General features: G+C 42.0%; 1 protein-coding gene across 4 annotated transcripts; it reads right to left on the bottom strand.

Annotated features, from left to right (window-relative positions):
* Nucleotides 1–10187: 10187 nt before the first annotated feature.
* On the bottom strand, nucleotides 10188–127612 carry VWC2 (von Willebrand factor C domain containing 2). Of its 4 annotated transcripts, none has more exons than XM_073809479.1 (4): nucleotides 127386–127612; nucleotides 124766–125564; nucleotides 103239–103368; nucleotides 10188–10702 (listed from the first exon to the last, which is right to left on the bottom strand). In XM_073809479.1, the coding sequence occupies exons 2-4, from the start codon at nucleotides 125441–125443 to the stop codon at nucleotides 10551–10553; spliced, it is 960 nt and encodes a 319-aa protein (XP_073665580.1). In that variant the 5' UTR covers nucleotides 125444–125564; nucleotides 127386–127612; the 3' UTR covers nucleotides 10188–10550. The 4 variants fall into 4 exon arrangements, with proteins under 4 accessions (XP_073665580.1, XP_019795169.1, XP_073665581.1 ...); XM_073809480.1 differs by lacking the exon at nucleotides 127386–127612 and adding an exon at nucleotides 80794–80878 and having other exon boundaries at nucleotides 10569–10702; nucleotides 124766–126498; XM_019939610.3 differs by lacking the exon at nucleotides 127386–127612 and having other exon boundaries at nucleotides 124766–126495.
* Between the last annotated feature and the right edge of the window lie 116181 nt (nucleotides 127613–243793).

The following is a 243793-nucleotide window of genomic DNA, read 5'->3' as shown; positions in this document are numbered from 1 at the left end:
CTTAACCTCATAATTCAATCTCTACTGTATATCAGGAGGTAGCAAGATTTTTTATTTTAAATTATAAATGATGATACTGATACAAGTTAATGACTTTATGCAAAAGTTCAAAGTGGAATTTAATGTCATCTCTGTTTTTACTGACTTAAGGACTCTGTAGGTGTCCTAGACCAAGAGTTCCATTGGCCCAAAGGCCATACATTTCTTGGTCATCCAGGCCTAAACCATACTTGACCTATAGGATACACTCAAGAAATATCTGTAACATGATATCACTCGTTGAAGGAGGTCAGCTGATACTCCTCCGGAAGAATACTTGATGCAGGTGGTACCACCCATTCCAGCCCTGACTGTGCCCCATGCAGGGAAATGGGACCAGACAGACATGGCCTTGGCTCTATCACTGAAACTCAGACACGTCATCTACCACGTCTTAATTTCCACATTGAGACAGCAAAATTGACAAAAGGAAGAAATCAGATGAGAGAATCTGAGATATCTATTATAGTACGTGTCATATAATCGGCACACAGTAAATGGCAGCTTACTTCATTTAGTTTCAGCAAAGTGGGTCCTAATATTTGGTCATATTTTATAAATTTCAATGTAAGGACCATACCTAAACAAAGACATAAAAACCACTACTGATGCTTGAATACTCTTTTAACAAGAGATCTAGATATAGTTTGGTTAGGAGTAAAAGTATACAACAAACATTTAGACTAGGGAGTCATATTTTGTGAGGAATTACCTTTCAGTCTCACAACTGTCGAGATTGCCTTAGTAGAATTAGGGGAATCTGTGGCTGTTCGTTCCCTATATTTGTGTGGATTAGAGAGGAAGAGCATTCTGGAAATTCCTGTCGAATTTCTGAAGGCTCTGCTTTAAAGTCCTAGGCTCTGATGTAAAGCACAGTCTGTTTTGTTTTGTTTTTTTTTTAACATCTCTATTGGAGTATAATTGCTTTACAATGTTGTGTTGTTAGTTTCTGCTGTATAACAAAGTGAATCAGCTATACCTATACATATATCCCCATATCTCCACCCTCTTGCGTCTCCTTCCCCCCCTCCCTATCACACCCGTCTAGGTGGTTACAAAGCACTGAGCTGATCTCCCTGTGCTATGTGGCTGCTTCCCACTAGCTGTCTATTTTACATTTGGTAATGTATATATGTCCATGCCACTCTCTCACTTCGTCCCAGATTACCCTTCCCCCTCCCCGTGTCCTCAAGTCCATTTTCTGTATCTGCGTCTTTATTCCTGTCTGCCCCTAGGTTCTTCAGAACCTTTTTTTTTTTTTTTTTGGATTCCATATGTATGTGTTAGCATACAGTATTTGTTTTACTCTTTCTGACTTACTTCACTCTGTATGACAGACTCTAGGTCCATCCACCTCACTACAAATAACTCAGTTTCCTTTCTTTCTGTGGCTGAGCAATATTCCATTGTATATATGTGCCACATCTTCTTTATCCATTCATCTGTTGATAGACACTTAGGTTGCTTCCATGTCCTGGCTATTGTAAATAGTGCTCTAATGAACATTGTGGTACATGACTCTTATTGAGTTATGGTTTTTTCAGGGTATATGTCTAGTAGTGGGATTGCTGGGTCATATGGTAGTTCTATTTTTAGTTTCATAAGGAACCTCTATACTGTTTTCCATAGTGGCTGTATCAATTTACATTCCCACCAACAGTACAAGAGGGTTCCTGTTTCTCCACACCCTCTCCAACATTTATTGTTTGTAGATTTTTTGATGAAGGCCATTCTGACCAGTGTGAGGTGATACATCATTGTAGATTTTTTAAAATTAATTAATTAATTTATTTATTGGCTGTGTTGAGACCTCATTGCTGTGCGTGGGTTTTCTCTAGTTGCGGTGAGTGGGGGCTACTCTTTGTTGCAGTGTGTGGGCTTCTCATTGCAGTAGCTTCTGTTGCGGAGCGTGGGCTCTAGGAGTGCAGGCTCAGTAGTTGCAGCATGCGGGCTCAGTAGTTGTGGCTCGCAAGCTCTAGAGCACAGCCTCAGTAGTTGTGGTGCATGGGCTTAGTTGCTCCGTGGCATGTGGGATCTTCCTGGACCAGGGCTCGAACCCGTGTCCCCTGCATTGGAAGGCGGATTCTTAACCACTGAGTCACCAGGGAAGTCCCCTCATTGTAGTTTTGATTTGCATTTCTCTAATGATTAGTGATGTTGAGCATCCTTTCATGTGTTTGTTGGCAATCTGTAGATCTTCTTTGAAGAAATGTCTATTTAGGTCTTCTGCCCATGTTTGGATTGGGTTGTTTGTTGTTTTGATACTGAGCTGCATGAGCTGCTTGTATATTTTGGAGATTAATACTTTGTCAATTGCTTCATTTGCAAATATTTTCTCCCATTCTGAGGGTTGTCTTTTCATCTTGTTTATGGTTTCTTTTGCTGTGCAAAAGCTTTTAAGTTTCATTAGGTCCCATTTGTTTATGTTTGTTTTTATTTCCATTTCTCTAGGAGGTGGGTCAAAAAGGATCTGGCTGTTATTTATGTCATACAGTGTTCTGCCTATGTTTTCCTCTAAGAGTTTTATAGTGTCTGACCTTACATTTAGGTCTTTAATCCATTTTGAGTTTATTTTTGTGTATGGTGTTAGGGAGTGTTCTAATTTCATTCTTTTACATGTAGCTGTCCAGTTTTCCCAGCACCACTTATTGAAGAAGCTATCTTTTCTCCTTTCTATATTCTTGCCTCCTTTATCAAAGATAAGGTGACCATATGTGCATGGGTTTATCTCTGGGCTTTCTATCCTGTTCCATTAATCTATATTTCTGTTTTTGTGCCAGTACCATACTGTCTTGATTTCTGTAGCTTTGTAGTATAGTCTGAAGTCAGGGAGCCTGATTCCTCCAGCTCCGTTTTTCTTTCTCAAGATTGCTTTGGCTATTCGGGGTCTTTTGTGTTTCCATACAAATTGTGAATGTTTTTGTTCTAGTTCTGTGAAAAATGCCAGTGGTAGTTTGATAGGGATTGCATTGAATCTATAGATTGCTTTGGGTAGTATAGTCATTTTCACAATGTTGATTCTTCCAATCAAAGAACATGGTATATCTCTCCATATGTTTGTATTATCTTTAATTTCTTTCATCAGTGTCTTAAAGTTTTCTGCATACAGGTCTTTTGTCTCCTTAGGTGGGTTTATTCCTAGGTATTTTATTCTTTTCTTTGCAGTGGTAAATGGGAGTGGTTCCTTAATTTCTCTTTCAGATTTTTCATCATTAGTGTATAGAAATGCAAGAAATATCTCTGCATTAATTTTGTATCCTGCTACTTTACCAAATTCATTGATTAGCTCTACTAGTTTTCTGATAGCCTCTTTAGGATTCTCTATGTATAGTATCGTGTCATCTACAAACAGTGACAGTTTTACTTCTTTTCCAGTTTGGATTCCTTTTATTTCTTTTTCTTCTCTAATTGCTGTGGCTAAAACTTCCAAAACTATGTTCAATAATAGTGTTGAGAGTGAGCAACCTTGTCTTGTTCCTGATCTTAGTGTACATGGTTTCAGTTTTTCACCACTGAGAATGATGTTGCTGTGGGTTTGTCATATATGGGCTTTATTATGTTAAGTTCCCTCTATGCCTACTTTCTGGAGAGTTTTTATCATAAATGTGTGTTGACTTTTGTCAAAAGCTTTTTCTGCATCTATTGAGATTATCATCACAGTCTGGTTCTTAACTCAAGCCCGTCATTCAATGGAATGAAACTTGAACTCGTTTCTGAACTTTCTGAGCTTACATTTACTTTTCTGCAAAAAAGGAGATAATGTTAACTACTGCCTGGGGAAACTGCATAACTCTTGGCTTAAAATATGCATTTATTGATTGCCTACTAGTGGATTATTTCAAACTACAAAATAAGTAACTCTGTTATATATAGGGTGCTAATAATTTCATAGAAAGACATTACTTATTGGATACTTTTCACTCGTTTTCATTTTAATTGTAGGAAATACATGCTTCCAAAGGAAATAATCCCTGAAATCAAGTAGAAATAAACATAGAATTGTATTCATTTGATAATGTAAGTATAATAAATAAAGAAAATGGGAAAACCAATATTCCCATAAAGTATACTGAAAGGCAATAGGCCTGAAATTAATTACAGCAATTTTTAAAAATAGGAAATTAATCATTAAATGTTATTGAATATTAAATAAAATTGGGAAATGTTTGTATTTTTTGAAATGAATTTAAAACTTGGGTGTCAATATTTACAATTGTTTTTATTCATCAGACTGTGTCAGTAATGTACTAAAATGACTGCAGGTTTGATTTTTGATTTTTTAAAAATTTATTTATTTATTTATTTATTTATTGGCTGTGTTGGGTCTTCGTTGCTGCATGTGCGCTTTCTCTAGTTGCAGCGAGCAGGGGCTACTCTTTGGTGCAGTGTGCAGCCTTCTCATTGCAGTGGCTTCTCTTGTTGTAGAGCATGAGCTCTAGGCACATGGGCTTCAGTAGTTGTGGCATCCAGCTCAGTAGTTGTTGCTCGCGGGCTCTAGAGTACCGGCTCAGTAGTTGTGGTGCACGGGCTTAGTTGCTCCCTGGCATGTGGGATACTCCTGGACCAGGGCTCAAACCTGTGTCCCCTGCATTGTCAGTCAGATTCTTAACTACTGCTCCACCAGGGAAGTCCCTCCTTTGAATTATTTTTGATAATTCTGTGTCTCAGTAATGTGGCAGCCACTGGCTTTATATACTTCTCTGAACTTAACAGGTAGGCGTTAAACAGAATATAGTTCTTAGACCATAAAACGCCCATGTGCCAAGCAGTTGGGGCACATTTTCATTTACATTTTCAGAATGTTATTGAAACTCCGGTTGAGTGCTCTTGGCCAGCATGACTGTCCAGTGTCACTTAATGTTCAATGGAATTTATTACTTTTAAAATTAGGCATTTGTACTTGATTTCCACATTTCTGTGTTAGGTTAGAGCAGCAGGTTCTTCACAGTTTGACCATGGTGAAATATAGACAACCATCACTTTGTAACACTTTTCCAACAAGCCATGGAAACTTGTATTTCTGTACTGATAACTCAGTTCATTGATTTATTAATTCATCAGATACCTATTGAGGTGTTTAATTATGTTATGTAAAAATATTAAAATATTCAGAAATACTCAAAATAGTAAAAGGAAGTCAAAGATAAGAGATTTATATTCCAAAAGTTAGAAATAATCAGTAAAGAAATACCAAAACTGTGAACTTGACTTGTTTTATCATCAGTAAGTACCAGTGTCTCCTCAGTATAAGAAATTACATTTAGCATCAGAAATTTTACACCAAAGCCATTTGTTTCCTGACTTGCATCATAAATGGCCAATGACTGTCTCATGGCTACTCACCCTAAACTCTGCAACACTGGGGACTGGGTAGGCCTCAGGTTCCTGGCCCTGGACCTTTGAGGTCTGCAAGTCAACTGAGACACCAAGAGAACACCGGGCAGGCAAATAGTAATGGGAGCTTTGAGTTGCTCTTCAAGAAACGTGTTGGCCTTAAACAAGGGCAGCAAATAACTAAATTTATATATTGACAACAACTCAATAAACCTTTAACATAAAGGTACTGGGTGATATTCTGGGGATGGAATGGTCCATAGCCTGAATTAAAGTGATTTTAGAGTAAAGAATAGAGCAAAAATAAAGTGAACTATAATGCAAAGTACGACATTTCAAAATCATGCTAAAATACACTATTCACAACAGCCAAGACATGGAAGCCATCTAAATGTCCATTGACAGAGGAATGGATGAAGAAGATGTGGTACATATATACAATGGAATACTACTCAGCCATAAAAAGGAATGAAATTGTGCCATTTGCAGCAACATGAATGGACCTGGAGATTATCATACTAAGTGAAGTAGGTCAGACAAAGAAAGACAAATATCATATGATATTGCTTATAGGTGGAGTCTAAAGTATGACACAAACGAACTTATCTATGAAACAGAATCAGACTCACGGACCTAGAGAAGAGATTTGTGCTTGCCAAGGGGGAGGAGGGGTGGGGGAGGGATGGATTGGAGTTTGGGATTAGCAGATACAAACTATTATATATAGGACGGATAAACAACAAGGTCCTACTGTATAGCAAAGGAACTGTATTCAGTATCCTGTGATAAACCATAATGGAAAGGAATATATTAGAAAAAGAACATATATATATATATATATATATATATATATATATATATAAAACTGAGTCACTTTGCTGTACAGCAGAAATTAACACAACATTGTAAATCAACTATACTTCAAAAAATAGAAAAAAATATATCATGCTAAAATAAGATACCAAATGAATAGTATGGCAGGTATAAAATGACTGTCCAATTAGGACTAAAGAAGCTTCACAAGTAATGGCCTTTGAGTTTGATACTGAAAAGTGGCTCATCTCTCCCTGCGCTGAAAAGGCAGGGATGGGAGGTAGAGGCAGGTTCAGAGCCCAGTCTGAGGCAGCCCGATCCTAAGGTGCTGAGAGCCAGCAGGGCCGGGTCAGGGTGTGGACCAGGATCCACATGTAAAGATGCAAGTCTGCCATGCTGAGGAGTCTGGCTGTTCTGTGTGCAACTGGGAGCATTCAGTCAAAATGGAAATCTATGTTTAGGAAACTAAAATCGTAGACTGGGGAGGTTGCTTTGGAGTGAGGAGCATGGACCAGTTCTACTGTGGAACCATAAAGAGTGGCAGCTGGAATGTGAAAAGTACGAACCGTAAAAATGCATTTATTCTAGAATAAGTGAATTGCTCGCTCTAAACCAGATTATTCAGGAAAAATGACTTCATCAGCCATCGGAGTGATAGTAAGTGGGCAGGTCTAGTAAGAATACTATGTTGCAAATTATATTGGCCAGAGAAGCCATATGCTGTCACCAATGGTGCCCACTAACTGGGACGCCTGGAACTGTCCCCTGTGCCAATGGGATGACATCTAGGTCACCTTTGTTAATTTTTTATTAATTCTAAAAAGTCAGATGTGTCCTCCAATGCAACACAATAACATCTGACTTTTTAAAATTAATAAAAAGAAGACTTGCTCTCTTGCCTATTAAAGCAAATAGAGTGAGTTGTTAATATTTGCTAATTTGGCTTGTGTCTATACTTTTGTTTTTTCTATGTTTCAGTAATCTATGTTTAAAATAATCGATGCAGTTTTCAATAATGCTTGTTAGAAACTGTGTATTTTTCATGTTTCAACTAATGGACACATTAAGAAGTCCATTTCAATGCTTAAAATCAAAACAAAAACAAAATCGAAAACATCTGAATTCTCTGAAATTTTTTGGGCATTTTTTAACATTGTACACATACAACACTTACATTGGGGGAGTGAAGAGAAGAGTTTATTAAAGTTATGCATGATGCCACAAATTTTAAATTGTTTAAGAATTCATCTCTTTATGTTTTACTGCACACAGGAGATGAAGACATTGAAGGTGTGAAAAGATTGAAAAGAAACTAATCAAATGTTAGTTTCAAGGCATATAAATTCCTTGAGGTCAAGCATACACTCAGGTCTCCATCTGTACTGCAGACTCTGGCATGTGGCGAAGGGTGCAGCTAACATTTGTTGTGTGCAGTAGTGAAATACGAGCTTCTGTGAAATGTACAAGTACTGACGGATCCATCCAACAAGGAAAGAGCCTGTGGCTGAAAGAATGAATCTAATTTGAAAATCTAAAACATCAGATTAGAAAATTCCAGAGTCACTATTGCTTATACAAGTAGCTTCAGGTTTTCACATATTGATATAGGTTGAAACATTTTAAATAAATGCATGTAATACATTGGTAAGCATGGTTTCCTTTTTTTCACTTGAATAAACCATTCAACAACATTTATGTACTCCTACTCATGGAGTAGGCCTATTTGAATTTTAAGAATTATGGCTCTCCAATCACTTCTGCACTAGAATTTTGAGGCTCCCTTTTCAGTACTATGTCAAAACCGTATTTTGAAATCAATAACTTGGACCCATACTTTCCTCTGTTAGAGCAGTTTTCATCATTAGGAATCTCAGCAAAATGTTCTATGGAAAGAGAGGAGGAAACCAAAATTTCTCCTGATATACTTTATGGATGTGAAAGTCTAATATCAACAGCATGAAATAAAGAACCTGAGAATCACGTTTCTCTTGGACAACAATGCAAATAGTATCATTCTACATGAAGCCTATGCAGTGTTGTTAATCCATGTTCTGCCCTGTGTTTGGTCATGTGTCATCCTTATGTGGAAAGAGGAGGGGCAGGGGTTACTTTACTGTAATAATGGCCCTGGGGCTCCAGCCTGGAGCATGCCTGGGACAAGGGTGGGTCACGCGAGTTTAGACAATTTCACAGGACGGTGTCAGGTTCACGCTCTCTGTGCAACAAAATACCAGGTTTCCTGGAATTCTCACCACGTTTGAGGAGCCATCGCCATGATTTCCAAGCTCACTGCCCACCTGGGAGGAGCGACATCACCAAGGGGAGCAGGGAGACTCTGGGCCCCCTTGATGGGGTCTGTCTAGTTGCAGCATGTCTGCTGGGGTGAGAAGAGGCTGCTTGTGTGCTGAGACATCCCTGCTGACCCACCTCCCCAGGAGGCTGGGGCCATTTGTTGACAAAATCATACCTTGATATAACCTTGGCTCATAAAAATCTTCCCTTGGATGATGGAGAGATGGCTGATTTCTAGTAGCCTTTAATACAAAAAGTAAGTTCTGGAAAGCTGATCACACCTGAGAGCGTCTACATGGTACTTCCCCTGAGGATTTGCATGGAAAGCTGTGTGCAGAGCCCATTTGGCCCAAAGTGTTCTTGATAAGATAAAAATTAAATATAAGCATATGTAAATTTCTTGAGGATTCAGTTAGTGGTGGCTTTGCAGTTATAAGGTCCACAATGGGTCAACTTTTTAGTGATGACAAAAGTATCCATTTTTCTTGGGTACTATTCAAACGTTAATGACTAAATGATTTCTTCTGTATGGAATGAAGCCTCTTTGACCACCCTTTGCCGACCTCTAGTTCAGCTCCCACCACGATGCACAGTGATTGATTTCTTATTTGTGTTGCACCAGAGGCCAAAAGTCCATGAAGGCAGGAAACCATGATTTATTCCTTTATTTGTGGTCACAATAATTTGTACTTAGATGCTTAATTCAAAATTTTGGAATCAGTAAATGTATGGGGGAAAAGCTTTAAAGGCATTAAATAGTGACCATAGTTCTGCTTTTTCTCCCTAAACCTATTAAAACTCTGGTTACCTTTTTCATCAATGTGTCAGGTGTTGATGTGATTGATAAAGGCAGAAATATTCTATAACATGCACTGATCAGATCAGCGGGATTAGCAGTGGCTTCTTTTATCCAAACGAAGAGAAGTGGAGTTGGTTTGGAGTGACATGTAACTCCAGGAACGTTGCCCATGACCTTCGGCACTGTTGTTTTAATATATTCAACAGAACTGCTTTCTCATTGGGCTCTTGCACAGTGACTAATACAGGGCTCTCATTCAGGATTGGACTATGCCTGCCATGTAGGAGACAGGATCGTCCCCAGGAGAACCACAAGTCCATGGGCTAGAGAGGTGGGATGTCCATGCCACATGTAGATTACAGGTATAGACTTTTTCAGGGGTTCAGCTTCCCTTACCTCTCCTCCAGAGAAACAGGGGTTCCCCTATTTGACTGTGTGCTTCCGCGTGAGGTACCAATGATGCAAATTATCCAGCCTATCCTGTTCCTCAGTTTGGGGCGTGATGTAAAGTCACGTTTAGAAGAGAAAGTCAAGTAAGTGAAAATGAAATATCTGCGTGCATCCGTCAGTGGCCCACGACGTGGGAGCTTTGAATGAACAGAAAAAGCGTGTATCAGTTATCTTTGTACCTGCATCTCCCAAATGACTGAGAATGGAGATACTAAAAGCAGTACGTTACAAGAAGGAAATATTATATTTGTGTGAATTCGACTGGATCTTCCAAGGATCGACACTACATATCTCTCTGCAATGAAATAGAATTTGGAGAGGATCTCAGGGAAAATCAGTTCCCTTATCTTATGATCCATGAATGGGTGCACTATTCCAAGATTCGTAGGAGAATCAGCGACCACAAATAATCTCACGTGATGGAATCAGAAATGCAGAAGAAATGCAGGTACGCAGTGAGGACAGTTGACAACACAGCAGTTTTAATCTGTATCTATAGAAAACATTTATAGAAGCTCTCTAATAGAGGGATTATAGAAATACATTTCATATATAATAGTGTACTTTAGTGTACTTACTGTGAAAATAGCACATTTATTTAGAAGTGGACTTTTTTGCCCAAAGTTCTTGTCGATGTTTGGAAATATGTCCATTTCCTTCTCCTGCAGTTGTTGTGACCAAGAAAAGAAAACGTACCAACAGTTTTCCACAATTCCTCATCAAAAGTCTGCTCCTTTTGGTCGATATTTCCCAGAGGCATCCAGAACGTTCAGGTAGATCGGGAAAGGATCCTAGAGAACATCTGTGGTCCGTGCGGCCAGCCCTACATCTGCCGGCACTCGTGCCTGGTGCACATGGCCTGCCTCTCAATCCTCCAGGTGCCCTCCTCGTAGGTGCAGTGGCAGACGGTGCACTCGTCCGTCTTCACTTCCCTCCCGGCGGGGATGACAGCGGTCTCGGCAAAGCAGTTTGGGCCTGGAAAGAAGAAAGAGGTTGCACTTAATTAGGAGAGTTAGCTTTACCCTGCATGTTTTATCCACTCCCTTTCAGGGAGGACAGTGAAAAAGTTACCATTTCAGGACTATGAAGTGTTCCCAGTTTTTTCCTGAAATGAAAGCCATGTTATTTAAAATGATACAAATGAACTTATTTACAAAACAGAAACAGACTCACAGACTTAGAGAATGAACTTAGGTTAGCAGAGGGGGAAGGGATATTCCAGGGGTTTGGAATCAGTGGACATGTACACGCTGCTATATTTAAAATGGATAACCAACAAGGACCTACTGTACAGCACAGGGAACTCTGCTCAATGTTACGTGGCAGCCTGGATGGGAGGGGAGTTTGGAGAATGGATACATGCATATGTATGGCTGAGTCACTTTGCTGTGCACCTGAAACTATCACAACATTGATTTTTATTTGTTTTATTTTTTTAATCACAACATGGTTAACTGGCTATACTCAAACATAAAGTTAAAAGTTTAAAAAAATTTTAAAAATAAAATTTTTATGAATGACAATCCTGTGTTTTTCACCAACTGTGATTTTCAATTTGGGGGCCTTCTACATGGGCTGGATCTGCAATCGTTTGATTCAATTAATTCCAAGTAATCATAGAAAAACTTGATTAACGGGGACGTTCAGAGAACCAGGCTTATCAGGAGAGAGAGCGGAAACAAGCAAATTGCTTGAAGTGACATAAATCCAGTGTTACCACCACACCTTTTAGAGCAGGTTTCAAAGGTCAGCTTACAGAACAACCACTGGACGGCTCTAGAAACACCGGTTAGTGGTCCCACCCCCTAGCACTTCTGACTCAGGTTTGGGCTGTGAGCAGGGAATCTGCTTGGATAACAAGTGCCCCGGTGATGCTGGTGCTGGCCTGGGGCCACGCTTTGAGAGGCACTGTCTCAGCATGAACCAGGGGTACATGGTCCACAGTCTGCCTTGAGAACTGAAGACCCCTCGATTCTTGATCAACATACCTACCAGCTTCTCCACCAACAAAGGTGCCATGTGTGCATCTTACTCCATGTAAAATCCAGGACACGAAGCAACGGTTATCAGGGAGATTTCGAGTGTGAGTTGTTTCGGTTGAAACAAATGGTTTCTGTGCTACAGTCCATACCACTCAGTCACGTGGGAACAACTGCTCAGCCTCCAAACCTTTCTCTGCAACGGAGACATCGGTCCTTACCTCAGCCTTGAACACAGGCTCTCAGGCTCATCCTCCCTTCCTTTGCTTCTGCAGCCTTTGATAATGTGCTCACACCAAAGCACGCCCAATGACACTGTATCAAGTCATCAAAGACATGAAAAATGTTCATCTGCAGAATTTTAAAAAATGAATGAATCCGCCAAAACTCTAGGATAAAAACTGGCTCTTTTGTAATTCTAGTCAGAATAACTCTAAGCAGAGTAACTCATGCTTCAGTGGCTTTGTCTTCTGTCAGCCAAGCGGCAAGGATCAGGGCTCCAGAAGGTGGCCCTGGAGACCTCACCCCCGGGCACCGCCCCTTCTCCCGCCAGGAGCTCCGCTTTCCTCGGGCCCCTCCACTCAGACCCGCCCTAGGTTCCTCTCCTGACCCCGCTTGTCTCCCCAAGACCTCGAAGCATTAACAGTCACCCAGCTGAGGAGGAGCCCAAACACAGATCAACCCGGTTTTCTCCGTTGAGCACTGCTCCTGGTGTTCCAGAGGGCAGCAGGCTCTGCAGGTTGCTGACACTTCACGCTCACACGCCTGGAACCACTGCCTCTTCGGTCCCAAAGTCACTCCTGCATCAGCTTTGGTGAATCAGGATACTTGAACTCCAGACCCTCCCCACCTGTAGGCCAACAGGAGGTCCCTGATCTCCAAACCCCCCACCCAGCCCACCTCCCGTTCCTCGGCCTTGGGCTGTGTCCTCGGCTCTGTGAGGTCAGAGGCCAAAGGGCCACAGCAGCAGCTCCAGGTGGGACCCACCCTGTGAGCACTGGTCCCACTCGGCTCCTGGGATGCCCTGACTTTGACATTTGACACCAGGTCTCTTTGGTGTGCTTTTTTCTTTTTGTCTCTTTTTCAGAGTTTGATTTGAGGGTCCAATCGCCTGCTAATTTGCCCTAATATCTATCAGTGTGCTTTGCACATAGAGGGTACTCCATAATTGCCCCGAAAACCTGTACCTTTAGATGCAGATATTCACGCAGAGTTACCCGTCTCCTCTTCAGAAAACTCTGGATTCAAAGTCTGGTACCACTACTTACTAGTTATGAGATCTTGGACTAAGGGATTTCATTGTTCTGAGCCTTCATGGCCTCATCTGCAGCATGGGAATGCCATACATCGCCGGGGTCCTGAGGATTAAACTAGAATAGATAGTACACTTCTGCCCTCAAGTTATTCAACAGTTCCTATCCCTCTTGCCTGAATTAATCTATGTCATTGTCGTAGTCACTTCTAATGAGTTTTTATTAGTATTAACTTATGTCTATTTTCTATATCACTGTAGGACTTTGGATCTTTCTTTTTCAATGATGTGCAACCACTGCAGTCTTTGTTCTTTTTTATATTCAAATTGTCCCAATTCGGCTTTGAGTGGCCCCAGCTTTAGGCCACTCCCGTGTCCTTCAGACGCACTCCCTCAGCTGCTGCCAGCCTCCGCCCCCTCTGTGCCAGCAACGCATCTTCAGCTCACTTTGCCCACATCTGAAAGCAGCCTTTTCTCCGAGGGGCCAGATGCCTTTGGTGGAGAGCAATACTGAGGATCCGAGGCCTGACTATTGCAAGTGCTCATCATTACTGGGGAGTCCCTGCATCCAGCCCCTCTCAGTGGGCACAGGTGGGGACACACGCACTCACACGCACAGGTTTTAAATTGTGGGTTGACATTATTAGGATTCATAACTCTTTCTTCTTAGATTTTATATGTGTACCTCTTTTCTCTTACAATGAAACACTTCAAATTGAACATATTTATGTATGTAATTGATCCTATGTTAACTCTTTGCTTAACTTTACTTAGATTTTAAATTATGTACCTCATCTTCCGCTGAGACTCTTGTTTATTAAAATCACTAGCATACTCACCTATTTTCTCTCTCTCAGTTACGTAAAAGAGTTTAAAATCCCACCGTAAGTGCTATTCCTAACTAACAGTAAGATGTTCTTAGTTCTCAGCGTCGGTGCCCTCTGTTCAGAAGTCACCCAGCCCTTCTCTCCACGTGGCCGTAGGAACAGCGGTGTACCGCGTGACCCTCGTTTGCCTCACTGCGCTCTCCCACCCAGCCACTGCGACGACCAGCTTCACTAGCTCTACTGTACCCCCTAGCATAACTTTCTTTAAAAGAAGAAGCAAATTATTATTGATGCGTCTTTCTTTCATAAAAGGTAGCATACTCCTAACTCTACGTACTTGGCTGTTTTCACTTAAAAATATGTCCCAGGGGGTCACTCCACATCCGTACACAGGGCTCGTGTGAGGCAGCGCCCCTGTGTCCCCGTCACAAGCAAGGTCAGTGGGCATTTGGAAACCGGCCTCCCAAACCCCCCCCGCACCCCGTGTATACGAAATGCTTAAATGCTGAGAGCACTTATTATCATTTGCTTCAGGCTAGGAAGAGATATGGTAAAGTGAGGCTCACAAGAAAGTGCTGGTAGTGTATTAGTAAAATGTGTATTCACGAAGAAGAGCAAAATCCAACAAAAACACCAAGTGTTCAAAAAGGTAATTTAAACACCTACTCCTAGAGGTAGAAAGCGACAATGTACACTTTGTCTCATATAAGAAAGTGTTTGTTTCATAAGCTTTCAAAATACTTATATATAAAGTCATCTCCTTATTACTGCTTAATGAATAGTGAGAAGAAACCCTGATTCTGGGTCTTCACTGAGTCTCAACTTTGGATTAAACTCAGGTCGAAGGTTCTACAAGCATCTGGACTGTCAGGTATTTGTCTCCCAGGCCTGTGATTAAAAAAGAGCAATTACTCCTGGTAAAAGATTTTACTATGACATAATTTGTAAATTCTTGACCATTGTTGCATCTGGATTATGTTATAACCCCTTTCCTAACCCCTCGTAGGTTTGGACACCACGTGGGGACACTTTTGTCTGATGTGGCAAGACTGACAGGAGGGGAGAGGGAACTGTGTTCCAAATTCGTGCGTTTTGTTCAAAAGTCACTTAACTCTTTTCTCTGTGTGGTCGTATCAGTAACACAGAGTTAGGTGGTACAAGTGTCGACCCTTGAAGAATTTATAAAATAAGCTTTCTTCATAGGTATATAACTGAATCACCGTGCTGTACACCTGAAACTAACACAACACTGTAAATCAACTATACTGCAATTTAAAAAAAGAAGAAAAATAAGCTTTCTTCATGTAAAATGATTTTAGTCTGAGTAGAGGGTTATTCACATGACTTTTAGAATTATATGCACTGTTGCTGTTTCTTCCTGCTTCAAATATTTACTTATGATATAGTTCAACAGAGTTACTGCTCCTGTACTTTGTAAATTCTTTTTGAATCAAAACTACATAAAAGTGTTTGGTAAATTATGAACATTTCACTAAAATATAATTTCTACAACCTATTGATATTTCTATAACAGATTCCAATTACTGAAAATTTCTAAATCTTCCATCTTAAAAGCAATGTTCCTATAAATTAACCAAATTATGAGACTCTTGTACCCAACTCCCTCTGAATATGTGTGTGTACACACACACATTATTTTCCTATGAACCATATTACTTTAAAAATTTTTTATTTTGAAGTTATAGATTCCAGTCAAACCAGGAAGTTGGTACTACAGGGAGAACCCATGTGCTTTTCACTCAGTTTTCCCAAGTTACATCTTACATCTTATAACTATAGCACAAAACCAGTGGGAGGAGCTGACAGGTACAGTGGGTACAGTGGGTGTGTGCACACCTGTGTCATTTTATCATATGCGTAGTTTTGTGTGACCATCAACAGACCAAGATCCAGAACCGCTCCATCACCACCAAGATCACCCTCATGCCTCCGTTTAGAGTCACTATTACCACCCTCCCCACCCGCTCAACCTTAACTCTGGAAATCACTATCCTTTTCATATCTATAGTTTTGTCATTAAAAGAATGTTATATATGTGGAATGGAACAGTAAGTGACTTCTGAGGTTGGCTTTTTAAACTCAGCATAATACCCTTGAGACCTTGCCAAGTTGTCGAAAGCACCAACGGCTCATTCCTTTTACCGAGAAGACGTTTCCATGCTATGGATGGACCCCACTTTATCCATGCACCTACTGACAAACATTTTGGATTTTCTCCCAGTTTTTTGGCTATCAAGGATAAAGCTGCTATAAAAATTCACGTATGTGTTTTGTGTGAACATAATCTTCATTCTTCTGAGATGAGAGCCCAGGAGTGCAATCGTTGGAGCCTACGGCAGTTGTAGGTTCAGTTTTATGAGAAACTACCAAACTGTTTACCAGAGTAACTATGAAATTTACATTCCAATCAGCAATCAGTTTATTTACATTCTCAATCATAATTATTTTAAAATTCTGGTTTGATAATTCCAACATGTCCTATCTGACTCTGGTTCTGGTCTCTTCAAACTGTTTGTTTGTTTGTTTTTTGCCTCCTAGTGTACCTCGTTAATTTCGTTTTGAATGGTCACCCATGATGCACTGGGGAAGAGGAACTACTCTAAAATGAACTTTAGTAACCCTGACAGCAAGGTGGAGGGAGGGTTCTCAGTCCCATAATTAGGTCTTAACCTTTTCGTATTTCTGGGATCTGTAATGACATCTCCTGTTTTATTCTTAATATTATTAATTTGCATCTTCTCTATTTTTTTTTCCTGTGTTGTATTAAGGGTTTATCAGTTTTGTTGATCTTAAAAAAAAACAGCTTTTTATTTCATTAATTTTCACAACTGACTTTCTGTTTGCAGTTTTATTGACTTGTTTTGTTTTTATCATTACTATTTTATTCTATTACTTTCAGTTTGTTTGCTTTTCTTTTTCTTTTTTTAATAAATTTATTTATTTATTTATTTTATTTTGGTTGCCTTGGTCTTTGTTGCTGCGCGCGGGCTTTCTCTAGTTGCGGCGAGCAGGGGCTACTCTTGGTTGCAGTTCACGTGCTTCTCATTGCGGTGGTTTCTCTTGTTGTGGAGCACGGGCTCCAGGTGCGTGGGCTTCAGTAGCTGCAGCATGTGGTCTCAGTAGTTGTGGCGTGCGTGCTCTAGAGCACAGGCTTGGTAGCTGCGGGACACAGGCTTAGTTGCTCCGCGGCATGTGGGATCTTCCCGGACCAGGGCTTGAACCCCTCTCCCCTGCACTGGTAGGCGGATTCTTAACCACTGTGCCACCAGGGAAGTCCCTGATGTTCTTTTTCTAGTTTCTTGAGTTGGTGATTTACATTACTGATTTGAGAATTTTCCTCTTTTCTAATGTAAGCATTTAGTTCCATAAATTTCTCTTTCAGTTCTACTTTAGCTGTGGTCTCATAAGTTTTGATGTGTGGTAGTTGTATTTTCATTTTCATGGAACACTTACTTTAAATTTATAGACTTGGGGGCTTCCCTGGTGGCGCAGTGGTTGAGAATCTGCTTGCTAATGCAGGGGACACGGGTTCGAGCCCTGGACTGGGAGGATCCCACATGCCACAGAGCAACTAGGACTGTGAAGCACAACTACTGAGCCTGCGCATCTGGAGCCTGTGCTCCTCAACAAGAGAGGCCACAATAGTGAGAGGCCCGCGCACTGCGATGAAGAGTGGCCCCCGCTTGCCACAGCTAGAGAAAGACCTCGCACAGAAACGAAGACCCAACACAGCAAAAATAAATTCATTAATTAATAAAACTCCTACCCCCAACATCTTAAAAAAAATTATAGACTTGAAGTCCAAGAACAACTAAGAAACTTGAAAAAAAAACACATGATAACTTGATGAGCTAAAATATAAATTACTGAAGAGAATCCTGATGTACAAAAGCAGTCTGGTCACTATAATTATTCAGTGGCAAATAAAGCAATATTTATATATATGACTTCATTAGTAAGTAGGGGAATAGAGAGAAGCAGTTTTTAATCTTAATTAATCTAATTATAATATCTGATATTTATACGGTACTTTAAAAACTATGATGCATGCAGAAGAATTTTATAAATGGAAATGAGATTTAGAAGGAATAAACATTAGTCCAAGTCACACGGCTCATAACTAATTATTGGTACCTTAAATTCTATTGCTGGCCTGGCTGTTACTCAAGGACGCTCAGGCTAAAAATGGCTAATTTCAAAACGAACACAGCATAGAATGCCTTTTTGCCTGAGGAACAGTTGTTCAAGCAGGCAGTGGATGGGCGTTGGCTACCCTGAACTTTTCTGTGCTGCTCTGACTTCAGAGCAAGGAGTCCCTACCTGTCGTTCACATCACCTGCACAGTGACTGACTTGCAGTGTCAGAATAGCTTGTATCAGGCCCAGCCCAGGACCCGAGGTGCTGGCGGGGGACTCAACACCAAGGAGGTCTCTCATCCCCTTAGGAGCCCCACATCCAGTCTCCCGAAATGCAGAGTCTGTGTCAAGCCCCCAGTTTTGCCCTAGTTACCAGTGCGAGTGAAGAAATGTCGCTGCCGTATCAGTACACAAAGGATGTTGCAGCCATCAAGCCATCACGTTACAGTGGCCCTGACGGTGAGCCCTGAGGGAACTCAGGATGGAAGCAGGATGCCCTCAATCCAGCCGTCAGCCACTGCAGCCCACCCCAGCGGTGCACCCTGAGGGGATCCAGGATGGAGAAAAGCAGCATGCTGGCCCCAGGTAGCTGAGGTGCAGAACAAAGGGATGATGTCAGTGAGCCCAGACTCTTGCACCTTCCCATGCATAGAAAATCTCTAAATTCCTTAACTTGAGATGCCTGGTTTTCTTTAATTAACAGTAATCTTTTGATGTTCCCACTACCTGGTCTTTGTTGCAAAAACCCCTCTATATCCTGGCTCCCCCTTACCTCTTGGGAGCAGTCCCTCAGAGCAACCCGAGAGGCTGCGTCCCGGGCTTAAGTTCTCAGTGCTGTCCTCCAAATAAAACACAACTCTCAACTTTTAGGTTGTGCTTTTCTTCAGTTGACACCAGCACAACCCAGCCCACGATGTCATGTGTCCACTGACCTGACAATAACTTGGGCTGAGGCTCACAAATTCCAGACCAAGCCTGAACCTACAGGGACATCTGTAATTAAGCATCCCTCCTGGGTGCTCCTGTGTCTCCGGCAGAGCTGCCTGTCACAGTGCCACCCTCAGGGGCCCTCAGGGTCTCCCCGCCAGGGAGGAGGGAGGGTCATCACAGCGTCTAGCGCTGCACGCAGCACAGAGCTGGAACTCAGGGCATGTACCACTGAGTTACAGTTTTAGAATTAAATAATGAATTGACACAATGAAAATAAAACTGCCACGGCTACCCAGAAGGGTAAATTGCCAACACGCTTTAGATTTTTACACGGAATGGTGAGCCACAAGAAGACAGGGCATTAATGAAGAAAGGCCAAAGTGGGTGCCTGGGGGCACCTCCTCCTCCCGCATCAGGGGCTAAGCACTGAGGAAGAGCCCAGCACAGCAGGACGGCAGGGCAGCGAGGGAGACCCAGGCAGCCAGGAGCCCAGCATTCGTCTTCTAGATCAGTGATACCCCCTTCTGCTCTGCCTCGTCTTTTTAGCAAACCGTCTACTGAATTCTTAATTTGTTATTGCATTTTTCAGTTTCAACTTTTTCAGCATAACCCAGTTCTCAGTGAAATTCTCCAACTTCTGTCTTCTTGTGCATGTTAATCTGTTACTTTAAAAACCTTCTGAAATAGTCACCATATCTTGATAACCTGTGAGCCTCTCATTTCCTAGTTTGCTTTTCTCTTGGTTTGGGGTCATTTGGTATTTCTTGGCTTGCCTGGAAATTTTGAATTAAACAACAGATACTGTGAAAGCGACATCGTACAGGCCCTGGATAGAGCCTTCTGGCTGACAGAGTACAGGAGGGCTACAGTGATCTGGCCGCGAACGGATTTGAGGCTTTGTTCGGGTTGGTCTTTTCCAGCCCCCCCTCACCCCTAGGGCACAGCCTTTCTTGAAGTCTTGGTTGAAAACTCCTGCTGTTTGCTGGGGCCCCTCCACACGCTCTCTTGAGCACTGTGGTCCTGGCAGGTCTCTGCAAGCTCCAGCCACCCAGCTGCTGCCTTCTGCTTGGGTTCTGCTTCTCTTACCTGGCACATTGCAGCTTTGCAGTCTGCAAATGCCTTGCAGGAAAATTACATGAAGAATTTTGGCCTCACTTCTTTGTGGTTCCCTCCTCTTCTCAAATGCAGCCTCCGTCTCAGTTCCCAGCCTCCCTGGCGGCCCAAACACCACCTTCCACCTCCCAGCTCAGCCAGAAGCTGCCACCTGGGCTATGGCTTTCCGCAGGACATCTGTCTCTGCTCTACATCCTGCAAATGCCCTGAGCAAACACTGGGGAGGTGAGTATGGAGCTTAGCTCAGTGAGCCTGCCTTTCCTCTGACAGCTAGACCTTCAAGTCCTTTGCACTCTGATATCTTCAAACCATTTTTTTTTTTAAAAACTGCATGTATATTTTATCCAAACCTTAGAGTTGATCTCACTGGGAGAGTTTTTCCACACACTCTATCATGGTGTGAATGAGAAATGTCACTGTGACATCAGTACACAAAGGATGTTGCAGCCATCAAGCCATCACGTTACAGCGGCCCTGACGGTGAGCCCTGAGGGAACTCAGGATGGAAGCAGGATGCCCTCAATCCAGCCGTCAGCCACTGCAGCCCACCCCAGCGGTGCACCCTGAGGGGACTCAGGATGAGAAAGCATAGGACACTGGCCCCAGATGGCTGAGGTGCAGAACAAAGGGATGATGTCAGTGAGCCCAGACTCTTGCATCTTCCCACACATAGAAAAGCGCTAAATTCCTTAACTTGAGATGTCTGGTTTTCTTTAACTAACTAACAGTAATCTTTTGATGTTCCCACTACCTGGTCTTTGTTGCAAAAACTCCTCTATATCCTGGCCCACCCTTACCTCTTCACAGCAGTCCCACAGAGCTATCTGAGAGCCTGTCTGGGCTTAAGTCCTCAGTTTTTTTGGCCAAATAAAGCAGAATTCTCAATTTTTAGGTTGTGCATTATTTTTTCAGTTGACACTAACAATTCCCAAGTGAGAAAGGAGGAGATGCTAAGTAGCCCTGTAAGATAGGACGTTAACCTGTAAAAACTGATCCGACGTTTTCACTGTTCAGGCAAGTGGGGATGGTGACTCGAAGATGCTATGGATTTATTGGTCTGTAAAAAGTCAGACAGCAGGTTATGGAATTTAGCATCTCCTGTATGCATTCCTTTCCTGGGTGATTCTGTGCCTCCCTGTATTTGAACAGGCTCTTTTGTCTTCCTGCTGGTCCTATCCTCAGCAAATTAAACACAATTTTGCCTGTGTTGTCTATCCATTTATGTAAAAATATAATTTATATCAGGATTCAGTTTCACAGTTTATAGCAAGTACATCTGACTAACAATTATTAGGATAATCATATGTACAGCGTAAATGTATGTGGTTCCTTATTGCTAGGAACTTGGAGTCTTGCTTCGCTTTGCTTACCCTCCCTTTGTTCCTACAGGAGATGCGGGGTGGGAACACTGAGGTGGAGAATGTTCGCACCACAGATTTTAGACCTTGGAGATCTTTTATTCAGACTCCCTCATCACAGAGATGGGAAAGCTGAAACCTAGAAATATCAAGAGATTAGAATTGAGATTGTACATTAGACTTCCTTTTGCAAAGCATGGATTTGTCTCTCAAGCGTTTCTGGTACAATCTAACAGGCCAGCTGGCACACCTGTTTCAAAATTGCAAGTGTGAATGACGACCATAGGGCACCCATTTGCTGTTGCCAATGGCCTACTAAGGCTTCTTGAATTCAAATGGAATATTTTTAAAACATGTAAATCAAGTTTTTCATTTATTTCCAATTTAGACCATTTCTCCCAATACAGTTTTAGTGGTCACCGTGGAAAGCCGGTGTGGGAGCCTTGGAGCTCCTGGGACACACTGTTCGTTCTCAGGGTACAAGCAGTGTCCACAGGGATGCCCGTGTGTGTCCCCATATTCCATCCAGGCTACCACCCTGCAGCTGCCTCCTGGTTTCCTCCCTTTTGATGGCTCTAGGTCTCAGCTCCTGGGACCTCCTCCTTCAAGGGTCAGTGTAATGCCCGAGCTCCCAGATCCTGCCAGCATCTTCCACCTTCTTCTGCAGTCTGTGCTTCCCTCTGATCCCCGCACACAAGGCACAAACATTCACCTATGGGGGGAAACACTGGCGCTGTTGCCAGACTGTTTAAATGATTCATCACCTTACTCTGGTAGTTAGACCTAGCTTTATTCAATACCACAGCACGTCATCAAATTTAACCTTCAAAATAGAAGCCTAGGACTTCCCTGGTGGCGCACTGGTTGAGAGTCTGCCTGCTGATGCAGGGGGCGCGGGTTCGTGCCCCGGTCTGGGAGGATCCCACGTGCCGCGGAGCGGCTGGGCCCGTAAGCCATGGCCGCTGGGCCTGCATGTCCGGAGCCTGTGCTCCGCAACGGGAGAGGCCGCAGCAGTAAGAGGCCCGCGTACCACAAAAAAAAAAAAAAAAAATAGAAGCCTAAGTAGCATCCTGAAAAAATGGAAGAAATGGCAGCTCCAGGAAATAGCCTTTTTCCAAATGCCATTAATATATCTGTGGACCAAAAAATGTCACCTGCCCTTCCAGTAAACAATGAATGTTGGGGCCACCAAGCCATCAGCCAATGTGGCCACCCCAGACTATGGGCCCTGAGGGGAATTCAGGATGGAGAAAAACAGGATACTGGCCCCAGGTAGTCAAGGTGTGTATCAAAGGAATGATTTCAGTGAGCCCAGACTCTTGCATCTTTCCATACGTAGAAAAACACTAAATCCCTTAACCTGAGATAGCTGGTTTTCTTTACGTAGTCGTCTTTTGAGGTTCCAACCGCCTGGCCTTTGTTGCAAAGATCCCTATTTTTGGCGGCCCCCTTACCTCTCCAGAGCCATCCTTCAGCGCTATCTGAGATGCTACTACCTTCCAGGCTTGAAGTCCTGGGAAAGTCTGCCAAATAAAGCATAATTTGAACTTTTAGGTTGTGCATTTTTCTCAGGTGACATATCTAAAAAGTCACCTGAAACATACACAGGGTCAGCAGCGAATGTGAAGTGAACGTTGTGAGATCAGAAGTGAGGGAACAGCCCACCACGATGCAGCAGCAGCAGCAACAAAAGGTACATGGGCCGTGGACATCTGGTCTCCCTTGCAATTCCGTGTGTGGACAGTGACATAGCTGGCCTGTCCGCACATCCCGGCCATCCAGGCACTAGGATGAGCTTCTGAGTCACCCCCGAGACGGCTCCTGGATTGGTCGGAACCCCCCTCATATCGGGCTTGTACAAGGGCCGAGAGGGTCTCATCAATTCTGAATGGTAAGCTTTGCAATCAGTAATAATGTTATGAATTAGAACAGAATCTATACTCATAATAGAATAAAATGTCTTGAAACCACAGTTTTCCTAGCCTTCTTCAACCCATAAATTGATATCTGAACAAGAGCTGGATTTGGAAAATCAGTGAGTGTCTAGACCACAGCTGCAGAGCTGACAACATGGATCAACCCTAAGTTATTGTGAACAAATAAGGAAAAGTAAACCAAGCATTGCCTGTTATGTCACATGAGCCAGGATTCAACCTAAGGAGGAAAGAGGGGAAAGGAGATCTAGTGGTGGTCCGGAAGGCATTTAACAGCTGGCTCTCGGATAGAAAAAGGAAAAGGAAAGAAGACCCAGGAAGAAGAACTGCCAGTTATACTTTCATCAAGTCCGCCCCGGAGCTGCAACACGTGACTTTGGAAGGAGCCGCAGACTTGGGAACAGAAGTGACCTCCTGGGCATGAAACCCAGGCTGCTCAAGTAAGAGAAACTTGCCCTTAGCAGGAAGGTTGTTCGATGATTTTATCTAATTCGATTCTATGGGAAGACAAAACCTACGGCACACAGGACAGAAAATTATGAGACATTTTCAGTAGACCCAGAAATAGTCTGTTTCATTGAGAGTTTCCTCTTTTATTAATAAAAGTTCCAATTGCACAAAGTGTTCTCCTATACCTTTAAATTCAGCTCCACAGCTAGTATCTTCTCTTTATTTTCCCTAGTTTTATAAAATCAGTGCTTTTCATCTTTTTCTTTATTTGACTTGTTAACAGTCATAATTTTATTGATTTGGTCGAAGATAGTTTTTGGTTTTATCAATTCTATTTTTTAAAATTTTCTAACTCATTATTTTTCTATGTTTTACTAGCTACTAACTTCTGTATTATTTTTGGACTGTTTGTTTTTCTCTCCTTTGGAAACTTTGCTTGATTTATGTTTACCCTTGTTTAGAAATGGAAATATTTAAGACAATGATTTTCTTGAAGGATAGTACACATTCACAGCTGACTAGCTCGGTGGTTTGTTGTGTAGAATCCCTTCCTTCATTCTGCTCTCTGTGTCCCTTTAGTTCGAACTGGCCATGTTCCTGCTGGTATAATCCCGTCTCCATTCCTGGCTTCTGCTGAGACAGCTGATTAAGTCCACAGCTCACCAGGATCACTTTATCAAATAGTTTTTCAGCCGCAACCCTAGTTTTCTCTTCAGAACAAGCTTTCTAATTTTCTGAAACAGTGGATAGGCTGAGAATGTTCCAAACCTCCAAGTTCTGATTCCCTTTTGCTTAACAATTCTGTCTGCAGTTCACCTCTCTCCTGAGAGCTGGCTGTCCTAACCCCTACAGCATCAAAGTGCTTTTCTCACCATCAGGCTCCGGGGGATTGCTGGCCACTGCTCTCTCCTCTGCACAGGACAGATCCAAGGCCAGGAAGACTTTCTCTTCTTTGTTGGACTCTTTCTTTCTTTACTCCAGAAATTCAAACATGAACTACTTTGTGTCTACATACTGGACTCTTTTCACTGATGCTTGGTGAGGCATTTCTATTAACAGACTCAAAAGTCTCTAAGAACATTTTTGTTGTTGTTGTTAATTTGTGTTCAATCTGTTCACTGTTCTGACGTCTCGTTTAGGAAGTGAGATTTCATGCTCTTCCCGACTTCTCTGTCAACGTTTTCCTTTCCATCTTTACACCGTTTGCCATGTCCACACCTCTGAGTTAACTCACTTCACTTCTCCACTGCAATTTTTAAACACTGGAAAATAAAATTTTAGTTTTCTCATTAGCTTTCCTAATCTCCCTGAATTACTTTAAATCTAATTTCATAGATAGATCATTCTTTCCAACGTTTATTTTGAGAACCTAAATTACCTTTTATTCCAAATTTGTTTCCCCTTTCTTCTAGTATATTTCTTTCAGTACATTTATTTTTGCACACGAGTTTCTCTTTTTGGGTCCCTAGGGCACTGGTCACGCATCCATCAGCCTGATCTGCTTCTCCACGGCAGGGCCTTGCTTTGATGTCCGGCCTCTGATCTGGGAGGAGTCTCCCTGGACCAGGTTTCTGCTTGAGGGTACGGATCACCTGACTTACCATTCTTCCCTCTCTCCTCAAGGTCAGACACCTTCCTGGCCTCCCTCTTCATTTCCTCAAAGATGTTTCTTTTTGAAAATCTCTTGCCTGTCTAATCCTGTCTCGGCATCTCTGACTCAGAGGGCCCAGACTAGCACAATGAGGGAGACAAAGTCCAGGTTGCAAGGTCAGCGGGGGCAGGGAGGGGGTGACATAAAACACTTGAAGGTGTGTTGAGAGGACTGAGCCTTGGGATGGCTTGCTGTTTCTGATCAGGTGAGGGGGAGGAAAACTCAGACAGGAAGGAGATGTAGATGAAGCTTATAAATTGCCTTAATTCCCTTTTAGGAATGAAAGTAGAGAATCAGATTCCTTTTAATAATTTTTTGCCTGTGCTTCTGGAATGAGACAATTCTGATCTCATGGCTTTAGGGTTCCACATTAATCTCTTCAACTGCAGGCTGGGGGTGCGGAAGCTACAAGCATGCCAGGAGTCGACACAACGCTGTGCTCCAACACCTGTCCCGTCTCTCCCTCCCTCCCCTGTCCCTCTCCACTCCTTTCCCTGCACAGCTTGCAGAGTTGTATCCAAACTATTATAATGACACTCTAAATTGCAGGATGTATGGGGAAAGAGACTAGAAGAGAACACAAAAATGAAGACAGTGGATGGTTTATTGATAGGAAATAGTAGCATGTTGTTCTCTTGTTTTCTAATTTATTTTTTATTGCCGTAATATACGTGTAAATGTTTTAAGGCAGGGCGGCAGGGGGTGGGGAATGAAGCCAGGCTCTACAGAACAAATGGAACATTCCAGAAATCTACCCTACTTCTATTTGCCAACTTTGGACAACTTCCCTGTAAGGGTGGGTCACTTCCCTTAGTTTTGTTTTCTGTTCAATCAATCAAAGAATAGAACAAATATTGACTGCATCACCAGTTTGTTCTCCAGTTTTATGGCATATGTAAATCCACTCTTAAATATTTATATACACTCATTCTCCATGTTAAATAATTTCTAAAACAGAAGAATAATCTGTGAGTAGCAGTTAAGCAGGCAGATGGTGCTGGGATGCTTACCTAGGGGCTGTTTTCCTTTTCTCTCAGGCACATAAAATGATGCAAAAATACAATTTAGTTTTAAGACAAGTTTCAACAAAGAACAGAAAAACTTAATCAGTTGCAGATTATACCAAATAATAAAAACTTTTTAGTATTTGTTCATCCTTTCTAAATATATCTGTAAATTCAACTCCAGATATATATCTCTTTAATAATACAAAAATAAATTACTAATTATTTCAGTTAACATTATTATTATATAAAAACAATTTCAGTCATTATTAAAAAAGGAGAAATTTCCCTTCAAAAGCTTAATTCGGCTATGCAAATAGAAATCTAACCAAAGACATTTAGGGAAACTTGATACGTCCTAGAACAATATCATGGTGGTATGTTTCAAGGACACAGGCAAAGCATGATAGATGCAGCATGTCTCAAAGAAACTGTAGAGCAGAACAATTTGCACATGCACCACCCCCAAATATGTCTCTTTGGCATGAGGATTCATTTAGGCTGATTATTTTGAAGACACAGAACGTCTTACATTTTTTCTTATTAGTTAATTAATTAATTAATTTAATTTTGGCTGCGTTGGTCTTCTTTGCTGCACGTGGGCTTTCTCTAGTTGCAGCGAACGGGGGCTACTCTTTCTTGTGGTGCGCGGGCTTCTCATTGTCATGGCTTCTCTTGTTGTGGAGCATAGGCTCTAGGCACGTGGGCTTCAGTAGTTGTGGCTCGTGGGCTCTAGAGCGCAGGCTCAGTAGTTGTGGCACACAGGCTCAGTAGTTGTGGCACACGAGCTTAGTTGTTCCGCGGCATGTGGGATCTTCCCAGACTAGGGCTCGAACCCATGTCCCCTGCATTGGCAGGCAGATTCTCAACCACTGTGCCACCAGGGAAGCCCAGAAGGTCTTTCTTTTTACCTCCCCCTTAGCTGCCTAAAGATCTGAGATAAAGGGACTGTCCTTGGAACAGAGTTATCAGCAGGGAGGGATGTCTGCAAAGAACTGGGGTGAGGGGTGGGGGTGGGGGGGAGCTGGCACAGCCCAGAGGCCAAAGCCCACTCTGTGTCCCACTGTCCCAGCAAATATTTGTTTACCAACATTTGCTTTTCTGTCTCCATGTGAATTGCCTTCACCCCCTTTGAATTTCCAAGCCACTACTCCCAACAACCTCTTTCATCTTTAGCTGAAGACGGTATTTAAGATGAAGGCTTTGACCATTTTAGCAAGTTACTCAGTTTTCCTGGGTCTCTCCCATGTATACATATTATTAAATTTTGTTTATTTTCTCCTGTTAATCTGTCTCATGTCCATTTTACTCTTAGACCAGCCAGAAGAACTTCGAGGACATTTTCTTCCTCCCCAATGGAACTATGGGACACATTTTGTGGGTCTCATCACACATATCTTGTAATTACATAACTAATTAGTTTCCTAATTATTTCCCAGGACAACCCACACAACTAAAGCCATAACAGAAGAAGACAAAGAGGTACGATAGGGGTGGGGACAAATGAGCTCTTTATTTTTTAAACATTCTAATAATTCACTGTTATTCCAGGTTTCCTGTTACCCCAAACATAATTCCTGCCCTGGTCTTGTGAATGTCTCAAGCAGGACAAGCTGTATTGTCAGATGGGAGTTGCTATGTAGGCAGGCAACACTCCAAAGATGTGAACTAGTAAAAACAAAAAAAGAAAAAGACTTGGAGAGCTGGGGCCAAACTGGACCCTCCTCTCCTCAAGCTCATGTACCTTCACCTCCTGGGCCAGTTGCTCCTAAGGCCCCAGGACAACTGCACTCATGTGAAACACAAAACTGGGTCCCGGGGCCCAAAAGAACCAGAACCAGGAATGGGTACTTCCGAGCAAGGCCTCAGCCCGCAAGGAATGGAAAAGGAGCCAAGAAAGGGTGAGACATTTGAATGGATCAATTCCCATAGGAAAGCTGGATAAAAAGTCCACTATTCACAAAAGATGCCAATGCCAGGTAAACTGACGGTTGATTTTAATGTAACCTTTAACCCTAGAGCTATTTAAACTATTCTGTCATAGGATAAAATAAAGCCAGAAAAACTTAAATTCCAAAGTCTAATAAAGATGGTAATGATGCACTGAGAAATGCAAGTATGGTTCAACATTAGAAAACATCAACATGCTTTATACTAATGCCTATAACAGCAAATCCTTTATCATATGAAGTCATTTTATAACATATAGCAGACACTCTTAGTAAAACACTGCAAAGGCAGAAAACTCTTAAGAGGAAAGCTGTTCAACAAAATCTAATGAGAGTTGTCCTCTTAAATGATGAGGCACTAGAATCATTTCAGTTAAAATCAAGGACTAGGGGGGCGGAGTCAAGATTGCGTATGAAGAGGATGTGGAATTCGCGTCTCTGCACAACTAGGGCACCTACCAGGCACCCATGGGGGACCATGGACACCTAAGGGGAAGGAAGGAACCCCAAGAGACCGGGTAGGATGTGGAGCGTGGGGAGAGTGAAGGGGAAGGAGAAGTGGAGGTGAGGGGCAGCTGGGGGAGGGGAAGGGATCCCACACCCGAAGGGGGAAACTGGGGGACCATTGGGAGGGCAGAGGATCAAAAGGGGGCGTGGCCAGGTTTCCCCTGCCCAGGTGGACCCCCAGGAACCTGCTGAGATGCCAGGCGTGATCCTCTGCCCACCGAGGGCCCCTCCAGCCACGCGGGTCCTGAAGGAGAGGGAGGGAGGGAAGGGGGAGCAAAAGTAAAAGCCGGACCTCTGGGACCGGCACCCATGAAGGGTGGCTGGGGGAGGGGATGAGTTCCTACACCCAGCGGGGCCCACCCACGGTTAGGGGTCCAGCAGTGATGGGGGAGACCCTGGGGGAGACGGTGGGGGAGGGGAGCGAAGGAACGGAAGGGAACGGGGCTAGCGCTTTCCCTGTCCACTTAGGCGCCGGGGAACCTATTGGGCTCCCTGCCCTAGGAGCTTCCCTCCTGCCAGGCAGAGCCCAAGCCCCGCCCCTAAACCCCCACCCAGGGCCCCACCTCTACACTCGGAGACCCCCTCTGAGACCCCCTCCAACACGCTGGGCCTAAACCCCACCCACACGCCCTCACTCAGGGCCCCACCTGCACACTCCACACTCCAGAGGCCCTCCTTCCATGTCCTGCCGCTCCCCTTCCACACAGGTCCTAAGTAGAGGCCCCGCCCCACACTTGAAGGATGCCCCGCTTAGGCCCCGCTCCCAGGGCCTTTTCTGGCTGCAGCTGCATGGGTTCTGAGACTAGGCCTCACCCCATGCTCAAATGTCGCACCATCACCCGCCTAGGTCCTGCCCCACCCAAAACCCCAACCCCTGCCTAAGTTCCACCCCTGCCTAAACTCTGCCCCCAAAGCCAAGGCTTTATTATGATTTTTCATCGTTTAGATTGGGCTTCTGTTTTACCTAGTGGATTCATTGTTGTTCATTCATTTACATTTTTATTTTTTCTAATCTTTTATTTTTCTAATTTTATTTTATTCTTTATACTTTGTTATTGCTCTCTCCTTTTGGCTTGTTCCCCCCCCCCCCCGCCCCGGTTTTTTTTTCCCTCTGGTGTGGTGTTATTTTACCATGTTGCAGTTGTTTCAATTGTATTTTTATTTTTCCTAATATATTTTTTATCTTTCTAATTTTATTTTGTGTATTATTCTTTGTTATTGTACCACTCCTTTTTTCTTTTTCTTTCTCTTTTTTTTCTTTTTTTTTTCCACACCACACGGCTTGTGGCATCTTGGTTCCCAGGCCAGAGGTCTGGCCCGAGCTCATGTGGTGGGAGCTCCAAGTCCAAACCGCTACATTAACAGAGAACTTCAAACCCCAGGGAATATTAATCGAGTGAGGCCTCCTGGAGGTCCTCATCTCAGCACCAAGACCTGGCTCTCTCCAACTGCCTGCAAACTCCAGTGCTGGACACCTCAGGCCAAACAACCAGTAAGAGAGGAATAGAGCCCCACCCATCAAAAAAAAAATGAAACGATAAAAAAATACATTACAGATAAAGGAGCAAGGTAAAAACAAGACCATATAAACGAAGACACAATAGGCAACCTACCTGAAAAAGAATTCAGAGTAATGATAATAAAGATGATCCAAAATCTCAGAAACAGAATGGAGAAAATACAAGAAACATTTAACAAGGAACTAGAAGAACTAAAGAGCAAACAAACAGTGATGAACAACACAATAACTGAAATTTAAAACACTCTAGAAAGAATCAATAGCAGAATAACTGAGGCAGAAGAATGGATAAGTGACCTGGAAGATAGAATGGTGGAAGTAACCGCTGGAAATGGTAGAAGTAAATGCTGGAGAACAGAATAAAGAAAAAAGAATGAAAACAATTGAGGACAGTCTCAGAGACTTCTGGGGCAACATTAAATGCAGCAACATTCGAATTATAGGGGTCCCAGAAGAAGAGCAAAAGAAAGGGACTGAGAAAGTATTTGAAGAGATTATAGTCGAAAACTTCCCTAACATGGGAAAGGAAATAGTCAATCAAGTCTACAAAGCCAGAGAGTCCCATACAGGATAAATCCAAAGAGAAACATGCCAAGACACATATAAATCAAACTATCAAACATTAAATACAAAGAAAAAATATTAAAAGCAGCAAGGGGAAAGCAACAAATAACACACAAGGGAATTCCCATAAGGTTAACAGCTGATCTTTCAGCAGAAACTCTGCAAGCCAGGAGGGACTGGCAGGACATATTTAAAGTGATGAAGGAGAAAAACCTACAAGGAAGAGTACTCTACCCAGCAAGGATCTCATTCAGATTCGATGGAAAAATCAAAAGCTTTACAGACAAGCAAAAGCTACGGGAATTCAGCACCACCAAACCAGCTCCACAACAAATGCTAAAGGAACTTCTCTAAGCAAGAAACACAAAAGGAGAAGAAAAAGACCCACAAAAACAAACCCAAATCAATTAATAAAATGGTAATAGGAACATATATATTGATAATCACCTTGAATGTAAGTAAATGGAATAAGTGCTCCAACAAAAAGACAGAGACTGGCTGAATGGATACAAAAACAAGACCCTTATATACGCTGTCTACAAGAAACCCATTTCAGACCTAAGGACACATACAGACTGAAAGTGAGGGGATGGAAAAAGATATTCCATGCAAATGGAAATCACAAGAAAGATGGAGTAGCAATACTCATATCAGATAAAATAGACTTTAAAATAAAGACTGTTACAAGAGATAGGAAAGGACAGAACATAATGATCAAGGGATCAATCCAAGAAGAAAACAATTATAAATATTTATGCACACAATATAGGAGCACCTTAATACATAAGGCAAATGCTAACAGCCATAAAAGGAGAAATTGACAGTAACACAATAATAGTGGGGGACTTTAACACACCACTTACACCAATAGACAGATCATTCAGACAGAAAGTAAATAAGGAAACACAAGCTTTTTTAAATGACCCAATAGACCAGATAGAGTTAATTGGTACTTTTAGGACATTCCACCCAAAAGCAGAAGAATATACTTTCTTCTCAAGTGCACACAGAATGTTCTCCAGAGTAGATCACATTTTGGGTCACAAATCAAACCTTGGAAGATTTAAGAAAATTGAAATCATATCAAGCACCTTTGCCACCCACAACGCTATGAGGTTAGAAATCACTTTACAGGAGAGAAACAGTACAAAATATAAATACATGGAGGCTAAACAGTGCACTGCTAGATAACAAAGAGATCACTGAAGAAATCAAAGAGGAAATCAAAAATTACCTAGAAACAAATGACAATGAAAACATGATGATCCAGGGCTTCCCTGGTGGCACAGTGGTTGAGAATCTGCCTGCTAATGCAGGGGACACGGGTTCGAACCCTGGTCTGGGAAGATCCCACATGCCGCGGAGCAACTTGGCCCATGAGCCACAACTGCTGAGCCTGCACATCTGGAGCCTGTGCTCCGCAACAAGAGAAGCCGAGATAGTGAGAGGCCCACGCACCGCCATGAAGAGTGGCCCCCGCTTGCCACAACTAGAGAAAGCCCTCGCACGGAAATGAAGACCCAACACAGCCAAAAATAAATAAATTAATTAATTAATTTTTTAAAAAAAAACAAAAAACATGATGATCCAAAACCTATGGGATACAGCAAAAGCAGTTCTAAGAGGGAAGCTCATAGCAATTCAAGCTCACCTCAAGAAACAAGAAAAATCTCAAATAAATAATCTAATCTTACATCTAAAGCAACTAGGAAAATAAGAACAAAGAAAACCCAAAATTAGTAGAAGGAAAGAAATCATAAAGATCAGAGCAGAAATGAATAAAATAGAAACAAAGAAAACAATAACAAAGATCAGTAAAACTAAAAGCTGGTTCTTTGAGAAGATAAAGAAAATTGATAAACCTTTACCCAGACCCATCAAGGAACAAAGGGATAGGACTCAAAACAATTATACTGGAAATGAAAAAGGAGAGATTATAACTGACACCGCAGAAATACAAAAGATCATAAGATATCATACAAGCAACGATATGGTAATAAAATGGACAACCTGGAAGAAAAGGACAAATTCTTGGAAAAGTACAACCTTCCAAGATTGAACCAGGAAGAATTAGAAAATATAAATAGACTAACTACAGGTAATGAAATTGAAAATGTAATTAAAAATCTTCCAATAAACAAAAGTCCAGGACCAGATGGCTTCATGGGCGAATTCTATCAAACATTTAAAGAAGAGTTAACACATACCTTTCTCAAACTCTTCCAAAAAATTGTAGGGGGAGAAACACCCCCAAACTCGTTCTACAAGGCCACAATCACCCTGATACCAAAACCAGACAAAGATATTGCAAAAAAGAAAACTATACACCAGTATCACTGAAGAACATAGATACAAAAAGCCTTAACAAAATACTAGCAAAGAGCATCCAACAACACATTAAAAGGATCAAGTGGGATTTATCCCAGGGATGCAAGGTTTCTTCAATACATGCAAGACAACCAATGTGATACACCATATTAACAAATTAAAACCAAATGATCATCTCAATAGATGCAGAAAAAGCTTTTGGCAAAATTCAACACCCATTTGTGATAAAAAGCTCTGCAGAAAGCGTGCACAGAGGGAACCTACCTCAACATAATAAAAGCCGTGTATGACAAACCCACAGCAAACATTCTCAATGGTGAAAAACTGAAAGTGTTTCCTCTAAGGTCAGGAACAAGACAAGGATGTGCACTCTTGCCACTATTATTCAACATAGTATTGTAAGTCCTAGCCCAGCAATCAGAGAAGAAAAAGAAATAAAAGCAATACAAATTGGAAAAGAAGTAAAACTGTCACTGTTTGCAGATGACATGATACTATACATAGAAAATCTTAAAGATGCCACCAGAAAACTACTAGAACTAATCAATGAATTTGGTAAGGTTGCAGGATACAAAATTAATGCACAGAAATCCCGTGCATTCCTATACACTAACAACAGAAGATCAGAAAGAGAAATTAAGGAAACAATCCCATTTACCATCACAACAAAAAGAATAAAATACCTAGGAATAAACCTACCTAAGGAGGCAAAAGACCTGTACTCAGAAAACCATAAAACACTGATGTAAGGAATCAAAGAAAACAAAAACAGATGGAGAGATATACCATGCCCCTGGATTGGAAGAATCAATACTGTGAAAATGACTATACAACCCAAAGCAATCTGTAGGTTCAATGCAATCTCTATCAAATTTCCAGTGGCATTTTTCACAGAACTAGAAAAAGAAATTTTACAATTTGTGTGGAAACACAAAGGACCCCGAATAGCCAAAGCAATCGTGAGAAAGAAAAACGGAGCTGGAGGAATCAGGCTGCCTGACTTCAGACTATACTACAAAGCTACAGTAATCAAGACAGTATGGTACTGGCACAAAAACAGAAATACAGGTCAATGGAACAGGATAGAAAGCCCAGAGATAAATCCATGCACATATGGTCACCTTATCGTTGACAAAGGAGGCAAGAATATACAATGGAGAAAAGACAGCCTCTTCAATAAGTGGTGCTGGGAAAATGGACAGCTACATGTAAAAGAATGAAATTAGAAAAAACCCTAACACTACAACTAAAATAAACTCAAAATGGATTAAAGACCTAAATGTAAGGCCAGACACTATAAAACTCTAAGAGGAAAACACAGGCAGAACACTGTATGACATAAATCACAGCCAGATCCTTTCTGACCCACCTCCTAGAGAAATGGAAATAAAAACAAAAATGGGACCTAATGAAACTTAAAAGTTTGCACAGCAAAGGAATCCATAAACAAGACGAAAAAACAGCTCTCAGAATGGGAGAAAATATTTGCAAATGAAGCAACTGACAAAGGATTAACCTCCAAAATATACAAGCAGCTCATGCAGCTCAATATCAAAAAAACAAACAACCAAATCAAAAAGTGGGCAGAAGACCTAAATAGACATTTCTCCAAAGAAGACATACAGATGGCCAACAAATGCATGAAAAGATGCTCAACATCACTAATCATTAGAGAAATGCAAATCAAAACCACAATGAGGTATCACCTCACAGTGGTCAGAATGGCCATTATGAAAAAATCTATAAAAAATAAATTCTGGAGAGGGTGTGGAGAAAAGGGAAGCCTCTTGCACTATTGGTGAGAATGTAAATTGATACAGCCATCATGTAGAACAGTATAGAGCTTCCTTAGAAAACTAAAAATAGAACTACCATATGACCCAGCAATCCCACTACTTGGCATATACCCCGAGAAGTCCATAATTCAAAAAGATACATGTACCACAATGTTCATTGCTGCACTATTTACAATAGCCAAGACATGGAAGCAACCTAAGTGTCCATCAACAGATGATTGGATAAAGAAGATGCGGCACACATATACAATGGAATATTACTCAGCCATAAAAAGGAACAAGATTGAGGTGATTTCACTACTATTTGTAGTGAGGTGGATGGATCTAGAATCTTTCATACCGAGTGAAGTAAGTCAGAAACAGAAAAACAAATACTGTATGCTAACGCATATATATGGAATTTTAAAAAGGAGTACTGATGAACCTAGTAGCAGGGCAGAAATAAAGACACAAACGTAGAGAATGGACTTGAGGGCACAGGGGGAAAGGGGAAGCTGGGTTGAAGTGAGAGAGTAGCACTGATGTATATACACTACCAAATGTAAAATGGATGTCTAGTGGGAAACTACTGCATAGCACAGGGAGATCAGCTCCGTGCTTTGTGATGACCTAGAGGGATGGGATAGGGAGTGTGGAAGGGAGGCTCAAGAGGGAGGAGAAATGGGGATATATGTACACATATAGTTGATTCATTTTGTTGTACAGCGGAAACTAACAAAACATTGTAAAGCATTTATACTCCAATAAAGATGTGATTAAAAAAAAAGTCAAGGACTAGAAGAGAAAGCCCCCTCTCATCATTGTTTTATTTACACTTGAACACTGTAGAAAATGAAAAGGGGCAAAGAATGAAATCACTCAGCAAACACTGGGAAACTACTGAGGAGTCTATCCATCCTGCTGCTGGTTAAGTGGAGACACACAGAAAACCAAATAACTGTCCTTTCTGAAAAGGAAATTAGATAAGAATTCCATTTTCAATAGTGAGCACACCTAAAAATTCTAAGAATAAAATTAACAAAGTTAGCAAAGGGCTAACTTAAAAAATTAACTATGGAAAGAAATGACACAAGAACTAAAGAGAAGGATGTACTGTATACCAGGAAGGGGACATTATACATCACAAATACTGTGTCTCAGGGCCTTCCCATTGGGATGGGGCAGAGCTGTTTGTGAAGGCCACCAGCTTTGGGTCAGGACCCTACATTGCTACCCCTGGAAGTCAGAATGAAATATGAGCAGACAGGCCCTCATGGGACAGAAGCTCTCCTTGGTCAGCTCCATTGCAGTATATACAAGCTGGAATGTGCAAAGAGAAACCCTCCATGGGTAAGATAACATCATCTTTAGTCTCAAATCATTCCTACAAAGTTTTGCCAAGAGAGTATCCAGCAAATAATAAAAATGAATAAACACATTAGGAGACCAGTCAACAGGAATAAAATCTATAGATTAGAAACATAATTGCTCCAGATATTGGAATTATCTGACATGAAATTTTTTTTGATCTTTTTTTATACTCTGTTACAAGATGATATCAAGTAAAAATAAGGTTATTACCATTAGATTTTATACAAGACTGAAGTTTGGATCTATATGGAGACAGCAAATTCCCCTCTACTTTTCTATCTCTAGTCCTAGACCATGTTAGGGTGTTTATGGAACATAATCGGCTATAGTTAGGTAACTGTACGTCCATCTCTCCATGTCTTGAGATAGAAATTCTCCAAGACCAGAAAGAAATGAATGTAAACTCAATACATTAGTATAGCCCAAGAAAAAAAATGTCAGTCATAAACGGGACTGATCAGCCATATCAGCACAGAAACAAAACAGTCACAAAGATAAATATCCAAGGGTGTCAAAAAGTGGGCAGAAGACCTAAATAGACATTTGAATTTTATAGATAATTCCCCTTGTTCTAAGCTCCTGCTCACCATGCAGACTTTTTTGCTTAATGATAAACTATTCAATTGTTTATGCATCATAAAAGTGTCACAGAATTTAAATGAAATTTGCTCACTATATTAAAGAAGGTAAAAGACAGAAATTGAGAATTTTGGCAGAGAACTAGAAACTATAAAGAAAGAATCAAGTGGAAGTCCTAAAACTGGAGATAGTAATATTCAATATTAAGGTGTCAATGGGGGGAAAAAAGAAGGCAATGGGAAGAAGTAACACAGAGTAGACACATCTGAAGATGGAGTGAATGAGCTGAAGACAGTTCAGAAGAAAATACGCAGAATGAATCACAAAGAGACAAAACATTAAAAACTATGGAGAGTATGTGACAGACGCAAAGGAGCTCACAAGAAGATTAAACCAGGGGTCTACAGACTCTGCAAAGTGCCAAAGAGTGGACGTTCTGGGCTTTCTGAACTAGACCATCTCCAGCAAACTCACCTCTGCCACTGTAGCATGAAAACAGCCATGCACAACACATGAATAAGTGTGGCTGTCTTCCAATACAACTTTATTTATAGAAACAGGCAGAGGGTCGAATCTGGCCAGTCAGCCACATAGTTGAGTCCTGATCTAACATATAAGAAATTAAAATGCCAGCAATCAAGGAGAAAATAATTCATGAGCAGTTTTTAAAAAGGTTATGGCACAGAACTTTCAAAACTTATGAAAGACATCATGCCACAGATAAAAGAAGCCCTTTAAAAACAAAAGAGGAAAGAAACTCTCCAGAAAGTAGGCATAGAGGGAACTTACCTCAACATAATAAAGGCTATATATGACAAACCCACAGCCAACATTGTTCTCAATGGTGAAAAACTGAAACCATTTCCACTAAGATCAGGAACAAGATAAAGTTGCCCACTCTCACCACTATTATTCAACATAGTTTTGGAAGTTTTAGCCACAGCAATCAGAGAAGAAAAAGAAATAAAAGGAATCCAAATCAGAAAAGAAGAAGTAAAACTGCCACTGTTTGCAGATGACATGATACGATACATAGAGCATCCTAAAGGTACTACCAGAAAACTACTAGAGCTAATCAATGAATTTGGTAAAGTAGCAGGATACAAAATTAATGCACAGAAATCTCTTGAATTCCTATACACTAATGATGAAAAATATGAAAGAGAGATTAAGGAAACACTCCCAATTACCACTGCAACAAAAATAATAAAATACCTAGGAATAAGCCTACCTAGGGAGACAAAAGACCTGTATGCAGAAAACTATAAGACACTGATGAAAGAAATTAAAGATGATACAAACAGATGGAGAGATATATCATGTTCTTGGATTGGAATAATCAACATTGCGAAAATGACTATCATACCCAAAGAAATCTACAGATTCAATGCAATCCCTATCAAAATACCAATGACATTTTTCACAGAACTAGAACAAAAAGTTTCACAATTGTATGGAAACACAGAAGATCCTGAATAGCCAAAGCAATCTTAAGAAAGAAAAATGGAGCTGAAGGAATCAGGCTCCCTGAATTCAGACTATACTACAAACCTACAGTAATCAAGACAGTATGGTACTGGCACAAAAACAGAAATATAGATTAATGGAACAGGACAGAAAGCCCAGAGGTAAACCCATGCACATATGGTCACCTTATATTTGATAAAGGAGGCAAGAATATACAATGGAGAAAAGACAGCCTCTTCAATAATTGGTGCTGGTGAAACTGGACAGTTACACATAAAAGAATGAAATTAGAATACTCCCTAACATCATACACAAAAATAAACTCAAAATGGATAAAAGACCTAAATGTATGGCCAGTCACTATAAAACTCTTAGAGGAAAACATAGGCAGAACACCCTATGACATAAATCACAGCAATATCCTTTTTGACCCACCTCCTAGAGAAATGGAAATAAAAACAAAAATAAACAAATGGGACCTAATGAAACTTAAAAGCTTTTGTGCAGCAAAGGAAACCATAAACAAGATGAAAAGACAACCCATAGAATGGGAGAAAATATTTGCAAATGAAGCAACTGACAAAGGATTAATCTCCAAAATATACAAGCAGCTCATGCAGCTCAATATCAAAACAACAAACAACCCAATCCAAACATGGGCAGAAGACCTAAATAGACATTTCTCCAAAGAAGACATACAGATTGCCAACAAACGCATGAAAGGATGCTCAACATCACTAATCATTAGAGAAATGCAAATCAAAACTACAATGAGGTATCATCTCACAGAGGTCGGAATGGCCATCATCAAAAAATCTACAAACAATAAATGCTGGAGAGGGTGTGGAAAAAAGGGAACCCTCTTGCACTGTTGGTGGGAATGTAAATTGGTACAGTGACTGTGGAGAACAGTATGGAGGTTCCTTAAAAAATGAAAAATAGAACTACCATACCACCCAGCAATCCCACTACTGGGCATATACCCTGAAAATAGCATAATTCAAAAAGAATCATGTACCACAATGTTCACTGCAGCACTATTTACAATAACCAGGACATGGAAGCAACCTAAGTGTCCATCAACAGAGGAATAAATAAAGAAGATGTGGCACATATATACAATGGAATATTACTCAGCCATAAAAAGAAATGAAATTGAGTTTTTTGTAGTGAGGTGGATGGACATAGAGTCTGTCATAAAGAGTGAAATAAGTCAGAAAGAGAAAAACAAATACCATATGCTAACACATATATATGGAATCTAAAAAAAAAAAAGTTCTGAAGAACCTAGGGGCAGGACAGGAATAAAGATGCAGACATAGAGGATGGACTTGAGGACACGGGGGGGGGAAGGGTAAGCTGGGACCAAGGGAGAGAGTGGCATGGACGTATATACACTACCAAATGTAAAATAGATAGCTAGTGGGAAGCAGCTGCATAGCACAGGGAGATCAGCTTGGTGCTCTGTGACCACCTAGAAGGATGGGATAGAGAGGGTGGAAGGGAGACACAAGAGGGAGGGGATATGGGGATATATGTATATGTATAGCTGATTCACTTTGTTATACAGCAGAAACTAACACAACAATGTAAATCAATTATACTCCAATAAAGATGTTAAAAAAATTAGTAAACAGCTTGGAATATCATTATAAAACTGCCGAGAAACAAACAAATGAAAAAAAAATGAAATACAAAATCTTTATATAAAGCAGAGAAAAATAGAGCAAAAAGCAGCCTGAGTGTAAAGTTGAACACTGGAAATCAAGAACAATGAAAAAAAATCTTCAGAGTTTTGAAAGAAAATGACAGTTAAAATAGAGGATACACTGAGGAAACATGATTTTAAAATTCTTTACGTAAATTCAAGAAGACTTTTTGAGGTTTCACATATACGTGAGATCATGCAGTATTTGTGAAAGACCATTTCAAATGAGCATGTAGTGTGGAAATTCATTACCACCAGGCCCTTACTTACAGGCAATCTTCAAGCAGAAAAATTAGTTTCCCAGAAGGAGCTCAGATTGGCAGACATTCAAAAGAATAGCAAAATCATAAATATGTGAGTTAATGTAAATGATCATTGTCTGAAGAAAATGACAATATTAATGTATTGCTGTACATGCAACAAAGTTGGAGGCATAATGTTTCCTGATTTCAAACTTTATTACAAAGTTATAGTAATCAAAACATACTGGTATTGGCATAAAGAGTGACATATGTACCAATGGAACAGATTGAAGAGCCCAGAAATAAACCCACACGTATATGCTTAACTTATCTTCCACAAAGGCATGAGAATATGCAATGAAGAAAGGATAATCTCTCCAATAAATGGTGTTGGAAAAACTGGAATTACACATGCAAATGGATAAAACTTGACCAATGCCTTAAGGTAAAACCCGACTTGAAGGTAAAACCTGAAACCATAAAACTCCTATAAGAAAACTTAGGTAAAAAGTTCCTTGACAGTGATCTTGGCAATGAGTTGTTGGATGTAACACCAAAAGCACCAGGGGAAAAAAAGCAAGAATAAATACTGAGACTAAATCAAATTGAAAAACTTCTACACAATAAAGGAAACAACAAAATGAAAACACAACCTACAGGATGGAAGAAAATGCTTGCAAACCATATTTCCAATAGGGGCTTAATATCCAAAATATGTAAGGAACTTATACAACTCTGCAGCAAAAACAGATGACCCAATTTTAAAAACTGGCAGGGGACCTGAACACTTTATTAAAGAAGGAATACAAATGGTCAAGAAGTACATGAAAAGATGCTGAACATCACTAATCATCATCAAATCCACGATGAGATATCATGTCACATCTGATAGGATAGCTATTCTTAAAAAAAAAAAAAAAGTTAAGTGTTGACAAAGGTGTGGAAAAATAAAGGGAACCCTGTGCACTGTTGGTGGGAATGTAAATTGATACAGCTGCTAGGGAGAACAGTATAGAGGTTCCTCAAAAAATTTAAAATAGTACTGTCATATAATCCAGTAATCCCACTTCTGGGTACATATCCAAAGGAAATAAAATCACTATCTCAAGAAATACCTGCACTCTCATGTTCACTGTGTCATTATTCACAATATCCAACGTAAGAATCAACCTAAGTGGTTACTGATGGATGAATGGATAAAGAAAATATGGTATATATACAATGGAATACTACTTAGCCTTAAAATAAAAGGAAATCCTGCCATCTACAACAGCATGGGTATAACTAGATGATACTATGCTAAGTCAAATAAGCCAGACACAGACAAATACAGCACGATCTCATATGTGAAATTTGAATAAGTAGAACTCGTCGAAGCAAAGAGCAGAACTTTGGTTCTGCTAGAGGGGATGGGAAATGGGGAAGTGTTGGTCAAAGGGTACAAACTCCCAGTTATAAGATATATAAGTTCTGGAGATCTAATGTGGAGCATGATGACTATAGTTAATAATAAAGCACTGCATATTTGTGATGTATCTTAAGTGTTCTCACACACACGCAAAAAACAACAAGGTGACCGTGTGAGGTGATGGAAAACTTGAGCTAATGGAGGGGGAAGACAATAAAAGACCCTCAGACAGCCAAAAGAAATCAAGAAAGGAGAAGAAAATCTACTCCAAATGATATAGGATACAGGATGCTGACCCCCGTGACATAGGAATACACATTCTCTAACCGCACTCACAAAACTCAGAGCACATTCCAGGGGAGGGGAAGCAGATGGGGCAGGCACAAGTGTCCACCAATGGTGGCGGGAAATGTTGGAGGCGCCTTTGGAGACCAGCACCTGTTTCAAAAGAATACTAATAAAGGCTTCCAAAAAGCAGCCGATACCTGAAAGTGACAGTGACTCTCCAGGGTATAAGTTAGGACCAGATATGAGGTTCTCTCTGTTCTCCCTCCCTGATGGATAAATCACAGCAACTACAGACCAGAATTGGTCCATCCATGAGTCTGGATTTTGTTCATGGTAAGGCCTAACAGAGGAAGGCAAAGGATGAGTGGATGAACACGTGACTCGGGGAATATCTCTGAGCACCAACTGTGTGCCAGGAAAACGCCACGTCCTTCTTCCCAATGTATTTTCTCATTGGATTTTCACACCACAGTGACGGATGCTGGCAGCAACATCTTTCCTCCCGCTTCCTTCTGGCATCATCTCTCATTCTGGCAGAGTCTGACATTCAAATAGAAAGTTCTTCAACTCCAGGGTGTCCTAAGGAATAAATGTGGTTAAATGCATTTGAACCCGCCAAACCTGTCAGAAGGAATTGGGCAAAACCACCGTGAAATGGGCACATCAAAAGCATCTCACTGATAAATTCAGACTTTGTGTTTTAAGTTGACTTGGCAGGTTGTGTCATATTCCTTAGACATGAAGGCTGAGCAAATAACGGAACTCTACCACTGTAATTAAGAGAATCGTTTTCAAGATGATTAAGCCATATTTACGCATACCAATGAAGCCGTGTTGACAGGTAATGATTGAATACAGAAACACGCTGTGAGAAAGGAGGAAGAAGGGGGATCTGAAAATGGGATAAAATGTCAAGGCTTCTGAAAAGGAAATTCTTATCCTGACCCCGCCCTGAAGCTGCTCTTTGTTAATGCTCATATACTTTCTCCAAATAGGTTATTTAGTTGAAGTTCTAAGTTAAATATGAATTAGGTAAAAAGCACATCCCTGAATACACCTTGAGAATTACTTTATATATAGATATGTTTGTGGTCTTAGAAGAGCTTTTACACACGTTTGATTATTTTTAGAACTCTGTGAAGCAGGCGCCATGGTCCCATTTTACAGATGTGGAAACTGAGGCTCATGGCTCTTAAGTGACTTGTCAGAGGTGTCAACCACAGGTGGCAAGGAGAAAAATCAAAATCTGCACTTTTAAGTGAAAATCATATGTATTTTCCATTGCATCAACCATAACTGCTCCCCATATGGAAAAGTGCTTCTCCCCCCATATTTTCTAATCTTCTTGGACAGTGCATCTTAGTGTCCTTCCACATAGACACGACTTAGTCAACCACTGACCCTGGAGTCCAGGTCCTCACCGATTAGTCACACTCCTGAGACAGCTTCCGTATAAATCGTGGCCTACAAAGTGGATTATTTCCTTAGAATGAACTTCTAGAAGTAGAATCCAGATCACACATTCTAAACGTTTCTAATACTTTACGTACATTGTCAAGTGGTGTATGATTTCACATTCTCGGTGCAGAGGGTGATGATGCCTGAGCTCACACAACGCTGGTGCCTCTGCTCCTTCGTGCAGCTATTTGTAGAAAATGCCAAGCTGAAAACTCCGGGCGTGGTTCCTGTCCTGGTGGGTTAGGGTTAGGGTGACACACACTATGGACACCGACGAAAGCAAGAACTACAGTCTGGGTGTTCTGACCTGGGCCGGGCAGGGGTCCAGGCACTAAATACATATAAGTGATGCCACCCTCATCCTGTCCCGTCAGATGCACACGATTCCCTCACTGTGCAGAAGAGGAGGTGGGTACAGGGGTAACGTGGCGACCCTGGGCCCCAGAGCTAAGAAGGAAGGGGGCGTGTTCCCTGCATTCGGAGTCTCCTTTGATTAATGGAATAATCGCTCAGATGGATGTCCCACCCCAGGGCACTCCCCAGGGACATGGCTTTCCTAGACTGTCTCTAGCTCAGCGCAGGGGCCCCACGTGGTGAGTGGGTTGGATCCAAACACTTGTATTGTACCTTTCCCTGTTATTTAAGTTCATCAAAAACTTTTCTTGTGCTTCCCTGGTATCGCAGTGGTTGAGAATCTGCCTGCTAATGCAGGGGACACGGGTTCGAGCCCTGGTCTGAGAGGATCCCACATGCCGCAGAGCAACTAGGCTCGTGAGCCACAACTACTGAGCCTGCGCGTCTGGAGCCTGCGCTCCGCAACGGGAAAGGCTGCGATAGTGAAAGGCCCGCGCACCGCGATGAAGAGTGTCCCCCGCTTACCACAACTAGAGAAAGCCCTTGCACAGAAACAAAGACCCAATACAGCAAAATTAATTAATTAATTAATAAACTCCTACCCCCAACATCTTCTTTAAAAAAAAAACAAAACCCTTCTCTTTTCATAGAAACAATATCATAAATAGTTTCTAGCCTTGTCTCCAAAACTTCTTTTACCCATCTGAAATGACATTAGAATAATAAAACCATTTCAACCACATCTTTGCACAATTTAAAGCTCATTTCCATAGGAAATGGGAATTCCAGGAATCTGCCTCCCTCCTACAAAGAGGGGCGGGTGCGGGGCAGGAATCCTCAGCGGAGGTCAGGCTGGAGAAGGATGGCTCACTCTCGTCATCCCATGTTGCTTAGAAGGAAGGCGGCCTGGCCCAGGGCTGCCAGTGGGGTCGCTGCATGTGTACAGTGAATTTATAAATCCCAGAAAAGAGACAGAAGACCATAAATGCCCTCAATCCTCCCACCCAGACCTAGCAACTCTATCAGCTTCTGATTGTTTTACGTGTATGTGTGGCTGTGTGCAGTTATTTGATTTTGCTCTTTCCAAACTTTGGCTACAACACCCAGGGTGAGGGTCTCTTCTGCCCATGAACTCCAATCCCATTCATTGCCCTTCCCCAGAGAAAACCTGTATCAATCTATGCTGTGTGCTCTGGCTCTATCAACAAAACTACACACACACACACACACACACACACTCTCCAATCACAATAGTGCATTGATTTTAATCTGTTGGATTTTTACATTTAAACAAGCATATTGTAATATATAATACTACCAGAACTTGCTTTTTAAATTTTTACATGGTTACATGTTTGACATTTCTCCATGTTGACATCAATTCGAATTCTGTAATGTGGTACATTATAGGAAAGAATGGACCATAATGAACGTATCCATTCTTCTACTGATGGCCACTGTGTAGACGGTTTCCATTTTCTGCGTTGTTCAAAACAATGATGTAACAAGTATGCTTGTTCACGTCTCCTTGTACAAAATCCATGAGGGCCTCTCTCCGTGTAGCCAGAATCAGAAACGCACGATCATTGCACATTGCCTTGCTATACACATTCACAATTTTAAAATATTCTGCCGAACGTCTTCCCAAAGCAGCTCTTCCGCTGCACGCTCGCCCCAGCTGTCTGCAGCATCATTCCCCCACCCCGAGCCAAGTGGGTACTCTCATTCTTCGAAATAATGGGTGAGAATTAGCTTTCATCTGTATTGTTTTGCAGTTCCCAAAAAACTACTCAGGTTGAACACCGTTCCATATAATTCCAGTCTCAATATCTCCTTTCTGCTCCTGCCCTTTTCCCAAATATTTCTTCTTACTAATTTAGGGTTTAATTCATTTTGGGTACCAAATCCTTATCTTCATGGAATTTTTGTATTTTATTACAGAAAAATATTACATATATTTTTTATCTTGATTGAGAAAAATTCCACCAGCCCTTATGCTACAGATTCTCATAGACTGAATGACTATTTTTCACATGTGGAGCCCTAAACCACCTGGGATTGGTGTTTTCATACAGGATGAGACTCTGAGCACCAGGGATCAGATCGCTGCCGGCAGCAGCCCTTATGGGCCTTTCTTTCTCTGGGTTCCAGCGGGGACCCCGGGTTGAGATGGGCTGAGCTAGGAAGTCTCTATACTGCAATATCCCCACTCCTGGCTCTTAAAAATCACCATTTTGTAAATCTTTTTCTTTTGGGATGTTCCTGCGAATCTTTCCTTCCTGCAGATGCTTTTCTGGCTGAGGTACCTCTTCTCTACATCTTTCAGCTGTAATCTGAGGGGATCACACGGTCTTGGTTCTTTTAAATGTAAAAATGCCTTCACTTCGGTCTTATTCTCAAAAGAGAGTTTTAATCACTAACGAATTTTAGTTTACAATTCTTTCCTCACCGCACTTTCAAAAATTTAAAATGTGTGTTGCCTGTTCACGTCCATTACTGTTGAGGGCAAGATGATGTCACTCGATGGTTGGTGTTTTATAGGGACCTGCACTTTCTCTCTGGGGCTTTTCAGGAATTTCTTCTGCTGCAGCATCGCTGGGATGCAGCTGGGTGTCCTAACCGGACACGTGGTGGCCCCTGTGAAGTGAAGACCTCCCATCTGTAAGCACTTCTCAAAACTCCTTCATCAGTTGCCCCTCTGCCTCAGCCCACCCCTCCCCCTTCACTAAGGGAGGCACTTGTCACTGGGCAATTGGAGTTTTACTTTCAATGACCATATATTTCACTTGTAGCCTTTTTTTTTTTTTACTTCTTTCTATATCTCAACTACCTTTTCTGTTTCATAGTCTGCTGTTCTTTAGACATGTGTTATTCTTTCATTAGTTTTAGTTTTGTTTAATTAATTTCTCCTACACATTGTCTTATTCTTTCTTGTCTCCTTCTTTCCTCCCTCCTTTTCCCCCTCTCTCTCTGTCTCTGTCTATGTATATATGTACGTATATGTGTGTTTGGGGGTGTAATTTCCCTTAAGCCTGATTATAAAATGCATTCTACTTTCTGTGGTCTGTACTTTTTTTGAAGAAACCACTGATTTGTTTCCATTTTTCCCCCTTACCTAATCTAAATCCCCTGCCTCGCATTTGCAGAAACCAAGTTATCACCCTAATGTGTTTCCTTCCATAACCGTCCATTCTCACATCATATAGGAACAAAATGAATAAAAACATATAGAGGGTTTTTTTTGTTTTGGTTTGGTTTTGTCCATGCCGCACGGCATGCAGGATCTTATTTCTCCTACCAGAGATCAAACCTGTGCCCCCTGCAGTGGAAGCACTAACCACTGGAACACCAGGGAAGTCCCTAGAGGTTTCAGTTTTGTTTTGTGCAATGCCTCTCTTAGGAAAAACAACGTTTCTCTCTCTCATTTTTCTACCTAAAATCACATCATGGAAACTCCACCAAGTAACTCATCTATCACTGTCATCTCTTTTAATCACTCTATATTAGCTCATGAAGGTATGCACCATATTTCTTTCAGTCTTTCCATTACAGGTGAGCATTCACCATAATTCCTTATTTTCTCTGATTACAAGCAATGCCATAATAATAATAATAATAATAATAATAATACCACGGCACAGACCTCCACATGCTGGAGTTTTCACTGCATGGTGGTCCCAGGGGTTGAACTGTTGGGTTGAAAGGTACGAAGTTTCAGTTCTAGGCAACCACACTCTCCTATTTACCCTGAAGGCAGTAAGAAGTCTCATTAAGGTACCAGCAATAGATACCACCACTCACTTTTATTTTTACTACTCTTTTACTTATGTATTTGGTTGTGCGAGGCCTTAGTTGCAGCAGGTGGGCTCCTTAGTTGTGGCTCACGGGCTCCTTAGTTGTGGCATGTGAACTCTTGGTTACAACATGCATGCGGGATCTAGTTCCCTGACCAGGGATCAAACCCAGGCCCCCTGCATTGGGAGTACAGAGTCTTAACCATTGCGCCACCAGAGAAGTCCTACTACTCAAATCTTGCTATAAATTGATATTGTATTTCCTGATCACTTTATTTTAAAAATACTTTTTTCATGTCCATTTTGGAATGTTCCATTCTCTCGACATCCTTAGGGGCGAATCTCCAATTTGTTGGTTCTGTAGTTTATTTTTCACGGCTTTGTATTTTTTTAGTAGGTTTTATCATTTTTGATAAAAATTCATATTAAAAAGGAGTTTTCTTCTAAAAAAGCCCAACTTATATCTTGGAGCAGTTTCATGGTCACTTTGCCCTCGTACTAGGGAGTTCACCTGTTATTAATCAGTTTTTTGATAGTTTCTTGAATTAAGTTTCCCCCATAAAGGTCATTATGAAAAGAAGTTGTTCTAACTTCCTGCCTTAAGGGTGACTCTTACCCAGTCATGACTTATTATGCATAATGCATTTTCACCAGTCTACACTGATGGGGGGAAATTTTCTGTTATTTACTCATAGTACTGTCATGGTTTCCCAGCTCTTGTTCTGAAGGGGGAAGCTACTCTGACCTTCTAGATGCACATGGGAGCTGCAGCCTCAGCTCACCTGTGCAGGTGTGAAAATCTCAACCCTTAAGACACGCCCTATCCTTACTTAAGTAACTGTCACCACTATCATTTACTCATCTTTTACAATTTTTAGTTTTCTCTATAGTAGAATATACAAATGTTACAGGTTCATGAATATTTACACATGTACATACTTGTGAAGCTACCACCCTGGTCATCATATGCAAGGTTTTCTATGTCCCCCAAAAGTTCCCTAATGCCCCTCACTGCTATGGCACTATCCTCTATTCTCTCACCATCCGTTAGTTATCTTGTTCTTGAACTTCAAATAAATAGAATCATAGATTACGTACTCTTTTGTTAAGGCTCCTTTTATTCAGCATACTACTTTTGAGACTCAACCCCTGTCTTGCGTATAAGAAGTAGTTGATTCCTTTTGATAGCTGAGTGGTTCTCTACTGTGTGAATGTGCGAGTTTTTAACCCATTCTCCTCTTGATGGGCGCTGAGGCTATTTCCAGTTTGGGGCTATTCTGACTAAAGCAGACGTGTACACTTTTATGAACATCTTTTGGTGACACGTGCACTGTTTCTCTTGGGTGTGTATCTAGGAGGAGAACTGTGTGCATGGGGAGGCATGGGGTTAAGTTTGCCCCGTCAGGTTAGGAGAGCGCCAGCTGCTTTTCTACACTAATCAAAACAGTATGGTATTGGCACAAAAATGGACACATGGATCAGTGGAACAGAACAGAGAGCCCAGATATAAACCCACACACCTACGGTCAACTAATCTTTGACAAAGGAGGCAAGAATATACAGTAGAGAAAAGACAGTCTCTACAGCAAGTGGTGCTGGGAAAAATGGACAGCTACATGTAAATCAATGAAATTAGAACATTTCCTCACACCATACACAAAAATAAACTCAAAATACATTAAAAACTTAAACAGGAGACATGACACCATAAAACTCCTAGAAAAGAACATAGGCCAAACATTCTCTGACATAAATCATACCAATGTTTTCTTAGTCAGTCTCCGAAGGCAATAGAAATAAAAGCAAAAATAAACAAATGGGACCTAGTCAAACTTACAAGCTTTTGCACAGCAAAGGAAACCATAAACAAAACGAAAACACGACCTACCGACTGGGAGAAAATATTTGCAAATGATACAACTGACAAGGTCTTAATCTCTAATAAATACAAACAGCTCATACAGCTTATCAACAGCAACAAAAAAGAACCCAATCAAAATATGTGTCTAAATAGACATTTCTCGAAAGTAGACACACAGATGGCCAACAGGCACGTGAAAAGATGCTCAAATCACTAATTACTAGCGAAATGCAATCCAAAACTACAACGAAGTACCACATCACACCAGTCAGAATGGCCATCGTCAAAGAGTCTACAAATAAATGCTGGAGAGGGTGTGCAGAAAAGGCAACCCTCCCACATTCTTTGTGGGAATGTAAACTGGTGCAGCCACTACAGAAAACAGTATGGAGGTTCCTCAAAAAGCTAAAATAAAGCTTCCATATGATCCAGCAATCCCACTCCTGGGCATATATCCAGACGAAACTCTAATCCAAAAAGATACATGCACCCCAATGTTCACTGCAGTACTATTTACAATAGCCGAGACATGGAAGCAACCTAAATGTCCATTGACAGATGAATGGATAAAGAAGTGGTATGTATATATACAATGGAATATTACTCAGCCATTAAAAAGAATAAAATGCCATTTGCAGCAACATGGATGGACCTAGAGATTATCTTGCTAAGTGAAGTAAGTCAGACAGAAAGAGAAATATCATATGATATCACTCATATGTGGAATCTAAAATATGACACAAATGAACCGGAAACAGACTCACAGACACAGAGATCAAACTCATGGTGCCAAAGGGGAGGGGACAGGAGGGAGGGAAGGATTGGGAGTTTGGGATTAGCAGATGCAAACTATTATATAGAGAATGGATAAAAACAAGGTCCTACTGGATAGCATAGGCACCTATATTCAATATCCTATGATAAACCATTATGGAAAAGAATATGAAAAAGAATAGATATACATATGTATAACTGAATCACTTTGCTATACAGTAGAAATTAACATAACAATGTAAATCAACTATATTTAAATTTAAAAAATTTTTAAAAAGTAGAGAGAGAGCACTCCAGCCGCTTTACATCCTTGCTATCACTTTCTATCAGCAGGCTTCTTAATTTTAACCATTGTGGGGAAGAACATATCCTTTTTAAAGACTATCTTTTATTTTAACTCCTTTGACCAAAAGATACCAAAATAAGGATTTAAAATTTTGCAAAAGGATCGATATAAAAATCTAAGCTATTTAAAACTTAGAAATAACCACAACACAGAGATTGTAGCACCTAATTTATAGTATCTGAGACCATTCTCTTTTCCTATCTGGAATTTTCCTACCCTAGTGTAGGCCTTAATTTTCAAAATCTTTCACCTATCTGGAATACTTTCTCCCGCCTTCTCTACCCGGACAGGTGAACATAGCCTTTCAGACCCCTCGACCATGCCTCCCTGAGGCCCTTGGTGGCATAAGTCCTCCATCCACTGTGTTATTCACAAATGCTTAATTTACAGCGATTATAACGTGGAATTATGGTCAATGTCGCCTCTTTTCCTAAACTTCTAGATTACACCCACAACTTACTGCAGCATTTCAGCACCTAGCATTCCATGAATGAAATATGAATGAAATATGAATGAAAGAGTAAAGGATCCCTCACTTGTAGGGTTTTCAAAAATTCCTTGTCATTCAGAAAGATAAACAACTGACATTTTCCTAATTTGTAGCTTATTCTTCTGGAAATTATATTCCTGAAAACCCTACATAAATTCGAGACAAGAAAACTTCCTTCCATATAACGCCTTTCTCTACCTCCCTACGTGAGATTATTTAAATGATGCATGTAAACGCTCAGAAAAATTGCTCATAGGTGTACGGTCATCCACGTGTGGCAACGTGTGTAGGCATTTTCTCTACTAGGTGATTCTGATGTTTTATAAAATATAAACATAAGCTACTTATAAACACAAGTAGACACAGTGGCCCTGAATTAGAGGCACGTCATCTCACAAACACTAAGAAAGTGTTGGCATCAGCTGATTTGTGATCAAGGAAATAAACCACCAACGGATATTTTGAAATGTATACAAAATTAATTTGGCAAAAGAGGATCAAACCTGGTGTTCGCTTTAAAGCAGAGAGTACATGTCTCCTACTAATTAAACCTAATCGTTCCCTAAGCTCTAGAGAATCCACGAACGTTACCTCAGAAGATAAGGACACAGTTATTGTAAGGGAAATGGATTATTACCTGAGTCCTTCTCCCCTTTGATGGAATTTTCCTGACATAAAATCCATGCTGGTGTAGGCAGTAGGCACGTGAATCCACTTGGGCAGGTCTTCTGATCTTCCTGCTTCTGTACACGGGGCTTGGGAGCATCCCCATGGCCTCAAGTTCATGGTTGATTGATAGGTGTACCTTAGGACCAGTCTCCTATGTCCTCAGCCCAGAGCTCAGAGGAGCCAGAGCTCAGAGAAGCGAGTGCCTCAGGCTATCTGTCGCTCGGGCGCAGCCCAGGCCTCTGTGAGCCTTTAGCTGTCCATCCATTCATTTATTTTTTTTAAATTTAGTTTATTGAAGTAGAGTGGATTTTCAATGTTGTGTTACTTTCTGCTGTACAGCAAAGTGATTCAGTTATACATATATGTATGTTCTTTTTCATATTCTTTTCCATGATGGTTTATCACAGAATATTGAATAGCGTTCCCCATGCTTTACATTCATTTATTTTTAACAAACGAGTAGTAAGTGTCAGTACGTGAGGTGTGCTTTATTTAGTGTGGTGCATCTTTTCCTGACACTTTTCTTAAACCAGGCTGTGCTCCCCCAACCCCTCCTGTCTCTGCTGAGCAGCAAATTTTGACACAGAAAAAGTTAATGAGAACTCAGCCTGTCTCATTTTCTCCTAATTCTTCCTTCCCAGCAATCTCCAGGAGTGAAAATTCTTTAAATATGTATTTCAGTGATATCTTGGTCAATATCATTTCCCTGTGGAATTGTTAAAGGATGTGGGACAAGTAAGGCTCAATCTCTTCACAGGAAGTTGCTAAAATGAAAAAGCTTTCTTCCCACACTCTTCTGTATCCATTGGACCCTAGAGAGATGCTCCAGGATATTTGCGGGACCACTGCGTACTGCCATTTAAATTTCATGAGCTATCTGTCTCCCCTGTGTTATAAGGATAATGATGTCTCCGTTCTGGATGATCCTTGCTCTGGGTTAAAGGCTCACTCGGGGTCTCTTACCAAGAGGAGGATTTCTGGATTTCTCTGTCCTCAGGGGGAAGGGGCTATGCCTCCCTGGCCCCTGTCCACTGGAACCACCCAAGGCTTGTTCCTGCCTCAGGATGTCCAAGTTGAAAGGAAGCAAATGCAGATCCAATCCAGCAACAGAGGGGCCAGCAGGTCCTAAGGCAGAGCTGCACTTGGCACAGAACCCCAGCTGCCAAGGTGGTGTTTACCGCCAGCCCGTGAAGTAGCCACTCATATTTTATCCCCTCCTGCTCACAAATGAGGAAATACTAGCACCCCTGACATTGGCAGTGACTCGGAGAAAAAATGCACCTCTTCCTCCTTGGTCCCCCTGACAGGAAAGAGGTGAGCCAAAGAAGGAACTATTTGGCTTACAAGAAGAATTTAGAGAAAAAATGGGGAAGCCAGAACCTTCTGGACTTGAAAAATAAAAGTTTCACATGTCTAATATCCCCAACTGGTAGAAAAGTCTCAAAGGAAGAAATGGCCTTGGAAAAAAAAAAAAAATCAAGGAATGACTGTAAGGTCTTTTTTTTTTTTTTTTTTTTTTTTTTTTTGCGATACGCGGGCCTCTCACTGTTGTGGCCTCTTCCGTTGCGGAGCACAGGCTCCGGACGCGCAGGCTCAGTGGCCATGGCTCACGGGCCCAGCCACTCCGCGGCATGTGGGATCTTTCTGGACCGGGGCACGAACCCGTGTCCCCTGCATCGGCAGGCAGACTCTCAACCACTGCGCCACCAGGGAAACCCTGTAAGGTCTTTTATGAAGACCTAAGAAGGACTTCAGGCAGTGCCTCGTAGGGTCTCTGCTGGACAGAAGGCACTGATGGTCACAAGGACATTGTGTCCCAGCACACAATGAGATGCTGCCCACAGTAGGGGATTCCTGGGCACTGAGACCAGTGTGGTCCTGGATGAGAATTGCGAGGAGCCGGGAGGAGCTTGTTGCTTGAGTGTTGGAGGAGGGTGAGTCACTGGTGCTGAGGCTGGACGGGGCTGGACCACTGCCGGGACTGCCTGCTCTGCCGACGTCTCAGGGTCTCCACCAATCTGGTTCTCAGCTCACCCTGTGCCTTGCTTTGGACAATGAGACAGTAGGAAGTGACGCACAGGCAGGTTGAAGGCTGTCTTCTCCTGCTGCTTTGCAGAGCCCGGAGCCCCTCATGTGAAGAAGCCTGGGCTACCTGCCTCCCCGATGGGGAGGGGCCAACATTCTTTTGTTCTGGCCACACCACGGGGCTTGCGTGATCCACTGGGATCTTAGTTTTGAGGCCAGGGATTGAACCCGGACCCTCCGCAGTGAAAGCGCAGAATCCTAACCACTGGACCACCAGGGAATTCCCGAGAGACCACCATTCTTAGAGGTCCTGTTTTTTGTTTTAAACAATTGTTAAAGGTACATGCTTTCGGTCATGTTTTCTAACTGAAACTTCTTTGTGTGTAGAAATATAATTGATGTTGTACACTGATTTTGTAAGAATATGAAGTTCAGGAAGAGGGGACTATTTTTACTGTGGACCACGAGGTAAGGAGAGACCTTTAAGAACACGCGGAGAGAAGCCCCACTGCCATCGCCACCCACAGAGTCATGAGCTACAGAAAAGAAGTCTTACCTGAGCCACTGAACTTGGTGGTGGTCGGTTACGCAGCAAAAGCTAATTGCTCAGTACTCAAGTTATTCCCATTTTTCAGCGGAGAAAACTGTGGGCTGAAAATTTTAAGTAACTTATCAAAGATTACAAAATGGATGGGAGAGAATCCGTGATTTGATCCAAGGTAATCTGATTTCAGAGTCCAGCTCCTGAATCACCACCCATGGTCCCCTCTTCCTGAACTCCACAGTCTTACAAAATCAATTACATTTCTACACACAAAAAATATTCAGGTAGAAAACACCACATAAAACATGTCCCACTTACAACAGTTTAAAACAAAAAATAAGACCTTTAAGAATAAATAGAGAGTGGTGTCAGCAAGATGGCAGACCGGGCAGCTCCACACTCCGTTCCTCCACAGAAACATTGGAAAACAAGCAGGAACCGTCAAAACCAATTTTGCTGGAACTGTGGACAACTTTCAAAGGTTTACAGCAACCAATGGATACTGAAGCCAGAAAGAGGCAATGTACAAATGGAAGAAAAGCCCTGTGGTGTTTTAACTTGCCCTCCCCACCTCAGCTGCAGTGCGGAAGACTGCAGCTCAGCTTCCCTGGGTGGGAACTCAGCCCCTGGTTCCAGGGGCAGCAGAGCTGACTGTATTTGCACGTTACTGTGTGTGTCTGTTTGAAGTTGCCTGGGCCTACCTGAAGGAGACACACAAGGTCTCTGCTTCTGCTAGCTCAGAACCCACGAGGGCAGAAAAGCAGCAGACACCGTAAAGGGCAATCAACCTGCAGCCACCGGGGTCAACAGATGACCCCTTTGCTGGATCAAAACATGACAGGCAACAGGCCACCTAGATCAAGGGAGTAGGAACCTGGGAAGAGTTTATGTGGCATGTTAAGGTAATCAAAAGTGCGCATGCTCAAGGGGGTTCTAGAAAACCACACACATGCCCAGGGCAAGATACATGCTCAGAAAATTCCTGAAAGGACTTCCTGAAGTCCTTTCAGGAATTCCCGAAAAAATTCCTTTCATTGCAGGCTGACCCCTATGCTCAGCAGAAGCCCAGCTATGGACTGAAGTAGGGCCCCAGCACAGACTGAGCCAGTCTGCAGAGACTGGGTTTTTTTTTTTTTTTTTCCTGTCTCTGTTCTCAGATAACATAGGAAATCCTGAAGAATCCACAAGAACGCTACTAGAGCTAATAATTGAACTCAGCAAAGTTGCAAGTTACGAGATCAACACAAAATTCAGTTGTATTTCTAAACACCAGCAAACAATCTGAACAAGAAAAAAATGTAAGTTAGCAATTCCATTTATCTAAAAGGATAAAATATCTAGGAATAAATTTAACCAAGGATATGAAAAACTTGTTCACTGAAAACTATAAAACATTGCTGAAAGAAATTCAAGAGAATACAAATCAATAGAGAAAAATCCCATGTTCATGGCTTAGAAGACTTAATATTGCTAAGATGGCAACATTCTCCAAAAGAACCTACAACCTACAGATTCAACACAATCTCTATGAAAATTCCAACAGCTTTAAAAAAAAAAAAAAGAAATAGAGAGACAAACCTTAAATTCCTATGGAATTGCAAGGGGCCCCAGCTTGCCTAAATAATCTTCAAAAACAAAAAAAAGTCAGAAACACACACTTCCCAATTTCAGAACTTAATACAAAGCTATAGTAGTCAAAACAGTGTGGACTACAAAAAACAATGGAACAGAATCGAGAGTCCAAAAATAAACCCATGGACTTCCCTGGTGGCACAGTGGTTAAGTATCCGCCTGCCAATGCAGGGGACATGGGTTTGAGCCCTGGTCCAAGAAGATCCCACATGCCGTGAAGCAACAAAGCCAGTGCACCACAACTACTGAGCCTGTGCTCTAGAGCCCGCAAGCCACAACTGCTGAACCCATGTGCCACAACTACTGAAGCCTGCGCAACTAGAGTCCATGCTCCACAACAAGAGAAGCCACCACAATGAGAAGCCTGCACACTGCAACAAAGAGTAGCACCCACTTGCCGCAACTAGAGAAAGCCTGTGTGCAGCAATGAAAACCCAATGCAGCCATAAAAACAAAAACAAACCCAGACATCTATGGCTAATTGATTTTTTTTTTTTTTTTTTTTTTTTTTTTTTTTGCCGTACGCGGGCCTCTCACTGTTGTGGCCTCTCCCGTTGTGGAGCACAGGCTCCGGACGCGCAGGCTCAGTGGCCATGGCTCACGGGCCTAGTCGCTCCGTGGCATGTGGGATCTTCCCAGCCCGGGGCACGGATCCGTGTCCCCTGCATCGGCAGGCGGACTCTCAACCACCGCGCCACCAGGGAAGCCCTGGCTAACTGATTTTTGACAAGGATGTCAAATCCATTCAATAGCAAAGAATAGTCTCTTCAACAAATGGCATTGGGACAAGTAGACAACCACATGCAAAACAATGAAGTTGGACCCTTACCTCACACAGTAGACATAAATTTGTCAGTGGACTCTTAGATATAACACAAAAACATAAGCAACGGAAGAAAGAACCAGAGAAGCTGGATTTCGTCAAAATTAAAAACTTTTGTGCATCAAAGGACATTTTATCAAGACAGCGAAAAGACAGCTCACAGAATGGGAGAAAATATTTGCAAATCGTCTATCAGATAATGGCTTAATATCCAGAATCTATAGTACTCCTATAATTCAACTATAAAAGACAAACAACCTGATTTTTTAAAATGGGCAAAGGACTTGAATAACTTCATTGTTACTTAGTTACTTGTTTATTAATCTCCCATCTCCTTTCTGCCTTTCCCATACTGGCAAATACCCTTCTCTGAATATAAGATCCAGGAGAGCAGCGAACTCATCTGCATCCTTTATCCATCTATCCCCTGTGTCTAGAGTGGGAGGCTTGCAATAAATATTTGTTGAATGAACTGCACGAATGAATGAATAAACTCTCCTTTTGTTCCTAAAAAGAACAACAACAACAACAAAAACTGCAAGTCAAAAAAACTGCAAGTCACAGTATGCGGGCCAGATAGCATTACTGCTGGGCTGGGGCGGGCTGGTGGGAGATGTCTGTTCATAATCAGTTTGTCTCTCACCAAAGAAATCAAGACCATGGACAGCAGCCGTGCCAGGCGGGGACCGACCTGAGATGACAGGGGTGCTCCCCCCCAACCCCAGCGGCCTCGGGAGGAAGATCTAGAAGGTTCTGAGAAGGGGCGTTTGTGGGCACAGAAGGGGCACCAGCCCCAAAAGGCAGCCTTATACATCTGCACACATCGGAGGCCAGGTTAAACCTCAGGGCTTAGTTCCTTCAGTGACTTGAGAAAACCATCAGCCTCCTCTTGCCGCAGGTCTGGCACTCTCACCAGATCCCTGGGCACCAGCCGGGAGTCGGCCTGCCCGGAGGCCAAGGACTGAGCTGGCCCCAGGGGACTAGTTTTGGCTGACTCACTGCTCACCATCTGCTACCACAAGGCCCCCAGAAATGGTTTGGGAGAACTGCCCTGTTCTCCTCCAGCTCCGAGCATGAATCCTGTCCTGATGTAAAGGAACAGGATCTCCCCAAAGCCCACAGGCCCCCTTCTCTCCCCTCACACCGTCCTGACTGGCCTTCCATCCTCACCTCCCCCCACCGGACTCCCATCCTTTTTCACTCCTGGACCAGTCAAGCCGGCATCCTCCCTCGGAACCCCTCCTGGGAAAGGTGAACTCTCGTTCAGAAACACTGGCCGGGTCCCTGTCAAGTCAATGTACCCAACCACTGGCGATGCAGCATCTCATTAATCTAAGCTGTCAGGGGTGATGAGAAGGATCCTGAAAAATCACTAAGAAAGAAACTGACTGTCAGGAAACTGTGACCCAAGGTCTTCTTCAACCACCGACTGTGAAACGTCCCAATTTCAAAGACAATAACATGCAAAAGAGAAAGCGGTGTCTTTTAGGGACCATGAGGGATGCTCATTGCTCTAGTAAGAACTTGATGCGAGCAAGCTCTTCACAACACAATCTCACAGCTTTACTGAGGTATACAGACATTTCTATTTCAAAATGCAGAAGCTGAGAATTCCTCCTCTCTCCCAAACAGACACGACACGGTACCTGGCCTCGCATCTCTTAGGAAAATAACTAATACTTCCTCCCTCGACCCTGGGCCAGGCAGTCACTAGTGCCACTCGCTGGACAAATAACTTAACCTTTCTGGGCTTCAGCTTTCTCATCTGCACTCAGACGTGTGGACGTGTGGACGACAACAGTGTGGACGACAGTGTGGACAGTGTGGACGACAACAGCTCTCTCACTCAGTGCTGTGACAAATGTGACCTACTTAGAGCAGTTAGCACAATGCTTGTCGCATGTTAGAAATATAAGTGGTAAGCAGAAAAAAATAAATGTACATAAAAGCCCTGTAGAGGGACTTCCCCGGCAGTTCAGTGGTTAAGACTCCACACTTCCACTGCAGGGGGTGCGGGTTCGATCCCTGGTCAGGGAAGTAAGATCCTGCATGCTGCACACGTGGCAACCCCTGTCCCCCAGAAAAACATCCCCCCAAACTCTGCATATAAATTCTCTCATTTAGCCTCCTCACAGGGTTCAGGTGCTACCGTGATCAGGAAATGTTAGCACCTGGTTTACCCACTGCATCCTTGCAACCGCGGACACCGGAGGGATGACTGAGTTCTGGTGCCGCAATGTTCTCCCAACAGGCAGAGCGCAGACCAGCCCCGGGCATCTACCCAGGCCAACCAAGGCCGGTTCAAGCGCATCCCAACGGGCCCTGGGGAGGACGAGGTGGGCGTCCCCACGCGGGTGCTGGCGACTAGCTGCCCACCCAGCCATCACCTCCTGGCGGGAGGTGTGCTCCGCCGCCTCGCCCCCCGGCAGAGGGGTCCCGCCTCCCTGGGCTTGCTCCCTGATTCTGCAGGGATCCAGGGCACAAGCACGGCCTTCCAGGTGACTGTCCCCACTCAGAGACGCCACGCCTGCCCCTCCGCCTTGTAACCCCGTGGAGGCTGCAGCGCCGTTTGGGCCACGCTGCGTTCCTGTGGCTTTTTCTTCTGTCCTTTGTTACTGCTGTTGTTTTCAGTGTGGGGAGGAAGTGGAAAGGGTGTTGGATCAGAAGAGATGTGTAGTAATATGGGATTTTATGGAAGCCGAATGACGCCCCAGCGCCCACCTTCTTCATCACTGTCTCGGGAGTCACCGGCGGGTCACCCTTAGCAGGCTGTTGTCTGCGCTTGTAGTTCAAGGATTCCGCCACCAGATGGCGCCGCCGTCCAGGTCGCCCCCAAACACGCGTTCCATTTGGGGGTTTGCCGGACAAAGGAGGGTCCTTTAGGGCAAGTGGGATACAAGCCCAGGTCCCCAAGGCCTGTGCCGGCCCAGGCTCTGGAGGAAGTTAATTAAGACAGAGACACCCCCGCACTCTAGACGTAGGTCTAGAGGAACGAGGCCCAAACCCGCAGTGACTTCAGGTGACCAGGCTCTTCGCCCTCAAACACCCGCATCATCTCCAAAATTAGATGAAAAGCAAAAAGCCACAGAAACAGGAACAACCACTAAATACCGTTCTCCCTGGGGATGGACTTGAGCCCTTCCGCCCCCAAGTTTAAAATAAAAACAAAGGTTTGGTTTAACATGGAATGAAATCATCTCCCTGACGTGCTGGGCAGAGCCAAGCCCTTCAAGTCCATCAGCAGCATGTGACCCACAGCCACTGGGTACCGGAGGTCCGCAGCGGGGGCGACCTGAGATGGCCAACCCGTCCCGGGACCCGTCCGGGTCCTACAGAGCACACCCAGGTGGGGGTCCCTGGACCAGGGATGCAGGGGCGGTGCCGGGATAGGGGAGCCTGCGGGGAGTGGGGAGGGCCCGAGGGGGGCGCGGCCTCCGGTGACTCTCAAGGGCGGGTCCCGGTCGTGGATGGGAGGCTAGTTGGTGCCAGCCGCATCCCCAGGACGCTTGCAGGTCTGATGAGTACGTAAGATGCACAACTGCAGGCCCGGTCCCGCTTTCCAGCCCCTCCAGCCCCCACGTGTGAGGCAGGGCATCCAGCACCAAACGGACGCCTGTGGGATTTCTCCCCAGGGGCTGGTCCAGGCTGGTACCCGGGTCCCGGAAGAGGCCCATAGGAGGGACCGGCTCCACCCGCCTGTCTTTATCTCCTGTGTTCTGAGGTTTGACCCTGGAGGGCAGCCCCTCCCAGGCTTGGCTAATTCCTAAACATAGTAAACAACTCCCCTGAGAGTGCTCTCCATATATAAACTAACCCATCCAGAGATCACCCCGCTACCCCCATCTCCTCTGTGGGGCCACTGTCCCCCTGCCCTAATCCCCCTGGCGCCAGGTTCCAGACAACTAGGGGCAGCCCTGTGCCCCCAGCCCTGAAATGATTCAAAGTGCCAGTCCCACGCCTGTTCCTCCCCGGGGAGCCGGAATCAAGCCTGTTGCCCACAGCTCCTCATTCCTCGGCCCCCTGACTGACCCTGGTGCCTCCGCCCATGGCGTGAGTGCCCCCCTCCTGGGAATGATGTTTCAAGCTCTCTTGTGAACGGCAGTCGTCTGCTGATCTGTTGGCGTCATCATTACTAATAATCATGAAACCGGCATTGTGAAGCGTGTGCTCTTCACGCAGGTCACAGGGAGAGCACAGGGCCGGCGTTCACGGACCACCGCCCAGGTCTGTGCTCAGACGTGCACTCACCGTGTGAGCCTCACGACAACACAGGTAACATCATGATGCCGAGTTCAGTAGGAAAAACCGAGGCTGACAGATAATACACAGCCTGTCAGAGCTCACGTAGCTGATAACTAATCAGAAATGGAACTTAGAGCCTCATCAGTCATTAGGTTAGAAAATGCTCTAACTTTTAGTTTCTTAATATTGTGTCCCACAGAAGATTCTTATCCCCTGGCAGTGACCCTTCTAAAATTCATCTATTCTTATAGAAAGGCCATCTCTACGGCTTGTTGTTCTTTTGAAACACTTGGCAAATAATAAGCCAACATTTTCAAAGACATCCAAGATTTGTAACACAGACCTTCTGCTCCCTGCAAGCTAGAGAGTTAAATTCTGCGTGTAGGAAATTCACAGCCTCACGCTGAATTATTCACATATGCAATCTGTCAAAATGCTAATTATTCCTTCGGAGAAAAACAATCAGATATTTGTTTCATAATATTTTTACCTCATCCAGGCAAAACTGCCAAGGTGTCAGCGTGATTAAGAAACCTACTTTTCTGCCTGTCAAATGCTGCTTGGGAAATTTACATACGCATCCATACACAAGATGGGGAAACGTGCACCTTCCTATGCTGTGAAATTATGAGTTAATTCGACAGAGATGCAGTGGGGGGGACTTCTGGTCGGCACCTCTGGGCACCCTGGATACAAGACAAAAGTCTGTCTGGAGCTCACAGCTCAGTGCAGGAAGTAAGTCAGTAATAGTAACACAGCGTGATTAGGGTCCAAGGATCGAGCCGTCTGTCCCAGACTCCCAGGCTTTCTAGGAGACAGTGCTTCATCTGCATTCGGCAGGGCCACGGCCACATGAGGAAGGCAGGGAGAGGCACTCCAAGCCCAGGGAAGGGCAGGTGCAAAGACAGAGGTGAGGGAGAACCCAGCTGTTCTGCAGGCGTCAGAATGCCCCCTGGGGAACAACAAGGTGGAGGCCAGAGCACAGAAGGGCTTGAGCGAGAAGCCCCCACGTGAGACCATCCATCCGAGATTTCCCAGCATCAGGAAGGGCAAGCACTGGGCAGGGATGCGGTCATGTCTCATCTTAGGTGATGGCTCAGCAGTCCTGTGGCTGGTGAATGGCAAAAGGAGATGGAGGACAAAGTGATAAGGGCCTGACAGGTGGAGAAGAAAGGAGAGAGCAGAGACATGGAGGAGACAGAAAAGGCGAGGCGTGGGACTAACTGGACGAAGGGGAAAGTCCATGAAGATTTCTGGGTTTGGGCCAGAGGAAGAGATGCCTCCTGGGGCTCAGAGTGGAGGGTGCAGGGCGTCCTGGCACTCGGGCTGGGAGTGCAAGGCGTCTCTACATCACTGTGGATGATGACGTCAGGGCCCTCTGAGGGCGGTCATTCTAACCTCTCCACCTTTCAAGCAATTTAGAACCCTGCAGTGTTACATCTGGGAAGTCTTGCTAAATTACTAGGGCGCCAGGTAAGAAGCCCATGGGCATGGTGGGCTTTGCTCCAGTGGAGTCAGCTGACTCCAGACGTGCTTCTAAAGCCTTCCTGTAAATTGTCCCCTGGGCCACCTCTCTTCCACGTTACTCAATCAGTTGTACGCCCATTAAGGAATAGAAATCTATACTTGTTAATAGGCCATGAAATAGCAGCAAATACAAGTCCCTGAATGGAGAGAGAGGGTGGAAGAGGGGAGAGAAGTCTGGCCTTGTCAGTTTGGGGTCAAAGAACCTGGAGTCCAGAGGCCACCTCACCTGGCAAGTCCATCCTCTCCCATGTCTGTGCCTTGGTTTCCTCCTTTACAAAAGTTGGTGATGCAGAGCGTGAATTCTAGCCCTCTACCCAGCTTTTAGAGTCTATAATTTCTAGGTAGACTTTTACATCTCCATATACCATCAATAACTTCCATAATAAGACTTGTGATTATAACCATCAATACACTAGTAAGATAACAGACCCCTGACATTTAATGGTCTACCTACAAAGGCATGAGGTGTAGAATGGTGAGTGCATACATCTGAGAGAGGTGACCGCTGCAACTGTGTGAAACTGGTCAGATGCTAACGCAACACAGGATCTTTGGGGCCAAGAGGAATTCCCACGAAACACAAGTCAGTCTTCAAAAACAGAAATTCCAAACCTCAAGACACCAACCTTCCAAGATACTTTAGAGCCAAATTACAATTCCTGATAAAAGGTCTTGACATTTAAACAAAACGAAACCCAAGAGCACCTCCCAGTACAAAAGTGACATCAAAATGACAGGGTCCATTTCCTCCTTTGCTATGGAAGAATTTTTGGGGCCACAGACGCAGAACCTTGTCACTAGGAGAGGTACAGGGCAGCATCCAGGCAGGAAGGAGAGGGAGATAGTGTGTGCGTGTGTGTGTGTGTACACATGTACACAATTTCTCTCGGGCATGGATCAATGAAGATATTTCACTCATGAGTCCCTGAAATGAGCCCAGGGTGTATTTGGATCTCCAGGCATCCTTGACACAGTCCTGAAAGACGGATGCACCCCAGGGAGTTTACCTGCCATTGCTCTTCCCCAAAATACTTGAGGCGGCTTCTAAAATAAGCACTCCTTTGTTTGCTAACATCATGTTGCTCCTTAGCGATACCCGTCCTGAGGATCTAGGCGAGCCCCGGAGCTCACCAGGAGACCGACCCGGGGACACAGCTGCCACGTTTCCAAGACCTTTCCTCCTCTGAGCATTGCACAAGCCTCACCCACCACTCAGGCTCAGGACCCCCTGCTGCTTCTCTGGGGGTTGTGGAACAAATGATGGCAACCAAAGCAGCTGAAGTGCAAGCATCATGGATAAAAACCTTTCCTGCACTTGTTGAAATAATTCATTGAAGGCTGATCCTTAGATTTTTGGGTTTTTGGTGGTTGGTGGGTTTTTTTTTAGTAAAATAGGAAAACTCTTCTGGGTTAGGGGTTTGTGCTGGGCCACTGCCGACTAAGCTCCTTCATCACAGGCCCCTTTATCTCCTGAATAAGAACTGGCTCCGGAATGGAACCTTCACAAATGTGTGCTCAATAATTGCAAGACCTGTGTCTCTCCTTGACTCAGTGGAGCCTGGGGTCTGATGTTTCTGATCTGCAGCCTGATGGCTTCCTGTGCCCGGAGTTATGAGGCCCTAAGAAACGCAGCTCATCCATAAGAGAGAGAGGTTTAGGCCATAATCTGAATCTGGATTACATGACTAGGCATGTTATTGGAATTCCCATATTCGCCACTTCTTATGGTTATAGTAAGAAAATTTAAAGGAAGAGGCAATGGATAGCCTTATGGGATATCTATTAGTAAGTTGTGGAAGAAGGGGAAACATGACTCTTTTCTGTGAGGTCACACTGGCCTTCATGTTAGCCAAGCTCTAGGGAAACAGTCTTAAGGCTACATGGACAAATTCACACTCCAACATTTTCCTTTATTTCAACATCTCTATGGGAATCACTGACAGTGGATTTGCACAATTTATTACATCATGCCCCATATTTATCCCCCATAACATTAATGATAATTAGATACAAGTGTACAGACTCTTCCTGGCAAGAACCTTCTAACACCCACTATTGAAACCAAGCAGGACCGTGTGGGGCTCCTGGGCATGCAACCCTTTCTGTGTCCTCTGTTTCTCATTTGTAGGGAATAGACCATAGCCTCCATGACCTTCCCTGAGTTCCAACGGGCAGGTTCAAACAGTTGCTAATCAGGGAAGGGAGGGGATGCAGAGACAAGGGAGGAGCAGTCAGGAAACAATAGTGCAGCCTGGGGGCAGGGTCCTGGTTCCGCCTCAAGGGACACACATACCAATATCTTTAAGCTCTTCTGCAGAACTAAAACCCCCATAAATGGAAGATGTTAGCATTCTTCATTCCAGAGAAGATCACAGTTTGATAACACCCCCCCCACCCCCAGAATCTCAACAGGATATCTCCTGAGTCCAGACGAAAGGAATGCAGGCCCTGCACACGCTCTGATCCTTGTCAGCAGCCCTGCCCTTGAACCATTGCTATAAAACTCCTCACCAAATCCCCTCGGGCTGGGACACACAGTTTGTGAGGCATTAGACCACAGTGTCCCCTTTTGCCTGGCAAAGCAATAAAGGTATTCTTTTCTAATTCACCCAAAACTGTCTTTGAGGTTTGATTCAGCATGAGTGCACAGAGGCCGAGTTTTAGGCATCAGTACCACGTGATTACAGGGTGATCTATTTCAGGAAGGATCCTACAAAGGAGATTCGCTGTCACTGGGGGACAGGATCACTGGGTGGCCCTCCCCAGCATTAATATCCTAATCCCTATTTTGTTCTCACAAGATCTCTAAGTTTTTAGAGTTTTTAGGGTTTTCCCTATTGTGTTTATAGTTTAAATGGTCACGCCTAGCAGGCATGCACTTAAAAATACAGTTATAGCAAATTTATTTTATTTTTTATTCTAAGTGAGTTAAAGTGGATGGGTCATATATTTTTAGATTTCTTTCTATTTTCTGAATGATCTATTCTCATATAAACTATGATGTTGCCACATTTTTTTTTGCTCATGCCTGTTACACTAAAATTTAGCATATATTTACTGAGTATGAATATAATGCTAAGGACATCACTTAAAAGAGTTTAAAGGTTCTCCTCATGAGAGTTGCACATTTTCTATGAAGCATGTGAAATAAAAGTCATGTTTTATGGCAAGACAAGAAAAATTTAAACATAATTTTTTTCTGTCCTTTGACCTCCTCTCTCCCCCCACCGTGCACTGTGTATCTGCATTATGTGTGGACCAAACCTCCCCCATCGGCAGAAATACCTGCTCACCCATAAAGATCAACATTCTCCCAGCATCAGTGAGACAACTCCTTCCTGATAAGATATCATTCCTTCCTGATAAGGGGTCACGTGACCTTTAGACCTGGATTGTGTAAACTGACAATAATACGTCATTTAACGAATAGCCCTCTGTCTTAAGAAAACTCATATAATTGTGCCTTGCCTTCTAATGGGCAGAACAGTTCTCGGAGTTTCTGAGATGTTGTTCCCAGGTTATAATCCTAAAATTTGGCTTGAATAGTTTTCCATGTCTTAGGTTGACTGATTAATTTTTTTTTGTTAACAAGCAGAATGTTTAATTTGTTTGGTCATCACTGAGGAAGGTGAGAAAAGAGCCCTCACAGACAGGCTCTCCACACTCAGAACCTTCGAGAAGCGAACACTGATTTCTCACAAAAACAGGCTATACGAAATATGTCTCCATAAACGGACACATCTTCAGACTTGTGGGCAAGGACATCATATAGGATGAAGGATTCGAAGAAAAGCAGGCCTTTCTCAAACGGTCTCCACCACAGCCCCAGCTGCACCCCACAACCCATCTCTCCTACTAGAAGGTCTGAGGGAAAGAGCTCCACATCCAAACCATTTCTGGAAGTTTGTGACCCGTTCTAAGATCTGCAATCACACTGCCACAGTAGAGCTTGGGTGTGAGCTTCCAAGGAAAAGACACCCTGCAGCTGTGTTCAAGGGAGGACTTTACATCCACATTTAGGCAGAGAACCCTTCCTGAAATTCACCAACATGTTTAATTTCTTCTCCCCACTCTGAAATCTTTTATTTTTGCTCTCCTACAGTACTTCGAGCTCACAGTTCTGCTTATTACTTCTGGCTGATCCTCTTACTTAAAAAAAGAAAATTGATGTAGTGAATTCCCTGGAGGTCCAGTGGTTACTACTCAGTGCTTTCACTGCTGGGGGCCAGGGTTTGATCCCTGGTTGCGAGACTAAGGTCCCGCAAGCCATGAGGCACGGCCAATAAAAAAAAAAAGGATGTGTAAACATCTTAGGCTATTTCAGCAAATGCTAGTTTTCACAACAAGGCCACACTGCATTCTCAGTTGTGTTCACATGTGCCTGAAACAGGAGGGAAGGGGGCAGGGCACAACCTTTAAGAGAATGACGTAGCCATTGAGGACACAACATAAACTGGTTAGAACCAACTAGGTCCAAGGTGGCAGAAGATTCGACTTCCACTAGACTTTAAGCCTCATTATATGCTCACTATAATACATCAGCATCTAAATGACACACCCACAGGTGCCATGACAGTTCCAGGGCCAACCAGAAAAGGTTAAAAAGGGGGCAGTGGCCCAATTCCTGGAAATCTCTGCCCCTTCTCCAAGATAGTTGGAATAATCCTCCCACTCATGGGCCTATGAAACTACCTAGCCCATAAAAACTAATCACTCCATATTTTGGGGCCTCTCACCTTCTGAGATGGCCCACACTCTGTCTGTGAAGTGTGTTTCTCTCTAAATAAATCTACTTCTTACCTATCACTTTGTCTCTCACTAAATTCTTTTTGCAATGAGACATCAAGAACCTGAGCTTCATTAAGTCCTGAGACCAGGTGTGTGATCTCAGTTAAAAGATGGTGGGTTCAGGTCCCACCCTGGACTGTGCGGTTTCAATCTCAGGATGTTTCCGGCTACTACAGGGGCTCCAAGCTGCACTGTTGGACTCCCAGTGTCCAACATACGGAGTCCTGGACCTTCCAGGCCCAGGCACCGCACAGGGACTTTGGCCTCAGGAACGGAAACCAGGCCGAGTTTCCACATCCCAGCCCTGCCCTTACTGAAAGCAGCCATCCTTCCCAGGTCTCCTCCGGGGTAAGTCCCAGGCTTCTCTCCACCCCAGTCACAAGAATGTGAAACAACTCAGTGCAAACAAGAAGTTGGGGGGGACTCCAGACGTTTAGGAAGAAGAAAAGCCTGTATGCCCCTCAGTGCCAATGGCATGAGAGCATGTGGGACAGAGCCCTGCAGGTGACAGGATGTTGCCAATGGTAAGTTAGCACCATCACCCAGAGGGATCCTGGCAGGAATGAAAGACCTCAGGGGACACACAGACCGAATCCACATTCGGCCTTTGCATCTTGTCTCACTCAGCTCAAGCTGCCGTAACAATACATCACAGACTGGGTGGTTTAAACAACAGAAATTTATTCCTCAGAGTTCTGAGAGATAGGAAGTCAGGGTGCTGGTGATTCCATTACTGAGGGAGCCCTAGGCTGCAGATGCCACCTCCTCCCCGTGTCCATACGTGGTGCAAAGAGGGTGCTGGTGTCTCTTCGTTTTCTGATAAGGACCCCTATTGGATTAGGGCCCCCGTACGACCTATTTAAGCCTTATCTCCAAACGCAGTTATACCAAGGGTTAGGGCTTCAACATAAGCATTTCAAAGGGAAGTATTCAGTCCACAGCAACCCGTACTAGTGTGCGACACTGGGCACCTCATAGACTACCTCTAAGCCTTGTTTTTTGATTTGTGAAATGTACATTATATTTATTTCATAGAGTCACTAAAAGGTTTAAAGGCTATAATATAGGTTAAAAGCTCACAGAAAATCCTGGAAACTTTTGGGTCTTGAAAGATACATGATAGTTAATATCATGACCATCCTAACGTTACGAGGATGTTGATTATGTTGGCTAATCCCTCCCTCAGGACTCTGCTCACACACACCCTGCTGCCCCCTGCTCCAAGAGGGGCAATTTCCAGGAGGAGGGCCTGGAACCCATGCTCCCCACTCCAATGGTGAGGGTCCCTCCTCTCCCAGCCCCTGGAAGGACGCCAGCTGTGAACATCTGCTTCCCGACGGACAAGACCTGGAGAGACAGGAATCTGCTCAAATCCTGCCCTGGCTCCCCCACTTCTGCTCAGGGCCAGACCCCCTGAAAAGTCCAACCAGTTCCTAGGAGGTGAAACCAAGGACTCACCTGCCAAAAATACATTATTTAAAGAAGAGACTATGGGTAAATCTGATGATAAGTCTTTGACACAAGATCCTTCAGGAGTCCTGCATGGAAGAGCACCTTTAGGACATCCAGCTCATCCCACAGATGCTGTAAAGTAATGCCTGGACTAACCCAGCCATCTGAGACTTGCTTATCCACCCTGGGGAGCCCGCTTCTCTGGGAACTGCTTTCACTGAGCTGCACCTGGCACTATCCCATCATGGACGTGGAAGGTGATAAGCAGATATTCAAACCTTTTGGTTGCATTTCCTGTAAGGATTTCAAAGATGTTTTTTATTATGATATATCATAAAAACTCATAGGAAAATTGCTCTCGGGACTCAAAAGAAGAAATAAATATGCTCCTCTTCCAGCACTATGTTTTATTTGTATTATTAACACCACGGATCATGGAAGCGGGTAGATTTCTCCCTCTTGGCTACTAGAAATGCAAAGCAAAATGTGTATTGTCTCCAGTAAGTGTGTCTCACCTTCAGAAGCATTTGGGGTGCTGACTTTGCTATCAGAGTTATGTTTTTTCTTCCTTTTCAAATTGCATCATTTTAGATGATCAAGATGGAAACAAAGGGCAAAATTCATTCCTGAGCATGTCTTTATTGTCCTTTTTCTCACCTTGACAGAATCATCTGAATAATGATAATCACCCCAGGATTTTTTTTTTTCTTGTATTGCTATTCCTGTGTAATTATTAGGGCTGCTGATAACCATTCGGTGACAATGAATAATATCAAACATTCCCCATACATTTGTGTATAGGTAACAGCTTACAATGTCAAGGTTAAATGAAAGGAGACGTGCCAGTATCCATCTTAACAGCTGATATTATAGTGTTTCACAGCTCCAGTCAACGTGACACAAGTGCACTCTGAGAGCCTTTTCAGGGACTGCACAAGGGAAATAAGACCAAGTGATGTGGGAAAAAAAAATTGCATCGGTTTATAATTTTTAAATCTCTTCATATTCTGTATCTTGCATAAGCCTTGCAAAGAACATTTTCAAATGAAGTGCAGTGTAGCAGATAAAACTCCTTCTTCACGTAAGCTTCCCAACTTCGACCAAAGAACACACACAAAGCCAATGATTCCCCCCAAGGTTGGGCCAGGCCAGGTACCCTATTCTGAGGGTGGCCTGGATCCACACCCAGAACTCTCTCCACTCCCGCACCCAGCCTTCAGGATTCCAAGGCAACACTTCAAGTGAAGGATCACTCTGCATTTTTAGCCAGTAAGAGGGGACCCTAAAGGTCCTTCCTGTGTCCTGGGGACACCCATGCTCCCACACGGCAAGCTCATATCTGAGGTTAGTTGTCGTTACTGGTGCCCTTGCATTTAATACCAGTTTCTTTGTAGCTATCTTTCTGATAGAGACAATTTTCAGCAATTACTCTAAGAATGTCTATATTTAATTAAGTTTGATTACACAAGGCAGTATGAGAAACACTTGCATGGTCCATTGAGTTTCACAGAGTTCTGGTTATTTAAATATTCCCTCACTGAATATCAGAGTTGCAATTCTTAATTTAAAGTCCTCACATCTCTATGGAATACATTTAAAAAATATTTGCAAAGAACTTGATCATTTTTGTTAAGGTTCTCAACTCACTTCAGTAGCTGCCACATATTTTCATCTGTAAAGCCAATTTTTAATGTCACAAACCAAACAACTGAGACTTCAAAGACTAAAGTTTCAAGTCATTAGTGACTATATTCTTTAGCAATTGATTGCCCACTCATTCTTACGTCTTTTGAAATTTTGTTCACAGGCAGAACAAAGGTAGTGTGAACTTCTGACCTGGCTTCTCTCTGAGAAGGGTATACAGCATAGGTATATCTGTAACTAAACAGTGGTTTGGTTTCTTTTTCAGAATATATATACATCTATAAATATAATTTTTATTTTCTTGGCATATCGAGATTCTGAAACATTTTGCCTGACCCCAAGAAAAAATTTCATAAATTCTGGGCATGCCTAAGTATAGATTTTAAATATAGTTGGAAATAAAGCCATAGACAAGACATTACTTTAAGTGTAAAAATTTTCATGAATGCCAACAACCTACACATGTATCTCTTAATTTATTTTAATTCAAAAATTTTTACCAGTTTGTTTTTCAGATATAAATATACTCCTTGAGTTACCTGCTAAAATATTCTATCTAAATTAAATTTTATGGCTTAATGCCATATTGGATTAATCTGGGAACAGCATCCCAGACTTTGGTTAAACCCAGAATGAAAACAAACTGCCTACCAAGTCCCTTCCTCTGGCTTCTGTTCATGATCATATTCAAGTTATCCTTGAACGTCCGGGAATGGATAACCAAAGAGCTGCATTTTCTCCCAAAGCAATTTAATTTACCTTCGATTGTCTTGTATAAGGAACTTAGTCATGATGTTATTTTAGAGGCTTTTTTTTGTAAAAAATTAATAAACAGAAACCCCAATTAAATAGAGCTGGGAGGCCAGCAGGAGGAGCTCTTATACCCAGAGACCACAGCCCAGCCCGACAGGAAGAAGACAGACCCCTCCTCTTTCCAGGCAGGGACTCAGCCAATGAGAGGCTGGGATTCTGTTTACTAAGCCCACCCACCTTCCTTTTCTTCTATAAAAGCATCCTTCTCCCCATGGGAGAACTTGCACTTGGCTCACCAGGGTTGCAGACCCTGACTTGCAATTCTCTACTGATCCCAAATAAACCCAAGTCTATTTATTTCAGGTTAATAATTTCTTCTGATTCAAAAAATGGTCATTATAACACACTGGAAGAAATATGTTAATAAAAAAGGTATTAATAACTTTCTAAGACAGATAGCCAATACCATTAACTAATGTCTTTCAGTGATAATCAACCAATCAATAGCCTATTTTATTACATTTTCTGATTAGTTGTTCCAGGTGTATAGGAATACTAATGACTTTTTGTATCAACAATTTAGTGAACTCCTTTATTATCTGTAATGGCTTATCGATAGATTCTTTGGAGTTTCTACATTCTGTGTTCTGTGAATAAAACCTTCTTCCTTGCCCTTGAAATTCTTACTCCCTTTATGATTACTACTTGTCTCATTATATTTATTAGAATCCTCAGTAAGGTGTTGAATTCTTTTTTTAATGGTGAGAATGGGGCTTCCCTGGTGGTGCAGTGGTTGAGAGTCCGCCTGCCGATGCAGGGGACACGGGTTCGTGCCCCGGTCCGGGAAGATCCCACATGCAGCGGAGCGGCTAGGCCCGTGAGCCATGGCCGCTGAGCCTGCGCGTCCGCAGCCTGTGCTCCGCAACGGGAGAGGCCACGGCAGTGAGAGGCCCGCGTACCGAAAAAAAAAAAAAATGGTGAGAATGGTTATTCTCTTCTTTTTCTTGAAGAGAATACTTATGTTTCAGCATTAATTACAGGTGTTTTTTTCATACTACATTCAGGTCTTTAAACTTTGCTTTTGTTCTTATTTAACATGATTTTTATTTTTTAGTCATGAGTGGGGGCAGAATTTTGTCATTTTTTCTATTGAATCTTTAGAAACAATCACATTTTCTCATCTAATGTGTTAATGTGATCGATACCTCATTGATTTTCTTATTTTGACCATTTCTAAACCAGGGAATAAAAGCTACCTGATCATAATGTGGTTATTGTTTCATATTGATGGATTTGGTAGGATGGTATTTTATGTAGTATTTGTTTTATTTATGTTTTTAAGTGAGATTGAGTTACAGATACTGTCTTTTTTTAAGGGTTTTTGGCCTCAAAGAATTGGGAGAATTTCCTATCCTTTATTCAAAGAAACGCAAGGTCCACCTCTTTGTGCAAAGTTTGATGAAACCTACCTGTAAAACAAATGGGACCTGTTTTTTGTGAACAGATTTTTAAAAACTAAATCACCAATTCTATTTCTTTAATGTTTACATTGCTATTTAGGGCTTTTTCCCCCCACCCCTTGGGTCAATTTTGGAAATATATATTTCTCGAAAAATGCTTATTTTATTTAAGTTTTCCATATTTTTGCATAAATTATTTACTGTATTCTTTTTCTAAATTTTTATAACTTCAATTATAGTTGTAACCAGGTCTCAGATCTTTTCTCCTTCTAAATATCGCTTGTCTTTTCTCTGTTTTATGCTCAATCTTGTAAGTTTATTATTATTTTAAATCGCGATCCCACCGTCAGTGCAGTTTTATAGTTTCTGGGATTCCTTTATTCTGACTTGTGAAAATGCCATCGCGGGGTCTGAGCTTCCTTCTGCCAGAATTCCACATCTAAGTGTTCGTCTGTGATCTGGGAACCCCCCAGGCAGCACACAGGACCACCCGCCGCAGTGCTGAGACCTGACCCTCGGTAGCCTGGCTGCCACCTGCACCGCTGTCCCTAAGGCCACCCCAGGCCCTTAGCCTTTGCTGAGTCTTTTGCTCAGGAAAGTGCAAAGCTGCTAAATGGCCCTGTCCGGCTCCAGAGCCGAGCCACAGGCAGTAACTCTCCCCCACCCCTTTTCTGTCAAATTCCATTTCTCCAGAACCCCCGTCCCCTTTCTGCTCTCCTGTCAGTGGGAGCTGAGTTCATCTACACTGGTCTCTCCCCCACTGCTGTGGTCTGAAAAGGATTAGTCTTGCTGCTTTTAATCAGTGCCTAGTATCCTGCTCCAGGACAGTCTCCAACCCTGTTTTATCCACTCCGCGCCCCTTGCACACAGGAACATTTGCACCCCTGGCCGACGTGTGTGAAGGGGAGCAGAATAGGCCTCTTGGGAATAGGATTATTGGGGGCTGATTATTTTGAGTGGCTGCCAACACCGGAGAATCTCAGAAAACAGAAGTTGCCCCTTTGTGAAGGAAATTTACGTTTATAAGGGAAATCTCTATTTGGGAGGGTGTCTCCCTCTCCGTACCAGGAGAAGAAGGATGACTAAGAAACTCTCCTCCAGGGAGAAGGCTCCCGACTTAACTCTGCATGTCAGCCTCACCCCTATTTACTGTGCTTTTCCTTTCACCTCATAACCGCCCCCCCAACATCATGGGTCTTTTTAGTTAATAAACTTCTGTTTGTGTTTCTCTTGCTAATCTGTCTGTTGTTATAGGGGGTCTCAGGCAAGAACTACGGAAGGTAGAGGAAAAATTATTTTTCCTTCCTTACATGTGTCATCTGTTTAAATATCTCTGCCCTCACCCAACATCACACACAGTCTAGTTAGAAAACTTTAATCAAAGGGTATGTTCTCGGCCTCCTGACTCACAGTCAATCCTCAGGGCGCCAGCCAGTCTCAAACTCCCAGGGTCACTGTGGCATTGACTGTCTGATATTCCTCTGGTTTTTTACATCTCTCTTCATTTCTAGCACCTGATGATTTTACTTACTTTTTCTTCTTTTAAACAGAGTTATATTTTTCAAAAACAACAACAACAAAAATAAATAAGTATATATTTGCCCAGCATTTTGTATTTCCAGTAGGAGGGGTTTCATGAACCTCAGTTCCATCTGCCATGTTGTCAGAAACCTTTGTATTTTCTATTGATTCTTCAGGATATTTTATAGACACTTAGTAGGACTAACAAATCTGCTGAATCATCAACTTACTCATTAACTTGTTACAGGCGTATGTATTTACATAATTGGAATCCGACTCTGATAAGCTTTGATTCTTGTTTCCAGCCTGGGCTTCTTAAGGTGTGAAGAAAGCTCTGTGCCCAGATTCATCCTCCATATAATTGAACTATTTGATTCCCACAGAGTCCCTCATGGAAATGAATTCGCCTCTGGGGATAATGAATAGAGGACAGAAGAACAGAAAACAAATGAACTACATCAAGTCAACCCTGAAGTTTGCCCCAAGGCCTACGTAACCCATAAAATGTTATTCAGCAGATCAGAACAGCCCTGCTCAAGGAGGAGAGAAGATTGTTTGGGAAAATGCAAGCCAACCTCACTCCCAAATCCTACCCATCAACATAGGACTGCTGGTCTCACCCCACCAATAAACCAGCCCCCCATACAGGCCAACCTTTTAGACCCCTGGATGTGATGATCCAAAGGCCATGTGCACAGTCACCTCTCTGGCCTAAAGCCCTCCTCTGAGTTCCAGAATCTAACTCCCTCCTTGATAAAACCACTTGGATTTCTAATAGGCTTATCAAACTTAACTCATCCAAAACTGAACTCTAAACCAACCCCACCCACCACCCTGTTGTGCCCACATCCCTCTTAGAATCAGCAAATATCAATCCCATTCATCTCATTGCTCAGGATGAACTACCTGCAGTTCACCTCTCTGTTGACCCCTCTCTGTCTTGAGTGCCCCAGGTCAACCCATCAGCAGACATTCCTGGTCTTATCTTCTTTGATCTCCAGCCCTCTCTCTGCTCAGCCTGGCTTCCTGGATTTTGCACATTTCCAACTCAAGACATACATCATCTGTAGTTGCAATTCTGGAAAAGTCCTTCTTCCTGGGACACTTGTAGAGTATGATCTCCTTGGCGTCTGCAATTTTAACCCTGGGGCCTGGTGGAGTGCCTGGCAGGCACGTTGCAAATCACTGGAGAGAAGTGAAATGACCCCTGGGAACATCTCGTTGTCGAGAAGCAATGGAACTTGACAATGTTGAGTTTCATCTGAAGGTCAAGAAATCTTCCCACCCTCCTGTGTTCTAGTAAACAGCAGATTGCAAAGCAGCTCTTCCCCATGTGACTTCCCCATGAGTTTCATCTGTGAGATGAACCTCACAGATGCCTGCTTGTTTACCCAGGAAAAGGCCAGACCCAGACCCTCCCATTCACGCCTCATAAACGATTAGCTGAACTGTTTTATCCCCAGGGATCAAGCAGAACAAAATGCATGTTAACCTCTCTCCCAGCCCCTGACATCATATTACATCTTCTAATTTGATTTTCGGATGGTGAGAAAATGACCCAGAAATAAATAATATATAAAATGATAATTTTCATATTAACTAAAAATTCTAAGAATAGAGCCACAAAGAATCTAGGTGCATACGCTGAACTAACCATTTATATTTTATTGTGAGGACACCATGATCAATTAAAAATCATGGTTATGTGATCTTTGGTCAAATTATTAAAACACACACATTCATACAAATGAAGGATAATAAAATCCAAAAAGAAGCCTTTCCATGAAATCTCTTGAAAATAGTTTCTTACTCCCGAACCATCTCTCAATTCCTGATGGAAGAGCTGAATATCAACGATTGATAATTTTTTACCTTTCAGCCTGAGCAGCAGATAGCCCACCCTGCCACCCCTAGGAGAGGCTGGCCTCAGGTAGAATGTTCTCTGACCTTCTATCCATCATCCCCCTTTCATCTCCCCCCCCACCCCGACACACACACACTCAGCTCTCTCCACCTTGATCTCTCCTCTCTATCACAGCAAACCTACTTGGCCAGGCTGGGGACACATGCAGGTGTTATGGGCACAGTGTTCTTGCCTGTGGCAATGGTTCCTTTCCCCCCTTGCAATAATCCTTCAGAGTAAACGTCTCTCCTTACTAAGTTGGGAATTTTTTGATAGTCTGTTGCCTTGTTGAAGAATAGGATGGTATTTGTCCTTGCCCTACTCAGGACTTCCTCACTGTCACAAAGGCATAGCCACCCAGTTATCACCCATCCCCTCCAGTGCGCGAGGTCACAGCCTCTGCGGCATCCCCCTCAGTGGGGAGCAGCCCCCATTATGAGAAGCTTCTCTTTACACTGAGACAAAATCTGCCACCTGTTTATTCTGCACACGCAGGCCCTCAGAAGCTAAGCAAAATAAATCTGGTCCCTTTCCCAGGAAATAAGTACTCAGTTATTACATTTCTCCCATGAAACCTCAACATCTTCTTTTCTCCAGGTTAAATAATTACACTAAAGACATACAACGTTTGTCGTATTGGCCCTAAATCCTGCTGTCTACAGCATGGAATGATCTTCTTCATGGTTGCCACTAAAAAAAAAAATTAAAAATTAAGCTATCAACAATCTAAAGCACAGGATGTGATTTCACAAAAAGAACATCCACATCAAAATAAATGAGAATGACCCCAAAGACCGACAAGAAATTAGAAAATCAAAACCACCCACGACAAGCAGGTTTGATGGGACAACGGAAGAAGAGAGGGCAGCAGGGGACAGGGACCCTCCACTCAGGAGCCAGAGCAGCTTCTCGAAGCAAAAGAATGGTGAGTCCCTGGAAAAAGCAGACAAGCATATGCTATTGCACCGGACCTGCTAAAGCAGTGAATTCCAGGGGACTCGGGGATTAATAAACTTTCTATGAGGTGAAAAATACTGAAGAGGGAGAAATAATGAAAGCGTGAGGTCAGATAAACACCAGCTCAGGAAAACTATCAACAGACATGAATCACAGTAATAACGAGGTGAACTCACACTTTTGAAATCGCATCCAGGAAACCCCACCTGGGATGAAATCAAGACACCAGAGAAATCAGAGCATCCTCACAGCACAGAGCCCCCGGCACCCCGCGGAGGAGAGACTCTGAAGGAAACTGCTTCTCTTCTGTTCCAGGACTCCTACTTGCAAGGATATTTTTTAAACTTTAAAGAAAAAAAATGAAGATCCTCCAGCGTGCCAGGACAAAAAGGAGGAGAAAGCCTCAGGTTTCTTCCTGGAGACTTTGAAAAAGGGGAAAGCTTCAGAAGAAAGGGGAGTCCCCTGAAAATATGCATCCCACGATGCTGTTCCTTTGAAGGAAGGAGAAAAATGTCTCGGTCGCTGGAGGACACGAGAATAATCTGTAAACACACTCCCAAGATTGTAAAAAAATCATTACAAGCAGCAATAGAGACCTGAGAGCAGCTTAACTAGAGAGAATAACACTAACCCAATGGACAGCGGGTGAGATTCACAGGAGCCACTAGGACGCTCTGCTTTCAGTTCGGGTATCCAAAGTCTCAAGACGTGACCGTCTCCACCCTCGGGAGAAGCAGCTGGGGAAACTATGAAACCTAGTTTGCTGTGGTTGTCGTTTGTCTAACATGCTCATCCTTAGAGAGCTGAGGACCCAGAAGGACCCAAGTGGACTAAGTCCAGAAAGGGGTGAGCCTGCGTCTAGACAAGTGCCTTTATGGCAGCAGAATGCCTGGCGAGGAGAAGGCAGTGAACATGGTCACCAACTTGAATGACTGTGAGTGGACCGGCTGATGCTTAGACCCCAGGAGAACACCGGCCTTGGAGGCCAGCAGAGCAGAGAAACTCCCAAAGCCAGGGAGCCAGGACCACAGCCGGGAGCAACCCCCAGAGCGACTCAACATTTCAGAAAGCTGGCCACTGAAGGTTAAGACTCAACAAAAAGGGCTTCCCTGGTGGCGCAGTGGTTGAGAGCCCGCCTGCTGATGCAGGGGACACGGGTTCGTGCCCCGGTCCGGGAGGATCCCACATGCCATGGAGCAGCTGGGCCTGTGAGCCATGGCCGCTGAGCCTGAGTGTCCGGAGCCTGTGCTCCACAACGGAAGAGGCCACAACAGTGAGAGGTCCGCGTACCACAAAAAAAAAAAAAAAAGACTCAACAAAAAAATATCAAGTCAAACTGTGTTCAAATCCCAAGCCCTGCTAGTGGGAAAGTCCGTATCCCACTCTGAAAAATTCCGAAGCTGGTTGGGAACTGAACCCACCTGGGTGACAGCAGGGCCAGGACACACTAGGAGGGACCACCACCTGCCCACCAGATGGGCTACATTTAGAAAGTCACAAGATCAAGTACTGGTGTAGGGGTTAGCCCCCGAGGCTCTCTTAAATTGTTGAGAGAAGTGAAAAATGGCACAATCTCTTCTTATAACTTTAAACACAAACCTAACCCACGACCCTCTTGTTATTTACCTAAGAGTCGTGTTGGAGGTGCATGTCCATGACAAGACTGGCATGGAAATATCCATGGTACTGTGCTCAGTACAGCCCAAATGGGAGGAACCCAGATGTCCATCAGATTGTAGGATATTCGTACAACAGATACTACTCTGCAAGAAAAGGGAGCCAAAATACAAATAAGCACAGCACCATGAAGGAATCTAAAAATATTATGTTGAGCGGAAGAAACTAGACACAAAATTTCTCTTCACTTATGTGAAGTCTAGAAACACACAGAAATCATCTATAGAGATAGAAACCAGAAAATATATTTCTCTGGTGAGTGGATGGGGGGAAATAAAAGGTAATAGACATGAAGGAATTTTCCAGGCTGATGGTTAGGTGGATGGACATAATTATCAAAACTTAGACTGGATGATTAAGATCTGTGCATTGCATTGTACCTAAATTATGCCTCACTAAAAGAACATAGAAGCAAACAAAGTTCATTCTGGACACATATTCGCAGAAAATTCTGGGGAAAGTGTTGCATTTCTTGATGGAAAACTGAAGGACTAAGATGTGGGGAGCTGCCCAGAGGGCCTGTCCCCACCACAGAAGTCTCCTGGGAGGATGGTGGGGTACCTGGGCCATTACCTGCAGAGACCACAGATAGTTCCTTGTACAAAGCGGACCTCCTAAATGTGGTTAGTCTTAAAAATAGGATGTGATGGTAACAATGGTAACAATGGCAGAAAATAACGAATGCAACTTCTCTGAACACCATAAATCTTAGCAAATACATTTAGTCACATACAATTGCCTCTTGTCTCATACAAAGAAAAGAGGGTACTGTTCCAATGGGTAATAAATACAGAAACAAAAAGAGACTACAAAGGCCAGCAACAATGCTGAACATACGGGAAAATGGGTTCAGTATTAATAAAACACTCAAATGGGCTAGACTATTCCACAAAAAAGAAGATACTCCTGCATTTAAGGTGAACAAAACAAATTAAAGCTGGTTAAAACAACTTTGCTGAGTATATAAAAAAAACAAAATCAAAATACATATTTTAAAGTTCTAGAATGGACAAAGCTTCATTCTATTGGCATAAGTATAAAAGCTTCAGAGTTGACCACCAAAACCCAAGAATATTAAAAGCGCCATAAAATCTAAACAAAGAAAAATGCAAGCCCTCCTCAAAAATACAATTGCAAGCCGAGATATCTAATTGTGTTATCAGAGTGTGCAAACGCCAGGCTAAGCAAAAAATAATAAGAATATCTGAAAATTTAATAAACATATGAAAACCTGTGAAGGTAATAAGGACAAGATGCCACTGATGTGTAAGTAAATACAAGACAAACACCAAATAATTGTGGATAAACTAGTTTTTTCTGACTGGCTGAAGACGAAAATTTTACCTAAGAAAATATACTGAATTCACGTAATAACAGACTTACCGTAAGGCCAATAGTACATAGTACTTGCTGAAGAAAACCACACATGTATATTTATAGAACTGCCAGACTCCGTTAAAGAACCTAAGCCAGCTTTTGTGATAATGTTTTTCCAACTTTCAATTAAATACTTCAGTCTGTCGATCCAGATGCCTAAGAAATCTACTAAAGACCTTTTAAATGTAACTACTGAAAACTTCCCACCAGTCTCATAGTGTATAAAAACTTTAATAATAAAAAATATCACGGGTTTTGACACGTAGTATTTATTTCCACTCATCTCTAAACAGTGTATAATTTCAGTATGATTTCTTCTTCAAGCTAAAAATAACTGAGAGGAGGATTTTTCTTTGTTTCATTGGAATTTCCTAGGCCATACGTGCGTATACTCCCAGACACAGACTGCGGCTTGTTGGTCCGCATGTCCTACCCTTAGAAGCACACCTGGTTTAGTCCTCAACTGAAAATCACTGACTATAAGTTTTACCTTTTTAAGTCCATCAATAATTCATTTGGGGCCTAGTAGATGATCAATTTTTTAAATGTTCTAAGATGTTTAGCAATTTATTTTCATTTTTGACTCTCAGATTTTGTGAGAATACAGAGGACAGCTTGTTAAAGAATTCTCATACCTTCATCCTGAAAACTAAAAGCAGAAGATTTTGGTCATGGTGGTGGTACAGTTGAAAAATCCTCTACAGATGAAAATGATGAAAACTGGAAGAAAAGAATAACAATTAGAAGGCACTGGAAAGTCACCAAGAGCAGACAAAAGCCTGAGAGACTTTGCTCTGAACAGACACTGAGAACAAAGGGTAAGAATCATGAGTTTGTGTCTTTTTGCCGATGGTGATCCCAACACCCACTTGCTACTCCAGTCACAGAAAAATCAGTGTTACTGCCTCCAGGACAGAGTCAGGGAAAGCTGGAAATTGAGGGGGGAAGTCCTTGCAGTGAAAGAGCCTCACAAGGTGAGGTGCAAAAGCTGAGCACAAAGTCTACTTGACTCCTGGCCGAGCAGTAAGCAAGCATCTGCGGCGGAGAGTCCGACAGGCCGGCCAGAAGGAGGTGTGTGAGAGGGGAGTGCATCCCAAAGGACAGAGCCCTGCGCAATGTCTGTGGATACGCTGCACGCATCTCCCAACGCGCGTGCGGCTTGTGCAGAAGTAGGCTGAAGCCTTCCTGGCTGGAGGCGTCCGAAGACACAGGTGTGATGGGCAGAGAAGTGGGGAGTGGGGAGAGAAACCTGAAGCAGGGAACAGACAGGCTGGGCCTGAGCACCAGCAGGGACAGAACAAGTGCGGGGCCTCCAGATGGCACAGGGAGACCCCAGGACATCGGGCTTGGGGACAAGCAGCCAAGGCACGAAGGCCTGGGGCAGAGCCCCTGCCCTGGCAGGAGAGAGCCACAGGTGCAGTGTGAGTCCAGGAAAGCCAGTGCCCACGGGGCAGGGCGCCAGTGATCCTCAGACAAACAACAGGTCCAGAGGAGCTGCAGCATCCTATCTACACCGTATAGTATTTTTTTTTTTTTTTTGCGGTATGCGGGCCTCTCACTGCTGTGGCCTCTCCCGTTGCGGAGCACAGGCTCCGGATGCGCAGGCTCAGCGGCCATGGCTCACGGGCCCAGCCACTCCACGGCATGTGGGATCTTCCTGGACCGGAGCACGAACCCGCGTCCCCTGCATCGGCAGGCGGACTCTCAACCACTGCGCCACTGGGGAAGCCCCAGTTCTTTTCTTTTTTGTTTTGTTTTGTTTTGTTTTTTTGTGGTACGTGGGCCTCTCACTGCTGTGGCCTCTCCCGTTGCAGAGCACAGGCTCCGGACGCGCAGGCTCAGCGGCCATGGCTCACGGGCCCAGCCGCTCCGCGGCATGTGGGATCTTCCTGGACCGGGGCACGAACCCGTGTCCCCTGCATCGGCAGGCGGACTCTCAACCATTGCGCCACCAGGGAAGCCCTCTTTTTTTTTTTTAATTGAAGTATAGTTGATTTACAATGTGTTAATTTCTGCTGTACAGCAAAGTGACTCAGTTATACATATATATATATATATATTCTTTTTCATATTCTTTTCCATTATAGTTTATCACATGATATTGAATGTAGTTCTCCTTGCTCTCCAGTGGGACCTTGTTGTTTATCCATTCTCTCCCTATATATAGTTTTTAAACCAAAATGAGAAGCTATAAAAGAAACAACCGCAAATATGTCTACCCCAAGTTGAAGGAAAAAGGCTGCAGAAACTGACTCTGACAGGGTCTAGATGCCGGATTTGCAGACAAAGACATCAAAGCAGGTATTAAAATATGCAGAAAGAATTTTTTTCAATGTGGTCTTAATGAGTCAATGGGTAAACATATAGAATCAAAACTGAGCAATGAGAACTGTAAAAGTACTTCTGTAACATTTCTGGAGCTGAAAGCACAATAACTGAAATGAAAAAAAAAACTCGCCAGACGAGCTCAACAGCAGATTGGAGAAGGCAGAAGAAAGAGTCGGTGAACCTGCAGGTGTAGCAATAGAAATTATCTAAGTGAAAAACAGAAAGGAAAAAGGTGAAGGAAAAATGAACAGACCCTCAAAGCCTGTGGGACAATTTAAGAAGTTTTCACTTGTGTACTTGGAGTCCAGGAAGGATAGAAGAGAGAAAAAGAAGCACAAAAAATAACTGAAGAAATAAAGGTTGAAAATCTCACAAAGTTGCTGAATTTAGCAAGGTGGTAAGACAATGATTGATAAACAAAAATAAAATGTATTTATACATGGAAGCAGCAAGCAACTGGAAAATAAACTGTAGTAACACTGCTATTTAATATTAGGAAAAACAATATGAAGAATTGAATTAACAAAAGTAGTACAAGACCTATACAATAAAAACTATAAAACATCACTGAGAGAAATTAAAGAAGACCTAACAAAATGGAGAGAGATGCTATGTTCATGGACTGGAAGACTTAATCTAGTTAAGATGTCTATTCTCCAATATTGATCTATAAACTCAATGCAATCTCAATCGAAATCCAAACAGTCTTTTTGTAGAAACTGAAAGCTGATTTAAAGTTTTTATGACAATGCAAAGTCCAAAGCAATCTATAAAAAAAGATTTAAATAATTCTACAGTAATCCAGAGTCTGACACTGGCATAAGGATAAGTGTGCAGATCAATGGAACAAAACGGATGGTCCAGAAATAGGCCAAACTTATAGGTGAACTGATTTTTGACAAAAATGTCACAATAATTCAATGGAGAAAAGATAATCTTTTCAACAAATGGTGCCGGGACAACTTGATATCAATTTGGGGAAAAAACAGACATTACCCCTTGCCTCTCACCATCTACCCAACGTATGTATTACAGACAATGAGTCTGAGACCTGAAATCACAAAACTTCTTAAAAGCAATACAAGAGGAACTTTTGTAACCTGAGTTAGTCAAATGTGCCATTGATAGAATACAAAAAAATATAACCCACAAAAGGAAGATTGATAGAGTAGCCGCCACTAAAACGAAATACTCTGCTGTTTGAAAGATGCCATTAAGAGAATGAAATTGTAATCCACAGACTGAGGGAAAATATTCACTATATATCAAAAAATTTGTATTAACCTCTTCAAGTCAATAATAAGGATCAAATAACTCAACAAAACTTGAGCCAAAGATTTGAAAAGGCACTTCACGAAATAAGCTGTGCAAATGGTCACCGGCCACGTGCAAAGATGTTCAGTGGTCATAAGGTAAAAGCAAATTTACGTCTACTAGAACTAGCAGAATTTCTAAAAGTAAACACTGTCAAACCAAGTGTCCTCAAGGATATGGAGTAACTGTGTCACGAGTGCTGTGCTGATCCTGTTTTGAAATCAGGGCTGAAATCTCTCAAGTCCACTCCATGGGCAGTTACTAAGCTCCCATCCCAACTTCTTCCTTTCTCAGGCTCTGACACTCCTGAGTTAGAAAACACACACCCCACCTACAGAGGTCCCGACACCTCCCACGTAGGAATGGCCTCCTTTTACTAGAGACCATGGACTTATTCAAAATACCGCAAATCCCCAGAAAGCTCAAGTAGCCCCACCTGCCCACTGCAGGCCACCCCCACGTACAAGGTGCCCTGGAGGGCTCCAGGTTGCTGTCATCCTGACCCTGCAGGTATCCCCTTTGGAGCTGGAAGTAACAGAGTTCTGCCTTTCATCACCCAAATGCCTTCTGTTCAAAGAACCCGGTATCATTTAATTATGAGACAAACTGGAGCCCCCATCCTAAAGAGAATGTAAAATGGGAAACGGCTGGGCAGTTTCTGGCAAAGCTAAACATACACACACACTCACACTTAGCAGTTTCCATTCCTAGGAATCTACCCAAGATATCTCATTTCTGCACAAGAGCTTATATGTGAACGCTCAGAGCAGTGCTATCGATATTTGTCAGAAACTAAAAACAACTCAAATGTCCATCAAGCAGTAAATGGATTACTTGTGGTATACTCATAAATGGAATGCAATAAAAATGTGGTTTATCCATACAATGGAATATAATAAGATGTGATGTATCCCTACAAAGGAATATAATAAGATGTGGTGAACCCCTCCGATGGAATAGAGTACGATGCGGCATATCCATACAATGGAATATAATAGAATGTGGTGTGTCCACACAATGGAACGCTACCCAACAAGGAAAGGATGTGACGGATACATGCAACAACAGTGTTGACGAATCTCAAAAACACAGCAGATGGAAGAAGCCAGACACAGGCTCATCTCTCTGATTCCAGGTGTATGAAATTCCATACAAAGCAAGTTACAAACACTATCATGACAGAAAACATGTCAGCAGTTGCTTGGGAACAGGGTGTATGGGTTGGGGATTTGGGGAGGGATAACTGAGAATTGTACCACACAGTCAAAACGGGGCTTTTTGTTATATGTAACTTAAAAATGCTAAAAAAACCTAAAAAACACTAAAACTAAAGTAAAAACACTACATAATTTATACACGATAAAACAAAACTGATTGAACGATGAAGAAAAATCTGTACAAACAAACTTGTTAAACTCGCCCTTATCTTCCTAGTTACTCCATCATTTACCTATCCTTCGTCCCAAACTCCTTGTCAACACTTCACTAATTTATGGTTTATTTGCCTAAAGGTAGAAACGACTCCTGCTCTGGTCGATTCTTCAGATCTTCATTCTCTTGTGAAGGCTCCCACATACATGTAAAATTTTAATAAAGTCTGTATGCTTTTCTCCTGTTAATCTGTCTTTGTCAGTTTTCTTTTCAGACCCAGCCACAGACCCTAAGAGGGTCAAGAAAACTTTTTCCTTTTGGTATATTTCATAAAATCCGTTCCGTTTCTTAACTATATAATCGCATTTTTGAGAGCTTTTTTATTTTCCCCAATAGTCTTGTCCTTTTAAATGTTTCATTAAATCATCTGCATTTTTTTCAGGTCACACTTTATGGTTTTATACATCTGGAATTATTGGCGCATTAAACTGACTCCTCTGAAGAGTATATTTTTAATGAAGAAAATGCTCTCTCTCTACAGATGCTGAGATGCTGGGTAAACTTAGAGAAAATCTGTTAAATGGAAAACATCCTCCTTTTTAATCACTTACTTTCATGGATATGCCAAATATTTTCACAGGTACTATCTTTATAGCACTGTATAGGAACTTGCCTTAATAAATAGGTTTGAAGACAAAAGCACCAAATAATTCATCTCTGATTTTTTTGAGCGGTCACTGAGTTCAAATGTTGGAAAAATCAAGGGCCTTCTCAGCACAAAATATCTAGAGATCCAATTAAACATATAAGCTCAATCAAAACATTCTACCTACAAGCTGATACAGCCCAAAACACAGCAAGAAAATTTGAAAATTAAACCTTAAATACACATGGAGGTCCCACTGTGTCATCCCCTCAGGTGTTCTGGAGATACCTCCGCACTGTCTGGTTCACAGGTTTTGTTGCAACAGTGGTAACCTTCTCAAACTTCAAAAGCAGAAGATTTTTTTATCTATTTGTTGAATACTGATTAAGGATCTCCAGTTGATTTTGAAAGAAACATGCAGCCAAAATACAGAGAATTCATCTACAGAAATAAGTCAAAAAATGTTGCAAAGCACTTAGACTGACTTCACTGTAGTTCTTCCAAGGTTCAACCATTTCTAAAGAAAAAATCTAACTGGCAAAAGAGGCACTAGCCAAGCTGAGATTTTTTTTTTTTTTTACTCACAAAAAGACATGCTTAGAAAACTATTTAATACTTTTGACAATTATAGCTTCTACAGTTATTTCTAGGATATCAATTTGTTTGGACACAATTATGAATAATATGTGTACCCCAGTCAACTTCAAATGCATTTCTACCCTACTGGTTCCTTAAGTTAGGTAGGTCATGTTTTTATAATGACGCTTTGCTCTGCTAAAAATGTATTCACAGTAGCAGTCAAAAATAATTTTACTTTCAACATCGAATTTTGAAAATGCACCTAAGACAGAATTAGCAATAGCATTAGGTGTTTTGCATTTGATTTTGATTGATTTCAATTTCCAAAGGCTTTGCTTTGATTCCAGAAACTGAATTTAAAAACAAAGACAACTGACTTTGTTTGTGAAAGTAGCTGAATTGATTTTCTATCTAAAGCACACGGAAAACTGATGCAACACTGACATTAAGTTTTTACTGTTTTTCTACTGCTATTGGAGCCAACATATTAACAGCTATGTTTTACTTTCTGTACAAATACAAAAAACCCACAGATACAAAAAACCCTGCAATTGAAAAGGAGCAAAGTTAATCTAGAGTAAGTGGTTCTCAGTGAGACTCCATGGCTCAGATGGTGACAGGTAAGTCACGCTTTCTGCTGTCATGCCTGTTAAATCATTGTCTTTATTATTTTTTTAATTAAATTTATTTATTTATGGCTGCGTTTGGGTCTTCGTTGCTGTGCGCGGGCTTTCTCTAGTTGTGGCAAGTGGGGCTACTCTTCTCTGCAGTGTGCAGGCTTCTCATTGCGGTGGCTTCTCTTGTTGTGGAGCACGGGCTGTAGGTGTGTGGGCTTCAACCGTTGTGGCTCGCGGGCTCTAGAGCGCAGGCTCAGTACTTGTGGTGCACGGGCTTAGTTGCTCCGCGGCATGTGGGATCTTCCCGAACCAGGGCTCAAACCTGTGTCCCCTGCATAGGCAGGTGGACTCTTAACCCATTGCAGCAGCAGGGAAGTCCCTAAATCATTGTCTTTAGACCGTCTTCTTAAAATGACTACCAACTTATGAACTACAAGCTGATACTTCTTAAACAGATGGATGTTTTCTAGTTTATTCCTAACTGCTTAGTGAATTCACTACAGCTCTCTAAAATGACTAGACAAAGTTTGTGCAAATTACTGGCTCATCTTCAATAGCTTTGAGAAACAGAAAATCAATACTAAAGGTCTGTTAAATGTTCACTTTCTTCCTAATTTCATTCCTTTAAAAAAAATTTTTTTTGAGCTCGTTGCTAGGGAAATCATTATTTGCCAAACAGTAAAGCATTATTCAGACTTCCATGTGGGGTGGGGGCATGGGGGGCACACAGCTCAGCTTCTCATCCCTGTCCAATCACCTTTTCAGGGACTCCTGTCCCGCCAGAGTGCTGCTTCCTTGGGGTAGGACTGTCCATTTTCACCTTTTTGGTAATTTCACAAAGGATTTTGACAGTTTGGGGGTTTTGCCTGTTGAGTGAGGTGCTGTAAATCACTGTAAGTTTAATGGCAGGGAAGAACAGCCAGTTTCAGCTTTCCTCTGGATTCCCGGTATAGGCACTTAAACAGATTAACATGCCATCAGAACACAGAGCAAAAATCAGATTCTTGTCTGTTTGATTCGAATTTGTGAACAAAACGTTACTAGTGAAGCATCTTACCGGCAGGTGAAAGACTTTTTGCAGGCGCTGGATTTCATTTTTATTGTTTTTTAAAAATAAATTTACATTCTCTCCAAATGTCCTCTAAAATAAGACCAGACTGGATGAAAATAGCTTTCTTTAAAACAAATATCCTTTTATTCCCCCCCCTGCTTATAAAATCTTAATGAATGAGCCCTTCCTGGAGGCTTTTCATTACTCACAGGGCCAGAGGGAACAGTTTCACATCTTCATTATTCCGATGCTGTATTTTACATAATGAACAGCAGGCTGCCTTGGTGATCATTGTTTCTTGAAGCCTGGGGTTTGAAGTGGTTGATGTGAGATGTTCCTGGCACTCAGAAATGGGTCAGAGCCCGAAGAGGCAGTGGGGTCGAGGGTCAGGAAGGTATTTACAAGAGCTGAAACGACAAAATTTGCTTCCAGGGTTTGGGGGGAGCTTGGTATGGTCAGTCTCTCAAAGTAAAGGCAGGGAGCTCGGTCTTTTTAGAAGGGATTAAGACTTTGGAAACATGTAAAGAAACAATATAGTTGACAGTTTATTCTAAACAGCCAAGAATGGAGGATGAAATGAGCAAGTCCTGTGCCCTGGCCTTGGGGGCCGTCCACGGCTGCACAGGAAAAAGCTGGCCAACACGGAATCACTCCTGGGGGTGGCGAACACAAAGGTCCGGGGGCCGCAGTGTTTCCTGTGATAGGAAGGTGAGGAACACGTGTAACATGGGACACAGACATCAGCACTGGCCCTTGGAAACAGGTAGAGTTGTTGGTTCCAGAGGCTTCTGATGCCTTCCAGGTGGAGGGAGCAACTGCAGAGAAGCAGGCGAAGTGTGGCCACAGCTCTGGGCAGGTTCAGCCCAGGAAGGCTCGTGGCGGGGAGGCGGGGGCCCTGTGGGCAAGCTGGGCGGCTATGGGTGTGTTGGGCCTGTCCAAGGGGCGGCAAGGGGGGCTTCAAAAATCTAATTATTAGGAGATAAATGAATTTGGGGCTTTTAGGGGGGAATGTTTGGGGCTTTTCGTAAATATTAATCACATGTATTTTGTTTGCTAAGGCATATCCCTCCTTCAAATGACAGATATATAACAGGTTTTAATTTGCAAAGGCAAGTTCATATATATTCTCCCCTATCTATTCCCTTTCACAGATAAGGAAAGTGAGGTCCAGATGTGGCAGCAGCAGAGGGTGGGTGGAACCAGAGCCAGCAACCCTGCCGCCAGCTCCAGGCCCCTTGGGGAGGCTCAGATCGCCCTGCCCGGTTTTTATGTTTCTCTCCATGTGTTTTAGAGGAAGGTGATACGGGGTCTTCTCTCTGTTGTTCTTCAAAGAATAAGTGTTTATCTTGTCTTAACTGTTTATCTTGTTAATTTACAGAATGACTTAGTGACATAACAGAAGATGAGGAAAAAAAAGAAGATAACGTCCGAATTAACCAAAGAAAGGAAACTTGTTCTTTCTGTGCCACCAGGGTGGATTGCTGAGTCAGGATGCCTGGGACATCCTGACTAATGTATGCATTAGTGTCAAAGAATAATCAGTTTTAGCACTGAAGTGCTCTTTCAGTCATCTGGTCCAAGTTGGAAAGTACTTATCTCTGAACTGGGCTCCCCAGCCTCTGAACACTGCTGACAAAGAGTTCTAATGGTCAGAAAAGTCTGCCTTGTTTCAAAGTCCACCCATTTTTAGCCTTTCTCTCCAGAGGTGACCTGGATTCAGATGTACCAGCATCTGGTGCTCTCAGGAGGTGAAGTTTAAAGTGTACCTTGGTACCCACCGTGACCTCACCGCCTCAGGGGACCAAAGGTTGCCCAAACAACCGCATTTTTATCCAGGGTTATGAGAGTCAAGTTATAACACAGGTTAAAATACAGACACTCTATTCAGAGGCCTATCATTCTTATTATCTAATATGAGCGCTCTTAAGTAAAGAGTGGTGATGTTTTTCTCTCCTATAATAATGCTTTACTCAGTGATGGCTGACGTGCTTTCCATAGACACTCAGGGAATGTGTGATTAAAGATAAATTCAGTTCACAGCTGTCAGGATTACCAAATTGTAACTACTCTTAAGCGAAGGCATTTGTTTGAGAAAAGATGAGATGCAATTTTCAGAACTGGTGGTTTAGGGGGACCTCCTGGGGTAATGGGCTCTTTTATACCTGGAGCTTATCTTCCTGAAATACAAATAAGAGGCTGGGTTTTGCTGTTAGTGTAAGCAGAATGCATCTTCTGATCAACAGAGAGGGTATTTTGCATCCCGTGGACGCACCCACTGGAAGTCCTGGCTGAGAATATTCATCGCCTTGTTCTCCTGGAGATTGGGCGAGCTGTCCACAGGGCCATGTGTCTCATGCTGTCAGCCACTGACAGCTCATTTCTACCAGAACGCATCCCATGGAAGAGTTCTGGATGCAATTCCAAGCTACCTCTGGTAATGGCACCATTGATCAAGCGGTGGATGGGGTACAGGTATCTGCCTGCCTTGGATGAATGGCTTTACTGTATCTCGTGAAAATTGATTTCCCTTTTGCTGAGGACACAGTCTGGAGGTATCTGAGACCACTGGATTAATGACCAAGTGGCTTTTAACAGATGAATGATGGCGAAGGAGTATGAATGGATAATCTTCTAGAGAACAAAGGGCCTTGCCTGTGAAATACAGCTGGAAATGTATCCTTGTGCCCCTGCCTGGCAGGCCCCAGCTCTGCTTCCACCTCCAGGCCTGCAGGGCTATCCCAGCCCACAAACAGGGGGACCTTCATCCCTCCACTGCCCAGCCACCTCTGGGGCCACAATCCTCCCTGGCCCCCTCAGAGCCTCCTCACCCCTGGGGAAATCACCCCTTCCCCTCCCATGGTCTTTCCCATTGCCATCTTATCTCCTGGCATACAGCAGAGGATCAGTCGATATCTGCTGACTGAATGAATGAAACTCGTCTAAATCCATCATGTTAGTTAATTGTCACAAAACATCCACAGATGTAGCTACACTTAATATGTCCATTTTCCAGAAAGGATACAGAGAAATCAGGTTACTTGATCAGATTCTTACTCTGAAGCCCTCATTGTATAATGGGGCAGTCCAATCACTGGTTTTCACATCAGTGACTTTCAGTAATCAAGAACCATGAAAGTTCTCTTTAAAGTTATTTTGTTAAGAAGGTAGAGAAGTAGAACACATTGTAGGAAAAATAGCATCAAAACACTGTAGAGTTTTCAGTCTTAATATTCAAACAATGGGCACAATGTTCTATAAATTAAATTAATGAAAGGTTAGCGATTTTATCATAGAACCAGAGATTTTACCCTGTGCACGACCTCCTGTAAAACAACATGGCAATATGTACCAGGACGATAAAAATGTTCCAAGCCTTTGACCTAATCATCTCACTCCCGTGACATTATCCTAATGAAATAATTCAAAAGCAAACAGAGGCCACACACATGGTGACGTTTTACTGCAGTATTACTCAGTTTTTTTCCTCTGCTTCCCTCACCACTTTCCTCATCATTCAACGAAAGCAGCAGACAGGTTATTTACAGACCACTTCCCCGTCTAGATGGTGAGCTCATAAGGGCAGGAACCAGAACCTGACTCATCTTTGTATTTGATGTAAAATATATAATAAGTGCCTCTAACTTTCATAAAAGCAATACATAAGCGCACACCCACACACATACATACACACAGACTCCTCTAAATCTAAAAAAAGAACCCAGCATTCAACAAAAGAGCCAAAAGTTCAACAAAAGGACATGCTTAATTACATCAGAAGACATGTGATTTGGGTTCTGGGTTGTGAGAAGGACACACAGGGGAATTAACCTCCTGTAGGAAACAGGACAGAGAAGGTTTTCCAGGTGAGGACATTTGAGTGCCAGTCTTTATAAAAAGGGGGAGACTGGGAAGGGACTCCAGGCGGGTCCTCAGCAAGTTCAAAGGGCACGATGCAGACTGGAAGTGGCCAAGCCTCGTGGAGGCTGGTCTGTGGCCTGAGCCCGAGACTGGTCTAAAATCCACAGCCAAATGCACCCAGACTCTAGGAAACATGCAGATAAAGCCACGGCCATACACTTTCTGCCTAGGTTCATGTGAGCACCTAACTCACGAAAGCACTTCATCGTGATAACTGGGTAGCAACGACTTCAGGGCAGGCTGTGTCTAACTTGATTTATTTATCTTAAAAATTAAGGTTTTGCCCCAATGTTTGCAAACAAAAGTGTCATTTTAAGCTATTCACAAATTTGCAAAGAGGAGCTGCTAATTCAAAGGTCTCCAGAGGAAATGAAAACAAACTAAGTTCCTGAAATCAAGAGATCAGCCCCGACCCAACCCTTCTCTATGTCTAACTTGTCAGAAGTGAGCAGACCTGAGAGCCGTCTGCACTCAGGACACCCAGCATCTTCACCTGGCTTAGACCTCTGCAAACCCAGAGCTGATCTTAGTTCACAGTTCACGAAGGAGGAGGAACACCATGGGGCACGCAAGTGCTTCTCTAAAGCATAAGTATCGATGCTCACTGGGCTCTGTGAGGATTCATGGAATACGAACTGAATCTTTACTCCCACTAAACCAAAATGTAAGTAAACACACGGATAAGAAATCCGCTAGCACCTTGGAGTTAAGTTCTTGGTCTACATTGGGAAACACTAACAAGAAGGTGAATAAAGCTTTGACATTAAAAAAATCTAGTTAGCATGCCATTTGCATCAACATGGATGGACCTAGAGATTATTATACTAAGTGAACTAAGTCAGAAAGAGAAAGACAGCATATGATATCACTTACATGTGGAATCTAAACTACGATACAAATCAACGTATCTATGAAACAAAAACAGACTCAGAGACATAAAGAACAGACGTGTGGTTGCCGAGGGGGAGCGGGGAGGGAGAAGGAAGGAGTGAGAGCTTTGGATTAGCAGATGTAATCTATATACAGGATGGATAAACAACAAAGTCCTACTGTACAGCACAGGGAACTATATTCAATATCCTGTAACAAACGATAATGGAAAAGAATATAAAAAAGAATATATATATAAAACTGAGTTACTTTGGTGTACAGAAGAAATTAACACAACAGTGTAAATCAACTGTACTTCAATAAAATTGAAAAAAAGATAAGCACACTGAACCAGGAAAAAATATACCATATGGCTTATATCAGCAAGTTACAAAATCACTGTGATCAGATTTAAATTCTCTTCATTTTAGTTTTTTTTAACATAAAAAATAAGGCCAATAATAAACACTTCTACACCTCCAGAGACTGTAAATTGGTATGAGAAAAAAACTTTATTTAGGTATTATTTTTTAGGAAAATTGCTTATTAGGAAGTCATTTCCTCTGGGGTGTTTCTCTGTGTAGGTGATATTTATTAAGTTTCTCTTTTCTGCTTCGGCTGCTAGAAAACTTATTGTCAACTCTGCAGACCGTCTTTAACAACGAGTTGTTATGAAACACAGGGTGATGGGGAGCATGTGTCTATACTAACTTTTTCTCACTTGCCATTCAACAGCCATTTTTTCTCTGCCCTGAGATTTCAATTTTTAAAATATTACATACTACATATTTCTATAAACTCTAAAATCTCTAGAAAAACAACAAAAATGCATCAAAATCTCAAAAAGATCTCATTCATGCCTAAAACTGCACAGCTCCACTGTGTGCTTCTCTTATTAAACTTGACTGGGGGGAAAAATTTTTAAAAAGTGAGAAAATGAGCACCTCAAAGCAGTGGTTCTCCAAGGTGGTCCCAAGACCAGCAGCACCAAAAACACCAAGGGAGGCACATATTAAAAATGCAAATTCTCAGGCTCCAGGCCAGACCAGCTGGATCAGGAACTCTGGGGAGGGGGTGCGTCAGTGAATCTGTGTTATAACAAGTCCTGGAGGTGATGCTCACCAGGGTTGAGCTGGGTGAACCCTGCCTCCTGGGCTCTGGGATCCCAGAAGAGCACAATACCTGCATGAGATCTGGATGTACCCAGCGACCTCCATTCTCCCTGCATCTGCAGCCCCGTGTCCTGGGAAGTTGGGTCATTATGAGGGAGAGTCTAGAATGACATGGGGGAGTGCAGCACTGAAGGGGTCAGAGAGGTGTCCACACCGCGAGTGAAGAATACAGAAGAGGGGTTTGTGTGGGCTGTACGTCTGTGTCATGCACGGGGCTCCAGAGCACAGGAAGTCTAGAAAACCCCATGGGCCTCTTTGGGTTTGTGTGTCTGCAACCCTTTATGGCCTCCTAGCTCTTCAAGGTCCATAACGGTATATACTTAGAAGGGCCTCAGCTTCTACAGGCTTAATGAAAAGATTTCATAGTTATCAAAGGCACCAGTACAGGGTTTGAAAAGGCACTTTCTCAGGGAAGATGAAAAGATGTGTAATCAAGGCTGGCCTTAGAATTCAATCAAAGGAAATTACAAAAATTTCACCTGTCTATCTTTTAAAGAGACTATCCATATTTTTAGCAGCTTTATCGAGGTATATTTTAAACACCATAAAACTCACCCCTTCTAAGTGTACAATTTAATGATCTTAGTAATCAACCCAGTTAATAAACATTCTCTCACCTCAGTAAATTCCCTCCTGCCCATCTGTGATTAATTCCCCTCTTTGATCCTAGATCTAGGCCACCACTGAGGGGCTTTCTCCCTGTGTAAATTTGCCTTCACTAGACATTCCAAATAAGTAGAATCATACAATATGTGGTCTTTGCAACTAGCTTCTTTCATTTAGGATGTTTTTGAGGTTCATGCATTTTGTAGCATATACTTATCATTTGCTGATCTCTTTTTATTGGTGGATCTTCATTGCGTGGATATAATCACGTTGTTTATCCATTCACCAGCTGATGGACTTTTGGGTTATTTCTATTTATTTTTGGCTACAAAGGATAATATTGCTATGAATATTTACCTACACACCTTTGCATAGACATGTGTTCAGTTTCCTGGGATTGAATTCCAGGATGCAATTGCTAGGATAGATAAAAGTTTTTGTTTCACTGTTTAAGAAAATGTCAAACTGTTTTCCAAAGCATATGGACCATTCCCACCAGAAATACTTGAGGGCTCCAGTTTCTCCACATCTGTGCCAACACCTGATGTTGTCTATCTTTTTGATTAGAACCATTCTAGAGGGGGTATACTGTTATCCCACTGTGCCTTTAATTTTTGAGGACCAAGGAGGTTGAGCATATTTTTATGTGCTTATTTACCATTTGTTTACCTTCTTCACTGAATTGTCTGTTCAAATCCTCTGTCCATTTTTTATTGGGGTTGTTCATCTTCTTATTGAGTTGTATGAGTTCTTTATATATACTGGATACAAGACTTATCAGGTATATAATTTGTAAACATTTTCTCACTGTCTGTAGCTTATATTTTCATTTTTGTAATGAGGTGCTTTGAAATGTGAAAGCTTTTAATTTCTATGATATTCAATTTATCAGTTTTTTTCCCTTTCATGAGTTGTGATTTTGGTGTTGAATCTAAGAACTCTTTGCCCAACCTAAGGTCATGAAGATGTTCTATTTTTAATAATATAAAAATTATATAGTTTAAACTCTTACATTTAGGTCTGTGATTCATTTTGAGTTAGTGTTTGTATATGGGGTGATCTAAGTAAGGATGTAAGTTAATTTTTTTCTTTTTTTCACAAGGGTGTCTTATAACCCCAGCACCATTTGTTGAAAAGGATGTTCTTTCATTCTTTCCCTGTTGAAATGCCTTAGTATCTTGGTGAAAAATAAATAGGTAAGGATTTACATTCTGCGTTTATTTCTAGACTTTCAATTCTGTTCCATTATTGCACGTCTATCCTTACACCAATACCACCGTATATTGATTATTAAGATTTTATAATATGTTATGAAATTGGATAGTGCAAATTCTCCAGTTTTGTTCATTTTCAAATTGTTTTGTCTATCCTTTATGATCCATAGGAATTTGAAGATCAGCTTGTCAATTTCTACCCAAAAAGTGTGTTGGGATTTGTATAGAATTTCATTGAATTTATAGATCAATTTGGCGACAACTGCAATCTTGATGATATTAAGACTTCTACTCATAAAATGTCTCTCCATTTATTTATATCTCTTTTCAGTAATAATGTGTAGCTTTCAGTGTATAAATCTTGCACATCTGTTGGTAATTTATTCCTTAGTATTCTATTCTTTTTGATGCTATTACAAGTGGAGCTATTTTCTCAATTTCTTTTTTATTGTCCATTGCTAGTGGTTCACTGCTTGCTACAAAAAATGACTTTGTATACATTAATCTGATGTTATTCTTCATTAGTTCTAATAGTTGCGTGTGTGTGTGTGTGTGTGTAATCCTTGGAATTTTTCAAATATTTTTCATGACATCTCTGAGTAAAGGCAATTTTACCTCTTAATTTGCTTTATTGTATTTTTTTTCTTTCTTTCTTCCTCTTTTTAACCCCACCATGTAGAACCTCCACTACAGTAGTGGATAAAAGTGGCAAAAGTGGATATTCTTGCCTTCTCTCTGATCTTATTGGTGAAACATCCAGTCTTTCACCATTAAGTATGATGTTAGCTATAGCTATAGATTATTCATAGTTGCCCTTTATCAGGATAGAAATTTCACTTTTGCTATTTTGTTGAGAGCTTTAATCATGAATGAGTGTTGAATACTGTCAAATACCTCTTCTCCATTTTTTAGGTAATTTTTCTTATTCTTTATCTTTTTGATAATATGCATATTACACTAATTGATTTTTCAGATCATAAACCAACCTTGCATTCCCAGGATAAATTTCACTTGGTTATAGTGTATTATCCCTTTTATGGTGCTGGATTCAGATTGTTAATATTTTGTTAAGGAGTTTTCCATATATAATCATGAAAGAAATTGATCTGTAGTTGTATTTTTGTGTGTGATACCTTTGCTTTGCTTTAGTACCAGGACCATAAAAAACACACAGAATAAATTGAGAAATGTTCCTTCATCTTTATTTCCTGAATGAGTTTGTGAAGGATTGGTGTTATTTTTTTCTTTAAATATTTGACAATATATTTAAAGTGAATCCATGTAGGTTTAGATTTTTATTTGTGGGAAGCTTTTGATTACAAATTTGAATTTTTATTTCTTTTAGGGCAATTCAGAAATGAACTGAGTTAGTCTTAGCAATTTGTGTTCTCTTAGAAATTTGTCCATTTCTTCCAACTCGTTCAATTTGTTGGTATAAAGTTGTTAATAATATCACCTTATATTCCTTTTCATTTTCGTAGGGTCGGTAATAATGTCTCCTCTTTCCATCTTGATTTGTCTCTCTGATTTTTTCTTAGCTTAGTGAAAGTTTTGTCAGTTTTACTGATGTTTTCAAAGTCCCAGGTTTCAAAGAGCTAACTTAACTGAACTAACTTTCTCCTAAGCTTTTCCTATTTTCTATCCTATTTATTTCTGCTCACGTTTTTGTTACTTTCTCTCTTTCACTGTGTGCTATGTTTTTAGAATACTTTGCTCTTCTTCCACTCATTCCTTAGGGTGGAAGCTTACATATTTATTGGAGAGCTTTCTTCTTTTCTGATATAGGTGCTTAAAGCTGTAAATTTCCCTCTAATCACTGCCTTAGCATCATCCCATACATTTTAGTATGGTCTGTTGCCATTTGTACTAGTTCAAAATATTTTCTAATTTCTCTGTGATTTCTTCATTGACACATGGGTTATTCAGAAGTGTGCTATGTAATTTGTAAATATTTGCAAATTTCCCAGATTCCTTCTGTTATCGATTCTGCTGAACTCGGTTATGTTCAAAGAATAAAGTTTGTATGAGTAAGTTCTTTACATTTATTAAGATTTGTTTTATGTCCCGACATATGGTCTACCCTGGAGAATGTCCACCAACTTGAAAAGCATTCTTCAGTGGCTGGGTGCCATGTTCCACATATATGTCAGTTAGGTCAAGTTAGTTGACAGTGTCATTCAAGTCTTCCATATCCTTGCTAATTTTCTGTCTAGATTTTCTGTGAATTATTGAATAGCTTGTTGAAATTTCCAACTATGATTAAGTTTCTATTTCTCCTTTGAATTCTATCAATTTTTATTTTCTGTATTTTGAGGTTCTATTATTAAGTGCATATACATTTTTTTATTTGTTGTCTACAAGTTTTCTGGCTTTATATTCCTCTGATCCTCCCTGACTGCCTTTTTTAAGTTAAATAAATATTTTTTAGTGTGCTATGTTTAATTCCTTTGTTCATTTTCTTAGTGATTGCTCTAAGAATTAAAATATGCATCTTAATTTATCACAATCTACTTCAGATTAATACTAGATTATTTTCACTAAAATAGGAAATCCAATTTATTGTTCTCTCGTGACTCTACACCAAGAGCAGGTCCTATCACAGAACTACAATGTTACAAAAGTAGTGGTGAGTGGCAGCATCCCAGTACATACAACTCAGTGAGAAAACTTGTGTGTATGATTAGTGGAACTAGAAGAAAGACACAGAGGTCCACAGACAGTTGGAATCCCTTTACATTTTTCTTTCTACTTTTCATCTCTACTTTTTCACCTCTCTAGTTTGTTTTTCTGTGTTAGAATGGTTTATTCATTTGTCAGATATATGCATTGCATATATTTTTCCCAACATGTGAGCTGCTTTGCATTGGTTTAGTAATGTTGTTTGATGAACAGAGGTTTTTAGTTTTAATAAAGTCCAATGTATCAGTTCTTTCCATATGGTTAGTGCTTTTAGTATCTTTTAAAATTAACCTTTGCCTAATCAAAATCATAAAGATGTTCTATGTTTTCCTCTGAAAGCATTATTTTAACTTTCATATTTAAATCTGTAATCTATTTGGAACTGTTTTTTTTTGTACAGTGTGAGGAAGAAATCAACATTCATCTTCATATTGCTCCCAACTGACCTAGTAGCATTTATTGGAAAGATCACCCCCTCCCCACTATACTGCAGGATCAGCTTCATCGTGTATCTAGAGGTTTTTCATTCCTAAGTCTTTTCTGACTCTATTCTGCTCTGGTTTGTCAGTCTTTTGATCTTTGAGACAGTACCACAATGTGTTAATCACTTTTACAGTATACATTTTACAGCTTTGCTGTTCTTCTTCTGTATTTCACTGGCCAGTTTTTAACTTGTCTTTCCATGTGGATTTTAAAATCAATTTGGTAACTTGCACAAAAAAAGTCATTGTATTTTTTTTACTGGAATTATGCTGAATACATAGATTTTATTTCTTTAATAGAATAATTTGAGGCTGCTGACATCTTTACATTAGTGAGTTTTCCAATCATGAATATTGTCTATCCTTCCATTTACTGAGGATTTCTTTAATTTCTCTCAATAAATCTTCAAGATTTTTAAGTGTGGCACTCTTGTCCAATTTTGTTACATTTACTTCTAATTATTTGGTATGTACGATGTTATTTGAAAGAGTAGTTTTTAATTCATTTCTATTTGTTTGTTGCTGGTATCTAGACATACAGCTGACTTTTACATATTGATTTTGTAAAACAAACTTGGTATAATCAAGTATTAATTCTGATATTTGTAGTTTCCTTTATTTTTTTTATGGTTAAGATCATGTCATCTTAAATAATGATCAAGTGTTTCCACAAGATTGGTATTATCACTTTGGTAAAAATTTTGGAAAAATGTAATGTTGAAGCCATACGACGGGAGTAGGCTTTTCCTTGTGAGAAGGATCTTGATATGAATCACACACACACGTATCATTCAGTTCTGTCCAACTCACTACATGTGGTTTAATTATGATCTTATCTTACTCTCTGAAATACACAAGAGAAACACAAAAACAACCATGTCCAATTCTTAGTACTTCTCACATGTTTTCCATGAAAGTGCTTCTAATAGTTTGAAGTCTCCATATTTATCTTAAAAATTTCATAAAAGTTTTCATTTTCCTCCAAAAATAGCCATATTCATTTTCTGGTGGAAATAAAGTTCTAAACAACTACCGTCAAGTAGTACTGAATACTTCAGGGAGATATACAATCTCTATACTCAGTGCCTTTGTGCTTTTGGTGTACATATTCCCTCTTGGGTATAATATTCCACGTTGGAGAATCAGCGCTAATCCCAACAAGGCCCTCGTATGTCAACATCAATGTCTTACATTCGTCAGTTTCCTTCCTTTGAATGTTTAAAGTAAGGTAAGGTGCACACAAGCAGGACGGAAGTCTTCTGATCTCCGGCTTGAAGGGAATGTGTGCTGTGAACGTAAGCCTCATCTGAGGTACACCAGCACCAGAGAAAACCTGAAATCCCAAAAGTCAATAGAATACTCACTGTTTGTATCAGTAGGAAAAATCCAAAAACCAGTCCCAAAGAAAAGAAAATCCTTGGGAGATTGATCTATACAAATCAACAAAGTGATTATTTTAAGTTGTATGTTACTTGTGATCATTTATTTATATTCCAGGCATTCTTGATGTCAAACTTTTGTTCCTTTGATGCAAGTGACTTTGGCAGCTTGCAACTGAATCGTGATTTTCCTTTCCATCCAAGCTAAGTCTATCCAAACATTTAATTTTACAAGGCATCACTTCTGATGTCCTGTAATCTGTGATCTATCAGATGTATAACTTTTTCTTATTGAAAACATTGATTTTTGTGCACAGCAGTAGGGATGGACCACTGTCACTTATTCACTAATCTCAACCAATTATTACAGGACTTTCATTTCTGATAGAAACTGTTCTCACTTTTCAAGCAAATTTTTCAGTAAGAATTCCGAACACCATTTGCCCTGTCAAGGTCAGAATACCCTACAGCTAGAGACAGATGAAAGACAGATTATATCTAGTGAATACGTTATAACAAAATTTAAGAGTAAATTTAAATTTACATGATTAGACATTTACATTTATTTCTGGGTGTATTCCTGAAAATAAAAAGTTGTTGCTGTTTTGATATAATTGGATCAAACCTTTGAATACAAATCCTTTTGTATCCTGTAATCTTTCTTAATCTAGTTTTACAAAACATATTCATCCTCCTTCTAAGAATCTTTAATACAATACCCCCAATCCTGCCTTATTTCATTCTATGCTGTCTCTCAAAGTGTAAAGGCAATGGTAGAGCATTTAGAAGTTTGCTATCAGGGCAACAACCATCTCTCTCCCCAAACCATCAGTGCAACAGTAAAACATTCTGTGAATCTCTGACTATACCGTATTTATACAGGTTTTACTTTTGAACACTGTTTGCTTCTTCAAACAATAAAATTAAATCTTAACATTAAAAACTGAATCAACCAGAAATAAGTGACTTTAAATCTTTATAAAATTTTAACATATCCACACAGGATAAAGAATTAATTCAAATAATTTCTAAGTTCTCTAACTCTATACCCTAAGTGGGATATATCTTAAGGGCAAAAAGAACTGCAAAAAAATCTTGAACTTTAACCAGTAGGTTTCATGCTGGTTGTGGTATAAATAGAAGGTATCCTGTGTGTATTATGAAAAAGAACAAATAAGCAAATGTATTGACAGTGTTGGGTGATATACAGAGATAGGGAGAGACGGGGACAGAGACAGAGCTCAAAAGAGATAAAGCAAATAAAACGGCAAAATGTGAATAATAGGTAAATACAGTGAAGGGTATACCTCTGTTCTTTGTGCTATTTATCAACTTTTCTGTAGGTCTGAAACCTTTCTAAAGTTTCGGGGATTGAAAATATCCTCAAGGATGGAAATCATGTCTTTCCATCTTTTGTAAACATCGAAACGAGGATTCCCTGTCTAAGGCCAAAACTTTGTGTTTATTTTTTTGTCATAACTGACAAGAGCCACACAATATCTTGCATGCTTAAGATGCCAACTATTTGAGCCACTTATATTCAAGCCATTCACTAAGTATCACTGACTCGGGAAGGCTCAGTCATGCCGCCTCGTGCAGTGTGCTGCAGCCTGGACCTCAGTCGTTGCGGTCTCCTCACCAACCCCAGGCACCAGCGCCCCCTCCCCATGCTTACTTCACTCCACACCACCGGTGGAGAGGCTGCCACCGTCCTGCTTCCACAGAAGCTTCACATCCTCTTCTATTGATTCCTTTCAAGAGTTTTAAAATTTCTTGTGGTGAAATCTGGGTATCTGTGTGCACTTGGTGAAAGGCATCCGTGGAACCTCACAGCCCACACAGTGGGCATGACTGCAGAATCTCAGAATTGCAGACACTAATAGCAGCCCCGTGTAACCGTCAGCCACTGACAAAGCCCACACCACACGGCCTGATGTCCAGCAACCCCACAGATGACGAGCTGATAACATCACAGGTGAGCCCCTCCCGTCTCTGAAACGCTCAGGTCATGGAGTTGCCTTCTTCTTTTTGAGACACTCTGCCCTGGCTTCGTCCTAGCACCGTGGCCTTGGGGCCACACAGAGACGGCCCAACCCTCTCCCAAGGCAGTACCCGCATGTACTTGAAGATGTGGTCTTATGTCCAGAGTCTGCTCTCTTCCAAGCTGCGCTCAACTGCTTCATCCAACCACCATCCTGAGCCACGGGTCTTCATCCCATCCTCCCTGGGAACCCACTCTTCTCAACACCCTCTTAAAGTGAAGCCTGGATGCACGCCACATCGCAGGTACAAAGTACTTATCCTTTAGGATGAGGAAACACTCTCCCTTGCTAACCAAAGCCATCCTGCCATTTTTCTTTCACAAAGCAGACAAGGCTTTTGATCTCCCCCAGGCTCTCACTGGGAGTAAGAGGGGGTTCTCTTCCTGCCAATGTTGCTTATGAAAAATATTCAACGATGTTTCACGTTTAATCCACTTAGTAATGAAAAGTAAATAAGCCCAACCGGCATGTTTGATTTGTCTCGGAAAGAGAGAAACTGCTTTGCAAGAACAAACAAAGTTAAATTAAAATAAGCGACTCTCCTCAAGAGTGGAAATTGGATTTTCCCCCAAAGAACTAAACGTGTGTAAAACACTGTGCTGACACCGATAAGACAGAGCAGGCCTTACTGGAGCCCAGCTCCCGCGGGTCCCCGGGGCCCAGAGGGCAGGGACCCGCGTGCAAGGGCGTGGATGCAAATACTGAAACTCACATGCCTCCCGCAGTGTATCCCGCACTGCATCCCGTGGTTCATCGGCGGGAAGCGCGCAGGGACCCCTGCGTGGTCGCGGGCCGGACGCGCATCCACCTACCGTTTTTGCAGATTGGGCAGCACTGGTCGGGCTCGTACACGGGGTCCACGCACTCGGTCTGTGGACACGCGGACACCGCGCACAGCACTTCCCCGCTGGCCTCGCAGCGACACCGCTCGCACGGCGACACCTGCAACACAGGCCACGGTCAGGGCAGTGTCTCCATCCTCGGCCCTGAACGTCAGGCACTCACCAGCCCCGGGGTTCCAGAGCGTGAGGACGGGACTGGGGCTGAGCAGGCTCCCCTGGGGGGAAGGAGGGGCACACTGGTGGGGCTCAATCCCTCCCAGCTCCACACCCGAGCCTCTGTATTTTTATCAACCCACATAGTGAGCTTCTTTATAAGCTTTCTGTTGAAGAAAGGGTTTTGTTTCTTAAAAAATTAAATAACACGTCATATTGAATTCTTGCCCAGCCACGCATCCTGCAGGTGAACCCTTTTCCCACAGCTCTGCCCAGGGCCACCCAGTCAGCCCAGCCCGCCCCCAGCATCTCTGCTGTGAGAAGACAGCAGAGCAGGGCAGGAAGGGCGGGGTAAAGGAAGGAGAAACGGGGGGCTTCTCAGGGCCGGGGACCCGGCGGGGAGCCGTCCCAACGTGATCTCATGTCAGTCTCATGAGATCAATACTAAACACCCCTACTAACATGATCGCCCTAGTTTCTGGAGAGGAAACTGAGACCCAGAGGCATCAGGCCACCGGCTGTGGGCAGACCTTTCATCCGAGACAGGGCTCCGGCTCGAGTCCAAGGCCTCTCAGGGGTCGTCACCCAGCGTCACCATGGCCTTCATCTCCAGGCTCCAACTGGCCTTGCTGCACTTTCCAGCCACTGGCCCCAATTCTACCTTTTTGGGTGGCTCCAATCAAGCGTAATGGCCATTCCTGGCAACGCTGGACACTGCCAACAAATCCTCCTGTAGCGACTCAGGCTGGCCGTGACGGGGATGATTCCTTTTTTCCTGGAAACCACCCACAGAGTGATTTTTCATCTGGGGTGACCCATGCCAAAGCAGAAACAGCACATGTGGACCCAGCAATCGGGACTTGTGATGTGGAAATACGTGCTTTAAAGGACAGTGTGGATGGGGTACCAAACAGTCTTCTGGGCAGGGAGGCCCCACTTGACTTTTGCGTGCAACACGAGTGGCACGACCAGCACTGCGCAAACAGCACTCGCGGGTGCTCCCTTGGTCTATACCGTGCAAAAACCCCAAACTGCAAACTCCACCAAGTGGTCTGGTTACTGCATGAAGCAAAAGCTCAATTTGTACTGAAAGGCGCTAGACCACTGTCTGGCTGGGAGTCACGACTTAGGGGTGTGTGTGTGTGTGTGTGTGTGTGTGTGTGTGTTCACGCTTCGAAAGTAACAAAAGAAAGAAAACACTGAGAAGAAAACTTTAGAGTGGCCCGGGACAAAATCTTGACCCGGTCTGCATTATAGCCTTAGAAGTTAAAAATCAATCTTACAACAACGTAAAGGCACGTTTTTGAGAAGCGGTGCTGGCACAAGAAGGTTCTCTCGCTACCATAACAAGCGTCTCTCTGCCAACGCTCTCCTCCTGTCCTTGTCTCCTACCAGTTCTCTTGTCAGCCTGTAGCATCCTTGTGTCCAGGGTGGGTTTACTCAGCAAGCAGGATAAGAAAAGGATTCGGAATTCTAAAAGCAGAGACCCTGAGTTGCACAGGATGTAACCGAGCAGGACCCTATGGGTCCTTCCCCAAATAGACCCTCACCCATGTCCTCAGCCTGTCTTTTGTCTGTAGAAAAACTTTAGCCAAAGAGTAAATTTAATCAGAGAAGTGAGAACATGCAGAAAGAAAGGGAAACAGTCAAGCAAGACAAAATAATACTTTAGCCATTAAACAAAGTCAAGGACCTTTAACTTAGCTCCTCCTCAAGCCCTGTAGACAATATTCTGAGCCGTGTCCTTTGACCTGTTTTGCAGATACTGACATCCCCACCGGGTGGGAGAAGTTAGCTGCAAGCTGCTCACCAGCACGGAGACCCCAGACCAGCTGGAGCCAGGAGGTTGCTGATGCCGACTCCCGATGACCTCACCAGCAGCCAATCAGAAGAATGTCCAGGAGCTGACCACGCCCTCTGCTTCTGGAACACTGTAAGACTCCTCACTGCCCCCTCCAGGGCGGGACACACAGTCTGGAGGGCACTCGCCCTCTGGGTCAGACGGTGGGGAGGCAGCCCCTGCCCCGGGTGAGGTGAGGACGGTCCCATCTGGAGGGCTGGATAGTCAGGAAGGAGCAAAGAGGGCCGGGGATGACTGGGGTCTGTCCTCAAGAAAGGAGCACGGCCCTTCCTGTTCTGGAAGGCTGTGGGCAGACCTTTCATCAGAGACAGGGCTCCGGCTCGAGTTCAAGGCCCTTCCCACCCCCTTCTTGTTCTGCAGGGGGCAGGAAAAAGCCCCATTTCGGTTTGGAATTTGAAAGGAGAGAAGGGCCCTTCTGTCCTGTCCCCAGGACAGGGCTTCAGGAGAACAACAAAGATGCAACTCCAAATCAGAAAGGTATCGTCACAGGCCCCGAGGGGCCCCTCCTGGGCAGGCCTGCAAACGAAACCCTCCTCCCGCTCTGGGCCTGAAACATCGCCCTCTCCCACCACAGAGCCATGCTCAAACCACACACGCAGCCAGGACTGCTAAATTCTGAAAGGTCTGCAGCATGCTCAGAACTTGAACTGTGGGTCTTACTATCGCTACACACTTGGAAATCCTGGTTCAACTATGGGGAGATTTGCTTACTTCTCAGAAATCACAATTGAGGCTTACAGTGAGGGTCACGAGTGTGTGTGTGTCCCTCCCCGGCCTCAGCTCCCAGCCCTGCTCTGTCTGCCCCAGCCCACTCGTGTGGCTGGGATCCACCCCACACCCCATGGTAGCAGGTGGGGCAGCCAGCTCCGGTGTCTGGGACCCTGGTGGGACGTCAGCCTGCCCAGACTGTGACTGGATTCCACATGCTGCTCTGATTCCAGGCACCAGGTCTGAGCGTCACCCCAGCCGAAGAGCCCTCAGATACCAGCTCAAGCACCAGAAGGCCTCCTGTCGACCCATGTTCTCTGTCCTTCTGTGCAAACGGAAGGTAAGAATGCCCAGTGCATTGCTGGATCTGCGAGCAGGAACATGAGCTTCTAGGGTGTGTTTCTGCAATCCCGCCTGCTAGCAATAGCCACCTACACCTTGTATAACACGCCTAATGACAGAAATGCCATCCTCTGCAATCTTCCGGTTACAAATCAAGTTTTGTACAGAACTTAGATGGAGCACCTAGAGGAACACCCGGGCATCTGGGGAAGAGGAGCCATTCTCAAGGTACCCACTATGGGCTGGAGTAGTCAACCGCTGTGCTGGAGGAAAAGAGCACAGTCTTGCAGAATTGGGAGTGAGAGTAAAGAGAAGCTCTGTGCTCTTCATTCATTCATCCCAATCCTGAGCCCAGACCGATGAGACCCACTTGTGCTAGTTCCAGGCAGGTAGGAACATGGGTGATGGCTGGGGGGGAGGAGGGGGAGGGGTTAGGAAGGCTGGCAAAGGGCCAGCGCCTGGACCAGCCTCGGATCCAGGTACTGATGCTGAGGGCTCTGCTGAGGGCTCTCACTGGCCCCCTCTGCTTTCAGAGTCACCCCAGTGACTGTGGCTTAGGAACGACAGTGCTGCAACGTGGGTCTAACCTGAAGCAAAACCATGCAGAACAGACACGTCTGAGCATGCTTTCCACGAAGCAGCCGTGAATACAAAGTGCACAGCAGAGGGGAAAGAAAGATCTTAACTTGATGGCAGCTAAAGTATTTTCACAATTAGTTAGACCCTCGGAATGCGCAGTAATGATATACATGTCCGTATCACATGTACGTAGGCAGTTAAGGCCTGTAAAATACATATTGAGCCGGTTTCTAAACAGCTAAGTAGGAACGAGCAATCTAATTTACGTGGGAAACACTTCTCAGATGTAGAATGAGGCCTTCCTAATGGAAACCGCTTACAGTCAGGGCCTCGTACATAAAAGGATCTACACGAAGTAAGTGGTCGTTTGGGAGGAGCTTCTGTACTAGCTGCTTGTTAGCAGTTGTATTTTATCTCATATATTTCACATTTATGGACTCTGGTGCAGTTAGATAGCTATCTATAAGGAGCTTTGCCTTGTGTCATTTCATAACCATGAGAAGGACCAGGCTCTGAAATACAGCAGAAGGCAGGTTGAATTTGAATCTCACTCTTGTCTGTGTCCCAAATGTCTTTGCATTCTGGAAGGCAGAAACTTATTTCATACATGTACTCTTTCTTGTCTGGTTTCTTGTACTCAGCATAGTTATTTTGAGATGCATCTGTGCTGTTTCCTGTCATTCCTTTTTGACAATATTCCATTGTATAGACATGCTACAGTTTGTTTATCCATTTACTTGTTTATGGACATTTGGGTTGTTTCTAGTTTGGGGCTGTTACCCATCAAGCTGCTATGAAAATTCATGCACAAAAAAAAGAAACTAATTTCCAGACACTTCCTCCTGCTCTATCCTGCCTACACAGCTGCACCTTCCACACCCAGCAGAATGCCCACCTACTTGGAAAGGCCAACATACTTTTCTTAAATCCAGCTTCAACACATCTTTCTGTCCTGAGCTGCCAGAAAAGGCCAGTGGCCTGGGTGAGAACTCAAAGATGCCTTGTATCACCAGAATCCTGCTCTCTGACGAGCAACCACCATTATATTTCCTATCTGGAACTTCGCCCTGTGGTTGCTGGCGTGGGTGCCACGAAACCCCACTAATTCCAGGCTGAATGCAGATGCCTCCCCAGGAACAGACAAATGAGAGGCACGAAAATCCCAGCATAGCTTCCCAAGGAATTGTAATGTTTTCATAGATGGGATTAATTTGTGAGCTAAGAGGTGTCAGCCCAGACCTTTCTCAGTTAAAACCATTCCACCTAAAATAAAGTCTTCTCTCCATTTCTCTATTTTGTCCATCACCAGAGAGGTTCCGTTTATGTTTCTAACCCCCATAGTGTTGGATTCTACAATGACACAAACTAAGATTAACATGAAAACAAAGAGAAACCCTGAAATCCGGGCTTCCCTCTCCCTTCCTCTTTCCCAGTTCCTCGACCCTCCCCCCTTCCTTTGAATCTCCATAAGCCCAGGACCCCTTGAATTCCTCCGGGCGTGTTGGCCAAGAGCACTGTGTCCTGTCACTGAGAGCCCGACTCCCAGCCTGCAGTCAGCTGCCAGCTAGATTCAGTGCAACTCAAGGGCCAGGGCGTGTCATGTCTCTGTCACATCCAGGATGATTACAGCAACTGAGCTGATGCAAAACGCTGCACAGGCTCAATAAATATTGACTGAGTCAAGGAAGAAACCATTTAAAGACACAGGAGCTGAAATTAACTTGCACAGCACATGAGGAGAAACATAAAAAATGAAATCTACAGCTTTGCTTCAGGAAGGGCTGTCACCACCTGGTAAGGAGCTGCTGGAGGATTGGATGCCCACACAGGAGGCAAAGGGAAGAAAGAGGAATCTTTCCATCATGAGGGATCAAGATGTGGATTACACATTTAATCCACAAATGGAAGAGAAGATACAGATGCTAGGATGATATAGACACGAAAGCAGAGGCTTTCCAGAAGGGATCTGACAAGTGCATAAAGGGCATGGCTAGAAACAGGGTCCCTAAGTGCACAGCCTGAGATCAGGAAGCAAAACCTCGAGATTTTGGAGCAATCCAGTCCTGCACGTGGGGAGCAGGTGTCACACCACCCTCTGCCTATTACATCTTTCCTAACTATTCTACTCTGTGTGTCAGTGTTTCCTATATATCGCTCACATTTATAAGGAGTAGCTGAGGACTCATACTCTCTTACTTACGCAGTGAACAAACTTCAAATCCAAAAGTGGAAGATATACGATGTGGACACACCCACCCTGCAGGCTGGGGATCAGGGCAACGATACAAGAGCAGGCTTCTCAGCCCCACCACCAGGCCCTCCACCCTCCACTGACCAATCCCATAGGCTCAGGACCCGAACAGAATCCTGTATCCTCACAGAGAGACACAAAGACACACCCAAGTCGCTCACCTCTGTGCCCAGTCTGGCTGGGGAGCTGACACATAAAAAGAGAAACTAACAGAAAAGCAGGCGATGGCAGATGGCAGCTGAGCTGTGTGCATGTTATGGCTTTTAAAGGCAGAGCTGTTTCTTGGAGTGGGAGGGAGAGGAAAGGGATCAGACTGGAATGTGGATAAGTCAGCTGGGGAGGATAGAGCAGGTGGAGAGGGGCGCCATGGAGACAAGGAGGGGCCTCGCCGGCTCCACGGTTCCCTCCTGGGGCTGAGAACCTACCCCAAAGAGACTTAGAATTCTAAACTGGAAAGCATAACGTTTCCCACCATCAGCAGAACTAGAAGAATTGTTCTAAAGCTAAAGAACGAGATCTCAGTGTTTGTGCATTTGAGTTCTGTTTGCGCGTTATGACCCTGTTGCATAATTATTCTGATAACTTCCAATTAAGAAACAAGCTGCCGTGTACAGAGATAAATATAAATTTTAACCTTTTTTTCCAGAAGTAATTTTTCAATAGTTTTCAAAATAAAAATCTAAAGTAAGTGTATTAGAGTTTGGATACTATATCGTTTTATCATTTCATTTTTTTCTTTACCTCCAAAACAACAATCTAAGTTAAAGTTTTGCAATCAGATAATCTTCTTAAAAAAAAAAGAATTCCTCTGTTCAAGCATATCTTCTCTCCCCAAAAAGGATAGTAACTTCTTTAATAACCTCTCTCTATTTTTCTGACGTTACATTTTAATAGGATAATGTTCATTTTATTTTAACAAAAATTGAATGTGATAAAATCAAATGATATCTGAAACTAATAAAAACAAAGAAAGGAAAAAAAAGAAAAAGAAGAAACAAGAGGCAGGAGCGAAAATCGCCCTTCGCTGAAAGCAGTCCTTGGCGTGGCCCTGGATGAAAAGCATCCTCCCAAAGCCACTGTCACACTTTTGTCACCAGATGGCGAAAGTGTCCTTCCAGCTGCTTAGTGTCTTCCCAAAAGTGCCCAGGGTCAAGTGCGCTGCACTTAAGGGGAATCCCCTTCTACTTAAACCACAGGTCTCATTAGCTTCTGATAACCCGGAGCTGTGATATTTTGGAGCTGGAAGAAAACGCAGGAGCAATGCTTTTCAACTCTGCATTTTTACGGGGTGAACACACACCCAGGGGTCGGGTGAATTGTCAAGAAACCCACACAGCAAGGCAAGGCAGCGGCCGGAACGCAGGGTCTGGTCAGGCCACCGGGCTCTGCTCACGTACCATCTTCATGAGTATGTGCTGGGCCACCCTGCCTGCTCTGACCACCCTCCCGACTCCCTGCAAGATGCCTGGAAGATGCTATGCAGGTCCCAGCTTTCTTTTCAACAGTCACCTCAAACTAAGTCCTTTCCCAACCTTACTCAAGTTTCCTCGACCTGAAATATCTTCAACTAGAGCAAGGCTCTGTCTCCACCCTGGGAAGCAGCAGGGTCCGGGCCAGACACAGAGGTGCCCACCCAGCAGCCCATGCCTCCCTGGCTCCGCCCGCTGTCTGAGCTCCCCTCGTACATCAGGGCCAGCAGGGAGGGCTCCAGCCCCTCCGTCCCCACCCACCATCTTCCCTCCCATGGGAATAGCAGCCCCGGATGAACCTGGTCCACGGCCACCTTCCAGCCTCCAGCACAAGCCAATGGCCACGGAGCTACCGCAAGCTGCTGCTTCCTGCGTCTTCAGAGAAGATTCTGGTTTTGTTTTGTTCTTTTTGTCTTTCTACTGGCTGTCAGAGAACGGATTTGCACACAAAGGGACTTAATTAAGAACTGTCCCCAGGAGCTGTCAGCTTCCAGTCTCAGGAAGAATAGGACTCCACCACACACACCCACACACACCCACACACACACACACACACAGAGCAGATGAACAGAACAACAGTCTGACAACCCGACAAGGCACCGCTTTCTTCTCAGGCACCAAAGACTGACTTTTGTAGTTTAGCTTGAGGCAGGACCCCTTAATGTCTTTCAAATCCTCTTGTGAGTAGTTCCCTCAGATAAATACGGATCATGCAGGAACTCACTTACAGGGGAAAGATGCAGGCAGTGTTTACATGGTGTATTTCACTTGGTGGCAAACAGATGAAAATGAAGCAGGTGCTTCTTCTGGGCTGAAGACCTGGGGAATGTCCTGGAAGGGTGCTGACCTAACAGATCACACAGTCCGATCACATGTAGCAAAAACCTGCTGGCTTCCTGTTACAAACTGAATGCCTCCCCCTAAATTCATATGGTGAAGCCCTCACCCCCAATGCAATGGTCTCTGGAGGCGGAGCCTTTGGGAGGTCATAAGCGTTAGATGAGGCCAAGGTCACGAGGGTGAGGCCCTGGCGGGTGGGATTAGTGTCCTTGTAAGGAGAGGAGGAGGGCCCTCTCCCCACCCAGTGAGGACATGATGAGTAGGCGGCAGTGTACAAGCCAGGAGGCGGGTCCTCAGCAGAACCAGACCCTGCAGACACCTTGATCTTGGACTTCGAGCCTCCAGAACCAGGAGAAGTAAATTTCTGTTGTTTCAGGCACCCAGTCTCATGCATTTTGCTCTGGCAGCCTGAGCTAAGACAGCACGCGCACCCCCATTTCTGTGGTGGAGGCAGGTGTGTGCCCACGGTGGACCCGCCCCTGGCGCCCAGTCCTGGCCTGCTGCAAACAGAGCCGTGCAGAGAGGAGGAGAAGGGGCCAGCAAGGCTCGGAGTAACCCCAGGGCCACAGGCGGATAGGCTTGGAGTGCTACCCTGGACCCTGGGCCCAGTCAGGTGCGGCCTCTCTCCTCCCAATTGGGAGCATGGGTGATGGTGAGATTTTGATGGAGTAGCTCTAATAGATACTTTGCCTATTCACAGATTTCTAAATTAAGACCTTAATAGAATGGCTGTGATGCCAACTGGGCGTGACCACCTACAGACTGGGGCTGGGGGCAGTTTTGTTAAAGCCAAACTCCTCTTAAAACATGGGAAGCACTAAACCGTTTTTTTAGAATTAGTATAAAAGATTAAGGATCAGTTATCCTTAGCAGAAAGAAGTAATGAAAAGGAAATGGTTTTCCTCTAACATATAAATGACTAAAACTAACTGTTTTCCAAGAGTAGGCTTTTAAAAGATGGGTGTGCGGTGTGATGTGGGGATTGGTTCTCTCAGGGATCACAAATTGAGATTCTTTCAGGGATTCGTCATGTAAGAAAACGAGGCAGTGAACTAGGTGCATAATAGGGAGTGGTGGAGACTGCAGCAAACGGGGAAAACACTTAATGCATTGAAACCCATGTGCGTATCTCTTCCTAATATAGACACGCACACGCACACACGCACACAGACACACACGCACACGCAGAAAACAAAACCATGCTGCTCCCTTTCATCATTCTTCATTTGAGACGGCAGTAATATCGTTTAAACGCTAAGCAGGGAGCAGTGAAGGTGACCAGAGTGTAACTGAGCAGGACCCAATGGGTCTGTCTGTCCCCAGGACAGACCCCTCCCCATGTCCTCTGCCATGGGGCCTCTCGGAAGTACTCAGATAACAGTATCTGATGCACATTTCCTGAGTTGTTTTGCAGATGCTAAAACCCTCACCAAATGGAAGATGTTAACTACTTGATGACCATGAGCCCATAGCCCCAGGCCTCCTGGAGCCTAAGGACTGATAACATTAACCCCTGTGACCCTGCCCTGTTCCCTCGCCATCAGCTAATCTGAGAATTGTGCAGGAGCTGATCACATACCCTACTACCTGCCCCACTCCCTCACCTGGCTTTTGCCGAAACCCTTTGAGGAGCTGGGGGCTTTTTACGGCATGAGCCACCAGTCTCCTTTGCATGGCCCTGCAATAAACCTTTCTCTGCTCCAAACTCTGACGTTCCAGTGCGTGGCCTCACTGTGCGTCAGGCACACAAAATTGTGCTAACCAGAGGACAGCTGACCCAGCTCCAGGAACAAGGCTCACCATCGCCAACTAGGACGTGGCCACCCGGACACATCTGAGGTCGGAGCCTGGCTCCCATCAGCCTGCCTCAGCTGCCAATCACCCAGCAAGTGCTGGACCAGGGCGGGAGAACGGGGCACAGGCATCCTCAGCTCACACCTTTGGCCCCTGCACTTCCCCTTGAAGCTGAGCCTCTTCCAAAGCATCCTGATATTACAACAGGCCAGCCCAGCAGTTTCTCCAGTTAATGAGGTCCCTTTCCACGGGGGTTTAAGAGACTGTGGGGCTCACTCACAAGAAAGGGATCCGTCTCTGAGCTCAGAGGCACCCCTGAGAGCCGAGCACTCAGTTGTGTCAGCTGCTGCATCCTGTCACCCTAGAGCAAGATGAGCTTATTTCTCTGACTCCCTGGAGGGCACAGGAGGCCAGAGGGGGCTCTGCTGCAGGAGGTGACCTGAGCTGAGGGGTTGACATCCCAGCACAGTTTATCCCTCAGGCCACCAGCGTCCCTTGTTCCTCACAGGCCCAGGGAAAGGCAGCAGCCTTGTCAGAATTCTTTCTTTTCCTACCCCACACTCCCTGACATTTCTGCCAAGTGTGACATGGCTGAACTACCAGCCGATTGAGGCAAAGGTGCTCAGGGGGGCCCTGTTCCACGTGGGAAGGGACTGCCAGCCTCCTGGCCAGCTGGGGACTCCCTGTACTGCGGCCCCAGGGGAGAAAGGTGCCACGGTGACAGCCGTCCACTGGCCAAGCGCCCTGTGCCCCCAGAACATAACTGTCAACAATGAGAGAGCGTGACCGGGGACAGAGCTACGGCTCCTGACACCTTAACAGGAATGAATAAATACGAGTCCTGGCTTGCTTGAAACTAATTGCGTATTTTGTTTCAAGCCTTCTGAAACGAAAATATTGAGATACTTTTCCAAAAAATGCATGAAATTTAAAAGTAAAATGTAAGTAAGAAACTGTTTTCAAAGTTGGACCAGGGAGATAGATATAAACGAGTGTAGCATGTCAACCTCTGACAAAAGCAAAGACATGATACAGAAGGGCCGACCTGTCTGGTACGGTGTATGTTAGTATTTATGTCTGAGGCGCTTCGGGAGCAGGGGGCATATCACTTCGAAGTGGTCTGAATTTTCTTCCAGGAAGGGCAGAACAGTTGGCCATGGCCTACTGGAGCTTGGTGCCACCTGTGACCTGTAGCCCTGGACGACAGAAGGAGCCTTTGAAAATGTTCACCTATTTCAGAATTTGGCCTCAAGCTGCACCAGCTCCCCAGCGATCATCTTTTTCCAAGAACATTTAAAAGTTGTATTTAATGGCATCTCCTGTTTAAGGATAAATTTCACAGCTCAAAATTCAGTACAGGACACACCAACCCCTGCAAGGCACGGGAACATCAGCCCCACCACCAGCTCAGCTGTCACCACCCCGGAGGCCCCTGCTTTTGTAATAGGCAGTCGGGGTTCTCAGCCCCAGCACCCTTGATATTGGTTGTTGGGCTGTTCTGGACCCTGTAGGATTCCAGCAGCCTGTCTGGCCTCCGCCCACCAGATGTCAGTAACGTCTGCCCACCCCAGTTATGACAACCACAAACGCCTCCACATGTGGCCAAAGCTCCCTCGTAGGGGCAACGTGGACCCCAGTTGAGAACTAGTGATCTGCAATTTAGTGAAGGAGGGGTTTTGATCCCTTCTTTCTTAACTCTGTGCCTCTGCTTCTGGGATCCTGTTTTGCTTCCTGGATTTCAGCCTTTAGATTGCATCTGGAACTTCTTTTAGTAAAGGTTTCTTGGTAGTACGCACTCTATTTTTGTTGAAAAATATTTTTGTTCAGGCTCATTCCTGAAAGATAGTCTTGCCAGGTACATCCATTGAATTCATGCTTATTTTCTCTTTGTTCTTTAAAGATGTTCTTCTACAGCTTTGGGTTTTCTATTCCTTTTTTCTAGGCTGTGCCAGGTGGTTTGCAGCATCTTAGTTCCCTGACCAGGGATTGAACCCATGGCCCCTGCAGTGGGAGCATGGACTCTTAACCACTGGACCGCCAGGGAAATCCTGGCGGAAATTTTCTATTCTTGACGAGATGTCAGGGGTCAGCCTAGTTACTGTTATTTTGCAGATAAAGTCTTGACTCTGTGGTCCCTCTTAAAATGTTTCCTTTCTCTCTGGTGTTCTGCACTCTCACTAGGTGTGGTTTTATACATATACATACATATATATATACACACATATATGTATATATATAAATATTTTATATATACTTAATATATGTGTGTGTGAGATATATACACACACATACATATATCTTTTTTTAGATTCACTGGGATTCCTGCATCAGGAAATAGGGGTCTTTCAACTAGAAAGTCTCCGGTACTATCACTTCATCTTCTCCACATTCTCTGCTACTTCTTTCAAAATTCTAACTGGATGTATGTTAGACCTTCTTTCTCTATCCTCCATATACCAAAACATTTCCTTCCTATGTTCCATCCGTGCACCTGTGTTTCATTCTGGGCAACTTCTTCAAATCTACCCCCAGATTCACTAACTTATCTCACAACCTGCACCTATCATCCTGTCAGATCCTCCCCTTGAAGATTAGTTCCAATTACTGTAGCATTCCTTTATACAGGCTCTATGCGATTCCTTTCCAAAGCTGGCAAGCACTTGGTATGTACTGATGTGGTTTACCCATCCACTTGATTCCCGCATTTATTTCTCTGTGCATAAAAAAATATTCTCGTTTGTATCCCAACACCTGGGTCTGATCTGGCTGCGTCTGTCTCGGCTGACTCTGGTTTCTGACGCTCTTTCCTCTTGTGTGGAATTGTTATTTTGACATCACATTCCTTGGAACCTTATTTGGGGGGATTCTCTGCGGCCGGAGAGTGTTTGCCTTTGTCAGGTACCTGTGGGCCCTGCCAGCCTGGGACCACTTTAAATAAAAATATTCCACATGGATTATCCAGAGCCCTCAGGGAAGCATGACTAGGGGCTCCACATCCACAGCAGGGCATGTGCAACTGCTGAGAGGGAAGCCTCCAGCTCTGCCCAGTGCTGAGGCCATCCAGGGGGTGTGTCTACACTGACCTCTTGCAGGACAGGCTCTTCCGGGCAGTCTGCTTTTATGAGAGGTACCCTGATCTGACTCTCCCTACCTGGGGCCCTGGACTTGTGACGTGGCCCAGCCTGGCCTCGAGTACCAAGGGTCCAGGTCCCGGGCATCAGTGGACACCCTAGGACAGCCTCCCATGAACGACTGACTTTCCTGTCTGGTTTCATACATCCACCTCTATGGACTAATTTCTCTTATTTTTTTGCCATTCCTGCTGTGCTTTTGAGAAGATGTGTTTTATTGTATGAGATCCAGGATTTCATGAGTTTTCTAAACAGTGGGTTTTCAGCCTATGAGTCTTCCATATTCCCAGGTAAAATCATTTCTGCCATGAGGGGAAATGCACAGGCCACACGGCATCTTAGTTTTCCATTGCTATGCATTTCCACAGGCCTAGGGCTTCCCAGAGAGCTCGCAGGGCCACGGGCAGATGCCTGACATCATCCTTTTCTGCATCCATTCGAAAGGCACCCTCTGTCCTGGACGCACCCCAGTGCCCGACAGAAATAGAAGGAGAAGTGAGATCCAGCTGGCAGGATCTCAGCCTTGGAACAGATAAGCAGCAAGAAGGATTTCCGGCTACATAATCAGAACCGTGCCATGAAGGACGGCTACAGGGGGTGCAGACTCGAGCGGAAGACCGTATCCTTTACTCAATCTCACAACTACGCTATCGGAAACAGGCTCTGGTCTTTTCCCTAGAAAGCTGCCCCAGGATCCTTCTTCCTCTGTCATTTCAACACAAAGCATTAACAGCACTGAGATCTAGGTGAGGGGCCTCCACCTGCCTACCCTGCAGACCACGACCCCACCTGACCAACCTCTGGGCACATCACTCTCTATAGGGTCACTGCCCCTTGATCGGAGGGACCTGACGGTTTGTCACTGTATATCCAGGATGTAGCCCAATGCCTGCAAATATTTATTCAAAAAAGTATTTTTTAATAAATAAATGTAAGCATGAGCTTTCTGTTGGGACTTATCAGATCTGAGAAGGAAACACTTCTGGGCACACACAGCGCCCTAGAGTCACTCTCTGATGGTGAGGAAATTCACAGGCCATCTTGCTGGTGACCAAGCGCCATGCTGGGGCAGGACCGCCCCTGAGATGCACAACTCCCCAGGCCGCAAGTGCAGCAGGCTTTTGTTCTGCTGTTCGTGCAGAGCTCTGCAGGTTCTCATATCTCTCATTTCCTTCTTATAATGTGAGAGACAGCATCCTCTCCACGTTTTCCCGCCAGCTAATAAGGAGGTTCTGAGTATTGCCCACGGGCACAGGGATGAACCAGAACACAAGCTCACGTCTTCAGAGGGTAAGGACTCTGTGCAGTCCCAGCCACACACAAAATGCCCCTCCATCCCCACGGGATCAGGAAGGTAAAGAGGCAGAGTTGGAAGGAAGTGTCCAACAGACCAGGACTCAAATCCTGGCTCCCCCATCACGAGCTTGATGACTTCGGTCAAGTTACTTAACTGTTTTGAACCTTAGTTTTCTCTCCTTTAAAAAAAAAAATACCACCAGCTCATCAGTCTATTGTGTAAACCCTGCCCCCACCCAACATATAAAACATATAAGCAATGGATGAATGTTGGTTTCCTTCTTCCCAACATAAAAGACTAAACATTTAGGTTAGCAGATATTTGTCCTGTCTAAAACTTCCATAAGACATTTGGTCCACACCCAAAGGTCCTTGAAATTCGGTCCTATCCAAAGAGTCCATGCCAAATGGCTTTGGACAAGACCAAATATCAAGGACCTTTCTTCTTTTTTTATTACGTATAGTTGACTTACAATGCTGTGTTAGTTTCTGGTGTACGGCAAAGTGTTTCAGTATTATATTATATTAGTATATATAATTTTTCAGATTCTTTTCCATTACAGTTTTTACAAGATATGAATAGAGTTCCCTGTGCTACACAGTAGGTGGTTGTTGATTATCCATTTTATATATAGTGGTGTGTGTGTGTTAATCTCAAACTCCTAATTTATCTCTCCCCCTCCTTCCCCTTTGGTAAAGCATAAATTTGTTTTCTATGTCTGTGAGTCTATTTCTCGTTTGTAAAAAGTTCATCTGTATCTTTTTTTGGATTCCACATATAAGCAATATAATATGACGTTTGTCTTTCTCCTCCTGTTTTACCTCACTTAGTATGATCATCTCTAGATCCATCCATGTTGCTACAAAGACCTTCTGCTATGGACCAAATATCTTATGTAAGTTTTGGACCGGACAAAATGGTCTTGCAAATAGCAAGGACCTTTTGGCAGAGGTGGAATATCTTACGGACCAGAGGTTTTATGGAAGTTTTGGATAGGACCAAATGTCCTGTGGGAACTTTTATAGCATTTGTCTCATACACACAAATAAAGTACTGCACGGAGCATGTAAAAGTGCAGTCATTCGCGTTAGGTTTCCCCTACCTGAGTTAGGGACACATCTGAAAGGTCTAGGGAAACCATAGGTACTCTCCTTTCTTTAAAAAAAAAAAAAAGTTAGGGCTTCCCTGGTGGCGCAGTGGTTGAGAGTCCACCTGCCGATGCAGGGGACACGGGTTTGTGCCCCGGTCCGGGAGGATCCCACATGCTGCGGAGCGGCTAGGCCCATAAGCCATGGCCACTGAGCCAGCGCGTCCGGAGCCTGTGCTCCGCAACGAGAGAGGCCACGACAGTGAGAGGCCCACATAACACCAAAAAAAAAAAAAAAAAAAAAAAAGTTAACATTTAAATGGCATTGAACAGAAGGGCAGAAACTAAGAAGTCCAGAATTTGCCAAATCTTCCTAGAAGCCAAAACAAATTCAGTCCTAGCAATAGCGCGCACATGAAACTGACTTACAGGAAAGAACGTCGACTTTACACAACTTAGTTCATGTTCCTCGGCAAAGGAAAATAATAATGGTGTTGTTTTGGTCTAAGTAACATCAGTCAAAAGAATATAAATACGATTAGACTGAAAAATATGGAGAATTGTGTCTTTCTCTTTATGGGCACTTGCTCATAATTGCAGTAGAGATCTATTGAGGTGGAGCTTTTGATTCCAAATTTCATGTAAGTTCTTTTTCATTAATAAACTCCGAGAAAGGAGATTTTGCAACAAGTCGGCTGCTGAGGCCCCAGGAGAGGCTTGTGACTCAGTGGTCCCGGGTCATCTCACCTGTGACTACCTCGTTCACTGATCTTCTGTCCAACGGTCCCCATGCTTTGCAAGACAGCCCAGCAAGCAACACGTATCAATAATTCATTTTCTCTTTTTCTTCTAAGACTTAATACAATTGCCAGTCAGACCTCCTGATCGGCTACGGTAACCAGCGTGGACACACAGAACTGATATCATCCCAACCGAAAGCAAAGTGAAATTTCAGTTCTCCTGTATCTCGGGGAGTCGCATGCATTCTGTTAGGTTCTACAAAACACGGAAACAAGCTTGCAGACCCTGTTTCTGTCTTCACGGTTCCCCTGAAATCAGGATTCCCAGGAGGGGAACAAGTTCTTTTGTTGCTCAAAATGGAATCGTGTTTTAACTAATGAATTTCAAATTTGACTTGCTGCTGGCATGTATGGTAGCTCTCAGGGGCAAATTTAAAAGTGAGGCCCTCATACGTATGATACAAGGACCCACTGACATAAGTAAGTAGCACAGTCATTCCTGAAGTGGAGCTCAGAATGGAATAGACACTAAATCACCAAAATCTGGGTGGGTGGCTTAATTATGTTCATAAGGCATCCCGTGTATTACCCATCACTCTGTGCCTTCTCTACTAATTCTTTCTTCCAGTCATACTTGCTGATGCATCCTTGCCCCACTGCATTCCCTACACCTCCTTGGACCCAGGCCTACGAGGTCAACTCTGGTCACTGACCCTATGTTACAGGCTGCATTGTGTCCCCTCTCAAACTCAGATGTTGCAGTCCTAAACCCAATACCTCAGAACGTGACTGTATTTAGAGACAAGGTCTTTACAGAGGTAATTAAGGTAAAATAGGTCATATGTGTTGGCCCTAATCCAATATGAGTGGTGTCCTTATAGGAAGAGGAGATCAGGACACAGACATGCACAGAGGTCCGACCATGTGAGGACACAGGGAGAAGGCGGTCCTCTACATGCCAAGGAGAGAGGCCTCAGGAGGAATCAGCCCTGCCCACCCCTTGATCTCAGACTTCCAGCCTCCAGGGCTGTGAAGCTGTAAGCTTCTATTGTTTAAGCCACCGGGTCTGTGGTACTTTGTTATACAGATGGCACGCCCCAGGAAGCGAGAGAGCACGTGAAATAGCATCGTGTATAAAAATTATAAACGCATAGACCAGCTTCCTTACTCGAAGTTGGAGGCCTGCGGGTGTAAGAACAGGACGCTTGGTATAATTTCAGAGGCAGTGGAGGACATTCTACTGCTAACTATGTTTTTATTTGAATATACAAACTAAACTGCAAACATCCCTGGAGGGATGAGGGTATTACTCTAATTGTTATTAGCAGGTTAACGGTATTTCACTGAAGGTCTTCTGCTGACATCTGCCTGAGATCAACCAGGCTGTAAGGAATGGGAATTTGAATGGGGTAAAGAGCCTCGGTGAGAAGGGGAAAGACAGGACTGAAGTACAGAGAAAACTGGGCAGAGAGTGAAACCCTGCAGGACCCTTGGGGCCCTCCCAAGTACAAAAGCCTTTCTGTGCTTTCTATTTCTTGTTTGTAGGAAAAAGGTTTCTGCCTCCAAGACCTTCCCTGAGTTCCAAAGGGCAGATTCAAATAGTCACTAATTAGGGGAGCGAGGAAACGCTGAAGGAAACAGGGGCAGGATGTGGGAGGGTCCCAGTTCCTCCTGAGGGGTGGGCACAGATATCTGATCCATATCCCTGAGCTCTTCTGCAGGAACTAAGGCCCCCATCCCGGTGGAGGATGGTGACTTCAGGCTGAGCACAGATCCCTGGAGCACCGCCCTGTGACCTCACCACCAACCAATCAGAGTAGGGTTACACACCCTGAATCCCACCCCCCAGGTTTTGCCTATAAAACCTTCTTCCCTGAAACCCACTGGGTCTTTGGAGCATGAGTCAGCCATTCTCCTGGCGTGGCCCCGTGATAAATAAACCTTTCTCGGCTCCGAACTCTGACGTTTCGGTTTGTTTGGCCTCACTGTGCACCGGGCACAGGGACTGCAGACACATACCCAGGACAGAGGAGCACGAGAGGGCAGGCAAGAGACACGCTCTGTCCGGAACATGTGCGCAATAGCATCACAGGCACAAGGATCCGGGGTTCCACCTTCTCAGGCACCCACCACGAGCTCCCAGCCTCCCTCAGTAACCGACTCTCTCTCGGAAAGCAGAAAACAGAAAGCGCCTGCGTGCCTCCCAAGGAAAGAGGCCCAGAACCGGCCTGCCTTTCACCCCACCGCCCCCCCCCCGACCTGGCCGTGATTGGGAGCGCCCCAGACATGACCCTCTGGCACCTCAACCGCCACTGAATTACATTGTTTTCAGAGGAGCGCAAAGCGCTTCAGATGTAAAATGCGTTCCTTTCCTGTCGTCCATGTACTGTGTGCTGTGCAAACTGCAGGCCTTGATGGGTCTCCTGGAAGCCTGGAGGACCCAGAACAGCTACAAGAGCAGTTGTGCCCCACAAACCCTGGACTCACATCACAGCTGACCCTATACCCCTCTATGCTTATCCTCCCAACACTCCCAGAAAGCACCGCACCCTCTTTTGTTCATGGAATGAAACTTGCACGAAGCCACACTAAGTTAGGGAAATGCCTTACGAGTGTTCCTGATACTAACAGAATGAACAAGCATGATATATACAACGCAATCGTTATGCAGTTGTACTTATCATAGGAGCAGGAATATAATGAAAATTTTATAGCAGCTGTGCACAGTGTCATCCTAGCATCTGGTAATGATTGGATGAAAGTTAAGAACAAAGGATCACTTGAAGATGAAAGATGTGCTTAATACTCTAAAAATAGCTTTATTGGTATTTTAATTCTCACTGAGATTATAATCTTTCCAATCTACCTTTAGATGCTATCATCTCCCATCTCAGAGTGGGAAACACATTCTACTTATGCACCAATTTTTGAAAACAGGAATACAATACAAGGCATGTACGTATATACACTACCAAATGTAAAACTGATAGCTAGTGGGAAGCAGCCGCATAGCGCAGGGAGATCAGCTCTGTGCTTTGTGACCACCTAGAGGGGTGGGATGGGGGGGTGGGAGGGAGGGAGACGCAAGAGGGAAGAGATATGGGGATATATGTGTACGTATAGCTGATTCACTTTGTTATAAAGCAGAAACTAACACACCACGGTAAAGCAATTATACTCCAATAAAGATGTTAAAAAAACAAAACAAACAAACAAACAAAAAAACGATCTCCCACCCCCATACACATGGGCAGCTTCATGGCATCCAGCACTTAGCAATGAATAACAGAACAGAAGCTCGAATTCTTCCTTCTACCTGTGGTGGCTGCTCTGGGATGCGTTTGGGCTTTTGAGATCAAAATGCTAGTAGTTCCTCATCCTACCTCATGGACACCTACAAGAAATGACTATGGAACCACACACAGTGCAAACCATAAATGGTATTAATTAGAAACGAATCCCTCGTCTTCGATCTTGTAACACTTAGGTTTTCCTATGAATCTAAAACTCCAGAGAATCATTTGGCTACAGCCCCGTCCCAGGCCAACACGGAAGGCCCCTCCTCTGGGCTCCACCAGCTCCCATGGCCAGCATTACTTATGCACTTCCGGGCTGCAGCCCAGAACATCTGGGGAGGCATCTGCCCAGCTCCCCAGTCCTCCAGGAGCATTCTGAGGGCAGGGTTCCAGACTTACTTCTGTAGTATGGCCAGGGCCTGGTTCCTAGCAGGTTCTCATCAAGGTTGTCTGTCTCTCCAAAGGGCTGAAGCCAAGAACTGTCTTAAACAGGTCTGCCTGGAGATAAACCCTGGGTGTCAGGTTGTTAGAACTCAAAGGAGCCTTAAGGAATTTCGGGCCCTTACCTTACAGATGAGGAAAAAGAAAGCCAGAGGGGAGATGTGCTTTGTTCCCATCATGCAGCCCATTAGTGGCAAAACCAGAAAGGAAACTCATCTTTTCTGACCAAATCCCAGCATCTCCACACTTTGTACATTACCTATAGATCTGTCCTTCTCGGCTTTATATTAATATTTCTACAACACTCAGGAATTCATTCCTAAAACTCACTACACGCTGTCACATCCTGGGCACATTCTCAACTTGCAGATCTCAGAGGCTACGGTCTGGGCACCCTGAAGGATTCCTTCGCACCTGCCTCCTTGTTCAGCTTTGGGGGCTGGAGGTGCCAGGATGCCCTCTGCTGCCCGGGAAACCTCTGGCATCCCAAGTCAACTGGCCAAGTCCAGTTGGACTGAGCCGACCATGGGGGACTGGAATGACTGAGCAGCCGTGCAGTTGTCTCCCAGGCTCGGTACTGAAGAAGCAGGGTTTTCGGGGGGAGTTCACCCCCCCGGCCAGCACAAGCACTGGATGGCATCTCCATCCACACCAGTGCCCCTGTGGGGCTGGGCTTTTGGTTCAAATAAGAGTGTAGGGGGTAAAAGCGTGCTTGACACATGAATCTGCTCCTTAACAGCTGTGTTGCCTTCGACACCTTTTAAAAATATTCTGTGTCTCAGTTTCCTCTTCTTTATCAGCTGGAGATAGTAGATAATAATCTACTTTATTGCGTGGTTTGAGGTTTAACTAAGTTAATACAGGTGAGAAATGCAGCCTGGAGTCTAACATACACTAGGCATTCAGGAAATAGCACTACTAATATTATTACCAGTACTCACCTAAAATAAAACCATTTTTAACCGTAACCTGGACTTGTTGTTTTTGCTGTCGACTTTGTTTTAGCATCTATTGAGCAAGCATTTTTTTCTTTTAATTTCTAGAACATCTGCCTGATACCCAGCACATAATCTAGGGAAACGGCTTATTTATATGTACAGTCTCCCTTAATGAGCTATTAGCTCAAGAACACATCCCAAACAGCAGGGTAAATTACCCTGTGTTTGAAAACAGGGCGAGCATTTCGGCAGCAACACTTTTAACTCAGGAGCAGCCAATTAAGGTTAAAAGTACAGCCAGTGATTTTGCTCAGGCTGTTCGCCTTAGGGCCACGGGCTTCACTCTAAGGAAACCCTTTTATCGTGAAGACCGAGCGAATGCACATGGACTGGGCACACGGCTTTCAAAAATTACTTCAGCACTGAAAAAGAGGGGTCGTGCTGAGGGGACGTGGGCACAGCGCCGCCCACCTCTGAAAACCACAGAGCGCCTCTTCTCCAAAGTGGGGACTCAGAGCCGGTTCACCCTCTCCTGGGACGGGCAAAGTCGCCCGGGCGCTCGCCTCTTACCACGAATTCCTCCAGGGTCTGGTAGGTCTTGCCCCGGAACTCGCAGTAATTCTTCCTCTCCTTGCACTGCGGACAGCACTGGCTCGTGTCGACGTGGATGCAGCGTGGGTGCAGCCGCGGGCACTCGGGCTGCGCGCACAGCGGCCCCTCCTCGGTGCACAGGCATGGGCAGGCCGAGGGGCCCGGCGCGAACTTCTCCCCGATCGCGTACACGAAGCCGCTCTCGTCCACGCAGCCCTTCCCCCGGTAGTCCGGGTACGCGTACTCCTCCGGCAGCTCGGGCGTGGGCTCTGGGTCTGGGCCCGCCGCGTCCTGGGCGGCGGCGGCCGGGGGCTCTTCGTGCGGGGTGTCCCCGCGGGGCCGCCCCTGCAGGTCCCCGGCCCCGGCGCCCCCGCCCTGGGCGGCCCAGGCCTGTTTCTGCCTGCTCCACGCCTCCCGGCCGGCCAGCCCGCGGCCGCCCTTGCCCTTCCAGTCCCGGCCGCCGCCGCCCTCGTCCCTCGCCGGGCGCCCGAGCTCGCTCACCCGGCCCGGGCCGTCCCGAGACGCGTGCTCGCGCTTCTCCTGGCCCGGCCGCTCGGGCGCCTGGGCCAGCTTCTCCAGCGGGATGCTCGGGCTGCACAGAGCCACCATCAGGCAGCAGGTGAGCAGGAGGGAACTGGACAGCGCGCCAACTGCCATCGCAGTGGAGCTGGGCAACCCCTACCGCGTCCCGGCGGCCGGGCGGGCGGGGAGCGAGGTCGAGGGGCGAGTCGCATTCACAGCCCGGGGGCGCGCCGCCGCCAGTCTGGAGCCGCCGTCCCTGCGGAGAGAAAGCAGCACAGCTGAGCCCCGAGGCCCGCGCGCGCCCGGCCCGGCGGCTCCCGAAATGGACGCGCCGGACCCCGAGGGCAGAGGCGGCATGCCCGGCGCCGGGGCACGGCCCGGGGTCCTACACATCCCAGACTGTGGACACGGACACGGAAGCGAGTCCCAGGAAAACACCGGCCCGCAGTGTTCCCCGTGTCTTCTTGATTAGCGGGTGGCGGAGCAGCGGGGATGCAGCTAGCGGGGCCCGCGCCCCCTGCAAGGCTCGGATGGAGCCACAGAACTCCGGAGCCCGGAGCCCCCTCCGGGTCCCGGCCACACTTCCCTAAAGGCGACTCAGTGGAGAATTCCGCAGTGGAGCGGGCGCTGACGGCAGTGCAGGAAAATAAGAGGGAAACCCTTCCTCGCTTGCCCGAAGGTGTTTGGGGAAGAAGGGCGCGAGGGGGGTAAGAAAGCTCCCAGGACCCGTTGACTCATCCTAACAACTTTGCAAACGCCACCAGTGCGGGGCGCAGACGCCCCTTCCCCGCCCTCCGCCCTCCGCCCGGTTGCTCAGAAGGTCCGTGACTGTCCCCCAGCCCAACCCCCGTTCCCGGTTGCGGGTCGGGGCTTTGGGAGGCTGGGGCTCCTCCACCAGCACCCCGGCAGCCGCTCAGCGACTCGGGGCGCAGACCAGAGACCCCTGCGTGGGCCGCAACGCGCAGTCGCCTAATTTCTTTGACCCGGGAGGGGTCGTGGCGGTGGAGCAGGGGGGCCCGGCAGCACTAGGGTGTGCGGTGGAGGAGGCCGGGGATGGCGGGCGCCGGGCGGGGCGAGCCCCCTTCACTCTGCCTGTCTCCGAAAGCCTCTCTGGTTCCCAAACTTTATGCCGCCCCAAGGGGCCCATGGAACCCTAGACGCCGCAGGATGCTGGCCACCCAGCCTCTCTCCACCAAGCCCTCCAACTCCCCTCGCCCCCCCGTTCAGCGCGCCTCCGGGTGGCTTCCTCCCCCTCATCCCCACCCCTCTCAAGCAGGCTCGGGTCGTCCGTGCCCTCTGCCCACCCCCATCCCCGGTCCGGCGGACTTCAGCCCGGGCGATCACCCATATGTACAAACTTGGCCTTGGGTTAGGGGGCTGCTCCCGAGCAGCAGGGAGGCGGAAGGGCGCCCCGGGCGCGGACACCCAACATGGACCCTCACCCCCCGGGGGCGGGCGCCCAGCCTACGTACATGAGCACAGGGCGCCGGCCGGACGCGGGGCTCGCGGCGGGCGCTGGGGCAGCAGCGGCGGGCGCGGCCCTGGGGCGCCGGCGCCCATCCTCCGGCCGGCGGGGGCCCGGCGCGGGGCGCACCGCGGAGAGCGCAGCCCCACCTGCGCGCTTCGCCCGGCGCGTGCACCCGGCTAGGGCGTCTCCGCTGGCAGGCTCATCGCACCGCCGGCGGCCGGGAGCCGTGGCCCCAACTCGCGTCAGTGCCCGGGCCGCCCTCCGCCGCTCATCCTCAGGTCTGGTCCCCGCGTCTCCGCGACGAATCGTGCCCCGGGGCCAACCCGGCTCGGCCTCGCTCCTCTCCTCCGGCAGGCGCGGGGAGCTCCCCGTACCAGGCGCCGGAGGCTGGGGTATCCGCGGCGCGTCGGAGGCTGAAGGGACGCCCGGAGCGCGGCGGGCGAGTGGCGCCGAGGCCAGAGTGGGAGCCCGCGCGCCCGCCTCCCGCCCCGCGCGCTCCCCGCCCCTCCTCTGCGGCCCGGGTTCGGGAGGCGTCGCCGCGGCGGCCGGCGCTGCCCAGGGGTTGGCGGGTCTCCCGCCCACCCGCCCCCTTCCAGGCCCGAGACCCACCTGTCAGCTTGCAGCGCAGCCGCCTCCCCACCTCCGCCGCCGGCTGCCATCCTCCGGCCTTGTCACTCACTCTCCGCTGGACCTTTCATCTGGGCTTTTTCCTTTCCTTTATTCCTCCCTTTAATTTCTTCCTTCCTAATTGGCCCCCTCTGGCTTTCCTCCCCGTGGACGGCTTGGTCTTGCGACTGTTGAAAAACCAGAACCAAAGTGTGTTCAATTTGGAATTCGAAGGCCGTGTTAGCCTAGCAGCCTGTGGGAGGGTTTTTTTTTTTTTTTCCTCTTTACATTCCGAAACCCGGAGGTATAGGCGCAAGAGTCAGAAACTCATAAAAACCCGTTCAGCGTGCTTTCCGGCTCTCTGCCCATCTCTCCCCGGTCGATGCCTATGTCCCCTCTTTCCTGCCCACACTCTCCTGTCACCGAAGAGAAACATTTCGGGTTAACTTCGCTGGGATGCTAAGCTGTCAAGCAGAGGCCTGTGTGGTTCAGACTTGGTCTTACGCTTTGATCTTGCGCGATGGACCTGCTACTTTCCTTGGATAAAGGAGAAAAGGAAACTTCACATTAACCCCTAAAATGGGATGTTTATTATAGAGATGTGCATTCCCAAGGCAATGGTTCCTACCCTGTCATCTTAGAATCACTGAAAATGCTCAGATGTATAAACACACAACTTTTCCCCGACAAGGTCAGGCCCTGGGCTGGGGGTGGGGAGCTTTGAGACTAATTCCTCTTCTCTCCCACCTCTTGATAGTGGACAGACCAGATTTAAATGAACTGCAGAAAGGCCCTGTCCCAGCCACAGGAAGACTGGGTGAGAAGAAGCTTCTCCTTACCTACCAAAACAAAAACAAAAAAATGAAAAAAAGGTTTGGGTGGAGGGTTTCAATGTCCAGAAAGATTTAAGCACTTCTGCCTTTGCAGTCCCTACCCCCCTTTTCTTGCTGTCACCTCGAGGCAAGAGACGGTTGCACTGGCCTGTGGGACAGAGCAACCTGGCCCCCCAGTCATTACATATCATGTTTGTTTTTGTTTTGACAAGAAGGACTCTCAGAAGGTTACACTGACATAGCCCCAAGTAGATGCGACGCATCAGAATAACACGCTAATCGTACGTGCAGAAGATTCTACTTCTGGAGGACAAGTTGGTTGGGGTCCGATGGAGGGAATCATGAAGTCTCTTCCGGTCCCACCTCAATCACGGGGCCCTTGAATCAGAAAACCTCTGTGCCAGCGCGCGTGGGCGCGGTGGAGAGCCCTGAGGATGAGACCATAGGGCCCCCCGGGAAGGGGCCTGACGGAATGAGGGGCTAAGCATGTTGCCCAGTGTCCCAACCTCTTCATTTGGGCAGCGACTCTAAGAGGCAGTGTGGTAGGTCAGACGAGATAAGGGGAGAAGTAATTTTAGAAGGATTTCTGTCCTTAGTGGCAAACAGCGCTCAAGCCGCCTTGATTAGTTGAGAGACTCAAGGAAGCATCAGGGACTTTGCAGGTGCGAGGGAATCTGCTCCACTCCCCCACCCCCCAATCCCTCGCTCCCTCGCTCTCTCTCTCTCTTCTTTCCTTCCTACTTTCTTTCCTTCCTTCCTTCCTTCCTTTCTTTTATCTACATTCTTCTCAGGCTGCAGAGTAAGAGGTGGCAGCAGAAAGATCTCTGGTCATGGAGTAAGATGACATGGGTCCCCCTGGCTCCACTAGGGGCCAGTTTTGTGACCTCGGACAAGTCAACTGCTGTATCAGGGTCCCCATTTTCTCATCTTTAAAAGGAAGAAGAAAAGAATCTCTGAGTGGGTAGGAGCCCCACAGTGCTCTGGGACTATGGCGTGTTTCTGCCCCCGGCCCTGTTTTCATCTGCTTTATTAGCCTTAAACCAACAGCAGAAGCCCTGAGTCTGCAAGTCTGTGCTCAGCCCCAGGCCCAGCAGGCAGGGCAGGTGGGTTCCAGGCCAAATTCAGAGTTGCCTCCTCGTCACCTTCTCGGTGCCCTGAGGCATAACTCATTTACCCTCCTCTTCACCAAGGCTTGTTTCTGTCTCTGTTTCAGGTCTTGTAGCCTCGGACCGGACCGTGTCTTAGCTCCATGGAGTCTGCACCCACCTCTGAAACAGTGGCTTATTAAACAAGGGGCTGGAGCTGTGCTTGATTCATCTTGCTGTGTTTACAGCCCAGGAGGCAAATGAGGAGGGAGGGAGAGAAGAAAAAGGGAAGGAAGGGAGGATGGGATGGGGGAGGGAGGGAAAACTGGGAGAACAGTGCTTATGCCTCACACAGTCCTGGGCCCATTCATAGCATCTCACTTATTTCACACAGCACACCTGGTCTTGGGGACACCATTATTGTTTGCCATTTTGCCAGTGGGGAGCCACACCTCAGGGAAGTTGTGAGTTGGCTGAGGTCCCAGCTCACAGGGCAGGAGCCAGGTGACCCTGGAACCTCACTCTAACTCCAGGGCTTCTGGTCCAGTGCCACAGCTCCCTGCCTCGGTGGCGCTGTGTCCCTGACTTACTGTACGTGACATGAGGTTCTCCCAGCTTCCCAATCCAGCTGATTTCACGTGACTTCACATTCCGGGCCCTGCTCTCCTGAGAGCACAGAGAGGCAGAGGGGATGGGAATGACCAGAGCTGTCAGTTCCGGGGACGTCCTTGTGGTCACATGTTTAGACCAGACCAACCTACTCTGGGGCTCAGTCTCTGTCCACCGAGGAATCGGGGACAGAGTGATACCTGCAATACTCAGGGAAGGTAACTCCTTGGAGGAAAAAGTCAGACCAGGTGCCCTGGGAAGGGAGGCACATCAGAGGATAAAGTGGGAGGAGATGTCAGGAAACTTGGGTCTGCCCCCTGCCCCCGGGGGGATGAGACAGGGTTGTCTGTGGGAATCGAAGGGGCAGAGGTGGTGTTTGTGGCTTGAGAGTAGAAAAGAGACTGTGGGATAAAATATGGGATGAGGTTAGGAGGATGAAAAAAAACAACAACAGCTGCGAAACAGAGGGCCTGGTGGAGACTGGAAAGCAGATGCTAGGGGCCAAGCGCCCTGTGCATTTTCTCCACGAGTAAAGAGCTGCTTGTTGCTGCAGGAAGAACTTCTCCAGGGCTGGCCGTGGATGGGGAGGGTGCTGCCAGCACTGCCAGCCTTACAGGGAGGGGATGCAGAGTGGCTTCTGTGGGAAGGAGAGCCTTCTGGAAACTCCTGTTCCAGGTAAAGACTGGGCAGAAAATGCAAAGCCTCGAGCCTCTCACGAAATCCTGCTGTTCCCTGATTGCCTGGGCCCAATGCCTAAGGGTTGCTTTTATTTAGTTCACACCTTTGCAAAGCTGCATTTACCTTGAATTCTGGACTTGGGCCAGAGAAAAGGAAAAGCTGTAAAGTCTTCATCTTTCCGGGTTAGAGGGAATAAAAGCCACTCGCACCTGAGATCAGGGTCAGCAGGATTTTTGTGGTCGGGCAGAAGGCGGACCACTAACTCAACGTGATGAGTGAGAGAAGCCACCTGGGGCGCTCAGGTGGCCTTTTGTGATGTGCACAGAGCAAGCTGGCGACTAAAGCTCAGCTCTGGACCGGGCTACTGGTCAGCAGAGGCAACAGCTCCATCCCGATCAGCCTTTGATCCACGGCCCGGGTGGAGAGTTACTGTTCCCGTGCTGGCCCTCTGCACGGGCTGCCTGATTACACCACGCCTCGGGGACTCATCCCTCCTGCTGTGCTGCCCAGAGTCAGCAGCATCTGTTCAGATAATCGAAAGGATGACTCACAGATAAGTCTTCTAAAATCAGTGGCAAACGCATGTTTCTTGAAAGGAGGTGGCCAGGGATCCATTTGGAATGTACTATAAGGGCCTGCACTGCATTAACATCCCAGACCCCCAGACCACAGGCACGTGGACCAATACAGAAGCTTCCAAAACAGTCCTAATGGAGCCCGGGCCCCTCAGCATGGACTGGCCTAAGGAGGGCAGCACAAGACTGTGGGCTTCTGCTGGCACACGCCGTGCCCTCGGAGGCGAGGTTCTGTGGGCATCGGGCGAGGCAGAAAAGCCTTGGGTGACGCCATTTAGGTTGTTTTCCTCCTCCTTCTGGACAGCTCCAAAGGAGGCAGCCGGGCAGGTGCTGGGTGACATGCTGACCCCGGGCAGGGTTTTCCTTGGTTGATAAAGGGAGCCTGGGGTCCACTCTGGAGCACTTCTGAGAGGGGGTGTGTTTTCTAAGGACCGCATCTCTGGCTCCTGGTCTAACCAGGAGTCATGGACCAGACTGGGCAGTGGCACAACCAGAGACCTAGCTTTGTTTGTACTCTGCTCCCAGGTCCCCCAGAGTGGGCCGTGGCACCACCCAGCAGAAGGCCGAGTACGGGGCAGAGCATATTTCCAGGAGGACCCACAGCACACGTGGGTGGCACACATGTCTGCTGGAGAGTCAGGCAATGTATCTTCCTGGGATGGCTTCTCCCCCAGGCCCCAAACTGACTGGCCTCTTGACCCTTCCATGGTATGCCGAGGGCACTTGGAAGTTCTCTGGGGGATCTCAAGGCTCTCCAGATGTCACCAGCTCCTGGAGCAACGCCAGCACCAGAGGAAGGGGAACTTGGCCCAGGAAACTGCTTGGGCTCAGGCCCTGGGCTTCCGACATTAAGCATGTGCCTCACAACGATCATAAGAAGTGCTTCCTTGCCGCAAACTGCTTCTGCATAGACCCCAAACGTGGGACCATCCAGACATCCAGAGCTTAGGGGGACGGTGTCTGCATCATAAATCTGAGATACAGCTGGAAGGAAATGGTCAGTGGTTTGCGCATAAACCAGGAGGAATCGAGGACCAAGGGAGAGTGTGGGAAGCGTGTGATGGACAGGATGTCAGTCAATGTCATTCATCACGTATCTCAGGTTCACCATTCCTCCCGTTTCTGCTGCACACAGAGCCTTCCGTGGAGTCCATGTCTATGGTCATCCCTGGGTGGGGGTGGTGATTTGGACCTGCAAAGCAGAACAAGGCTGACACCATCAAACTGCCCACACAGCCAACAGCCTTTTATTTTCAAATCCACACTACTGAGCATCTGTAAGACAGTGTTGCATATACTTGTTTAATGAGCCCTCTCACCTTCCGTGCCCCAACCCCCTTACCGTAAGTCACTCCTGTATCCCTAGCTCCTGTGGCCTGTGCAGTATGTAGCTGGGCCGTGACCAATGTTTATCAAATGAATTAGGGAAGAATGTAGACAGCGTGATCTTTGAGGATCTCACCTTGCTTGCATCTCCAGCTTCTCCCCGACCTCCACACTGTGCTTGGTCACGCACTGAAGTCCTGCAGGCGCCCTCGGGGGTCTCTCGACTTCCTTCTGCCCTCCGCCAGGCTCTCTTCACTCTTACCCTTCTTCTCCTCACTCAAAAATACGCAAGTTAGGTTTTAATCTAGCTCTCGAGAGAAACTCCTTTCTTCCAGCACCAGGCAGAAGGAAGCGTGGAGCTTCTCTGTAGTCTTGAGCCAAGAAGAAGTCTCGTCCACTGCGCTGTCCGTACCCTCTTCATCCTGTTATCCCTCACTTTCTTGCAAGATTCAAGAAAACATCCTTTGAGGAATTGAGTGAGGGTTGAGGGATTCAAAACCCGGTCACCACCACTGGTCAGTGAAGAGTTACTTGGGTCTCCACTGGCAAGGTTTCTCCATCATATACTTGTGGAGTTGGTCCTCCGTACACAATCATCAGTCTTCATTTTATTCTTTACATCAGGTTATTCAACTTGATCCATTATTCTTGTGATCCTCATTCTATCTTCCCATAAATTAACTCAACAGCCGAAGTTTATTTTGTCCGGAGAAGTGATGAGCACAGCTTCGTGTTTCTGTGGCCAAGGGTGGGTCTTCTCAGGGTACCACAGCTGTTTTGCTTCCAGATGGAAACCAATTCACTAATTAGTATTCTTGGAATAAATTTTTTCAGACAGTTCCAAACCCACCTTCTACACTGCGTTCAAATCATATTTCTTCCTTGTGCCCCAAATATATTGTTACTATTTCAGTCATTAGAGGTTTACTTATTTATGCTTACACTGATTTTACCGGATGTTTGCCATCCAATATCCGTTCTCTTTCTTCTGATAACAAACATTGATCGTTTTCCTCTAGAGAACCAAGCCCATCTCCATCCTCAACCACCTGCTCCTCAGGCAGAGCTGTCAGATGGGGCAAGGGACCGGGTCTGGCCGGGGTCACCGTCCCTCGGCCACGGTTGCATCAGGGATGGTCGCGTGGTCCTGCTGAGGCTGTGAGAGTCAGGTCTATCACTTTTGCTTGAATCATCTGAGAATTGAAGTTTTTTTCTCTTTCTCATTGACTTGAGTCTCGTAAAAATTAAGGCTGGACCTACCAGGGGCATCACTGGTTGTAGACTCTACCTGAAATGGAGACAGCCCCGAAGAAAGTCGAAGCAAAAAAAGATGACAAATTTAGTCCTGAAAATATTATATGAGATCCTCACAGCCTCAAAGGAGACGGGTGTCTTCAGTGGTCAAAGCCAGGGCATATCTTTTTCGCCCAAGTCTATTTGAATTGGAGTTTTCTATCCCTTGCAAACTCAAAAGCCCTGACAAATATAATGGTTCATTGATGGAATTCAACGATACCATAATTCAAATAGTGGTGCCCAATATATCTGCAGACACCAAAATCCCACCATGATGGTTAGACTGTCAATGGTTTTAGTCCTTTTGTCAGCATTCGCAAAAGTGCCCTCTCACTTAGAAACGAAGCCACTGCTTTTTCTACACAAGAATTCCTTTCATGCCATCCCAGCAAATCCGCCTCTGTGTGCTCAGAGGCAGAGCTGTTTCTGAATTGTACAAAGAGTCACCATTGCCAGGGCTGCTACATTTTTTTTTCTGGCAGCCCCAGCATTCAATCAAGTTTTCTGGGTCTCTTCCAATTATAACACCATTTAGAAATACTCAGCAGCTCCCAGCCTTGAATAATGTATTGATCCCTTTAAAAGGAGAAATATTCTCACAGACCCCCGATGTTTACTTCAATTCTTTTTATTGTAATTTTACTTAAACGTATGTGAATATTAGACACTACAAACTCTTAGGCCTTTAGTTTTTAAGCACCTAGAAGAGTAAATTGACAGATCAGTTAAAAAATAAACTACGAAACCAATAGAACTGCAATGAACCATATTAGTTTGAGGAGACAGAGGAGGACCACCCCTGAAGATCTGTGTGCAGTGTCGGCGGCTGTGTCCTCATTTACGTAGGTTCTGAGCTCAGCATGGTGAGTGGGTTCATGCCTGGTGGGGTCTGGATCCTCCAGCATTTTCCTGTATTCAAATTACTTCAATGAGCGTGGATTCCTCTAAGGTCATTGGCCTCTACTTATCACAACTACAGCATTTATTTATGAAGTCCCACTGCCGATTCTTTCTTTTCAATAACCATTTTTTTAATTGAAGTATAGTTAATTTACAATGTTGTGTTAGCTTCAGGTGTACAGCAAAGTGATTCAGTTTCATATATATATGTATATATACAGAATATTGAGTATAGTTCCCTGTGCTATTCAGTAGGTCCTTGTGCTTATCTATTTTATATATAGTAGAATGTGTACGTTAATCCCAATCTCCTAATTTATCCCTTCCTCCCCACTTTCCCCTCTGGTAACCATAAGTTTTTTTCCTATGTCTGTGAGTCTATTTCTGTTTTGATAGTAAGTTCATTCACGCTATTTCTTATTGAGTCTGTGAGTATTAAAATTGTACCAAGTGTGGTGTCAGCGTACTCATGATCGTAACTGGGTTGCGGGAATTGAATCATGTCACCGTCTTCCGTGAGGCGGTCACCTGGGGGTCTAGATCAGGATTATTACATTTCTCACCAACTTTATTGAGGAAGAACTTACAAACAGTAACTTGCATAGACTTTGTATACTGTGCTACATTTTGACCAGTGTGTATACCTGAGTCACCCCACACCAATCAAGATGCACATGGTTACACCTCAGAAAGTGCCCTACTAACACCTTCAGTCAATCCCTTATCTGACTACCAACTCCACCCCTCACTCCCCAGTCCCCAGAAGCTTCTTTCGTTTTGCTGGTTAAGGACTTCCTTTACCTGGACTCATGCAGCACCTTAGAGCCTTCTGTGCTTGGCTTCTTTCAACGTGTCTGTGATTCCTGTATATGTTATGGGGACCGGGAGGTTGCGCATTCTCGTTGCTGACTCATGTTCCTTTGTATGGGTCTGCCATAGCTTGTCTTTTCGCTTGCCTGCAAGCGGACGTTTAGGCTGTTGCTGGCTTTTAGAATAAAAGCTGACATGAGCATTTTTATACAAGTCTTTTTGTGGATACACGTTTCCATTTTTTTCCAAGTAGAATTGCTGTGTCTGTGATAAGTGTGTACATAACTTTATAAGTAATTACCAGGGGACTTCCCTTGCAGTCCAGTGGTTAAGACTCCGCACTTGCATTGCAGGCGGCGCAGTTTCGATCCCCGGTCGGGGAACTAAGATCCCGCATGCTGCACAGAGTGGCCCAAAAACAAAAGAATAAAAAAGAAAAAGAAATTACCAAATTACTTTCCCAAATAGCTGTAAATATTATACATTTCTACCAGCAGTATGAGTGTTCCCACTGTCCCACATACTCGTCAACAAGTTTGATCAAATTTTTAAAATTTTAGCCTCTCTAGTGGGTGAGGTGGAATCTCAGTGTGGTTTTCATTTGCATTTTCAATGTTAACTATTAACTATTAACTAAGTTGGATACTTTTTCATGTGCTTTCTTGGGCTTTGGTGTACCTTACGTTTTGAAAACTCTGAAATTGCCCTTTTTAAAATTGGTTGTCTATCTCTTATTGAATTTCTGGAGTTTATACATTTTTAATAGAATTCCTATAAGTATTATGAATGTTTTCTCATTTTCATTGTTTTAAAAAAACTTTTAAAAGGTTGCATTTTCAATTTTTAACAATGAAATGAAAATAAAGTTTTAAAAGTTCATAGTCTCATTTTTTGAACTGTCTCCTGAAGAGCAGTCATTTTTAATTTTCATAAATAGCCTATCAAAGTTGTGTTTTATTCATTAGTGCTCTTTTTTGTGTGTGTGTATGTGCTTTGTAAGATATCTTTGCCTACTCCGGGGCTGAGCACAGTTTCTTCCCTGTTTTCTTCTGGATACTTTATAGCTTTAGCTTTTATGTTCAGGTCAAGATAATCTTGTGGTTTATCCAAGGTTAGAGGTCAAGATTTCTTTCTTTACTTTTCAATAGATATCTAGTTTTTCCAGCATCACTGTTAAGATAACTTTTCTTACAGAATTATCAAAATTCTATCAACCACCATGTGTATTTTTTGGATCTCTTGTGTTGCATGGATTTATACGAACATCATTATGGCAACAGCTATCCTGCCCTATTTAAATAGCTTTATAGTAAGCCTTGAAATCAATTAATGTAAGTCCTTCCAACCTTTTAAAACTTTTACTAGCTTTAATAAGTCTTTTGGGTTGCCATGTGAGTAGCTGAACCAGTATGTCAATTTCTACAGAAATGCTTGCTGGGATGGCATTGAGTTTATAGATTCATTTGGGGAAAACTGACAACTTAGTAACATTGAGTCTTCCAATCCATGAACATAGTATATCTCTGTATATGTTTAGCTCTATTTTCTCTGTGGAATTTTTAATGTAAATATGCTATGCATACTTTCTTAAATTTACTAGAAAGAATATTTTCTGTTTTTAGATGCTATTGTAAATGATACTTTAAAATTTTATTTTCCAATTGTTTATTGCTAGTATATAGTAATGTAATTGGTTTTTACATACTGATCTGGGTAAATTCACTTATTAATTCTAATAATTATTTTGTATATTTCTCAGAATTTTCTAAGCAAAAATTTATATGGGCTTCAAACAAAGACAGTTTTAATTATTTTTCAATCTTTATTATGTTTTATTGTTTTAATGCTCCACTGTATTCTTTAGGGACCACCAACAAAATGTGGAAAAAAAGATTCAGAGCCTTGTCTCCTATCCCACATGGAAAGCATTCAAATTACATGATTAAATATAGTGTTGGCTGTAGGTTTATTTATGTATTACCTTTATTAGATTGAAGAAATTTCTTCCTATTTTTTTCTTTGCTGATTGTTTTTATGAAAAGTGTTGAATTTTGTCTATTTTCTGCATCTGTTAACCTGATCATATGATCTTCTCTTAATGTGTGAATTATACTGCTTGATTTTTGAAGGTTGGACAAATATTGCCTTTCTGGGAGAAAGCCAACTAGGTCACAATGCTGGATTCAATTTTCTAATATTTAATGATGACATTTATGTTCATGTTCAACAGAAATATTGGCCTATATATTTTTTTCTTGTAAGAGCTCTATCACATTTTGTTGTTAGTTAATGCTGGCTTCACAGAAGAAATTGGGAAGCATTTTCTCATCCTCTCTTTTCTAAAAGAGTTTAAGATTCATATTATTTCTTCATTAAATGTTTGCTAGAACTCACCAGTGAAGCCATCTGTACTTGGGGGCTTCCTTGGTTTGGGAGGTGGTCATCGAGAGGACCTGACTGCTGGTTGACCCTTGAGCTGGACCCAGGCAACTGGAGGCTCCTCAGCCCTCCCCATAATTGGAAGGTGAGACCTACTTGCCTTCCCCAGGATAAAAGCTGCCTGAGGAATAGAGAGAGTGTTGTTGAGACCACTTGGATGGTAAAGTGACTGAACCCAAGTAAGGCCTCCTGGGTTTAAAATCTTAAACTTTAAGATTCTGGCAGGCAGGTGCTGAGATCTACTCATCTTGAGGTGCCCAAGACAAACCTCAAGTAAGTTCCCTGCTTGTTAAACCTCCCACCTGCCCTTCTGGAGACTGCCTTTTTCTTCATCCTCTCCCTGCCCCCTGAATAGGGGGACCAGTTTCGGATCTCACTGGGAAGCTCCTGAGGTTGCAAACCCAACACTTGTGAGTAGAATTTCAATTATAAATTCAATTTTTAAAATAAATATATCACAATTCAGATATTCTAGTTTGTGCCACTTTGGTAAGATATTTTCAAGAAATTTGGTCGTTTTATTTAAGTTGTCAGATTTTGGCATAATGTTGTTCCTACTATGCCTTTGTTATCCTAATAATGCCTGAACAATTCAATCTGTAGTTGTCTTTCCAATCTCATCCTTACAGCTTGTGTATTCTTTCTACTTTTCTTGAAATTTCATTAATCTTTTTTTTAAAAAAAATGTTGGGCTCCATTGATGTGTTCTGTAGTTTATTTTCTGTTTCATTGGGTATTTCATGTTCCATTTTTTTCCTACTGTTTTTACATTGGAAGCTTAGATAATTAGTTGTATATTATTCTATTAAAATATACCCATTTAAAGCTACTAATTTTACTTTAAGGAACACTATATCTACATCCTATATATGTTTATATGTTGTTGTTTCACCATTATTTCAAAATATTTTCTAATTTTTTTGGAGATTATTTTTCCTTTGATCTATTTCTTGTTTAAATTCTGCCATAAATTTGCCAAATATTTGGAAAATTTCTAGATATTTTATTATTACTGAAATTGAATTTTAATATAATTTAAATAGAAGAGAAAACATAATACTTAGGATTTCAGTCTTTTGAAATGTACTGGGACTTGTTTCATGACCCAGTATGTGATCTGTCTTGGTCAATATTCCTAGAGCTATGGAAAACATTGTGTATTCTGAAGTTCCTAGGTGTAGTGTTCTACAAATGTCACTTATGTCAAGTTGGTTGATAATATTATTCATATCTTCCATATTCTTAGTGATTTTTTGTATACATTTTTTATCATTTGCTGAGAAAGAGGTAGTAAGATATTTATGGTGATGTGATGAATTGGGAGATTGGGATTGACATGTATACACTGATGTGTATAAAATGGATGACTAATAAGAACCTGCTGTATAAAAAAATAAATTAAATTAAATAATAAATAAATTAAATTTAAAAAAGGAAAAAGACACACACACACCTCTATATATGCTTGTTTCTATTCAGTTATTATGAACTTATATTTTCTGTCATTATGAACTTAACATTAAAGGAAAAATATACCTTAAAAAATATTTATGACTGTGTATTTGCTTTGAATACCTTTAGTTCTGTCCATTTTTGCTTGCTATATGTTAAAATTATTATATATTTTCATACACACTTAGGATTGCTAAATTAAGAAATGATCCTCTTCCTATCTGGCTATGCTCCTGTCTGAAATTCTTTTTTGTTTGGTATTAACATAGTCACATCAATTTTTAAGCTCTTACCATTCGTATAGTGTGTCTTTTCCTGTTCTTTCAATCTTTCTACACACCTTCATATTTAACATTCATCTCTTGGGACCGGCATAAAGGTGAGCATCCCAAGGCATGAGCATCTGTGTCCCTTCTTTATGGCCTTTTAAATAAAAATCTCTGCCTTTTATGTAAAGAGTTTAGTTCATTTTCATTTATTGCAGTTATTCACACAATCAGGTTTATGTCTACCATCTATTTGTTTTCTATTTGTCCCTTATGTTTGTGACTCCTTTGTTCCTCCTTTGTTGTCTTCTTGTGGGTTCATTAGGTGCTTTTCATTATTTCATTATATCTCTTTTATTGGCTATTAGCTACATATTTTTGTGTTACTTTTGTCATGGTTGCTATAAGGGTTACAATGAGTATCCTTAACTTGCCAGTCCACCTTCATTAATGTTACAGTACTTTATGTGTAAGATAAGAACTTTACAACAATATAATTCCATTTACACCCTATCCTATTCTTCATGCTACCATTGTTAGATATTTTACTTCTCCATATGTTATAAACCCCAATATAATTAATTAATATATAAAAACATGTATATATATTGCTTTGAAAAGTCACAATTTTTTTTCAATGAGAAAAAAAGCAAAATAACATTTCTATTTGCTCACATGCTTATTCTTTCTAATGCTCTTCATTTCTTCCTAAAGATAGAAGTTTCCATCTGGTATCCTTTTTTAGTTTCTTTCTAACTTGAAAAACTTCCTTTAGCTTGTCTTGTAGTACAGGTCTGCTGGCAATAAAATCTCTCAGCTTTCATTTATCTGAACATTTCTTCTTCATTTTAGAAATTTCTTATCACTGGATATTGAATTCTAGGCTGATAGATTTTCATTTTCCCTGGAACTTTAAAGATGTTGTTTCATTATTTTTGGTCTTCCATTGTTTTGAATACAAAGTCTAGTACTTTTTGAACGTTGTTTCCATGTATCTAATATGGCATTTTTCTTTAGCTTCTTCCTTTTTTTAACTTTTTTATTTTATATTGGAGCATAGTTGATTAACAATGTTGTGTTAGTTTCAGATGTACAACAAAGTGATTCAGTTATACATATACATGTACCTATTATTTTTCAAATTGTTTTCCCAATTAGGTTATTACAGAATATTGAGCAGTGTTCCCTGTGCTGTACATTAGGTCCTTGTTAGTTATCCATTTTAAATATAGCAGTGTATGCATGTCAGTCCCAAACTCCCTAACTATCCCTCACTGCCACCTTCCTCCCTAGTAACCACAAGTTCATTCTCTAGGTCTATGAGTCTGTTTCTGTTTTGTAAATAAGTTCATTTGTATCCCTTTTTTTTTTTAGATTCCGCCTATAAGCAATACCATGCAATATTTCTCTTTCTCTGCCTGACTTACTTCATTTAGTATGACAATCTCTAGGTCCATCCATGTTGCTGCAAATAGCATTATTTCATTCTTTTTAATGGCTAAGAGAAGAGCTAACGTCTATCTTTCTGAAACTGTTCCAAAAAATTGCAGAGGGAGGAAAACTCCCACACTCATTCTATGAGGCCACCATCACTCTGATACCAAAACCAGACAAAGACACCACAAAAAAGGAAAATTACAGGCCAATATCACTGATGAACATAGACACAAACATTCTCAACCAGATACTAGCAGCAATCCAAGTCCAAGTACATTAAAAGGATCATACACCATGATCCAGTGGGCTTTATCCCAGGGATGCAAAGATTCTTCAATATATGCAAATCAATCAATGTGATACACCACATCAACAAATTGAAGAATAAAAACCATTTGATCATCTCAGTAGATGAAGAAAAAGCTTTTGACAAAATTCACAACCCATTTATGGTAAAAACTCTCCAGAAAGTGGGCAGAGAGGGAACATATCTCAATATAGTAAGGGCCATATATGACAAACCTACAGCTAACATCAAACTCAACGGTGAAAAGCTGAAAGCGTTTCCTCTAAGACCAGGAACAAGACAAGGATGTCCACTCTCACCACTTTTATTCAAAATAGTTTTGGAAGTCTTCAGCCTCTCTCAAGATTTTCTATATGTGGCTTTAAGCCATTTAACTATGCTGTTCCTTGGTGTCATTTCATTTATACTTATCCTGGTTAAAGACTGCAGAGCTTTCTCTATCTCTGGATTGCTGTTTTTGATCAAGTTTGAAAAAAAATTTGGACAACATTAAAAAACAAATTACTTTCCTCTTTCTCTCCTCTTCTTTTCTCCTGCTGGGAAAGGATGCCCCAGCCCTTGATTGCTAGGACAGCCTAGAGCTTCTGGAGTCTCGTTCTTTTAGATTTTTTTGCGTCTGCAACTCCCCAATGCTTCATTAAAACACTTTCCTATGACTTTTTATTGGTATAATAGGAGTGATCTTTTCACATCCTTCTAAATATTAATTGAAGTGAAATTTGCTCATATGATTTTAAAAATTAGTTGATGAGTGAAACTTAACTGAAAATCAATGAAACAAATACAAAAACCTCAAAGGCTATGTGCAAAAGTTTTCAGGATCCTCAGGTCTCACTTTAGAAAAAAAATTATTTTACTCAATCACAGCTCTCTGGGAGGCTAAGTTCATAAGGAACTTTTCCTTGTCCTGCAAGCTTTATATAGAATATTGGAACAGTCAATGGTGAGCCCGCTTCTTTAACCCAGAAAACCGAGAGCAAGATCCTCAGAGCCAGGGCAAGAGTCTGAGCTAAAAAATAAGGCTCCTTAGCCTGGATTCTTTCCACTTGGGATTGTAGATAAATGCATAAAATATCTTCTGAGACATACTTGTGTCAAAAATATTGTATGCTGTTTATCAGAAACTCAAATTTAACTGAGAATCCTCCATTTTTATTTGCTGAAGTGGACAGCCCTATTTCCATTGATTGCATAATGCTGACTTTTTGTGTTAAGAGTTTCTATAAGAAGACATGATAATGACAGCTTCTCCTTTTCTTTTCCAAGTCAAAAGGTAAAAATAAATGCCTATTTTAACATTCTACTCCTCTCTGTGACCAGAGCTCTGTAGGTAGAGATTTTTGACATTTAGTGAAGTCACTTTATGATCCTGACTTCTGGGGAAACATCCAAGCAAATGTTTAGTGGAACTAAAGTTTCTTTTATTATACTGTAACCTCCGTGCGGGCAAGGGCACACTCTTCTTACTGATATTAGAATGGCATTTAATAAAAAATAATACATGCTCATTTAAGGACATCTGGGGAATTATAGCAATGCCTAAGAAAGTAATAAACAATAATGTGACCGCTCAGGAAAAGCTTCTTCATGCTTTGACCCATTTCTTTCACTCTTTATAGACAGAAGAAGGGTGTGTATGTGTCATATTTTTAGAATTGCTGTGTCTCATACACTAGCAGTCAGACTGTGACCATTAGCTATACGTGAGTTTACAGAAACAGCTTTCTGTTAGCCTGCAAGATAACTTTTACATGCTGACTTCATACCTGTTTACACACACGTGCAATTCTGAAGGCCTAAGATGACTCTGCCTTTTGTGTCTTAGTAACTGTTTTTTAAATTTTCATTTGTTTTTAAATTTGGAGGTGGTTAGTTTTTGTGTATTTTTTATATTTATTTTTTATTGAAGTAGAGTTGATTTACAATGTTGTTTTACAATGTTGATTTACAATGTTTCAGGGGTACAGCAAAGTAATTCAGTTTTATATATATACATATATATAATTTCAAATTATAGATATATATATAAAATTTCAAATTCTTTTCCCATATAGGTTATTACAAAATATTGAATATAGTCCCCTATGCTCTACAGTAGGTCTTTGCTGGTTATCCATTTTAGATACAGTAGTGTGTATCTGCTAATTCCAACCTCCTAATTTATCCCTCCCCCAGCCTTTTGGTAACCATAAGCTTGTTTTCTATGTTTCTGTTCTATGAGTCTGTTTCTGTTTTGTAAATAAGCTCATTTGTATCATTTTTTTGATTCCACATATACGTGACATCATATGATATTTGTCTTTCTCTGTTACTCTAGACCTCTCGCTTGCTTCTCCAAATGATACAGACAACCTCAGACCTCCCGGTTAGCATCTCTCTGATTTCCCCTTGCAGATACCCACCTGTTCCAGTCACAGCAGCTAATTGCTTGCTTTTTTGCAGTTTTGAGTCCGGCCAGCAGTTGGCTTTCCCATCCCCCTGAACTTGCTCTCGGTTGGAAGAGCTGTGTCCATCCTGTGCTAAAGAGGGCAAGAGTCATCTAGAGTGGAAGCCATCCATCGCTGAAGAAACCATACAACTGACCCAAAGGAGGAAGATGTTGGAATTCTTAGAGGTAGGACTAGGCCATCTCAATAGTTCAGAAACAGCATTTGATGTCCCTTTATTGCAGGATGAATGTTGTCCACAAAAATTTTACTGCAGTGACAAATAGGAACTTGGGGGGCCATATGGTAGTCTGCACAGTTAGTATCTGTGGCCTTATCCCTGACCCGTACATGGAGCATTTCAATTGTAATAGGGTGCTTAAAATTAATAAATATCTTTATTTAACAGGTGGCCCTGGATATTCTTTGCTTTGGAAAATCTCATCCTGAGAAAAACTAGTCTCTCCACAGATCATGAACATTGGGGAACCATGGCACAGCAGTGAAAGGAAGCCCCTGCTTTCAAAAATTGGTGCTCCTACGGGCTTAAATTTCAGGAGTCTTGATTACCAGGGAGTCCTGTTTGATATTCCCCCGATTTTTTCTTCAAATAAATTTTCAAGGAAGCTTCCAAATCTCACAAATCCACCTGCTTCAGGGAACTGAGCAAAGCCATTTCCATACTTGGTCCCAAATTCACTGAATAAATATTTCTCCACCTGCCAAGTGTCTGGAACTGAGCCACTCTCCTCTCCTACTACAAATCTCTCCCAGCCTTCTAAAGTGACTCTTCCCTGCACACCCAGCTCTTGCAGAGAAGGGGGCTCACAGCAGAGCTTTTGGGGCTGTGGGTGACACAGGGATTTCAGCTTTGCGTTTTGCTTCCTAGAACAAAAAGATGCCATAGAAGGCAGCGAGGTCAGGCCAGGGATGGTCAGTACAGGCCTGTGTGCTCCCTGCTCAAGTGCTTGGGGTTCGGCTGCAGATTTTCCCCAGGTCCAGCTTCCTCGCATCGGTCTGCGCTTATGTAAGTTATGGATGTGAGCAGGGTTCCCTTCTTTCCAGGATACCCAGGCTTCCATGCACCCTGGAGACTCTGGGTCTCCCTCAGAAGTGTGGGCAACATACTGGGAAAAGAGGTTCTGCTGGTATTTTGTGGCTTGTAAGAGACCTTTTTTCCACACAGTGTAGTTGAGAAGAAGAACCAATTAGTGGTGCAAGCCTGTCGGCCAGACTGAGTCCTCCTGCTTTCTTTTCTTCCTCTTTTCATCTTTTTCTTTGGATCCCCTCCTGGACTCCTCCATCAGCTCGGGCCTCCCTTTCATTGAAAGGCACATTTCAGGTGACTGCCTGCATTTAAATCACTTTCAGGGTGGCAATGATGGGACTGAAATAGTCTCTGAAAGCTAATGGACATGAATTTCCATGGGCTTCCATCACTTATTATCTATAGATTGGAGGACAAGTTTGATGCTTTTCAGTTTACAAAACTGAGTCAGTGATGTTCCCTCAAACAGGTGGTGTACGGCTTTGCGATTTAAGGCGCATCTTTTCCCGACACGGGGAAGTCATTCACAAAGGGCTTAAGTTCCTCCTCCTCTTCCATTCTGCCCAGTGAACCTGTCATAAGCAGTTGGGAGTTTTGTTTGTGGAATGTCTGATGAATTCACTGCCAGCTCTTATCTGGTGACTGTCTGCCCTACATGTCCACCCTGGGCCCCTCCTCCCCACTCAGCCTGGAGCTGGTGTGGCCCCTGGAGCCCCAGGCTCTGGTCTGTCTCTCCTGCCTTGCATTGTGCATAGGCTGTTCTTTCGTCACTGGGAACTTTTCTAGTCGACTTGGACCTGAGAGTCATCATTTTCAAGCACTCAATCAAATGCCATCTTTTCCAGAAAACCTTCCAGTCCCCCGATGGGACATAGCTAACGTCTCTGTATAATCATGACACATTTCTACACCCATCTCACGCACCCATAAAGGTCTCCTCACTTGTTTTGTGGCTTGTCAAATTAAAGTTTCTTGGAGGAACTTGTCTCTTTCCCCATTACATAGTAAACTCTGTGAGATCAGAATCCTGGTCTGTTTCATCTTTATTTCTTTCACAGAAGATTGCCATGTATTCAGAAGACTCACTGCAAATGGTTTTTAGTAAATTGATTCATTTATTAAAATATAAAGTCCTTGCCCACACAGTCTCCCAAGATCTTTTGCCATTTTATGTCCTTAAAAGTCCATCTTTATTGATAAAACTTCTTCTCTAGCCTCGAGCTAGCCATTTTAAAATAAATTATGGGATCCTCAAAGCAGTAGTTATTTAAAATGATAAAGCTATTTTATTTATTACATGGAAAACCTTGCATTCGAAGAGAGAAAGTAGATTAGTAAAGGCAGAGAATTATTATACACGTATAAGCATATACGCCTGGAAGAATATAAACTAATACATGAATGGTGGTTCTTTCTAGAAAATAGAATTCTATGTTACTTTTTTTTCCCATGTCTGTTTACCTGCATTTCCTATTCTCTTACAATGACTATATTACTTTAATTTATTGAAAAAAATGAAAACAATGAAATACCACAGCTAAAGTAAAAAAAAAAAAAAGGAATGCCATAATTTGGGGGAATTATCTGTTTTTCAAGGTGTAAGGAGCTGCTGCCATGTGGTGCTCAGTGAGCCTCAGATACAGAAGTGGCTGGACTTCCCTAACACAAACCCTGCCAGACTTTTCTCAGTCGAAAGAATGCTCTGAAAGGAAGGGTAAAGTCTGCCTACATGCTGCAGCAACATATAAAGAAAAATACCAACACCAATCATAGCACATTTAACATTGTAAGCAAGGAAAACTCTGACCTTTGAAAATCTAGAGAAGCTGACAATTTATGAGCCAATGTGTTTTCAGTATAGAAGAAAGGTGGCAGAAGACATAAAGTAGGGTTACATTTTCCAAGCAGAAAATATGCGGGTAACTGCCGAAACGTTGCTCACCTGAAAGCCACTTTCAGGAATTCTTTTTCATTCTACTGCTGTCTCTGACTTTCCCTTTCTCCTTCTACGGGGACTTGGCGGATGGAGCTACCTTTGCCCTTTGTGCTCCGCGGGTCAGACACCAGAGACACTTTCACACAGTTTTTCTCCCCTGTTATTTAGAGTCGTGGGAAATCACGATTTAGCAGCCACATAGAAATACTTGGTTTTAATTAAAAGCTGTGTTCAGGATTCTCTTAGTTCTTACTTCTCCAAATGTAAGTAGGCGCTTTGGAATCCTCACCAGAAGGACCGCTGGGGGAGGCCAGTGCTCCCATTCATTGATTTCACTAGAAAAGGGTGAGTGTACAAACATCTTCCAGCCTTGAAATGTGTAAAATGCCTCGCTGTTTGCTACGCCCTTTTAGGTTCTGAATTAGAAGATAAATGCTCATTTCTCCTGTAATCCTTTTTATTCCTATAATTCTTCTTCTTCAGCTTGATGATGGGGAACATTCGTGTAGCAGTGCCACTCTGTTCTAATGCCTGGCTCACAGATGAGGAAATTAGAGCAGGAGGTGGCGGTGTGGTACCCCATCACTCAGCTCTTTATCCATCAGGGAGATGCCAGTGGAGGCTTTTCACCTCACCTGACCTTTCATCCCCACACCCCAGCAACCCTGGCAGTAGGTCTCCCCCCAAATGACCTAAATTTCCAAGTGACCTATTACTCTTAAAGAGTCACATTATTTTAAAAAATATATTATTTCATTTAATGGCGGTAAAAACACTTAACATAAGATATATGATGAATGACACTGACTGAGTTTCGAATTGAACCAGCTTGCATTCTAGGGATAAAACACACTTGTTCATGATATATGACAATTTTTACATATTGTGGGATTTTATTTGTGAGGGCTTATTAAAGATGTATGCATTCATGTTCGTAAGTGATATTATTCTGTGGTTTTCTTTATTTGTACCATCTTTGCCTGGTTTTGGTATCAGAGTAAGGCTTGCATCACAAAATGTATTCTCCTTTTTGTATTCCGGATGAGTTTGTGTAGTTTCCGTATTATTTCTTTCTTAAGTGTTAAAGTTGAACAGTGAAGACATCATCTCCTGACGTTTTCTGTGCTGGAAGATTATTAACTGTCAATTTAATTTCTGTAATAGAGATAGGACAATTCGGATTATCATTTTGTAAACACAATACCCTCTAAGCCCATCTATGTTGTTGCAAATAGCGAGATTTTATTTTTTAAATTAAAATCTAATTTAATATTTCATCACCTATATATATATATATATATATATCACAATTTCTTTATCCATTCATCTATCCGTCTAAGTGGATACCTATTTGCTTCCACGTCTTGACTATTGTAAATAGTGCTGCAATGAACATAGGGGTGCGTATATCTTTTTGATTTAGTGTTTTTCTTTTCTTCGGAAAAATACCCAGAAGTAGAATTGCTGGATCATATGGTTGTTCTACTTTTAATTTTTTGAGGAATCTCCACACTGTTTTCCACAGTGGCTGAAGCAATCTACATTTCCATCAGCAGTGAATGAGTGTCCTTTTTCTCCACATCCTTGCCAACACTTGTTATTTCTTGTCTTTTCGATGATAGTCATTTTGACAGGTGTGAGGTGACATCTCATTGTGGTTTTGATTTGTATTTCCCTGATGATTAGTGATGTTGAGCATCTTTTCATATGTCTGTTGGCCATCTGTATGTCTTCTTTGGAAAAATGCCTATTTAGGTCCCCTGCCCACTTTCTAAATCAACGTTGTTTGTCCTCATTTTGCCAATCTCTCTGTGTTGTTTCTTCGTATTAGGTATTTCAGCTACATGTCCTGGTCTTGAAGAGGTGGCCTTATGTAGAAGGTGTCCTATTGGGTCCAGTGGCACAGTCCCCCTGTCTCCAGAGCCGGGTGCCCCAGGGTTATCCCCCAGGTGGGCTCCTGTCATGGTTGGGCTGTGACTGCTGTGAGCATCCTGGGGGGCGATTCTGGCCCCCCTGGTGGGAGGCACTTTAGTGGGGCACCTGCTCCAGTCGGGGGAGGGCAGTAGCTGCTTTGGGGGGGCAGGCTGGGGTGGGTGGGTTGGGCAGGGCAAGTCCTCATGGGAACAACAAGGCAGGGTGCACAGGGTGAGCTAGTTTTATGGAGAGCGACAGAAATGATACCCAACAGAGACAGGCCAGCAAGGTGGAAGGAGAATTAAAAAAAAACAGCAGACCTGCCAGTGCTTGCTTCCATCCCCAAGAAAGTTCCAAAGGTTCCGAGAGATCCCTGTCCCCCTGGCACACTCCTTAAAATTAGTCAATGTATCTCCTCCTCCTAAGACCCAGGTGCTTTTCAAGCTGCTGCCTCTGCTCTGGAACTCGGAAGGAGGGGGGTCATCTGGAAGCCCTTCAAGAGCGCGGTCGGCTTCCTGCAGCCCTTAGGCTCGCCTGGACGTAAGCCTGGCTGGTTTCCAAAGTCAGACTTATGGCGGGGCTCATTCTCCTGGTGTAGGTGCCCCAGCTAGGGAGCCTGAAGTGGGGCTTGGACCCCTGTTCCTCAGGGGGGCCTCTGTGGTGGTGATATTCCCCCGACTTGTGAGTCACTGCCCTGAGCGTGCTGGTTCCGACTGGAACGTATCTCTGCTCCTCTTCTCCATCTCCATGTGGCCTTTTCTTCATATCCTTAGTTGTAGAAAACCTGTCCTACAGGTCTTCAGATCATTCTCAGAGATAGTTACTGTATATGTAGTCATAGTTGTTGTTTTTTGTTTTTTTTTTTTACATCTTTATTGGAGTATAATTGCTTTACAATGGTGTGTTAGTTTCTGCTTTATAACAAAATGAATCAGTTATACATATACATATGTCCCCATATCTCTTCCCTCTTGCGTCTCCCTCCCTCCCACCCTCCCTATCCCACCCCTCTAGGTGGTCACAAAGCACAGAGCTGATCTCCCTGTGCTATGCGGCTGCTTCCCACTAGCTATCTATTTTACATTTGGTAGTGTATATATGTCCATGCCACTCTCTCACTTTGTCACAGCTCACCCTTCCCCCTCCCCATATCCTTAAGTCCATTCTCTATTAGGTCTGTGTCTTTATTCCTGTCTTACTCCTAGGTTCTTCATGACATTTTTTTTCCTTAAATTCCATATATATGTGTTAGCATACGGTATTTGTCTTTCTCTTTCTGACTTACTTCACTCTGTATGACAGACTCTGGGTCCATCCACCTCACTACAAATAGCTCAATTTCGTTTCTTTTATGGCTGAGTAATAGTCCATTGTATATATGTGCCACATCTTCTTTATCCATTCATCTGATGATGGACACTTAGGTTGTTTCCATCTCTGGGTTATTGTAAATAGAGCTGCAATGAACATTTTGGTACATGACTCTTTTTGAATTATGGTTTTCTCAGGGTGTATGCCCAGTAGTGGGATTGCTGGGTCATATGGGAGGGGGTGAGCTCAGGGTCTTCTTTCTCTGCAGTCTTGATCAGACCCTACTTGGAGATTCTTCTGTTCAGTTTTATATTCGTACTATCATGTCTCAATTTTTATGAACACTTTACTCTTTGCTGAATGTAATACATACAACAGAAATGTATGCCATATATATGTCAAATACATACATATATTGGATGTGCATACAGTTCTTATTTATTAACAATTAGCTATGATTATATGATTAATTATATACATTATGTATATAAGATAGATGTCATATATTTATCACATATATCTCTTAATTATATATAATTACTTACTTCATTTATGGGGTAGTTCTTTTCTTCCTCTGAGCATGTTAACTTTTGTTGTGTTTTAGTTTTCTCCACGCTGCATGGTCTTTGTTGCCTCCAAGTTGGTTTTTTGTCTGTTCCTATTATTTCAGGAAGTCTCTCTTTTCCCTGATAGGAGCTTTCTTCAGATACGTGATAATACATGGCTGCTGTCTCATAATTAAGAGTCTGAGGGCTGAAAAGCTGATCAGAGGCTCTGAAATGGATGAGGCTTGTTAGTTTTGACCCCATCTGCAGGGGAGCTGTTGTGGGGTAACCACTAATATTTCATCTCTAGGTCCTTCCTGTTGGGTTCGCTGAATTAGCCAGAGAAGAGCCTTTCCACCGTGGGGTGAGAGCCATCCTTCCATCATCACTGGGGAGCTTGGTGTGGGGAGTGGGGGGTGGATGCTCTGTCCCCAGCAGGACCCTGCCTTGTCCCTGAACTCTCCTTTAATGGTGAGTACGTACCTGTACTCTCAGGTGAGCTTTGAATACCCTAAGGCATTTCCAGGCTTCTGGCTGCTGCCTAGCCATGTAGAGTGGAAGTCATCTTAGGGCAGCATTGCTTCTCTTCTTGCTGTCACTCAATACTCTTTTTTAAAGAAATGTCCAAAGGTTACTTTTTATTCTAAATAAAACATCTTTTATAAAGTTTAAGGATACTCTCGAAGATGTAGATCTTTCCCTGGGTTAATTAAGAAATGGAAGGGAGGGCTTCCCTGGTGGCGCAGTGGTTGAGAGTCCGCCTGGCGATGCAGGGGACACACGTTCGTGCCCTGGTCCGGGAAGATCCAACATGCCGCGGGGCGGCTGGGCCCGTGAGCCATGGCCGCTGAGCCTGTGCTGAACCACATGCAGGTCTTGTGCTTCCACTTCCGAGTGCAATGAACAAATACACAAACACAGCAAAGCTGCACGCAAGGCTGGAGACTCACAGGAACAGATTTTTAAAAAAATTTATTTTGTTTCAAGTATAGTTGATTTACAATGTTTTGTTAATTTCTGCTGTACAGCAAAGTGACTTAGTAATACACATATATAAATTGTTTTTTATATTCTTTCCCATTATTGTTTATCACAGGATATTGAATATAGTTCCCTGTGCTACACAGTAGGACCTTGTTGTTTATCCATCCTATATATAACAGTTTGCATCTGCTAATCCCAGACTCTCAATCCTTGCCTCTCCTAAGCCTCCTCCCCCTTGGCAACTGCAAGTCTGTTCTCTATGTCTGCAAGTGGGTTTCTGTTCCATAGATACATTTGTGTCGTATTTTGGATTCCACATATAAGTGATATCATATGGTATTTGTCTTTCTCTGTCTGACTTACTTCATTTAGTGTGATAACCTCTAGTTCCATCCATGTTGCTGCAAATGGCATTATTCCATTCTTTTTTATGGCTGAGTAATACTCCATTGTATATATATACTTCATCTTCTTTATCCATTCCTCTGTTGATGGACATTTATTTGCTTCCATCTCTTGGCTAATGTAAATAGAGCTTCTATGAACATTGGGGTGCATGTATCTTTTTGGATTATAGTTTTGTCTGGATATATGCCCAGGAGTGGGATTGCTGTATCATATGGTAGCTCTATTTTTAGTTTTTTGAGGAACCTCCATACTGTTCTCCATAGTGACTGCACCAAGTTACATTCCCACCAACAATGCAGGAGGCTTCCTCACAAGAAGGAATTTTTTTTTTTTTACATCTTTATTGGAGTATAATTGCTTTACAATGGTGTGTTACGGATGTCATTTGGTTCCTTGAGTTGTTTGCCGAAGCTACTCTCCCTATATATTCTCCCATTTGTTAATTCATTTGTACATTACGTGAATATTTCTGTGCTTTGCTTAGTGTATCCACCTTTAGGTCCATAAATGGAATGTTGTTTTGAATATTAAATTGATGAAAAATACTGAAGTTCTACATGACATTGCAGGGAGAAAAAAGGCTTAAAATGTGAATAGAAAGAATTTGTATGTTACAGAACACTAGCCAGTAACCAGTGACTCACTGTGTTTCTATAAATGCCGAAAATACTTTAAAATCTGAAACAAAATATTCCTCTATGTTCAGTATTAGCAACCGTTATAAATCCTCTGTAACTCTCCTTAATTGTATGTTGGACCAATCTTGACCAGAATCTCGTAAAACACATGAGCTCACAAGTTTCACACATATTACATTATCTAATAGATTTTTGGCAAATACTTTAAAAATGCGGGTTAACTTGATTTTTGCTTCATGTTTTATAAGTAAGCTAATGAAGTGGACGTATGATATGAAAATGCTAAAAGCACTCCAAGATATATATTTATCCTAGTTTTTCCTGAGAAATACTGAAATACATACTTAGAAGTAAAAGACTATCTGGTCTCAAAAAAAATCCCTTTAAAAAAGAGCTCTGAATTGCATCTGCCAATTTCTGAAGCATGCGAGCTTGTGACTGCCAAACAGAAAGGTACTTTCTCCCCAGGGGCATCCCAGGCACTGGGTCCTGTACCTCCATCTGCACCCTGTTGTTGCCAAAGCACAGTTGCTGCAGATAGCCAGCAGCGTTGGTCCGACTTGATGACTCCAGGCAACTGGGGATCAAGGCAGACGGGCAACCTCCCTGGGGTCTTCCTGAATGCTGTCCATTGCTGGGGCTCGTGCGGTGCCATCGATCGATGCTGTGCGCTGAGACTTGTCACAGTTGCTCTCTTGCATTCAATTATATTGGTGGGTTGGGCTCCATGTAAGTATCTGTTGTTCACAAAGCATAACTGTTTCTTCCATGTGTAAGGGTACTTCATCCTTTGCACATGTCCAACACATACTGTGCCTGTTTGCTGCAATGCTGCCTGTGATGCTTGGAACTCCATAGTTCGTGGTCTGGACTGTGGTACCCTGGGCTGTACTAGGTCCTCCTCTCATCCCCAGGAGTGATGAGCAAGTTGGGGGACACAGCTGAAGAAGGGCTTGAGCAAGCTGGTCTTGCTGCCCAGCATAGGGAGTCCACAAGCGTGTCAGGTTGTCTGGCCCAGGTGGACACATCATACCACTGCTCCACGCTGTGACTAGTCCTTTGCAGTGAAGGTCCCTGATGCTGTGACATGCTAGTCATACTTGAGCCTTTGGGGACCATGACCCCACCTGGCCTTGGGATGGGGTGCTACTGGGGTCGATGCATCTGTCGGCTCAGCAGAGACCCCACTCTTGTTTGGTATTGAGGGGTTCTCCATTGGGACTGGAGGTCTGCCACGAGTGACAGACACAGTCCCATGTATAGCTGTTGGGAGGCAGGTCTCTGCAGAGGATGGAGGGATGGCCCATCTCACTCCTCTGTATTTAGCCCCATCCCAACAGCAGCTCTGGATACAGAGACTGGAGTCATCAGTCATGTGTGCACTCAGGATTTTGCCCTGTCAATCATTCGGCTTCCAGCTGCTTCCCTGCTCGGGATTCACTTTGTTCAGGTCTTCTAGGTCAGCTCCCACCCCATCCATCTGTTTCGAAGCCTTGGAAATTTCCTCTTCTTATCTCCTTCCCTGTTCTCACCGTTTCTGTGGGTTTATGCCTCTTTTCAAACGAACAGTTATTTTTAAAGTGTATCTGGAAGGAGAAAATTTGGACGTCTGTGTTTAATCTTCCATTTAAATCTAGAAGCTGAATACACTCTGCCTGAATTCCTCCCCAACTTCACGATTTGCAAAGTGTATTTTGAAAATGAAGACAATGGGAGGTGACCTGTCTTATTCTTTATTACAACATACATTGTGCAGCCTGCCTGTTGTATCTAGTGATAGACCATATGAAAGACCCCTAAAAGAAAACATACACACACAAAAATCCCAACAAAACATATACATGTATAACAATGAAGAAATCCTAGATGATCAATGAAACAGAAGTTCTTCAGAATAGGTTTTAGTAGACGTATGACCTTAATATATTAACAAAGAATAATTATAAATCAACGAAGGAGAGAATAAAAAGTTGGAAATAAAATGTTAATAAATGAAATAGCTATATATATTAAAAAAATCATTTTATTAAGACTTTATGTTTTCGAGCAGTTTTAGGTTTATAGCAAAATTGAGAGGAAGGGACAGAGAGTTCCCGTATAGCCTTTCCCATGTGCACAGACACAGCCTCCCTCACTGTCAACATCCACCACGAGAGGGTACATTTGTTGAAAGGGATAAACCTACACTGACATGTCATTATCATCCAGAGTCCATAGTTTACATGACTGTTAACGCTAGATGTTGTAGATTCTGTTGGTTTGAACAAATGAATAATCACATGAACATATCATTATGGTATCAAGCAGTATTTTCACTGCCCTCAAATTCCTCTGTGCTCCACCTATTCTTTCTTCCCTCCTCCCAGCCCTAGGCAATCACTGATCTTTTTATTGTTTCCATAGTTTTGCCTTTTCCAGAATGTGATAGAGTTGGAATTATACAGTGTGTAGCCTTCCCAGATTGAATTCTTTCACTTAGTAATATGCATTTAGGGTTCCTTCACGGCTTGATTGTTCCTTTATCACTGAATTATATTCCATTGTCTGGATGGACCACAGTTTATCCACTCACCTACTGAAGGACATGTTGGTTGCTTCCGAGTTCCGGCAATTATGAATAAAGCTGCTCTAAACATCTGTGTGCAGGTTTTTGTGTGTAGTTTTCCACTGCTTTGGGCAAATACCAAGTAGTATGACTGCTGGATCATAGTAAGAGTGTGTTTAGCTTTGTAAGAAACCACCAAACTGTCTTCCAAATTGGCTGCTCCATTTTGCATCCCCACCATCAGTGAACGAGAGTTCCCGTTGCTCCACATTCTTGCCAGCATTTGGTATTGTCAGTGTTCCAGATTTTTTTGGGGGGGAGTGTTATTCTAATAGGTGTGTAGTGTGGTATCTCACTGTGTTTTTCATTTGTACTTCCCTGATGACATGATGTGGAGCATCTTTTCGTATGCTTATTTTCCACCTACATATCTTTGGTGGGGCGTCTGTCAAGTCTTTGACCCCCTTTTTAATTGATTTGTTTTCTTATTGTTGCATTTTACACATTCTTTGTATGTTTTGGATAACAGTCTTTTATCAGATGTGTCTTTTGCAAATATTTTCTCCCACTCTGTGATTTGTCTTCTCATTCTCTTGAATTGTCTTTCACAGAACAAAAGTCTTAAGTTTTAATGAAGTCCAGCTTGTCAATCATTTCTTTCATAGACTGTGCTTTTGGTGCTGTATCTAAGAGTCAATAACATACCCCATGTAAGTTTTCTCCTGTGTTATCTTCTAGTATTTTATATCTTTTGTTTGTTTGATTGTTTTATGTTTAGGTCTGTGATCCATTTTGAGTTACTTTTGGTGAAGGGGGTAAAGTCTGTGTCTAGATTAATATTTTTGTGTGTGGATATCAGTTATTCCAGCACAATTTTTTGTAAAGACTGTCTTTGCTCCATTGTGCTGCCTTTGCTGGTTCATCGAGGATCAGCTGACTATATTTCTGTGGGTCTATTTCTGGACTCCTATTCTCTTCCATTGATCTATTTGTCTGCTCTTTTATCAAAACCACACGGTCTTGATTACTGTAGCTTTATAGTAAGTCTTGAAGTCAGCTAGGGTCAGTTCTCCAACTTTGTTCTCCTTCAATATTGTGTTCACTCTTCTGTGTCTTTTGCCTCTCCATAGAAATGTTAGAATCATTTTTTTCAAGATCCACAAAATAACTTGTCAGGATTTTGATTGGGAGTGCATTGAATCTATAGATCAAGTTGGGAAGAACTAACATCTTGATAATACAGAGTCTTCCCATCCATGAACATGGAAATAGTTATATTTTTTAAATAAATAATTATATATTAGAACAAGTAAATGAACAATTAGCTGATGTTGTGATGAGAAAAAAATTTTTCAGAATAAAAATCTATAGGAGGAAGTCAGGAAAAGTCAGGAAAAATATATAATTGTACATAAACATTTTACATCTTCTGTACTCCCAGATATTCTCATTATACATGATTTATTATTTTTATATGTTTCTATAATTTCAAGATATTCTACTTAGCATGAAATATATAATAATCAAAATTGTCTCAACAATTTTGATAACTTAGAGACTTTAATTGCCTGAACTTTTAAATCACAAAATGAATGAAAACTAGGGTTTTATGGTTTGAAATATTAAATTTCTTATTAAGTAATTCACACTTTTTTTTTCTTTATGAATGTCCTGATTTTTCCACAAAGTATTATCTGACAAGCACCGTTTTATAGATGGACTGACATGACCTGTAAATTATTTTCCTTCCAAAGCTAAGATGAGCGATGTCTACACAATTGCCACTTTAGCAGTGCTATAAAATGTCCCTTCTCTCTTAATTGTTTTCCTGTTAAGAAAAAGATAAAAGGAAGACATCAAACACAGATCATCTTTAAATACTTTAAGTGCTTGTGGGGACTAAATACTTTATTCTCATTTTTAACAGTGAGACTCCAAAATTTATTAGTAATTCACATTTATTCTAGTCACTATGATTGGTAGTAGGAATAAAGAGAAAAAAAACTGTCCTGGGGTGGTTTACATACTGAGGTGGGCTGAGGTGACAAAAAAGGTCACTAAGGCAGTAAATGCTGAATAATATGATTTGTATGGTGGCAGGTGTATGGTCTCAGACGGATGGAGTGGGAGGTGAGAGCGGGTTAGGGTTAGGGTTTACTCCATGAAGTCACTCCACTGCAACAGGGGAAAACACAGTGGCCGGCAGGTCTGCTGTCAGGCTGGACTCATTTGTGAGCTAAGTGATTTGTTTCCACTTAGCCTCAATTGGGCAAACCATTCATGATCATAACTCAGCAAAACTACGTGTTTACATGACACCCATACAGTGTATGTGGATGTCGATATTCTATGTTGTTGAGTAGACCTGCTTTGAGCTAAGGCTGAGATGCAGCTAGTTCAGTCTAAGAGGCTATAACGTTGCTTTATAAGTATCATTTAACATTCTGATTGATCTCCTAGTCCGTTCTAATTGATCAGTGTCTGTTCTACAGCAGCCGTTGAATGTTTTGAATTTGCCTCTGTTTACACTGTGAGGAATTTGAATATCTACAGGTGGGCTTTGACATGAGTTTGCCACTGAGAACTGGGGAAAGTTGTTAACTATTTTGCATAATAAGGTAAAAGGAAGCTAAAGTGGGGAGACAGAATGGGAAAGAGGTGGGGAGCCAGTGACATGGCCTGAGCTTCAGGTACATATGGGATGAAGCGTCCATCCCCTTGAGTGGGGAGATGGCCAAATGACCACTTAAGTTAACTTTGTTTCACTTAAATTCTTTTTTACCGATATCCAGTAGGTTCAAAGGAAATCCAAAGGCTGTAAAGTATACAGTAATCCAAACACCCAAATTTTCATCACCTGCCTCAAGAGCAGGAAGAGAACCAGCTCCCTGGGAACCTCTGTGTTTCCTTCTTACTTTCATCTTCTACCTTCCCTCCAACCTCAGTGAGAAAACCACCATCCTGGACACTGTATCTCATCATTTTTCTTTATGGTTTCATCTCAATTATCTAAATTTCACTTACTCTAGTATGTTGGAAACTTTCCATACATGTACTATTCAGTAATTTTTTTCCTTCAGTATTTTTCTCATGAGGATTATACACTGTGGCAAAATGTAACCATAGTTTTCTAGTTTTAGTCCTCCACACAATTCAGTTATATAAAAATACGGACATTCCTCATCCTGATTCTCCTGTTTTTAGACATTTTGTTTCCACTTTTTTTTCTTAGTATCATCATCTGTGAACAATGTCTTCTGCTGCACAGATGCCAGAGGTTCTCTAAGGTATGTGATTTTGTAGGAACATGCTGGATCATTTGATATACAAATCTTCAACTTCACTCAAGTACATCAAATTGTTTTCGGAATTGATTGTACCAGATACCAGTGGTGGGTATCAGCTCTCTTTGTTCTGTTGCCCCCCACCCCAAACATTACAGGTTATAAATGATTCAATCATGGTTTAATGGATATTTACTTCAAATGAAGATGAGTATACGTTTATGTATTTGTCATTCATGTTTTCGCTTCCCAGAAATAGCTATTTAAGTAGCTTACTTATTTTCTCTTAGATTGGTTTTCAAATTGTTACTGAATTGTAAGCCTTCTTGGCATGCTTTTTACATTGTCCTTTGTTGATTACATACGTGGCAATATCTTTACCAAATTTCACTTTTCATTCTTTATGGCAGTTTGTTTAACAGAAGCTCTTAATTTTAATGTGGTCAGTATAGGAACAAACCTTTTTCTTACTTTTTATTTGAAATCATTTTAGATTCATAAGAAGCTGTAAATATAGTGCAGGTAGGTTCCATGTACCTTTCACACAGTTTTTCCGATGGTTGCATTTTACTTAACTATAGTCAAATATCAAAAGCAGGAACTAAAACAGGTGCAGTGTGTGTGGTTGTCTGCATTCTATCCCACGAGTAGCCTTATGTAACAGCACGGTCAAGATACAGAACTGATTCATAACCACATGGATAGCCCTTGTTCGAATTGCCCAACAGCCAACTCCCCTGACACCAACCCTAACCTTGACAACGTAACTGCAGAACCAGCCCAAACTGGCCCTATTCTGTTTCTAACAAGGTATTGAGTTGTGTTTTAGGGATAACACAACAAAACTGCAAGTCATGCAGCTGAAGCATGAGCAAAGGAAAAATAATGTTGCGATGATTGTTTTTGAAATCATTATTTAGGGTATATATGCACATATTTCTGCTTGGATACATACCTAAGCATGGAATTTCTGCATGATATGATATATGTAGAGTCAATTGTAGAAGAGTTTTATCTGTTTTAAAACATTTTCTAACATGTTGGTACTGTGTGGTTATGGTTAGTTAGCACTTGTATGTTGATGGTATATCTAGCATTCTTGCTATACTCCTTTATGATTTTTTTCATAAGTAAACATACAATCTGTACATAAAGGCTATTTTATTTTTTTTTGCTTCCGATCTTGATAGTTTTTCATCTCTTTTCTTGTCTTACTGCACTGAGCAGCAATACTCGTTCATGGTACAAAATTCGTGATTAGTGTCCTTGCATTTTTTTCTTCACTTATAATGCAAGCATTTATGACTGTGGATTTTCCTTTAAAGCTCCTAGGGTATGTATTAATGTTCATGATTATGCAAATATAAATATTTTCAAATTGTATTTCTTCTTTGACCCTGAGTGTTTAACACGGTTTTTAAAATTTTCAAATGTATGGACTTTATTTGTTTGTTATTGATTTCTACATAATTGTATCTTCTTGAGAAAAAAAATTGTCTCTGATTCAAAGCTTTGTAATGCGTTGAGGTGACTGAAAAAGATTGAGCATTCTTCTATGGTTTGATTTGTTCATTAGGTCAAGGTGGTCTTTATTACTCAAATCTTCTATAGTCTTCTGTGTTTCATGTACGTTGTTTATTTTTGTGCACTTGATCTATCAATTACAGAGAGGGTAGGTACACTAAAATAGTTTATGAAGATCATCCTTATTGTTTTTTCTTATTGAAGTTCAGTCTACTTCTTACGCCATAGTTTTAGTATAAATATTTTCAAATGTACAGAAAGATTGAAAGCATTTTACAGTGGAGTCTTATAAAACCGCCACCTAAATATTGCAATTAACATTTCACTGTGCTTGGCTTTTCACATATCTCTCCATTTCTTTCTCCATTTGTCAATCCAACATTTCTTTTGATGCATTTCAGAGTAAACTTTAGTATACCTTCCTACCTTTCTAATATTTCAGCATGCATAACACTGAGAAGAATTCAATATTTGTTTACACCTTAAAAAAAAAACATTGAGATAAAATTTACTTGTTTAAGTGTATCTTTGGTAAGTGCCAACAGCTGTACAAACCTGTGCAACCAAAATCTCTGTTGATATGTAGGACATGACTTTTGCCTTAATATCTCTTCCTAGTAAATCCTTGCTTAACCCAGGCAACTATTCCTCTGATATTTTTCCTACCATAGGTTCATTTTTCCTGTTTTTGAACTTTATATAAATGCAATTATACAGCATCCTTTTTTTAAAAATTCTTTATTGCAGTATAGTTGATTACAATGTTGGATTAATTTCTAGTGTACAGAAAAGGGACTCAGTTATATATATTCTTTTTCATATTCTTTTCCATTATGGTTTATTACAGGATATTGAGTAGAGTTCCCTGTGCTATACAGTAAGACCTTGTTGTTTATCTATTTTATATATAGTAGTTTGTATCTGCTAATCCCAACTCCTAATTTATCCTGTCTCCACCCCCTTTCCCCTTTGGTAACTATAAATTTGTTTTCTATGTCTGTGAGTCTATATTTCTGTCTCATAAATAATTTCATTTGTATCATATTTTAAATTCCACATATAAGTGGTATGATATTTGTCTCTTTCTGACTTACTTCACTTCCTATGATAATCTCTAGGTCCATCCATGTTGCTGCAAATGGAATTATTTCATTCTTTTTTATGACTGAGTAATATTACACTGTATATATGTACCACAACTTCTTTATCCATTCCTCTGTTGATGGACATTTAAGTTGCTTCCATGTCTTGGCTACTGTAAACAGTGCTGCAATGAATATTGGGATGCATGTATCCTTTCAGAACATGTTTTTCTCCGGATATATGCCCAGGAATGGGATTGCAGGATCAGATGGTAGTTCTATTTTTACTTTTTTTAAAGGGACCTCATACTGTTTTCCAGAGTGGCTGTACCAATTTACATTCCCGCCAATAGTGTAGGAGGGTTCCCTTCTCTCTACACCCTCTCCAGCACTTATTGTTTGTGAATTTTTTGATGATAGACATTCTGACTGGTGTGAGGTGATATCTCACTGCAGTTTTGATTTGCATTTCTCTAATAATTAGCGATGTCGAACATCTTTTCATGTGCCTCTTGACAATCTGTATGTCTTCTGTGATTTATCCCAGGGATGCAAGGATTTTTCAATATCTGCAAATAAATCAGTGTGATACACCACATCAACAAACTGAAGAATAAAAACCATGTGATCATCTCAATAGACGCAGAAAAAGCTTTTGACAACATTCAACACCCACGTATGATAAAAACTCTCCAGAAAGTAGGCACAGAGGGAACATACATCAACATAATAAAGGCCATATATGACAAACCCACAGTAAACATCATTCTCAATGGTGAAAAATGGAAAGTGTTTCCTCTAAGATCAGGAACAAGACAAGGATGTCCACTCTCACTACTTTTATTCAACATAGTTTTGGAAGCCCTAGCTACAGCAATCAGAGAAGAAAAAGAAATAAAAGGAATCCAAACTAGAAAAGAAGAGTAAAACTGTCATTGTTAGCAGATGACATGATACTATACATAGAAAATCCTAAAGATGCTGCCAGAAAACTACTAGAGCTCATCAATAAATTTTGTAAAATTACAGGACACAAAAGTAATACACAGAAATCTGTTGCATTTCTATACATTAACAACAAAAGTTCAGTAAGAGAAATTCAAGAAACAATCCCATTCACCATCACACCAAAAAGAATAAAATACCTAGGAATAAACTTACCGAAGGAGACAAAAGACCTGTATTCCGAAAGCTAGACACTGATGAAAGAAATCAAAGACAACACAAACAGATGGAAAGATACACCATGTTCTTGGATTTAAAGAATCAATATTGTCGAAATGACTATACTACCCAAGGCAATCTACAGATTCAGTGCAATCCTTATCAAATAACCAATGACATTTTTCACAGCACTAGAACAAAAAAATCTTAAAATTTGTATGGAGACACAAAAGACCCCGAATAGCCAAACAATCTTGAGAAAGAAAAACGGAGCTGGAGGAATCAGGTTCCCTGACTTCAGACTATACTACAAAGGTATAGTCATCAAAACAGTATGGTACCAGCACAAAACCAGAATATATATAGATGAAGGGAACAGGATAGAAAGCCCAGAAATAAACCCACGCATCTATGGTCACCTAATCTATGATAAAGGAGGCAAGAAAATACAATGGAGAGAAGAGAGTCTCTCCAATAAATGGTGCTGGGAAAACCGGATAACTACATGTAAAAAAATGAAATTAGAATATTCTTTAACACCATACACAAAAATAAACTCAAAATAGGTTAAAGACCTAAATGTGAGATCGGACACCATAAAACTCTTAGAAGAAAACATAGGCAGAACACTCTATGGCATGAATTGCAGCAATATCTTTTTCAATCTGTCTCCCAGAGTAATGGAAATAAAAACAAAAATAAACAAATGGGACCTAATTAAACTCAAAAGGTTTTGCACAGCAAAGGAAACCATAAATAAAATGAAAAGACAACCCATAGAATGGGAGAAAAAATTTGCAAATGATGTGACTGATAAGGGATTAGTCTCCAAAATTTACAAACAGCTCATGCAGCTTAATAGCATCAAAACAAACAACCCAATCAAAAAATAGCCAGAAGACCTAAATAGACATTTCTCTACAGCATCTTCTTTAAAGAATTTTTTTTCACACAGTATAGTGATTTTGAGATTTATCCATGCTGTTGTTTCCTCCTTTTTATTTCTGAACAGGAGTCCAGTATATCTATAGTTGTGCCACCATTGTTTTATTCATTTTTCTATTGATGGACTCATGGGTTGTTTCTAGTTTTTGGGTTATTATGAATTAAAACTATTAAGTTCATACAAGTGTAATCCTTTCTTGTGGACATACCCAGGAGTAGAATTGTTGGATCATATGGTAGATGTATATTTAGTTTTTATAAAATATTTAGTATATTTTATAAAAACAGGGGTCAGTCTTGTTTTCAGAGGAGTTGCAACATTTTGCCTTCCAGTCAGCAATAGAAGAGAATTCTAGTGTTCTACACCCTTGCCAACATTAGATGCTTTTCAGTTATTAAAATTTTAGCAATTGTGGTAGAGGTATAGTGATGAATAATTTTAGTTTTAATTATTGTTTCCTTGATGACCAATGATGGTGAGCAATTTTTCATGTGCATATTGGACATTCATGTATTTTTCTTTGTGAAATGACTGCTCAAAGCTTTTGCCCATTTTTTATCAGAAATTTCATTTTTATTATTGAGTTTTAAGATTACTTTATAAAGCAAGTTCACTAGTCCTTGACAAATATACATTTTGCTAATATTTTCTCCAGCTAATATTTTCTTGTAGGCTCTGACTCTGTTTATTCTGTTTTTAATTATATTTTTTGATGAGCAGAATTTTTAAATTTTGGTGAAGTTTATGTTTTCAATCTTTTTCTCTTATTGGTTAAGCCTATTTTTGGTTTATATAATGTGAGGCTATAATATTAGGCTAAAATATTCACAATTGAGTATTTTATTATTCTTGATGAATTGTACTGTTAAGTTAGAAAGTAGTAATCTCTGTCTCTAGAAATGTTCTTTGCCAAAAGACCATTTTCCCATTTACTAATATAACAGCATCACTTTTCCTTTGGTTATTGTATCTAGCAATCACCCTCCACATTAGAATTTCAATCTTTCTGGGATTTTTAATTTTGCATGAAAATCTATCATTTATCAATAAACTCTAATTCTTTTATGTTTACTTTAATTTTGATATATTTGAATTTGTTTCTCTTCATTTTATTTTGTGCCTACTATTTGTCCTTTGGACTGGATCTTTGTCTTTTTTTTTTTTTTTTTTGGATTGATTATGTAATACTAATCAGTCCTTTTATTTATTTTTTAAAAAGTAATAATTTATTTATTTATTTACTTATGGATGCATTGGGTCTTCGTTGCTGCACACAGGCTTTCTCTAGTTGCAGTGAGCAGGGGGTACTCTTTGTTGCAGTGTGCAGGCTTCTCATTGTGGTGGCTTCTCTTGTTGCGGAGCACAGGCTCTAGGCATGTGGGCTTCAGTAGTTGTGGCACGTGGACTCAGTAGCTGTGGCTTACAGGATCTAGAGCACAGCCTCAGTAGTTTGTGGCGCATAGGCCTAGTTGCTCCGAGGCATGTGGGATCTTCCAGGATCAGGGATCAAAGCCATGTCTCCTGCATTGGCAGGAGAATTCTTAACCACTGCACCACCAGGGAAGCCCTAATCAGTCCTTTTATGATCTTCATGAACAAGACAGGACCTCTGAGTGCTTTAACTTATTTTCTTTCCAACTGTTATACTACTTTTGTTCAGTACCTTGGTTTCATCCTGTTTTGTTAACAGTAATATTAATGGTCTAAAGAGTAGATTATGTTACTAAAATTTACTAAGTTGGTTACTCAACCTATTTGCTTCTCTGACTTTTCAGTTTAGATTATTAATCTCTACTGGAAATATAGTCTGTAGAATTTACTGAAGTGTTTGTTGTGGAAAATAATCTCTCACTTCTTTTTCAGTAAAATATCATTATTTCTGTAGTTGATTTTTGGTTTCACTGTGATTCTGGTTCAGACGATTAGTTTTTTAACCAGTCTGAAAAATGCTGAACTGTATTCCTAACAAATTTTGCCTCTTGCTTAATCCTTCTATAATCTCTTACTTGAATTCTTATTAATAATCTTCTATGTATGTTAACCTCTTTTTTATATTTTAAAAATACTTTGTTTTTCTTTTCTCTGTGCTGTATTCTGAATAATATTTCATAATCCATATTCATGTTTACTAATTTTATTTTTATCTGTATCTAAACTTCTCTTTAATCTATTTAATGAATCCCCAATTTTAATAATTTTTTCTCAGTTTTGAGAAGTTTATTATTTATTTCCCAAATATTCCTGGTCCCTTGCTCATTGCTTATATTTCAAAGTACTGCTTTCATTTTGGGACAAATATTAATTTATAATCTGTCTCTATTCATTCTGATATCTGCACTGTGTATTTTTCTTTGTTTGTTTGCCTTTGTTCAAAGTGCCTCATTTCCTTGCATGTTCTATGACTTCTTTTCTCTTTCTTCTTATTTAGAAAACGCTTTTGGAAATTTATCTGTGAGTTGAAATGATATTCCTTCAGAGACTTGTTTCTGTCAGTTGCCTCTAATACCACCAACCCAAGACTATATTAAGTTAAATCCTTCATCTGAGGTTTTTCAGGCAACTCTGGTAGCACAGATTCTGTCTACAAACTCTGGTTAAGTTTGGTGAGGGAGATAAAAAAAAAAAGTCTTCATCCACACTTTAGCTATAAACAACTATGTTTCCTGTTGTTTCCTTCTGCTTTTCAGATTTTTTTTTTTTATCCACACTTAAACTGAGGGTGTGATATCCATATCCCATCACTAAACATAAGTCGCCATTCAGACTCCTGACACTGGGTCTGCCCAAGGTTTCAATACCTGTTCTTTACAGGAGTTCTTTTAAGAATAAGACCATGAATTTCTTCATGTTGATAAGATATAAACCCTTCTGCCCTTCCTAAGAAGTTTTCAATAAAGTTGATTTTGCAGCTACTTAAATTTGTTTTGTGCCCACGTGTAACCCGAGATTCTTTTTATCAATATAAGACAAATGGAGAGGACATTTGTAGAATTTCTAGGCAATTGATTGGTTAATCATTTCAGTGGAAACAGTAGTTCAGAGTCAGAGATAACCCTAATAGTGTAAAATCTCAGAGAAATTGTCGAATACATTGTGACGTTTTCATTGCTATAGGCTGTGGATTACATACTATAAAACTATATATTTTTTCAAGAAATGGGGACCCTATCAGATTTTTACCAAAAACAAATCATTTATCAATGTAGATTTTAATTTATCTCCTTTATTTGAATTTGTGTCCCAGTCAAACATCTATTGCAAATTTTATAGTCTTTTCTAGGCTATACAATTTCTGCCCTCTTCTCCTCTATTGATCTATTGAAACAAACTGCAATACTTTTGAAGACAATTGTTTTTCTATAGACCATTATTTTCGTTTATGTAATGGCTATCGCAGTTTATGATAATAATCAACACATGGAAAACCTAAGCAGTGATTGTTGGATTGATTGAAATGGAGTTGAATCATACAAGTTATCTTTTGGTTTTCCGTGAATTTGAACAATGGGGTCCTCTTTACATAATCGTACTGCAAAATCATTTTTTGAATGTGAGTATGTAAAATGGACAGTGATTCTTATGGTAAAGAATAATTAGGAAACAACTACTTTTAAAGAATGAAAAAGTAATCTAGTGTTAAATAGTTCATGTTTTAACATTTATTTAGATCTTTGCAAATAGTAAAGTGTTACATAAATGTTCAATTTTTTTTAATTGATACTAATTTGGCCTTTTTACCAAGCCTGCTTTTAATTGCTTTAGAAGCACCAAATGCCTGTGATCAAAAATAAAATACAAGCAATCAGACCCTCTATGAGCATAGCAGGTGCAGGAAACAAAAAGTAGTGGATGATGCCTATCCACAAATTCCTCTTCTAGAAAGAGATTTCAGAGTTCAGTTTGTGATCCTGCAAATAGCACATGGATTTGCTTTGGCGCTTGAGTATCTAGTCTGGGAACTGATTTGCTTAACTGAGATGATGCATCTATTGTCTTAAAATACCCATCTGGAGAAAGTGCTAATTCTACAGGCAAATAATATAATGTATGTGAAAATGATTTTAAAACCAATAAGTCATGATACAAGTGGAGACTATCCTTATAACTATTCCTTTGAATGCTTTTTTGGTTCTTGAGCTCTATCTGCAGATGTTTTTTCTTAATATTCAAGTTTAAATCTCAACTATTGAAATTTAAAGCTTTAACCTTGTTATAGTTTCTGAGCAATGGCCACACCCACAATTTTTTTGTTCAAATTTTTATGGCAGTAAAATGATCATGTATAATAATAATAGTTATTTTTTAACATCTTTATTGGAGTATAATTGCTTTACAATGGTGTATTAGTTTCTGCTTTATAACAAAGTGAATCAGTTATACATATATATATATTCCCATATCTCTTCCCTCTTGCATCTCCCTCCCTCCCACCCTCCTTATCCCACCCCTCTAGGTGGTCACATAGCACCGAGCTGATCTCCCTGTGCTTTGCGGCTGCTTCCCACTAGCTATCTATTTTACATTTGGTAGTGTATATATGTCCAGGCCACTCTCTCACTTTTTCACAGCTTTCCCTTCCCCCTCCCCATATCCTCAAGTCCATTCTCTAGTAGGTCTGTGTCTTTATTCCAGTCTTGTCCCTCTTTATTCCAGTCTTGTCCCTAGGTTCTTCATGACCTTTTTTTTTTTTTTCTTAGATTCCATATATATGTGTTAGCATACAGTATTTGTCTTTCTCTTTCTGACTTACTTCACTCTGTACGACAGACTCTAGGTCCATCCCTCTCAATACAAATAGCTCAATTTTGTTTCTTTTTATGGCTAAGTAATATTTCATTCTATATATGTGCCACATCTTCTTTATACATTCATCTGTTGATGTACACTTAGGTTGCTTCCATGTCCTAGTTATTGTAAATAGAGCTGCAATGAACATTTTGGTACATGACTCTTTGTGAATTATGGTTTTCTCGCAGTATATGCCCAGTAGTGGGATTGCTGGGTCATATGGTAGCTCTATTTGTAGTTTTTTAAGGAAACTCCATACTGTTCTCCATAGTAGCTGTATCAATTTACATTCCCACCAAGAGTGCAAGAGGGTTCCCTTTTCTCCACAACCTCTCCAGCATTTATTGTTTCTAGATTTTTTGATGATGGCCATTCTGACTGTTGTGAGATGATACCTCATTGTAGTTTTGATTTGCATTTCTCTAATGATTAATAATGTTGAGCATTCTTTCATGTGTTTGTTGGCAATCTGTATATCTTCTTTGGAGAAATGTCTATTTAGGTCTTCTGCCCATTTTTAGAGTGGGTTGTATGTTTTTTTGATATTGAGCTGCATGAGCTGCTTGTAAATTTTGGAGATTAATCCTTTGTCAGTTGCTTCATTTGCGAATATTTTCTCCCATTCTGAGGGTTGTCTTTTGGACTTGTTTATGGTTTCCTTTGCCGTGCAAAAGCTTTTAAGTTTCATTAGATTCCATTTGTTTATTTTTGGTTTTATTTCCATTTCTCTAGGAGGTGAGTCAAAAAGGGTCTTCCTGTGATTTATGTCATAGAGTGTTCTGCCTATGTTTTTCTCTAAGAGTTTGATAGTGTCTGGACTTACCTTTAGGTCTTTAATCCGTTTTGAGTTTATTTTTGTGTATGGTGTTAGGGAGTGTTCGAATTTCATACTTTTAAATATACCTCTCCAGTTTTCCCAGCACCACTTATTGAAGAGACTGTCTTTTCTCCAATGTATATTCTTGCCTCCTTTATCAAAGTTAAGGTGACCATACGTGTGTGGGTTTATCTCTGGGCTTTCTCTCCTGTACCATTGATCTATATTTCTTTTTTTGTGCTGGTACCATACTGTCTTGATTACTGTAGCTTTGTAGTATAGTCAGAAGTCAGGGAACCTGATTCCTCCAGCTCCATTTTTTGTTCTCAAGATTGCTTTGGCTATTTGGGGTCTTTTGTGTTTCCATACAAATTGTGAAATTTTTTGTTTTAGTTCTGTGAATAATGCCATTGGTAGTTTGATAGGGATTGCATTAAATCTGTAGATTGCTTTGGGTAGTAGAGTCATTTTCACAATGCTGATTCTTCCAATCCAAGAACATGGTATATCTCTCCATCTGTTTTATCATCTTTAATTTCTTTCATCAGAGTCTTATAATTTTCTGCATACAAGTCTTTTGTCTCTTTAGGTAGGTTTATTCCTAGATATATATATATATATATATATATATATATATATATATATATATTTATTTATTTATTTATTTATTTATATTTATATAATTATATATATATATATTTTTTTTTGCAGTACGCAGGCCTCTCACTGTTGTGACCTCTCCCATCGCAGAGCACAGACTCCAGACACGCAGGCTCAGCGGCCATGGCTCATGGGCCCAGCCACTCCGTGGCATGTGGGATCTTCCTGGACTGGGGCATGAACCCATGTCCCCTGCCTCGGCAGGTGGACTCTCAACCACTGCACCACCAGGAAAGCCTGATATTTTATTCTTTTTGTTGCAATGGTAAATGGGAGTGTTTTCTTAATTTCACTTTCAGATTTTTCATCATTAGTGTATAGGAATGCCAGAGATTTCTGTGCATTAATTGTGTATCCTGCTACTTTACGAAATTCCTTGTTTAGCTCTAGTAGTTTTCTGGTAGCATCTTTAGGACTCTCTATGTACAGTATTATGTCATCTGCAAACAGTGACAGCTGTACTTCTCCTTTTCCGATTTGGATTCCATTTATTTCATTTTCTTCTCTGATTGCTGTGGATAAAACTTCCAAAACTATGTTGAATAAGAGTGGGGTAGTGGGCAACCTTGTCTTGTTCTTGATCTTAGTGGAAATGCTTTCAATTTTTCACAGCTGAGGATGATGTTGGCTGTGTGTTTGTCATATATGACCTTTATTATGTTGAGGAAAGTTCCCTCTATGCCTACTTTCTGGAGGGTTTTATCATAAGTGGGTGTTAAGTTTTGTCAAAAACATTCTCTGCATCTGTTGAGATGACCATATGGTTTTTCTCATTCAATTAGTTAACATGATGTATCACATTGATTGATTTGCGTATATTGAAGAATCCTTGCATTCCTGGAATAATCCTCACTTGATCATAGTGTATGATCCTTTTAATATGCTGTTGGATTCTGTTTGCTATTATTTTGTTAAGGATTTTTGCATCTATGTTCATCAGTGATATTGGCCTGTAGTTTTCTTTCTTTGTGACATCCTTGTCTGGTTTTGGTATCAGGGTGATGGTGGCCTCGTAGAATGAGTTTGGGAGTGTTCCTCTCTCTGCTACATTTTGGAAGAGTTTGAGAAGGATAGGTGTTAGCTCTTCTATAAATGTTTGATAGAATTCGCCTGTGAAGCCATCTGGTCCTGGACTTTTGTTTGTTGGAAGATTTTTAATCACCATTTCAATTTCACTGCTTGTGATTGGTCTGTTCATATTTTCTATTTCTTCCTGATTCAGTCTTGGCAGGTTGTGCATTTCTAAGAATTTGTCCATTTCTTCCAGGTTGTCAATTTTATTGGCATAGAGTTGCTTGTAGTAATCTCTCATGATCTTTTGTATTTCTGCAGTGTCAGTTGTTACTTCTCCTTTTTCATTTCTAACTCTATTGATTTGAGTTTTCTCCCTTTTTTCTTGATCAGTCTGGCTAATGGTTTATCAATTTTGTTTATCTTCTCAAAGAACCAGCTTTTAGTTTTATTGATCTTTGCTATCGTTTCCTTCATTTCTTTTTCATTTATTTCTGATCTGGTCTTTATGATTTCTTTCCTTCTGCTAACCTCGGGGTTTTTTTTTTCTTTCTCTCATTGCTTTAGGTGCAAGGTTAGATTGTTTATTCGAGATGTTTCCTATTTCTTAAGGTAGGATTGTATTGCTATAAACTTCCCTCTTAGAACTGCTTTTGCTGCATCCCATAGGTTTTGGGTCGTCGTGTCTCCATTGTCATTTGTTTCTAGGTATGTTTTGATTTCTTCTTTGATTTCGTCAGTGATCACTTTGTTATTAAATAGTGTACTGTTTAGCCTCCATGTGTTTGTATTTTTTACAGATCTTTTCCTTTAATTGATATCTTGTCTCATAGTGTTGTGGTCGGAAAAGATACTTGATACAATTTCAATTTTCTTAAATTTACCAAGACTTGATTTGTGACCCAAGATATGGTCTATCCTGGAGAATGTTCCATGAGCACTTGAGAAATATGTGTATTCTGTTGTTTTTGGATGGAATGTCCTATAAATATCAATTAGTCCACCTTGTTTAATGTATCATTTAAAGCTTGTGTTTTCTTATTCATTTTTATTTCTGATGATCTGTCCATTGGTGGAAGTGGGGTGTTAAAGTCCCCTACTATGAATGTGTTACTGTCGATTTCCCCTTTTATGACTGTTTGTATTTGCCTTATGTGTTGAGCTGCTCCTATGTTAGTTGCATAAATATTTACAATTGTTATATCTTCTTCTTGGATCGATCCCTTGATCATTATGTAGTGTCCTTCTTTGTCTCTTCTAATAGTCTTTATTTTATATCTATTTTGTCTGATATAAGAATTGCTACTCCAGCTTTCTTTTGGTTTCCATTTGCATGGAATATCTTTTCCATCCCCTCACTTTCAGTGTGTATGTGTCCCTAGGTCTGAAGTGGGTCTCTTGTAGACATCATATATATGGGTCTTGTTTTTGTATCCAAGCAGCCAGTCTTTGTCTTTTCGTGGGAGCATTTAATCCATTTACATTTAAGGTAATTATTGATATGTATGTTTCTATTCCCATTTTCTTAATTGTTTTGGGTTTGTTATTGTAGGTCTTTTCCTTCTCTTGTGTTTTTGCCTAAAGAAGATCCTTTAGCATTTTTTGTAAAGCTGGTTTGGTGGTGCTGAACTCTCTCAGCTTTTGTCTGTCTGTAAAGGTTTTAATTTCTGCATCAAATCTGAATGAGATCCTTGCTGGGTAGAATAATCTTGGTTGTAGGTTTTTCTCCTTCATCACTTTCAATATGTCCTGCAACTCCCTTCTGGCTTGCAGTGTTTCTGCTGAAAGATCAGCTGTTAACCTTATGAGGATTGCCTTGTGTGTTACTTGCTGTTTTTCCCTTGCTGCTTTTAATATGTTTTCTTTGTATTTAATTTTTGACAGTTTGATTAATATGTGTTTTGGTGTGTTTCTCCTTAGATTTATCCAGTATGGGACTCTCTGTGCTTCCTGGACTTGATTAACTATTTCCTTTCCCATATTAGGGAAGTTTTCAACTATAATCTCTTCAAATATTTTCTCAGTCTCTTTCTTTTTCTCTCCTTCTTCTGGAACCCCTATAATTCGAATATTGGTGCATTTAATGTTGTCCCAGAGGTCTCTGAGACTGTCCTCAGTTCTTTTCATTCTTTTTTCTTTATTCTGCTCTGCAGTAGTTATTTCCACTATTTTATCTTCCAGGTCACTTATTCGTTCTTCTGCCTCAGTTATTCTGCTATTGATCCCTTCTAGAGTATTTTTAATTTAACTTATTGTGTTGTTCATTGTTGCTTGTTTCATCTTTAGTTCTTCTAGGTCCTTGATAAATATTTCTTGCATTTTCTCTATTCTATTTCCAAGATTTTGGATCATCTTTACTATCATTATTCTGAATGCTTTTTCAGGTAGACTGCCTATTTCCTCTTCATTTGTTAGGTCTGGTGGGTTTTTATCTTGCTCCTTCATCTGCTGTGTGTTTTTCTGTCTCTCATTTTGCTTATCTTACTGTGTTTGGGGCCTCCTTTTTACAGGCTGCAGTTTCATAGTTCCCATTGTTTTTGGTGTCTGTCCCCAGTGGCTAAAGTTGGTTCAGTGGGTTGTGTCGGTTTCCTGATGTAGGGGACTAGTGCCTGTGTTCTGGTGGATGAGGCTGGATCTTGTATTTCTGGTGGGCAGGTCAACGTCTGGTGGTTTTGGGGTGTCTGTGGCCTTATTATGATTTTAGGCAGCCTCTCTGCTAATGGGTGGGGTTGTGTTCCTGTCTCGCTAGTTTTCTGGCATAGGGTGTCCAGCACTGGAGCTTTCTGGTCGTTGAGTGGAGCTGGGTGCTGGCGTTGAGATGGAGATCTCTGGGAGATTTTCACCGTTTGATATTACGTGGAGCTGGGAGGTCTCTTGTGGACCAGTATCCTGAAGTTGTCCCTCCCACCTCAGAGGCACAGCACTGACTCCTGGCTGCAGCACCAAGAGCCTTTCATTCACATGGCTCAGAGTGAAAGGGAGAAAAAGTAGAAAGAAAGAAATAAAGAGGATAAAATAAAATAAAATAAAGGAAAAATAAAATAAAGTTATTAAAATAAAAAAATAATTATTAAAAAAAGTTTTTTAAAATGTAAAAAAAAAAAAAAAAACCCCAAACGGGCGGATAGAACCCTAAGACAAATGGTGGAAGCAAAGCTATACAGACAAACTCTCACACAGAAGCATACACATACACACTCACAAAAAGAGGAAAAGGGGATAAAATAATAAATCTTGCTCCCAAAGTCCCCCTCCTCAATTTGGGATGATTCATTGTCTATTCAGGTATTCCACAGATGCAGTGTCCAGCAAGTTGTCTGTGGGGATTTAATCCGCTACTCCTGAGGCTGCTGGGAGTGGTTTCCCTTTCTCTTCTTTGCACAGCTCCTGGGGTTCAGCTTTGGATTTGGCCCCGCCTCTGCATGTCGGTCGCCGGAAGGCGTCTGTTCTTCGCTCAGATAGGACGGGGTTAAAGGAGCAGCTGCTCCGGGGACTCTGGCTCACTCAGGCTGGGGTGAGGGAGGGGTACGAAGTGCGGGGCAAGCCTGCAGCAGCAGAGGCCGGCGTGACGTTGCAGCAGCCCGAAGCACGCCTTGTCTTCTCCCGGGGAAGTTGTCCCTGGATCCCGGGACCCTGGCAGTGGCGGGCTGCACAGGCTCCCTGGAGGGGAGGTGTGGATAGTGACCTGTGCTCGCACACAGGCTTCTTGGTGGCGGCAGCAGTAGCCTTAGCATCTCATGCCCGTCTCTGGGGTCCGCGCTTTTAGCTGCAGCTCGTGCCCGTCTCTGCAGCTCCTTTAAGCAGCACTCTTAATCTCCTCTCCTCGCGCACCAGGAAACAAAGAGGGGAGAAAAAGTCTCTTGCCTCTTTGGCATGTCTAGACTTTTCCCTGGACTCCCTCCTGGCTAGCCGTGGTGCACTAACCCTCTGCAGGCTGTGTTCACGTCGCCAACTCCAGTCCTCTCCCGGTGCTCCGACCGAAGCCCGAGCCTCAGCTCACAGCCCCACGAGCCATGGTGGGTGAGCAGACAAGCCTCTTGGGCTGGTGAGTGCCGGTCGGCACCCATCCTCTGTGCGGGAATCTCTCCGCTTTGCCCTCCGCACCCCTGTTGCTGTGCTCTCCTCCGCGACTCCGAAGCTTTCCCCCTCCGCCACCTGCAGTCTCTGCCCGTGAAGGAGCTTCCTAGTGTGTGGAAACCTCTCCTCCTTCACAGCTCCCTCCCACTGGTGCAGGTCCCGTCCCTATTCTTTTGCCTCTGTTTATTCTTTTTTTCTTTTGCCCTATCCAGGTACGTGGGGAGTTTCTTGCCTTTTGGGAGGTCTGAGTTCTTCTGCCAGCATTCAGTAGGTGTTCTGTAGGAGTTGTTCCACATGTAGATGTATTTCTGATGTATCTGTGGGGAGGAGGTGATCTCTGCGTCTTACTGTTCTGCCACCTTGAAGCTCCCTCTCTAATAGTTATTTTTTAATTGAAGTATAAATGACATTTTACATTATATTAGTTTCTGGGTGTACAGTGTAAGGATTCAATATTTGTATGTACTGTGAAATGACCACAGTAAGTCTAGTTAACATCTATCACCATACATAGTCATAAAAATATTTTTGGTTTAAATTTTCATGGTAATAGAATTATCACATACAGCAATAACAATTATGTTTAACTGGAGAAAAATTCTTTCATTATTCTCTGGTCTGTTCTAAAATCCAAGTTCCAGATAGTATTGAAAATCAGCCCTTCCTTTGGTTCCTTTCTGTGATCCAAAGCACAGACTGGGTTCTGTACTCAGCTTCTACTTGAAGTAGTAGATTATGGGAAAACGATAAGACACAGAGAAACGTTTGTGTCAAAGGTTTGTGGGTAAATATATTCATGGGTAAAAATAAATTGGTGTATCACAAAACTGTTTATAACAGCAACATATTAAAAGCAACTTTTTGTCTAGTTTATATGATTAAATAAAAGTTGATATATCCATATGGTAGAATATTATATCATGGTCCAAATATTTATGAGGAATTTTTATGAGATTATATACATGATGTAATTTTCAGTGAAAAAGCAATAGTCAGGATCTTTCATACATTCGAATTTGTTTTGTATAAAAGTTTGTCAAAAATACTGGATGGAATACATTAAATGACTTTTCTCTTTTGCCTACATTTTTTTTTTTTTTTTGGCAGACACACTCAGCATGTGGCATCTTAGTTCCCGACCAGGGATTGAACCTGGGGCCCCTGCAGTGTAAGCACCGAGTCCTAGCCACTGGATATCCAGGGAATTCCCTATTTTGCCTAAATTTTGAACAGTAAGCACATTTTTATTGTTGCCAGGACAAAGAAATAAAATGTTATTTAAAAAGGTAAAGGCTCAGGGCTTCCCTGGTGGTAAAGTGGTTGAGAGTCTGCCTGCCGATGCAGGGGACACGGGTTCATGCCCCGGTCCGGGAAGATCCCACATGCCGCGGAGTGGCTGGGCCCATGAGCCTTGGCCGCTGAGCCTGCGCGTCCGGAGCCTGTGCTCCGCAACGGGAGAGGCCACAGCAGTGAGAGGCCCGCGTACCGCAAAAAAAAAAAATTTAAATTAAAAAATATAAATAAAAATGTAAAGGCTCTTTGCTAAGACACACATGGGCCAACTACAGGCAAATCGAGCTGGAAACCTGAATTTAAAAGTGAAATTTGATTGAAACACAGCTGCACCAATTTGTTTATGTGTTGTTTGATGCTTTGTATTCAACAACTGCAAAGGTGAATAGCTGCAACAGAGACTATATGGCCCACAAAACCTAAAGTATTTATTTTCTAGACCTTTACAGGCAAAAGTTTGCTGATTGCAATTCTAGGCTATCATCCTACTGTTAGTGCCTTCCCAGTGATACTTTAAAAAAAAATTATTTCAATTTTATTGAAGTATAGATTTTTGTTTGTTTGTTTGTTCTGATTTTGCTTTTTTTTCCTTCTTTTTCATTTTAGTGTTATTCTTTTTTAACATCTTTATTGGAGTAGAATTGCTTTACAATGGTGTGTTAGTTTCTGCTTTATAACAAAGTGAATCAGCTATATATATACATATATCCCCATATCCCCTCCTTCTAGCATCTCCCTCCCACCCTCCCTATCCCACCCCTCTAGGTGGTCACAAAGCACTGAGCTGATCTCCCTGTGCTATGCAGCTGCTTCCCACTAGCTATCTATTTTACATTTGGTAATGTATATATGTCCATGCCACTCTTTCACTTTGCCCCAGTTTACCCTTCCCCCTCCCCGTGTCCTAGAGTCCATTCTCTACGTCTGTGTCTTTGTTCCTGTCCTGCCTCTAGGTTCTTCAGGACCTTTTTTTTTTAATTCCGTATATATGTGTTAGCATACCATATTTGTTTTTCACTTTCTGACTTACTTCACTCTGTATGACAGACTCTAGGTCCATCCACCTCACTACAAATAACTCAATTTCATTTCTTTTTATGGCTGAGTAATATTCCATTGTATATATGTGCCACATCTTCTTTATCCATTCATCTGTTGATGGACACTTAGGTTGCTTCCATGTCCTGGCTATTGTAAATAGAGCTGCAATGAATATTGTGGTACATGATTCTTTTTGAATTAAGTTTTCTCAGGGTATATGCCCAGTAGTGGGATTGCTGGGTCATATCATAGTTCTACTTTTAGTTTTTTAAGGAACCTCTGTATTGCACTCCATAGTGGCTGTAACAGTTTACATTCCCAGCAACAATGCAAGAGGGTTCCCTTTTCTCCACACCCTCTCCAGCATTTATTGCTTGTAGATTTTTAGATGATGGCCATTCTGATCAGTGTGAGGTGATACCTCATTGTAGTTTTTTTTTATATGTATATATATATTTTTAATATTTTTATTGGAGTATAATTGCTTTAAAATGGTGTGTTAGTTTCTGCTTTATAACAAAGTGAATCAGTTATACATATACATATAACCCCATATCTCTTCTGTCTTGCGTCTCCCTCCCTCCCAACCCTCCCTATCCCACCCTTATAGCTGGTTACAAAACACTGAGCTGATCTCCCTGTGCTATGCAGCTGCTTCCCACTAGCTATTCATTCTACATTTGGTAGTGTATATATGTCCATATATACACTACCACTCTATCACTTTGTCCCAGCTTACCCTTCTGCCTCCCTGTGTGCTCAAGTACATTTTCTGGTAGGTCTGCATCTTTACTACTGTCTTGCCCCTAGGTTTTTCATGACCTTTTTTTTTAGTTTCCATATATATGTGTTAGCATATGGTATTTGTTTTTCTCTTTCTAACTTGCTTCACTCTGTTTGACAGACTCTAGGTCGATCCACCTCACTACAAATAACTCAATTTCCTTCCTTTTTATGTCTGAGTAATATTCCATTGTATATATGTGCCACATCTTCTTTATCCATTCATCTGTCGATGGACACTTAGGTTGCTTCCATGTCCTGGCTATTGTAAATAGAGCTGCAGTGAACATTGTGGTACATGACTCTTTTTGAATTATGGTTTTCTCAGGGTATATGCCCAGTAGTGAGATTGCTGGGCCATGTGGTAGTTCTATTTTTAGTTTTTAAGGAACCTCCATACTGTTCCTCATAGTCACTGTACCAATTTACATTCCCACTAGCAGCTTATGAGAGTTCCCTTTTCTCCACAACCTCTTCAGCATTTATTGTTTCTAGAATTCTGTTGATGGCCATTTTGACCGGTGTGAGATGATATCACATTATAGTTTTGATTTGCATTTCTCTAATGATTAACGATGTTGAGCATTCTGTCATGTGTTTGTTGGCAAGCTGTATATCTTCTTTGGAGAAATGTCTATTTAGGTCTTCTGCCCATTTTGGGAGTGGGTTGTTTGTTTTTTTGACATTGAGCTGCATGACCTGCTTATAAATTTTGGAGATTAATCCTTTGTCAGTAGCTTCATTTGCAAATATATTCTCCCATTCTGAGGGTTGTCTTTTCATTTGGTTTACGGTTTCCTTTGCTATGCAAAAGCTTTTAAGTTTAATTATGTCCCATTTGTTTATTTTTGTTTTTATTTCAATTTTTCTAGGAGATGGGTCAAAAAGGATCTTGCTGTGATTTATGTCATAGAGTGTTCTGCCTATGTTTTCCTCTAAGACTTTGATAGTGTCTTGCCTTACATTTAGGTCTTTAATCCATTTTGAGTTTATTTTTGTGTATGGTTTTAGGGAGTGTTCTAATTTCATTCTTTTATGTGTAGCTGTCCCGTTTTCCCAGCACCACTTATTGAAGAGGCTGTCTTTTCTCTACTGTATATTCTTGCCTCCTTTATCAAAGTTAAGGTGACCATATGTGCATGGGTTTATCTCTGGGCTTTCTATCCTGTTCCATTGATCTATATTTCTGTTTTTGTGCCAGTACCATACTGTCTTGATTTCTGTAGCTTTGCAGTATAATCTGAAGGCAGGGAGCCTGATTCTTCCAGCTCCGTTTTTCTTTCTCAAGATTGCTTTGGCTATTTGGGGTCTTTTGTGTATCCATACCAATTGTGAAATTTTTTGTTCTAGATCTGTGAAAAATGCCAGTGGTAGTTTGATAGGGATTGCATTGAATCTGTAGATTGCTTTGCGTAGTAGAGTCATTTTCACAATGTTGATTCGTCCAATCCAAAAACATGATATATCTATCTACCTATTTGTATCATCTTTAATTTCTTTCATCAGTGTCTTATAATTTTCTACATACAGGTCTTTTTTCTCCTTAGGTAGATTTATTCCTAGGTATTTTATTCTTTTTGTTGCAGTGGTAATGGGAGTGTTTTTTTAATTCACTTTCAGAGTTTTCATCATTAGTGTATAGGAATGCAAGAGATTTCTGTGCATTAATTTTGTATCCTGCTACTTTACCAAATTCACTGATTAGCTCTAGTAGTTTTCTGGTAGTGTCTTTAGGATTCTCTATGTATAGTATCATGTCATCTTCAAACAGTGACAGCTTTACTTCTCTTCTGACTTGGATTCCTTTCATTTCTTTTTCTTCTCTGATTGTTGTGGCTAAAACTTCCAAAACTATGTTGGATAATAGTGGTGAGACTGGGCAACCTTGTCTTATTCTTGATCTTAGTTTCAGTTTTTCACCATTGAGGATGATGTTGGCTGTGGGTTTTGTCATACATGACCTTTATTATGTTGAGGAAAGTTCCCTCTATGCCTACTTTCTGCAGGGTTTTTATTATAAATGGGTGTTGAATTTTGTCGAAAGCTTTCTCTGCATCTATTGAGATGATCATATGGTTTTTCTCCTTCAATTTGTTAATATGGTGTATTACACTGATTGATTTGCATATATTGAAGAATCCTTGCATTCCTGGGATAAACCCCACTTGATCATGGTGTATGATCCTTTTAATGTGCTATTGGATTCTGTTTGCTAGTTTTGTTGAGGATTTTTGCATCTATGTTCATCAGTGATATTGGCCTGTAGTTTTCTTTCTTTGAGACATCTTTGTCTGGTTTTGGTATCAGGATGATGGTGGCCTCATAGAATGAGTTTGAGAATGTTCTTCCCTCTGCTGTATTTTGTAATAGTTTGAGAAGGATAGGTGTTAACTCTTCTCTAAATGTTTGACAGAATTTGCCTGTGAAGCCATCTGGTCCTGGACTTTTGTTTGTTGGAAGATTTTTAATCACAGTCTCAATTTCAGTGCTTGTGACTTGTCTGTTTATATTTTCTATTTCTTCCTGGTTTAGTCTCCGAAGATTGTGCCTTTCTAAGAATTTGTCCATTTCCTCCAGATTGTGCATTCTCTTGGCATAGAGGTGCTTGTAGTAATCTCTCATGATCCTTTGTATTTCTGCAGTTTCTGTTGTTACTTCTCCTTTCTCATTTCTAATTCTGTTGATTTGAGTCTTCTCCCTTTTTTTCTTGATGAGTCTGGCTAATGGTTTATCAATTTTGTTTATCTTCTCAAAGAACCAGCTTTTAGTTTTATTGATCTTTGCTATTTTTTTCTTCTTTTTATTGGGGTATTTACAATGCTGTGTTAGTTTCAGGTGTACAGAAAAGTGATTCAGTTTTTGTGTATATATTAGCTTTCAGATTCTTTTCCTTTATAGGTTATTACAAAACTTTGAATATATTTCCCCATGCTATGCAGTAAGTCCTTGTTGTTTGTCTATTTTATATTTAGTAGTGTGTATATCTGTTAATCCCAAACTCCTAATTTACTCCCCCCCACCCCCAACTATACCCTTTGGTAACCCTAAGTTTATTTTCTAAGTCTGTGAGTCTGATTCTGTTTTGTAAATAAGTTCCTGTGTACCATTTTTTAGGTTCCACATATAAGTGATATCATATGATGTTTGTCTTTCTCTGTCTGACTTACTTCACTTAATATGAGAATCTCTAGGCCCATCTATGTTGCTGTAAATGGCATCATGTCACTGTTTCTGATGGCCAAGCAGTATTCCATGGTATAACTCTACCACATTCTGATGACTGCATCTGAGCAGTCCTCAGCCACTCTGCTCCTTTTGATCCCTTCCTTACCCAGAGCAGGACTTCTCCACAGAACCCCTCACTGTCTACTTTCCAGGAGCTCAGATCTCATGCTGCTCTGTCAGCTATGTCCAGGAGATTTCTGAAAGCATGGACACCAGTGGGGCTCTGCTTGGAGCCGTCATCACCTGAGGATGCCCCTTTGACCACTTCCTGTCCAATGTTGTTCCTGGAAGCCCTGTAGGTGCTCTTGCTGTTTCAGAGGCTGAGGCTGACCCAGTACCTTCCCCTGGTTACCACCTCCAGGGTGGCAGCCTATGTGCTGACTGTCCTGAGTCCTGATGTGCTCTTTGAGCCTCTTCATTTCTATAGAAACACTTCCTCACTCTTTTTGGAGCTCAGTTGATCTCAGTAAACCCCATGTGTGTGTCTTTGGCTGCCCCTCTCAGTCCCTAATGAGGTCTCGGTGCTATGGGCTAAACCTTGTCCACGCACCAGGTCAGTGGAAGACACTCGACCCTCCCTGCTCACTGGCAGCGGGGAAAGAAAATTGATATTCCCATTCATGAGGAATGCAATAGGCATTAACTGTCCTTCATGTTAAAAAAAAAAAAAAGAAAGGCAAAAAATAGAAGCAATAAATCCACAAACCAAAACACCAACATTGTGTGGTCTGCTGGTCTGACTCACCTGTGTCATTCAGGTACATTTCAAGTACTTTCTATCCATTATTCCTTTTAATCTTTCTAAGGACTCTAGTAAGTATTATGCTATGTTATGGTGTATTATGGATTTTCTGGGTTGCTAGTAGTAAATCAAATCTTTGAATGTTAACGTCATGAAGTCAGGAACTCCCAGGTCTGCTGACGTAAATATTCATGTCTTACATGTATGGGCTGTGCACCGTAGCCTCCCTCTAAGGCCCCCTCTTGGTGCACCTTCCTGCCTAACAGGCTTCCCTATCTGAATCCCTGTAGCAGATCTCCAGGTTTTCTGTGTGATGCTAGCTCAGTCCTTAACACCTGGGAATTCTGACCTTTGTTCTTCAAGTTATGCAAACGTATATTTTGTTTGAGTAACTCTCACTTCGTTTGAATAGACTTCTTTGGTCTGTTGCAGCCAGGAGTCCCCATTATTCAGTTTTTCCTACATCACACTTGGATAATCTCCTTCCAGTTGAATATTTTGGATATTGACCCACTGGTTAGTGTCTGATGAGGTCACCGCTCTTTCTCCGACTTGATATTGGAATGTCTTGCCTGCCCTCTCTCCCTCATTTGCCCGGGGACAGAGGTTATTGTTCTAGCCTTCATTTTCGCTCCTGTGCATCAGTTCTTGAGGGTTCATCTTTTAAAAGAAGTTTCTCGCACCAATACACAATTCAATTAGAATTTTGTTCATGTCCTCATGGTTCTATAGGATATTACACTATAGTTATTTCCCAACAGATAAAATGGAACTGAGCAAATATTTTGAACTCTGTCAATATTATCAGAAGAAAGTGCAGAGGAAAATAGAAAATGTTCAGAGAAGTCCAATATCACCCCATCAGGCAGTGTCACAAATGCACCTGCCCAAGTTAACGTCTCTGTCCAGATGTGATGCCAAGCCTCGAGGCCTTTTGTGGTGTGTGGTACTTCCACACAGCCTTTTAGATATCCAGGATACTTTCTTTCCAAGAACAAGTAGACTTTTAAAGCATCCAAACCACACCCAACTTGATCAAAGATCTCCCTTGGGAAGGAGAATAGAAACACTGCTGAATACGTATTTTATTTCCTACAATTCACTCACCGACACTCCTAGCCCATTAATCACCTTTACGTGATTTTTTTTTTTTTTGCAAGAAGGGATGTGGTGGCTGCATCCGTCATTTGAAGTCAGCCTTCATAGCCTTCATCAGTCTGAACACAGACATCATGTTCAGAGGCGAACATCTTGCCTCGTGTGCAGAGTGTAGGCGTCATTTAGCTGGAGTTGGGGAGCACGATTCCCAGATGTTTGCTGCTTCTGCAGTGGGTGGGACTAGAAGATACGTCCTCTAGCCTTGAGTTTAAGTCATGTTTTTATCACATCAGTCTCTACTCATTTAGGTCATTTTCTGACCACACACTTCTGCGCATTGCCCTCTTTAAGCAGGAACTACAGGGTCTCTTTGGGCTGCTCCATCCAGAGCTGTGTCTGCATCACTTCTTTTGCAGTGCGTACTAACCAAGGGTCCCGTTCTGAGGTCCAGGTCAGGAGATGCTTGGGTGGTCCACTCAGCCTCAGAAGGAAAAGATGCAGGAGCGTAACCCCTGGCAAAAACCTGGTAATTCCATGAGGGGAGGCTCCTTGCCCAAGAGGAGGTGGAATCGGGTGACCTTTGATACTTTCTACTTTATCATTTTAAGCTTTTTGTAAGAGAAATATTCAGTAGGACTCTGGACTTTTTAAGGAAGGTGGTGTGGCTGACCCCCAGCAAGGAAGGCTGGCTGAAATGGCATATTGTGTACAAGATAGGATGGAGCACTGGGAGTCTTCACTGAGCCTAGGGATTGGCCTTTAAGCCCTGCCCACTGGTCACTCAATATTGTCAGAATCATAAAACTGACTGAGCTTGAGGGATGTTGACTAGTGTTCACTAAACTCCTGAGGAAAACATTTGTATACAGCAGATATTCAGGTTATTCATCTGAAATACCCAGGGGATTGCATTTCCGTTGGAATGTGTTGTTGCTCCCTTCACCTTGGAGACAGAGGGGGAAACTTTGTGTCATCAGGAGGTTGTTTTCAGAGTTCAGAACTGACTGAGCTGAGTTTACTGGCCAGAGGTTGAATCAATCACCAATGGACAATAATTTAATCTATTGTGCGTATATAATGAAACCTCCATAAAAACCCAAAAAGGACAGGGTTCAGAGAGCTTCTGGGTTGATGAACAAGAACGCATCCACATGCCACTGTGCAGGGCCCCAAACTCCACAAGGACAGAGGTGCCTTTGTTTGGAACGTCACCCTTTGTGTCTCTTCACCTGGTTGTATCCTTTAGCACCCTTTGCAATACATGGGTAATCTAGTAAGTAAATCAGCTTCCTGAGTTCTGTGAGCTTCTCTGAAAAATTAATCAAACCCCAGGAGGGGGTCCTGGGAAGCTCTGATTTATATCCAATTAGTCAAAAGTACAGGTAACAACCTGGTCTTGCGATGGGCATCTACCTGAAGTTCTGGGCAGTTTTGTGGGACTGAGCACTTTATCTGTGGGATCTGACGCTGTCTCTAGGCAGATGGTGTCAGAACTGAGTGAATTGTGGGATCCCCAGCTGGTATGTGGAGCATTTCTTGCTGTTTTTTGCGTGTGGGGGGGGGGGCGGGAACACCCTTCCTGCTCCCCCAAACAGTGGAATTGGGTACTGGACCCTAAATAGTGTCCTATGCAGTTGCACAGGACCCCCTCTTGGAAGGTCCCCATGCTTGGTTTAGGGGTCCGCTCTCATCCTAGTGAGTAAGAGACCCTACCATTTCACTTGGCACTGGGTCCAAAAGACTATGTGACCAGACACACATGGAAACGCATGGAATTGCTTGCTGTGCAATGTAGAGAAAGCTTTGCCCTTGACAAGGTTGCCTGCCAGGGGTTCTGGACGTGGGATGGGATGTTCTCTCAGATGTGTAGAAAGAAGGGCAGTCTGGAGCATCACAAAGGAGAGGAGCTGTCCTAGTGATGGGAGGTGCTGGAGAGCGTCAAAACCGAGGAGGTGAGCTCAGATTACAAACGAGACAGCCCATTACAAAGTCAGAAGCTGGGAAAAGTGGCCATTCCTTGTTGAGAAGTCGGTGGTTTGCTCCTAGACCACAAAGAGTGCAGGGTATTGGAGCCCCAGGGCTGGTGGTGCCTAAATGCCTTAAATGACCCATCCGGATTCTCATGTTTTGTGTTGGACTGTTTTCCTTACTAGAAACACTATAGTTTGAAAGACCTGTTTTCCTTTCCTGTATAGTAATGCTGTTACTGGTTCATCTCAGTAACTGGACAGTTTCTTCATTTTGTAGCCCAGTTGTCATAGATACCCTGAAAAATGTACCTATGCCAAGAATATTCAAATAAAATAATTCAATCTTTTGCAACTGATCCATGGATAGCAGTTAAAAAGCCAGCACTGCTACCATCTGAAGAGACTGTCCATGTCATCTTCGTCCATTGGCTTTTGGAGGATGTTTCTCTCCAGAATATTATAAGGCTTATTAATTCTCAATGGGGGAAACAAATCCAAATTAATCTTTGTGTCTAATTTATAATGAAAATAATTGCCAACATCTATACGAGAGATACTATGTTTCAAGTACTATACTAACCATAGATATCTCTAGTTATCCTCATACAAACACAATAAGGTAGGAAGATCAATATGTTCATTTCACTGGTGAGAAAACTGGGGCTTAGAACATAGAGAACAGACTTGTGGTTATCAAAGGGGAGGTGGGGTGGGGAGGGATGGACTGGAAGTTTGCGGTTAGCAGATGCAAACAAGGTCCTACTGTATAGCACAGGGAACTATACTCAATATACTGTGATAAACCATAAAGGAAAAGAATATGAAAAAGAATATATATATATATATATATATATATATATATAACTGAGTCACTTTCCTGTACAGCAGAAATTAACAACATTGTAAATCAGCTATATTTCAATAAAATAAATTTTAAAAAAACTGGGGCTTAGAGAGTATAAATAATTTGTCAAAGGTTACAGAGATAGTAAATGTTGCAGCTGAGATTCTCGCCTAGGCAATCTGCCTCAGAGAAGTCCCTTAACTTCCTTACTGAATGTGAAACATAATTCTGACCCCTCTAATGTGCCTATTTATATTGAATTAACCTAAGAAGGCTGATACTATTGCAGTAATTTCTTGTCTAACAACAACTCTTTCTTTTAACCCCTGACCCAATATGTGGGGAACTCAGACACTTCCCCCTCTGCGTCCACATTGCTCTAGAAAATACCCCACTATTACAGTACTTAGGATGTGAGGTTGATCATTGGCTAGCTGACCTGCCCTCTCCACCAGTTCTGGGTCTCTGGAAAAAATGATGCTCTGTGTCTGAAATCAGCATCCAGAATAGTGTCCAACATCTAATATCTCCTAACCCATATCAACTGAAGGGATAGACAAAGGGCTGTGGATAATTCCAGACCAGAGTTTAGGAGGTTGCAGGGGGAATACACTGTCACGCTGCTCTCCTGAAGGTTGGCCTCTGCCCATCTCATCTTCCACGCGCTCTCTGCTTCCTTAGTCACGATGAGCCTCCTCTTCTTAAAACTCTCGCCTTTTCAAATGGTTGGCTATTTTGGTTTTTATGAACATGACTAAAGGGAGATTCTTGTCTTCCTTTAGATTTTTTCTTCTTTGTTTTTCTCTTCTCGACAACTCTTCCAGAAATTGAGGACTCCACAGAGAGGATTTAGGGAATGTCCAAAGCCTTTCCAGCCAGCAGAGCCATCCCATACTTCTCAAGACATTTTGACTTCTATCTTCAGGGAAGCCTGGGATTTGGAGGGCTGAGTAGAGATTCTTTGTTGGCTCTGCAGGAACCTAGAAGCTTGGTAATTCTTCTGTGTTCATCCCTGCTACAGAGGAAAGCTTTTGTTTTTCATATTTCACCTCCTAACTCCTGCCAAGTTACCATTTTCTTGACTTCACAATAGTCAGGAGCCAGGAAGAGGCACCCATTTTACTTGGGGGTGTAATATTTTATGGCTATCTCCAAAGCTGTTTTTTTTTTTTTTTTTTTTACAGCTTTTGCTTTTCTCATTCCCCTCCAGTCAAGCTACCGGCAGGAGATAATTCCATAGAAACTGCTGCCTTATTTGCCTTCCTTTCTGACTCATAGGGTAATGTGCTTAGTCACCAAAGAAAAATGCTAAACTGGATCAAATTCACCTTCTGATTGCACACAATCGTTACTCATGTACAAAGGTTATCAAGTAGTTTTGGGAGGTGAAGCAAAATAAAAGCGTGATTACTCTTGTTAAACCCCAGCCCTGACATTCTCTAGATACAGAATCTTGCAAAAGATCTGTTTTCTCTCCGAATTGCATTTCTCTTTTCTATAAAATAGAGTCGCTATGGAGTTGTGTCAATATTTAATTTAAAAAGAAGCTTATGTAAAGCATCCATAATAGTGTCTGGCAAGTAGTAGGTGTACAACACATGTTAATGTCCTTTCCAAGTTTCTGTGCTAGAAACTGGATATCAAACATTCATGTAGTATAAGCAGGTATCCAAATCAATCAACTGTCCAGTCTCTACTTGGAAACTCTGGTGGTAACTCACTGCTCTCCATGGAGTGCATTTTTGTTTAATTAATTAATTAATTTATTTATTTTTGGCTGCGTTGGGTCTTAGTTGCTGCACGCTGGCTTTCTCTAGTTGTGGTGAGTGGGGGCTACTCTTCATTGCAGTGCACGGGCTTCTCATTGCGGTGGCTTCTCTTGTGGTTGCGGAGCATGGACACGCAGGCTTCAGTAGTTGTGGCGCGTGGGCTCTAGAGCGCAGGCTCAGTAGTTGTGGCACACGGACTTAGTTATTCAGCGGCATGTGGGATCTTCCTGGACCAGGGATTGAGCTTGTGTCCCCTGCATTGGCAGGAGGATTCTTAACCACTGCACCACCAGGGAAGTCCCCATGGAATGTATTCTTAGTCCTAATAGTAGAGAGATCTCTCTTAGAATGAGTGGAAGAGACAGAGCAGAATTGGGCAGGGTGGCATGGGATTTTGGATTTTGCTTGACTGTCTGTGGTAGTATTTCCTTTTCCCATCCCCCAAGTAAGGAGGCCAGGTGGCCGACAGACTCTGGGATAGCTCCCAATGAGCCCACCTCCTGCGTCTCATGCCCATTGGTACTCTTCACCCTTCAGTTTGGGGAGGGTCTGTGACTTACTTTTCTCCAAAAGGATATGGGTGATGATGTCACATCCATGATTACATTTGGCAAGATTGCAACGTGTGTCTTTCAAAAAGACTCTAGAGTACTCAAATGAATGTTCGTACTCATTCAACATCACAGAATGATCTTTACCATCTCTGCTCAGTGTTGTAGGAACTTCTCAAACATGGGATGCTGAGTTCACAAGCTTGGCCCTCAACCAACCGTGGTTCCCTGCCACCTGCCCCAAGCTCTGGATCAGAGATCCCTCTCCTCTCATTAATTTTGTCCCTGTCTCTAGCTTTGGCATCACAGTTTACTGATGCTCTTGAAGTTGACCTTGCTTTACCAAATACTCCAGGTGTGCATCTTGACTCGTGGTATGGACTCTCTGGAGAATAGATCTCCGTGGCTTGACCTCCTCATGGGCAGCCTCAGTGGACCTTACCTGGCAATGTCTGTCTCCATTCCTCTTCTTGGTTTCTGTATTCAGGGATAGATGAGAGAAACATTATAGGTTTTTCAACTAGGTGCAAGGAAAAAACCAAAATAAAACAGTTCCTTCTCCCTTACCCAAACTAGCGCAGGGAATTTCATCCTTGTTAATTTTGATCACATTGGCTTTGCCACTGCCTATTAAGTTCATTTGAGATGCTGGCATCCAATAAATGTTCTAATTATCCTGGCTATTGTCCACTCCAAAAAATGATGAATGCACTGCCCAAATATTCAACCATATCCACGATACATTTGTAGGACAAATTTGGAGAAAATATAGAGTCTTATTCTCCAAAGTAAGTTTTTAAAAACCCAGATATTTCCTTCCCATAGGGTAGGACACAACCAGACACAGCCAGAAGAGTTGCTCAGACACTTAATGGAAATCTTAAGAGAAATTTAAGACTCTTGTGTTTAAGAGATTAAGTCCAAATGTTGAAATACATTTTTTCTTTATGTTTCATGGCGAATAGGTGTTTTATGCTTTTGTTTTTTGGAAGGAATGGAAAAGCAGACACAACCTGCAAATGTATGTGATGGAAACTTTGTCAAATGTGGGCCACATTACTACCATGGACTCGCTTTTAGCACCATATGAACCCAATGCCCAGAGTTTACATAAACTTTTGGTGTTGCGGAGGGACATTCCTAGTTTGCTCTGTTAAAAGAAGGGAGTGAAACAGAGAAGTCCATGTGTCAAGCTCTCCTTGCTCCTCCTGTTGGAGATGCCGTGGACCACACATCAATATGCTCAGTGGATCCTTCATCCATCTCAGCATTTCTGAGGAGTGCCCGAAATTAAAGACATTCATTTTACTGGACCAGACACCTGTCTCTGCAGCCCTTGATGGAGACTCTCATCTTTACTGCAGGCCATCGGGCCATAATAACATTTAGTCTTCAGAGTGCAGACCTAGATTCAAACTGAGCAAGAAAATGAAAATGCTGTAGCTTGTTTTTTCAAGCCTATCCCTTGACTCATGGATTCTTAAGCAACAGAAGAATTTTCCTCCTGATGTTTGTATTTTCAAAAGGGTTGGCCATGGCTCATCCTCATCTGGAGAAGGCTTTGATGGGTTGTAACCATGTGTCCACTTTTAAATGAGTGGTACCATCTAAGCATCATCCTCACGTGCCCCATTTACTGAAGGTCTTGTGCTAGGCTTGAGGCTGGTTACACATTTTCTTTAATGCTCAATTTCCTTCTAATGTAGGTATTAGTATTTTTCTTTTGAAAACAAGGAAACTTAGGCTCAGAAAAGTTAAATGCTCAGATGTGTGACTTCAAAATCCCAAAACACGAAGATAATTTCTGTTTCAAACAGGCATGTTCACGCATATTTTGGTAAAAGGAGGATGCTCAGGGACTTTCCTGGCGGTACAGTGGTTAAGACTCCATGCTTCCACTGCAGGGGGTATGGGTTCCATCCCTGGTCGGGGAACTAATGTCCTACATGTCACCTGTAGGTAAAGTCTGTAATGGCTTTACCATGCCACCTGTCACAGCCCAAACAAAAAGGAGGGTGCTCAAATGGTGGGTAAAGCTGGGAAAGGGCTGTAAAAATACTCATGTCAATTTAAAGACACAATGACAGGACCACACACATTTATTGAATGGAAATGTATATACTGAATAAAAATTACGTGGTAACTTAAATAGTTGTCTATTCAACAAAGGTATAAAAATACATTTATAAAGATATAAGTATGTTGCTTAATTTTGAGTGGGTTTGAAATCTGATCCCAGTTCTTTTTTGGCTTCTTTGTCTTTGAACAAGTGTCTATGAAAACTACAGGAAAATGCATACACTCATGTGTTTACAGGAGTCTGATGGGACAAACCCTCAGTACTAGATCACAGAAACCATCTGAGTGAATTAAGCATGTGTGTTCCATCCATCCTTCTCACACAGAGTAGAATCTCTCTCTCCAGTTCCACACATTTTTCAGGAAAGGGAAAAAGTTATTCCCTTAACCAAGCATCTCCCAAACTGGTTTCTTCTTCCAAAGTTTTCTTTCTCTGTAAAACAAATCTGTTTCAAACTAGCAAGTAAAAGCTGGAATGGTTCCTCAGAAGCTTCTTGTGAAGTCAAATTCCTTTAAATGCTGCGATTGATTGATTGATTGGCCCCAGTTCCTCACACCTCAGTGTATCCACACACTGTGCGTTTTCACTCTGGTATCCCTCCCATAAAGGCAAAGTCCATTTCCCTCCCCCTCGGCTTTGGGCTGTGCCTTGTGACTAGTTTTGGCCATTGGGTCGCAGCTGACTGGACTCAGGCAGGGGCTTGTGTTGTGGCTGCACAGCTGGGAGGGCTCTCAGAGCGGCTGCTGGTGCCCCAGAAAGAACATAGTCTGGTAGCCTGCTGGTCCTGCATGGGGGATGAAAGATACATGGACAAAAGTTACCCCAGCTCATCCACTAACATGTGAACAAGAAATAAACGCGTACATGTGTGTGTCATTGAGAGTCTGAGCTTGTTTGTTATGCAGCGAGAGTTGACCATTACAGACTTTACTGCACTTTACAGGACCTAGTCCCTCCTAATTCTTTTGCTTCACCTCCCAACTTGTTCCCTGGAGAGTTTTCCCCCAATGACTTTTGTAGGCTGGTATCTCCTTGAGCACACCTTGTTAGTTCACTTTGTTTTCCTGCTCGCCTGCGTGCTTGGAGTGATTTTCTTTAGACTTTTGTCTGCCTGCTCCTCCAAGAGAAGGTGATAAGCATAGGGATTAACAGCACGGCTTTGGGAGTCAAATGGCCCTGTGCATGGTAGGCACAGACCAGGTCACTTAAGCTTGAGTGCACATACCTGCTCTGACCTCAGTATTCCCATCTGAAAAATGTGGACCACAATATCTCATAAGGTTTTTATGAATAGTACGCATGCGTAAATCATTTGTTATGTAAGTTTAACCTGCTCAGTGAGATTGGCTAATGGTATTTGTGATTACTGAATGTAATTAGCTAGTTTGCTATTTTTCAAGTGTAAAATCTATATACAGGCCACTTTTATTTTGGGAATAGTTTATTCCCATCCTCCCATTTTCCGTCCCCCTGTTTCCCCCAAATGAAACTCACTGTACTGAATTGGAATTAAGGAAACTTTAACCTCTCTGCTGGGGGCAGGGGGTAGATAGTTTTCATCCAATGCTGGTTGGTACATAGTAGGGTCACGTTTTTCTTGTAATGAACTTAACCCTCCTCCTGGATTATTGCCTCTTACTGCTCCGTCTACAAACCCAGACTTCCTGGGGCAAACTCCATTATCTGTGTTCCATTTTCAAACCCCTCCCTCCTTGTTCTGACTGTGCTTTCTGTTTACTTCTTAGAACAAGGGACATTGATCATTCTTGCGTGTTTCCTTCCCCTGGAACATGATGGGCATGATTATTCATATGTAGGAGTAAACAAATTCAGCTTGTTTTCTTCTGGGAACCAATTAACCTAGAAGCTATTAATTTAGACCGGAGAAGAGGATTTTAAAAAGCTTTTCCCTTTTTAGTGATGCATTCCTTGTAATTTTATTGTATTACATTTGGGAAATAACAGGAGAGTCCTCTTGTGGTTAATTTAACACCTGTTCTAGAATCGAAAGGTCTTTTTTTTTTTCTTCTTTAACCATCAGTGCATTAATTATATTACTTTTCTAAAGAAAAAAATATTAAATATATTTTGCAACAATTAACAAAAACCAAATTAAATGTTGGTTCTAGGTATACTGCACTATTCAAACATTTTCAGGAATATTAGATTCAGAAGACAACGAACATAATCATTCCTACACATTGTGTTTAATTCTGACAATTTTTGCAATCCTTTGGTGCCTATTTCTTTGTACGAGTTATGAGGACGTCACAACTTTGCTTTACGTAAGTTTTTGATAATTTTGAAACAAAAAATGAAGTGTTAAGGATTTGAACTACTAAAGAACAAAGCATAATGCATATAGGAGGAAAGAGTTGCCATTTTGAAGTCAGAGAAATGTGAATTTGGACAACTTACTTCTTCACTGTGTAAAATTTTAAAATATCCTTTCTGCATCTCAGTTTTCTTAACCATAAAGTGGAAATAATAGAGACAGCACAAACTTATTGTGGGGTTAAATATACAGCCTCCAAAATATATTGGGTCCTTTCATTTGAATAACATTTGTTGGGTTAAACACATGATAGAACTTGTTTCTCTGTCATTGTAAGATGCTGCTGGGGTTACCCTCTTCAGCTTGGATCCTTTCCTCATTTGCTGTGTTACCCTGAGAAGGTCACCTGCCCTCTATGCTGAAGCCTCAGGTTCCTCAGCTACAGAGAGGAGCTATTGTTAAACAAATTCTCTAAGTTTATTTGAGTAGGAAAATATGTCAGAGGGTATGATTATCATTTGACAATGGCATTTCCCTTTCTCTTTCTTTCTTTCTTTCTTTCTTTCTTTCTTTCTTTCTTTCTTTCTTTCTTTCTTTCTTTCTTTCTTCTTTCTTTCTTTCTTTCTCTTTGTTTCTTTCTTTCTTTCTGAAGATTCACGGAGATATAATTTACATATCACAGAGCTCACCACTTAAAGTGTATAATGCTTCTTAGTACACTTATTCAGAAATCAGCCACAATCTAATTTTAGAACATTGTCATTAACCCCCAAAGAAACTTCGACCTACCAGTGGAGGGGGGGGAGGGGAAATATAGGGGTGGGAGAAGAGGAGGTACAAACTATAGAGTGTAAGACAGGCTCAAGGATGTATTGTACAACACAGGGAACATAGCCAATATTTTGTAATAACTGAAAAGGAAAATAACCTTTAAAATTATATAAAATAAAAAAATTATAAAAAAATTAAAAAAAAATTTAATGTGTAAGGCTTCCCAGAGTCACATTATAAAATAATAATAAATTTAAAATTAGCCTGAAAATGTGAATAGAATAGAAAATAAACATACACATAATTTTTAGTGAGAATATTCCATTTCTGGCACACATCTATTCCAACATAATAGTTGCAATGTTAAGTTCAGATTAAAAACTCTGAACACAGAAAATATGGGTTTGATATAATTTTTTTAAATGTAAAAACTGCAGCTTTGGTTTTGTGTACATCTAGGTTGCTGTTAAAGGCACTCCAATGGCAATTGAAACTGGGAACCTCCTGTTATATTGTATATTATTAAAATGAAATAAAAGATGGAATGAAAATAACCCTTTGACCTAGTATCAGTGACCCCCCATTTCTACCCCTGACTGCCCCCCAGCTCCTTGACCCACAGCCTTAGGCAACGCTAATCTACTCTTAGATTCACCCATTATGGATGTTTCATATGATGGAACCATAAATACGTGTTGTTTTGGAGACTGGCTTCTTTCAACTGGCATAATGGTTTTCTTTTTCTTCTAGTTGAAGTATAGTTGATTTACAAAGTTGTATTAGTTTCAGGTGTACAGCACAGTGATTCAGTTGTACGTCTATATATATTCTTTTTCAGATTCTTTTCTTTTACAGGTTATTACAAGATATTGCCTATAGTTCCCTGTGCTATACAGTAGGTCCTTATTTTTTATATGTTTTATGTATAGTAGTGTTTATATGTTAATCCTAAACTCCTAATTTATATCCCCTTATCCCCTTATCCTCATAGAAGAAGTTTGTCTTCTATGTCTGTGAGTCTGTTTCTGTTTTGTAAATAAGTTCATTTGTATCATTTTTTTAGATTCAACATATAAGTTATATCATGATATTTGTCATTCTCTGTCTCACGTTCTCTGGCATAATGTTTTTGAGAAGCATCCATGCTACCACATGTATCTTACATTTCCATCAGTAAAGTATCAAAGTTCTAATTCCTCTGCATCTTTGCCAACATTGATTATTCTCTTGTCTTTTTTATTTCAGGCATTCTAGTGGATGTGGGGAGATATTGTATTGTGTTTTTGAGTTGAATTTCCCTAATGACTTGTGGTGTTGAGCATCATTTTTTAAAATTTATTATTTTAACATCTTTATTGGGGTATAATTGCTTTACAATTGTGTGTTAGTTTCTGCTTTATAACAAAGTGAATCAGCTATACATTTACATATATCTCCATAACTCCTCCCTCTTGCCTCTCCCTCCCATCCTCCCTACCCCAGCCCTCTAGGTGGTCACAAAGCACCAAGCTGATCTCCCTGTGCTACGCAGCTGCTTCCCACTAGCTATCTATTTTACATTCGGTAGTGTAAATATGTCCATGCCACTCTCTCACTTCATCCCAACTTCCCTTTCCCCATTCTCTATGTCTTCCATTCTCTATGTCTTCATCTTTATTCCTGTCCTGCCCTAGGTTCTTCAGAACCACTTTTTTTGTTTTTTAGATTCCATATATATGTGTTAGCAGATGGTATTTGTTTTTCTCTTTCTGACTTACTTCACTCTGTATGACAGTCTCTAGATCCATCCACCTCACTACAAATAACTCAATTTCGTTTCATTTTATGGCTGAGTAATACTCCATTGTATATATGTGCCACATCTTCTTTATCCATTCACCTGTTGATGGACACTTAGGTTGCTTCCATGGCCTGGCTATTGTAAATAGAGCTGCAATGAACATTGTGGTACATGACTCTTTTTGAATGAGCCTCTTTTCATGTGCTTATTGCCCATGTGTATATCTTCACTGGAGAAATTTCTATTCAGATCTTTGCCCATCTTAAAATTGGGTTATTCATCTTTATTATCGAGTTATAAGAATTATTTATGTATTCTGGATACATGTCCTTTATAAGATTATGATTTGTAAAGATTTTCCCTATTTATTTTTGTATTTATTTATGTATGTATTTATTATGTATGTGTGTATTTATTCATGAATGATACCAGAGAGGTAAAAGCAAGACAGCTTCTATTTCTGCAGGATAATAGGGGTCATTTACTAATATAGTAAAACCTAAAAATAAGCACCTATTTCCTGAATTCTGCTCTGCTCTGCTGTCCCCCCTTTGCACAACCTGTGAAATGACATTTAGCACAGATAATCAGACCTACCTCTCTCAGGTAGACTGTAGTTTGGTGAGATAGAAAGAATGTGGATTGGGAGTAAAGAAAACATGTATTGTTCCTCTGTTGTTTTCAAATCACCTCCCTTTTCTGAGTTTCAGTTTCTGTTTCTGTCAACATGGATAATACTGTCCTACATAGATAATCAGATCAGCTGAGATGGTCTGCATAAAGCACAAGACAAACAGGGAGTGGATATAAATATATGGTTGCTTTTACCCTCTGTTACTTGGGTCGTAGGGTGTGGATAGAGACGAAACAGATTCATTACTGGGTAGCTTCCAGCCCCCTCCTACTCTGCCCAATCTTGTGTGCCCACACAGTGGGCACCGGACAGAGCCTCAGGCAGTGCTGGATGGGGCAGGTGTCCCCATGCTCCTCCCGTATGAGGTGGGACTTGTTCAGTGCAGTCAACATTTTGGTTGTAAGTTCAAACAGGAAATAAATGCAAACCCATACGACACATATTGGGAGAAGCATGGTGGTCCTGGCTGAAGCTGGAATCCAGAGAGGTCAGGTAGGATCTGGCTGGGGCCCCACCACTGCCATGACCGTGACTATGCACGTGCTCTCTGGCTATGCTGGGCTCTGCACCCGGTCCCCACAGCCCCACAGGACCACATTGTCGGAGCCCAGAGGCTGGCCCTGTTCCCTTCCCCCTCCCGGCTGCCTCCAGGTGGGAGAGGGGTTACTGGCTCTGGGGTGGCCTCTACAAAGAGAGGATCCTGCCTCCTCCAAGAGCGAGCAACAAAAGTGCCCCCAAATAGGAAGGGGGTTCAGTTCCCAGGAGGCCCACGTGCATCAATATCCAGCAGAGACTCCTAGGGTTGGGGGGTTGGGAGTGTGACAGGTGGACAGGCGAGGACATGAGTAAAGGGATTGTGATCCCATAGGGATCATGCCAGAAGGAAATATCCATTACGTAAGGGCCATTGGCTTCTGTAGGTTTGTACACTTAAGAGCATAAACCTGACATTTTATACACCTTCTGACTGTCATGGCATACATTCTTGGGGGTGCATTGTACAGTGAAATTTTAGCGACTGAGGGAAGAGATCCTTTTGTAGACCTGAAATCTGTCCTTGGCACAGAATCTGGTTTTCTAGGTGATGATGAACTAGGGAGATAGCCTCAGATGCTCCCCTGGGCTACATTGTCACCTATCCGGTCACCTACTATCCTGATCATCTCCTAGCTGCTTTGGTCGTCCTTGGGCCTGTCTGTCCACTCTCAATATAGTGGCCACAATGGCCTGCATATCCCATTGCCCCCAGGACCCCTTTGTCATTTCTTCCTGGTAAATTCCTACTTAACTATCCAGAACCCTGTTCAAATGTCACCTCCTCTCTGAAGCTTCTCCTGATTGCTCTTATCCACATATCTATTGTAGCTCTTTATTCACCTGCATGTGTAGGGGATCTGCTCTTAGATCATGAATGTTTCAAAAGTTGAAAGTAACTCATTAGTACTTGTTTTTCTCATGGTCACGTTCTTCCTACCAATCACCCGCAGAGAGTTTGGTTCTTAATCCACATTCAGTTCAAGTATATTGAATCTGATAATTAATTACTACCAAGCGCAGCCTTCATAACTGCTGGGCACCTTGCCTTCTCCCAGAGCCAGCTGTTGAGATTTCCACCCGCCCTCTCTGAGGATTTGAGGCTGTTCCAGGCTCTTACTAGCCCCGCCAGTCACTCTGTCTCTTTTAGATTTTAGACTCCTCAAGCAGCAGATTAATTTGGTGACCCAAGGACAATTTCCCACCAAACAGCCCTGTCATTCTTCCTTTCTTCTTTCATGTAAACATTTGCACTTGCTGACACAATTTCTACTTAGCATTTCTTTCTCTTTTTACCAAATGAGGTAGTTACTGTCTCTTGCATACAAGACTAGGGACTTGAGAAGTGTCCACAAATCACAATAATTAACACTTCCATATCACCTATCTACAAAGCAATTTAAATGTATTAACTAAGTCAGCTAATTGGTAAACAAATATAAACTGTGGCCACTGTTCTCGAGAGAACAGGGTTGAGATGTGGAGGCTCTAAGTGATTTGTCTGAGCACTTCAGCAAATGCAGTGCAGAGAGAGAGTCTGCACCGGGCATTGCTGGCTCTCAGCCTTGCATCAGGCTGCTGGCACAGGTCAGGGAGGGTGATTAGCCATGCAAATCAGGCCATTACATCCTACAAACGCTTCCCCCCACACCAAGTCTGCTGGCTGGGGAAAGCCCAGGGAGAGCCAGGTCTTGAAGGACTATATTAACCAGCTCAGCAGGGCTGTGCTCGATCCCAATGGGAAAAGAAACTCCCATCCACTGGATCTCCTCTGCCACTGGGTTGTGGAAAGAACCTCTAAGTCCTCAAATTCAGGATTGTGGGAACTTCCATTTGTAAATGAAAGGCGCTTTGGGAAAAGTTAGTTAATCACTTAATAGGTACTTTGAGAAAAGTTAATCACTTAATAGGTACTTTAAACAAAACACTAGCTAAGCTGACCCATGATGGGCACTTGGGAAAAAAGGTAAAAACAAAAGACACAGTCTCTTTCCTTGTGAGAAGGATCAAGGGGGCTGTTGTGTTCCAGATGCCTTTATGTGTGTGGAACTCTTTTACTTTCCCAGGAAATCTCTGGGAGGTGTGATTATTTGTATTTCTAAATGGAAGCCAGGCTAGATTAAGAAACTTGCCCAAACGTAGGAGTGAACATCTGGGGTTATAGACTCAGGTGTGTGTGATCTCAAATCTCATATATTTTTAGTGAGTATACCATAAACACAGAAAAGGGTTCAAACCAAAAGTGATACATTTTCAGAAAATAATCTGAAAAAGAATATATATATGTGTATATATATATATATACACACATATATATGCATATATATAACTGAACAACTTTGCTGTACAGCTGAAGCTAACAACATTGTAAATTAACTATACTTCAATAAAAAATCGTTATTAAAAAAACACTAAAAAAAGTGATACATTTTCACAAAGTGAAAACACTTAAGTATCCAACACTGGATAAAAATCACTCGTCAACAATTAGCGTGACCGTTTTCGGGCACTTGTACAAGATAGTCACTGTTCTGGAGACCATATCCATTTTTTTTTTTTTAATTGAAGTGTAGTTGATTTACAATGCCGTGCCAATCTCTGCTTAACAAAAATGTGACTCAGCTTTACACATATATATGTATATATATATATATATTTTTCACATTCTTTTCCATTATGGTTTATCCCAGGAGATTGGATATAGTTCCCTGTGCTGTACAGTAGGACCTTCTTGTTTATCCATCCTATTGATACAAAATAGAAACAGACTCACAGACAGAGACTGGGCTTGTGGTTGCCAAGGGGGAGAAGGGGAGGGAGAGGGATGGATTGGTGATTTGGGGTTGGTGGATGCAAACTAGAATATATATTCAATACTAATGACCCGCTGAGTATAGCTGGGCATCTCCAAAAGTACAGAACAGTAGAAAGGAAAAGTGAAGTGCATCAGAAGACATGAGTGGTGACCTAGCCAGAGACACATGCTTATCTCTGCTCCTTTAAATAGGAGCTTTGTTCTCCTCTCTGCCTGCATGTCCTCATTATAAAATGATGATTAAGAGGATATGGTCTCAAATACCATATGATATCACTTATATGTGGAATCTAAAATATGGCACAAATGAAACTATTTATTTTGGTTTTGTGCTGGTCTTCTTAGATACTCCAGAAGGTCAGCTACTTACTCTCCCATGATGGACACATCTAGGGAAAAAAGTCACGCTGTCTGTGGGCGATCTGGACACTGTGAAGGTCCTTGCTGGGGTGAGGTGCCTGGTGTCAAGACACAAGACTTGGAATGAGATGTAAGCTCACAAATACATAGACTGATAGGGAGTTGGGGAACTGAGAGAGAAACTGAAGTTAAACTATAGAGAGAAGTGTTCCATTGTGCTTCTTATGTCAGATGCAGGCTGGGGAAAGTGGGGTGCGGCCTTCCAGTTAGTGTGGTGCACCTCCACGATTCAGCTAGTTTTAAGTTGGGGAAAGCATCGCGGCGAATACGGACACGTCCCAGTGGCTGGTCTTTTAGTAGCCTTGCCTGGGTGCCAGTCTCCTCAACCAAACAACTAGACTTTTGATAAGATGATCTCTACCTTGACTTGCAGCCCTAAAGATGCTGTAATCTTGTCTTGTTTTGAGAGGATGAGTGGTGAGCATGGCAGGGACCGTGGATGCAGCTGCGGGGGTCAGGACACAGATTCCGGCCATTCCCACCTGTGCACATATCCTTCTCTGCAATTTTCTGGCCCTGTGTTTGGGGCCCAGTTATTTTGACTTTCTGTTTCTATGTTACTTCATCTATAAAGATAGGGACAGTGGTAGTAATTTCCATACAGTATTTTTGTGCATTAAAAGAATCAATACAGTAAGTCCCCTACATACGAACCTTCAAGTTGCAAACTTTCAAAGATGCGCATGTGCATTTGCATGTCCAGAACCTGTGCCATCAGCGTCAGATGTGAACGAAATTGCAGCTTGCCCTCCGTCTCCGGTTGCTGACGACCCTTCAGCTCTACCATCTCCCACCTCCTCTCCCTCCTCCAGCCAGTAACTCTTGCCTGTTCATTCAGTGCCAGCCGCTGGATGCCAGCTGTTGTACTGTACTACTGTACTTTTCAAGGTACTGTCCTGTAAGACTAAAAATGTTTTCTTTATTTTTTGTGTTTGTTTTTTATGTATTATTTGTGAGAAAAGTGTTATAAACCTATGACAGTATAGTACTATGTAGCTGATTGTGTTGTTTGGTTGTCTAAGCTAACTTTGTTGGACTTACTAATGCACTCTCAGAATGGAACTCGTTCGTATGTAGGGGACTTGCTGTATATGGGAAACATCTAGAGCAATGCCAGGCATCTAATGTGGTCTCTATAAGTCTGTGTTATCGTGTCCTCCAAGTCCCCTGGGGGTAGGGCTGTGAAGTCCTCTTGCGCCCGCCTTCCCAGGGCCGGCATGTGGCTGGTACTTGCCATGCCCTGGATGAAGGGCAGGAGGGTTGATGGAAGGAATGATACAGAGACAAGGCTTCATCTCAGGGCTCTGTTGATGCTTCAACCATGACCCCATCATATCCTTTGTTTATTCCTTTGAGCTTAGTTTATAGAAGGACTTGCCTTTTTCTGCATCTTCCCTTAACCTGAGAGTAACAGCTGTTCTTCCATGCAGCACAGGCCGGACCTCTTGGTAAGTAGAGTCCTGAACAGAATTAGAATGGGATCTACCTTTTTAAGCTTCTGTGGATGTGTTCCCTTGTCCTACCCAGCATTTCCCGCAATTGCCCTGTGGAATGGGAAGGGGGTTGGGGAAGGGGGTTGAGGGGATCAAAGGATGCAGAGCTGTTAAGAAGGGATTGCACTGGCCAGGCAGGACGGAGGTGTGTCTTGTAGACCTGAGCATCCATTTGCAATATTTGCTTTTGTTGTGGCCATTACATCTGTCGTCCCAAAAAGGGATGTGGGGGCATTGGCGTAAAAGGGAAATTTAGAGGTTGCTTTTCAGCATTGCCGGTAGCAGCTGCTCTGTCTCGATGACCCCTGGAGTGAATATGTTGGGTGTCCTAGGAATGAGGATAAAATCATAAAGTCCAGAGAGCAATCACACCGAAATAAAACAACAGCTACCCAGGAAGAACTATAAGGATGCAAATGTTACTCTAGGTAAGAACATCAGACCACTTCCTCTCTCACCATGGATGGACAACGGACCAGCTCCTTTGATATTTGCTTTGCAGATTAATATTTTGTTATTAAGAAGACTACACAATCAACACTTCAATCTGGATGACGCTGAAAACAGCTGATTAAGTTAAAGTGGCAGAACCACACTCAAATGAACTCACCCTGCAAGGAGAGGCCCATGTATCATGAAGAAAGAATCAGATTAAAATGGGCAAGCTTTGTAATCAGACTAAAGCGCCAGGCATCTGCGAATCCAGGCAGGGAGATGCTGGTGGCTCCCGGTTTTCCAGAGAAAGAAATAAGATTATAGGGTGTCCTGTAATAGGCGTTTCTGTTAGGGAGGGTTCTATTGGCTGATAAGAATGAAATTTCGTAAAGAAGGAGACATATTTGTATTTACCTGTAAAGGTTTACATTTATTATGATGTATATACATGGAGCTTGTCTGTTAATTTTTCTGCAGTACTATTTACGTGATGAAGGCTTAATAGAACTGAATAGCACAGTCTAAAAGTGTGACAGATGATAAATAATATTGTATTAACAAGTCATGACAGAACCAATATTATGGGTGTCATCTTGAATATTTTAAGTATTAGCGTTAGGTTGTTTTTTGCTTTTTCACTAAATATAGCATGTATTACTCATATAAAACTGCCACTTTGAGAGGCTGTACATATGACAAACTCTCTGGAATCTGTTGATAGTATATCCTGTAATTTAAAAACTAACATGGATTCCTCCTTTCCACTATTAAAATATATCCATTATGCCACAGATGGGCACTTCTAATATTTTCATGTTTTCCTTTGTCTTCACCACCCCTATATGCACTGGTTTTGTTTATTTGTTTCATGTAAATATAATCATATTATAAACAGACTTTTACTTCAAAACGTACCAATTTGATATAGAGAATTAGTAAGTTCCATGACACTATGAATCTTGAATACCTTTGTCTTTGTTGCAGTAACTGAGTAATAAACCTTCAATTAATTAACGATTCCTCTGCTATTGGATTTTCCCCCTAATTTTCTCTCCCATAAATCAGTATCTTCTCACCAGTGTTCAAGTCTATTGTGGTAGATGATCTTTACTTTGGAACCAGCCAGAAGACTTTCCTACCCATGTGTGGTTTATAAAGGGTCTTTACAATTTTAGCAAATTCTTTCCATATTACTGGCAGTCGAGTAGATGACCTTCTCCTGCAGATACATCATGGTACTGCTGTCTGGCTGCAGCCTCTCCCATGGAAGTTTCTAGAGTCAGCTTCTTGGATCAGGTTCAGTTAGAATGTTGTAACATAAGAGCAAAGGGGTCAGGGCTGGGAAGCTTTGCAGAAAGTGGAGACTTGGTGGTGGTGAGGGAATGGGGAAGTTTTATTTGCCTTTATTTGCCTTCTCCAAATCCACGCCACCCCTCTTCTTGTGTGTGGCAATCATGTGTTCTTAGGTGGGTAGACCCCACTTCCGACTAAGGAGGGCCAATCAGGGTAACACAGTGATTGGTTGGAGGTAGGCTCATAGCTTGAGATGCTCCCCAAGTAGTAAAGCTGAAGGCATTTTATAATCACTATGGGAAGAGACAGAGTCTCCCCAGATGTGAAGAACGAAGCCCCGGTAATAGTGACAGCCATCTTTCAGGGGGCAAAGGCAGCACATTCAGGAGCTTAGAGCTCAAGAAATCACAGAAGAATAGCTGTTGCACTAATAGTGTCGAGAAGACTGAGCATGAAACCCAGGAACCTCCAAACTTTCCAATCACTGAGCTGATAAAACTCCTTCCTAACCTAGGATATGTGAGGGGGCTTTTTGTTCCTTCTCACTGAAAAGATCCTAATGAAACAGGAATGCTGGGTTAGGCTGGGATGAGGAAAAGAAGAAGTTATTTTAAGGTAAATAATGGTGAGGAGAGGTAGCTAAGAAAAAGGCCAAGAGTATAAGTCACACTAAAGCAGACAGGATCCATGCAAGATAGGAAAACAGAAGAAGTAAGAACATTCCATGGGGCTGGTGTTGCTAGCCCTTGTAAGAAACTGAAGCTCAAATAAATTAATTTTCAAATCTGATTTAGACCATTAAGATTGAGTAATGAAGCCAGGAATTGAGCTCAGATCTGGCTGGTTCCCTGCTTTTTTGCTTTTTCTACTATATTTTCACCTCGTCACCTTTCACAGGAAGCCCACATGTCTGGCTATAAGGGAAGGTGTAGAAGATGCCTCAGCAATGGGTGGGTTTACAATGAAATAGTCTTTCAAGACTGTCTCTTCCATTGACAACACTGGGAAATTTGTAACCAGAAACAAACAAAAGTTGAACTTGACCTGTTCAGAGGTCTGATTCCACTGGACGATCTGGACTTTGTACATGTGTGTAAACATGGGAGCTGGCATGTCCATCTGCATGGACCTGGGCTTGTCTTTTGAGCTATGATAACATAAGTGGCCTCCTAAGGATGAACACGGTGGACAAGTGTTGCATCTAATGCAAAGCCAAGTTGGCAAACACTTTATGGGTAGAAAACTCATGATTTCACATTCTCCGTTCATTAAACGCACTGGAAACTCTAGAGTGAGCCCTGTCTGTCACACTGACATCAGTGGGATAGAAGATTTTGAATGTGGGCTTAATTCTGGAAATGAATGATATCTTGTCATCTGCATCCCGAGGATTCTGGTAGCAGGTGCTCTGTAAAATTCTTGGTGAGTGAGGAAACAAGGGAATTCTTAGGAGGAAAACTGCCCTCGCTCTGCCGACTTCTACCTGTCTCAGGCTTCACTCTAGGGGCTAAAACTCAAATGCGTGTTTCTGGGAGAAAAAAACCCTGATCACACCTTTCTGTTGTACTATTTTTCTTGTCATATAATCATCGATTTGGATTGACTCATTAGGGAGAATTGAGATGTTTTTGCTGCTGTAAACTTCAACCTCTCCTTAAATGATCAGTTACACGAGAGTCACCGGGACACAAAGACATATGCATGGTGACTCTCTGAATAGCAGGGGGGTTAGCTACATAAACTTGAAATATTTGTATGGATGATTAAGAGGCAAGAAAGGGAACCATGACCAATTTAACATTTGTGATATGCCAGTCACAGTGCAATAGGATTTATAGGCGTTACATCATTTTCTCCTCACAGTAACCTCATGAAGAAAGCAATGTAACCGCCATTTTTCAGATGAGGAAAATGAGCTTTTGGGAGGACCAACCATACAGCTATAAGGAGCGGCTGCCCTGGACGGAAACTCCTATCTCTGAATACAAAGCCACTGCTCATTTCTCTTACAGCAGGCAGACCTAGGACATAAATCTAGTTCATGAGATTCCAAAACTTGTACTCTTCAATTAAGAAATAGAAATGTAAAAAAATACAATAGAAGAGACTGATGTATTAATGCAATATAGTTTGGGAAAGCAGAGTGTATATTAATATTAAAATATTTATGGTATTAAATGCATAACTTTTTAAAAATTGATTCCTGATTTAGACTAGATAAAAAAAGACAAAACATTCAGAATGAAGGTGGGAATTTGGGCATGTGAGTACAAATATTTGAGTATTTAAATTTTCATTTGTAAAGTAGGAACCATTTATCTGCTTTTAAACAGATTTAACATAAAGACCTAGTACATTCCTGCTCCATAGTATGTTTTCAAAAATATTGAATGTTATACTATCTGAGCTGTGATGTGGCGTAATTAAGCAAGATGTTAAACTAAAAGGAAAAGTTGGAGATAGTTCCCATGAAATAAACGTGCACAAATGTCAAAAGCTAACTACAAAACAATCATTTTATTTTAGTAATGCATTTTAATTCTTGTTCTTTTTCAATAAGCGGTAGGTCTTCAGACTAGAGTTTAGAAAACTCAGCTAAGGGAAATTCTAAAATAAAAATCACTAGTAGGTAAAACTCAGAAATAAAATAATAAAAATGATTTTAGTGTTAATCTGAATATAAACCTACTTATTCTTGAATCCTACACCTAACTGGAGGCTACACCGAGGGTCAAGGGCAGACCCAAGCCACTGTACCTGCCTCACACTCTCCGTGGGAGCTTAGGCGGCCTCCTGGTGACCCCAGAGCGGCAGGTGTCGTGGGCTGCGCGTGGGATCCCTTGTTCCCTCCTATCATCACTACTGAGGAGTTGCGCTGGGCTCCGGGCGGAAACGGAGCATCCTTCATCGTCCACTTAGTGTTCGGCGTGGCGCCTGCGGATGCCTGGAGCAGGCACACTGCTTCCCCTCAGAGGCAGCATCTCTGCACCGCTGCGGAGATGGAGCTCAGCCACGGAGCAAGCCATGTGGATTTATACTCACTCGTACTCCCAGCTGCATAGATCCTGAACCATTTGAGAAAGGACTCAGGATGAAGACGGGAATTAAAATATCAGAGTGACTAGTCCAGCTGTGTTGTTGAAAATGGCAAGGTTTGGAGGTACAAACAGGCTTTCCTCTGAGTCCCTTGAAATGACAGCCAGAGACCTGCCAGGCAACCTCCACAGAATCAGTCCTCTCCCTCCTTGTTCACTGCAGAGACAGGGGAGTGAGGGGAAGGGCAGCTCCTGCCCGCAGGGAGCTTCCACATGCAGAGCAGGACTCCGGGCCAGGTGCCCTGTCACAGGAGAACGCGATTAAAATGGTAGACGGAGGGCACTCAGATGTGAGTTTAACATAGTGTTGCTTAGAGAGAAAAGCAATGTAGCGCCGCCCAGAGGAAGGAGTAGAAAAGCCCGCAGGACACATTCAGAGCGCTTGTCTCCTAGAAGATACAAGGAGCCCCATCTTGCACCTGGCAGCCCTCAGGGCTTGGCCACTGTTGGAATCACCTGAACAGAGCTGGAAACAACTGACTCCTGGGCCCTGCCTCCAGACAGTCCGACTGAATTTACCTGAGGTGGACAATATTTTAGCATCTTCAAAATTCTCCCCAGGTGATTCTAATATGAAGCCAAGGTTAAAAAGTCCAACAGGACCCTCAAAATGATACCAATTCTATTTGATGTACTGAAATTCTACTTAATTAGATAAAATCATCTGGACCTCACAAAGGCACAAGGCAGTGGATAGATACACAGAAAGGAAATGACCTGCTCTGGGGCTGGTGGTGATGGGCAAGTTCAACACTGAATAGGTCACCAGACCTGTCATTCAGCCCCCTGAATGGGAAAGGCCATCCTCAGTGGGAACTTGAGTTAGAAACCAAATGGTCGGCAATGAGAGTAGACCACACCTGTCAGGGGAGCTGTTCCAGAAGAATAATTGCTGATTGTGACATTTACTAAATAGTATCAAATGCTTATGTCATAAAATGTGACTCAGGTACTGAAGAAAAGGGAAGAGAACAACTTCCCGGCATTGGATGTATTTAGTAGCAGACATTTAAGTTGCTTATTGACAGAGTGAAGCCTCCCTCACAAGGCCTTTGATCAGGAGAGAACATGATAGAGTATGAATGTGTCAACAAGTAGAGCTGAAGATCAGCACTGTGCTGTAAGTGTGGTTCGAACTGGCGTACGGTTATATCGTTGTGGACACAGAGAAGTATGGAATAAAAAAAGGAAAATTCAGAAAGAATTCAGGTCTGGCAATAACTGAAGTTATTTTAAAAACCACATAACTTAAAGGGTATCGATAATTTTGGATAGAAATTGCATTACATCTGTAGATTGCTTTGAGTAGTATGGCCATTTTAATGACGTTAATTCTTCCAGCCCAAGAGCACGAGAGTTTTAACTCTGCATCCATCCAGGAGGAAAGGCTATTTTATTCAGTTTTCCTTGTCATGTGCCAGTGTTCTAGCGAGATCTTGGGTTTACTGGGAAGTAGTGGTTACAGTGAGCCCTCCCCTCTTTAACCACAGCAGCTCTGTTTTGCATTTTGCACTATTCAATATTCAGGGGTTTTGAATCCGATTTTTCTTTTTTTTAGGGAAAAAAGTGTTTGGTGCTTAAAAAGAAGCTGTTAAGGAGACTATCTTAATGGTAAATGTATTGTACATTGTTATCATTCCAAAGAGGGAGCCCAAAGATTCTAAACAAATCCTTTACTTGTCACCGTCTATTAAATCACAGGGAATGCACAGGGACTATTAACTCCCAGGGCTGTTGCTCTAGATGGAGAAGTGGGCTGGGTGAGCCTGCCCTGGTTGCAGGGCTCCAAGGGCAAAACAAGTTACAGAGAGAGATGTTGGATGTAGTTTTTTTCTGGCCAAGTATGCTTCCTGCTCTCCATCAACGTTTTTTTACGACTCATATTGAATCCACATTCAACAGTTGTTTAGTAAACTAAACATTTAGGCACCAAAATAAAAGCAAAAAACATTAACATAAGCCTTTTCATTCCTGGGGGTGAATGAAATCAGATGCACACGCCCAGCCCTCCGCTCCCATAGGAAGACATGCGAGTTAAATGAATGTGTTTATATATTCAATCAGAGACAGATGATTGCAGCTCTGTTTGAATAAAGAGTAAGATGATCGAATTTCTTCTTGTACTGCATCAACTTTTCTAAATTCGTAGGTAGTCTGCACTTAGGCGAGAAAACAGGACAAAACAGGACTGGAAACTTCTAAGCAATGCTGATGGGTTTAATAGCGCTGAGCGTGTGAATGAGAACACGGGTGAAGGAGACAGAAAGCACATCTGAAGAAGCATGCACCTGCGTGTGCCTGGCTCACATGTGTGCGTACACACATCCGGTTCCCTGGTTTGACAACAGGAGATATTCGTCGTGAAAGTTGGATCATGAGCCCTTGGTGGACAGGTCTCGTACATCCAGTTCATTCTCTTTCATGACTGGGATTTAATAGCTCATCTAATTTAATAGCTCATGCCATGTTTCACCAAAGCTTGACACTGGGAGACCCGCCCTGTATCTGGTATCTGACCTCCAGCGGAGTTACTATTCCAGGTGGGACCACTGACTTCACCTTCCTGCTATGCCCACTGTCTGTGCTGGACCCTGTCTGTTTTTTAAAAATTGTCTCTAAACAATAATGGTTTTATTCCTCATAGATGATCTCCAGTTGGTTGAAAAAGGATCATTTTCATACTATGTCTGTGAATCTGGGTTAATTCATCTGAAGTGGTCTCGAGGATCTAATTAACATTTTTCGTGTGTAAGCAGGTTTGGAAGCATAGCTTTCTGATATTCATAGCTGGGTTGAAAATTTAGGAGGTTGTGATATTTTATTCTAATTTTATTCTACATAATATGCTCCACAGGGGATTCCTCAAAGTCTAATGAGCCAGCACAAACTAGTCATTTCCTGTAGGTCAGGGCTGCAAGGGTCCAGCATCACTCCTCCTCCCAGGCCTTAATTTGAATCTCTGCTGTCATTTTATTAATTCAAATATTTTTGTTGCTTTTTATCACTGCTCTTTCACAAAATGTCTTCATGTTGCCTTGTGTTAAAGCATATGTATATCTAATTATGGAATCACTGTTTCACAAAGAACAGGTTTAGTGAAACCAGGTTAAGCAAAAAAGGAAATCTAAAGTGATAATTGGCAAACTCGCTGATCCCAGCATCAGAAAAGCAGGCTTGGGCTCGTGGAGGTCTGACAGCTCAGACCATGCTGCTCTCACTCCATTACCCTGGGAGCCTGCACTTTCTCTCCTGGCCTTCATCCTTCAGCCCGATCCCTCTCTCCCTTCTCTGCTTTCTCTCTTACCCTTTATTTCTCTCTCGCTTTTTCTTGTCTTCATAAACCAGGATGCCCCAGACCTAGATTTAAGGCCTCCATTTATAATGGTTAATGGACTAACTTTACGTTTCATGTCCTGATTCCAAACTGCAGAAGGAAGAAATGACTTTCCCAGCTTGCAAGCAAGGTCCATTCCTGTTGTGGTCATTGGCACCCTGGCCCAGCCTGTCTGGAGGGTGGGGTGTGGGGGTCATTTGTAGCCACCGGACCTGATTCTCTAACTGGAGATGTGAGCAGAACCATGAATGACAGGTTGTGCCCACAGAAGAGGACAGAGGCCAGGCCAACACTGTAGGTAAGTTCTGCATAGAATTTTTCATAGGGTCTAGTTTTGAACAATATTTACTTGTAATAAAAGAGTAGTATAGGAAAGATGGTAAGAGAAGACAAAGCGTGAACCTTTGGGTAGGAAGGTAAAAATTATTGAGAAAAAAGAAGAAACAAGATGTAACAATGGAAAAAAAGACCAACATCTTTTGTGACACCAGAGATACTTCACCAAGTAGATATTTTTCATCCTGAAAATATTATATAGATATAGTGTGGCTATCTATCTATCTATCTGGAGGATGGTACTGTTAAAGAAGGCCTCTCCCACCCACACTGACTCAGGGTCCCATTGGGTTGAAAGGACCTGAGAAAAGGAGACAACTTCCTTTGTCATCAACCATCTCAAGAGACAAACAGAAAATAGATGCACGTAAGACATAGGAAAGGTAGTTTGGCAGGTTCTTTTATGAGTCTTGAGGCTACTGTTACATTTTAGGAAAGTATAACTCTAGTGTTAGTGAAATGTATCTGTGGGGTACACTATTCCAGTTGACTTACATGCTGCAACTTAAGTTTAAAATAGTAAATATCAAAAAAAAGTTCTAACTTCCTTACCTGGTATGCAAAATTTGGTTTACACAAATCTCTAAGGTCAGAGAGACTAGAAGAGACTAGGTCTTATGTAAGATCTCTGCTCTTTTGTATATGCTTTGCATCCAAATGAGCATGTGAGTGAGAATGGGTAACTCTATCAGATGGGCAGTTAAAAACAAACTCCAAAATTTAGTGAATAGTTGCCTGTATGAGGAAAGGCCACAAAACAAGAAAAAATTCAAAAAAATCAAGGAAGAGACAGCATGACATAGGAAGAAATTAGGCATGAGCTGAGAGAAATATAATAAAACCGTTATAGAAATAAAAACAAGTAAAGGGCAGGATGGACACCATGGAAAACATAGTAGGGGACATAGAGGAAAGAAACAAAAAAAGTAAACAAAATAAAAGAAAAATTAAAATGTGTTAAAAGTGAAAAAGAGAGAGAAAATAAAACACAAGGAAAGGTGATTCAACATATGCATAATTGGCATCTACCAATCAAAACAGTATGACGGAAAAAAAATTTAAAGATAAACTTGAAGAAGTAAAATTAAGATTCCAGTTTATATCTAGAAAGATTATACCGTATGCCAAGCAAGACCTTTCCTAAAATGGTTAACACTGAGGCATAGAATGGTGAAGTTATTGGAATTCACACATAAATCCAGACACACTTCCTTTTATAGTATTTTGCTTTATTGTGCTTCACAGATATTGCATATTTTACAACTTGAAGGTTTGTTGCATCCCTGTGTCCAGTAAATCTATGGGCATCATTTTTCCAACAACATTTGCTCACTTCATGTCTCTGTGTTACATTTTGGTAATTCTTGCAATATTTTAAACTTTTTCATTATTATTGTATTTGTTATGTTGATCTGTGGTCAGTGATCTCTGATGTTACTACTACAACTTGCAGAAGGCTCCTATGATGCTTACCTTTTTTTAGCAGTAAAGTTTTTTTTTCTAGAGCATTTTTAAGCTTCATTAACTTCAGAACTATAAATGCTATAAGCTTACAAAAACTAATTAGAGTGCTTATTTATATTTTATATACCCATTTACTGTTGTAAATTTTATTTATTTAGTATTTTTTAATTGACATATAGTTGCTGTACAATATTATATAAGTATACAATATAGTGATTCACAATTTTTAAAGGTTATACTCTATTTATAGTTATTATAAAATATTGGCTATATTCCCCATGTTGTGCAATATATATTTGTAGCTTATTTTATACCTAATAATTTGTACCTCTTACTCCCCTACTTCCCTTCTGCCTTCCCTCTCCACACTGGTAACCACTAGTTTGTTCTCTATATCTGTGAGTCTGTTTCTTTTTTGTTATATTCACTAGTTTGTTGTATATTTTAGATTCCACATAGAAGTGATATCATACAGTATTTGTCTTTTTCTGTCTGACATATTTCACTTAGCATAATGCCCTCCAAGTCCATCTATGTGGCTGAATAGTACTCCATTGTGTATGTGTGTGTGTCTGTGTGTGTGTGTGTGTATACATATATACATGTGTAACATGTGTATGTATATATATATATATCTCCTTTGTCCATTCATCTGTTGATGGAAACTAAGGTTGATTCCTTTTCTTGGCAATTGTAAATTGTGCTGCTATGAACATTGAGGTGCATGTATCTCTTCGAATTAATGTTTTTGTTTTTGTTTTGTTTTTGATATATACCCAGGAATGGAATTGCTGTGTCATAAGGTAACTCTGTTTTTATTTTTTTCAGAAACCTCCATACTGTTCTCCATAGTGGCTGTACCATTTTGCATTCCCACCAACAGTGTAGGAGGGTTCCTTTTTTTCCACACCCTCTCCAGCATCTATTATTTGTAGATTCTTTTGTGATGGCCATTCTGACAGGTGTGAGGTGATAGCTCATTGTGGTTTTCATTTGCATTTCCCTGATGATTAGTGATGTTGAACATCTTTTCATGTGCCTGTTGGCCATTTGTATTTCCTCCTTGAAAAAATGTCTATTCAGTTCTTCTGCCCATTTTTAAATTGGGTAATTTATTTTTTGATGTTGAGGTGTATGAGCTGTTTATATATGTTGACTATTAACCTGTTATCAGTCAGGTCATATCATTTGCAAGTATTTTCTCCCATTCAGTAGGTTTTTTCATTTTGTTGATGGTTTCCTTTGTTGTGCAAAAGCTTTTAAGTTTAATTAGGTCCCATTTGTTTATTTTTGCTTTTATTTCCTTTGCTTTAGGAGACAGATCCAAAAAAATATTGCTATGATTTACATCAAAGAGTTTTCTGCCTATGTTTTCCTCCAGGAGTTTTATGGTATCTGATCTTACATGAAAGGTATAAGGTTATATCAAAAAAGGAACAATAACAAAAACACTAGAAGGAGAAGATCAATGCAGGTAGATTGGTTCTAACAGATATGAAACATTTTTATAGAACCTTTCTAATTAAAATAGCATCATGTAGACTAATGGAAAGATAGTTAAAAAGACCTATACTTATATATATTTAGTATAAACTAAAGTTGGTATCTCACATAAGTGGAGGAAAATATGGACTATGCAATAAATATTATTGAGAAAATGAGGCTAGCCATCTGGAAAGAAATAATTTGGATCCACCTCCCAGTGAACAGCTGGAAAAACTCTATGTAGGTCAAAGATTTAAATGTAATTAATGAAAATTGGAATTTATTTATAACCTAACAGTGGAAAAGAACTTTCTAACCATAACTTAAAATCCAAAACCCATAAAAAACAGTCTGACAAGCTGACTACTTTAGGGGCAGTCATCAAAACCACAAAACATATACTTGGTCAAAACAAACAAACATAAATTGAGCATAGTCACAATTCAAATGATTGAAGAAATGTTTCAATTTGTATCACCTAAGGGACTGATTTTCTTACTAAATAAAGAGATACATCAGATTATGTGATTGAGTTTCCTCAACTCTATCAGATGGGCAAATTGAAAATTTGTTAATATTCTCTATTAGTAAGGCTGTGGGGATCAGGGACTCACATATACTGGAAATGTGTAAATATAAACTACATGAGAGCAATTTATCAATATTGATCGAAATTATCAATGCATACCCTTTGGCCTATCAATTCTACTTTTAGGAATGTGTCCTATGAATATATTCACATATTTAAAAATAACATATGTACTGTATAATTCATTGCAACATTATTTTTGACAGCAAAAAATTTCTAAAATTTCACTAATATGGGTTGGTGAATTCTGGTCCTTTTCTTTTGTCTATAAACTACTACTATGAAACAATTTTAAAAAATAAGGGAATCCACTATGTAGTGTAATAGAAATATCTCTGGTGTATACAGTTAGTTGAATAAACCAAGATGCAGCCCACTTTGGGTCACATGCTACCACTTGTGTTAAAAAGTTGGAAGATGAGACAATATTATAATTTTTGCCTATGTGGTCATAAAGTATGTCTGAAGGATACACAAGAAAGTAATAATAGTAGTTACCTGGTTGGAGGTGAGATGGATGGTAATTGTGCAGATGGGGAACAGAAGTGCCAGGAAGATTTCTCACTCTATTCTTTTACTTTTTATTTTGAATCACATGAATGTATTATCTTTTCAAAAATTCAGTAACTACTGTGAATATAAAAGTTATAATACTCCCTTGTATGTGTATGGGGGAGAATAATTCTGAATGAACCTAAGTGAAATTCATTGACACCTTTGAAATATATTCTAGATCTTTTGACTCTTTTTTTTTTGCTATGGAAATTTCCATTTGCTTCATTCTAACTATATATGTAAAGGATATTATTACTTTTTCCTACAAGCATTTTGACAGTTTTTGCCTGACATGTCCATTATTCTGGAATGTGTATTTTTTCCTTTATACATTAACTTATTAACTAATTATGTTTGAGACCTCAATATCAATGGTTTTAATAGTTCTAATGTCAGTGGAAATTGTTCTTTTAAGTGATATGATAAGAAATGTGTTGTAACTGCATATTATTTATACTGTTTATAAGTGGAATAGAATATGTTGTCAACATAGTCATGGGTTGACTATAGACATATGAAATTTTAGAGACAAATTTATTTTTTGAGTCCACAGCTGAGTTGACATTATTTGGAGCAATGCCTAACCTAGTAGAGAGTCTTCTTATGGCTGAGCTGAGGTTTTGTAGCAGCACCTGGAGTAATGAGATAGGAAATGGCAGACACACAGTCACACAGCTGGCCAACTGCTGGTCCAGGGGAGACACAGGTGTGGTCAACCAATCACCATTTCATCAACCTATGTGGAATTATCACTTCAGTCTAGGAAGTATTTTCTAATTTCCCTTTGTTCTTTTTTATTTTTTTTTTGATCGATTGGTTATTTAAGAGGTGTTATATAGTATGCACGTTTCAGAATTTCCCAAATTTCCTGTTATTGATTTCTGAGTTCCATTGTGGTTGGAGAACATATTTTGTATGATTTCTGTACTTTCAAATTTACTGAGGCTTGTTTTGTATACACTGTGACAACAAAGAATCTAGCATTTCAAAGATATTTCTAAAATAAGTAGCTACGTATGACTGAATCTTATCAAATTGTAAATCATTTAAAGGCCAAACTGAAAATATTGAGTCTGGAAATATGGTATAAAATGGAAATCACTCTACCTAAATTTAGGAGCATCTGAAAACATGAATGTAAGGAAGCTCCCATCCTTACTGGACGGGTGTCTTCATGGACTGTTCGTTTCCCTGTTAGGTAAAATAATGAGAAGCACCATAGCTTCACATGTTCCATTGTTTTATCCCCCCCCACCATGAGTCTTTTCTGTATGAAATAGCCCAGATCAGCTACTTTTGGTTGATTTATTCTCATATCACAGATGATTGCTCTTATCTTTCCTCAGGTATTTGTGACTTTTATGACAGAGAATTCTACATGGAGAGATGGACTCTGTAGTGTTTGTCGCAGGGACATGATGTATTCACAAAACCCCCCTCTCTTTCTTCCTGGGCTGACTTCTAGACCAGTAGTTCTGTAACTTTTGGTCTCAGGGTTGCTTTACACGTTGAAATCTTATTGGTGACCTTAAAAATGCTTGTATTAGTGCGTATTCTGTGTATTTATATTTACTGTATAAGAAATTAAACTGATAAATTTAAAAATCTTTGTTAATTTATGTAAAAAACAATAACAAATCTACCACATTACAAAAAATAGTTAGAAAAATGGTGCTTTGTATGTATCTACAAAACAGAAACAGACTCATGGACATAGAGTACAGACCTGTGGTCACCAAGGGGGATGGGGGAGGGAGGGGGAGGGATTGGGAGTTTGGGGTTAGTAGATGCAAACTATTATATATAGAATGGATATACAATGTTTCTACCGTATAGCACAGGGAACTATATTCAATATCCTGTGATAAAGCATAATGGAAAATATTATAGAAAAAAATGTATATATATGTATAACTGAGGCACTTTGCTGTACAGCAGAAACTAACAAAACATTGTAAATCAACTATACTTCAATTAAAAAAAGAAATAAAATCTAAAAATCCAGAAAAAAAAGAAAATTATATTATGTGTTTGCAAATCTCTTTGAGGTCTAACAGGACGATGCTGGATTCACACATCTGTTTTTAAATTCAATCTGTTGCAATATATTGTTTTGATTGAAGTATATAAGAAAGAAATATGACCTCACACATACCTGTATGTAGTTGGAAAATGGACTAGCATTTTGAGTAATCTCATTGTAGATATTAACTGCAGTTATAATTATAGACTTTCTTCTTTGATTCTCTACAAAAACTGGGTGAGAAGTAATTTCTTTTTGGGGAGGGCCACACCATGCAGTTTGCTGGGTCTCATTTCCCCAACCAGGGATTGAACCCAGGCCACAGCATTGAAAGCTCAGAATCCTAATTACTAGGCCACCAGGGAATTTCCAAGAATTCTTAAAGTTAGTTGCAAAGAACTTTACATACACTGTTGCATTTATCTAGCTTGGACTCTGAATGTATCTTTTACCCATGCATATTTTTGTAACATGAAGTGTCAGTCATTTAGAAAATATGGGTTCACTGGCTTGTGCAAATCTGCCTTCAACTGTTAGAAATGTAAAAGCATGAGGCACTTACATTCTCACAAACTATGAGTCAACCATGGAAACTGGGCAGCCAGGAAAGAAAGCAAAGTCTAGAATGACAAGTCAGATGTGGCCCTACAGGGTAAAAGAAAGGGGGAAACTCTAAATTGGTGGAGCCATGGGACATGAAGAATAATGGACCATGGAGATCCTTCTCCAGAACAATATCAGAGCTAATCAGGGAAATCCTCCTAACCCATCAGGACCTGGGAAAGCTCTGGACCTGTGAGAGCTCTTTATCCAGGTTCTGAGGGAGGGTGGATAGAGGCTGTCCCTTCCCTGCCCTCCTGGTACACACAGCATGTGTGTGTGTCGATCACATGACCATATTTGTTGACAGGTCACCAGCCCACGAAGAGCCCATCTGCACCTGAAGGTGAACACCATGTATCACGCAGATGCTTTGAAATTTCAGCTGGTTTTGGTATTTAGGAAGGAACCGAAGTATTGGGTTGCCAAAAAGTTCATTTGGGCTTTTCCAAAGGAACTTTTCAGCCAACCCAATACTTTCCTTGGGGTAAGAGCAAGTGTCCCTTTGTTTGAGAGAAAGAATGAAATGGATGTTTGGGCACAAGAAGAAAAGACTAGGGCAGAGACCCCCAGGGGTTCCTCACATCTCATTTCCCCTGCGTGCAGAGCTGGGCTCCACTTCTGTGGTTAAGTGGGGCTAAAGTGCTGACCACCTGGCAGTGTTGTCATGCAAACAGAGTCATTAATACTGGCTTAACTGAGTGAAAATGCTATTGTCGTGTTAAATAACAGATTTATCTATTGTTACCATTGTTGTAACACTAGCCTTATTCAGCTACTGTTGTTAACACAATGGATTCCACTTTTAAAGCTTACAATCTACTTATTTCATACATGAAATAATTTCTGTGAGCCAGTCAGTGGCTGAGTTAAGAGCAGTTCAGTGAAAAATATCATGTGGAAGTGGCATTTTACATCAAATTTAATAATTAATGCATAGTCAGTCATCTGAAATCACCAATTGAATAATATTTAGGGTTGTGATGAAAATCTTTCATTTGAAAATATTTCAGAAGATAAAATAAGGTGATTGATAGTGATTTTTATCTATTCTCAATTTGACTAGAGAGTCTTTTATGTGTCAAACAAATAGGTAGAAACAAAGAGAAAGTATTGAAAGGGAGGCCTTAATTAACCAAGTAAATTGGATTTGGAAGCAATTAAAGAGTAGAATTTAGCTTGCAGAAGAGTTAATTAGTGATAATTAAGATAAAATTAAGAAACACAGTGGATCAAAACAATTTTAGAAAATATAATGAAATAGAAAATAGTTTAATGTAGCTTCATCTAAGAAAGAAAGGAACTCCTGATGAAAACAGAGAAAACAAATGAAAATATTTTATGAAAGTTAAACTAGAAAAAAATTTTTATTTATCCATAAGTAAAGAAATAAGCAAGCCTCTAGAATTACCTAATAAGAGAATGGATCAATTTTCGCAACAAATGCAAAAAATTATATATAATTAAGAAGCATGACGTTTAAACAGTAAAATGGATAAAGGAACTGTGATATGTCCATGGAATGGAAAATCATTAAGTGGTAAATAAAGAATGAATTGTTCTCCAAGTATCATTGAGGGAAAGAAGCCAGACATAAAGAAGTATTTATAATTTTATTTACATGAAGACATATTTATGACCAGAGAATTTCTTTATTTTTCCGTTTTTATATGTGAGTACATTTTACCATTTCTAATACTAGTGCCCTCAATCAATGGTCTGTGCTAATACTGTTGCCTAGTATCAAAACATCATTACTGGTTTGATTTATTTCTCCTTCTGAACTTCTCAAAAGAGATGTAGCACAATGAAAGCACTGAAGCTGTCAGGAGGATTTAGGTACTAGACCTCCCTCTGCTACACTAGCAAGGTATAATCTTGGGGAAATCATGTAGTTTCTTTGGGGATCAATTTTGTCATTTGCACACCAGAGAGTGGTTTATGGACTAGAAGCAAGGGCATCTGACTCTTACATCAACATAACTGCAGTGATATAATTTTACCTAAACAACAACGACACCATTTTCTTCCCTAATTTTAGAAAGACAATACCCGGGCATTTCACTACATGAGTATAACTGCTTGAAAACCTTGGATACGTGGAAAATATTCTCTGGAGCACATTATGATGTAACCACACTCATTTATCAATAACAAGAGAATGTAAGCATTGAGCAGGTAGTTCCAATAGCACACATTTGTAAATAGAAACCAGAGTTAACTTTATGCATGATGGTCTTTTCCATAATAAAATGTACATAATACCAAAGCAAATAGGAACTGTAACAGCTGCAAACTCGGAGCTTGCCAACTTGGCAGTTGTCTGGAGACAGTGTAAATTATTAGCACTTGTACCGTGCTTGGAAGACATTTCTGCAAAAAAAAAAAAGGAAGCAATTTTATCCTAACATGGATTTTAAAGCAAGCACATTGTCTTGGAGGGCACAAAGGGCAGAGATTTACATCAAACTGACACTTTGGACAAAAAGCATTTTGCGGTAATTGGGTGTCACTTGCCTCTTGTAACTGTGACCACGCTTTGACCTTGAAGAGGCAAAAGGAAATTTTCTCTCCTAACAAAATTGAGTACATAATTGTGTGGGTTGGATAAGCAAAAACTCAAAAAGAGAGAATTCCTCTAGCATTGGATGAATTATGTGGTTCTTGTCTACAAGTTTGAAACTGTAGAAGTTACAAAGAAAAAAATGCCAACTAAATTCCCCTTTCTTAGAGATAAAGAGTTACGATTTATTTTTATAAGATTGAAATCATTTAGCATATTAATTCTCCATCCTGCTTGCCTTTCACTTAACATTCTATCATATGAATTACTCTACATCATTACTTGCTTTTAAAAATAAAGTTAATTCCATTTTGTGACTGTAATTTATGGGTCTACTATACTGTATTTAACCATTATTTTATATTAGAGATTTCCCCTTTTTGCTCTTATTTACAGAAATGTGGTGACTATATAAATCTCTGCTTGTATTTCTGATAATTTGTTGAACATTTTTGCTAGAAGCAGATGAAACTATTGGTCCACAGGGTGTCTTAATTTTAATGTCTTGAAACATAATTTGAAACGGCTTTCCAGAAAATATTTTACGAATTTTGTGTTCACAGCAGATGATGTGAATTTTTAACTTTATTCAATATTAAATCAGTATGGATTCATACCACTGATTGATTGTAAGGTTCTTTAACACTCTGACCTTAACACAGGCTGGTGGGAATTCTTTCTTGTCTTCAGATTTCCCTTGACTACCCGAGGAGGAAGCACTCACGGGTGTGCCTGAGGATAAACAGGGTTTACTAGTCAAAGCAACTTAGAACAGGGAGTTGCTGGAAGTAATGGAAACTGTTTCTTGGGAGAGCAGATAATTAGAATCTATTTGTCTACATGGTAAAATATTTATTTCTCCAGAGATATTTCAAAGAAAGCAACGGACACCTTTTTCTGGTGAGTTCATAATGCACGCTCCTCACGGTAGAGGGATATACCATATAATGCTTAAAGTACCAATAACATGATTACATGAGAGTAAGAGAGAAATCCTTTCCTTCCTTCTGCAGGCCCTCCTCTGGGTTTGTCATATGACCTGGTTTCTGTTTCATATGGTAGTTATTTCTGTAAGGATTTTTGTCTTCTCTAATTGACTGTGTCCTCCTATAAGTCTAGCATCTGGACCCATGTATGGAACATTGGAAACACTAACAGAAGGAGTGAATACATCAGCTGAATGCTTATAAGAGTTTTACCAGTGAGAATGTAGCTACCAGATTTAGTTCCAGGACTGTTAAGCAGTTTATTAAGTCCTAGGTTCCCTTCTCTCAAGCTATTTGAAGAGTTGAGCACTATCTAATTCATATTCTATTTTTTTTCCAACCATATTTGGTGTCAGATTGATGAAGACATCAACCTATACATCTATAAAGTGGTTTCAAAGCTTGGGATTCAAAGACAAATGTCAAAACAAATAAAGTAGAAACACAATTATAAGGCTGATAACTTTTAAATTTTATAAAAATATAATTATAATAAATCAATATACACTGTTACTTTTATTTCATAGAAATCATTTTAGCATCCCCAAATAGGAAGGGTTTATCTATTCTTCCTCATATGTTTTCTTTCTACCTAAGAGTCATCACTCTGAACCCTTTGTTTCATATTCTTCTTGGAGTTGATTCTATATCTGACAAGTATTTATTTATTGATTGATTTTTGTTTGTTTTTTTGTTTGCTTTAAAAAATGTTTATTTTTCCAGTGGCAAAAGCCAGTTGGAAGCCTAGTTATTCTTTAACTCCAATTTTGTTTTCTTTAAATTAAGAAGCAACTTACTAATTTACTATTTTAAACAGCCTTCCTACCTTCTCCATTAAATATTTTCCATCAATACCTGCTGTATCTTGCCAAGGAGATTGTTCCAATGTGTATCTCCAGGACCTTGCTCTGCTCATTTTACCCAAAAATGCAAAACGTAATTCCACTGTGCATCCTAAGGTCTCCAATTTTCAAAAATAGGGAAGAAAATCTTCAGGATAGCTAGTTACGTTGAATTTAAAAATTCATGCAAACACAGTTTGGTTGGGGCAGGAATCCACTCCTACGGTCCATGAATCTTTGTAATTCATCCTCCTTCTCATCTTCACATTATGATGAAAGACATTCATTCTAACTGAAAAATAACTTCATGATATTGATACAATATCCTTTGTTCTCACTGGGCTGAGGACCATCCATGCATTGGCGGTGGGTGGCTTCTGGGCACTGGAGACAGGAATAGGTGCTTCTCGGGCTGAGATTCTTCACAAGCATCTGTGCTGTGTGTCCTCAGACAATGGGGGAATTACTGTCACATCGAACTGGTAGAGCTTGAGCCTGTGTCTGCTTGTTCTGCAACTGTTTACTGAGAAATTTCTGAAATATCTTTCTGTAATTCTGAAATTCCAAATAATCTTTCACAGGTTTATTAAAAAAAAACAGATGCTACAGTTTATAATACAGAGTCATGGTCTGTTTCCCTCTTCCTTCCCAAATGCTTTCTTTCAACGAGAGGGTCATAATTTTGAACCCATTTTAACTTTGATTGACTGCTTGAGTGAGTTTGCACACATAGAGTGAAATAGAAAAGGCTCCCCTTCCTACCGAGCAAGCAGGCTGGTGCCAGAGTGCATAGCTTAGTAAGGGAAGGTGGGCTGGCATTCAGCCCCAATCAGCCCCACTGGGTGACCCTCTTTGTTCAGATCACAATCACAGCAACTGCAGGTCAACCTCGCTTCAGACTGTGACAGATGAGGAACGGGCCTTCCTCTCACCAGCCCTCTGGTCCTTGTCTGAGCTTATTTCTGACTGTCCCTCCCAGGCGTGGGTCTGCTGAGCCTTGGTGACCTTTGTCCACCCACCTTCTTTATAAGTCTTCCTGCCAGGATTAGGAGAAGCCAGTCCTTCGAGAGAATTTCAACATAACGCGTCCCCTATTTCTGATCTTGGAATATCCAAGCCACACTGACAACTCAAAGAAACGCTAACACGTGCAAGAGGTGAGTCCAGAGCCCTCCTGGCTTATGACTTCCAGGAAGTACTTTGTACTGAATCGAACTCTGCTCTATGTCAGGCTAACCATCTGATTAACGGATCTTGTCAGGTTTATGGTCTGGGTGTCAGAATTAAACTCTTTTCCGTTGTTGCTCAAGCTTAATTTACAACTCATGACCAGAGGCTGCTGCATTGGGTGAGTGCCTATTAGAGACGAGCAGCCTTAAAAATAATCCATCCTTGTGAAGTATGAAACTTTCTCTGATCTGGCCCCAAACCTAATTATGCAGAGTAATATGATTAACAACTGAAGGGAGTGAAACACCGAAACTGGGATGTGGTTGGAGATCAACGGATCCTGAAAACAACCTTTACAAGTACGTGATTAGTTTAAATAGTAAGACGCTTACCACTCACAATTCTGTAAGTTTCAGGCAGTGAGGAAACACAATGTACTGTGTAATTTTCCATAGTCTTTGCTTGGGTGGCCTCAAAGTGTTTATTTTACAACCACCACCTCATGGATGCCCCAAATAATGGGGCCATTTACTGTGCACTGATTTGCCAGGTGCTCTTCTAAAGCTTGTATGTGTATTGGCTCACTGAAGAAATTCAGTTCAGCCAGGACCCTGGAAAATTGAGATCTGAGGCCCTTCTTTCTATCTTTCAGGATCTTCATGATGATATGTCTCATCTCTGCTTCTCCCTATTCCCAGAAAACTGGAAAATGAGAATCTGAAGCCCCCTCTTTTGTAACTTTCAGGGGCGGTGTGGTGTCTGTCACATCTGCCCCTCAGTAACCCTCCTCCTGCCCCCTTTCCTCTATTTGCACGTGGTCAGGATGACCTGCTGGGACTTAACGTCTAGGAGATTTCAGCTCGTCTGACCTGAGGCAGCAGTCTGGCCGACTTGGCTCTCCCTACGGATTGGCCTTTCTGAGTCAGACGTTGTCCCTGAGTGCCGGTGGCTGTGGCGATATAGGATATAGACCTGGATCGTGAGTACACACATTACCAGACATCATCCCAAAATGATTTCAGGCTTTGGGAATGGGCTGCCAGGTGCTCTAAACCACAACATGACCTGCTGAAGGACTGGAACAGGGAGGTGGGCCTGACCAGGTGTCCCAGTTTGTCCAGGACTTTCTCAGTTTCAGCACTGATAGGACCTAGAAAACCCATCATTCCTGGGCAAACCCGGACTTCTGGTCATCCTCAGTTGCTCTATAGGCCCATGGCAGGGGCTCTGTCTCCTTCATCTTGAATGTTCGTGAGGAGCAAGGCACTAGGGCAGAGGACATGCTCAGTAAATGTTTACTGAATGAAGGAATGAATGGATTAACTGCAAAAGGATGAACATCAGCCAGGAACAAACAAACACAAACAAGATTCAAGCTGCTGATTATAGCGGGGGTTTCCCTGCAGCTCTCCCGGAGCTGAAGCTTTAACCTAGAAGCTTGCATCCCAGTGCTAATGACTAGATGGCCGTACCCAATTCCCAGGGAAGAGAGAAGTAATGCTGAGTAAGCTGCCCACTTTGTATCTATTGCATTTTAAGTAGGCAGCAGAGACCAGAGCAGGAGGCTCCGAGGACACAGCTAAACCAGCTTCTAGCTCTGAGCTGGCTCTATTACTCACTTCTTGCCTTGCTATTGATTTCATTTATTTTACTCCCAGATTTGTGGTGGTATAATTTCCACAGAGAGTTTACTATTCAGCAATGGTCCTTGTAACCATAAAAATCTCATCGTCAGTCTTCCCAGCGTTCCAGCTTGGGCTGTGGATCTGATGACATGGAGTATTATGCGGGGGCGGGGGGGGCATTGAGAGGGGTTCTTTATGATGCTTGGACCCATCTGCACACAAGTTGTTTCATTTCAACCATTTGCCAGATGAACAAACATCTACTTGGCCCTGTTCTGCTAAAATGGAGAGATTTTTTCCAGCTTGGGAGGTTTTTACAGAACAGTCTTTTCCAGCTTGGGAAGTCTTTACAGAGCAGTCCATGGAGAGGTAATAATTGGACCAGTGGTTTCCCACTTGGCTTTCATGGGTGGAACTTTTAGATATTAAAGATGCCTGTCTCCACCTCAGAGCTACTGCTCTGGGGGGGTCATGGGCCATGAACCAGGACTGGGGGGACTCAGATGCCCTTCAGGAGTGCAAACATGGGTTGGAACACAGGGAGAAGAGGGCAGGAGGGTCCAGGCAGAGGGTTCCAGTGGGAATTCAAGGACATCCGTGGCCGATGGCTAGTGTTTGGTGTGGGTGCACACAAGGGGAAGTTATAGAGAAGAAGGTAGCATACGTTGGGGCCACACTGTGATCACTCGGAAGGCTGTGCAAAGGGGTGTGAGTGACTGTTCATGGGCTTTGATCAGGAAGCTAAGATGTTAGATCTCAACTTTGGAAAGTCTCACCTGGAAGAAGAGAGCCCGTGTCTAGAGGCTACAGAAACATTAGAGGTGAGGCATGAAGACAGCTTTAGTTAGCGGGCTCACGGTGGGATGGGAGCAGGGGAAAGGCATCTCTCTGTAAAGACAGTTTGAGGCTCTTACTTGGTCATTCCTGTGTGCTCAGCCCACAGCAAGCACTAGGCTGGAGGCTGAGGTGTGTACACAAATTACCATGTATGTGGTAGCTTAAAACACACAAATGTCTTTTCTTGTATTTGTGGAGGTTAGGAGTCTGAAATAGCTCTTACCTGGTTAAAATCAAGGCGTTGCAGGGCTGGTTTTTTCTGGGGGTTCTAGGGAAACATTTGTAGCCTTACTTCTCCAGCTTCGAGAGGCTGACTCTATCTTCAAGCCAGCGATGGCAGGGTGAGTCCTTCTCACTCTGCATGACTCTGACACTGACCCTTCTGTCTATCCCCTTCCCATTTCAAGGATCCTTGAGATTACATTGGCCCTTCCAGGATAATATGGGATCATCTCCTCATCCTAAAGTCAGCTGATAGGCAACATTAATTCCATCTGTGATCTTACTTCATCCTTTGCCATGTAACATCACATATTCACAGGTTCTGGGCATTAGGAAGCAGTCATCTTTGGGGGGGGCATGATTCTGCCTCCCAAGTACTCGACTGAATGGAACCAGATAGACAGAGAAACAAATAAGTGACATGCATGCATGTCTGTGTATGTGCATCTGTACACATGCATAGTTGCACATAGAGGAATGTGACCATTGACAGTAGCATGGAAAATGCTGTGACGGAGGAAATAAATGGGAGACACAGAGACAGTGTAGTGGAAGAGGAGACCTCCATGCCCAGTACTGGGTTGGAGCAGGACCTTCACCCTCACATCAACTCATGGAGCACAGCTTGGCAACCAGCTCTTTCTGGGTAAGACCTTTGGAGAAACAACTTAGACTCTTTGCTCCTCCAGTTTCTCATATCTCGGGAAAGAGAATAATGATTTATCTTTAATGACTGTTTTGAAGATTGAATGATGTAACAATTTTTACAAAACATCTAGTGACACTGTTAATTCCTCAAGCCTAGAAGTTCTGTACAGAGAAGGTCCTCAATACATTCTTTTCGAAAGAAAGAATTCATAATGATTTTTGTCCTGGTTCAACAGGGCTATTATTTTTGGAATATGATGGATTTTCATATTCTGCTTTTTTTTTTTGGGCCCTGGGGATGTCACACCCATTAAAACAACGTTTCAGAGAGATAGAAGACACACCTGTTCAATCAATACACTCGTTTCTCCACTCGTAGACTTTTTGTTTATTTGAGCCGATACCAAGATAATAAGGTTTTTAAGTCAGGCTTCGTGGGGACATACCCACAAAGAGCTGTGTTAAAAGCAGGAGGGAGAAAGAGGGAGAATTTCTTGGGGCTTTTTATCGTACCAAGACTCTGCAATATTACTCTGTAATAACCTAAATGGGAGAAGAATTTGAAAAAGAATAGATACATGTATGCGTATAACTGAATCACTTTGTTGTACATCTGAAACTAACACAACATTGTTAATCAACTATACTCCAATATAAAATAAAAATTAAAAAAAAAATAAAAACAAAACAAAACAAAAAAAAGAATCAAAGCTGGAGGATGTGTGTTGCAGTGCCCCTTCCAGAAATGAAGAATGGATGCTTTGCGCCCATGCTTGCAGGAATGAGCCTTGCTGCCTTAGAGGAGGAGGAGGAGGATGCAGTACAGACGAGGGGACCCTCCAAGCCAGCCCCTTCAAGCCTTGAAAGACGGTGGAGGGAAAGAAGATGGAAGTCACTTCTGAAAGCCTAGTTTCCTCGACTGTCTCATTAGGAGTTTAGCCAACTTTGATTCGAGTGCACTTTGCACATTTAAGGCAGTGGTTCTCAAACTTTCATGTACATCAGAATCTCCCTGAACAGGCTCCAAAGTCTTTAAAACACTGATCACTATGCCCCACATAGAGTTTCTTTTTTTTTTTTTTTTTTTTTTTGCAGTACATGGGCCTCTCACTGTTGTGGCCTCTCCCGTTGCGGAGCACAGGCTCCAGGTGCGCAGGCTCAGCGGCCATGGTTCACGGGCCTAGCCGCTCCGTGGCATGTGGGATCTTCCCGGACTGGGGCACGAACCCATGTCCCCTGCATCGGCGGGCGGACTCTTAACCACTGCGCCACCAGGGAAGCCCCCACATAGAGTTTCTGACTTGATGGGTCTGGGTTGGGCACAGGAACTTGCTCTTATGACAGTATCTCAGGTGGCACTAGTGCTGGTGGTCTGGTGACCACACTTTGAGAACCATTGCTCTGGGGGCAACTGCTGCCCCTGTGAGTCAAGGTCCATTAGCAGCTGTGGCAGCAGGTGACAAAGGATTCTGTGGCATCACTTCAGATACCCTTGGATTTCTGTGTCTGGCAAAGCACCTGGAAAGTCCCAGGTGCTCAATTAGAAATGATGAGAATACAGTGGACCAGCCAACCTTGGGTGTAGAGTTCAGATGACTCTGCAGGGAAAGAATTTGAGGATAGATACTTCAGGCAGACCTTCCAAGAATGAACAATGCTCCGTTGAAGGAGCAAGAATCTAAGCGATGGGATATTTTGATATTTTAACTAAAAATTCCAAGATTTAGATAAGAAAAGTGTTTCCATTTTGTAAATTAGCCTAGGTTTTCTGGTAGGTAGTTAAATTTATTGTACTCTATATTTTACTTACACTTTTGTAGATAGGAAATTATGTGGACAATGGATTATAAATTAAATTTAGAAACTGAGATATTTTTCTCTGCACCTAATTTGAGTAGAATATGTATAAATTGGGGATCTTACTGCTTTTGTTCACTTGTTCATTATCTGCTTCTGCTCCTTTGATTGTAAGCTCTTTGAGGACAGGGTCCATGTTTGTCTTGCTCATCTTAGTGATTTGCCATGATTGGTGCTATGTGCTCAACAGATATTTGATAAATGAATAAATAAATCAAAGAAGGATCAAAGTGTGATAGCAATAGCCAACAATTATATGAAGGGTTATAAAGAACTAGTACACAGACATTAAATTATTTTCCAGTATATTCAAAGTTGTATAGACATGTTTATATTTTAATGTTAACGGTAAAACTCAGAATTTGATGTTTCCAATATGCAAAGGAACTAATCTGAGAAGGAGATCCATGGGTCATGTTTATTTTCTTCTTTACCCTTCTCTGCTTTTACTAAATTCACCTATTTAGTGTTGGCACCGGCTCTTGGATGACAAAAAAGCCCTATGCAAGTAAGCATACATGAATATTAGCCAACATGCCCATATTAAAGAAACAGTATTGTAAAATGAAATTTATGTCTTTAAGGAAAGTGGCCATGAGAGCTGCAATGATCAGAGCACGGGGAAGTGGGGATGTAATTTAAAGGACCTAGCAAACTGTGGCTGCATAATACAAGCAAATGCTAGTGCTGGGAAATAAGAGTTCCAAGTGCTGCTCCTGTCACCCAAAGAGCCCTGCTTGCTACAGTCCTGGCCTGGCAAGAGTTAGGAAGCTGATGACAAAGGTGGATGTCCAGGGTAATGGGAGAAGATTGCCTCATCAAAGGTCATGATGTTTCCATTTCAAACACAGCAGATGTTCTCTCTACAGATGGTGCAGAGGAAAATGGAAAATGGAAGCTCTTTAGGAACGTGGTCCTGCTATCCTCTCTTTTATCACATAGGCCATGGGTATGTTGGGGATATAAATATGGATGTAGACATAGATATAGATGTACAAGGAGATGCTGTTGTAGAAATATAGATGGGGAAGGGGTGGGGATGGGGATAGGGATGGGGATGGAGATGGAGATGGGGATGAGATGGAGATGGGAATGGAGATGAGATGGGGATGGGGATGGGGATGGGGGTGAGGATGGAAATGAGATGAGGATGGAGGTGAGGTGGGGATGGAGATGGAAAAGGGGATGGAGATGGGGATGCGGATGGGGATGGGGATGGGGATGGGGGATGGGGATAGGGATGGGGTTGGGGATGGGAGCGGGGATGGGGATGAAGATGGAGATGGGGATGAGATGGAGATGGGGACGTGGATGAGGATGGGGATTCAAATGGCAGTGGGGATGTGGATGGAGATGAGATGGAGGTGAAGATGTAGGTGTAGGTGTGGATGTGGATGTTGATATAGATACAAATACAGATGTACTGTAGATGCGTATAAAGATAGATAACTCAGAACCTATCTTGTACCCCTTTCTCCAGCCTACTGTTTTGTGCATATATTTATGCTGCTTCACATCCCCTGGCCTTTTCTTATGTTGTTTCCTCCATCTGGAAAACTCCTCTCTTCCTCTACATACCAACTTCAAGAATTAGCCCAGGAGTCACACTTTAGGGAAACTTTTCTATACTCATAGGGCAGATGGTCTGTGCCCTGTACAAATCTCAGCCCCTGCATTTTTCTCTGCCTTGGCATTTATCACACAGCGGGAATTATTGCCTTTTTGGTTAGGACTGGGGTTGGTGGGAGGAGGGTGAGCATAATATAACAGTTTTAAAATTGGGTCCAGATTTCTCTGGGAGATTACTAGCTTACACCTGATAACAGCCGGGAGATTTTAGTGCCAACATATGGGTTTGTGCTCATAATTGCGTTGGTGCCAAGGATTGTTTCTTTCACTGTCACTGGCTAATGGGAGAGTACTAGGGTGAATTAACTCATGAGAGATGTGCTTTCATCTAGAGGAGGCCAGATGGCACCATGGCACAAGTGCTAATGAAGTTTCACAGTCGCTCAAAGAGAGGCAAATGGTGGGAGACATGAGTCATTACAGACGTGGGGCCCGCAGACTCAGGGATGCAATTCACTGCTGTGAAACCACGTCCTCTATCTCGTTCACTTATTATTCTATTTAAATTATATTGGTTTTGTGGTTTGTATGTTATTTGTAGGTGTTTTCCATATTTGCGTGAGAGCTAAAGGAATTTATACTTGTACTTGCTGTCTTTAGATGGTCAATATTACAACAAAATGAGTTGTGAGGAGGCTGTTTGAGCCCTTCCCCTCCCCCATAAAAGAAGTTTTGGAAACACAGCACAAATTCCTCCTTCTTCACCTGCTGTACAGTGACCTTGGGAAAATTTCTTAAACTTTTTAAACCTCAGTGTTTTCTTTGGAAAATGGGGATAATACTGGTTCCTACTTTATATAGTTTTTAAAATAAGATTAAATGAGATAATATAAAATGTTTAGTACAGTGAGTTACATGGTTACGAACTAAATCCATGTTAATGTTAATATTATTAGGCAATGTGAAAGCTAGTGCTAAGTCTTAGGCAACTCTGTCCCTGAAGAAAGTCATGTGCTTGGGATATACATAGTGTAAAAATGTTCATTAAAATAAATTCCTTTTCTCTTCTGTAGTTTTGCAAAACTAGGCTTCTTGCACAAAGGTTTAGTGGTTCTTAAGTCAGTCCTGAATGAATCGGAAAATATGTTGATGGCTCTGTCTTTCAACAATTGGTCTTTTAATGAGGCTACCAGCCCCACCTGGAATAGGTAGCCTATGACTCCTGGAACCCCAAAAGGATTTCAGAATTCCTTTCACTGTCAAGAAAACCAGGGTCCTTTTGTTATATAAAGTGATTCTTTCACTTTATTTTTTTTTTACTTTTTCTTTAATTTTTTATTTTATATTACAGTTAATTAACAATGTTGTGTTAGTTTCACTTAGGTGTACAGCTAAGTGATTCAGTTATACATATATATATTCTTTTTCAGATTCTTTCCCATATAGGTTATTATAGAGTATTAAGTAGAATTCCCTGTGCTATACAGTAGGTCTTTGTTGTTTATCTATTTTATATATAGCAGTGGGTATATGTCAATCCCAGCCTCCTAATTTGTCCCTTTCCCTCTCTCCCTCCCCCTTGGCAACCATAAGTCCGTTCTCTATGTCTGTAAGTCTGTTTCTGTTTTGTAGATAAGTTTATTTGTGTCATATTTTAGATTCCACATAAAAGTGATATCATATGATATTTGTCTTCCTCTATCTGACTTACTTCACTCAGTATGATCACCTCTAGGTCCATCACTGTTGCTGTCAATGGCATAGAAATGGGAACCCAGTGTCTCTCTAAATCCTAGGTGGACTTACACCCATCCCCACCCCGCTTCTTTGTGTCAACTCAATGGTTTTCAATTGTACAGACATTTGTATTACTCCTCATGTCCATCCACCAGGCCCGCAAGCTCCTACTCACAGTGGGCCCTCCTCCAAGGGAGCTTTCCTAACTTTATCCTGGTTCAGTGGACAGATATCCAGGAGAGGAACATATTCCCACAAGACCCTTTGTTATGTTCTGATGCTTGGATCCCCTCTACTGTGTCCCCTTTCGCCTGAATGACAATTGGACTTGTTCAGACCTGGAGGTTCTATACTCCCTGGGGACTTCTGAGATTGTCATTAGACCCTGATCAGACATCTAAAATATATCCTCATTCCAGGGCACCTCTTGGGTCAGACTCTAATTTCCCCTTCTCTTCAGCTGCCTGAAGTTGCCTTTAATGTGAAAATGACTTGCCCTAAAGTCGTAAAAGAGTAAAGCTCCTCACAGACCAGGGCAGTGTGGGCAATCACACAGGGTTAGGAGCCTGGAAGTGGCCCTATTCTTTCAGGGGGGGACACAGAGGCAATGTCTCTGTGACAGGCTCATTACCAGCACGGACGATCGATAGAAAGGAGGCACAGACCTGAACAGACATCTTAAAAAATAAAAACGTGTATGCAGTAAACCCACACAGAGATGTTTAACAGCATGACCGAAGAGGGAGGCGAAAATAAGGACCCGATGAGGCCGTTAGGCAGCCGCATTCTCTAGGCACAGAAAAGCCACAGATGCCAACTCTGGAGAAGATGTAGAACCACAAGGCTCTCGTCCACTGCTGCTGGATGGAATCTTGGTGCAATGTCTCTGGGAACCTGGTGGGCCTTCTTTCCTAAAGTAAAATATTGGCACACTTTGTAACTGTTGCAGTTTCACTTGTTGGAACATACTTGAGAGAAACATTTACAGAAGAAAGCCAAGAATGTTCATTGCATCCCTGCTCAGAATGGCAAACTTGACTGGAGAACGGACTGGTCAGCTCTGTGTATTCCCACAACGGAATACTTGCTGCTATTCAAACAAGCAAATGCCAGCAGCATGTGAAACTAAGGGTGAATCCTGCAACATCATATTCCCCCCAGATTATATACGACCTGATACCAGGTGTACAAAATTTAAATAATATAGGTTAATATTGTTTGTGTGTATATATATATGGGTGTATATATATCTCTATATATACACAGACCTTCCTCAACTTACGATGGGGTTATGTCTGACAAACCCATCATAAATTGAAAATATTGTAAGTTGAAAATGCCTTTAATATAGCTAACCTACCAAACATCCTAGCTTAGCCTAATCTACCTTAAACATGCTTAGAATACCTACATAAGCCTACAGTTGGGCAAAATCGTCTAACACAAGCTTCTTTTACAAGAAAGTGTTGAATATCTCATGTAGTTTATTAAATATTAGGCTGAAAGTGGAAAACAGCATGGTCGTCTGGGTCCAGCATGGTTGCAAGTGTCTGGGTTGTAAGTGGGATCTCGTTTCTGGAGAGTGTCTTGAGGGTAACAGAGTTCCAACCGGCAGACCAAGCACAGCCATAGGGGGCCAGGGACCAGCAGGGAGGTCTGGCTTCAAGTAGGATGGCATGAGCTTGGGGACAGGACTCCTGTCATAGGACTGAAGGGGGCAGGTCTGCAGCGGGCAGCACAGGACCCAGCAATGGAGTCTAGGCAATGGTCAAGAGGGGAGCCTAGGGCAGGAGCAGTGGTCATACTTCACATGAACTCATGAGAAACAAGGGAAGGTTGAAGGTCCAGTCATGCAAAGGAGGGGAGGAGGGGGCCGGACTGGGTGTGAGAGGGTGTGAGCAGGGGACATGGAACTCACTGGGAGCTGGACGCACTGCCTTCGAGTCCAGGACTTGAGGTCTAACCCCTGTTCTACTAGTTACAGTGTGCGGCCTACAGTGAATAAATTAACCTCTGTGTCCCACCATTTCCCTTCCTAGAAGATATATAACATAAAATAAGATATATGTATAATATGATATATGACAGACAATATAATTTATATATTTTAAATAAAGTAACACAACACCATAGAAATTCCCTCTTTGGATTACCATGAACATTGCAAGAATTACCACTTGCAAAGCATTTACACAGCACCTGCATTAGACACAGAAAGTGCTGAATAAATGTTAGAAATTCTTTTTAAACATTTTAAATTGTTTTATTTAAATATATTTGATGTACAATGCTTTGTTAGTTTCTGGTGTACAGCAAAGTGACTCACTTATATATACATATACATTCTTTTTCATATTCTTTTCCATTATGGTTTATCACAGGATATTGAATATAGTTCCCTGTGCTATACATATATAGTAGTTCCTTGTTGTTTATCTATATTATATATAGTGGTGTGTTTATGTTAATGTTAGAATTACTATAAACTCTAAGTCATTCTTTGAAGTCATGTCCTTCCAGCAGGTCAGGTCGTGTATTTACAGGCACAGGAGAAGATCAAGCCCCAGGGAAGCCCAAGGCCAAGGTTTCACAGGATGGTGGCGGGTGTCCCCCGTTCCTCTGCTGCCATACTGGGATGCTGTTGAGAGCCTGATGTTGGAGTTATCAAGACTTGTGCTCAAACCCAAGCTCTACCACTTGGTTGCCCTGTGACCTCTGACAGGTTACTTCACTACCCCGAGCTTTAGTTTCCATCTTCGTATCAGAAATAAGCCAATTTTCTTTAAGACTTACTATGAAGATTAGATTAGATAGTCCAGGCAGCGCTCCCTGAGCACAGTGAGAACAGGAAAGTAAAAATGATGGGGCAGCCCGGAACCAAGCACAGCAATCAGTAATGCGTGGGAAGATCACCATTGTTCATGGTACCTGAAAATTTTTGTTAAAACACTAAAAACTCTGTCGTTGGTTCTAAATGTATAGGAAAATTAAAAAATAGTAAAATTGATATTATTTAGTACACTGTAACTTAAAGCATTAGAAGCATTGAAAAGAAAAGTGTTCTATTTCTTTGTCAAAAACTTATTAAGAGGGGAGGTGCCCAACTTGGCAGAGTAGGAAGACCATATATATGTATACCCATATATATGCATGCATGGACTATTAGCTATAAAAATGAAATTTCACCATTTGCAACAATATGGATGGACTTAGAGTGTGTTAAGCTAAGTGAAATAAGTCAGAAAAAGACAAATACCATAGGATTTCCCTTATACGTGCAATCTAAAAAAATAAATGAGCAAACATAACAAACATAAACCAATGTATCAAAGCATAAACAAACGTGAAGAAACAAAAACCAAGTTACAGGCACAGAGAACAAACAGGTGGATACCAGAGGGAAGGGAGGTGGGGAGAGGAGAGAAATAGGTGAGGGAGAGTAAGAGGTGCAAACTTCCAGTTGCAAAGTAAATGCGTCACAGGGATGAAATGTCCAGTTGTGGGGAATACAGTCAATAACTGTGTAATAACTTTGTATGGTGACTTATCAAAACTAAACCTATCCTGGAGATTGGTTTGAAATATGGAAGTATTGAATCACTGCGTTGTAAAAGAGGAACTAACATACTGTTGTAGATCAATTATACTTCAAAAACAAACTCCCAGAAAAGAGATTAGATTTGTGGTTAGCAGAGGCAAGAGTGCAGGGAGAGGGAGAACTGGGTGAAAATAGTCAAAAGCACGAACTCCCAATTATAAGATAAATAAGTACTAGGGATGTAATATACCACATGATAAATGTAATTAATACTGCTATATGTTATATATGAACGTTGAAGACAGTAAATCTTAAGACGTGTCATCACAAGGAAAATTTGTTTTCTCTTTGTTTAATTTTGTATTTATATGAGATGATGTTTCATTCATAAGTTTAGTTTACCAAACTTATTGTGATAATCATTTCATAATGTATGTATGTCAAATCATTATATTGTACTCAAACTTATACAGTGCTGTATGTCAATTATATCTCAATAAAACTGGAAGAAAAAAAGTCATCAAGACAGGGTGGGACAGAGTTTGCCTCTTCTTCTCATTGTATAACCGAGGAAACGGAGCAGCATCATTTCTGTCCTTAGCACATGGCCATGCTCCTTTCTAAGTCTGGATCAGCTTCCAACATTCTGTCCTTTGTGTTTCCATGTTGTGAAATAGCTCTGTGAGTTCCTGTAAAGGGATCTCTTTGCCAGCCTCACTTGCTCCAAGACACCGAGATCCTTTCCATCACAACCACGTTCTTCATTCACATCTGCAAGTCACCTTCTCTGAGTTCCTCTGGGTGCACACCTGGAATGTTCAAACGACAGTGTCCTTGTTCTCTCCATGAGCTATATCTTCCATAACTCAATTTACATTTGATTCAAATTTCACTTCCAGTATTATCACGTTTCATTTCCTTGCCGCTCTTTCATCTTTACTGGCCAATTCTCTCTCTCGATTACCGATTTTGGTAAAATGGCATGCAAGTTTATCATGGAAGACAACGAGGCCACACAGCTACATGCATTTCTGTCTGTGCATTGAGGACTTTGGCTCCACCAAACTTCCCAATGATTTTCAGGCCCAGTCACAGACAGTTGCAAAAGCTCTACGTGGCAGATCTCACAGGGGAAGCTGCCCTCCCCGTGCCAGACTTGGGGTTCAGCCAGCACCGCAGTCTCTAAGCAGAGTTTCCGTCAAGGACTCCAGCTCCCTGGCAGCCATGCTCTTGCGCACATTTGCATTCCTAGCCCAGGTATCTTCATTCCTAGGTCCCTTTGTCTGAGGCCTTGGGTAGAGGTCCCCTTCAGAGCCTCTGCTGTGGTTTCTACATGGGGATGACAAGCAGGGGGAACCCTGAAGACACTTTCTGACAGAGTATTCGCTACCCTTTCACTTCTAGACCTTCCCCCTTTCTCCCTCAGCCCCTGGGTCCATAGAACTGTAGGAGCCTTTTGTTTGGGGTTCTCTCAGCAGTGAGATGACCTGTGTCTGTGCTGATCTACCTGATCCTCCTCGGGGGAAAGTGGAACAGGGGACGTCAGCCCTTTGTGGGTTTGGTCTCTTCTTACACCATGGCTGTGACTGCAGGCTCGTTTACCAGTTCTTTCTGGGCCTGCTGCCTTGTGTGGCTGCCCTGACATCGGGCAGCTCAGCTGTCTCTGCGGGAGACTGAGCTCCTGACCTTCATGGACCAAATGCAGAGGCACAGGGGCCGGTCACTGGCAGACTGTCCAGGAAGTTATGTGGAGGCCACGGATCATGCTGCGTGTCTCGTATTTACGTGGTGATTTGTGGACTTGAGCTGTAGCCACATTTGGACTTCACACAATTACTCATACTTAATATACTGTGATCCTTAATATGCTTTGAATATAGCTGAAATGAAAATTGTGTTACTGAAGGGACAAGTATTTTTTAAATTACAGTGAATGAATTTGTGTATGTCAGGACGATACAAGGCAAGGACTGCCTTTTACCATAATTTGTTTTATGTTAACACTAAGCACATGGAAGATAATCGATGCAATCCTGCTCTCTCCCTTCCCCAATCACAGGGCACGCCCTGCCCTTTCTGCAGTGAGGCTCCACGTAGGCTGCCTGCCTGGGGGGCCATGTGACAGCCCTTGAGCAAGGCTGTCCCCAGTTCAGGGCAGAGCCCTAAACAGGCCTTCACAGTCAGCTCTGCAATATGTCTCCACTCTCATGTCCAGGCATCAGTTTTAACTAGTTTGGTCCAGCTCCAAACTGCTGACTCTCAGATCCAGGTCCCTTGAGGTGTGACGCTGTCCTGCGATACCCAGCCAAACACCTGGGTGAGTTGAAACTTGGGTGAAGAGCTGTCCCCCCTCACCTGCCACTCTCGCCTTTCATCATCTGTCTCTGCGCTGAGGTTCAAGTGTGGTTCTATTGATTGACTGAGTGAGCTGAGTAATTGATCAATTTACTCATGCTTTCATTTTGAAATATTTATTAAGTACCTAATGTGTGTCTGCCATGTGCTAAAGCAGACTTTGGGAAGTTTCTCTGTCTTCCCCAGACTGTTGTGAAGGGAAGCGCTGGGCACAGATCCTGGCACTGCAGACTCCCTGACCCACATCTGCCTATAGGGGCCTCCATTCTTACATTCCTCTGTGAGGTCCATTTAAGATTCCTAGGGCTTGCTGTGTTTGAGGTGAGCAGAACTGATCACAAACCTTGAATCTGAAGGAGATATTTAAAAATTGCAACTGAAATCATCGTTGATGTCTCACCCTGGAAAGCATCTGAAGCATGTTCTTCCTGTGTTCTGAGCAGACAAGGACATCCTTCTCTTTCTCCTGATCCTCCTGGGCCCCCTGCCCTCCATGTGAATCAGTCTCTGAGGCCAGGGAGGCACAGATCATTTGCTCCAATTAAGGCAAACAGAGTGTGGGCTGTGCGGGAAAACTGAGAGCCTTGAAAGGGATCCTTCTGAGAGCTCTTCAGGGCAGCCTGCCCAGAATCTGGGGAGCATCTTCTCAGGAGGCCTGGATGGATGCCACCCTCTAAGGGGGTGGCCACTCCAGCACTGCAGTTTGGGGGAAATGAGCCTGCACCTCCTCCGCTCGTGACCACCACACAAGTCCCTTCAGAAGCCAAAGCAAGTCTGCATGAGTCCCCTGGAGTTTCCTGAAGGTGGACTACAAGGGCTGCGTGTGAACCTGCCCAGAACCCTGAATGGGAACATGTCTGACGCATGGAGAGAACCCGGAGACCCTTGTTTGGGAAAGAGACAGATTCCTTCCCTGGTGCCTTGGAATCTTCTCCCTAGACTTTCAAGTTGTTCAACAAGCAAGACAAACACTTTGTCCAGAAAAACCTTGGTGCCAGAAAACGAGGGATGACGGGGGAGATGGTACAGGCTCTTCACAATGTCAGAACAGGAGGAAACAAAGAAAACATTTATCTTGGTGTCTCCATTTTAGAGATGAGCAAATTGTGGGCATAGAAATTCTGGGCATCTAAGAACCTAGCACAGGGCCTGGAACAGCATCACACGAGGTTAACCACAGACACTTTTTGTCACTGATGTTTGTTTGCTGACAGCCTCCTATAGAGGTGAATTATGTCGGAGGCAAAGTTAAAATCTGGTGCTTGAAACCAAGTGCGGGGACCCTGTGCTGCAAACGTCTAGAGAGGTTTCTTTCCTGCAAACAGATGCACAGTTTAACTCTTGGAGAAAGGATCAGAAAGGATGGATTATGTGTCATTTCATAAACTTCCTTACCAGGGAATTTTCCTCCAAAGCCACCCATTCTGGAAAAACTCGAAGTGAAGTCTCAGGGCTCAGACACTGACCTGCACCCTGACTCAATGTTTACTGGTTGACCGTAACTTTGCTTCCAAGACAAATGCCTTTACTTTCTAGCTCTTGTTTTTCCTTTTCTTTCTTTTATACCTTTTTGGTAAAATGAACATAAAATAACTAATTCTGAGTTGTTTTGAGGAGAATTATTTTTTTAATTTTTTTATGGAGCAGGTTCTTATTATTTATCCATTTTATACATATTAGTGTATACATGTCAATCCCAATCTCCCAGTTCATCACACCACTCTCCCCACCCCCCACCGCTTTCCCCCTTGGTGTCCATACGTTTGTTCTCTGTATCTGTGTCTCTATTTCTGCCCTGCAAATCAGTTCATCTGTATCATTTTTCTGGGTTCCATATATATATGTTAATATACGATATTTGTTTTTCTATTTCTGACTTACTTCACTCTGTATGACAGTCTCTAGATACATCCACGTCTCTACAAATGACCTAATTTTGTTCCTTTTCATGGCTGAGCAATATTCCATTGTATATATGTACCATATCTTCTTTTTTTTTTAACATCTTTATTGGAGTATAATTGCTTTACAATGGTATGTTAGTTTCTGCTTCACAACAAAGTGAATCAGCTATACACGTACATACATCTCCATATTTCCTCCCTCCTGCATCTCCCTCTCTCCCACCCTCCCTATCCCACCCCTCTAGGTGGTCCCAAAGCACCAAGCTGATCACCCTGTGTTATGTGGCTGTTTCCCACTAGCTATCTATTTTACATTTGGTAGTGTATATATGTCCATGCCACTCTCTTACTTTGTCCCAGCTTACCCTTCCCTGTCCCCGTATCCTCAAGTCCATTCTCTACTAGGTCTGCATCTTTATTACCATCTTGCTGATAGGTTCTTCTGATCATTTCTTTTTCTTTTTTTTTCTTTAGATTCCATATATATGTGTTAGTATACAGTATTTGTTTTTCTCTTTCTGACTTACTTCACTCTGTATGACAGTCTCTATGTCCATCCACTTAACTACAAATAACTCAGTTTTGTTTCTTTTTATGGCTGAGTAAAATTCTATTGTATATATGTGCCACATCTTCTTTATCCATTGATCAGCTGATGGACATTTAGGTTGCTTCCATGTCCTGGCTATTGTAAAAAGTGCTGCAATGAACGTTGTGGTACATGACATTTTTTGAATTATGGTTTTCTCAGGGTATATGCCCAGTAGTGTCAATGCTGGGTTGTATGGTAGTTCAATTTGTAGTTTTTAAGGAACCTCCATACTGCTCTCCATAGTGGCTGTATCAATTTACACTCCCACCAAGAGTGCAAGAGGGTTCCCTTTTTCCACACCCTCTCCAGCATTTATTGTTAGTAGATTTTTTGATGATGCCCATTCTGACTGGTGTGAAATGATATCTCATTTTAGTTTTGATTTGCATTTCTCTAATGATTAATGATGTTGAGCAGTCTTTCATGTGTTTGCTGGCAAGCTGTATATCTTCTTTGGAGAAATGTCTATTTATGTCTTTGGCCCAATTTTGGATTAGGTTGTTTGTTTTGTTGATATTGAGTTGTGTGAGCTGCTTGTAAATTTTGGAGGTTAATCCTTTGTCAGTTGCTTCATTTGCAAATATTTTCTCCCATTCTGAGGGTTGTCTTTTGGTCTTGTTTATGGTTTCCTTTGCTGTGCAAAAGCTTTGAAGTTTCATTAGGTCCCATTTATTTATTTTTGTTTTTATTTCAATTTCTCTAGGAGGTGGGTCAAAAAGGATCTTGCTGTGATTTATGTGATAGAGGGTTCTGCCTATGTTTTCCTCTAAGAGTTTTCTAGTGTCTGGCCTTACATTTAGGTCTTTAATCCATTTTGAGTTTATTTTTCTGTATGGTGTTAGGGAGTGTTCTAATTTCATTCTTTTACATGTAGCTGTCCAGTTTTCCCAGCACCACTTATTGAAGAGGCTGTCTTTTCTCCACTGTATATTCTTGCCTCCTTTATCAAAGATGAGGTGACCATATGTGCGTGGGTTTATCTCTGGGCTTTCCATCCTGTTCCATTGATCTATATTTTTGTTTTTGTGCCAGTACTATACTGTCTTGATTACAATAGCTTCGTAGTTTAGTCTGAAGTCAGGGAGCCTGATTCCTCCAGCTCCATTTTTCTTTCTTAAGATTGCTTTGACTATTCAGGGTTTTTTGTGTTTCCATACAAATTGTGAAATATTTTGCTCTAGTTCTGTGATAAATGCCATTGATAGTTTGACAGGGATTGCATTGAATCTGTAGATTGCTCTAGGTAGTATAATCATTTTCACAATGTTGATTCTTCCAATCCAAGAACATGGTATATCTCTCTATCTATTTGTATCATCTTTAATTTCTTTCATCAGTGTCTTATAGTTTTCTGCATACAGGGATTTTACCTCCTTACGTAGGTTTATTCCTAGATATTTTATTCTTTTGGTTGCAATGGTAAATGCAAGTGTTTTATTAATTTCACTTTCATAGTTTTCATCATTAGTGTATAGGAATGCAAGAGATTTCTGTGCATTAATTTTGTATCCTGCAACTTTACCAAATTCACTGATTAGCTCTAGTAGTTTTCTGGTGGCATATTTAGGATTCTCTATGTATAGAATCATGGCATCTGCAAACAGTGACAGCTCTACTTCTTCTTTTCTGATTTGGATTCCTTTTGTTTCTTTTTCTTCTCTGATTGCTGTGGCTAAAACTTTCAAATCTATGTTGAATAATATTGGTGAGAGTGGGCAATGTTGTCTTGTTCCTGATCTTAGTGGAAGTGGATTCAGTTTTTCACCATTAAGGATGATGTTGGCTGTGGGTTTGTCATATATGGCCTTTATTATGTTGAGGAAAGTTCCCTCAATGCCTACTTTCGGGAGGGTTTTTGTCATAAATCGGTGTTGAATTTTGTCGAAAGCTTTCTCTGCATCTATTGAGATGATCATATGGTTTTACTCCTTCAATTTGTTAATATGGTGTATCACGTTGATTGATTTGCATCTATTGAAGAATCCTTGGATTCCTGGGATAAACCCCACTTGATCATAGTGTATGATCCTTTTAATGTGCTGTTGGATTCTGTTTGATAGTATTTTGTTGAGGATTTTTGCATCAATGTTCATCAATAATGTAGTTTTCTTTCTTTTTGTCATCCTTGTCTGGTTGTGGTATCAGAGTGATGGTTTCCTTGTAGAATGAGTTTGGGAGTGTTCCTCCCTCTGCTATATTTTGGAAGAGTTTGAGAAGGATAGGTTTTAGCTCTTCTCTAAATGTTTGATAGAATTCACCTGTGAAGCCCTCTGGTCCTGGGCTTTTGTTTGTTGGAAGATTTTTTTTTTTTTGCGGTACTTGGGCCTCTCACTGTTGTGGCCTCTCCTGTTGCGGAGCACAGGCTCCGGTGCACAGGCTCAGTGGCCATGGCTCACGGGCCCAGCCACTCTGCAGCATGTGGGATCTTCCCAGACCAGGCAATGAACCCGAGTCCCCTGCATCGGCAGGCGGACTCTCAACCACTGTGCCACCAGGTTGAGATTGGAAGATTTTTAATCACAGTTTCAATTTCAGTGCTTGTGATTTGTCTGTTCATATTTTCTATTTCCTCCTGGTTTAGTCTCAGAAGGTTGTGCATTTCTAAGAATTTGTCCATTTCTCCAGGTTGTCCATTTTATTGGCATAGAGTTGCTTGTAGTAATCTCTCATGACCTTTTGTATTTCTTCAGTGTCAGTTGTTACTTCCCCTTTTTCGTTTCTAATTCTATTGATTTGAGTCTTCTCCCTTTTGTTCTTGATGAGTCTGGCTAATGGTTTATCAATTTTGTTTATCTTCTCAAAGAACCAGCTTTTAGTTTTATTGATCTATGCTACCATTTCCTTCATTTCTTTTTCATTTATTTATGATCTGATCTTTATGATTTCTTTCCTTCTGCTAACTTTATGGTTTTTTTGTTCTTGTTTCTCTAATTGTTTTAGGTGTAAGGTTAGGTTGTTTATTTGAGAAGTTTCTTGTTTCTTAAGGTAGGCTTTTATAGCTCTAAACTTCCCTCTTAGAACTGATTTTGTTGCATTTCATAGGTTTGGGTCATTGTGTTTTCGTTGTCATTTGTTTCTAGGCATTTTTTAATTTCCTCTTTGATTTCTTCAGTGCTTTCTTGGTTATTATGTAGTGTGTTGTTTAGCCTCCATGTGTTTGTATTTCTTACATGTATATATTCCTGTAATTGATATCTAGTCTCATATCATTGTGGTCAGAAAAGATACTTGATACGATTTCAATTCTCTTAAATTTACCAAGGCTTGATTTGTGATCCAAGATATGATCTATCCCGGAGAATGATCAATGAACACTTGAGAAGAATGTGTATTTTGTTTTTTCTGGATGGAATGTCCTATAACTATCAATTAAGTCCATCTTGTTTAATGTATCATTTAAAGCTTGTGTTTTCTTATTTATTTTCATTTTGGATGATCTGTTCATTGGTGAAAGTGGAGTGTTAAAGTCCCCTACTGTGATTGTGTTACTGTCGATTTCCCATCTTATGGCTGTTAGTATTTGCTTTATGTATTGAGGTGCTCCTTGTTGGGTGCATAAATATTTACAATTGTTATAACTTCTTCTTGGATTGATCCCATCATCATTAGGTATTGTCCTTCTTTGTCTCTTGTAATAGTCTTTGTTTTTAAGTCTATTTTGTCTGATATGAGAATTGCTACTCTAGCTTTCTTTTGATTTCCATTTGCATGAAATATCTCTTTCCATCCCCTCACTTTCAGTCTGTATATGACCCTAGCTCTGAAGTGAGTCTCTTGTAGACAGCATACATAAGGGTCTTGCTTTTTGATCCATTCAGCCAGACTATGTCTTTAGGTTGGAGCATTTAATCCATTTACATTTAAGGTAATTATCAATATGTATGATCCTATTACCATTTTCCTAATTGTTTTGTGTTTATTATTATAGGTCATTTCCTTCTGTTGTGTTTCCTGCCTAGAGAAGTTCCTTTAGCATTTGTTGTAAAGCTGTTTTGGTGGTGCTGAATTCTCTTAGCCTTTGCTTGTCTGTAAAGCTTTTACTTTCTCTGTCAAATGTGAATGAGATCCTAGCTGGGTAGAATAATCTTGGTTCTAGGTTTTTCTCTTTCATCACTTTAAATATGTCCTGCCAGTCCCTTCTGGCTTGCACAGTTTCTGCTGAAAGATCAACTGTTAACCTTATGGGGATCCTCTTATGTGTTACTTGTTGTTTTTCCCTTGCTGCTTTTAATATTTGTTCTTTGCATTTAATTTTTGATAGTTTGATTAATATGTGTCTTGGCATTTTTCTCCTTGGATTTATCCTGTATGGGACTCTCTGTGTTTCCTGGACTTGATTAACTATTTCTTTCCCATATTAGGGAAGTTTTCAACTATAATCTCTTCAAATATTTTCTCAGTCCCTTTCTTTTTCCCTTCTTCTTCTGGGATGCCTATAATTCGAATGTTGGTGCGTTTAATGTTGTCCCAGAAGTCTTGAGACTGTCCTCAATTCTTTTAATTCTTTTTTCTTTATTCTGCTCTGCAGTAATTATTTCCACTATTTTATCTTCCTGGTCACTTATCCATTCTTCTGTCTCAGTTATTCTCCCACTGATCCCTTCTAGAGAATTTTTAATTTCATTTATTGTGTTGTTCATCTTTGTTTACTCTTTAGTTCTTCTAAGTCGTTGTTAAATGTTTCTTGTATTTTCTCCATTCTATTTCCAAGATTTTGGATCATCTTTACTATTATTATTCTGATTTCTTTTTCAGGTAGACTGCCTATTTCCTCTTCATTTGTTAGGTCTGGTGGGTTTTTATCTTGCTCCTTCATCTGCTGTGTGTTTCTCTGTCTTCTCATTTTGCTTAACTTACTGTGTATGGGGTCTCCTTTTCGCAGGCTGCAGGTTCGTAGTTTCCATTGTTTTTGGTGTCTGCCCCCAGTGGCCAAGGTTGGTTCAGTGGGTTGTGTCAGCTTCCTGGTGAGGGGACTAGTGCCTGTGTTCTGGTGGATGAGGCTGGATCTTGTCTTTCTGATGGGCAGGTCCATGTCTGGTGGTGTGTTTTGGGGTGTCTGTGGCCTTATTATGATTTTAGGCAGCATCTGTGCTAATGGATAGGGTTGTGTTCCTGTCTTGTTAGTTTTTTGGCATAGGGTGTCCAGCACTGTAGCTTGTTGGTCATTGAGTGGGGCTGGGTCTTTGTGTTGAGATGGAGATTTCTGGGAGATTTTCACCATCTGATATTATGTGGAGCTGGGAGGTCTCTTGTGGACCAGTGTCCTGAACTTGGCTCTCCCACATCAGTGGCCCAGCCCTGATGCCTGGCTAGAGCAGCACCAATAGCCTGTCCTCCACATGGCTCAGAATAAGAGGGAGAAAAGAAAGAAAGAAAGAAGATGAAATAAAATAAAAAATTAAAAAAAATTTAAGAAAAATTTTTTTTAAGTAATAAAAAAAAAAAGACAGAACCCTAGGACAAATGGTAAAAGCAAAGCTATACAGACAAAATCACATACAGAAGCATACACATACAC

This window comes from Tursiops truncatus, chromosome 9, assembly GCF_011762595.2.
Source record: "Tursiops truncatus isolate mTurTru1 chromosome 9, mTurTru1.mat.Y, whole genome shotgun sequence".
Classification (NCBI taxonomy): Eukaryota; Metazoa; Chordata; class Mammalia; order Artiodactyla; family Delphinidae; genus Tursiops; species Tursiops truncatus.
The sequence above is the reverse complement of the archived record's forward strand: the minus strand, read 5'-3'. Positions and strand labels throughout refer to the sequence as shown.

Bases quoted from the DNA above. Each gene is read 5' to 3' on its own strand.
- VWC2 (XM_073809479.1), bottom strand. From the start codon at position 125,443: ATGGCAGTTGGCGCGCTGTCCAGTTCCCTCCTGCTCACCTGCTGCCTG. The intron at 103,369-124,765 runs GTAAGAGGCGAG...CCTGTGTTGCAG, and splicing joins AGACCCTGGAGGAATTCGTG to GTGTCGCCGTGCGAGCGGTG. The intron at 10,703-103,238 runs GTAGGTGGATGC...TCTTCTTTCCAG, and splicing joins CTGCCCAATCTGCAAAAACG to GCCCAAACTGCTTTGCCGAG.